At 51.1% G+C, this 282502-nt stretch overlaps 6 protein-coding genes, 1 non-coding gene and 1 pseudogene across 41 annotated transcripts; 1 reads left to right on the top strand and 7 right to left on the bottom strand.

Moving 5' to 3' along the window:
- Positions 1 to 37874: 37874 nt before the first annotated feature.
- NOC4L (nucleolar complex associated 4 homolog) lies at positions 37875 to 43885 on the bottom strand. Of its 7 annotated transcripts, none has more exons than XR_014068856.1 (15): positions 43716 to 43885; positions 43263 to 43383; positions 42676 to 42782; positions 42305 to 42412; positions 42008 to 42157; positions 41824 to 41923; positions 41710 to 41744; positions 41321 to 41371; positions 41119 to 41230; positions 40822 to 40882; positions 40309 to 40419; positions 39995 to 40155; positions 39826 to 39927; positions 39423 to 39536; positions 37875 to 39333 (listed from the first exon to the last, which is right to left on the bottom strand). XR_014068856.1 is itself a non-coding variant. In XM_081541763.1 (15 exons), exons 1-15 carry the CDS (start codon positions 43830 to 43832, stop codon positions 39214 to 39216), a joined length of 1551 nt encoding a protein of 516 aa, XP_081397889.1. In that variant the 5' UTR covers positions 43833 to 43885; the 3' UTR covers positions 37875 to 39213. The 7 variants fall into 7 exon arrangements, 6 of the variants coding, with proteins under 6 accessions (XP_081397889.1, XP_081397893.1, XP_081397892.1 ...); XM_081541763.1 differs by having other exon boundaries at positions 39826 to 39908; XM_081541767.1 differs by having other exon boundaries at positions 39826 to 39908; positions 41119 to 41170.
- Positions 43886 to 43916: 31 nt separating this feature from the next.
- On the top strand, positions 43917 to 50273 carry DDX51 (DEAD-box helicase 51). 2 transcript variants are annotated; one of them, XM_081541761.1, is made up of 15 exons: positions 43917 to 44251; positions 44338 to 44489; positions 46569 to 46719; positions 47030 to 47175; positions 47261 to 47332; positions 47426 to 47532; positions 47699 to 47807; positions 47879 to 48024; positions 48177 to 48375; positions 48454 to 48569; positions 48659 to 48775; positions 48946 to 49047; positions 49163 to 49226; positions 49312 to 49446; positions 49647 to 50273. In XM_081541761.1, exons 1-15 carry the CDS (start codon positions 43954 to 43956, stop codon positions 49671 to 49673), a joined length of 1941 nt encoding a protein of 646 aa, XP_081397887.1. In that variant the 5' UTR covers positions 43917 to 43953; the 3' UTR covers positions 49674 to 50273. The 2 variants fall into 2 exon arrangements, with proteins under 2 accessions (XP_081397887.1, XP_081397886.1); XM_081541760.1 differs by having other exon boundaries at positions 49312 to 49466; positions 49589 to 50273.
- Positions 50274 to 55952: 5679 nt separating this feature from the next.
- Positions 55953 to 63396, bottom strand: LOC145526331 (tRNA (cytidine(32)/guanosine(34)-2'-O)-methyltransferase pseudogene; annotated as a pseudogene). The gene is made up of 2 exons (XR_014068857.1): positions 63292 to 63396; positions 55953 to 57399 (listed from the first exon to the last, which is right to left on the bottom strand). The product of XR_014068857.1 is annotated as a tRNA (cytidine(32)/guanosine(34)-2'-O)-methyltransferase pseudogene (transcript).
- Positions 63397 to 64912: 1516 nt separating this feature from the next.
- EP400 (E1A binding protein p400) lies at positions 64913 to 168149 on the bottom strand. 13 transcript variants are annotated; one of them, XM_081541746.1, is made up of 55 exons: positions 154442 to 154673; positions 153981 to 154141; positions 150049 to 151409; positions 148469 to 148579; positions 137130 to 137220; positions 135657 to 135764; positions 134765 to 135150; positions 132517 to 132813; positions 131850 to 132035; positions 130586 to 130726; positions 129527 to 129605; positions 128797 to 128846; positions 128330 to 128387; positions 127397 to 127486; positions 122378 to 122485; positions 121232 to 121422; positions 120807 to 120984; positions 117313 to 117449; positions 116114 to 116283; positions 115633 to 115807; positions 115414 to 115550; positions 114685 to 114871; positions 111968 to 112134; positions 110305 to 110474; positions 109226 to 109468; positions 107234 to 107398; positions 105845 to 106000; positions 104533 to 104627; positions 103776 to 104047; positions 100420 to 100622; positions 100161 to 100330; positions 97912 to 98108; positions 95508 to 95619; positions 95215 to 95358; positions 92297 to 92440; positions 92003 to 92086; positions 91574 to 91708; positions 91234 to 91278; positions 90978 to 91131; positions 90616 to 90857; positions 90310 to 90483; positions 88409 to 88545; positions 88229 to 88285; positions 86603 to 86681; positions 86258 to 86509; positions 85239 to 85287; positions 85047 to 85156; positions 82575 to 82782; positions 82269 to 82462; positions 80407 to 80625; positions 78424 to 78619; positions 77935 to 78059; positions 76280 to 76426; positions 70360 to 70437; positions 64913 to 67893 (listed from the first exon to the last, which is right to left on the bottom strand). In XM_081541746.1, the coding sequence occupies exons 3-55, from the start codon at positions 151372 to 151374 to the stop codon at positions 67621 to 67623; spliced, it is 9402 nt and encodes a 3133-aa protein (XP_081397872.1). In that variant the 5' UTR covers positions 151375 to 151409; positions 153981 to 154141; positions 154442 to 154673; the 3' UTR covers positions 64913 to 67620. The 13 variants fall into 13 exon arrangements, with proteins under 13 accessions (XP_081397872.1, XP_081397874.1, XP_081397876.1 ...); XM_081541748.1 differs by lacking the exons at positions 153981 to 154141; positions 154442 to 154673 and adding an exon at positions 168058 to 168149 and having other exon boundaries at positions 137130 to 137217; XM_081541750.1 differs by lacking the exons at positions 135657 to 135764; positions 153981 to 154141; positions 154442 to 154673 and adding an exon at positions 168058 to 168149 and having other exon boundaries at positions 137130 to 137217.
- On the bottom strand, positions 98353 to 98482 carry LOC145528080 (small nucleolar RNA SNORA49). The gene has a single exon (XR_014070151.1). It is a non-coding gene; the product is annotated as a small nucleolar RNA SNORA49 (small nucleolar RNA).
- Positions 168150 to 178431: 10282 nt separating the features above from the next.
- On the bottom strand, positions 178432 to 189048 carry PUS1 (pseudouridine synthase 1). 4 transcript variants are annotated; one of them, XM_081541745.1, is made up of 6 exons: positions 188948 to 189048; positions 187906 to 188137; positions 184935 to 185072; positions 183972 to 184074; positions 180607 to 181298; positions 178432 to 178746 (listed from the first exon to the last, which is right to left on the bottom strand). In XM_081541745.1, the coding sequence occupies exons 2-6, from the start codon at positions 188125 to 188127 to the stop codon at positions 178699 to 178701; spliced, it is 1203 nt and encodes a 400-aa protein (XP_081397871.1). In that variant the 5' UTR covers positions 188128 to 188137; positions 188948 to 189048; the 3' UTR covers positions 178432 to 178698. The 4 variants fall into 4 exon arrangements, with proteins under 4 accessions (XP_081397871.1, XP_081397869.1, XP_081397868.1 ...); XM_081541743.1 differs by having other exon boundaries at positions 188925 to 188961; XM_081541742.1 differs by lacking the exon at positions 188948 to 189048 and adding an exon at positions 188445 to 188943.
- Positions 189049 to 192713: 3665 nt separating this feature from the next.
- ULK1 (unc-51 like autophagy activating kinase 1) lies at positions 192714 to 215671 on the bottom strand. Of its 10 annotated transcripts, XM_081541735.1 has the most exons (29): positions 215335 to 215671; positions 214903 to 214995; positions 214779 to 214820; positions 214395 to 214488; positions 207073 to 207105; positions 206733 to 206769; positions 205859 to 206032; positions 205711 to 205784; positions 205300 to 205401; positions 204202 to 204260; positions 204028 to 204110; positions 203532 to 203582; positions 203111 to 203199; positions 202091 to 202244; positions 201339 to 201399; positions 201062 to 201151; positions 200425 to 200550; positions 199862 to 200007; positions 199652 to 199738; positions 198590 to 198858; positions 197725 to 197918; positions 197330 to 197439; positions 197092 to 197235; positions 196470 to 196663; positions 196200 to 196372; positions 195995 to 196113; positions 195495 to 195652; positions 194524 to 194659; positions 192714 to 194439 (listed from the first exon to the last, which is right to left on the bottom strand). In XM_081541735.1, the coding sequence occupies exons 3-29, from the start codon at positions 214808 to 214810 to the stop codon at positions 194384 to 194386; spliced, it is 3045 nt and encodes a 1014-aa protein (XP_081397861.1). In that variant the 5' UTR covers positions 214811 to 214820; positions 214903 to 214995; positions 215335 to 215671; the 3' UTR covers positions 192714 to 194383. The 10 variants fall into 10 exon arrangements, with proteins under 10 accessions (XP_081397861.1, XP_081397857.1, XP_081397858.1 ...); XM_081541731.1 differs by lacking the exon at positions 214395 to 214488 and having other exon boundaries at positions 194524 to 194720; positions 195474 to 195652; XM_081541732.1 differs by lacking the exon at positions 214395 to 214488.
- A 38151-nt stretch (positions 215672 to 253822) lies between these two features.
- On the bottom strand, positions 253823 to 277937 carry MMP17 (matrix metallopeptidase 17). Of its 3 annotated transcripts, XM_081539067.1 has the most exons (11): positions 271357 to 271418; positions 267667 to 267823; positions 266558 to 266690; positions 265632 to 265761; positions 264660 to 264943; positions 263571 to 263747; positions 261897 to 261996; positions 259520 to 259602; positions 259269 to 259421; positions 256076 to 256333; positions 253823 to 254774 (listed from the first exon to the last, which is right to left on the bottom strand). In XM_081539067.1, exons 3-11 carry the CDS (start codon positions 266595 to 266597, stop codon positions 254461 to 254463), a joined length of 1539 nt encoding a protein of 512 aa, XP_081395193.1. In that variant the 5' UTR covers positions 266598 to 266690; positions 267667 to 267823; positions 271357 to 271418; the 3' UTR covers positions 253823 to 254460. The 3 variants fall into 3 exon arrangements, with proteins under 3 accessions (XP_081395193.1, XP_081395192.1, XP_081395194.1); XM_081539066.1 differs by lacking the exons at positions 267667 to 267823; positions 271357 to 271418 and adding an exon at positions 277670 to 277937; XM_081539068.1 differs by lacking the exon at positions 267667 to 267823 and having other exon boundaries at positions 271357 to 271397.
- Between the last annotated feature and the right edge of the window lie 4565 nt (positions 277938 to 282502).

The raw sequence follows: 282502 nt of genomic DNA, 5'->3' as shown, positions 1-282502 counted from the left end.
TGTCTTCTGTGTTTGGCAGCAGAGGACTAAAGATGAGGACATAAACTGTCCCAGGACCGTGGGACTTCTGGCACAGGGTCCCAAACCCACCCCTCCCGGGCAGGCAAGGGCACCATTTGTCCTGGGGCTCCAAGTAGACATGGAGAAAAGACCCCCAGAGGCTGAGACAGCCCCTTCCACAGCTTTGAGAGAGCACGGGGACTTCCCGAGGGAAGAGGGTTACTCAGGGCCACCCGGTGGGTACAAGGACCCCTGGTTGCAGGGACAGGTCTCCTGGACAGTTAAGAATCCTGCTTCCTTGGCCCCTGGGAAGTGGACCCCAAGAGACGCCTTCCAGCCCCGAGGCCCAGAGGGGAGCATAAAATGGGACCATACTGCTGGCTGCCAATGCCCATCACCCCCAGGGGGTGCCCAGGGCCCTCAGGAGGCACATCCAGGTGCCCCCGGGGACCCTGCCCGCCTGACCGCCTCGGCCTTCAGGCCAGTGTCCCGCTCCTGTGTCTGCCCCTCCCCCTCCTCCTGAGGACACAGCCATGGATGAGACCCCCACCCTCACCCACCCATTTTCCCTGCATCACATGTGCAAAGGCCCTACTTCCGCATGAGGAAGCTGCCAGTGCAGATGCCAGGGACTGAATCTTGGGGGTGGGGGACACAGTTCACATCACACACCTATGCTTTAACTTTCTTGTTTTTGCTTCAGCTTTCTTCTGCAGCAGACAGAGCCGTCTGGCAGCCAGGCCCCTGTGGGGGAGCGCAGAGGCTGGGGTGCGTGCATGCAGAGATAAACTGTCCTGCAGAACTCAGACAGCAGACAAGGCCCCGAACCCCAAAGCTCCCAGGGTTCACCCACCCTGACACAGTCCTCCCCTGTGTGAGACACAGCTCTGACACTTCCCTGCTGCGGCCTTGTGCAGACAGACTGTCTTGGCAGAACTGAGAAGAAGGCTGGGGTGCTGCCTGTTGATACTCACAGCACCATCGGCCCCAGGAGGCAAGACGCCAGGGAGAGCAAGGAACGGAGGGGCCAGGGTGGGAGCCACATTCCAGCACAGTGATGAGAAGCCAAGTTGGGTGGACAGATGCTGCAAGCTCGGCTCCCTGGGTAGGAGAGCAGGGCTCTGAGGGGCTGAAGCAAAAGTGTGTGTGTTGGGGGAGGGGTACTTGTAAGGTAGGAGGTTGAGCTCTCAGACACCTCCGTGGACAGCCATCCTGGAGCCTGGTTCCCCTCCCTTCTGGGAACTTCTCGCAAGCTGCAGAAAGTCATAGCCCAACCAAAGGCAGAAACCATTCTTGGGGACGGGGACTCACCCTAACTTTTGGGCTTGGTCTTCCTTTGCCCAAGGTGTCCCAAGCCCATGACAGGTGCAGTCTCCAGCAGCACCCCAGGTCCCCTCCCTAGAGCAGTGGGTGGAGAATGGAAGCCATCCTAGCAGGGAAAACATGGGGACAGAAGTGGGGCCACCACCAACTCCCCCGAGTTGAATTTGGCTCAGAAAACACAAGCTGCAGAAGCATCAAATGGGCATGGAGGTGGCTTGAGCCAGCAGGAGCCCACGGGTACAGAGGGAAACACCACACAGCCAACTTGTTCTGGGCAATTTAGGTGGGAACGATACCTATCTATGGGCTTTCCTAGTGGCTCGGCCGTAAAGAATCTGCCTGCAATGCAGGAGCTGCAGGAGACATCGGTTCGATCCCTGCATCTGGAAGATCCCCTGGAGGAGGGCATGGCAACCCACTCCAGTATTCTTGCCTGGAGAATCCCATGGACAGAGAAGCCTGGTGGGCTGCAGTCCTTAGGGTCGCAAAGGGTCGGACATGACTGAAGCGACTTAGCAGGCAGGCAGGATGCCTTCCGGGGACACAGTTGGGCCAGGGAGGCAGTCACTTCCTGTGCTGGGATCAGCGGTGAGCCCAGGATGGGGTCCACATGGAACCTCAGAAGGTGACCTTCTTTGGGACTGGGGTCTTTGTAGATGTAATTCGTTAAGATGCGGTCAGCCAGGAGTCTGATCCCCTCACAGGGTCCTTATAAGAAGCGATGAGACACAGACACACACAGAGAACACAGCCTTGCAGAGACGGAGACAGAGCTGGAGCGCTACAGTCACACGCCCAGGATGCAAAGAATGCTGACAGCTCCAGGAGTGGGCGAGGGGCCTGGGCCAGTTTCTCCCTCTGCCCCCAGGAGGAGCCAGCCCTGCCGACACCTGGGTCTCAGACTTCTGGCCCCTGACTGTGATAGGATAAACTCCTTCTGTTTTAAGCCAGCACCTTTGTGGTCACTTGGTAGGGCCGCCCCAGGACACTGATACACTCCATTGGAGGTAACCCCATCTCAGAGATGCATGCTGTGACGTGCTCCCTTCCCACAGCACCTGAAGGACAGAGACAGTGCCCACAGCAACTCCGGAGCTCAGCTGACATTTGTCACCCACCCCTACCCCTAATTCTTCCCCACTCCCTGCCAGCATCACAGCATCACATCACAACCCTCACTCCTCCCCACTCCCTGCCTACTCCCTGGACCAGCACACATCCACTGCCTCCAGGGGGTACAGAGCAGAAGTCAGATCTCCCAGGCCTGGTGGCCGAGGGTGTCCACAGGGGGACTGAACAAGAATGAGGTCCACTCGGAACATCGTCTCCACCTCGGAAGAGAGGAACCTCGGGGGAGACGCACAGCTATTTTGTACCAGAATAAAATAAAATACATAGGATTATAGAGGAAACCGATTCTACTGGAATCCAGCCAGTTGTCCAAATATTAAAAACAAACAGTGTGAGAGGATAGTCCATGCTGCTATATTCATGCTTCAGACATCAAGATGCAGCCACACGTGTGAGAGCGGTGACCAGCGGCCGCCAAGATGTGATTCTTCAGCGGTGGCAATGATGCAGATTGAAACTCTTGTGATTCCACTGACAACAACATCGCCATCAATGTGCAGCTAGTAAAAGAGAGGTTTGCCACCGTGCAGCCACCCACATCATGCACAGATTCTGTATTTGTGAATGCACCTGCTTGTTAAATCTATCTGTAACCCCAGCATCAGTAGGTGGGTGCTTCCGTGGTCACTCAGAACGTGGCAGAGTGGGAGAGACGTGACTGGCCCCACAGGTGTGTGCCTGGCGGGCGTGGAACCAGCCGACACAGCCATCTCATGTCAGCTCTAAGGCCGTTAAGCAAGTGCCCTTCGCATCTGTGTAGAGTTGGGTTTTTTGTATTGTTGTCTGGGGGTTTTTTTTGTGTGTTTTTCTGTTTTGTTGTTCTGCTGTTTAAAATGGCTCTAAGCTTGGAGCTCAAGCGCCATCCAGTGTCCTAAGGACAAGAAGACTGTGACATGCCACCGAGAAGATGTGTGTTAGATGGGCTTCGTCCCGGCGTGATCACAGCGCTGTGGGCACTGTGAGGTCCCCGCTATGAGTCAACAATGTAGATTAAATGAAGTGTCTTCAAACAGAAACACATAAAATAAGGTTGTCTGTTGGTTGGCTGACAAAAATACGGTGTCCAGAGGCTCAGGCTTTCCCTGGAGCAAGTTTGGTACCAATAATTTCACGATTACATGACCTCATAGCGCGGGACCCCCAAAGCAGAGGAGAATTAAGCGTGATTATAATTGAAGGAAATGCTGCTTTCCATTCAGAAGTTAGTGAGGAGGGAGGTTCGGTTTCTCCCTCTCATGCTCACCGGCCCTGCTGCGAGGGCTCGCTCTCACTTGCTTCCTGTCACGCCCTTGCAGCCGCAGGAGCTTGGCCCGGGGAAGGGCGCGAGGAGCCCCCTTCACTGGCTGAGATGCGATTTTCTCGGGCTGCCCCGTAGAACCATCCTCACGTGCACTGCGCTCCCAGAAGTAGGAGGGAGGGACCAGCCCCGGGGGTTCCGGTCTGAGGGGAGAAGAAGAGCCCAGAAGAGCCGCACCCACGCGAAGGGGCAGGACCCACAGGGCTGGCTCAGCCATGCTGCTCCCTCCTCTTGAGGAGAACTGCCTCCCAGGCCACAGTTAATTAAACCAACAGCCTTGATAAGTCCTACAAGTAACTGCTTGGTGATAAATAAGATGAGAAGCCTGTTTATTTCTTCTTGCCCTTTTAGACACCCAATAGACATTTTAAAATTAAATGGCTTATCTGTGCTAACATAGATGGACGGGGTGATCTTCCTTCTGTAACAAGTGACGGCTGACAGTGTTCTCACCCTGCAAACATCCTCCTTTTAGCGCAGCACAGCCTGGCCCAAGCTTCCGAGTGCTGACTTTCAAAGCCAGCTTTGTTTTCCTCCTGAAGGTCACAGTTGTGTGGCTTCCAAGTTTTGTCCTTTCTAGCCTGAGAACTCTCCTTCATGTGTCCTGTGTGGGGTCTGAAAGCCACCGCAGCGAGAACTGCTCCCAGTGTTCCCACAGAATCAGGAACATCCTCGTGGTGTTCTCTGCAGGGCTGTGGAGCTGCTTCAGCAAAGACTGGGCGCTCACCATCAGGACCATGCTGGGGTCCAGCTGCCCCTCCACTTCCCCTCCTCCTGTGCCCTGCCTCATACAGCAACCCCTCCATGTGCTTCCACAAAAAAAGAAGGAAAAGGAGAAGGGGAAGGGGAAGAAGAAGAAAGGAGGGTGTAGAGGATGAGAGGGAGAAGGCAATGGCACCCCACTCCAGTACTCTTGCCTGGAAAATCCCATGGACGGAGGAGCCTGGTAGGCTGCAGTCCATGGGGTCGCTAAGAGTTGGATGCAACTGAGCGACTTCACTTTCACTTTTCACTTTCATGCATTGGAGAAGGAAATGGCAACCCACTCCAGTGTTGTTGCCTGGAGAATCCCAGGGACGGGGGAGCCTGGTGGGCTGCCGTCTATGGGGTCACACACAGTCGGACATGACTGAAGCGACGTAGCAGCAGCAGAGGATGAGAAAAGGGAGGGAAAAGCAGGCAGAAGACAGACAAAAAGCATTCTAGAAAAAACACCCCAAGATAGAAGAAAACTTTCTATAAGTGCTTCTCACTTGAGAAGAAGTTGAGAAGCTAACTTTTTTTAAACATAGAAAAAAATTGAATTATAGTTGATTTATAATGTATTAATTTCTGCTGTGCCGTAAAGAAACTCAGTTATACATATATTTACATTCTTTTCCATTATGGTTTATCATAGGATACTGAATAGAGTCTCCTGTGCTATATACTAGATCCTTATTGTCTGTTCATCCTCTATATAATGTTTGCATCTCGTAACACCAAACTCCTACTCCATCCCTCCCCGTTCCCCCTCCCCCTGGCAAGTTTGTTCTCTATGTCCATGAGTCTGTTCCTGTTTCGTAGATACGTTCGTGTCATATTTTAAATTCCACATATAGTGATATCATGCGGTATTTGTCTAAGAAGCTAAGATTTCAAAAGAAGAGCTTACAGATTAGACCACAAAACTAAGGAATGAGATGAAAACCACGGATTTCAGAGTTAAAGAAACAAAATAAGGCTCAGAACAGCCTAACTCAGAACAAAACTAAAGAGTAAATCAAACAAAGAAAACAGAAGCATGACCAAGGATGAGATTGCTGATGCAGCAGAAAAGCTGAAAGCAGTCACACTGGTTAGAGATTTAAAAAAAAAAACAACAAAGCACCTTTTGAGAAAAGCACTAGAGAAAAGATGATAAACAACTGGGAATCCACACAAAGATGCATCAGCCCAAGGATACCTGGTATCCAGAGGAAGAAACTTCAACAGGAAAACTAGTCAAAGATGTCATGAAAGCGAAGTTGCCTGAGATGAAGGTGGATGCATGAGTTAAATGAATTGAGCTCATGTTGAACAAGTTCTTCAAGGATAAGTGATTCAGACTTTTTACTGACTGGCAACCCAGGCCGACACCTACAGGGCAGGGGCTGACCTCAGACGCAGCAGCACCAGCACTCAAGGTCAAAGAACAGCCCAGTCAGACTCACCTCCAGCAAAACGAGCAGATATACTGTCTTCTATTCCTCCCACAGTTCAGCCTAAAACTCAAGACATTCCAGAGAGAGTAAGGAGAGAGACTCTGGAATGGGGAGAAAAGGGCAGGCTGGCTGAGGGCCTCGGGCCTGGGGGGTAATGGATGGGGCGTGTTGTCGAGACTCAGCCTCTGTTCACTGGTGCTGAATTGAAATGCGAAGACAGTGTTTTGGGTGAAGTAGAAAAGAATCGCTTTATTGCTTTGCCAGGCAAAGGGGGCCATGGCGGACTAATGCCTGTAAGACTGTGTCTTGCCCTGGAGGGGTTAGTGAGGAGTCTCATAGTGATGGTTCAAAGAGGAGAGCATGAGTTGTTCATGGAAATCCTTCTGATGGGCTGGTGGTGAGGTAAGTGGGAGTCAGCATCATCAAACTTCTGGTTCCAACTGGTCTGGGGTCTAGTGTTTATTGGCAGCATGCAGTTAACTTCTTCTACCTTGTGAGAGTTTCAGTATCTGCAGAACATCTCTTAGGACGTAGCTCAGAATATTACCTATAGCCCTTGAGGAGGAAGTAAAGGTCCTTGACCTTGCTTAATGGCTAAAGTATTATTCTTTTGTCTTGCATGACTGTTTTCCTTTCTGCATTTTCCCATTTTTCTGATTAAATTTATTATTTGACTAAAGTTTCTCTACAGGCAAAAGGCAAGCAGAGGACATGGGAGAGTAGGGGTTCTCTATTCTGAGAAGGCCTCCTAGGGCCCTGCTTCATTACAGGAGTGAATTTCTTCTTGCCTTGTCATCCTACACAGACTTGGAGCCCAAGAACTCGGCAACCCAGAAACCACGATGGGCCCAGCGAACAAAGCCTGCTGTCAGCCAAAGGACCAAAAACGCACAGACACTAACTGTTCTCCTCTACCCAAATGCTGAGGAAAGTCTGGACCCCTACACCCATGCATGCTGCCCCACCAGGAAGCACTGAAGCCCAGCCATGGAGTCAGCGGAAACCACCCAGCGAGCCAGGACCTCCACCCCCATCTGCAATACCAAGCCCTGCTTCTCCTGCCACAGCCTTCTTCACAGAGGCCACCAGGGACTAGGAGCCCCCCACCCCAGATGGAAGTGGAAGACAATACCTCAGATGTGGGGGCATTTGGGATGTCAGCCCCCAACCCTCATAGGAAAGAGGAATTTTTCAGATCCATCATCTAAGCGTCCAGCCCAAGAAACTGGGAAAGAGCAAAATGAACCCAGATCAAGCAGCAGAGAATAAAGGACAGAAATCAGAGACCCTGAAAACAGGAAAACAGTACAGACCATCAAAGTCCTGGTTCTGTGAAGAGATCAGTAAAGTGGACAAATCTCTAGTGAGAACAACAGAAAGAAAAGATGGAAGACAAATCACCAGGATCAAGAATGGAACCGAGACACCACTACCAACCCTACAGACACTAAAAGGATCGGGGATGCTGTGGACAGTTTAAGGATACAGGCTCCCCTGGGGACCTGGCCCCATGATGTCCTGCTCTGTCTGCATTCCACTGGTCAGGCTCCCGGGCAGTGTTGTGGGAGGATGGTCTTTGCATGAGGGGCCAGGAATTTCACCTGCCACCTGGAGTTCTTCATTCCTGACACCCTCAGCTGAAGATCCACCCTCAGACAAGGACCCACTCTTGAGCAAGCACCAGATCCCTGGAAGGCTCATGAGAACAGCCACGGGACCACCCCCAGAGCTCCTGATTCAGCAGATCTGGGCGACCTGAGAATCTCTACTTCTGACAAATCCCCAGCAGATGCTGATGCTGTGGGTCCAGGGTCCCTGCCTGCCCAACCTCTGCCTAGATGAAAGCTGGAAATAAATGTGGTGTAAGTTCAAGGAAGATGGAATCACATCTCTTAGATGCCTCTATGGAAGACAGAGACTTGCACACACGTGGAAAGGGCAACAGATAGCGGTGGCAATGGTCACAACTGTGAGCTCTCACAGGGCACGGCGCTCACTGCTCTCAGCACTTTCATACTTTTCTAATATTCACGAGGAGCCTGGAGGAAAACGCCAGTATTAACCCCCGTTTTGCAGAAGGGGAAACTGCAGCACAGAGAAGCTTGGTAACTTGCCTGAAGCCACACAGCCAGCAAGAAATTTTATTTATTAGTTAGTGTTCCCCAAAGAAGTTGAACTAATATGGATGGATGGATGATAGATAGGTGGATGATAAATGGATAGATAGATAGAAGAGACTTATGAGGGATTGGCTCACGTGGTTATGGAAGCTGAGAAATCCCACAATCTGAAAGATCTGCAAGCTGGAGACTCAGGAAAATAGGTGTTGCTCAGTCCAAATTCAAAGGCTGAACTAACGTCAGAGGAGCCCCTGTCAGAGGCGCTGTCACTCACACAAATAAAGCCAATTTGCCTTTCTTCTCATTTTTCACTCTATCCAGGCCTTCAACAGACTGGATGATGCCTCTCACATTGGAGAGGATGGCTCTCACAGATCCACCCAGAAATAAAGTTTTACCAGCTCCTTGGGCATCCCTGTGTTCCAGCTGAATAGACTCCTAAAACTAGCCTTCACAGTGGTCAAGGTGGGTTTCCTCAGAGCCCATACTTCCAGTGCCATGAGAGACACATGCTGATCAGTGTTTGGACATCACTGTTGAAAGTGGGCATAGGTGGCAGAGGGAGCGAACCCTAGCCAAGTGGTGGTATCTTCCTCAGAGCACCCCAGCCCCCAGCCTCAGAGATGAGAGGGCTGCTCGAAGTGCTGACAGCCCAGGGTGTCACTGAGCAGGTGGGTCTGAGAAGGAGGTGAGGGGTCTCAGCTGACACACACTCTGCCCCAGAGCAGCCCCACTGCCCGGCCAGTGGTGAGAGAGGAAGATCCTGGGGATGGAGAAATTAATTTTATGGAGAAACAAATGAGACGTGCTGAGGGAATAAACCTCACAGCCCAGGGACATCTGTTGGGGACAGGCGTCTGTCCTCAGGTTCTGTGAGACGCCCAGGTCATCCGGCAAAGCCAGGACCCCCAGGCCTGCAGAGTGCTCCTGAAGGTGGGGGCTGGGGGCCCTCTGCGAGCCCTCTGGACCTGCTGGGCTGCCAGGAAGTGGCTCCCCAGCTCGAGTGGCACAGATTCTGCCCAGATGCAGCCCTGTCCCTGCCTGCATTCCACCGTCAGGACCCCCTGGATGGGGAGGCCCAGAGCCTGCGTCAGGCTGCGGAGGGGACCCACGAGGAGTCCAGGGTAGAGGCCAGGCAGGAGTGGGCCTCCACCTGCCCGTCCCAGGGGTCTGGCCCTGTGACCTCGGGTGCAGTGAACTCGTGGGAGCAGAGTCTGTTGGGATGGCTTATAGTACCTCCTAGAATAAATGTCAGCTGTTTGCCCAGCCCTGCACTGGGCCCCTTCTGCTGGAACATCCCTCCTTCTCCAACCACCTCCTCCCTCTGCCCTGGAAGCTGCTGCTGATGCTGCATTTGGGCTCCATGGGCTCCATGGGCTCCATGGCCTCCGAAGCCCCAGAAGGGGACCAAGGACTCCTCCCTGGGATCCGGGTCCCTTCTTACTTCAGCACCCACTGGGTGGCCCCTACTCCAGGCTCTGGCCCTCTCCAAGGCCTGGAGACACAGCTGCCCCTCGGACATGGGTCCCAAAGTCCCCACTCTCACCAGTCTCCATGAGCCTCGCCACCTCTTCACTAAGGACTTGTCACTGGAGAACCCCAGGTGACCTGGGAGAGTCTGAGTCCATTCTGGCTGTGCGGATGGTTGCTCCGAGAAGGTCCAGCCCCTTGGCAGCAGAGCCTGGCTGGAGATCATCTTAGTGAGCTTGGGCTGTCTTCAAAAATATTGCAGATATGAATTCCTCACAGTTCTGGAGGCAGGGGTCCCAGAGTTCCAGCATGATTGGGTTCTCGTGGGGACCCTCTTCCTGGCTGCAGATGGCACTTTCTGGCTGTGAACTCATGTGCTCATGAGTGGGCACATCCACTCATGTGCCCTGGGGGTTTCTGCTCTGAGAATGCTATTCCCGCCCTCCTTGAGGACTGAAGCCAGGTTCTGGGGTGCTCTGGGAGATGTGGGGTCTGTGTGATGTGCATGTCCAGCCAGCTCTCCAAACCGCACACTTAAAATGGTACATTTCTGAGGAGGCAGGCGTTGCTTCTAGGGTTTTCTTGCCAGAAGTGGATAAGCTGGATTTAATCCCAGAAACTTCACGTGCAGTGGAGGGAAAACTGGTCCCTACAGCTCAGCTGGTAAAGAATCCTCTCGCAAAGCTGGAGACCCTAGTTCGATTCCTGGGTCAGGAAGATCCCCTGAAGAAGGGGTAGGCTGCCCACTCCAGTACTCTGGGGCTTCCCTGGTAGCTCAGATGGTGAAGAATCTGCCTGCAATGCAGCAGACCTGGGTTTTATCCCTGGGTTGGGAAGAGCCCCTGGAGGAGGGCATGACAACCCACTCTAGTATTCTGGAGTGGAGAATCCACACAGACAGAAGTGCCTGGGGGGCTACAGTCCATGGGGTTGCAAAGAGTTAGACATGACTGAGTGACTAAGCACAGCACTCTTCAGGAGGATAAGGGTGCAGGGAAGTGGAGGACCAAAGGACAGGCCAAGTTAAGGGGAGTGAGCTGCCCCAAGGATGCCCTGATGGTCCCGTTAGAGAACAAGGACACAGGGATGGTTACCTGCATTGCACCCCAGGGCCCCCAGCTGCTGACATCAGGCTGATGTCAGGTGGGGAACTGGAGGAAGGGCATTCGGGAATTCTTTGTTCCGTTTCTACCAGTCAAATCATTTCAAAGTGAAAAAGGCAAAACTAAGAAAAGACTTTTTAAAATGCCCATTTTATTGTATGTAAATTATACCTCAACAAAGAAAAATTTTGTTTAAAAAGTGCATAAAGTGGGCTTCCCTGGTGGCTCAGTGGTAATGAATCCCCTTGCCAATGCAGGAGACATGGGTTTGATCCCTGACTTGGGAAGATTCCACATGCCTCAGAGCAATAAAGCCTGTGTGCCACAGTTACTGAGACCAGGCTCTAGAGTCTGGGAGCCACAACTCCTGAGCCCATGTGTCCCAACTGCTGAAGCTCCCATGCCTAGAGTCTGTGTTCCCCAACAAGAGAAGCCATTGCAATGAGAAGCCCATGTCACAACTAGAAAAAAGCCTGTGCAGCAATGAAGACCCAGCACAGCCAAAAAGAAATAAATAATTTTTAAGTGCATAAAGTGCATAATTCTGCTTAGTACATAACACGTTTGGGTAAGCATGTGAAAAGGTTTGGCAGCAAATATACCCCAAACGTCAGTGGTCTCACTTATCCACAGGGGCTACCCCATGGACTTTAGGCTCCGCTGTTCATAAAATTTTCAAAGTAAGAATACTGGAATGGGTCACCATTTCCTACTCCTGGGGATTATAGTTATAATTAATATCTATAGTAATTATATTAATAGTTTTATTTAATTGTTAATACAAATAATAGAAATTATTTACATAAATTAATGACATAATTACGTAGTTATTACAAGTAAAACTATATGTGTGTGTTAAGTCAATTCGGTTGTGTCCAACTCTTTGCAATCCCACGGGCTGTAGCCCACCAGGTTCCTTGGTCCATCGGATTTCCCCAGCAAGAATACTGGAGCGAGTTGCCCTTTCCTTCTCCAGGGGATCTTCCCGACCCAAGGAGAGAACCCATGTCTCTTGTGTCTTCTGCATTGGCAGGCGAATTCTTTACCACTTAGCCACCTGAGAAGACAAATCAACTATACTTCAATAAAATAAATTTTTAAAAAAGGAAATGATTATTTCTTAAATCAGGGATGAGTCAAGTGAGGGCCCACAGGTCTCTGCTGGGCTGAAGGGACTGAAAAGGCATCTTTGGGCCCATTGGCAGCTGGGGGAAGGGAGGGGGGCAGCTGTGCATTGCTGAGACAACCTGCTGGGCGGGGTCTGGGTAATGTATCCTGACTGGTAACACCTGACTGATGCCCACCTGCGATTCCAAGCAGGGCCCACCTTGTCTTATGAAAGCTCAGGCCTGCGAGGGTGAGTGGCAGCACCCTCTGGGGGTGAGGGGGGCCACCACCTCTGCAAGGGGAAGTGGGCAGCAGGAGCCCCCAGACCTGAGACCCTACCTTGCTCCTCAAAGGCAGACCTAAAAGCCTTGGGTCCAGCTAGCAGATCCCTGGCCCTGTCCTCACAGCACGGCCACCTCCCTTCATCTCCAGCCAGACGTTTTCAGTCATCCCCCTCCCCAGCCCTCTCCGGACACCCTCTCACTTAATTCCGAGTCCACCCCAGAAAATGAAGTGTAATGGCTTTGGGAAATGCTGTCCTACTTACAGTAAGACCAAGTCTATGTCTGCCCCATCCCAGCCATTAGCAAAGTGATGCCTGTTAATAAATTCTCCACTTCAGCTTCAGGGTCCATCCCAGACAGGCTCCATCAGCAGTGCCTGAGAGATCATCCGTCAGCCTAGGGCGGGAGGGCACTGAGTGTGTGGTGCCTCTAAACCAGCGCCACTGGGCCTGGGTCCTGTGTGACCATGGAGGCTGCCCCAGATGTAGAGTTTTCAAGCCACGTGGGGCCAGAATTTGAGTTCTTGTTTTTGTTTTTAGGGCAAAAAGATATTTTAATACATATAACAAAGAACCACACCAAGCACATACACAAAGAACATCTACAGATCAAGAGAAAATCAAATAGAAAAATGGGCAGGATGCTTGACCAGACTTCTCAGCACAAAGACGTGCTGAAGTGTGCTGTGTCCAACACAGAAACACACATAGGGCGTAGATCTCACATTGAGTTTTTACTACAATTAAAAAAAAAGTACTTCTAAAATAATATCAATAATTGCCTTTTCTAACAAACTCCCAGGTGCTGCTGATGCTGCTCCAGAGACCCCACTTTGAGAACCAGGGGTGGGACTCAGCCCCCTGCTCCCTGAGAAGCTCAGGAAGTCACTTCTCTTGTCCCTGGGACCTCATGACAAGGAACACAGAGGTGACTTCCTCAGATGTTCATTCTGAGATGCATCATCACTGTCTGCACCCCCTTCCCCCTTCTTTCCCCCCAGGTGCACCTCTCCAGTGTGTCTGATATCCATCTTTAAATAGGTACCAGAACTTCCTTGGTGGTCCAGTGGTTAGGACTCTGTGCCTTCCATTGCAGGGGTCACAGGTTTGATCCCTGGTCAGGGAACTAAGACCCTACTTGTCTCACAGTGTGGCCGAAAAAAAAAAAAAAAGGCACATATCCTTGCAAAAGGTGTAGAATTGTTTTGTGTTTTCCAGTCATATCAGTGGTATTGTGTTTCCACATCTCGATCTATTACCTCTGCTTTTTCCCCCATAAAACCCTACCTTTGACCATTTTTCCACGTTTACTGTCTGTGTATCTGGTCCCTTGCAGCTGTGCCCCGCCGTCTGCATTTGCCACACTTCGCTCATCCATCTGTTGTTTTGAATACTCGGTTGGACCCCAGCTTTCAGTCCCTCAAAGAACAACCAACAGACAATCTCATCCCTTTTTGGGCGTGTGAGAATTTACCCAGTGCCGCAAAGCCCAGATGTCCGAAATTGTGACCACGTGGCCCAAACTCCTCCCCTGCCTCCACGTCCTTGGAACAGTGCATCTGCCCTTGTGCTGGCCCAGAATGAAGAGATCCGGCTACCAGCCCAGGACACCATGGGTGCTGGCAGCACCAGAGGCTGGAGAGGCAGGAAGCCTTCCCCTCTTAGAGCCTCAGGGGTGTACGGCCCTGAGACACCTTTGGTTCAGACTCCTGGCCCCCTGTGCTGTGAGAGGACAAATGTCAGCTGTTTTAAGATGTCAAGTCATGGTCACTTGTTGCAGCAGCCCCTGGGGCCCTGATGCACGCAGTCCTGCCATTTGGGGAGTGGTGGGTCTCAAGGATCGCCCTGCAGGTGCCCTGCACTGGGCTCTGACCCCCACAGTCCCCTCCCTGTTCCACTGAGCAGCTTCACTGCCATCCTGTATTTGTAAGCATCGGGGAGCACCTGCTCCACAAGCAAGCTGATGCTTTTCCTCTAAAGAAGTACAATATTCTCCCTGGGGTGAATTCTGAACATAGCTCTTTCCCTAACATTTACATCAAACAACAGCAGGGTCTCCACTGACATCTCGCTTTTTTTTTTTTTTTTTTTTTAATGAGCTCCTTTCACAGGGCATTTAATCCACCATCTTGTTAGAAGACACTAAAAAGGAAGCACACGTCTACCAACTGAGCTGGGAGTCCTAATTAAACTCAGAGGAGAAGCAACTGGAAGACAACAAATCAAGTTCCTTTAGCTTCTGCCTTACTGGGTCAGACTTCCTTTTCCTAACAAATCTTTTTCATACAAAATTATATTTATCCTCCAGTTTTTTGTTTATGATTTGAAAATCTGGTCCTATTTGTGGGAGCATGGAAGTGCCCTTGCCAAAGAAAGCAGAGACCCCTTTGGGAGTGGGGATAGTTAAAGACCACATTCAGCTGCAAGAAACAGGAAACCTGAAAAAACCAGTGCCTTAAACAGACTAGGAGCTTTATTTTTCTCATATATGTACCCTCTGGGGAAGCATTTCAAGAAAATCAGAACCAAATGTCTCTGATTCCCTTATCTTTTCCTGGTGATCTCAAGAGGAATGTTGCAGCTCCAGCCATTGCATACACATTCTAGGCAATAAAAAAGAGGAAAGGGAAGGAGGATAAAGCAGAAGTCTCTATCAGAAAGACAAAGACTTTTCCAGAAGTCCTTGGGAAACTGCTTTTCGTCTCATGGGTGAATCTGCTTCACACAGCCACCCCAGTTGCAAGAGAGTCTGATGATAAGTTTGTTGGTTTAATAGTAATAGTTGAGGAGAGCCAGACAAAAGAGGGCTGGGTAAGTCTATCTACAGCATGGTCTCATACCAGTGGTTCCAAGGGGTCTGGGAGTAAACCCACGTTACAGCCCCTGCCTACTACCCTAGTGGTTTGTGGATTGTGGAAAGTGTACCCCAGGGAAGACAAGCCCCATTCCAAGAGTAGAGGGTTTTGGGGAGGCCCCATGGACCCTCAACATAAGCAGGGGAGGTGGCCCCAGACCCCCAAGGCAGCAGAAGGCTCCTGTGCTGACATGTGTCCTGAGCAGGGTTGGCCGGCTCTGCCGCAGCCCAGGAGACAAATGAACTTTTCCCCAGACATCCGAAGAGAGTCATGACTGCTGGTACCAAAAATGACCAGGGGCAACTGTCACACATGGCTGCTGTTTCTCAGTGGAACAGAGAACTTTAAAACTTCCAGAGGAGCTGGTCAGGCTGAGGTCCTCATGGGTTTGCAGCCACTCCCGCTGGTGGCCTGGCCAGGTCCAACATGCTCTCACAGCCGTTTGTGTCCCTGGGGGTCTCTGCTTCACCTCTTGCATGCATCCCTTCCCACTGCCTGTCCACTTCCTCCAGCATCAGCACCCGCCCCCCATGCAGATTGCCCTGCCCCTTGCAAACACATGATGTCCCTAGAGGGTCACAGGCGGGGCAGCTGCCTCTACTTCCTCATTTCCACCACAGCAGAGGTGGATGGTTCTGCTTCCTGCAGGCAGTGTCGGCTCACCTGCTGTCTTTCTGCAGCGGCACCTCCCCCAGAGGCAGAGGTTCTCCCCGCAGCCACTCTCTGACCAGAGCCAGGAGGGTGCTCAGGTTTACAGGTCTTGTGGGAGCCTTACATGGGGCCCTCAGATCACCCAGCCTACCCTCCCTACCTCAGGGTCCTTAACTTGATCTCATTGGCTGAGCCCTGTGAAATGACATGTTCGCAGGATCCGGGGTTTGGGACGTGGGCATCTTCGTGGGCTGTTGTTCCAGGATCCCCCACAAAACAGGATGTGCACACAAACTCTGGTCTCATATGCAAAGTAGGCTTCCCAAGTGGCGCTAGTGGTAAAGAACTTGCCTGGCAATGCAGGAGACTTAAGAGATGCAGGTTCGATCCCTGGATTGGGAAGATTCCTCTGGAAGAAGTCACGGCAACGCACTCCAGAATTCCTGCCTGGAGAATCCCATGGACAGAGAAGCCTGGCAGGATAGGATCCCAAAAAGTCGGACACGACTGTTGCTTTTTGGCGAATCCAGACAGACGTTCCCCCTAAGCCCATCTACCTCTGGACTCATCAGTTGCATGAGCCCAAAAATTCCCTTAAGGATTTAGGCCAGTCTGGGTTGAGTGTTTGGTGACTTGTAACCCAAAGTCACTCCCACATCAGTGCTCTCCTCCCAGTTGGTAGAGGGTGAGCTCCAGCCGTGGGGAGGACCTGGGAAGACAGGCTGCCCACGACCCCCAAGTGGGTGTTTCATATGGGGGTGTTTGTGGGAACACAGCAAGCGTGGTCTCTTTGCAGAGGCATCTGGCATCCAGTTCTTTGGGGCCTCCATCACTCAGTCACACTCAGGTGGCCTCCTCTGATGAGAACCTGGCCCAGGTATTGGCAGGGATGAAAGAAACAAAATTTAACTCAGAATCAATTCCGGAGAGGGGCTTGCTGTTGGAATCCATCCAGCTGTCTGTATTCAGTGACCACCAAGTTCTCCATCCGGGCCGGGGTGGATGCTGGACTGTCCTCTGCCCCCACCCCCTGGGGACTGACAGCCACCCTCACTGGGCCTGGAGAAAGGTTCAAGCCTCAGAGACTCAGAGGCCCCTCTGCCTTTTCAATGGTGCAGCTACAAGCCCAGGAAGATCAGGCACTCCTGCCCACACCAGAAGCTGGAAGGATCCTTCTCGAATCTCAGAGACTTGGTTTCTGACCTCTGATCTCCAGAGCTGCAAGAGGTTACATTTCTGTTGTTCTGTTGTTTAGTCCGGAGAAGGCAATGGCAACCCACTCCAGTACTCTTGCCTGGAAAATCCCATGGACAGAGGAGCCTGGTAGGCTACAGTCCATGGGGTCGCTAAGAGTCGGACACGACTGAGCAACGTCACTTTCACTTTTCTCCTTCATGCACTGGAGAAGGAAATGGCAACCTACTCCAGTATTCTTGCCTGGAGAATCCCAGGAACGGCGGAGCCTGGTGGGCTACCATCTATGGGGTCGCACAGAGTCGGACACGACTGAAGCGACTTAGCAGCAGTTGTTTAGTCATCTGGTTTGTGGTAACTTGTTATGAAGCCCTAGGAAACTAACACTGACTCCAAAGATGAGCAGAGAGAGGAGGCAGGTTGGGGAGGAGACAGAACGAGGGGGAGAGAGAGAGAGAGGCTGTGACCTACCTGGGAGGCCTGCTGCACCCACTGCTGGGCCTTCCACTGCCCCAGGCCTGGGAGCAGAGCCCTACCATGAGGAGGAGCATCAGTCCCAGTGGGGGAGACAGATGGTGGAGAGTGCCCCCTAACCCGGCCCAGAGTGACCGCTGATCATCTGCTTTCTCTGCAGCTGAAATCTGGCTGCAGCGCGTGGGGTCTTTATATCAGCAGTGCCCGCACTCCTGTTCTGGAAGGCCAGGCTCTTTGCCTGGACATTCAGCCCGGGGGTTGCAACGGGGACATCAGGGCAAGCTGACTAAGAGCAGACTCTCTCAGGCCTGACTGACAGAGGACAGTCCAAGGAGGGACCGCTGACACCTCCGGGGGTTTTGCTCTAGGCAGGGCACCAGAATCTTTCGTGGTGTTGAACCGCATCCTCTGACCTTTCTTTAGAACTTTGAAGTTTATGCCTAATAGAAAAGTTAGCAGCTTCCTACATTAAGTGAAATTAACTGGCCACAGAAGGACAAATCCTGTATGATCCCATTTAAATGAGGTCCCTACAGCTGACAGAGTCACAGAGACAGAAAGTGGAAGGATGGGCACCAGGGGCTGGGGAGTTAGTTTTAATGAGTACTGGGGGTTACCGTGCTATGCTAAGTCACTTCAGTTGTGTCTGACTCTGAGACCCCATGGACTGCAGCCTGCTACTCTCCTCTGTCCATGGGATTCTCTAGGCAAGAATACTGGAGTGGGTTGCCATGCCCTCCTCCAGGGAATTTTCCTGACCCAGGGATCAAACCCACGTCTCTTAAGTCTCCTGCATTGGCAGTCAGGCTCTTTACCACTGGTGCTACCTGGGAAGCCCTACTGGGGGTTAGGACTCAACATAAATTCTGGGGACACCCTTCAACCCACCACAGGGCACTATGGGAGTGGGCAGTGCAGGTGCAAAGGCCCTGGGGTAGGGACCACCTGCGTGTGTCTGAAGGACACAGAGACCAACAGGTCTGAGAAGCAGTGCAGGGGGGTGTGTGTGAGAGCGACGTGTGAGGGTCATGCAGAGTCAGGGACTCAGAGTGAGGAGCTAGAATTTTGTTCAAGGGTGATAGGAGGCTGCTGGTGGGATTTGAGAAGCATGTGAAATTAGTGGCCTTTTGCAAAGGTGACCCTGCTGCTTAGAGACCACTGCTGGGGGCTGGAGGTCCCAAAGAGGAAGTAGGAGATGGAGGCGGCCTTTCATGCTCCCTCAGGCCAGAGGGGTTGGGGGCTTGGAGGTGGGAAAAGGAGGATGGATTTGGGGTTTGCCTACTCAGTCACTCAGTCATGTCCGACTCTCTGCAATCCCATGGACTGTAGCCTGTTAGGTTCCTCTGTTCATGGGATTCTCCAGGCAAGAATACTGGACTGGGTTGCCATTCCCTTCTCCAGGGGATCTTCCCGACCCAGGGATCGAACCTGAGTCTCCTGCATTGCAGGCAAATTCTTTACCATCTGAGCCACCAGGGAAGCCCAGATTTGGGGATTCAGTTCAATTCAGTTCAGTCACTCAGTCGTGTCCAGCTCTTTGCAACCCCATGGACTGCAGCACACCAGGCCTCCCTGTCCATCGCCAACTCATGTTGGACATGAGTTTACTCAGACTCATGTCTATTGAGTCGGTGATACCATCCAACCATCTCATCCTCTGTCATCCTCTTTTCCTCCTGCCTTCCATCTTTCCCAGCATCAGGGTCTTTTCAAATGAGTCAGTTCTTCACATCAGGTGGCCAAAGTATTGGAGTTTCAGCTTCAGCATCAGTCCTTCTAATGAATATTCAGAACTGATTTCCTTTAGGATTCACTGGTTGGATCTCGTTGCAGTCCAAGGGACTCTCAAGAGTCTTCTCCAACACTACGGCTCAAAAGCATCAATTCTTCAGTGCTCAGCTTTCTTTATAGTCGAACTCTCACATCCATACATGACTACTGGAAAAACCATACCTTTGACTAGACAGACCTTTGTTGGCAAAGTAATGTCTCTGCTTTTTAATATGCTGTCTAGATTGGTCATAACTTTTCTTTCCAGGAGCAAGCGTCTTTTAATTTCATGGATGCAGTGACCATCTGCAGTGATTTTGGAGCCCAAAAAAATAAAGTCTGTCACTGTTTCCACTGTTTCCCCATTTATTTGCCATGAAGTAATGGGACCAAGTGTCATGATCTTAGTTTTCTGAATGTTGAGGATTGGGGAGGAGTAAACATCTGCCCACTGCTGGGATGTAAATGGTGGGAAAAGAAAGGAACTGGGAGAGACTTTTTGAACTCCCAGAAGTGGGCGCATTCTCCAAATATATTGCTAGAGTGGGTGTTACCTGGGTATAGACAGTCGTCAGAACTCTGAACTGAACATTTCTCTGTGCATTTCCTAATAAGTGAATTATATCTCAGTTTTAGAAAGGACTCAGGACCTTTTAAGGTAGAGAACTCTTCCGTGTGGGAGAGCGGCAGGGACGTGGCATTGTGTCTGCAGAGAACCCGTGGATGTGGAGCACCAAGAGGGACGCCGACGTGAACAGCAGAACTCAGTTATTAACAGGAGTCAGTGCTGGCTGCTCAGTTGTGATATATTATAACAGATGTACCAATGACCGCAAGAGGTTAACAATGGGAGTTCATAGAAACTCTTTGTACTTCCTTCTCAGTTTTTCTATAAATCTAAAATCGCTCTTTAAAATAATCTATTAATTTAAAAAGAACAGTCAGGGCTGGTGTTGGGCTTGGAGCCCCAGAGGGCAGAGGTGAGGGTCTGGTATCAGTACATCTCAATGCTGTGTAACAAGTGTCCCCTTCTTTTGGGCTAGCCCAGCATCTAGCAAGCCCATCGTATGCTAGTAGGTTAGTTTATGCTCAAAATCCTTCAAGCTAGACTTCAGCAATATGTGAACTGAGAACTTGCGGATGTACAAGCTGGGTTTAGAAAAGGCAGAGGAACCAGAGAAATTGCCAACATTCGTTAGATCATAGAAAAAGCAAGGGAATTCCAGAAAAACATCAACTTCTGCTCCATTGACTATGCTAAAGACTGTCAGTGTCCATTAATAACCCACACTTCTGGACTAGGAGCAATTTCAGGAATGAAAGCTCATTAATCACCAGTGTGCCTGGGGGACCCCTGCCCAGGCCACTTGATGGGAGAGGGATGGACACTCCTCCTGGCACTCAGACCCTCTCCCCAGCTTCAGAGATGCCAGCCTGGATCCAGACCTAGAGCTGGGACCCAGACTCAGGTTTCCCCCCATCCACTGTTGGTGCCATCTCCCACCTGGGCACTGCAGGGTCTCGGAGAGTTTCCTGTGGCCCCTGTGACAAAGCACCCCAGGCTGGGGGCTTTAACCCTGAGCTGAGACTGTGAGGGGCGCCCTGTCTCCTCCGTCCAGACTGTGTGGACAGGGCAGGCAATGACTCCAGGGCCACAGGGAGTGAAGCGGGGCAGAGAGGGGGTCCCTGTCTCTGTTGGGGCCTCAAAGCCCTGCCAGGGATACCAACTTCTCCAGGGACCAGGGCCCCTCACCTTCCTCTGTTGAGGCTCAGCCTGAGGCCTCTCTGCGGTGGGGGGAGCTGGAGAGAGGCACCCCCTCACACACACTCCACCCCCACGGAGGGCTGGGTATAGTGCCCGAGGGGGCAGGGCGGGAGCAGATTTGGAGGGGCAAACACATGCTCTGAAGCCTGTGAGATGGAGAAGGCAGGCTCCCCACCCCAAAGAGTGTTCTGACATCTCAGCCCAGAGGGTGGAGGAGCTGAGGGCCTGGAGGGCCCAGGGCGGGAAGGCAGGGCCACCCGCAGGGCAGGGGCCAGCACCCAGAGCCTTTGGAACAGGAAAAATACCCGCCCAGCGCATCAGTACTAAGCAAGCTCCCCAAACCCAGACCCACCTCCCCTGCTGCGAAAGTGTGTCAGGAGAAATTCCACCCTCCTTCTCGCCTGCTGTGTCCCGTGACCTGTGCCATCACACAGGGTGACTGCAAGGCCTGTCCCACTCCTGGTCCGGCCGGGGGCTTCGCACAGGAGGCTGCTGGGTCTGCAGATGGTGAGAAGAACCCGAGAGGTGAGCTTCCACCTCTCCCCATCCGCCACTGGTCCGGGTGTAGAGTCCTGTCCCAAGGCCACTGGTGCAAGGCCTTGTACCAAGGTCACAGAAGCCGAGCCCAGGACCAAGGTCATCTCCACTGCTGACTGAGCCCCATTGTGTGTGTATGCTAAGTCGGTTCAGTCTTGTCTGAGTCTTTGCGACCCCATGGACTGTAGCCTGCCAGGCTCCTCTGTCCATGGGATTCTCCAGGCAAGAATACTGGAGTGGGTTGCTGTGCCCTCCTCCAGGCTATCTTCCTGACCCAGGGATCAAACCTGAGTCTCTTATGTCTCCTGCATGGGCAGGTGGGTTTTTTACTGCTGAGCCACCTGGGAAGCCTGAGCCCCATTGTAACTGTTAACAAAAGGCCCCTGATCCTTACCGGCCAGCTCCCTGACCCCATGTTAGGCAAAAATACCCACCCCGGTACTCAACCTACAGTGCCCAACCAATCACCTGATGCTGCCCTTTCAGCAGGAGCTTTCTTTGTCCTGAAACTATAAAAATTGGCTACTAACCCACAAAAGGGGACTTCCCAGGTGGCACTAGTGGTAAAGAACCTACTTGCCAATGCAGGAGACACAGGAGACATGGGTTTGATCCCTGGGTCGAAAAGATCCCCTGGAGAAGGAAATGGCAACTTGCTCCAGTATTCTTGCCTGGGAAATCCCAAGGACAGAGGAGCCTGGCAGGCTACAGTCCATGGGATCGCAAAGACCCCATGTCGGACATGACTGAGTGACTCAGCCCACACACACTCAACCCACAAAAGGGGTCGGCTCTCCCTTGAGCTCTTCTTGGCCTGTCGACTCTCCTTGGCCTGTCAGGAGGTCGGCGCTCTGTGCTCGTAGCGCCCACATTATCTCTGCTCTTTGTTCTTAATAAACTCACTCTCTTATGCAATACTCTGTGTCTGAAAATTCTATTTCAGCCTGCGCCCAGACAGCCATGACACCGTAGACAAGGGCTCAGCCTGAGAACAGAGGCTCCCACCTCTGCCTGTGCTGGGTCGCTCCCAGGGTGAAGCCCGGTTCTGCAGCTGAGAGCTGAGAACACACAGGGGCAGAGTCACTGACTTGGCTACTTGCTGGGGGAAAGCTGGCTCGCCGCACTGGCTTGAGAACTGCCTGAACCTCCCCAAGAGCCTCCCCTCCTTTTCCCCCAAAACAGAGACCCCCCCTGGGCTTCCGGTGGTCTCCCCACCCCATGTTCAGAGCTCCAGCCTGCAGCCCCACCTCTAGTCACTCCAGCCTCCAGAGAGGTCCCTGCACCAGGAGTCCACCCCCTCCCTCATCCCACCCCCAGTCCCCAGGGCTCCCTCTTCAGCTCCTCTCTCTGCCCCAGTGCTCTCTCCCTTCACTGCCTTCTAGAACACTGAACATTTAAAAAATTTTGTCTCACTTGCCATCTGTCCACCTCGATTAGAATACAAGCTCCAGGAGGGCAGGGACTTTGGGCTGCAGCATCATCTCTGCAATGCCTCAGGCACACGGTTGTGCCAGTAAGTCTTGAATGAATGAATAATTGAATGTATGAATGAATGAATATAAAGGGAGAGACCCTGAGTGCAGGCCCAGAGGGCATTCATCCCACTTCCCACCCATCTGCTGGCATCTCCATCCCCAGTCTCCATCCAGCCCCATGGCCATCTGTGGTCTTTGTACTCCCAAATGCAAGTCTAGGACCACACCACCAGGAGCCAGTTCTCACCATGTGGGGCCGTCTTCCTTGAAGATTCACACCTACCTCATCTGCACCCTGTGTCCGGACCCCCAGAAGGTGACCCCCACTCCACCCAGCTGAACAAGCCTTCATCCAGGTCAGAGCCTCCTAACCGGCCCCTCTGACAGCCCTGCCTGCCAAGGATGCCAGGTGTGTTTTATGAGAAATATTAAATTTTATTTTTCAACTCAGCAGCTGAATCAGTGGGAACATAATTTCCCCACAAGGGAAGAATCTGAAGGTTGATCAGACAGGTCAGGCCAAAGAGCCCGGTGGACATACTTCAGCTGACAAGCTTACGAGCCTCCTGGGGGCCAGACCGTGGCTAAAGTCAAGGAGCGGGCATTGTCCTCCACATGCAGACAGGGCGCTCTCCAAGTCTGGCTGGAACAAGGAGGAGGAACCCCTGGTTGGGGACAGCCAAAGCCCGAGCTCCTGTCCCATCAGTGGCGAGATCAGGTCTGTGACCACAGTCATCAGCCACCAGCTCCCCGCCTCAGTTGACAGGCAAGCTTTGCTGCAGACTCCACAAGGTCAGACTAGGGTCCCTCCCAGCCCTGCACCCTTTGCCCTCAGCTGGTGTACCCTGCTCCCTGACTCCTGCTCCCAGAGCACCCATGGTTTGACGGCTGCCACTGAGCGTGTGGGCAGGGGCTGTTTCGGCTCTGATTACTTGGGGACAAGCCATCAAATGAGTGGGAAGCCGAGGTTCCAGATCCTACACCCCTACCTCATCATACCACCCACCCCCAGTCCAGGGAGAGCACAAGTCCACACAAAGATGCCTGAGCCTGCAGCAAGGCTCTGAGGGGTGGGACAGACAGTGACGACAGTGCTTCAGTGCTCACCGGCCCCACCATGGCCAGACCAGCCCTGAAGATGGGTCAGCCCCTACATTCTGCCCACAATGACCATCCCTTCCCCAGCACCCAGCCGGACCCCAGCTTCTCAACAATGGCTCATGGGGCTGGGTGTGGTCAAGCCTCCACTGCCTGTGGGGTTCCTGACTATGGGACCCCCAACATGGGACCCTCACCAGTCATGCATTCTGGGTGGGAAATATGACAGAGAATTTGTGAGCAGGTTTAGACCACACTTACTCAGAAACTGCAAAACTTTGGGCTCTAGGGACAAATTAATCAAGATAGAAAAGCTCTTCACACTGATTCAAATGATAAAGGGAAATTTTGGCTCAGAAGTGAGGAAAAAACACATGGTTCTGGCTTCAGGCATGGTTCAATCTAGGGGCTGGATGGATCCAGTGATGTGCCCAAGATTGTTGAGGGTGCCTGGCTGTGCACCTTTGCTCCAGTGTCTCAAGAAGACCCTGTGTAGTAAAAGACTAACTGTGCTCAAAGTGAGAGCTGGCCCTAGACCAGCTTCTAGGAAGTGACCTCAGGCCCTAGGTCCTGTCCGATCAGTGTCTTTGTTTACTTGGGGGTCTTAGGCCGTGTGGTATCAGCTTGACCTCTGGGGGCAAGACAGGTCAGCCATGTGTGTAGTCACCTTAAGTGGCCAAGATCCAGTAAAAACCCTGGACCCCCAGGCTGGGGTGAGCCCCCTGGTTGGCCACACTCCACACACTGGCACGTGTCACTGTTAGGAGGGCTCAGCACTGTTCACGTGACCCCTGGGAGGGGACGGCAGGAGCTGGTGGCTGGTCTCTCCTGGAGAGACCCCATGCACTGCTCTTCCTGTTGCCATTTGTAGTCTGGGCTTTTCACTGAAGTAAATCGTGAGTACTCTGGCTTCACTGAGCCATGCTGAGCCCTTCTCATGAATTGTTAAACCTGAGCATGGTCTTGGGGTCCCCTAAGCTGCAGAACTAAAGCATTTTCACATGATTTCTTGGAGGGAGGTTTGGGTTCAGCTTCAGGTTCAGCTGGATCCAGAAGCAAGAATGAAGGATCAGGCTCCCCTCAACCCATGCACTGCCTCTGCTAGGCCCTGTCTCCCACCTGAGCCCCATACACTGAAAAGGCTCCCTTTGCTCACAGTAGGTAGTACAAAGCCTCGGGGGCGGGGGCAGGGACACTTCAGTTCTCACACATCTCCAACCCCAGACTCTCTGTTGGGCCCTGTGGGGCAAAGATGGGCTTTGTGGTCCCCAAGAGGGTACAGTCCTGGGCTTAGCATGCTGGGAAATGATTGAGGACATCCTAGAGGCAGGGATCAGTCTCTACAAGTCTCTGGGACCCCTCAAAGTGTTTGTCCTTGATAGGGTGGGTGCAGCCAGCCCCATTTATCCATCAGAGATGGGACATAAACTCCAGAGGTCTTGCTGCTTCTGCAAGCAGACTCGGCAACAATTTCTGGCTCTGTGAGCAATGCTGCAACACCCTGAACCTTCAGAGCAGCATCTTCTGGGAGTGGCCCCCTGCTGTTCCCATTTAGCTGGGCACTGGCTGCGTTCAGAGACCAGCCTCTGTGGGTCAGTTCTACACAGCACCCATTTTTGTGGGTGAATTGCTGGTGTTTAGACTCAGGAGACATCTCAAATGTGTGGAGGGAGATGAGATATGACAGTGGTGACTGCTCTAGACCTCTGGGGTCTTCCTTCAGCACCCCCCCCACCCAACTAGCAGAAACCCCCTTCTACCTGCCCGGAGCCCCCTGCCATCATCGCCTGAGGGACCTGAGCCCATCAATGCCCCAATGTGAGTCAAGTATGTTTTCAGGAAAAGGAAATTAAAAAGCATCGAAGTGCCTCCCACTTGCCAAGAGGTGAATTTGCCATCACACCACCCCTTAGAAGGTCCCTGGGTGGGTGGGCGCAGCCAAGTGGGCTGTCAGAGGGAGGGACCAAGGAAGGGGGCACATAGCCAGGTGAACATGTAGAGGGAAACAGATACAGAGAGAAGAGCAAGATCCCGGGAGCAGGAGAGAAAAGCACAGACAGAGCAGACGGAGCCAGAACCTGCCCAGACGCCCCCTGGAACCCTTGCTTTTGCAGCCAGAACAAATGAACGAGGTCAGCTCTGTGGTCCAAATGAAATAAACCACAAACTCAGAGATGATTCCCAGTCTTCTCTGAAAAATTAATAAGCAATCCCATTGCCAGACAGTGAAGGAATTGGTGTACAGGGTTTCCCATGATCCACTACAGAGACCACGACCCTCTAGCATCCCCCTGGGACCCTCACAGGTCTTGCCCGGGCACAGGAGAAGTGGGATAGTGGCCAGGGAGGGCGTGAAGGATTCCTGCAGGTCTCCTAACTTTGCATTTCCAGCCACCAAGGGTGATTACCACCACTGCCCAGGAAATGGGCATAATTTAAAATTATGGAATTTTAAATGAAGCCGAAACTGACTGCAGAGGCAAGGGGAAATATCTCATAGCACAGTAAGTTTTCCTCGGAGTTCAGTTGCCACAACCAATAAAAATGACCAGCTCTGGAATCAGACAGCGGTGCAGAGCCGACCCAGAGGGCCCTGCTCCTAGTCCTGACCCCAGGCGGTGGCCAAGACCCTCTATCTGCCCCACAGATCCCCCCAGACACCTCCTGGATCCTGCGCGCACCTGGCCACCTGGCCTCTGAACTTTTCCTTCCAGAACATCCCACGTGGCTCTCCCCGAGGCTGCTGAGCTTCCTCGTGGCCTGGCAGCTGGTGACCCAGGAGAGAGTGATAGAGAGAGAGGAACCTGAAGACTGAAGCCGTGGTCTTTCATGCTGAATCTTGGAAGTGACACGCCATCTCCTCTGCCAGGTGCTATTGGTGATGGTGGTGCAGCTGTAACCTGCTCCTAGGCTACACCGGCATGAATGCAGGCATCATTGGAGCCACCGGGGAGGCTGACTCCTCACTCGGAAAATGGCTGGAGTGTAGATTCTAAGACAGCAATGACCTTGTGGGAGCTGGGGTCAGCAGAGGTGACAGTCATAGATGTTGAACAGCAAGGAACTCACTCGCTCAGCCAGCCACGGACCCATGGCTGTGTAACAAAACATCCCTGATCAGTGGCTCAGTGGTAAAGAATCCACCCGCCAGTGCTAGAGACTCGGGTTCAATCCCTGGTCCAGGAAGATCCCACATGCCGCAGAGCGAATAGCCTATGCGACACAACTGTCGAGCCTGTGCTGTAGAACCTGGGAGCCACAACTACTGAAGCCCGTGCACCCTAGAGCCTGTGCTCCACAAGAAGAAAAGCCACCGCTATGAGAAGCCAGGGCACCACAGCTAGAGATTAGCCCTCTCTTGCCAAACTAGAGAAAGCCTGCACAGCAATGAAGACTGAGCAGAGCCAAATAAAATAAATAAATAAATTTTAAAGGCTCCACTCAATTTAAAAAAAAATTAAATATACATATACAAAATAAAAGTGCAGAACAATTGTTTTCTTACACCAGGAGTCCCCAGGCCACCCATCAAGACCTGAGTGGTAGGTGGGTGAGCAGTGGGCAGGTGAACGGCAGGAATGTGAGCGAAGTGTCATCTGTATTTACAGCTGCCTGAGCTCTGCCTCCTGTCAGATCAGCAGCAGTCTTAGGAGCACAATAAATGTAATGCTCTTGAATCATCCTGAAACCATCCCCATCCCCAATCTGGTCCATGGAAAAATTCTTCTTCCATGAAGCCAGTCCCAGTACCAAAATGGTTGGGGACAACTGGCTCACGCCATCGGCTCTGTGGGTCAGGCTCAGACAAGACACAGCAGGGCTGGCCGGGCGGCCTCTGGTCCATAGGATGGGCGCCTCTGCTGGGAAAGGGACTCCATGTCCGGGCACTAGAACCACCCAGAAGCTCGTACGCTCAGGCACCCGCTCAGGACCCCCTCCATGGTTCCTAGGAGCCTGCAGAGCACCCAGGGGTGGCCTCCTCCACCCCAATCACTATGGCCACCGTGGCAGGCCCAGAGCTCTGCTGACCTGGAGATGACAGCCGTCTCCATGACCTAGCACTCGTATCTCTTAACTCCTTCTTTCTGTTCTCTGCCCGCAGTTCTCATTCTCTTCTGCAGCTGAACCCAAATGGTGTGGGATCAGCCAGCAGGTCCACACCCTCAGCCACCAGCCATACTGGCCCCACCAGAAGGCCCAGTCAGAAACCTCCACTGGGCCATGGTGACAGTGTTAGCAGTGACCACCGCTCATTCCCCCGGCGCCAGACCTGACACCTACCTGCCCAGCAGAGGGGCCTGACCTCAGGCTTTGGTGATGGCAGAGAGGGCCCTGTGGAGCCCTTCCCAGCTGGGTCTTGGTAGACAGTGCTAGGATTTTGGGGTGCCCTGGACATCATGTGGATGGTGCCCAGGTCCATGGCAGGGGGCTGGGCGGAGAAAGGCTGAGAGAAGGGAAGGCAGAGAGAAGAGGAGACAGTGTTTCATCTCCTGGAGCTGGGCTCACCACCCACCCGGCCCACCTGCCATGTCCTGAACACAGGAGCCTATGCACACGTCGTCTCGCAGGTCACTTCCCTGGTGGTGGCCCAGTGGTTACGAATCTGCCTTCCAATGCAGGGGACGCAGGTTTGATCCCTGTTTGGGGAACTAAGATCCCACATAGAGCTGGACCCACATGCCTCAACTAAAACCCAACACAGTAAAAGAAAAAAAAAAAAAAAGGCACTTTGCAGATGAGATTTAAGTTAAGGGTCTTGCAATATGGAGCTTGTCCTGGGTAATCGACGGGCCCAAGGTCATCGCAAGGACCCTTAAACAAGGGAAGCAGACTTGAGGACGAAAGCAGAGATTGGAGTCATGAGCCCTGAGTTGGAAGAAGGAGCCAGGAGCCCAGGAACACCGGTGCCTCTAAAAGCTGGAAAATGCAGGGAGCATGGACTGGACTGTGCAGCTATTTCCTGAGGTTTCCTTGATGGGGCCATGGAGACAGACAGACCAGGGACATGCCGGTCTGTCTGGAGGTGGGAGGGGCGCGGAGGACAGCTTTGCAGAGGCCCTTCCTGCCCGGGGACCCCAGTCCAAGGCTGCTGCCATCAGAGAATCGCTTACTGCAAAAGTAGCTTCTCCGGGGACTTCCCTGGTGGTCCAGTGGCTAAGACTGGAGCTCCCAATGCAGGCGGCCCGGGTTCGATCCCTGGTCAGGGAACTAGATCCCACATGTGTGGGAACTAAGAGATCTTGCATGCCACGATGAAGATGGGAGATGCCGCAGGCTGCAGCCAGGACCCAGCACAGCCAAATAAATAAATAAATGTTTACAAAGCAGCTTCTGTGTCCCTCAGGCAAAGGCAGGAAAGTGGGGGACACAGTGAAGCGTGAGGTTGGGTTGTGAGGAGTCTGGGGGGCTGCCCTCACCCCTCCTGATGGCAGGTGCCACAGCCTATGCGTGAGAAGGCCTGTACTCATTGTTTCATGCCAGAATCCCCACAGGCCCCCAGATGATGTGGAGGCTGGGCCCCTCTGCTCCCTGCCTTTTCCAGGAGGTGCCCACTGCCCTGGGCTGGCAGCCCCTTCCTTCACCCTCAAAGCACCTCCCTCCAGCCTCTGCTAATGACTCTTTTCCTCAGCATTCTGACTCCGGACCTCCTCCTCTTAGAAGGACCCTTGTGATCCATGGGGCCCCTGGACCATCCAGAACAGACCCACCTCAACATCCTTAGCTGAACCCCACCTGCCCCATGAGGTTCCAGGCTTAGGATGTGGACATATCTGATTCGGAGGGCAGACTCATTGGAAAAGACCCTGACACTGGGAATGATTGAGGGCAGGAGGAGAAGGGGGCAACAGAGGATGAGGTGGTTGAATGGCATCATAGACTCTACGGATAGGAGTTTGAGATGGTGAAGGACAGGGAAGCCTGGTGTGCTGCCAGTCCATGGGGTAGCAAAGAGTCAGGCATGACTGAGCAACTGAATAATAACAGCTCTCTGAGGACACAGCTCTACCCACAGCAGGATGTGATAAATGGATCTAGCCCCTGTTAATGGTGAATGAGGGAGTCTTGTATTGTCCCTTCAAGGAGAATTTGCATCTGAGTAGCCAATCCTGTACCTTGCTGATGCCAACCACAGGCCAGGAAGACAATTTGGAAGACAGTGGCATTTTGGTGCCCACCAAGGCACACCTTCAGGGGTGCCCGGCCTGGTCGCCCCCTTGGTTCACGCCAACCAAAACTCTGGTGGCTACCTCTCCCAGTTATCCTAAATTGTGGCCGACTTCACTTCTGACCTGAAACTAAAGCCCTGCTTGGTTCTGCTCTCGACTTATGGGCCCAAAGCAGACGAGCTGTACTTGGCCACCTGTCCCGTCAGGTCCTCCTGCTGAAGTCAGGGCATCTTCCAGCAAGGCCCCGAGCTCCCTGTCACCAGAGCTGTCATCCCCTGGGGAAATCAAAACCCAGCCCCCGCCTCCCTCATCTATGGGGCCCCGGGCTCTCTTGCCACCTCTGCAGAGGTGCCCAAGCACCAGCTGAAATTCTAATCAACCTGCAGCCTGAGTCAGTCGGCCACAACTTAGCAACTGAACAACAACAACAACATCATTTCTTGAGTATTTTTAAAGTGATATTTTAGGCATATGTGTGTATGTGTTTTTTAAAAAGTAGATATGAGCATATACAAGATCTCTTTTTTAAAATACATTTTATTTATGACTACACTGGGTCTTCGTTGGTGGGCTTTCTCTAGTGGTGGTGTGCAGGCTTCTCATTGCAGTGGCTTCTCGCTCCTGAGCACGGGCTCCAGGCCCACAGGCTCAGTGGTTGCCCTGCGATGTGTGGGATCTTCCCCAATTAGGGATCGAACCTGTGTCCCCTGCATTAGCAAGCGGGTTCTTATCCACCAGACCACCAGGGAAGTCCCCAACCAAATTTCTTAAGGGGCTAAAGTTGACCAGTCCAGGGATAGGAGAGGCTATCCCAGCCAGGCAGCAGGACAGAGAGAGGCCAGGCCCCAGCGTCTGTTTACCCAGTATGACCATCTCTGGCCACCTCCACATAGTACTGATCCCTTGAGGTGGACACTGGTTACCATTGGGTGAGCGCTGGCTGGGTCAGGGTCTCCTCTACACATTTTCACTGTAATGGGTTAAACAGAATCTCCCCAAAATTCACATCCACTGAAACATCCGAAGGTGACCTTGTTTGGCAATAAGGCCTTTGCGGGTGTAGTTAGGATGAGGTCACACTGGAGTAGGGAGGGCCCTGGATTCCATATAGTGTGTCCTTATGAGGTTAGACACAGACCCACAAGGAGAAGTCATGTGAAGACTGCACCCCTCCCCCAGAGACTGGAGGGGCGGGCAGGCGGCCACAGCCAAGGACTGTTGGCCACCCCAGAAGAGGCAGGAAGGGCCCTCCCTTAGAACCTCAGAGGGGGCATGGCCCCTTGGTCCCTGGATCTCGGACCTTTGGCTGCTAGAACCGTGAGAGAATAAATTCCCGCGGTTTTAAGCCTCGCAGTTTGGATGCTTGTTAGATGGCCCTTGGACACTAATTCCCCCACATTTTTTCATTTACCCCTCATGAAGGGCTTCCCTGTTAGCTCAGTTGGTAAAGAATCTGCCTACAATGCAGGAGACCTTGGTTTGATTCCTGGGTCGGGAAGATCCGCTGGAGAAGGGATAGGCTACCCACTCCAGTATTCTTGGGCTTCCCTTGTGGCTCAGCTGGTAAAGAATCTGCCCGCAATGCGGGAGACCTAGGTTCGATCCCTGGGTTGGGAAGATCTCCTGGAGAAGGGAAAGGCTACCCACTCCAGTATTCTGGCCTGGAGAATTCCATGGACTGTAGAGTCCATGGAGTCGCAAAGAGTCAGACACGACTGAGTGACTTTCACTTTCATCCCTCATGAGATCAGTGCTGTTCTTGTCCCCACTTTACAGATGGGGACACTGAGGCCCAGCCAGGCTAGGTCACCTGCCCATGGCTCCCCCCATGCACAGCCATCCTCCCTGTGCTTGTAAGAGGAAGGCCCTTCCCCTCCCCAAGCCCAGGGTCAGCAGAGGCTCCACAGTTTGACACCTTTCCAGTTCAGAGGTGAGGTTCTTATCCTTCCCCGCTTGAGTCTGGGAGCATAGACGGTGGGCCCAGGAGATTTCTGGAGCTGAGTCTTAAAAAGCCAAGCAGCATCCACATGCTCTCAGAGCCCCAACTGCCACGTGGAATTCATACTCCTGAGGCCCCTGGAGCTGAGGAGCCAGCCCTGGGAGTCCGGCTGCCTCCGAATGACCTGGCCTCGCTGTAGACTGCATCATTCTGCTGGGGCCCCAGACACTGTGGAGTTAAGTGAGCTGTCCAGGGGCCCCCGTCTAAATTCCTGACCCAAAGGACTTGGGTGTTTGGGCTGTTTCATGCCACTGAGTTTGGGGGCAGTTTGTTACACACTAACAGTAACCAGAGGGGTAGAAGCCCTGCGGGGAAATGCACACATCCTCCCAGGGGCTGTTGGCCTGCACCCTGCTTGGGGAGGCTCACCCGGGGCCCCGCCATATATAGCGTGTGATGGGCATCAACACCCCAGCCAGGATTGTTGGGGAAGGGGTGCAGCACTGAATGGCTTTGCAGGCAGAGAAAGGTCCCACCAGGTGGGGAGGGGGTAGAAAGGAGCCCCTTCTTCTGGTAAGAAATTCAGATTTCCAGGGTGAAAACTCACCTCTCTGAACTCCACTGCCTGGAGGTGGGGGCATTAAGGCGGAGGCCCCGCCACTCGGGACCATCCCTCCCCTCTGCCCCCTGCCCTGTGACGGGTTCAGGGGCAGCTTCTGGGCGTGGTGAGGATGCAGAGTGAGGGACACAGAAGGAGTCACAGAGCAGATACTGCCACCTCTTCCTGGCAGAACCCCTGGTCACACGTCTAATATTTAATCCACTTCCCAAGAATCTGTTGTGTCCAGTAATACTAGAAATTTGTAACAGCCTCTTGGAAATGTGAACAAATACTCTTCATGGGTCAAAAAAAGAAAGATGGGGGTGACCTCTCTGGCAGTCCAGTGGTTAAGATTCCATGCTTCCACTGCAAGGGGGGCAGCTTCGATCCCTGGTCAGGGAACTAAGATCCCACATGCTGCAGAGCACAGCCAAAAGAAGAAAAACAGAGGGAGAATCAATACTGCAATGACAGACATTCGATGACAAGTCAATATATCACAACTCAGGGGACACTGAGGGCAGTCAGCCAAAGAGAGTGCTGTGTGCACATGCTGTGCCCGTACATGTCCCAGGCAGAGGGGAGGTGAGGGCATGTGAGACTTACAATGTGACGCTAGCATTTTTTAATTGAAGGATCCTGAGGAGGAGACAGATGTGCACCGAGCTGGTAACCACAGTCAAGTCTGGGACTGACATCCCGGGGACCATTAATGGACAACTCCTATATAAAGGGAAAAATATAACTCCCCTGCAGATACAAATGAGGCTCTGTCAGAGTCTGTTTAACCAGTAATTAAGGAAGGGGCTGGAAAGACTTCAAACAGTTCCCAGGGAACCCAAGTGAAGGCCAATCGGGAGAACTGAAGTGAATCTCCCAAAATGATGCCAAGCTGGCCCCTTCCACCTGCAGAAGGGATATGACCATCCCTCCTACAGACCAAGTTCATTCCTTGGATGAGAACTATGTCGATGGTCATGTCCACTAATGAAGACCTGGACACAGACATAACCTAGGAAGGTCGCTAGACCAGGGGTGGACAAGCTGTGGCCTGCAGGCTGGATCTGACCCCCTGCTTTCATAGAGAATTTTCTATGTTGTTTTTCAGTTGCTCAGTCATGTCCTATTCTTTGCAACCCCATGGACTGCAGCATGCCAGGCTTCCCTGTCCTTCACCATCTCCTGGAGCTTGCTCAAACTCATGTCCATTAAGTCAGTGATGCCATCCAACCATCTCATCCTCTGTCATCCCCTTCTCCTGCCTTCAATACTTCCCAGCATCAGGATCTTTTCCAGTGAGTCGGCTCTCTGCATCAGGTGGCCAAAATATTGGAGCTTCAGCTTTAGCATCAGTCCTTCCAATGAATATTCAGGACTGATTTCCTTTAGAATTGACTGGTTGGATCTCCTTGCAGTCCAAGGGACTCTCAAGAGTCTTCTTCAACACCACAGTTCAAAAGCATCAGTTCTTTGGTGCTCAGCCTTCTTTATGGTCCAACTCTCACATCCATACATGACTACTGGAAAAAACATAGCTTTGACTAGATGGACTTTTGTTGGCAAAGTAATGTCTCTGCTTTTTAATACAGTGTCTAGGTTTGTCATAGCTTTTCTTCCAAGGGGCAAGAATGTTTTAATTTCATGGCTGCAGTCACCATCTGCAGTGATTTTGTAGCCCAAGAAAACAGTTAGATGACATGGATTGGAATGAAAACTGACTTTTCCCCCTGCTTTTATAGAGAGTTTTCTTGGCACACAGCATTCATGTCCACCGTGTCCTGGTGGATTTTTGCAGCAGAAGTGAGCTACTGCCATCAGCCAATCTCCAGGCCTTTGCTGAAGCTTTGTGGATGGCCCCACTGTACAGTCTGCAGCCTCCCAGAGATGCCTCCTGGGAACCTTCTTGATCATTTCAGAGTCTCACAGGTTTGTCATATGCGACTTTTCTGTTCTCACCTACGTCTACTTCTGTAATAACTGATAATGGGCACGGATGAATTGTGCAGTGAAAAACATTCTGCCTTATTCCAGCACATCTTTCTGGACATGCCTTAAAGCCTGAGACAGTGTCAGTGGTCCAGGCCTTTTATGACCTCTGATGGCCCTACACACGCGCTTAGTCACTCCCACTCTCACCTCAGAACACCCAGACCTCAGAGGAGATCAACCCCGAGGTTCCAGCCACCTCAACTCCTACCAAGCCAAGCAGAGGCCAGCTGTCCCCCCAAAACCCTGCCTAGGCTGCAGACTCACGAGCGAAATTGATGTTGTTGTGCCACTAAGTTTTAGGGTGATTTCCTGAGCAGCTGAGGCTCCTGGAACCACCCACTTTGTGGATGAGATGACTGAGGCCTGGAGGGTCCAAGCGACTTTTCTGAGCACAGAGCGGAGCCCGAGCTGGTGAGCGCCAGGCCGTGACCTCACCCTCAGCTGCTGAGATGGGTTTGAGGCCCCAGGGCAGGAGTGGCTTCTATTAATCAAGGATCCCCCTTGGAGGAGGGTGACTCAGTGCTGAGGGGACCCTTACCCTGGCCCCTGGTCCAACAGGAAACCCTTGATGGCGGGGGGGCAGGCGCATTCCCCCAGCTTGAAGCCCTGACTGATGTCTCAGGAGACACGCCTCTGACATCCAATTTTCTGCAGCTAATTTGCTAAATGCCAGTGAAATGCTTCAGCATTCCTTATCGCTGGAGAGCGTTCTCCACATCTTGTCGGACTTCCTCATTACTTGTGTGACTATGACTTAATTGCCGGCCAGCCTCATTCATCTCCTGGAGGGAGACAGGGGACAGACAGGGAGAGAGAGGGAGAGACTGAGAAACAGAAGGAGGGCAGCCCCAGAGGCAGGACTGCCTGCATGCTCGAGGTACCGGCAGACGGACTGTGTGCTGGGCACACAGCGGACAGCATCCACCCCCCAGCCCCAGTGACTGAGCACATTGCCCTCCCTGCAAGCTTTTCTGAAACTCTGGGCAAACTCTGGACCTGAAGGCCCTGGAGCCCGGCTCTTTGGAGAGGGGCAGTCAGTGGGGGGCCGCTCCCGGACCCAGGAAGGGGTCGCCTGTGCCCCTGGCTCACTGGATCTCAGTAAGTTAAGGGGCAGGACCACAGGACCTGCAGGAGATGCTGCGTCCCTGTGTTTCTGCTGCTGCTGCTGCTGCTAAGTCGCTTCAGTCGCGTCTGACTCTGTGCGACCCCATAGACGGCAGCCCACCAGGCTCCGCCGTCCCTAGGATTCTCCAGGCAAGAATACTGGAGTGGGTTGCCATTTCCTTCTCCAGTGCATGAAAGGGAAAAGTGAAAGTGAAGTTGCTCAGTCGTGTCCGACTCTTAGCGACCCCATGGACTGTAGCCTACCAGGCTCCTCCGTCCATGGGATTTTCCAGGCAAGAGTACTGGAGTGGGGTGCCATTGCCTTCTCCGTGTGTTTCTGCAGTGGGACGCAAATTCTATTTCAAGCTCCAACTCTGAGTGAGGCAGAAATGGGGTCTCTGTTGGCCAGGGTGCCCCCTTTCCTTGGTGGTGTCGGGACCGAGGTGTGTGTGCCAGGGTGAGGGCTGGTAGAGAGAAGCAGTGCCTGATCCGGGAACAGCTCCAGTGACCAGAGCTGAAGAGCCAGCACGGAGGGAGGCGGCCCTGAGATTGGAGCCACAAGAAGCTGTCACCCTGAGCAGGCAGGGGGCGGGGGGCCAAGCCGTGTATGGGAGCCGCACCTCCCATGGGGCTGTCTGCGAGGAGCCTGGACTCAGGTCACAGGGGAAGGACTTGGTGGTCCCTTGATACACGGGGCACTACCTGTCCTGGCTGGCACCCCAAGAGGCACGTCCTCCTCCTCATCCTGTCTGGAGGCCACCAGTCCTCTCTTCCCCACTGTGAGGTCCTCTCTTCCCCACCGTGAGGCTCCTGTCTGCCCCGCTGTCCCTGGGGATCCTGGATGCTCCATCCAAGGTCCTCCACCAACCTTCCGTCTCTGAAGGTGTCTCCTGCCCTGCTCGGATCACCTGGGGACCCTTATGAAGGTGGGGTGGGGGGTCTCACCCCTCCTACTGCAGGTGCAGGGACCCTCTTTCTCAGGGGCCCTCCAGTGTCATGCACACTCCCTTCCCCAAGACCATTCCCATCCTGACCCTGACTGCCAAGTCTGGGGTCCTTGAAACTCCCTCATGATGGACAACCCCCTGGGAGGACTCCCCCAGGCACCTGAGGGCTCTGTTCTCACGATCCCAATTCACTTCAGGGAAGGGAAGTGTCCAGCCCCTCCGGAGGGGGATACCGCTCAGTCCAAAGCCCCATTATGAACCCCACTGGGGACTCGGATGGACCCCAGCCCACAGACAGCGATCCCAGGAGACAGGATGCCCAGGTCCTGGGTCCCTCCTGGAGCCAAAGGCCAACCCTCGATCTGGACCAGGTTAAATCATCCATCCAGATGCCAGACTCCCCGGGGTGGGCACGGCACCTCCTTCCAGACCCCAGCCCAGGCGCCTCCACCCAAGGGTCCACTCAGGTTTCTGATTCCTGCCTGAGGCCTGGGGCTGACCCAGCTCGTGGTGGCCACCTGACCTTAGAGGGAGAGGATGGCAGAGCCTCTGCCTTGTGTGTTCCCAAGTGGGGGCTTCTGGTTCTCAGATGCCTTCCCACGGGCTTCATCATGAAGCAGGAGGGGTCAAGATACACACCCATGGGGCAATGGAAAGTTCTGGAACTAGATACAGGCAGTGGTCACACACCCATGAATGCACAAATACCACAGAGCCATGCATTTTAAAGTGCTTAATTTTATGCTTTGTGGACTTCAACTTTTAAAATTTAGTATACCTCAAATATCAGATGGGGCATACTTACACCAAAAATGTATTCATCGTATATCTGAAATTTTAAAAAGCCGATTGTAAAAACTCTGACACAAGCCAGGAAATAATAACATCCCGGTGCCACAAATAATATGTCTATGTGGGGTGGGGGTGGGGGGCGTACCCGACCTGTCCTCGAGTGTGGGCAGCACACAGGATGTAGTCGTTCTAAGAGTACAGAGACAGGGAAAGAAAAAAGACCCCAGCAGGATAACCCGCCCTCCCCTCTCCAACCCTGCTTAGTTCTCACAGCCCGCTCACTGCTCACCTATAGCCACTCAGCCAACCTCACGGGCCCTGGGAAGGGCACTCTCAGCCCCCTTCTCCAACAGGAAGTGGGAACCTGCCCAAGGTCAACCATGGCGAAGTGCAGCTGCACGGGGGTCAGAGTGGCTGTGGGCGGGCATCCCTGAGCTGCCGGAGTGAGGAACTGCGGGGAGCACAGGAGGCTGAAACCAGGTAAGACCAAGAAAACCTGTTCACATTTCATAATTTATTTAAAAATTTTACATACTGGTATTTTTCAAGAAAAGCGAGGACTCAGGCCCGTCCACCACTGCCCCCTGGTGTCCCTGATGAGGCCATGGCAGCCTCTGGCTCATTGGACACTCCTGGTGCCAGGCTGTCTGGGACCCCGCAAACCACTCACCACGAATGTGCATGAGGCCCGCCACCCCAGAGGCAGGCCCTGCACCCCAGGGACAAGGCGATCTCCAGGGTGGGGAGGAGCATCCCTGGTTCTCTCAGGACAGTGGGGCCGTGCCGTGTGCTGCTCCCAATGGGGTGCAGAGCGCACACTAGGACCCTGGGCTGGCAGTGAGGGTCCCCGGAGACCAAACTGGCTGAGCTATTCCCTGCTGTGACTCCTAGGGTGCCTGCTGTGAGCCCCCGCCCTGCTCCTCTGGACAGGGGTGCAGGCAGAGGGGGGCTGTGCCTGGAACGTGGTGGGGACAGGAGGCTGCTGGGGGCAGCGAGGGTCTCTCCCTGCTGGGCCCGCCCCCTGCCCCCGCCACAGCTCGCTCAGTCCCTGCCAAACGTAAGCTAGCACCAGCTGTGTGCTTGAATAAACCAGTTTCTTAAAGCAAATGGGGTCACTGCCGTAGACGGAGAACCAGGCATCCACAGTACAAGAGGAGACTAAAAAAAAAAAACAATCGCCCTGGAAACACAAGCAGGTGCTGGCCCGCAGCCAAGGTGCCTGCTCTGCTCAGGGCGTGGAGGGGTTGGAGGGATGAACCAGCCCCGCCTGTAACTCCCTCGACGGGGCACAGACACTCACTCCCGGGGCTCACTGTGGTTCTGGGGATGAAGGTGACCTCAGTAGAGCTTGGCTGGGGACAGGTAGCTTGCTCCCCACTGACTGGAGCCTTTCCTGTCCCTCCCAGGTCACAGTCTAACTGCAGCAGAGAAGGTTCCAGGGCTGTCCCAGTGAGAGTGTGGGCCATCCCAGGTCAGGAAGCAGAGAGATGCAGAGGGCCTGGGGTATCTGGGGGGGCGCAAGGTGCTGCTAGAAACCACGACCCAGAATGCTTGTAACTGCAGCCCTGGGGGCAGGGACTGCTCTTGTACTCCCCCGAGATAAATCCCCACTTTGTGTCCCCGCCAGGCTGCAGAGAATGGAGGGTCCCCAGGTAGCATGTTCCAGCGAGGCCAGCAACACACTGCAGTCGTGAGGGCACGCTGCCAGCACTGACCCCAGTCCCACAGGCACAGGAGGAGGGAGTGGGCTTCCCTAGACCCCCACCCACCAGCCCACCTGAACAGCTCTCCTATGAAACCACTTATGGGGGAGGGGGTGGGGAGCAGGGTGCACAGGGTCAGCTCAGCGTGAAGTGCTGGGCACAGAGGTCCTCCTGCCGGCCCAGCAGGCCCTGCGCTGGGATGAACTCCAGCGGCACCGACCCCGGCCCCTTCTTCTTCAGCTCCTGCTCGAAGATCTGCAAGGAAAGGACGGACAGTCAGTCTGCGCTCTGCAGCCACAGCCACCCTGCCCCACCCCCAGTGCAGCCCTGCCGCACGCCCTCACCTCGAAGGCGGTGACCTCCAGCAGCGGGGCGATGCTGACCTCGGGCACGGACAGCGCCTGGTTGATGACGCTGGCGGCCTTGGACACCTCGGGGTGGTAATGCTGCTGGAGGGCCTGGAGGGGCACATGGGATTTCACCAGCCCTCCTCGGGCAGCACTGAGCAGAAGACATCCCAGTGTTTCAGCAGCCCGGGGAGGGGGACAGAGTGGAAACTCCACAGAGACAAAGACTCCCCTGGGAAACCGAAGTGATGGGGCAAGATGGGATCCTGGGGGACAAAGGCCAGAGGAAGGAGCTGGGCAGAGACACAGGCGGGGCTGGGTGGGTGGCCAGGGGAAGTGCCCCAGTGGGGGCGGCTCCAGGAAGCTCAGGGTGTGATCCGGGCAGTCAGGGTGCCCTCACCTGAAGCTCCCACAGGGAGCTCTCCAGGGCTCGGCTCTGGGCCGGGTCTTCCTCTGCGGGGTCATAGGGGTCGGCATCCAGCTCTAGGAACAAGACCCAGGGCTGATCTCCACTCTCCCCCACGTACTGGCCTCGCAGCCCAGCCTCCTCCACCTCCAGCTGCACTCACCAGGGCCCCGGGGCCGATGCATGAGGACCCGGCAGGCCGGGTGTCTGCGCAGCAGGTTGCAGATAAAGGGCAGGACCATGAGCAGGGCCTCGGGGGGTGCTGTCAGGGCCAGACGGGCCAGGCGCTTGGCGAAGGCAGCCACCAGGTAGGCAGGCAGGTGCCTGGGCAGGGCAGTGGGCGTGAGACCCTGCTGCCCCCTGCACCAGCCCCCAGCTCCCCTTCCCACCCCACAGGACTCAGTGGGTCCCAGGTGGCCCCTGTTGCACTGAGCCAGGCCAGGTGTCCCCTAGTCCCACCCCCACCCCTGTACTCACGAGGATGACAGGAAGAGGTCGGCCAAGTGGAAGAAGCGGGCCCGGTACTTCACGTGGAAGACGGACGGATCGAGGAGGCCATACAGCTTCCGGTAGAAGTCAGGGTACTCCCTAGGGGGTAAGGTAAGCAAGGGGGGCACATGTAGGGAGAAGCCCCAGAGAGGATAGATCAGAACCCCGACCTGGGGGCCTCCCTGGTTGCTCAGTGGTAAAAAAAAATATCTGCTTGCCAATGCAGGAGACTCGGGTTTGATACCTGGTCCAGGAAGATCTCGTGTGCTATGAGGCAACTAAGCCTGTGCGCCACAACTATTGAGCCTGTGCTCCGCAACAAGAGAAGTCACCGCAACTAGAAGGTAGCCCTTACTCGCCTCAACGAGAGAAAAGTCCACGTGGCAACGAACAGCCAGCACAGCCAGAAAGAGATAAATCAAGTTTTTAAACAATGCCAGCTCAGGTCAAGGACAGACAAGCAGAGCTAAAAGGCCCACAAACCCCTAGGAGGACACTCACAGGTTGTGCTTATGAATCAAGATGAAAAGTCCATTCAAGGCCAGCAGGCTGACGGCTCCACCTGCAGAGAGACACAGCTGTGAAGCCCCAACCCAACGGCACCCCGACTCCAGGGACAAGATTCCAGCAAAGCTAGAGGCCATCCGCCAGGTGGGAGGTAGGAAAAAACCTCCAGCACAAATACTGCTGACCAGCTGGGCCCCTGCTCTCAACCCTGCTGGCAGCCGGCATCCAGGAACGCAGAGCACCACCCCATGCCTGGTCCCACTCTGGGCCCACCGGGCGTCTCCTGCTCACCGATGTCGTAGGCGCGGGTGAGGAAGTCGATCATGAGGCTGGGCTGCGCCAGGTGCGGCAGGATGGAGTCATGCATGATCACCAGCACCTTCTTGCAGACACGGAGAGGCAGCTGCAGGAAGCAGCAGGTCAGGGTGCCGGCTGCCCTATTCCGAGAGCCCCGCTCTGGAGCCCTGCCCCAGGTCCCTCCCCCTCTCCCTACCTGGTGCTTGAGGAAGCGGAGCCACATCTGCTGGAAGGCCTTCCTGTGCTCCTGCAGGGAAGTGGCAGGGGTTGAGGTCCCCCATGTTCCCAATCCCGCCCCACCCTCCTCCTGCCTCTGGTAAGAAGGCGACAGTACCTAAGGAATCCCAGTGAAAGAAAACCTCCCTCGGGGCCACAGGGTCGGTGTTCACAGCCCACCCTGGCAACAACGTTCAGCACCAAGAGGTCTGGGTAGGCTGCCTCTGACCTCCAGGAAATATGCCTGCAGGCATCCTCTCCCCTTCGGGTCCTCCTGTGACCCCGCTGTCAAGGCTAGGAAGGAGGTGCTGGCCCAGGATTAGGTGGTTCCCAGGGAGGCCATCCACCCATCCGTCCAGGGAGTCTCACCTTCAAATGAACAACCTTCCACTTGTCTGACAGCTCTGGAAGGAACACGAGGGGTCACTCGACGTGCGACCCGGCTGGGCCCCTCCTGCCCACCCTCCCACATCCAACACTTACCTGTGTGCTTCACATAGAAGCTGGAGAGGGTGCTCTCCTGGCGGGGCAGGCTCACAGAGGACAGCAGCATGAAGGCATTGTTCCAGAAAGTGAGGGGCACCTGCCAGAGGTCTGGCCTGAGTACCTGGATGCTGCATGCCCACTGCCTACTCCCTCCCTGCTCCCAGGGACCCGGGTGGCTCACCTCAGGGCGCCCATCGGTGGCCCGGGCCACGGTGTCGGAGGCGGCCTGCATCGTGTGGTAGCGGACGTCATCGTGTTCCAGATACTCCCGGAACTGGGAGAGGAGCAGGGAGCAGTCTTCCTCTGGAGACAGCAGGCCTCCCACCACCAACTGCACGTGGGGAGCAAGGCAGGGCAGTGAGCATCTCTCCGACCTCCGGGACAGACAGCCCAGGGGTGGAGCTCACAGAGCAGAGTCTAGGGGAGCTGCAAGAGTCCCTTCAACCCCACAACCCACAGATGGCCAGGGGAGACTCACCCTGAAGAGCTGGTGGGGGAACAGATAGTTGCCTTCCCACTTGGGCTTCTCCAGTGGGTGCTCACCCTCCAGCTGCACAAACTTCATGAGTGTGCTGAGGGCCAGCTCCTAGGAGGAGGGGTGGCAAAGGGACCATGCTGCACATCTACACGTTAACCCCTGCAGACAGGTGCTTAGACTTGAATGCCTGCAAAACCACACTCCGGGCAGAGTCAGGAGACAGAATGAGCCCACACCCCAGGAAATCAGCCAGAGAGAGAACATCCTTACCCAGAGAGGGGTCTGCAGTCACAGCCCCAGACCCCTGCTGTGCAGAGAAGGTGGGGCAGGGGCAGTGCAGGTAAGAGGCAAAGCCACCCACCCCAGCTCACCTTGACCTGAAAGGAGGGGTGAGCCAACAGCTCCCCCAGGCGGTTGCAGCAGCTTTGGTACCGGTGCCGCATCCACACCTTGTATTTGCGAGTGGCCCCCCGGGACCCTGTAGGCGGGACAGGGTGGTCAGCCCACACCCTGACTGGTGCCAGCCCCAACCTCCCCCTGCCTTCTACTCCAAGCAACCAGGGAACGAGTGGAAACGAGTCACTGTGGCTCCAGACCTGGGGTGGGACCAGCACGTTCCCACAGGCAGGCAGGGCAGGTCCTACTTGGGCTTGGCCTTCTCTCTTCACCCCAAGACCCAGACATCCTAAGGACCAGCCACATAAACCTAAATCTTTGTGGTACTAAGCCAACGCTCCACAAAGTCAAATCCCACAAGAGACAGGAGACAGTTACACCCCACTCATCCTTTACTTAAACTCAAAGTCTGTATTACCCACGCCTTTCCCCAGATACAATCCCCTGATCCCACCCACCTGCATGCCCTATGATGGAGTTTGGGGTGGGGTCGAGGGGCTCATTCCATGTCAGCAAAATCCCTCTCCAACCCTGTCAAGACTAGGCCCTCCTGGACACTCACCTGTCAGGACCATCTCCTCAGAGGGCAGTTGGCCCACAAACAGTTCTCCTCGGGCCAACAGGGCCCCGAAAAGTCGGCTGCATGAGTGCACAGCTTCCTGGATCTCCTCCTGGTCCTCAGACTGTGGGGAGATGCCGGTGTTCACAGGGTGCCCATCAGGAACTGTGGCCCCTGCTCCCTTTCCCGACCAGGACCTCAGCCCCATCCTCCTCCACCCCTGATCCCGGTGTGACTCTCCCATCCCACCTCTGCCAAACCTCCCCCCCGGGACCCTCCAACCTAGAGCCCTGCGAGGCTAGAGAAAACTTCCAGTATAGCCTTGGACTCCACCTCACAATTATCTGCCCCCATTCGAGACCAAGTCCCACTTCGTCCGAGCCCGAGGAGATTCCCATTCTGGTCTCTAACCCGCGGACCCGGCCGCGACCCCCGCCACACCACACGTGCCCCCACCTGCAGAACGGCCAGGATGTCGAACACGGCGTTGGCCTCGCCGCGGCTGCCCAGCACCGCCTCCACTAGGTTGCCCAGCGCCCGCCGCGAGCCCCCGCGGCCGGCGTTCCCCTCCATGCCGCCACCCACGCGGAACAGACTAGACCCTTCGCTCCGCCGCCTGGCGCGCCACTGACGTCACGCCCCGCCCCCGGCATCATCGCGGCGCGCCGGGAAGGAGAGACGCGCGGTGGCCGGCATGGCGCTCTTCCACGTCGCGCGGTACGCTGGCCCCGAGGCGGCCGGGGCGGAGGCCGAGGCAAACGGCCGGGCTCGCGCGCTGCTGGAGCGGCTGCAGTGCCGGGCCCGAGAGCGGCAGCTGCAGAAGCAGCCGCCGCAGCAAGCGCCCGAAGAGGCCGCGCAGAGCGCGCCGGCGGCGGGGAAGCGGCGGCGGCGGCCTCGCAGAACTCGGAGGCGCGAGGGCGGCAGGGAGCCGGGGAGCCCGCCCGCGCCCCCCAGCAAGCGGCAGAAGACCGACGACGAGGACGAGGGCGCAGGTGGGGCCTCGTGGGGCGGGGCGGGGTCCTGAGACTCGGGGCCGCGTGGTGCTGACAGCCGCCCCGGCCCCGCTTCTGCCGCGTAGAGAGCAGCGAGGAGACACCGGCGGAGAGCAGCGTGGGCGCCGAAGCCGCAGGATCGCTGGAGGGCCGGGGCGGACCGCCCCCCGAAGAGGCCTCTGGACCCCTAACCCACGCCCTGGTGCTCGGGGGCTTCGAGAGAAGCAAGGTGCCAAAGGTGAGCGGCCCGGGGGAGGCTGCAGAGCTGGGATGACTGTCGTTAACGCGGCTCGTGTTCGTGGAACAGCTTGAAGGACGGTGCCTGCACCTGAGTGAATTCCTGAGTAGGCTAACTACTGACATCTGCGGTGGCTACTAATCGTTTGAGTTCTGTGCAAGCTCAGCATTTCTACCTTCAATTGTAAAACTTTTCTTTTTTCATAATCTATGAGATCGACTTGGTTTCTGTGCTGCTGTCACAGAGATCTCTAAACAGCTTCACTTCCTTGGTGCACATTTAAGGAGGTTCTACTGTGCTCACTTACCTGGGAGTTGCAGCTTTATCTTAGCACAAGAGATTTCAGTAAACAAATACTGGAGCTAAAGGATGTTTGGACAGTGACAGTCACTAGGAAGAATAAGAGAGGCTTGGCAGAGTCCATGTGAAGAGATCCACTTTTTTTTTTCTTTTAGTTTTATCAGAGTATTGTTGATTTACAGCATTTTGTTAATTTCTGCTGTATAGCAAAGTGAGTCAGTTTATATGTTTGTTGTTCAGTTGCTCAGTCGTGTCTGACTCTGCCACCGCATGGACTGCAACACTCCAAGCTTCCCTGTCCTTCACCATCTCCCAGAGCTTGCTCAAACTCATGCTCATTAAGTTGGTGATGCCATCCAACCGTCTTGTCCTTTGTTGTCCCCTTCTCCTGCCTTCAATCTTTCCCAGCATCAGGGTCTTTTTTAATGAGTCAGTTCTTCACATCAGGTGGCCAAAGTATTGGAGCTTCAGCTTCAGCATCAGTCCTTCCAATGAATATTCAGGACTGATTTCCTTTAGGATTGATGGGTTGGATCTCCTTGCAGTCCAACGGACTCTCAGAAATCTCCAACACCACAGTTCAAAAGCATCAGTTTTTTGGCGCTCAGCCTTCTTTATGGTCCAACTTTCACATCCATACATGCTGCTGCTGCTGCTGCTATGTTGTTTCAGTCGTGTCCGACTCTGTGCGACCCCATAGATGGCAGCCCACCAGGCTCCCCTGTCCCTGGGATTCTCCAGGCAAGAATATTGGAGTGGGTTGCCATTTCCTTCTCCAATACATGAAAGTGAAAAGTGAAAGTGAAGTCGCTCAGTCGTGTCCGACTCTTAGCGACCCCATGGACTGCAGCCCACCAGGCTCCTCTGTTCATGGGATTTTCTAGGCAAGAGTACTGGAATGGGGTGCCATTGCCTTCTCTGACATCCATACAGGACTACTGGAAAAACAATACCCTTGACTATATGGACCTTTGTTGGCAAAGTAATGTTTTTGCTTTTTAATACGCTATCTAGATTTGTCATAGCTTTTCTTCTAAGGAACAAGCATTTTATATCCATTCTCTTTTAGATTCTATTCCCATATATGTTATTACAGAGTATGGAATAGAGTTTCCTGTGCTATAGAGTAGGTTCTTATTGGGAGATCCATGTTGAGTTGGGATCTGTCTTTCTCAAAGACAGAAATCAGCCTAGTTAAGATAGGGGAAGAGGGGCAGCAGGGAAGTGTGTGCCAGGCAGAAGGCCGGATTGGAGCGAAGGCCCTGAGGTAGTAATGAGCTTAGTGTATAAAAAGCATGGAGGGGATTGTATACTTAGGGGGCTAAAAACTGCCAGGTCACAGGGCACTGGAGCTGTGGCTCAGAGCACAGATATTTTTAGAGCATGGATGTTATCGTAGGTGCGAAGGTAAGTCCCTGGGTGGTTTGTTTAGCTCAGGGAGTGGCACATTTTGGACTGTATTTCTCAGTTCCTTTAAACGTCACGTGGTGAGTGAGTTGTGGAGGTCACGGAAAAGCTGGGCACTCCCTGATGGTCCAGTGATGAGGATTCCGCACTTTCACTGCCAAGGACCTGGGTTTGATCCCTGAGGGTTCAATCCCTGGACAACAACTCAGATCCCACAAGCCGTGCAGAAAAAAGAGAGCTGGGAGAAGTTTGAAGCCTTGCCTGTTTCTACAGCCTCTTTAGCCTTAGTGTTTTGAGTTCTTGGCTTCTCAGGCCTTGCCCAGCTGGCTCTGGAGTATTCACCTGGTCTTTCTCTTCTGTCCTTTGTGATAGGTCCAGCCTTTCCTGCCAGTGTGGTTGGCTCAGCCAAGCTGCGTTGGAAAGAATGTAACTGAAGGCTTGGTGCCTATCGAAGACATCCCTGAAGTCCACCCAGACCTGCAAAAGAAGCTGCGGGCACAAGGCATCTCATCCTACTTTCCAGGTGCCCTGGCTCTGGGCAGGTGGATGGGGGACGGGGTGGGGTTCCTTCTAGAGCATGTTCAGAGCCATGCCGGGCCTCACTCAGCAGCTGCCAACACAGGCAGTCCCTGCACACGTCCAGTGTCAGGTGTGGCCTTGATCTCAGCACCTTCAGCCTCTTCGACACTCCTGGAGGCCCTGGTGCCGACCCTGAGGGAGAGCCCAGCCTAGAGGTCACAGACGGGGAAGAGGCTATTTCTGGCCTCAGAGCCTGTGCTAATCCTGGGTGTCCCTGCACAGACATGACCTGCCTCTTGCCCTTCCCTGTCCAGTGCAGGCTGCAGTGATTCCTGCTCTCCTAGAGAGCACAGCCAATGGGTTTCTGGTCAGCAGAGGTGGCTACCGGCCTAGTGACCTCTGTGTTTCTGCCCCAACGGGCAGTGGGAAGACCCTGGCCTTCGTCATCCCTGTGGTGCAGGTGAGCATAAGGACCCCTCACCCTCCGGTCGGGCATGTAGGCAGGGAGTGACCCTGCTGACACGGGCGGTCATCCTCCTCTGCAGGCCCTGCTACATCGAGCTGTGTGTCAGGTTCGTGCCCTGGTTGTGCTGCCAACCAAGGAGCTGGCCCAGCAGGTACGTGGACCCCATGCCTGGAGGTCCGATCCAGAGTCTTTGTTGCTGCAGGGGGGCCTCAGATCACACTGGTGATGGCCACTCCTCTTCCAGGTGAGCAAAGTGTTCAACGTCTACACAGATGCCACTCCTCTTCGAGTGGCCCTGATCACCGGGCAGAAGTCGCTGGCTAAGGAGCAGGAGAGCCTCGTGCAGAAGACGTAGGTCCCACTGGGCTGTGGGCACCTTGGGGAGGCAGGCTCACTTCGTGCAGCTGAGCTGGAGCCATCTGGCCCCAGGGGAGCGGGACTGACTGCCATCCATAGGGTCCCCGCGTAGGAGGGATCAGTGCCAGGGGACCTTGCTGAGCCACCCTCTGCTCCACAGAGCAGATGGCTTCCGTTGCCTGGCTGACATCGTGGTTGCCACCCCTGGCCGCCTGGTGGACCACATCGACCAGACCCCAGGATTCAGCCTCCAGCACCTCCGCTTCCTGGTAGGTCACCCGCATGGAGGGAGGCCCAGGCCTAGAGCTGAAGCTGACCTCAGCTTCCCTGTCTCCTGCAGATCATTGATGAGGCTGACCGCATGATCGACAGCATGCACCAGTCCTGGCTGCCACGGGTGGTCGCTGCTGCCTTTCCCAGTGAGGGCCCCAAGGATCCCTGTGCTCTGCTCCAGAGAACGCAGCCCCGGGTGGTGACTGCTGCCAGGTACCCAGCCCTGAGCTTGCTCTGCTCCCTGCCCAGTGGGGCTGCCCTGAGCTGGTCCCTCGAGCCGTCTCCCATCTGAGATGCTCTCCGCCGGGCTGGAGGGGCTGCTGGTTGGGCTGTGGCTGCTTTTCCAGTACCCTATTCCCTTTCAGCATGTGCTGTCCCCAGATGCCCCTGCAGAAGCTACTCTTCTCAGCCACCCTGACCCAGAACCCCGAAAAGCTGCAGCAGCTCGGCCTTTACCAGCCCCGGCTCTTCTCAACGGGGTCAGCGCACAGGGGCCCCAGAGACCCCAACATTGACGTGGATGGAGACTCGGGTGGGAAGTACACCTTCCCTGCAGGGCTCACGGTGAGCAGGGCACTGGGGGTGGGGAGGGGGTGCATCTAGGCACCCGGGCCGTGGCCAACCCCGTGCCGTCCCCCACAGCATCACTACGTGCCCTGCAGTCTCCGCTTCAAGCCATTGGTCGTCCTGCATCTGATCTTGGAAATGAACTTCTCACGTGTCCTCTGTTTCACCAACTCCCGCGAGAACTCACACAGGTGAGGCCTGGCCGCCCAGGGCGGGGGCAGGAGCGGAGGCAGAGGTTGTTCTGGCCCCAGCCCACTGGGCTCTGGCTTCTCCCACCCAGGCTGTTCCTGCTGGTCCAGGCTTTCGGGGGTGTGACCGTGGCTGAGTTCTCCTCCCGCTATGGGCCTGGCCAGAGGAAGAGCATCTTGAAGCACTTTGAGCAGGGAAAGATCCAGCTGTGAGTACCTGGCGAGACAGGCTGGGTCCTGCTCTGGGGAGGGGCACTCACTCGGGTCAGCAGGTCTGGTGCAGGAAATGCGCCTCTGGACTTCATGGGAGTGCCCCCGCGGGAGGTGTTTGCCCACTCCTGGCCTCGGACGGGAGCCACAGCCCCTCATGTCCCACCAGTCTTATCAGCACTGACGCCACGGCCCGCGGCATCGACGTGCAGGGCGTGCAGCTGGTGGTCAACTATGACGCCCCCCAGTACCTGCGGACCTACGTGCACCGGTGCGGACCTGACCCTGGGTCTGGGGGAAGGGGTGGCCTGGAGAGGAACCACAGTTCCCTCAGATCCCCGAGGGGCTGGAGGCCAGCCCTCTGCAGTAGCTGTGCTTGGTTTCAGGGTTGGAAGAACTGCTCGTGCAGGAAAATCTGGACAGGCTTTCACGCTGCTCCTTAAAGTGCAGGTCAGTCCGCGTGGTCTCAGCAGGAGGCTGGGGATGGGTCAGGGGGGCGGGGAGGAACCTCTTTCCCTCGTGTGCCTCCCTCCAGGAGAGGAGGTTCCTCCGCATGCTCGAGGAAGGCGGGGTGCCCGCGCTAGAGCGGCATGACACCCGCAGCGAGCTCCTGCAGCCGCTGGTCCCGCGGTACGAAGAGGCCTTGTCCCTGCTGGAGAAGGCCGTCAAGGTGAGGGGCCGACCGCGGGGGCTGACCACGGGGGCTCGTCTTTCGGGGAAACCTGAGGCAGAGAGAGGAGATGGGGCAGGGAGGCCCACGGCCAGGCTCACTTTCTGAGCAGACATGGGATGTCTTGGGGTTGGAGGGGCAGGGCTGGTGCAGGGAGTGAGGGGAGGTGGCGTGGGCCAACCCTGTCTCCCCTCCTGCAGGAGGAGCGGAAGCAGAAGGCAGCCTAGGCCAGGACTGGGGACACACCAGCGAGGGCTCCCTCCTTCCTGGAAAGATCCTGAGCAGCGGCTGCCAGATGCATGAGCCGGAGTCAGGGAGTCTTCAGGTGCAAGAGTCTTGGTCCCCAGGTACTCTGCTGCCTCAGGCCAGGCCCCAGGACACGCACAAGGCTTGGCCCAGGCACAAGGTCAGCTCACCTTCGCGTCAGGTGGTCTTCCTGGAAACAAGGCTCCAATGAAGCTGTTCACGCTCCCCCAGAACTGACGGGGTGGTGTCTGCCATGCGTTTGGCTGTAAGTTGGGGGTCAGCCTTGAAGTGCCTTCAGGAATTCAGTTCTTCTAAGGACGTGAGCCACCACCTCGAGTGGGAGAGGTGGCCCTGGGTCCCTCACTGTTGGGGCAAAGCGCTGGCCACTTGGTAGCCATTCCCTGAGAGGCATTGCCGAGACCAGAGGACATGCTATGTGGTCATCAGTGCTTTACTTCATGATTATTTAGAGTGTGTGAGATGAACATCCAGAAAATGGCTTCGGAGCGCTAACCACTGGCTGTGAGCGAGCCTCATTGCCAAGACTCATGTGCTGACGTTAAATAAAGTGTTAAACTGGGGACGAACTGTGGCTTCTCATCTCTGCCTGGACACGTGTCACTTGTGTTGGCAGAGTAACAACCCAACCCACAAGTCCTGGCGTCCTGAGTGCTGGCTGTCACCGAGTCAGGGAGGCAGTGGCCGCTACCTGCAGCTGCACTGCTTTGTGCAAAAAGTCCCTGGGAGCACGGGGGCCTGCTGTCCGGCTGTGGTCTGAGCCTGTGTGTTGGAGGGACACGATTACAGATGGCTTGGCTCACACCATCCTGAGGAGCTGGAACCAGTCTGCACAAGTTGGGGGGCGGGGAGAGGCACGGGTGTAGCCGGTGGTGAAGCAGAAGCCTCTGAGTCACTTGTCAGGAAACCTCAGGTTGGATGCGTCCAGTTTATTGAAAAACAGTGCCCCAAATTACCAGAGTCTTGTTTCTGATAAACAGCCCCTGCTGACTGGGTCTAGCTTTTGCTCACAGAAGGTAAGGTTGACTGGAATCAACTTCCACGAGGTGGAATGGGGAATGCCATAGACCCTCCCTAACAAAACTATTGGCAAAATCACAAAAACATAGCCGTTTAGAGTCTAGAAATTGTCCTAAGGACAGATAGCAAATAGAGAAACATTTCTCTAAGAAAATCCAGACAAGGGCCAGCTGTGTTTGAGCTCCTGCACCACCCCACCCCCCACCCCCGCCCAGCATGGTGGAGGCGCCCCTCCCAGGGGGTTCGGCCAACAAGCCATCAGAAGGTGCTTGGTGTCACTGGTCACCCAGGAGGTGCACACCAGACACAGGCCACCCCCCACAGCAGGGAGCCGGGACAGTACAGGTGTGGCACTGACATGGAGACGGCCCCGCACGCTGGCACTGTTGGTGGGTGTCCCACACCTGGGCACACACCCCAGAGAATGAACGTGTGTTCACGCAGGACACAGCGTACCTCCTAACAGCCAGGGAGTAGAAACATCCCAGGTGTTCATCACCTGATGAATGGATGAGAACACAGGGTGTGTGTGCACCGGAAAAAAAGGAATGAAGTGCTGACGTGGGCTGGGGAGGGGCAGGCAAGGGCAGTGGCTGTGGTGGGTGCAGTGCCCCGTGGTGATAGGATCATTGGAAATACTGGGTTGCCCCTCACCTTGCTCTTTTCTTTACAGTCAGACACGCTTATATCAGAAGAAGGTGACTAAAGGCAACAGCTGAGCCTGCAAGTTTTGTAATAAATGCTAGCAGGACAAAAAATTGCAGGATCACGTTTACTGAGCACTGTGGAGTGGCCACGCCTGCCCCGCCCCCACTGTCCCAGCAGGGCCCCCGGGTGTGCACAGTGGCCCCGAGTTCTGGGGAGGGGTGCGAGTGGAGGGGAGGGTACGCCTGCAGGGGTACAGGTGGAGGCTCTGGGCCAGGTCAGCAGAGAGGGCGGGAGGCCGGGGGCCAAGGCTGCCATGTGCTGAGGGCTCCATGTAACTGTGCCCCTGAGCAGCGGCAGAGTGGGGAGGGGGTCTGAGTCCTGACCTGCTGGCATCCTCACTTCCAAGGAGGTAGCCAAGTGACCACAAGGAGACTGGACATGGCTTGCCCTAGACTTCACTCTGAACTTGGAGATAGAGTCGACCTGCAGCAGCCCCTGCACCTGCTGGGCCCCCAGGGTCCTGGGTGTCTGGGAGGGAACAGTGTTGTTCAGGTGGGCTGGAGGCACAGGTCACTTTTTGGTGCTGGGTTTCAACAGGGACCTGCTAGGCATTTTATCCGGAATAAAAAAAGAGTGAAGTAGGAAGCGTTAACAGTGTAGTAAACCAGTTAAACAAACTCATAGAAAAAGAGAGATTTGTCATTACCAGAAGTAGGGACTGGAGATGGTCAAAAGGTACAGACTTCTATTTATTAGGTAAATAAGTACCAGGAATGTAATGTACAACATGACAAGTATCATGAACACACTGTAGGTTATATATGATACGTATGAAAGTTGTTGAGAGTAGATCACGGACTTCCCTGGTGGTCCAGTGGCTAAGACTCCACACACTCAAAGCAGGGGACCTGGGTTCCATCCCTGGTCGGGAAACTAGATCCCACATGCCAAGTAAGCGATCCTGCGTGTTCTAACTAAATCCCGCATGCTGCAGTGAAGATCAAAGATCCTTTGTGCTCTAACTAAAACCTGGCATGGCCAAATAAATTATTTTAAAAAGAGTAAATCCTGAATTCTCACCATAAGGAAATCTTTTTTTCTACTTAATGTTCTATCTTCATGAAATGAACATTCACTGGACTTACTGTGATAATCATTCCATGGTATGTGCCAGATCATTATGCTGTATACAGTGCTGTATGTCAACTACATCTCAATAAAACTGGGAAAAAAAGGAGAGAATGGAAGAAGGTGGGAACGTGGCCAACCTGCAGTGTCCTTGGGCCCCCCGAGCAGCAGGGTGGGCTGGCGGGCACTGAGCTCACAAAGGATCCAGGGGGACCTGAGACCCCAGAACTGCATCCCCCGAGGTTTAGGAACTGAGCACATTTCAGGCTGCCCCCAGAGCAGCAGACTTGGTAGGGACCCACCAGTCCAGCAGCTGCACTGGTCATCTGACGTCCCTGGGCAGGCTGGTCTGCCCTCCTACGTGACCCCTGGGTCAGGCCAGAAGACAGCCTCCGTGCAACCACTCTGCTGCCCTCGCCCGCCTAGGGGTGCAGGGTAAGGATGGGGAGGGAAGGCAATAGCAGGTCCTGTCATCCAGGAAAGACCCAGGTGCTGCCTCTTGGCTGGAGCTGGGGGAGGTACCATACCCTGGGGCAGCAAAGGCTCCCTCCTGCTAAAGAACAGTCTAGAATGTGCCCATAGGTGCTTCTGGGAGCTTTCCCTGGCAGGTGTGTGAAGGGGGTACCCTGGCCTGCCAGCTTCCCCTCCCCCAGCACATCGACACCTTCTGATACAAGAGACAGAAGAGGATGGCGAGGCTATGGCCACAGCTCTGAACACCTATGTGTGAACCCGCATCTCCACTCAGAGAATCACGACAGATTCAGCCATGAAAGGGCAAAGAAGGGGGCTGTCGGGTATCACCCAATACTCCATCTACGACCGGACACTTGTCATCACCCTATAAAACTACGTGTGACCACACGACTCTTAAATAACCAAGGGTCCAGCTCATGCTTCCCTCTGTGAATCCCTATTCCCATCCCATTCCCCCCCAGACCTAATCCTAACATTTTTTTTGGAATTACTTTATAGACCCCAGATCATGTGTCTCTGCTATAGAAATGTGCTCAAAAACAAGACTCTTTAAGTATTCAAAAATAATCTGGATTGATAAACTGGTACAATTATTGGTATGACAAGTATACTATGATTATAGTAAATAATTACTAAATATAAAAAGTGAAATCTAACAGATGGACAGGGCTATTCTATTCTTCAATTAGTTTCTATATCCACAGTTTTCAATGTCAACTCTATGGTTTTCCAATTTACAGATCAAAACACTGAAAAAAATCCCATTCCCAAAAATAAACTGATGGGATGAGAAAGAGCTTTGTTATTGAAACGTTCCTCAATCCTTTGCTCCCCTTCTGAGCTCTCGGGTCTGTGGCCAAAAACTGCGACCAGACCAGTGCCCTCCCAGCTGGAAGGATGAGTCCTGCGGGTGGAGACAAAGCAGAAGCCATCACCCAGCTGGAAGCAGCTGCAGCCCTGTCCCCAGCCCACACGAGGGCATTCGTCCTCAGACCTGTGCCCACAGTGGGCAACTGTGGGCACAGCAGGCAGAGGGACGGATGAGGGGTGTGAAGGCTGCAGAGGCCACTCTCCTGAAGCTATCAAGGAGGCACTTCTCGGAGCCTCTGTTTATCCCAACACCAGAAAGAACTTTCTGGTTTCCAGAGTTATCACTGAGAAGTTAGCCAGGTTTTCTCCACACCCCTCAGTCACTAATTTTCTAACGGACTGTTTATTCTGTCATGAAGTTTTCAAAAATCTGCAGTGGAATCTGTATCCAGTAAAAATCACCACCCCCATGCCTGGCCTTTCTTTTCTGGGCAGCTTGTGGGGTTTTAGTTCTCCAACCATGCCTTCGGCAGTGAAAGCTTGGAGCCCTAACCACTGGACCTCCAGTGAAAGTGAAAGTGTCAGTTGTGTTCGACTCTTTGCAACCCCATGGACTATATGTAGCCTGTCAGACTCCTCTGCCCATAGAATTCTCCAGGCAAGAATCCTGGAGTGGGTTGCCATTTCCTTCTCCAGGGGATCTTCCCCAAGTCAGGGATTGAACCTGGGTCTCCTGCATTGCAGGCAGACTCTTTACCATCTGAGCCACCAGGGATCTGGTACTGGACTGCCAGGGAAACCCCAAATCTTTTTGATGCATGGTCCTGTGAGAGTGTTAAGAAAGGCTATGAACAGGACATTTGCATCACCCTCAAATCTCCAATGGCCCTTCTGAGCTCAGTCCTTTCCCCCCACCCCCATCCCACCCCTAAAACCCCCAAGCTGTAGTCTGACCCTATAGTTTGGCCATCTCCAGGATGTCATATGAGTGAAGTCATACAGAATGCAGGGGCTTCCCTGGTGGCTCAACTGGTAAAGAACCTGCCTGCTAATGCAGGAGATGTAAGAGACATGGGTTTGATTCCTGGGTGGGGAAGATCCCCTAGAGAAGGAAATGGCAACCCAATCCAGTATTCTTGCCTGGAAAATTCCATGGACAGAGGAGCCCGGCCAGCTACAGTCCATGGGGTCACTAAAGAGTCAGACATGACTGAGCACGCATGCACAGCTACAGAATGCAGCCTTTTGTGTCTGGCCTCTTCTTTTCTGCACAGTACACTTGAGATCCCCCTGCTATTCCAGCACCAGCAGCCTGGTCCTGCTTCCCGAGTGCTGTGTCATTGTCTGGATGGAACACAGTGTGCTTCGCTGTTTGCCAGGTGAATGAATGGGTTGCTTCCAGTTTGCGGAGATTACGAATAAAGCTGCTCTAAATGTTTGCATACAGGTGATTATGTAAATGACTGGTTTCACGTCTCCTGTGTGAACAGTGAGAATTAAGGTTGCTGGGTCAGAGAGTAAATGATGGTTTAAATAAAACAAGCTGCTTCCAAAGAGGCTTTACACTTTCAGGTGCCCACCAACAGAGCCTGGGAACGGGCTGTCCTACATCCTCAGGAGCCAAGGTCTTCACTGTTGAGCCAGTCTAACAGGTGTGTCCTTGTATCTCACTGCTGTTTTTTAAATACATGAAAATTAGTACATCTAATTATGAGATCTTATTCAAAGTAGTGGCCAACATGAACAACATTTTAGGATGCCCACAACTGTAACACAACACAAAAGAGTAACTGATCTGTAGTAGTAGGAAAGTTGCAGGCATCGCTTTTACTATTGTGATTCGCTGCCAGCGTTCAGATTCCAGAGCAAAGCTAAAATTTCAGCTATATCCGTGAAAATAAAGATGTAATATTTTCTTCCATCAAGTTCACAGATACCATTGACTTCTACCAGGGTTTAGAAGTCCTGCTTTCAGAGTAAATTCTGGACACATTCAGGACACATGGCTGCAGATTTAAAAAGGCAGGACCCTATTCAAAAATCCCCTCTGCAGTGCAGACACACATTCCGTGATATTTCTGTCCTTGCTGTGTTTGTGGTGGTTGCTGGAGGTTCCCACTTGGAGCCTGTATGTTCAGGACTTGCTGATGATATATTTGAAAACAAGTTCATCAACTCAAGTAATAGTTTTCCTTGAATAGCAAACAGCTTCCAAGTCCTTATCAGATTGCCAGCTTAATGTGTTAAGGGGAACAATACATTTCACTGTCTTACATCTCAGAGGTCAGCAGGGTGTGACCTGCAGGGCGGCCAGGGATGGGGGCAATGTGGCCACTGTGCTGCTGGGGTAGTCCTGGGGTCAGATCTCCTTGGTCAGCCACCCCTTCTTCTTCAACGCTCAGGCCTCCTGGTACAATGGTGAGAGGGTGGGGGCTGAGTGGGTGGAGTCTACGTCTATTCTGAGCTGTCTTCTAGGTCCAGTGGGTAACTGCAGTCTGAATCATAGGCGCTCTGGACCCCACAGGTCACAAACGGCACGATGACACGGGTGGGGCCATCTAATTGGTTGAAATCTGGATCATAAGAGTGGTCCAGTAGTGGCTTGGTCAGGTCGGGCAGGAAGCCCTCAGGAGGGTCATAACCCTTACAGACAGCAAAGGCCTCGATGCTGGCATTCCGGCTGCTCCTGGGCTTGGCACAGAGCACGCTGGAGAAGAAGACACGCAGCTGGCTATAGATCAGTGTCACATCCCGGCCTCGGAAGATCTTGGCCACAAAGCAGCCCCCTGGCTTCAGGACGTGTGTAGCAATGTTCAGAGCGGCTAGGAGGAGCTGGGACTGCATATATTCATCGACGTCGTGGAGGCCGGTCACATCAGGGGCCCCATCACACACCACGAGGTCCGCGGGGCAGCCCTCAAAGTGCTGGACGATCTCCTTGGCAGTGGACAGCTGGGTGATGTCCCCCTGGATCTGTACCACGCCCGGCAGTGGGGCCATAGCCTGAAGATCCACAGCCACCACGTGGCCAGAGCCCTGGCCCCCAATCTTCTGACTCAGCACCTGGCTCCAGCCCCCCGGGGCCGCGCACAGGTCAACGGCCCGCATCACGCCCTGGAAGAGGTGGAATTCCTCGTCCAGCTGCAGCAGCTTGAAGGCGCTGTGGGCACGCCAGCCGTTCTCCTTGGCGAGGCGGTGGTAGACATTCTGCTTGTTCTCTGATGTTCGGCCCATCTCACACAGTTTGTCCAGGCACCTGCCAACAGTAAGCTCAAATTTTTGGAGTTGGGAGAAAAGGAATGAAGCAGGTCGCCAGTCCAGGAGCAGTACAAGCCTTGGCGAGAGCGCAAACTAGTGAGAAGTTACAGGATTTCAGTTTGTGTTCTCAGCTGATCTGAGTATCTGTCGTGGATGCCTAAGGACAACCGGAGTGTGGCAAGCCTGTCATCAAGGAAAGCGGTGGTTCGTGCGAAGCCAAGACCAGACCTGAATGTACCACGTGAGTTCCAGTATCTCGTGCCTATGTGGCCGGTCTGGCGAACTCTCTCACTGCTGTTCTGCAGGGGGCACAGGTTCAATCTGTGGTCAGGTCAGGAAACTAGGACCCTGTATACCACATAGCATGGCCAAAAATGAAAGAAAAGAAAAATGAATTATTTCTCATTAAGTTTTCACAGTTCTTCATTGTGAAATGGTAAGAAATATATATAATATACTGGTCTCTGCCTCCGGCTCCTGACACAGAGCTCCTAGAACCCATGGAATATCCTGAGTGGTAGGGCTGCCAGGAGGGTCTTTTGTTCCAACCAGGTGACTCTTGGTGGGCTCCTGGCCGGAGGATGGTCACCAGAAAGACTAAACTATGGTCAGAAGCTTGGAACCTTCAGCCTCACTCCCCATCCTCTGCGGAGTAGAGAAGGGCGAGACATTGACTTAATAATCAGGCCCAAGTAATGGGACCTCCTCTGAATCCCAAAAGGACAGGTCTGGGGAAGCTTCCTGGCTGGTGAACACAGGGAGGTGCGGAGACTGGAGCCCAGTGAGGGCACAGGGGCTCCACATGCCTTCCCCCACACTCTGCCCTGTGAATCTCTTCCATCTGGCAGTTTCTGAGTTATACCCTTTAATCATAAACCAGTAACCTAGGAAGTAAACTTTTCCTGAGTTCTGTTCTAGCAAATGATTCAATCTGAGGATCGTGGAATTCTCTCAATTTATAGCCGGTGGGTCAAAAGGCCAGCTGACAACCTGGGGTGTGTAACTGGCACCTGAACTGGGGTCATCTGAGGGGCTCTGCGCTAGCCTCAGGCTCTCAGCATCCAGCTGGGCTCTGCCGGGACAGCCGGCCAACGTCACAGGAACCTGGAGAACTGCTTGGCGTGGGAAACCCCACATATCTGGTGTCAGAAGTGTTGTGAGTACAGAAGATAGGTGTTTTATTATTATTTATATATTCTATGTACTTCATAAGTTGTGTCTTTTGCAAATGTTTTCTCCTAGTAACTCTTTTCATTCTCTTAATGTTTTTCACAAAGCAAAAATGTTTTTAGTTTAAGTTCCACTTTTTTTTCTTTTATCGATTGTGCTTTTGGTGCTGTAGCCAAGAAATCTTTTTTAAAAAACTTTTATTTTTGGCTGCGCCAGGTCTTCATTGCTGCACATGGGCTTTCTCTAGTTGGGACAGGTGGGGACTACTATTTGTTGGGGTGCCCAGGCTTCCCATTGTAGTGGCTTTTCCTGTTGTGGAGCACAGCTCTGGGCACCCGGGTTCATAGTTGTGGCACACAGGCTTAGCTGCTCCCAAGATCAAGGATCGAACCCATGTCCCTTGCACTGGCAGGCAGATTCTTATCTACTGTACCACCAGGGAAGTCCCAAGAAATTTTATCCAAGGCTACAAAGATTTTTTTTCTGTATTTCAGAATTGTGAGTTTTACATTTCTGATCTATTTTGCATCCATTTCTACCTATGGTATGAGGTAGGGATTGAGATTATTGCCATAAAGTTTTAAATTTCAGTTGTTCTGATTTCTAGATCTGGTTCATGTTTCCATCTGCCTGGTCTCTGATGGCCCTGTCTCTTCTCCAGGCTTGTTATTTCCTCCTCCTGCTTCTTTCACCACGTTATACACATTTTGCGTATCTTATTCTAGATCCAGCAATTCTAGCATCTGCATCTAACATATTTTCAGCTGTGAGTCTCTCACTCCTGGGCTTCTGTGCTAGGTATACTGTGATTTTCTATTAGGAACATATATTCTGGGGGGTCCGCCGGCCTGAGACTTGGAGGTGAGGGTTCCTCCAGTGAGGCTAACATTTTCTGAGGCCAGTCCTCTGGGCTTAGACATGGTGCTAATGGCTTCCCAGCCCTCATTTGGTGATTATTCACGAGACCACCACCAGACCAAACCCACCATCATCCCACGTGACACAGAGGGAACTAAGGCTGAGAGGGGAGCCTCCCACACAGGACAAAATGCAGTTGGTATCTTCAGCCCCTCTACTCCTTCACAACTTGGGACTAAAGCCCAGGACACAGGTGATTCCCTACTTCCAAATATGTGTGAATAAAGTATATGTATTACAGACAAATATATTTTATAAGATGTTCAGATCTCATTTCTTCCATCACAGTACATTATATAAATTCAGGAGAAACATTTGTAAGTTTTTCAGATCACATTATCTGATACAGAATTTCTTTTAAAGGTTTTTATGTGAACCATTTAAAAAGTCTTTATTAAAGTCACAAAATTGCTTCTGTTTTATGTTTTGGTTTTTCGGATGCATGGCATGTGGGACCTCAGCTCTCTGACCAAGGACTGAACTCACGCCCCTTGCACTAGTCTTTTTTGTTTTTTAAATATTTATTTTTATTCATTTATTTGGCTGTACCAGGTCTTAGTTACGACATGCAAACTCTTGCTTGCGGCATGTGGGATCTAGTTCCCCAACCAGAGATCGAACCCGGCCCCCGTGCATTGGGAGTGCAGAGTCTTAGCCATTGGATCACCAGGGAATCCCCTAGAAGGCGAAGTCTTAACCACTGAACCTCCAGGAAAATCCCTGATATAGAATTTCTATGCAGAAAAATTCTCAAACTCAATTTGAAGGAAAAAAAATTTTTTTTAATTTATTTTTCTGCATCTGGTCTTACTTGTAGCATTAAGTGATCTTCGTTGCTGCCTGTGGGATCTTTAGTTGTAGCAAGTGGGAGCACGGAGTCTTAACTATTGGACCACCAGGGAAGTCCCCAAAACTTTTTTCCGAGTTTTTTTTTTTTAAATTTTATCAGTGTCCAGTTGAAGTGAAAACTTTCTTAATTATATACAAAAAGAAACAGAGATGCCATAAAGGAAAAAATGATTATGTAAAAATGTTCTAAACAAAGTAAAAAGACAAAAATAATCAAGGGGGAAATATATGCAACATTCATAGCTGCAAAGAGAAAATATCCCTAACATAAAAAGAGCCCCTACAAATTAGTAAGGAAACAACTCACTGGGGAAATGGGGAAGAGTATGAAGGGCATTTACAGAAGAGATCATGACAGTGGGCAACAGCAGCTGAGAAAAAGTAACATAGCTCAATAGCAGGACGCCCTTTCACCTATTCAACTGGCAAACCTTTGTGATGTGAGGAGTCCTCCCCTACATTGCTTACAGGAATGTAAGTTGATATATTTGGGGAGAAATATTCTTTCAATACCTGTTAGGATTTTTATAATTTAGTTTATTCATTTTTAAAACCAATCGTTTATTAAACTTTTTATTTTATACTGGAGTGTGGCTGATTAACAATGCTGTGATAGTTTCAGGTGGACAGCAAAGGGACTCAGCCATACTTATAGATGTATCCATTCTCCCCCTAACTCCCCTCCCGTCCAGGCTGCCACGTAACACTGAACAGAGTTCCCTGTGCTATACAGCAGGATCCCTATTAAGATTTTAAACACGTATATCCTTTGACCCTTTATCCTAGTTTAGTTCCTACTAATGGGAATCTATAGAAACAAAGCAGCATGACCTACGTTTTAAAATACTTACCTCAGCTTTCAACGGCTAAAATCAAAGATCTCTCTTGGTAAATGTCACACTGCACTTGAAAATACGTGGGTTATTTTCAAATATCTTTTGATATTGATTTCTAACATAATTCCACAGTGATAAGAGAACAGATTCTATGATTTCAATACCTTTACACCATGAATTTTTTGCACCTTGTTTTATGTGCCTGGATATGTTCCAGTGTCTCCTGGCTTATACTCTATGGGAACTTGAATTTTTATCCTGCTGTGAGGTGAAAACTGTATAAATCTTTATTATGTTGAATTGGTTCACAGCATTTTTCAGGTCTACTATATCCTTCTACTTTTCTGTCTATTCATTCGATTATTTTTGACAGCTTGATACTGAAACCAAATCCAACTAAAAATCTTAATTTATCTACTTAAAAATAAATGTGATAGTGGATCTATATGTAACTTTGTTCTGTATTTTCCAAGTCTCCTGTAAATGAGTTATCATACTTTCATAATTGAAAAAATTAAAAAAAAATTTTTTTTTAAATACTTACCTCAGTATGACTTGGTAGTGGCAAAAGCCAGACTCTAAGTGAAAAACCCATCAATGGGGAATAATGAAATAAATATAGTATATGCTCACTGTGGACTATTATCAGTCATAAAAAGAATTAAGTTGTTTATCTCTTGACTTGAATAGATGTTGGAGATCTATCATGTGAGGAAAAAAAGTGGGGTGGGGTAAACAAGTCTAAAAAGGACACAGAACAGAAAGAAATTCTTGTTTTTCTATGTTGTTCGAATTTTTATGAGAATGTATTTTGTAATATTTAAAAACTAACTGTAGGACTGTCCTCGTGGCCCACTGGTTAAGACTCCATACTTCCAAAGCAGGGAGTGCAGGTTTAATGCCTGGTCAGGGAAGTATGATTCCATATGCTGTGGTGTGGTCAAAAATAAATAAAAATACAAAAATAAGCCAGGTGACTTTCCTGGTGGTCCAGTGGTTAAGAATTCACGTTCCAATGCAGGGGGCTGGATTCCTGATCAGGGAACTAAGATTCTACATGCTGTGGGACAACTAAGTCTGCACACCACAACTAAGACCTGATGCATCGAAATACATAAGTAAATAAATAAATAAGTACTTTAAAAAAGTAAGTCAGACACAAATATGTAATCTCTGTGGCAGCTGGAATGAAACAAACACAGAAGAACAGCATGAGCTGGGTTTTCCTTCTTCTTAGAGTACCTCAGCACCACAACTCTGTATCGAGCACAATCCTTCACCACTCTCCTCCACATGGTTGGTGTCACCAAAACTTTGAGGAACCAAGAATCATTTTAGATCATTTTGTTCTCCTAGTCAAAACGTGTAGTGCCTCATAGTTTCCAGGGTCATTCCTGAAAACCATATTCTTATACCACCCAACAATTGATGATCCTCCCAAAACTTCCCCAAGGACCCCTGCATTCCATTATCATCAACTTTCAAATATTAAAACTTCACCACTTTTGATCATCCATAAAAGAAATTGTTATGATGATCATTGATATTTAATTATTAATATTATGAACTATCACTGGTGTATCAACAGGCCCAGGAGTACACAGTCACACCCAGAAGTACTCGGTATCACACTGTTCTCATTAAACCTATTTTTCTTCCCAATCTCATCCGCTACATATTGTTAAAGAAGAAAGTTCTATTTATCTATTACCTCGACGTCAACATTAAGTAGACACTTTTATAAATAAACTAACAACATATCCATTTGTTTGGCTAAAGGTTAGAGAAATGTGTGTGCAATACCTGAGTCATTTTGTAGGCGTTGGCCATCTCTACACAACACACAAAGCCCCTAGGAAGATTTTAAGATTCAACATCGCACCTAGAAAATAAACCTGGTTTTGAGAGACCCTTCACGCCCTCAGTTCTGCAGACGCTGAGACAGCACGTGTCATTCTCAGCCCGTGGCCTGGTGAGGCAGGGGAACCGTTAACCCAATCTGGCAGCCTGGGAGCCTAGAGCTTTTTCGCACGTGAGCTGCGAGCTACGCGAAGCTAAACCAGGTTTCCGTGAGGAAGGAATCCTTATCAGCTTCGGGGACAGACTTTCGTCCCTGAAACTGCGCAAAGGTGTTCGCAGTTCTCGCTGGGTGCTGGGGAAGGCCGCCGGGGAGAGGGGGTGGGGAGGCGCCTCTTCCGACGGACGCACCCGGCGGGGTCGCCAGACGACGCGCCGACACGGAGCACCCGGAGGCGTCAGCACCGAGGACAGCGCCCTCCCAGGGCCTGCTAGGGTACCCGGGAGGAGAGTCACCAGGGCAAAGGTCACCGGGTGGGGGAGCAGGGGGATTGAGAGTGAGGTGGGCCGGGGGAACCGCGGGGCCACGGGCGGGCGCGGGGGCCGAAACCTGCGCCGCCATAAGCGCCCCGCGCCCCCCGCCCGGGTGCGGACAAGCTGCTGCACTCACCGTGGCTGCCCGGTGACGCGGTGGCGAGCGCCAGCCGGGGCGAGAGCTGCGTCAGACGGAAGGGTGACCGGGCCCTTCCAACCTACCAGCCGGCCGGCCTAGCCCAGTGCGCAGGCGCAGCGTCGGCTAAGCGGGGCGGGGCGAGGGTGTAGGAACCGGAAGGAGAGGCCGGATGCGGGCGGGTCCCTCGGTCAGCGCCTGCGCACTTCCCCGGCCTTGTTCTCCCGGGGTCACCAGTGGCCAAGCCCTCGTTCAATCATTTCGTTTTGCATCCAACTCGTCCGCCCGCTTCTCCCCCGTCCCGTCCACCCCCTCATCACATACTTAGTTACCTGTTAACGTTGACGAAGCACATCTCGTCCTTGCCCTGATAGAACCTGCAGTCTAGGGAGGAGGGGACACACATCAGCAAGTAAATGCCCAATTAGAAAATAAGGCTAGGCCAGACAGGCCGAGCAGCTTGAGAAAGCAAGGTTGTGGTTGAGTGCCTATTTTCAGTTGGGGGAAGGGAGTCAGAAAATGCCTAATAGGCTAAACTGGGATTTAAAGGTCCACAGGGATAATCTGTTTTCTCTTGTGACCAAGGAGATGGTCCAGTGTGTCTATTCCTGGCTTCACTCTTGCTGCCACTAAACACCATCTGCACTGCAGACAGGGTGAGCTTTCAAAATTGAAAATCAAAGTCTTCCAGGTTTCAACCTTCCCCATCTGCTTAGGATGAAATCCAGATTGCTTGTCATGACCTTGTCCCTGTTTCTGCATGGTACTTACTTCCACTGTTCTGAATTCTTCTATCATCTGTTTGGAGTAGGAGAATGTAACTTCCTTTTCTGCTTTGCTCATAGATTTAGCTCCAGGGCCTTGAAAACAAATTGCCACATGGTATGCTCAATAAAGGGATTCCATGGTGGCTCAGACAGTAAAGCCTCTACCTGCAATGCGGGAGACCCGGGTTCGATCCCTGGGTTGGGAAGATCCCCTGGAGAAGGAAATGGCAAACCACTCCAGTACTCTTGCCTAGAAAATACCATGGATGGAGGAGCCTGGTGGGCTACAGTCCATGGGGTCACAAAGACACAACTGAGCAACTTCACTTCACGTGCTCAATAAACATCAGCTGAATAAACCAATAATTTTCCATCTCTCTCATTAGCTTTGATTTTGTTAAAGAAATGAACCAAGTGTTGCTTTTTTTAAAAAAAATTTCCATCACTAGTGATAAAGCTGGCATGTAATATGCTTCAATAAATATTTGCTGAAGAGGATAAAACAGGACCACAGCACAGCTGGGAAAACACTGCTACCTTGTACAAGGTAGTACTGGAGAACAAGAATATTATGAATTTATAATAGGCACCAGCTCTTTTCTCCCTGTATGGCTTTGGAACACAGTGGCCAGGAACATGTAGTCTCTGAGGAGAGAATTGGGTGATTGCACTGAAAGACTCCATTCATTCTAGTTCCTTCTACCCTGCAGGGGAGAGGCAAGGAGAAGAAAACTTCAGCTTCCAACACTACTTGGTTTCCCTGTATTTTGTTTTCACATGAATGGAATAAATACAACTAATATCTTATTTTAACTCGAACAGTAGTTTTCTATGAAAGACAAAACAAACAAGCATATAAAAAGGTCAATTTATTATACCTTTTGTTTGGTGGGATATCAGTGCCCTTTAAAACCCTACTATTCAAGTACAAATGATTATGTTTACAAAGTATTTACAATTTCAGTCTTCTTTCTTTATATTTTAAAACACAACAGCTATCTGGACACAACAGTTAACAAAAAGTCCTGAAGGTGGCAAAAGGGAAAGCCTCCGCCTGAGGCGGCTCACTTCAGTCTCCTGCTTCCCCCAACCCTCTGACCACCGCCCGGCCCCCACTAGAACAAATGTCTCTGAATCAATGAAAAACTGAGTGACTGATTTCCATGGTGGCCAATTCCAGTTTGACAGTGTTTGGCTGCTGTCTTTATATTTTATGTTCTGAAGATTTCTTTCAATCATTACCACTGCACTGGGGGAGAACCATGTTCTGCAAGGTAATGTGGGATTCTGCCAACAGTATCAATCTGAGGAAGCCTGGAAAACAACACCCTAAACTCACACTTAAATACGGAAAGTTTAACCTTTAAAACAGAAGGTCAAGAAAACAATACACTGGAACTTTTACCTACAAATGACACTATTGAAGACTATGAGGTCAGTGGCGACATCTAGATGTTACTAAATTGAGTGATACCAATAAAACTATTTTCTCTCCCATATCTTGCGACAGGGAATTGCGAAGGAAACAACTTCTTTCACTCACATTGGTAAGACAGGGCAGGAGTTCCACACTGCAAATATTCAGACTCCAGTTCTGTTCTCTTAGAAGGCTTTTGAGAGACTTTTCTAAATTTCTCTTCTAGTGTTCTAGATTAATAGAGGACTTCTATTCAGGCAGCTATTTCTAGGATATTCTAAACACTCAACATTTCACCACCACCTACAAAGAGACCGTCAACACTCCATGAAAGATAAGAACAAAACCATCGGCTGCACAAATTAAAATAAGCTGAAAAGGAGAATTCCTTTTTAGTTCTGCACAGTTGAGGATTAAAAAAAATGTAGAAACTCTCCTCAGCACCCAGCTATGAAGTATCTCCTGCACGCAGTACTCTCTCATCACAGCAGGTACCAAAGCACAACGAACAAGTCAGAAGGCAAATTACAGTGTTCTGTTTTGGTATGTTCAATTTATTGAAATGTTAAATCCCTCCCACTTTCAACATCTGATTTTAACTTTTTTTCCAAATTTCGGGCCAAGAAGGCAACAATGAGCTGCTTAGTTGGCTTCACTAAGGTATCAATCGCTGTATTACTGTCCACATAAATTGATGGGAAATAAGAAAAATTCAGGACAGAACACTTTCCTTTTTGTCATAAAAAGTGATATAAAGGAGGAGGAAACAGATTGATTAAAATGAAAAATCTCTTGGTATGCTAGAACTGTTCCTTAGTACACAGAGACCTCACACAACCTGATCCCTGGACCAAAACTGTAAAATATGCACGGAGAAAGAGCAGATAGGGTGTCATCAGACATGCACCCTTTCCTTGGGTGGACACTTGCAGGTAAGCAGACATCGTCACCCAATCAAGTCCACTGCGATTGCCATAGTGGGAAAAAAACAAAACAAAACCTAAAAGCAGCAAACACAGGGCCTCCTCTCTGCCCCTCAACCATGGGGCTGCCACCCCAAAGAGCTTAGACAGCTCCCTGCTTTAGGCAGACCCCCAAGCAGCCGATCTGCTCACAGATGAGACATGACAAGTCTAGTATGAAGATGCCACCACATCCATTTCTGTAGATTATACTTGTAGGTGCATAAACACACCACCTGTACATAGAGACTTCTCACCTCTGCAGGTCACGCCTGGGCTGGGCATGAGAGCAAAGGGGCGAAGCAGGCTGCCTGCCCTCAGTGGGCGTCTTGCCCCACCCTGCACTCAGCAGTGCCCTCTGGAACGTGACGACCCTTGCACAGCACTTTGGGCCCTGAACCACTCCCAGATGGGAGACTCACAAAGTCTTCGGGAGCTCTCTCAATACTCTAAGTCCAGTTACAAGTTTATCCAAAACCTGGGAAAATACTGTGGATGTACTGGGATGGGAGCAGTCCCAAAGGTTCCGTTTACATGGAAACTGGTCACTCTAGGGGAAGCCACACCAGTGCTCTTTGGAATGAAAATTCAACCTCAGGTCACTTCCCTTCAACACCAGCTGGGGACATGTTATGAATGTGCTTCGATGTGTATCAGTACTAAGCCTTTCCTTTAAGGGTCCAAACAAGTCACATTTTAGGAGGGAGGGAAAAAACCACACTGGTTTTCTCTGAGATGACCTACCTTAGATATTAGACAGTTTTTCTCCTCTCGAAGGACCATAATGTGTTTTCAATTAGGAATAAAGAACCAAACAGAGGCAGATGCTGTCAGACCACGTTTTAGCTTCATAAGGTCTACTTTATGACTCACTGCACCTTCCAAATGGCTGCTTGCAATGTGCAAAACACTGTACACTAACCGAGAAATTCTAGCCAGCTTTCAAGACTCAGCACTATTGCTCTGGAGGAGAAACTAAAGGTAAAACATCTAGGAAAGACCGCCACTGTCACTTTTTCAATCAGTTATGTAACACAGAAAGGGTGTTCGCTGAGGACTGCTGCTCCAGGTGCTGAACATCCCACAGGACCCAGTCCCAGGGTTCAGTAAATAAAGTCTATCCCATCTTGGCAGGACAGTGGAATGCACAGGTAGCCCGCCTGGGGCTGCCCCTCTGTCCCAACTAGGGGCATGGAGGTTTGGTGGGTGTCTTTAATCTGACGGCAGGGACCCTCATCTGGAGCTTGGGCTGCTGGTTCGGGCTGTCAGAGGTGGCTGGCACCTGGGCAGGGGTGGGGACGCCAGGGGTCTGCAGCTGGGCGGCCGCTGTGGTCACCACTTGCTGCTGCATGAGCTTCTGCTGCACCACTTGTGCTGTCGCTGTCACTGCAGGGATCATCTGGACCTGCTGCCCAGCAGCTGTCGCCTGGGTGAGGGTCACAGTCTGTGGGGAAGCCTGAGCCAAAATAAAAACACACAGTGTAGAAAATGCATGTCAGGTGACACAAATAATTAAACATTCTTGGGTATGGGAAAGAGGTGTGTTTAGAAACTTAGCTAGCACGAATGCATCTGTGAAATGTAAAAACTACCCAACACATCAAAATAGGACCTCCAGTTTATAAGCAAAAAAAAGTCAGAACACTGAACTATTGGTGCTTTTAGGCTAAAAGTGGATGCCTCTGGGGAAATGCACGAATCGATGACTGGGGACTGACAGTGCTGGTGTTCAGCTTCTAATACCATTTGGTTTCTTGAAATCTATGTGCCAGTGTGATTTTGAACAAAATAAAATTATTTTAAAGCACTGCTTTTATACTACCACATTTCTGCAGCAGTAAATAAAATGGTAAGAACCCGAAAGCTAGGCTCTGTTAGAAAGGTGTCAGGTTGGTGCAAAAGTAATTGCAGTTTCAGATCGTGAATTTTGAATCATTGTACTAGGCTCAAACACATTTTTATTAGTCAAAATAGGAACCATTAAAATCAACACATTTCTGCCAATGGGAAGTAAGTTTGCTTATTCTTGTATCATAAAAATCTGTGCTTCTGGATTCAATGAATTCTTGAAAAGCATTTTCCGCATCCTGCTTGTGGTGAATGTGTTTTCCCTGCAAAAAGCTATCACGAGGTCAGATGAATATGGTGGATGAGGCAAAACTTCGCAGTCCAATTGTTCAACTTTTGAAGCACTGGTTGTGCAACGTGCAGTCGGGTGTTGTTGTGAAGAATTGGGCCCTTTCTACTGACCAATGCCAGCTGCAGGTGTTGCAGTTTTCAGTGCATCTCATCAATCTGCTGAGCATACTTCTCAGATGTAGTGATTTTGCCAGGATTCAGAAAGAATTCAGAAAGATCAGACCACCAGCACACCACCAAACAGTGACCATGACCATTTTTGGTGCAAGTTTGGCTTTGGCAAGTGCTTTGAAGTTGCTTCTTCATCCAACCACTTTGCTGGTTGTTGCTAGTTGTCGTATAAATAATCCACCTTTTGTGGCACGTCACAACCTGATCGAGAAATGGTTCGTTGTTGTGTACAGTAAGAGAAGACAGCACTTCAAAACGATTTTTTTTCATTTGCAGTCAGCTCATGAGGCTGGAGAAGGCAATGGCAACCCACTCTAGTACTCTTGCCTGGAAAATCCCATGGACAGAGGAGCCTGGTAGGCTGCAGTCCATGGGGTCGCTAAGAGTCATACACGACTGAGCGACTTCACTTTCACTTTTCACTTTCATGCATTGGAGAAGGAAATGGCAACCCACTCCAGTATTCTTGCCTGGAGAATCCCAGGGACGGGGGAGCCTGGTGGGCTGCAGTCCATGGGGTCGCTAAGAGTCATACACGACTGAGCGACTTCACTTTCACTTTTCACTTTCATGCATTGGAGAAGGAAATGGCAACCCACTCCAGTGTTCTTGCCTGGAGAATCCCAGGGACGGCGGAGCCTGGTGGGCTGCCGTCTATGGGGTCACACAGAGTCGGACACGACTGAAGCGACTTAGCATCATGAGGCATCACTTATTGAGCTTTTTCACTTTTCCAATTTGTTTCAAATGCCCAGGGACTGTAGAATGGTCGATGTTGAGTTCTTCAGCAATTTCTCAGGTAACTGTAAGAGGATCAGCTTCTATGATAGCTCTCAATAGGTCATTGTCAACTTTTGATGGCTGGACACTATGCTCCTCATCTTCAAGGCTCTTGCCTCCTTTGCAAAACTTCTTGAACCACCAGTGCACTGTATGTTTGTTAGCAATTTCTAGGCCAAATGTGTCATTGATATTGTGAGTTTTCTTCCCTACTTTACCACCCATTTTGAATTTGAATAAAAAAATCACTCAGATTTGCTTTTTGTCTAACATTTCCACAGTCTAAAATAAATATAAAATAAACAGGAAGTAATAAGTCATTAGCAAAAAACATAAAGCGAGAACTACATGTTAAAATGATGTATAACACAACCACATTTATTAAGAATGTATTCCGATATCAAACAGCAAATTTCAATAATGCAAAAACTGCAATTACATTTACACCAACCTAATAAGTCCCGGTTGTTGCCTGTATTATTTCTACTTCTGAATGCAAGGTCAATACGAGTAGATTCTCTTTTCTTTGTTTCCCTAAAACTCATGTGTGGTGGCTTCAGCTGGCAGGATACACCTAAGATTACTGGCTGAAGGAAGAAGCCCAGAAACGAGCCCCTTCTCTGTACACATGACACTGAGTCTGAACACATCTGTTCAGGCTTTTTTCCTGCCAGATTAACAATATCAAGTGTTTTCCCCAAAGTTAATTGCTTTTTCTGTACTATGAAAATGATAAGCTGTTCTCTAGGAATTAAAATTCTGTTTCCTCAGGATGAAACCAAGAGCTCTCTCTATGAGTACCTCCCAGGTCGCTCTGGTCTCCGGACCCTACCTGTTGGGAAGCAGAGGCGACCTGCTGGATGCTGGCCACGGGTGTCTGCTGTTGGACGACTTGAGGGAGTTTTGCAACCTTGGACAAAAGGAAAAAAGCCAAATACAGAGGCCAAATCAATGTGTGCACGAAAAGAGATTTCTCACCTTTCCTCTCCTTCTCAGCTCTTAATGCAAAACAAAAGCAAACAAAAAAAAAACAGCGGTCAGACGCCACAAAATAGCAACTCTCAAAGTGTGCTCACCTGGAACTCAGAAAACTGGTTATTGCACTTTTGCACTGAATAACAATTGTCTTCCTAATCTGTAATCATCTGTAACCCGAGGCTTTATTGGTCTCATATTTCAGACAGTCACATTTTTCTTTTACTAAAAATTTCTGGAAGTTTATATGAGAGAATTAAATGGAAGAAGGAACATTTGGGTGCCATTCCAGGTGTGCCTCCACTGTGAAGTGCCCTGGACCAACACCATGGTTCAGCCCAGAGATGTGCCAAAAAGTGGTTACTTCGTCATTTTCCTTCACCACAACTGAGACATTCCTCTTTATAAAACAAAATTTTCCACCTGATGGTCACTTTTTGTAAACCTGCATATCGTGCTGTCCTGACACAATAAGGCAATTTAGGCCACCAGTCTACTCAGGGCTTCACGGGTACTGGCTCACAGAAGCAGAAGGGGCTCCCGAGTGGGCAGCTGCTGGGGGCCGTGGAAACCCTGCTCAGGCCTCTAACTGGTAGAACAGGGATGAAAATAAGTCTTGCCCAAGATAATTCTAGAGAAAATGTGAAATTATATGATGTACTTGCAAATAACAAGCTCCAAGTAAATATGAATTTTCATTAAGAAATTAAAATTAATCAGAAGGCATTTACTAGTTTGCTATAACTTAAATCAAAAACTGTGAATGGAATTTGCTGAGATCAAAGCAACTGCTGACTGAACCCTGTGTGCTTCCTCTGACAAGAAAGATGGGCAGTCAGCTGTTATATAGCACACGGGCCACAGCTCAGATGGGCAGACACTGAATATGCTGAGATGCCGTGGATAAAACTAAGGTGACACCTATTTTTTGTTTTTATTGTACCCTAGCTCCTCTTTATTTTTTTAATTGGAGGATGATTGCTTTACAGTGCTGTGTTGGTTTCTGCCATACAATGATACGAATCAGCCATACCTATATAAATATCCCCTCCCTCTTGAGCTCCCTCCCACCCCTCCCCTAAGGTGACATCTCAAATGCATCAATAAACTTGCAGATAGTCCAGAGCTCCCAGTTCCAAAATCTAAGCAAAGAGGGGAGACCCCAAGCCATGACAAGGCTCCCAAGACCCTGTGCTGCAGGTGAAGCCTTAGACTGGGTTTTCACCACCCCTCGGATGTGGCAGACAGGAGACGCATCTAAACCCGCTCTCAGGAGGGCCTCATGCTGCCCCCTACAGCTGCAATCCTGTCACTCAAAGGTTCTGTGAGGAAGTCACTTGTCTGAGGCCTCAGGGCTGGGCAGGGGAGGAGGAGACACAGGCTGAGAAACCAAACCTTCAAGCCACAAGCTCATGTGGTCCTGACTGCACCCACAGAAGCCTAGCAGAAGAAGAACCTACCTTCCACCCAAACCTGAAAGCCTTCCCACAAACAAGCTTCAAGGGAAACTGGCTCACAACAAGACAATTTCTACAAAGACAAAAACCCCAGAGTTCCTGAAGCAAGAACAGTGGAAAAGAAATAAGTAAAATCAGATGAACCTTGACTTCAAATAGAGGAATTACCATACACCCACAAAATAGTATGCTGCTCTGCGCAGCCTGAAAACACGTATGTGAACAAGAAACTACAAAGACCAAACAGATTTGAGATAAAAACAAACAGAACTTCTAAGTATCACCAAAATTAAAATTTAATGGGCAAACTTTTAACAGCAGATTAGACCTAACAAAAGTGAAAATCATTGAAGTGGGAGACAGGTTAGAGGACATTACTCAGAATACAGCACAAAGAGACAATGAGAGGAAAACACAAAGACTGAAGGTACACGGAGAGTGGGAAACGGAGCAGAGGTGGCTTCTACTGAAATACGGTTGGTCAATGCCAAGGTTCCAGGAGATTGACAGATACCAAGCCAGGGCATCATGACATTCATAAAACACCCAGGACAAAGAAAGGCACTTTCCAGGTGGTGCTAGTGGTAAAGAATGTGCCTGCAATGCAGGAGACACAACAGACGTGGGTTTGATCCCTGGGTCGGGAAGATCCCCTGGAGAAGGAAGTGGCAGCCCACTCCAGTACTCTTGATCGGGAAATCCCACAGACAGAGGAGCCTGGCGGGCTACAGTCCATGGGGTCACAGAGTCAGACAGGACCGAGCAGGCACACACAGAGTGTCGTTGTAGTTTGTTGCTATAGGAGGTGTTTGTCCAGGTTCAAGTACTGCACCAAAAGGCCCCAAGTCCCAGCCTGTCTCAAGACCACCAATATTTCTCAAGCAGCAATTATACACAAGACACTGGGCTAACTGCTGAGATTACAAAGATGGACAAAGAAAAGATCTCAAAAGAAAACAAGAAAAGACAAGTTACATAGAAGCAGTGACCCGCTAGACAAACATCTGACTTCTCATCAACAACAAAAGACCAGGAACAGGGACAGCTGAAATAAATGTTCGTCTAGAATTCCACACCAAGCAGAAGTATCTTTCAGGAACAAGAGTGAAATACACGCGTTTTCAAACACTACAGGAAAACTCCAAAGAATGGACTTCAAGCAGAAGAAAAGTAGTTTTGCATGAAAAGTGACGATGAAACAGGAGAGAAGGAAACTGTGTGATCACGCAGTGTGGGTGCAGAGGCTGGGGCCACAGTATGATAGAGCAGTGTCCAGAGCAGAGCCGAGATGGGGCTTGCGCTGCTCTCTGAAAAGGTGCATCTGCACAGGGACATTTTAGAATAACCACTTCAGATAACTGAGAGAAAACAAGCAATTTTCAAACAAGTAATGGAGAAAAAGCAGAATGATAAAAATAAATACATAAATGGAAGAAGAGAAGACAAGTAAGGCAGGAATGAAAAAACAGAACAAGCTGAAACCCCAAACAAAATGGACGCTAAAGGCCACCCTTCCAGGTCTCACCACAAAGGCGAGCAAAGCTGTCACAGGTAAAGGACCAAAGCTGAGATCCAGGATGAAGGCAGAGCGGCAGCATCCACCCGACCATTTGTGTTATGTAACGTGTGAAACAGAGAAAATGGAAGAGGGAAACGTGCACCAGAAAATTCTAATACAAAATGGGCAGAGTTCTCAGTCTGAGGCAGAGCAGGCTGCCAGACCAAACATGCTTCAAAGTAACACAATTAAAAAGTTTAATTTCTGTGTAGCTAATAATAAAGGAGATCAGTCCTGGTTGTTCATTGGAAGGACTGATGTTGAAGCTGAAACTCCAATACTTTGGCCACCTCATGCAAAGAGTTGACTCATTGGAAAAGACCCTGATGCTGGGAAGGATTGGGGGCAGGAGGAGAAGGGGACAACAGAGGATGAGATGGTTGGATGGCATCACCGACTCAATGGACATGGGTTTGGGTAAACTCCAGGAGTTGGTGATGGACAGGGAGGCCTGGCGTGCTGCGATTCATGGGGTTGCAAAGAGTCGGACGTGACTGAGCGACTGAACTGAATAATAAAGGGCTTCCCAGGTGGTGCTAGTGGTAAAGAACCAGCCAGCCAATGCAGGAGACCAGGGTTCAATCCCTGGGTCAGGAAGATCCCCTGGAAATTGCAATCCATTCCAGTATTCTTGACTGGAAAATTCCATGGACAGAGGAGCCTGGCAGGCTATAGTCTATGGAGTCACAAACAATTGACATGACTGAAGTGACTTAGCATACACACAATAATAAAGAACCTAATATAAAAAGGAAAAATAGAAAGGAATATAAGGAAAAATGGATAAATTCGAAATCAGAATGGGAGATTTTTTTCTTCCATTTTTTGAACACACCATGCAGCATGTGGTGATCTTAGTTCCCTGACCAGGGAATGAACTCATGCCCCCTGCATTGGAAGCATCGAGTCCCAACTACCAGGGCTCCAGGGAAGTCCCAGAATGGGAGCTTTTAATACACCTGTCTCATAATTGACAGAATAAACCTGACCTGGAGGTGACAAAGGGAGCCCACAGCCACACCCTGCACCACCACAAACCACGTCTCAGCACACTTCCCTGCAAGATCAGCGCTGGGCCTGGGCTGGAGTGTGAAGTGCAGCGGAGGGTTTGGCGCAGGTAAGGCTGAAGGTCAGGACGGAACTGCTGTCCCGGGGCTGGAAGAAGAGTTGCGGTGCACAGGAGGGTCTCAGGTATCGGAGGTGCACACCTCCAGGGAGCCATCCTCAGGCAGCTGGGATGAAAACTGTGCATGAGGGGGAGACTCGACTCCCCTGGTGTCCAGTGGTTAAGAATCCACCTCCCAATGCAGGGGATGCAGGTTTGATCCCTGGCTGGGGACTAAGATTCCACATGCCCCAGAGCAACTAAGCCCGAGCGTTACAACGCAAGATTCCAAGTGCCGAAACGAAGATCTGCCGCAGTCAAAAAAACATAATAAAAACAAACAAATAAAAACCCTGCGCGGAATGGCAACTGACTACAGATATGAATCTGGACTCATCAGTAGAGATGGGCTCACAGCCTCAAGACTAGAGCGACTATGAGGAGAGGGGTGCAGACAGAGGGTTTTTAAAAAGACAAAACACCAAACAACCAAAGGAACAAAAACTTGTAGCCAACTAGATCAAGAAGGGAATTTTCTTATGTGCTGAAGGATGAGTTTAAAAATCGAACCCTGTAGAACGACCATAGAGAGAGCGATGTGGCTGAGCTTCCTGTCTGTGCCTACCCTGCAAGGCCTTGTGAGCACGATGAGGCAGGAAGAACGGGAAGGAGGAAGGGGAAGGCATCACCACCAGGACTCACAGGTGACAGTGTCAACACAAATGATAGAAGAACAAACTGAGGCTGCAGGATTCAAAAGGCAACACACACAGTGCCCTAGAGACACATAAAGAGAGGGAACTTACAGTAGAGCACCAGAAAATGCTATTACTCAGGAATAAACCCAGGATGTGCAATAAGATCCTTATGGAAAAAAATCAAGAAACTTACTTGAAGGACCTTTAAGAAGATTTAAACAGTAAAGGGTGTCTCACGTTGGTGAATCTGAAGTCAAGGCTGTAAAGATGTCTGCTCTCCCCCAAACTGATCTACAGGGTCAATGTAATTCTAACAAAAACCCCATCAGTTTGACTGTGGTGTGAACACTTAATATGCTGACTCAAAATTCAGAACTTCTGTTCGTGAAGTGAGTGAGAAGATAAGCTCCAAGCTGGGAAAAGTGTGACACAGACCTGAAGGTGAACACCAGGATGTACAATTGCACCGGGAAGCCCCGAACAGGCTTGCCCCTTGGCAGGGGCCCCGACAGCGGATTCACCAAGGACAGAATCACACGGCCGCTCGAGGAAGGCAGACAGCAGGCCAGGCCGGCATGGGTGGAGGCCAGGGGACCACACAGCACCTCAGCGGTGTGTGTACCCAAGCCCCACACCCCATCCCAGACATTACATGTGGTGCTTACATGCAGGACCCACAAGATGTGTGACACTGGGCTGGGCAGCACTGGGAGCAGCAAAGGGACAGAGCTGCTGTCCTGCTCACGAGTTCCTGAAGCACAGGGACAACCACGAGCCCTGGAGGGGCCTCACCAGCACAAAGGCTGCCACTGCAGTGGGACCTTAGCACGGTCCCCAGGCCGCACTGTGGGGCCCCACAATGCTTTTCATGGGGTGCTGATGTGTGGTATCCCCTTGTTCTACCTCTGAGTGCCTGTCTGCCAAGTCTGCTGTCAGTCCACAGGCTCCCTTCTGCTCACCTGGATCTGGGTCTGCACCTGCTGGGTCCCGGCCAGTTTCTGGGCCTGGGAGATGGGTGTGGTGAGAAACTGGGTTTTAAGGGCTGGCTGGGTGGCGTAGGTGACCTTCTGTGGTTGGCCCTGAGCAGCAATCTGCTGTGCCGTGATCTGAGGAAAGAGACCACCCAGGGTTAGAGCTGCGTCCCTGTCTCAGAGCCGCCAGGCCTCCTCCTGGGCCCTGCCTGCCCCCAGGTGCCCACAGCATTGACCACCCCAGCTCCAGGCCCTACCTGCCCACTGCCCCCACCCCCGGCGCCCAGTCCTGGGTCATCGCTTCCTCTCCTGGGAGGACCCCTCACAACCCAGGCTGGGCTTCATCTCCACATCCTCTTCAGAACCTGGGGCCACATCAGCTCATCAGGTGAGTGAGTGAGTGAACTTGACAAAACAGGAGACACACGTGCACAATTTCTCGAATCTAATTTTAAGAATTTGGCATATGCTCAAACATATTTAGGACAAATAAAAACAAACTATGTGCACAATCTTTGTGCCTTTAGTCTGATTTTTAGCTTTCCCTGCCAGGAGAATTTAAATACTCTTCAAAAAGCCATGCGTAATATACAGACCATGTATTTGGTTACAAAGTCACCTCCATGAACAAACATTTTTAAGGTCTCAAAAGTCTTCTTTCAAGTCAGGTGAACATACAAACCAGCACTTTCCTAAAGCCCTTCTTCTCTCTTTTAGATGTTGGCTAAGCCTCCATGCTGACCCAGCCCTGCCTGTCCAGTCACAGTGCCTCCCTGCCCAGCACTCTCCACCCACAAGTCACTTCATTTCTCTACGCCATCAGTTTCTAAGAATGGGTGCCAGTGCTCACAGAGCCCTCAGCACACAGAGCCAATGTTCCAGCTCCGGTTCAGACAACACAGATACAGCATGCAGTTCAGTATAAGCAGTCAGAAATCAGCATGACGATACATCATCATCTGTAGGCCAGGCTTCATGCCACCGGAAGCAGAAGGGGCAGAAGCGCTGGGAAACAGAGTGCCTCGCACTCTGCTCCTGCTCGTCAACACGGGGCCTGTAAGTACAGCCCCAAACCCCCGCCTCCAAGGAGGACTTGTTTTTGGGAGTTGAATCAGCTCAGAGCTGCTTCCCAGCCTTCTGAGTCAGGGTATCACGGACACACCAACGACACCCCTCTCGCAGTACCTTTGTCCGCTGTCTCTCCCCTCCCTCCGTTCACCCTCTGAGCATGAACGCCAGTGTACACACACTCTCTCACACGGACACAGTCCTCGCCTGGCCTCTTGACAGCTCGACAGCTGTGGCCTGGCTCCATCTGTCTGGTATACCCAGGTGGGTCACCCACAATGAGGTACATTCGTGTCCTGGAATACTTCTGGCCCCTCCCCAGTCATGCAATTCCACAGACCGAGCCCATCATGGTTGCCCCCACAAACCCTCAGCGCATGGGGGTCCCTCTCCCTCCAGGGCGAACCCCAAGACCATCCTCTGTGCTGCCCAAGCCCACCACCATAGGATCTCCTGTATGAAGAGGCCAGGCAGCTGGGCAGGGCCCGTTCAGGACCCTCTCCACCTCTGTGCACCCAACAGTTGGCAGCAGGGCCCAGCTTAAATGAAGAGGGGATGACTAGGGACCACAGTACCTTCTGCTGGACAGCGGCAGGGCCTGGGGCAGCCTGCGGCTGGATGGCCTTCTGCTGCTGGACGGCTTGCTGCTTGAGCTTCAGCAGCTGCTGGACGTGCACGGGCTGGGCCACGACAGTCTGTCCTGTGAACACCAAGCAGATCATTTAATCACGAGCACCAGGGACGGACAAGTTCTCAGGACTCACACTGAGCTCAGCTTCAGTGATTTCTACACAGAAAACAACAGCCTGGAACGGTGTTGAGACAAATAAAGCCGTCCTTTATGACCACTTTAAATGTTTCTGGGTTCATAATAACATTCAGACTAAAGTCTGGGAAGTTGAGAATGTTAACGGTTAAATCAAGGGACACCTCCGCTAACACACACCGTGACACTCACGAGAGGGCTGAGCGCCATGGCTACTACAAAAGGCTCGTCAGCCCCACTCAAGGCTGTAAGCAGGGGGCAACGTGCGGGGGAGCGAGGGGCGGTGTGAGACAGGCACCTGTGGCTTTCTGCGGCTGCCCGATGGCCACACTGATCCCAGCAACGTTCATGGGCAGGGTCGTGACGCCCGGCGAGGAGACCACAGCTGCTGGCACTGACACCACTGGGGGCTTCGCCAGTGCCACCTGGGCTGGCTGGGGCGCTGGGGCCTGCATCTGCCCTTGTGCCTGCAGCTGTGAAGTGGGGACCCGGGTCTAGACAATGAAAATAATGGGAGAGTCCAGAGATATTCAGGATTCCGTGCATCTGCAAACATTTCCCACCAGAGGTCAAGTGGTGAGAAACTGAAAAATTCATGAAGGTGCAATGTGGCGGTCAGCTAATGGAAAACATCTTGCTGTGGGCTGCCTACGCTCCCTGAGCATCACCAAGAGACACAGGGGGCAGGGTCAGAAAGCCCCATGAGTGCCTGGGCACACTGCTGCTCGGCCACGGCTCCTGTCCTGTCCCACAGGGCGCATGCATCTCTGCCTCGCCCTCCACCTCAGAACCTCACAGCAGCCCCAGATTGCCACGTCTCCTAGTCTCATCTCCTAGCCCTCCAGCGACAACCCTTACCACAGCCTCCCAAGGGCCACCCTCAGTCCCCATCTCCTGAGACTTCGTTATCACACTGCTTCCAAACACTTCTTAAGTTGTATTTTTAAAAAGGAAAATGGAAATAGACCCGTTTTTACATGTACACAAACTCAGAAAAAGAAAATATGTCTTATCTGTATGGCTTGCTGGGAAAGTGTGCAAAATGAGATGAACTTTAGGTATTTTGTAATCTGAGTCTCTTCCTTTTGTAACAATCCTTTTTCAAAGCTGCGTACTATTCCACCGTGTACATGCTGTACAGTCTAGTTAGTTGACTCCTTAGTAATGGCGATTTAACTCTCTCCTAACATTCCCAATACGAGTTTGTACATTTATCACTTTGTACTTGTTCTATTATTTCTTTACAATGTAACAGAAATAGAATCACTGGGTAAGATAATGTGCACGTTTCTTAGCTCAACCGACTAGAACTCTCTCCAGAGGGAGCCGGTTCCTGCCAGCAACTCCCATTCAAGGAATGGGCTCCCCAACCTGGCCTTCGAGTGTGATTACTACTCTGCTCATTTGAATTGGCATTTTTTGTGAACACAGGCAGCACCAAGCTTGCTCTCACAGTTTTTATCCACTTCTGTCCCTTCTCTTACAGACTTAGAGTGAAGCACACGAGAAGCAGAGGCTGGACCCCCAAATTACAGCTGTGTTGTGGGTGACGAGTTGTAGGATCTGGGTGTTACTAAAGGTGTGTGACTTGGTTTCTGCACCTGCAAAATGGAGTTAACATCACAGCATTCACTCCCACCTCAGCATCAATCAGGTGACAGGCAGAGAAACTCAGGCAGTACCCAGCCCAGAGCAGGGTTCCTAGTGCTAGATGTCACCAGGTGTGACAGAGTCTGGCCCACCAGACACTCCCTCAACTCCTGCTGATTGTGACTGACCGTCCCAGACACCCCTCTCCCCACCAGCATCATCCCCTCCTTCAGAAATCTCCGATGTATCTCCGTGACCGCAGAGCACTGCGATCCCTGAGCCTGGCTCTGGGGCCTCGCTTGCCTCTCTGCCTCCTGCAGTCTCCCCCACCTCCCCTCTGCCCAGCAGCACAGGCATACCTTCCACGTGCCAGGTCTCATGCTCCCCTCATCCCCCACGTAAACCCTGCTCTCCCTCCATGGTCTGGCTTGCTCCCCTCCTCCCTGACCTCTCAGGCCACCACAAGCTTTGTGACACTGATGTTCTGGAAAGCGTGACTGTGTAAATGTTTCCCGTACGTGTGCTGTGCTTCGCCCTCTCCAAGGAGAACTTAAAGTTCCTGGGGAAAGACCGTGTCTTTACTTGTCACTCCACCATCATACCTGCAAGGGCTTGAGCAAGCAATAACAGTTCAGTTAAAACGTTAAGAAGACGCTGCTCTGGAAAAACAAGCGTATCAACGGGAACTTACGAGCCGGGCCACCTGGAGGTTGGCCACGGTGGTGCCCGTGAGCAGGGCGCCGGGCCTCGGGGCCGTGACCGTGGTGAGCTGGGGGCTCTGCTGCTGCGTGGGCTGCGGGGGCTGGACCTGCACTTGAGCCGCCGGCTGCGGGGGCCCCGCTGGGGCCTGTGCTGGGGGCGCCTGCTGGGGCAGCTGCAGTTTCTGCTTCTGCATTTTGATCAGGTGTTCCTAAAACCCAGATAAAGTAATCTGTTCATCAACATTAACTGTATTCCACTTTGTATATATCTTGGTTTTAAGTTACTGTTCTACCACCCATTAAATATTGAAGAAAACAGTTGCTACTGTGCAGTCTGCAAACAATCCTCCAGGCCTTTGCCAAACATTTTTTAAATGTTCCTTTATCACTGATGAAAACTAGCAACAGTGATTCTGACAGATCAGCAAACCTGTAACAAAATTTCTAGGTTCTGATCACTTGTAAACAAGTTAATTTAAATCTGCAGTACCATCAAAAAAATTTTTAAAGTCTTAAAATAGTAGTCCTTCTTAAAATTTTAAAATGTATTATAAGCAGTAGCTCTAAATTTTGTATTCCAACTGTCTCCAAGTGAAAGTTTAATTGATAAATAAACCCATGTCTTTAAAAGAAGTCGAAATAACAAAATAAAAATATTCTAGGGAACAAAAAATTTTTTAGGAAAACTGATATTGAGTTATTCATTCATGACTATCAGATCTCTTTCAAGATGCTGAAAAAGAAAAGGACTTTGCAACTGGTTTAGGAGAGGGCAGGGAAGAGAGCAAAGGAATCAGGTGCATGAGTGCGTTAGCGGGGCTCTCAGCAGCTGAAAGGGGGGAGCAGGGCACTGAAGGCCCTGCCATCATAGAGTGGAAGGAGCAGGAAGGTGGGGGGGAGGCAACAGCGTGGGGAGCGGCACAGACCCGCTCTGACAACTCGCCCCTGCTGGGCTGGACATCCCTAATTCAGCGCTGCCCATCAGCATTCCGTAGCAATGGACATGCTCTGGAGCTGGGCTGTCCAATGAGATGGTCACAGCCGTGTGTGGCCTTGCACCCTTGAGCTGTGGCTGGTGTGACGGAGGATGGAAAGTTAGCTTGGTCACATTTTGTCTCTGTGGTGTGCACTCGGGTGCCCCTCCAGGATGAAGTCCTGGCTAGTGCTTGCAGGCCCTCAGGGCCTTCTGGCACCCTGGTCCCCTCTGTCGACCACGAGAGGCAGGCCGAGGGCAGGTACTTACCGTGGCAGCTCCGACAGCCAGCTGCGATTCTAAAAATACCATCTCATTTCTATTACATACGTTTTTCTGGCTTCTTTCTATGTTGAGTATTAATGCTTTTCCATTTGTGGCAGTATTTCCTTTTAAAATGAATGTGTTTGCTTGTATAACAGCGCAGGTGGCACAGAGATTAGCAAAATTCAGGAACATCAGTACTCAAATGACTAATACTGAGAAACAATAATGCAAATAAACTACTCCTATAGAAACCAAGTCTTCACCACCTTGGCTCTTAAACTGGAGAGGAATGCTTTTCACCAACATTTTCTCAGGCTGGGAAAAGGGTCCAGTGGCCTTCAAGTTCTCCCTGGAGCCTGAGCTGCTGCACACAGCACAAGCAAGCAGGTGGGAAGATCCATCTGGAAACGGGGATTAAGGCCTCAGAGAGCTGGGAACAAGCTGGTTGCGTGATCATGGAAGCGGCCTGGTAGGCAAGGTTGTTTCTAAAGACAATACACAAACACTTCCCACATAAAGATGATGGCAGGTTGTGCAGAACACACTCTGAATGACACGACACAACAAGGCGTCATCACAAAGGGGGTGTCAGGGTTTCTAGAAGATGCTCACCGGTGTCAACTTGCCCACAGCCTTGATCTGTGCCGGCGACTGGGCCTGGCCTTGGATCTGCGGGACCTGCACCTGAGAGGCCTGCTGCTGCTGCTGCTGCTGCTGCTGCTGCTGTTGTTGCTGCTGCTGCTGTTGCCGGAGGAGCTGGAAGTGTGCAGGTGAGATGGTTTTTCCCGGGAGCTGGACCCCTGTGGCTGAAGAGGTTGTCTAGTGAGACCGCAGCCCCCCGACACACACACACACACCTGAGCCCTCAGGAGCTGTAAGAGCAGGGCAGGTCACATAGGAAACCAACCCTGCCTTTACCTTGGGACACCTGAGTCACCAAAGACCGGGTCGGGGTCTGCACGGGGGTCAGGCTGGTAGTGACCACAGCCGAGGCCGTCACTGAGGTGACCGCTCGAACACCCTGAGTCGGTGCCAGGGACACCAGGTCAGATGTGGCCGTGGCTGGGGAACCAACTGCTCGAGGCTGGGTGTGGACCACCTGGGCAGGAGCAGAGCCTCCCGAGGTCTGGAAAAGGTGAAGGGAAGAGAACTGTCAGGCTGCTTCGCGATACTCAAGACTCTACAGTCATCGGGTAAAGAAAAAAGGCCACAAAACTGTAAAACCTAGAAAACAAAGCCTTCTGACAGAGTGCTGAGAGACCTGTGACCGCAAAACCTATGCTCTGGGCTACAGCAGGTGGCAACACGCAGAAAAGAAAGATTCCCTCCCCCATCTAATACACTTGCCCTGTGCCTGTCCAAGTGTCCTCACTCTAAAGACCTTTGGTTTCCAAGAAACCATCTAGATGCCCATGTTTATCCCTGCAAAACACCCTAGCACCCTACTCCCCACTGTCAACCCCAGCCAGGCGTGGAAGCTGCAGCCCTGAACCTGCTCCCACCCACTCTAGGCCTCGTGGCGTTCTGGCTGAAGTAACTGCTCAAATCTTTTGTCCATTAAAAAAAAATTATTTTGTCCACTATTAAAAGTTGTTCATTTTCTTACTGTTGATGCAAGAATCTTTATATATTTATATATATATATATATATAAAAATTCACTTTGGGCTGGTGTTGGGTTTTCATTACTACATGGGCTTTTCTCTAGTTTCAGTGAGCGGGCTTCTCATTGAGGTGGCTTCTCTTGTGGAGAACCTGCTCTAGGGCGCACAGGCTTCAGTAGTTATGGCACATGGACTCGGTAGTTGCAGCTCCTGGGCTCCAGAGCACAGGCTCAGTCATCGCGATGCAAGGGCTTGGCTGCTCTGCATCATGTGGGATCTTCCCAGACCAGGGATCAAACCTGTGTCTTCTGCATTGGCAGGAGGATTCTTTACCACTGATCCACCAAGGAAGCCTGGAAGAATCTTTATATAATCTAAATACCAGTTCTTTCTCAGGTATATTTTCCATGCCTTTGCTTTAATTTTATTAATAATGTTTTCCAAAGAGCAGAAACTCTTGATTTGATGATGTCTCATTTATCAATTTTTTCATAATTCACAGGCTTTTGGTATCTTAGGAAATCTTCACCTAAACCAAGGTAGCAAAGATGTTCTATTTTTTTTCTATAAATTTTATAGTTTTGGGCCTATGACCCACTTTGAGCGACCTTCTATATACAGTAGTAGTGTAACAGGTCAAAGTCTATTGCTTTGCATATGGCTCCGCAATTTCTCCAGCACCATTTGTTGAAAAGACTGTCCTTTCCCCACTGAATGAACTCCTCCAGCACTTTTAGCAAAAAGTAATCAACTATGTACATGTGGGTCTATTTCTGGACTCTCTATCCTACTCCATGGATCTGTGTGTCTATCCTTTTGCCAACACCATGCATCCATATCACTACCAGCAACATCTGCACAGCAAAGACATTTTTCAAAACTCAAGAGGCGCCTTCCCTACTGGTGGTGGTGGTAAAGGATGCACCTACCAATGCAGGGGACACGGGCTCAATTCCCTGCTCCGGGAAGATTCCATAGGTCAACTAAGCCCGTGCTCCGCAACAAGAGAAACCACTGCAATGAAAAGCCTGTGCACCGCAACTGGAGAGCAGCCCCCACTCGCCACAACTAGAGAAAGCCCTCGCATAGCAACGAAGACTCAGCACAGCCAAATAAGTAAATTTTTAAAAAATACCCAAGAAGGACATCACTCTATTTGCCAAATGCGCTGCTGACTCTGAAGCAGCTTCTTCTCATTCGGGGCACATGTTATCTTTAGGTCAGAGACTAAACTGGAACTCAGGAGGTAAATGTAAACTTGTCAATTTCAGTTGTTCACGTTTGCCTTTTATGGTGAAACACCACAGCCCAGCAGGTGTATCTTCTGGTTTCACGCTCAGGGCTTTTGCCGCTCTGTGTCATTCCCTCTGCCCAGGTCTGGCCCCTTCTCACTTCCTACTTGTGGGCCTAGATATCCCAGAAACCCACCACCCTGCCTCGTGCCCAATCTAGCACTGTCCACTCCTATACTTGTGCAACGGACAGAGTCCACTCACAGGCTAACCTGTCAGTATGGCACGCGGGGTACCCCATCCATGGGGTCAGAGACACGCTCTCACCCGCTTCCTCCTCCTGGAGTCACGGTAGGGGATTCAACACCCTCTCCCTCAAAAAGAACAATGTGGAAACCATCCTCTGCACACCTGAATGTTCTTGGTATTTTATGAAATTCAGACTAGATCAGTATTTTCTATACCAATGGAATTCTTTTTAAAAAACCAGATAACTTTGGCAGCATCCTAGGTCATGCACATCACCCAAAACACCCAGGAGCAGGGACAACTCACAGTTAAGGCTCCAGGTGCCACAGGCGAAGCCAGACGCTTGTTAATGGACTGGAAGGTGGCGGCGGGGACGCCAGCGATGGTGTTCACGATCACATTTCCACTCACGGTGCCTGCAGAGAGAGAGGGTGTGAGGCAGGAGGATGGGAGAGAACTCACCTCCAGTTGTGGCATCTTACCCGTGAGGCTTCTTACCCGCGGGCATGCTCGTCCCTGTGACAGATGTTTTGATAGCTCCTGCCTGCTGAAGGAAGGAAACCATTTGAATTTCAGGTCAAGTTCTCCCCTGCGCAGATGCTCCAAAGCCTTCCATTTCATCAGGATAAAATTCAAAGCCTTAATCGCGGTTACTCAGACCACATGGCCGACTTTAGTCCCATCTCTCCCCACACACCTACCCATTCTCCCACCTCCTCCCACACTGCTGGGTCTGTGCCTCAGTCACCAAGCTCCAGCCATGCTGATCCTTTTAACCCCATATCTGTCAAACTCAGGGCCTCTGTGCTTGCTTCTTTCCATTCTTCTCTGACTAGTGTCACTTGGCTACAGGCTAGGCGCCAGCCCTGCAGAAAGTCTTCTTGACCACCTACCACTGGGCAGAGAGCAGCTCTCACACCAAACAGGTGCTTAGTTTTCTGAACAAGGAAGGACAAAGCTGTCCAAGTGCCCACAAAAACACCACTGTGGCAAATGCAGTAAAGAACACGAGGAGGAAACGACCCTGTATAACAAAGCCATCCCACGCCGGGCAGTGGTGTCTTCCCACGGGGGATTCTTATGTGTCACCATGCACAGAGTGAGCACATGGTAGGGCACGCTGCTTGAGACCATCAGATACCGTTCTTTTCTAAACACATTTTACTGCCTCCCTCTCACGGTGCACAAGCTTCGGGGGGGGGGGGCAGGGTCGGGAAAGGGAGGTCTGCACTAACTGCTCTGCAAGTCTGCAGAGGTTGACCTCTTCACAGTTAACACTTCACAAAGCTCTAATCCCAAACTTCCTGTCTCCTCCACCAAGAAGAGCGGCCTTGCATCCCACATCTCTACTGAGCTAAGCAGCCCGGGGAGCAGAGCTGGGCCTCTGTGGGGTGACTCAGGTGAAATAGCCACTTCCTCGAGGGGGGAGACTGGGCCTCTGAAGGGCTTTGCGCTGGAAGCTGCGGGACCCCTTGATGGGTGTGCTGGACCCGACCGACCTCCCTGTTCCTTCTCACCAGCACTGCGGCACTGCCCACCGTCGTGATCGCAGAGGGCGCCTTTGGTGGGGGTGGCGCGGGCTGTGCAGGGGGCTGTGCCTGAGCCTGGGGCTGGACGGCAGGCGGCCCCGCAGGCTGCTGGCTGGCCGTTGCTGAGGGCTGGGGCAGAGGCGGAGGCGGCTGCTGGGGCGGCGGGGGCTGCGGTTGAGGCGGGGGCGGTGGGGGCTGTGTCACGGGCGGCTGCTGTGCCTTCTGCTGGTCAGCCAGCGCCTACAGGGGCAGGAAGGAACAGCGTCATGGGAAGGAGTCGGCCCAGCAGACCACCCCAGCCCCTCTGGGCCCTGCCCGCCCACTGCACCATACCTTTTTCTCCTTGGCAATGCGCTCTGCCCGGAGGGACGCGACCTGAATAGGAGGCAGGGGTTTGTCGTAGTTGATGCCACTAAAGACGAAAAAAAAAGAGAAATGTATTTCAAGTTCTAAAGCAGACAAACATTCTAGGAACCCAAATCCCCCATTTCCCATCCTGCCAAGTGCTGGGACATGACTCCTACAAAGCCCCACAGGCCAGGGTGCCTGGCGGGCCAGCCCTGGGAAGGGGAAAGGATGCCCTTCCAACAGGAACTCCCAGAAGGTGGGCCTGGGCCTGACTCCCCTCTGCAGCGGTACTTGGCTGGGCGCCCAGGATATCAAGGTGCCCCAAGCATGTAGGGACAAGAAGGCCATTCAGCACTGTGCCCCTCAGAGCAGACTGCCTGCCTCTCCACCCAGCACAGCAAACTGCTCACCCCACCTGCCCTGAGCATCAGCCCTCCTCCAAGGGGCCTTCAGGAGAGGTCAGCCGGTTACTCACCTAGTACTATGAGCACCCGATGGTCCTCTCCAACCTCTCACAGCACCCTTGTTTCTGAGGTTCCTGCACCCCCTGCCCCCCATGACAGTCACAGGAAGGCTGGCTCTGCCCTGTGCGCTCCCTCCACGTCTCAGGGAGGCTCACCAGCATGGCCCAGATGCTGTGCTGCACCTGTCTGGTACCTCTGGATGCCAGCCCTCCCACGTCACGTGTCCCCAGCCCACCCAGCGCTTTGTCTCCCATCCTCTGACCACCCATGTCAATACACTCAGTCCCCCAAGGCTGCCCTGCAACCCATCCAGCTGCCCCTATATTCAAATAAAGATGCAAAGACAATCTGCACCGTGAAGAGACACAGAGAGGGGCTGGGGTGTGAGCTCCCACAAGAAAAAGATGACATGTGAGAGTGAGGCAAGGGGAGAGGCCAACATGCCAGGGGAGACCAACCCAGATGGAGCGACCCACGAGGCAGAGCTGTGAGGCAGGGACTGCCGGGGCACATGGAGGGGTGCACAGCACAGGCCTGGGCGCTTGGTGCGGCTGGGAGGGCCGGGACTCTTAGCAGGTACAGGCCCGTGTCCGGCAGTATCTGCAAAACCTGCTTGGTTACAAGGGAAGCTTAAGCCCGAGTGGCACCTAGTTCCATCTGAACTTGTTCTTTCCTCCACGAATTTTAAGAAGGCAAACACACAGAAAGTGGCAGGGATTTTATAGCCAATACCCAGATGCCAAGCAACTCAGACTGCACAGTTCTCTGTCACTGCTCTTTCACACCGACCCGTCTTGCTACCCATTTACCTAGTCATTTTTTTTTTCTTTGCAAAATTTCAAAGCAAGAACACCCACCCCAACAGCATATATTTTCAGGGAAGAGCCAACAAGACATCTGCCAGCACAGAGAAGCTGAAGGAGAAGCCGCTCTCCCTCCTGGAGCCCGTCACACTGCAGGCAGGATACCCCCTCATCATGTGAATGGGGACACCAGCCAGCCGGGCACTCTCCATCTCAACACCACCCTCAACTGATGCCTGGACACACTCTCTGCACAATAACTCACTGAACTTGTAGAGTTTAAGAAAGCCCTAAAATGAGGTCATTTTCAAATAGTTAAAAGTGTATCACAAACACAGTAATACCTTTCCGCCAACACAGAAGCGTGCTTAGGGTTTTTCTGAAAGGGATTCATGCCAAGCCTGCAACACAGAAAGAGAGAGAATTACTGAACAAAGGAAAACGCAAAGGAAGGGAAGGCCAACAGTGAGAACAAGCCCCCACTGACTCCGCACGGCCAGCACTGGGGGACACAGGAAGCGTACAGGGGCTTGATGGGGGGGCTCCTCTTCCCGGCGGTCATCTTCATCAAGTCAAAGTGGCTCGTGTACAGCTGGGTGTGCGTGGCGTTCTCGTCCTGGGCGTACATCTGGCCTGTGCGCAGAGGACGGTTGTTCTTACTCTGAAACAGAACAGGGCAGCACAGCAGTCAGACACTGACCTGTGAACGGGGTCCCCAACTGGGAGCCTAATGTGAAACCACTGAGCCCCTTCTTCCTGACCTTCTCTCTGGGACTCAACACAGAACAGCAATGACACAGCGGCCATCATCCACCAACCACACTCCCCAGCCTGTGCAAGGCCTCCTTGCTCATCCCTGGAGGAAGAAGGGGATGCCTCCAGCTGGGGAGACAGCAGTGAGGCCAAGTGGCTGGGTCACATGGCAAGCCACCGACAGCCAGGAAACCTTGACTGTGATCCACCCCTGGGCACCGGCTTGCCGTTCCAGGGCCCTCTGGCCCCCAGTGGACGTGAAGGACGGGACTCTAGCATTATTTGTGTCTGGGACTCTCTCCTCCATGAGCCCGATGGTGAAACCAGGCACCTCCTTGCTCCTGTAGAACTTCAGGGTGGTCCCTCCCAGCCTGCAGGCCACCCCACAGAGGCTGAGTGAGTCCCTCCTGTAGATGTAACACATCTGACCACCCCTGCTTCAATGGGTGCAAGCAGGTCGTCCATGTAGGATGCCTCTATGGACTAGCGCTCTAACGCAAAGTAGCAAATCCCCACACGCAGGAGTGAAACACCTTGGACACTGTGTGCCTGCCGGTCACTGGAATACGGTTCATTTCTAACCTCACTCTATGCTCTGCTGCACAGGCACTTAATAAGCTTTCCAGTTTATTCAGAACACCACCTTCAAACGCTATAAACGACCTTTGCCGTTTTCTTTAGCTTCACACATGAGCTGTAACAGAGCATCAAGTTTCAGCTTGATGATTTACCATATCCAAGTTATGACAATTGTTAGAAATGCTTCCCAAATGGGCCTGACACTGGAAGCCCTGTTGATAAAAGCATCGCAAAATGGTGTCCTGAGGAGACTGCTTTTCTGGTGATTGTTTTCAAACGAGGAAACAAACATGTCTTATCCGGAGACAACTGTTTTTAGAAAATTGAAAACTTGAGATTTGTTAAAGGATGCTTATAGAAAAAAAGTAAATAACGTTCATGAATTAGAAACACAGGAGCAAACTTCATCAGAGCTCAGGATGTCTACTGCTGCTACATCTGCCTCGGCCGGTCCCAGGCAGAGATGAGGTCATCGCTCCTGTTCTGTGACTGGACATGAGGACCATCACCCCAAAGGCCACAAGCTGCAGGCCCAACACTGCACACAGAGGCTTTCTACATGGAGGCTGTGGACCCACTCCCAAAGGCAGGAAGGTGATGACAGAGCAGATGGAGAAATGGCAAGAGACAAAGTTCAAGGGGGATGAGAAAAGGTGCCACAGTGGAGACATTCTCAGCAGCCATGGTGACTGTGGGGCTGGGTCTCCTGATGACACACCACGTCTGCAGTCAGTGTCCACAACACCTGCAGCTAGGACCAGGGTGTCTAGCACCCATCAACCCCCTGCAGCAAGGCACTGAGGTGGCCGCACGGACAGACCCTCCTTCACGTCAGGTGACCGCAGAGAGCAGGGGCCCTTCTACTCACCGAACCCGGGAAGGAGAAAGCCCTCGGATGGCACCGGGGCCAAGAGATAGCACACAGAACTTTCTAGAGGACACAGCAGTGCAGCAGCTGCCTATGAGGTGGGATCTCAGCACCCAGATCACTGCCGGCAGTAACTATGACCGAGCCACCCCCTCTCAGGGCCTTATCCAGCACTGCACACCCTCACCCGCCTCTGCCTAGCCCTCCAGCCCCCATGAGCCTCACCTTGCCCTCCTCCCTGGGGATGAGCACATTCTCGTAGCGGTTCCGGCACTGCTTGGAGGAGCGGTAGATGCGGCTGCAGGAGTTGACGACATCGCTGACCAGGTCCCAGTTGGGCGTGTGGGCCGGGGACACGATTGTGAGGTTCAAAGGCAGCTCAAGGAGCTGCTTCACGGCCTGGAGGATCGGGTTCAGGACCCGCAGGTCAAGGCCCTGCCCGTCGGACGCTCCCCGCCGCCCTCCTGCCCCAACCCCCTGTTCCAAGGGCCCCAACGACAGGGCCAGCCAAGGTCGGGGCCTCGGACTCACCTGCAGCAATGCCCAGTCCTCGCTGATGAGCCACTCGGGGTTGTCCGGTCCAGACTCAGTGGTAGGTTTGGCAAAAGTCGGCAGAGGCTTGGCAAACTGCGTCTGCTGCTTCAGCAGAATGTTCTTCTTCTGCTCCTTGCCCTCCCGGCGGATCTTCAACATGCCCGGGGTCGCGCGGTCAAACAGTGACCTTGGGGGCACCACAGCCTCCCCATGCCGCTGCTTCTTCTTCCTGCCTGCAGCTGCACGGAAAACAGCTTCAGCCAGCAGGTCAGCGGGCCAAGGTGGGGAGCGGAGAGGCCGCGGGGAAGATCACCGAGGCCACTGGCAGCCGCTAGCCCTCTCCCGGCACGGAAGCCCACCTGAGGGGTCTGTCTTGTGTCGGCGGCGCTCCTTCCGCACGTACACGGGTGGCAGCTTGGACTCGGGGATGGGCGTGGTTTCGTACATGAGACACATGACCGAGTCAATGTAGATGTCGTTGTCGTCCTGGGGGGGTGTGGGCGGCGTCCAGAGCTGCGTGCAGGAGGGACAAGCCTGAGCTGTGTGGCCACAGGGGCAGCCAGCCCAGCACGGAGGGAGGCAGGGGTCTGGGGGCATGGGGACACAGGTACTCACCGGCATGACCTCCGTCTGCCCGTCAGCGCCCTCACACACAAACTCCTGCGGGAAAGGGGGAGGCTTTTCAGGTCCACGCAGCTCTCGCTTTGAGCTGCGAGCAGGTTCAACTATCTACCTTCATGTCAGTTAATAAGCCTTCGAAACAAGCACGCAGCACCGCTATTGCCAAGACCTAAACTGCGCTTCCATCACAGCCGACATGACGGTGGGGAAAGCCAGCAGCAGGGAACAGAAACCCTCTAACCCGGTGCCGGACCGAGACAGGCCCATCCCGCCGGCCCTGGGTCTGTCCCACCGGCCCCCCGGTGGACAGGAGGCCTGGGGGGGATGCCCGTACCGCGCTGTAGGCATCCTCCCGGGTGTAGGTGAGGAGCTGCTCCTGCTCCTGCTCCAGCCGCGCCCTGGCCTCCTGCTCCCGCAGGCTCCGTGCATTCCGGGCCTCCCACTCACGCACGGCGGTCAGCACAGCACCCTGCGGGAAGACCGGCCATTCCCATCGCCGCCCTGCACTGGCCCCCGGCCCCTGGCCCCTTTTCCTCTTCCCAATACATGACCCTCTAACCAAGTACCGAGCTGCTTCAAAACCAAGGAAAACCGCCTGGTGTTGGGTTTCTGAGGCTTTGCCCATCTGATCAGTTTACATACGGGTGGGGTTTGATTTTAATGCCTTGAATTCTGGGCGAGTCACGCTTACTTCCAACCCAGTTTAACACTGAAGAATTTGAGATTCTCACACGTGAAGATGGTCAAAAGTACAATCTCTTACCTCACTACTTCTCTCCTTTTCTTGATCAATGGAAGTATGGAATAATTCCAGGTAATTCAAAGCATATTTTTCAATTGGTGTGAGCTGTTTCAAAATGCATTTTTTGAACAGAATTAATAGCAAGTTCACAAGGATTTAGCTCCTCATATAACCCCCCACCAGCACCTGAATCAACATAGTGACTGGTCTTGGTCAAGAATGAATAAGAAATGCCTCACAGAAAGGTCATGTGCTTAAAATATTTAGGTATAAAGAAAAACTGAAGTAGAAACCCAGAAGAGAAAACGCCCAAACCTGCCCCATGAAGTCCGCTAACTCCTCCAGCTGCGAGCGCTCCTCGTCCCACCTGGAACTGCTGGAGTCAGGCGACCTGGGCACGGCCTCCTCGGCCGGCTTCTGGGCATCCTCCTCCTCCAGGTACTCGATGCTCTTGAGGGCCTGTAGGACGCACATGCTGCGTGGGGTGACTTTAATATGCTTTGAACACTTTAAATAAGGGGTCTTGGAAAAGAGCCACGTACAGACCTGACTACACGCCCACACTGCACACTGAGCCCCACCCCCACAGCGATGCGTGTGTTCCTCGGACCCCCACACACCCTGGGGAAGGGCCTCAGGACACAGGCCCACACGCACAGCAAGGCCCCCAGACTCAAAGAACAGAGCAGGATGGGGTGTCTCGTTCCATCTCACACCCGACACCCACCTTCCTGCCCCAGTCCCACCACGAGGGCACTTCATGTGACACAGGCCCTGGTCCGTGGTGTAGACAGAAATCAAACCCCCAGGAAGACAGTCCTTGGCACCACCGTTCAAGAAACGCAAATTAGACTAGCAGATGCCACGTGCTCCTCTCTTGACAGTCAGGAGGTATACCTGCCAGGGCCTGGCAGATTCAAGACACACACGGTCACGTGGGGGGTGGTGGTGGGGGCAATCATGTAGCTTAGAGGATTCAGTTAAGAACTGGCACCTCTTTTCAGGGCAACTAGGCAAATCTTCAAAGTTTAAAAGGTAACCCAACCTCACACGATACCCAGAAATTATTTTCAGACAGACTGTCCATCTAAGCATGAGGGATAAAACACTGAAACATCTAGAAGAAAGTAAAGGAGAACCTCTCAGAACGCAAAAGCATCAATCACTTGACAAAGACAGTGGCATTAGAACCATGAATTTCTGCTCACAGAGAGAGAGTATTAAAAAAGGCAAACCACAGATTGGGAGAATATATTTTACACGTATCCCACAAAGGCGTTGCACTCAGAACGTAGAAAAAATGCCAACAAGCCACTAAGAAAAAGAGACAATCCAGTTTAAAAAAAAAAAACACACATACAGAAAAAGATGCAAACGAGCATCTCACAAAAAAGTACCCACACTACCAATGAACATCAAGCTCACCAGCCAAGAGCAAGCTGCAATTCAACCAGAGATGCGCCCACATGGCCCCTACACCTGCACCTCTGAACTGGTCCCCAGCCCAGTGTCAACACAGAGCCAGATAATAGTCCTAAGCCACATGTCCTTGGGCAGCCTGTCTCCATCACCCTTGACCCCCGGCCACACATGACTCCTGCTGTCCAGATTCAGAGGTGCTGTCCCTCCACCCATAACACTCCTAGACACTGCTCATCACACCATCTCCATGAGGTGATGGTCTGGCATCTCTCCTGTCACTAGAACAGAAGCTCCGGGGAGGACGAAAGGTCTTTTTCCAACACTGTACCCTTACTGCTTAGAACAGTGTTTGACATACAGTGTAAGACAACCCACCAGAACATTTCAAAGAACCTGTATGTTGAAAGAACATGTCAAGCCAACGTCTCTAAGTCACACTAAGAAGCAACAGCAAGGGTGTGTGACACACTCACATTCCTCAAACACTCGTGCCTTTAGACCTCACATTTTTCTTCCAAGATCCATGTAAGATTTTTACCAATGGTTAATGATTACCTCCCAGAGAAGTAACCTACTGTTTCCCCACTATCATTTCTGTTACGAGGTTTATGTTATGATGTTTCTTTGGGTTTGCAGGGGGGAGGCGGTGGCGGTGTTTCTAAAGTTGAGAGTTATGTTTTGTTTTTTATCTATTGTTTAAATTTGGGGTGCACTAGGTCTTCAGTGTGGAACTCGGGCTCCAAGAGCGTGCAGGCTCAGTAGTTGTGTCACAGGGCTTAGTTGTCCCAAGGCTTATGAGATTTTAGTTCCCCGATCAGGGACTGAACCCACATGTCCTGAATTAGAAAGTGAATTCCTAACCACTGGACGACCAGAGAAGTCCCCATCATGCTGTTTGAGATTTTCTTAAAAGCCTAAGGCACCTATCACCTATTTTTAAAACAACAACGTAAATCTGTTCCTCCTGATACAGAAACAGCTGTAAGTATTTCTATGCACCTGACATTACCCACAGACAACTCCTAGAAGAAAATGTGAGAGACAGTGGTTGTCTCTGAGAGGGAAGTGAGGACCTGATGCAAAAGACTTACTTTTCATTATAAATTTTTGAAGATTTTACCACATGCATTTATTACTACTCAATAATCAAACAGTTAAGTTTCAAAAATAGAAGAGGAGGCATCCTGTAGCCAAAAGCCCCTCCAAGAGGCAGGACGGGAGCAGAGCCTCAGGGAGGAGAGCGAGGTGGCCCTGACAGGTGGGTGCGTGATGTGTCTGCACAGTAGCTTGTGAGACAAGTGTGCAACCTGTGAGCGTCTGGGCCAAAAACGCACAAGGCAGGATTTTACTCAATCTCATAAACCTGAAGCATATCATCTCAGCACATAACCCACAAAGATGGCTGAGTGAAACAGCTGCTGTTCTCTGCAGTCCTGTCCTCAGAGTGGGGACGTGGGGCTCACACCAGGGCTGCCTTCAGCCCAGCAACACTGCGACGGGGGAGTGCTGAGACAGCAGCTGGCAAGGGCCGAGGGGTTGGAGCAGAAGGTCACACAGGACAGTGCAGGGTGGCCCGAGAAGTGTGGGTGGAAACGGTGACAGCGGGCAGCAGTGGTGGTGGTGATGAGGGCATACCACTCTCTTCTGCACCCTTCACCTCTTTTTACAGCTAAAATCACCAACAACAAAAGCAGGGAAGGAGAAAGCTGACAGATCAGGCCCAAAGCCTGGGGAGAGGGAACAGTGGTGCTGCAGGGGCAGACCCAAAGCTCCAGATCCAATGATGCCAAGCAGGCACTAGCCATCCTTACCTCTATGAAAGGTCTTGCAATTTTGGGTGCGATGGTTTCTGTGACAGAAGGTTCCTGAGAAAGGACGACAAACTCCTCGGCCTTCACTGGGAAGCCAGTATCATCCATGGGTGGATAAACCTCAAACAGCTCCTGGATCGTCCGCTGAAACAAAAATGCATATCACTGAGCCCGTGACCTCTTCACCCAGAAAACCACCAGCCACCAAACCCTCAACAGCATTAAACCCACCCATTCTGGTCATTGTGTGGCACCCCCTCCCCCGCCCCAGGCCTCCTCACGGATGACAGTACCTGTGTGAGGAACGCCATGGAGTAGTCATTTCCCTGAGCAGCCACTTCTCGGATAAGATCTTTGGTGCCATTTTTCAACAACTTCTCTTCAATGGAATTGCCACTCACGAGCCTACAAACCAAACACGGACACACACATGACAGCTAAGTCCCTGGGAGCCTGATGGCAGCCTGAGTGCCACGGTGCCCGGACCACCCAGCAGAACAGCACCCGTGTGGAGCAGCATGCTGGCAGCGCTCTGAGCTGCTTCCTTTGTGTGGTGGCCAGACGGGACTGGAGGCCTGCAGGGTCGACTGGCCACTACCCCACATGGGGTTAGCCATACCACCACCTCCCATGCAGCAGAAGGGCTGGCCCCAGAGGCCCACGTCACCCATGCCCGCCGGCCGTGTCCCCTCACTGGCCTGTACCTGGAAAGACCCCCCAGGACTCCAGACCCCTTAAGCCCTGTCTCCCTCAGTGCTGACGATGGTGGGCAGGTGCCCCCAAGTCACTGTGCACTTCCCAAAGGAACCTGTGTCTAGCGGCTGCAGCCCAAGGACCAGAGTCCCCTGGCTGCCGCTTCATGCTACTTGAAAAGCTGCAGTAACCACTCCTTACTTCCACGATCAGGGCTTTTGCTAAGATGATGTTAAACTTCACTATCTCTTTGGGGAAACTTTACAGTTTTGTGAACCAGGTCTTCTTGTCCCAGAACAGAGCATGTCCCGAGTTCATGACATTGCTCAGGTTACATCCTTTCACAACTTTACCCTCCACTCCTGCACATCCTGCACCTTTACTGCCAAGCTCGTCCCTGAGTGTCTACAGACTGTGGCTACTGAAAATAAAATGTTTTCCCCATTACTAGCTGCTGCTGCTGCTGCTGCTAAGTCGCTTCAGTCGTGTCCGACTCTGTGCGACCCCATAGACGGCAGCCCACCAGGCTCCCCTGTACCTGGGATTCTCCAGGCAAGAATACTGGAGTGGGTTGCCATTTCCTTCTACAATGCATGAAAGTGAAAAGTGAAAGTGAAGTCGCTCAGTCGTGTCCGACTCTTAGCGACCCCATGGACTGCAGCCCGCCAGGCTCCTCCATCCATGGGATTTTCCAGGCAAGAGCACTGGAGTGGGTTGCCATTGCCTTCTCCGCATTACTAGCTAGTAACTGCTAAAGGGCCAACGGTAAGCAATTACACAATGAAACATTATTTGATCACATAAACAATATACCAGATTTATATATATTTGCATGGAAACAGCTTCTAAATATATTGCTAAAACAAAACAGCATTACATGGTAAGAGTGCTGGCACGAACATTTTAAAAAATCAGGGAGGGCTTCCCTGGTGGCTCAGGGGTAAAGAATCTGCCTGCCAATGCAGGAGACATGAATTCAATCCCCGATCCAGGAAAATCCCACGTGCTGCAGAGCAACTAAGCCCATGTACCACCATTACTGAGCCTGTGCTCTAGAGCTTGGAGAGCCGCAACTAGTGCAGCCCGAGCGCCTTAGAGCCCGTGCTCTGCAACAGGAGAAGCCACCGCAATGAAAAGTCTGTGCACTGCAACTAGAGAGTAGCCCCCACTCACCTCAACTAAAGAAAAGCCTGCGCAGCAACAAAGACCCAGTAAAGGCAAAAATAAGTAAAATTATTAAAAACAAATTTATATTAAAAAATTGGGGATATGTCTGGAAAGACACTAAAATGCTACTAACTGCCGACTGGGCACGCTATTTACCTTCTCTGTGTGCTGTCCTTTTTTTTTTTTTCCTTTTCAATGAACAAGTAACACATTTACAATGAAAAAAAAAAATTAAGCTATTTAAACACAGTGTGTGGATGACTACATCTTGAAAATGGTAAGGGTTATACACGTGGGCTGGGGTTCCAGCCCTGGGCCAGCTGCCCTAGACTCTGCAACGACCCCTCCCAGAGGCGGCTGGAGCACAAAGGGAGAGGCATGTCACAGGCCTGCACATTTGGGCACCAGATGGGCAGACAGAGGGCCCACACACAGGCAGAGCCTCCTCTGCTTTTCTCAGCTGTGTGTGGATGACTGCTTATAAGATTTAAATTCTTTCAGTAGCCTGTTTACAAGCTGCCACAGTTAAGTTATAACAAATCATTTACATTTGACAATACCTGGAACAAGCTAAAACCTGAGATACCCTCGTAAGGGTCAGAGACTCTAGAAGAAATATAATAGGTACATGTTAGAAGGACAGCACTTGTGTCTCAGCAGCAAACCCAGTCACCACTGCAAACAACTCAACTACGTCCCAAGCAAGGCTGAGTGTAAAGAAAGAACAGACAGGATAGCAAGAATGTCAGCCCACCTGAAGGATAGGAAACACACGAGGCAGAAGCTTCTGCAGTGCACTGCAGCCACCCCTGGCTGCCCCGCTGGCAGCCCCCTTACCTGTATATGTGCACGTCCTTGCGCCGCCCAATCCGGTCGCACCACTCCTGGGCCTTGGCATCCATCACGGGGTTGAGGTCGTGATCGTAGAAAACCACCGCGTCCGCCTCCACCAGGCTCACACCCGTGGCGCGGCTGTGTGTGGAGAGGAGGGCGCAGAAGACGCGCCGGTCTCGGTTGAAACTCCTCATCAGTTCCTGGGGTGAGATAAGCTCCTGAATTAGCGCTCCTGACCAACGACAGGAAACCTCCAACATGTTCGGATGCTAATCAGTTAGAAATTATTTAGTTTGTCTTTCCTTTGACTCATGGTTCGTGTTCCAATTACATCGGAGTTTAGCATTTTATCCTGGTTCTTTCAGGCATGTGCACTCTCCTTCACTTACTGATAGCTAACATCTCTACCCTGTTTGAAGGTTGCCTGCCAGCCCCCCGCCCTGAACTGTCAGCTCCATGTGTAGGCCCCAGAGGACAGCAGAGTCTCCCTGGGGAGGGATGCGTGCTTGTTCATGTACCCTCCGGCAATGCCAGGAGCCTTACAGCAAAAGCTCCTGGAGTAAGGCCGAGGGAGCTGCAGCCAGCCAAGGGCAGGGCCCTCCACTCCCCTCAGTGCCTCCAGCTGAAATGGCTTCCTTCCCACGACGTCCCTCCTACAATGATATCAGTGCCCAAGCAGACTTTAGCAGGAGACCAGCCCTCTTCCTTCAAGAAATTCTCTATATACGGTAAGTCACCTACACATGAACCTTCAAGCTGCCAGCTTTCAAAGATGCAAAGGTGAGTTCGCACGTTCAACCACATAAGTTAGTTCATGTGTCTGGTGTAGATCGTCACGTGAGTGCATCCTCTACAAGTGGTTGTGATTTTGTGCACTTTACTGTACAGAGTATAGTGGTACATCATCTTTATTTCAAGCCCAGAATGTCCAGAAGCAACGTAAAAGCAGTGGCGACGTAGCTGATCGTGTTAGTTGGGGACCTAGGCTAACTTTGGTGGACTTACGAACAAACTGGACTTACGAATATGCTCTCAGAACAGAACTCATTTGTATGTGGGGGACTTACTGCAATGTGTTACATTCCTTTCCAGGGAATTTGCTACTTCAGACTGTGGCCTTCCAGGCCTTCTCAGCATGGCGAGGCCTGCGTGTACTGGATGATGTGAAGTGGGTAATGCGATGCACAGCCCAGCAGCTTGTCTGCACTCAGGAACACTTTACTGTGATACCAAGACCTGTTATGAAACACTGCTGAGGACGACTTCCTGGTTCACCCTGTGGGACACTCAGGACAGCGCCAAGCCCTGTGGCCCACAGGCCACAGTGGCCCACTCTTCTACTCCTGGACGTGGACTTTGCTCCCGACTCAGGGTTATTACAAACACTTTCACAGACAACAATTGTGTAGATATATCTTTAAGAAGCGTGGTGCTGCCCAAGGAAAAAGGAGTTCTAGATACAGAATAAGGGCTTCACTGATAGCTCAGTTGGTGAAGAACCTGCCTGCAATGCAGGAGATCCCGGTTCGCTTCCTGGGTGGGGACCCACTCCAGTACTCTTGGGCTTCCCTTCCCTTGTGGCTCAGCTGGTAAAGAATCTGCCTGTAATGTGGGAAACCAGGGTTCAATCCCTGGGTTGGGAATATCTGTTGGAGAAGGGAAAGGCTACCCACTCCAATATTCTGGCCTGGAGAATTCCATGGACTATGTCCATGGGGTCACAAACACTTGGACATAACTTTCACTTCACTTCAGATACAGAATTACTAGGCCAACCATATATCCGTTTTTAAGGTTTACAACCCATTCTGCCAACTTCCTTTCTAGAAAGGTGTCCTAATTTGCACCCCCACCAGCAGCCTGATGGAATCAAGTTACCCTCAGCTAACCTGGCAAGTAAAAACTGGGCATATTATTTGAACCTGCATTTTTTAAGTATAAGTCAGTCAGGAGGGCTTTTCTGTTTTCACATGGCTACTTCCTGAAGGACAACCATCTCGTTCTTGTAAGGCCCACATATCACCAATTTTGATTCTGAGACATCTAGTCAACTGGATTTCCCAAGTAACAGGACTTATGAAAAAATGTCAAAGGGTGCAGCTAAAGTCCAGAGACATTAAGAGGTTCTTCCCTTTGTTTAGATAGCACAATACTGAGACCGCACGGCTCCGAGAAACCAGCTCAGAAACTGGCGATCAAAGTTAACCCAACCAAAGCATAAACGGTAACAAAAGAAATGATTTCCTTCCTACCTGCCGTTGTTCACTGTTGGCGTTTTCATCAATTCTTATGTAGGTGAGATAATGGAAGTTCAAGAACATTTCTAAGATGTCCAACATGAGAACCATCTGCGATAAGATCAGCACTCGGCGTCCTTCAGACTTCAGCTTCTGAAGTAAGATGGCTAAGGCCTCCAGCTTTCCTGTGAAAGGAGTGACACAGACAGCATCTCATAATCCAAAGCGAGTAAGCCCGACATGGGGAGCAGAGAGGACGGGACGCCTCCGGTACCTGAGTCAAACTGGACCAGCCTCAGCTCGGGGAACCGCAGCGAGTGCAGAGCCGTCATCCGCTGCAGCTGCTGCGCATAGGGCGCCGTGTGCTCCCGCAGGCAGTGCCGGAAGAGCCGCATCCTGTGGCTGTAGAGGGAGGGTGGCCTTGCCACCCACAAGCGCGGGGGCACGGCCACCACTGGTGGGATCACGCACACCACCCTGAGAAGCAGAAAGCATGCATGTCACAGGCGACACCCACGGCACCTCCACCAGGCAGTCCCTCTGGCTCAGGCAGCGAAGGCTCGAGAAGGCAGAGGGCAGAACCGTCTGGCAGTGGGGAGTCACGAGAGGAGTCAGGGTGCCTAACTCCAGTGACACGGGGGGGACGTGGCTGCTGGAACACACCATCACAGCAGCCACAGGAGTGGGTGCTGGCCAGTGAGGGCTGCCCAGATCAAAATAAGCAGTGCAGAGTACTGTCCCCTACCCCCTGAGAGCACAGGGATGTGTGCGGAGGCGGGACACAAGCACTCTGTCTCCTGGATGGTCTGGGGAGGGTGTGAGCCCGGAAGCTGCTACAGCCACAGCGTCCCCAGAAGGGGAGCCAGGCTTGGGAGGAGGACGCCCTGCCAAGGGCAGCAAGACGACGACTCAGAGGACCCGGAGAGTCGACTGGACACCCACCTCCCGACCTGCAGACACCACCTGCTCCAGGAAAGCCCTCTCCCTTGCTGCAGGCAAACTGAAAACTATTTCTGATCAAAATTCTAATCAATGAATCCTAAGAAGCACTAAATAAATGGAGATATTCCATAACCATGGATAGGAAGATCCAATATAGTCAAGACATCATCAGTTCTTCCCCACTTGATCAAGACATTCAATTCAATCCCAGCCAGCTATTCTGTAGATAGTGATAAATTCAATCTGAAGTTTATATGGAGAAGCAACAGACCACAACAGGCAACACAACACTGAATAAGAAAAAGTCGGATGACTGGCACTACCTGACTTCAAGATTTACTACAGTAATCAACAGCATGATACTGTCAAAGAACAAAGAGATCAATGGAACAGGACTGATCACCAGATTTTCTCCACAAATAAACTGCAAGGAAAAAAAGAGGGGGAAACAGAACCTAGATTAAAACATACATAAAAGATATAAGTTGATGTTATGTATGCACCTCATTGTGACTCCGGTTTGAGATATTAAAAAGCCATGAAATAATCAGAAATGTGAACACTGAACAGACATTTGACGATATTATATCTGCTCTGTGAAAGACAAAGTCAGGAGAATGAAAAGACAAACAACAGACTTGAAGAAGATATTTGCAAACGATACAGCTGCTAAAGAGCTGTTATCCAAAATATACAAAGAACTCTTAAAATGCAACAATAAGAAAAACAGGGGAAGCGATAGTTACAGAGTTTGGGATCAACATGTACACACTGCAGTATTTAAAATGGATAGTCAAAACAGTCCTACTGTAATCATAAAAATTAAAAATTTTTAAAAAATGGGCCAAAGACCTTTAGAGACACATTACCAAAGACATACAAATGTCAAATAAACATATGAAAAGATGTTCAACATAACATGTCATGATGGAAATGCAAATTAAAACAAGATACCACTATACACATCTATTAAAATGGCTGAAATCCAGATCACTGACAACACCAATTGCTAGCAAGGATGTGGCGCAACAGGAACTCTGATTCATTGCTGGTGGGAATGCAAAACAGTACAGTCACTTTGGAAGACAGTTTGGCAATTTCTAACAAAACTAAACATTCTCTTACCACAAGATCTAGTGATCACATCCCTTGGTATTTACCCAAAGGAATTAAAAACTATGTCTACACAAAAACAGGGATGTCTGCAGCAACTTTATTCATAATTGCCAAAACTCCACAGCAACCACGTTGTGTTTCAGAAGGCAAACGTTTTTGATTTTTTTCAGTTGCATCAGGTGGCTTGCAGGATCTTTCTTCCCTAACTAGGGATTGAACCTGTGCCCCCAGCACTGGAAGTGCAGACCACCAAGAAGTCCCAGTGCGTGAATGTTTTTAAACAAACTGTGGTGATTCCAAGGCTTCCCAGGTGGCACGAGTGGTAAAGAACCCGCTTGCCAATGCAGAAGATTTAAGAGATGCGGGTTCAATCCCTGGATTAGGAAGATCTCCTGGAGGAGGGTGTGGCAACCCATGCCAGTATTACTGCCTGGAGAATCCCACGGACAGAGGAGCCTGGAGGACTACAGTCCACAGGGTCACAGAGAATTGGACATGACTGAAGTGACTTAGCTAAACACATGCATGGGGTGCTTCCAGACAATGGAACATTATTCAGTGTTAAATAGATATGAGTTATAAAGCCCTGATGAGACATGGAAGAACCTTAAATGCACATTCCTAAGTGAGAGAAGCCACCTGAAAAGGTTGCCTACTGTATGACTCCAACTATAAGACATTCCAGAAAAGCAAAACTATGCAAACAGTAAAAAGATCGGTGATTGCCAGGTTTTGGTGGAGAGAGAGGGATAAATAGGAAGGAATCAACCCAAAGGGCAGGGAACAGTTTTCCTGGAGGGTGGAGAGACCATCTGATGCCAAAGCTGAAGACCCCAAAATCGATTCTGAACAGACTTCAAAGGACAACTTGGGGAAAGAAGTAAGATGAACGTCCACAAAACAACCACAAAAGTTGGTGGGGTGCAACACAGTGAGCATTTATCTTTTGGGGCTCCAAAATCACTGCGGACAGTGACTGCAGCCATGAAATTAAAGACAGTTGTTCCTTGGAAGAAAAGCTATGACCAATCTAGACAGCATATTAAAAAGCAGAGACATCACTTTGCCAACAAATGTCTGTCTAGTCAAAGCTATGGTTTTTCCAGTAGTCATGTATGGATGAGAGAGTTGGACCATAAAGAAGGCTGAACGCCAAAGAATTGATGCTTTTGAACTGTGGTGTTGGAAAAGACTCTTGAGAATCCCTTGGATGGCAAGGAGATCAAACCAGTCAATCCTAAAGGAAATAAACCCTGAATATTCATTGGGAAGACTGATGCTGAAGCTCCAATACTTTGGCCACCTGATGCAAAAAGCCAACTCAATGGAAAAGACCCTGATGCTGGGAAAGATTGAAGGCAGGAGGAGAAGGGGGCAACAGAGGATGAGAAGGTTGGATGACATCACTGACTCAATGGATATGAGTTTGAGTGAACTCCGGGAGATAGTGAAGGACAGAGGAGCCTGGTGTGCTGTAGTCCATGGGGTTCCAAAGAGTCAGACACGACTTAGCGACTGAACACCACCACCAACAGTGAGTGAGTAAAGAATGCTTACAATACTCTACCTTACCTGTCGATGACATCCTGGAGGGATTCTTGACGTTGAGTCAGCGTCAAAATCAGGTCCCTGTGACTTTTCGAGGGCGATGTGTACCTGCTTGCAGGCCCAGCCCCCTTCCCGTGACCACGGTCATAAGCCCTGAACCAAGGCACCTGCTCTCTGCCAGGCAGGGAACAAACCCCCAACAAGTCTCTGCCGTAGATGGGGGAGCGGGAGCAGCGCCGTTCGTTGATGAAATAAATCTGGTCCAGCCGCTCTTTCAGAAGTCTGGTCTTCTCCTCCTTCATCAAAAACAGGGATGAAAATGGCTACTGAGAAAGAGCATGGCTGGACTTACTGAGCCCTGTGAGTCCCTCGTGCATGGCAACTGGCCATAGAACACGCTTAAGACTCGTGGGCCAGGCTCCACGGAAAACCGTGACAGAAAAGCAAGCAGAGAAAACAGCGCCGTTTTCATTGCCAACGTGAGAAGTATTTCTTCAGACACAGTGAGCATTTCTAATGTCTGGAAGACTAGTAGAAGCATACAAAAAAAAATGGGAAAGGTAATTTTTATAATCCTAAAGCCTAGTTGATTAGAAAAAGTGTTTTTAATTCTCTAATTCAAGGAGACAGAGTGTTTTTGATGGCAAGTAAACAGATAACACCTCATAGAGGCGGTGAGATATTAGTATCACAACCCTCCCCCGTGACAAGCAGCTTCCGAGAAGGACTTTCGTGTGTGCAGGGATGACACGATGCTGCCCTGGGGTCTACTGCACCATACCTGGGTGGGGCCAGCGACAGGAGAAGCTGGTTTGGAGGCCGCTCCGGGTTCTCCTGCAGCCAGGGGACTGACTGCCACTCGACCAGGCATGCCCACTACAAATGCAAAAACGAAGGGCTGGCACACAAAACTACTGGCATGCCCTCTAGAGGCCCTCCTTCACTGGCATGCTTCCTGGAGTGTCCTCGGCTTTCATGAGCACATTTCTAGGATATGTCAACTCAAGTGTAAATCATTCAGAACCTACAGTGAGGCATTCCTGCCCTCTGGCCATGATCTGAAGTGAACGTCATGGTCTGACTCTTTGGAAAGAGCCCTGTGTGCACCTCAAACCTCCCCACCAACCCGCTGAGCAGCAGCCACATGGGCCCTATGCTCTGCTGTCCTTGGCATCTCAGCGGCATCAATCCTGTGTGCCGGGACAGAGGGATGCCGGGGCCCAGGACAGTCTGCTCCCATCAGCCAAGCCATGTTGCCCGTCTTGACAGAGACTTCTCCAAGAGGACTGTGAAGGGGGTGGCTGAGGACTGAGAAGGATTCACTTGCAGAGAGCAAGGGGAAGGGTCGAGATGACTAGAACCCAGTGGCTGGACTGGTGTCAGGCTGGGAGTCTGGGGCCTCACAGAACTGAGCACCCTCTGGGGAGAGAAAACCTGAAGCACGAAGCCAACCAAATACAAGTAGAACTGCAAGTGGCCCAGCGCAGTGACCAGGCCCCTCCAGCACTCACCCCACCAACAGAGCCCCTGAGAGAGATGGGTTGTAGTGACCAGGGGTTCCAGTTGGGAGAGGTCCTTGCCACCTCCACACATCAACCTGAAGAAGCGCCCATGTGCAACAGATGGGCTCCCCAGCAAGCACCGCAGGAGGGTGGGTATGTCTGAAGCAAGGGACCCTGGCAGGAAGCAGGTTGTGGGGGTGCTGGGAGGAGCACCAGCCAGCTGGCAGAACAACCCTGTTCCGTTACCTGACCGAGGGAAATTCTAGCACGTTCCCTAAATGTATTTGTAACATGAACAAGCAAAATTTCTCATGATTCCAAGTCTCTTGTTAGAGCAAAATCAAAACAAAAAATCTTAAGGTGAGTGACGGCTGGTTGTATTCAACCAGGACCTTTGGGAACAAAAGAGAAAGAAAAGAGACACAGAAGACACGGGCCGTCTGTGGAAATCAGAGGCAGCCGCAAACAGGACTGTCGGGTTCTGGGGCCTTACAGAACCCATCAACACCCTCCACCTGCCTCAGAAGCAAAGAGAGTTGGTAAGAGGTTTCAAAGCCAAGTATCCCTCCAGCTCAGAGCACTCCACTCTACCTGGCGGGGTCACAGGCGTGGGGCTTGGGCCACCAGCTGGAGGCTTGCTTCCCAGGGCATTCAGGGCACCCGCCTGAGACACAGTCTGCATCACCACGGGGCCAGGAGGGCGCAGGTAGGACTGCCCAGGCGCCGACACAATCTGGAGCACGCTGCCTGCAAGCAGAGGGCACGGGTCAGTCACGGGGTACCTGTGCCTTCTATCCCCTAGCCACAACCACTTCCAAAGGTACAGAATGAGGTGAGAAACCAAAAATCCAGAATCAAATTTACTCCAATGAGGCAACACAAAGTTCAGTTTACTAGAGAAAGATGGAACTACTACATTCACAATGAATGAAAACTCTGAGGATCAAAGACACTTGGCTTAATATCAAGAAAAACTTCTGCAACTCCTTGCAATGCCAGATTTCAGGCAGCGAGGCAGGTTCCCACTCACTGTCTGCTCCAAGCCTGAGCCATCATGTGGGTGGGGTGTGAAGGGGGTCCTGCCCCCAGATCACACACTGGGTGCGTGCCAGCTGGTCAAGCTAGATGAAGAAATATCAAAAATCTCTGTGGCTCTATGACCACTATTTAAGAAACCTGCCATTTTCAGCCTCTGTGTGATTTAGTCCTGAAGTCTTTCACTCTGGAATTATACTCTACCAAAACTAGAGTGCACCAGAAATTCTTAAGAGATAGCCTCGCCCTTCTGGTCAAAAAACTGGAGAAATATGGAGTAAACCAAATGAAACCGTTTTTTTGCTGCAGGCTTCCTGGGGGCCTCCATTCTGCTAACGTGTGACCCTGGTATCCACTTGGAACACCCCAGACTGGGCTGACAACTGAACTGTCTGCCCCAACAGAAGCCGTGAATGATATGTCTTGGGAGGCTGCTTGGGGAGGTGGCCGGACCCCACCTCTGGGAGCTCCAGCCAAGTCACTGAGGATGAATTTTAACATCCCACTCAAACTGCAGCCCCTTGTTTCCTCCAAGAAGCAGTTACTGCAGGAACATACCACTCTCAGCCAGAGGTGGTCTGGAAGTTTTGTCTGAACATAAAAGAAAATAATTTCTCCTATGTAAATTGCTAGTCTTTTAGAGTTTTGAAGGCAATTTACCTCACACTAAAATCTGAAAGGAGCAATTATTTCTATTTTGATTTTTAGACTAGGGAACTGTATTCAAAAATTTTTTTAATTACTATCCTCTATGTAATATGGACCAAGGGCCAGGCCACTGGGTGATTTACCAGTCATCTCCCTCGTCTTTAGAACACCTACAAGGTTAGACTCATTTAGGCCACTGCCAGGTGAAGCACCTGAGCTAAAGGGGCCGGAATCACAGCTGCAGGGGGGTGCCCCAGTCAAGCCCCTATTGGGTAACCGCCCATCAGAGAGCCTTACCTTGGAGCTGTAGGGGCTGGCCAGCCGTGAGCTGCCGGAGCTGGCTATGCGACAAGGTGAACTTATTGCCTTGGAACTGCAGGGTCACGGGGGTCTCTGGCTGGGCGACTCGGCTAGGCGGGCCTGCGAGGGAAGCCAGCTGGGCTATTTTGACCACCTCCCCACCTGCAGAGATGCAGACAAAATGGGAGTGAACACTCTTTGGAAGGGTTGGCGACTGCTATACTGACAAGCACTTGTCACAGAGAATGACCGTCTGTAGCAAACTAAAGCATCACAGGAACGTTCATTAGGTATTGCTTTCTAACACTTTCAGAAGATATTTTAATAGAAAAGAAAAAACCATTAGAATTAACACCAGGTTTTAATGGTCAACTTACTTAATTCTAACTGGTAGAAATTTTAGAGTATCAGATATTAATAACTAACCAAACCATTAAGGAACGTTTTACTTTTCTTTCCAAACAAGAAAAAGTAGCAAACATCAAAAGTAGCAGAAATGTACTAGTCATACACTTTGAAACTCTCATATCAACCTCTTCATTTCAGAATATTTTTAAAATGTGAGAAAGTACATATCCAATTTAGCTCACAGAGACAAATGAGATTTTATCACTACAGATATAAAATACAGAACTAGCTTCAATTATACCCATAACCTTTTCAAAATTTTGGAATGTATTTATGTACTTAAATACATCACAGTTTACGGATACAATATTCACACTAATTTGAACTAGATTGTAGGATTTGGCCTATAATTCTGTGAAAAAATGCAAAATTTAACACTGCTTAAATTCTTTCAAACAGAACTCAGATGAGATCATATGTACCTAACTCAAAAAGATGCTACCTTCAAGCTGGAATTGAGCAATAGCTTCAAAGGTTTCTTTAAACCTAATGGTTGATATTCGAGTCTAAATGTTCCTCCCATGAAAATTCATGCCAGAATTATTAGTGATACTATAAAGAGAATAGTTAGCCAAAGACTAGAAAAACACCCAAGGATATGTTGCCCACAGAAACCGTGAACAAGGGAAGGGAAACGGAAAAGGAGGCGCAGAGATTTGTGCATAGAAACATGACTCTCCCGTGAGCTCCCCAGTCCAGAAGTGGAGGCGCCAGAGTGAAAGGTGGCCTGGCCCCTCACATTCCCCTAAGCATGGCTCCTGCAGGACACCCCACGGGACTACTACCCCAGGCCAAAAACACCCGCAAAACACATGCAAGGGCTCTTCTGCCCTGGGCAATGAACCAGGATCAGTGCTCTTCATCTGCTGGCATGAAAGAGGCGTGACACGAGAAAACTAACTTAACTCAGGGTCTCCTCGTGACCCTACTTCCTTCTCCTGTCTTTCCAGAGAGGCCTCAACATAACTTGTGCCAACAAATAAGGTGCCCCAGGTGGTATCTGAGAAATGGTGTAGCCCAGATAGTTCTGTCAGTACACTTCTGACTACAGCATGGACAGAGGTAGTAGGCTAATCACACTTGTCACAATAAAAAGTTCTATAAAAAATGTCAGTGATCTACTGCAAAACGTTTCACTTATTATAATAACTCATTGCAGCTTCAAATCTTGTGATAAGCCAAGAGACTAGCAGGAAGTGGGAGTGCAGTTCACAGGCTTTCCTTCCCCTGCCCTTTGCTCTCTGAGGGGCCCTGGAAGCTGACAGGATGAGCCCAAGGCTTGCTAAGGAGAAGTGCCAGCCTCAGCCACCAAGGCGGAGCACAAGCCCAGGAGGGAAGCAGAGCTGATGGACGGGGCCAGGAGAAAGGACAGAGAGAGGACAAGACCCTGGACCTTGGCCCTGAGTGGAGCCTCCCTCTGTAGGCCAAGGACTGGAAAGGACAGTGTGGCGAAAGGCAGCACCAGACATAGGGTCAGGGAGACGAAGGGAGTGGACAGCAAGGCTCTTCACACGCCGCTCATCTGAACACAATGTCCCTGTGCAAAGAGGTGGCAGACCCGGGAGAGGCGAGGCCACTTACTCGGCAGGCGCGCCTGGGCCTGCGAGGTGAGCACCAGCCCCTGAGGCAGCGCGCTCTGCCCAGCCGGGTGCGAGGGGGCCTGGGGCTGGGGCTGGGGTGGGCCCGGGGCGGAGGCCGGGACAGTGGTCTGAGCCCGCAGTTTCGCAGGATGGGCTGGGCTAGGTGCTGTGCTGAAGGTCGAGGCAGGCTGGTGTCTCGGAGCACCGGTGGAGGCCTGAGAGGTCTGAAACGGGGCTGCTGCCGCTGCAATTGATAAGGTTGGTTTGTGCAAAGCTGTTAGAGGTTCTTCATACAATGCAGTATTAAATCCGAATTTTACAGAAATAAAACAAACAGTAATTCTTTCATACCACCTCTCAAATGAGAAGCCCTCGCTAAAAGGGGGGCGGGGTGGCCTATGGGATGAAAAAAATCTAATTTTTTATATGTTGTTAACTATCTTCACTTCATGTTCACCACCCTGCTACATGGTGTGTTTCTGGAGCAAACGGAGTGTCAAAAGTCAGTCCTTCAGATGTATCAATGAGAACCATGTCCTCACCACACGAGAAGGTAGGCAGCACTGGCACCCCCAGCTTCCCAAAGAGCTCTTACAACAAGCTGCTCTGGCATTTATGAAGATCTCAGAAAAACACAGTGGACGTGACGCCATGGATAAGGGTTACAAGACTATTTATTACCTTTTCTGCCATTTAACCCTACCCTTCTTCACAGTAACAAGCAGGTTACGTTGAAGTGGTGGCACACGACACAAGAACAGACTTCCTCAGAAGTTTCTTAAATGATTTTGACGTGTATTTCCCGACATAAAAGAGAACGTTTCTGCTGAGGTACATCTTCACCATCACATCAACAGTTACTCAACTAAGAATGTAATGTCTTGTACAATTCAAAGACATGAAACAAACTAAAACTCATGTAAGAACTACACATGGTCTCCTGCAAGAGCCAGAGTGGACAGTCCCACTCCTGTTCAGAGGAGTGGTCACACATCCCCATGGGGCCAGGGAAAGTGTGAGAGGAATTTTTGCCACAAAAACCCTTTGTGACGCCAAGCACAGCCCCCCTGAGAGGCATACCTTTTGCATCCGGATTTGCAGAGAATGTGGCAATGGGTGGCCGTCCTCGAACGTGGCCCTGTGGCGTGGCTGTGGCTGTGGCAGGGGTGGCCGTCCGGGGTGGATGTGTGCTGGGGAAAGCCACGGTGCGGCCCTCAGGCTTCTGGCCGTACTGCACAGGCTGGAACAACCTGGACCCCCGTGTGCACAGGGAGGGAGACATGAACACTGCTGAGACATGGAAGGCATGGCCCCCTAGATGGGCGCTGGGGATACAGGGCCACCTGAGGGCAGATGGCTTCCCACCCCAGGGGCAGTTTAAAGAATGGGGAGATTTCTAAATACAGTGTTAAGAAGCTGCCGCTCACCAAGGACAGGGGGAGGGGTGCTTAGTACACAAAAGTGGTACCTCTACCCCCCAATGCTTAGCTAATGTTCAGGAGTGAATGTGATGGCAACTTTTAGGTTCCCATGAACGTGGACTAGAAAAATTATATCTAACACAAAGTCCATTAGACTACTCTTTTGATTAAGAGTCAAGTGGAGTGAAAAGTCAACTTGCACAATTAGATAACAAGAAACAGCAGAAATGATAAAGGCACCTTATAGGTGCCAGTGGGGAAAACTGTAAAGGGGGAGCCACAACACAGCTTCCCTGTCTGATTTTATCACAAGGCAATGTGCTCTTCATGTTTCTTTCACCTAGAAACCATAATGGCAGGAATTTAGTATTTTCAAAACCCCTATGCAATGCAACAGGTGGAGACAGCCAGCAGAAGCAACTAAATGAGGCTGCACCAGCCCAGAGAGGATTTTGGCTTCACTGCCCTGGCTTTGTATTTAACTGAGGGCTGCAGGCTCCTGCGAGTGCAGGCAAGGCAGCTGAGGGGAGGGCGGTCGGACCCAAGTCGTTAAGTAAGCCACATAAAGAAAAGGCAGTAAAAACAGGCTGCCAACTGCAGAGCTGGCCCACTTCTCTCTAAATCACCAACCTGCTTTTTCCTTTGTTTCTGACTGGTGCCCAGAATTTTACATAAATCCAACTCATGGATTTCGCCTACCTCGAGTCATTTGTATTTTGAGTTCATCATCTAAGGTGCTGTCTAGTCTCATGGCACCTGCAAGATGTCCCTTTTTGCCTCTGATGCTGTAGCCGGGGTGGAGCCTCTGCCAGACCTCAGGGCCCCACTCCCACCCCCACAGCACTCAGGGACCCCAATCCCGCCCCCACAGTACCCCCTCTGCCCTCCTTCTCTGACGGCTGCCACTAGAGCCTGCACCAGGTTACAGGCAGTCTGACTGCCCCATCTCTGATCGCCTCCCCATGGAGAGCCCTCCCAAAGCCCAGCGCTTCTCCAAAATGATGAAAGGGCTACTCTTCAGGCAGCCAAGTGGCCACATTGGCCTGACCACACCTGCTGTTTACCCCAGAAACCAAGCACACCCGGACATTTCCAGGAGGAGCAGATAACCAGATCAGATGATTAGCCTTTCTCTTCACAAGCTAGCCCAAATTCTCGTGTAGAACTCAAACTCAGTCATCGCAGTTCTCCCTGAGAGGCCAGGGTCTCTTCCAGGAGGAGGAAGAGGGTATGCCACCCAGACCCCACAATCCGCAGCCAGCCAAGACCCAGTCAGAGGCAGCCAGTGAGCAGGAAATGCCACTCCACACCACACCACACACCTGCTGGGCTTCAGTCTGACGGCCGCTGGCCTGCTTGATGGCGGTGGCGCAGTGAATAGCTCCTCAAAGAGTTTCCGCGTCACCTTCTTCTTACCCAGCAGTTCTGCCTCGTGGTGAGTCATTTTATTTTCTAAGCCAAGAAGATCAAATATAGAAAGGTCTGTTTCCTAAGGAAAAAAGAGAAAACAATTTTGCTACATGAGGCAGGAGAAAAAATAACTGACTAGGAATCGAAGTGGATTCCAAACTGAGAAGGACAGGCCCCGACTGGCCTTCTTCCCAAGAGGTACCCAGTGGGACTTGGTGCTTGGTTCCGCTGTTTTTTGTGTTTTTTTTGATGTGGACCATTTTTAGTCTTTAATGAATTTGTTAAAATATTGCTTCTGTTTTATGTTCTGGATTTTTGGCCACAAAGCATGTGAGATCTCAGCTCCTGACCAAGGACTGAATTCACGCTTCCTACATCAGAAGGTAAAATCTTAACCACTGGGCCACAGGGAAGTCCCGAGTTCCCCATCACTAGCACGGGAGTGATGGCTTGTGGGAAAGACGAGGGCGGCACTTAGAGACAGAACAGACTCGGCAGAGGAGAGCAGTGAGCCTGGGAAACGCTGGCCTAAGCGGACGGAGACGTTCGGTCTTGTCAAGGAGGGGCTGGGAAGAGACCCCAGTGTGCTGGTGTGGGCGCCGTGGGCACGTGGCATGTCTCTGTGTCCAGAGTCCTGGGGAAGCTCGCTCCACCAGTTCCTCTCTTGGGACTTTCTCACTCCCACCAGGATGGTGGGAATCAAAGAGGAGGGCCAGCAGGTATGGGCAAGGAAGTGGAGACATGAAAGCCCTCATCCCCTCACACATGGATGGGGATGGGAAACTGAGCAACTACTGTGGAAAATAGACTAGCAATTCATCTAAAGGTTAAACATGGACTCAACACATGACCCCACAGTTTTTCACCTGTCACACATGTGCCCACGAGAAGAGAGCCCCACAAGAAGGGAGCCCCACACCCACACAAAACTTGGACATGAATGTGCACTCACAGTGGCCAAAAAAGTGTAAACCACCTAAATGTCCATTAGCTCGTGGACAGATGAACATAATGTGGTCCATTCAGACAACAGAGGAAAGAGATTATGACACATGATGCAACATGGATGAACTCTGAAAACACTACGCTCAGTGAAGTAAGCCATTGACATGAAATATGTGGACCAGGTGAATCCACAGGGTCAGACACAGGTGGGTGGGGGCGGGTGGGGAATGGGAGTGACAGTGTGTGTGTATTTTCTTTGAGGCAATGAAATGTTCTAGCATTAGTTGTGATGCTTGCACAATTCTGTGAATATATTAAAACCAACAAACTACATTTCAGGACAGTGAGCTTTATGGTAGTGAGTTATCTCAACTAAGCTGTTTTGAAAACGAAAACACAACATAAAGACTTCCATTCATGAACCATCTCCCCACCTGAGCAGTATCTTCAGGTAACCTGCTTCTGACTCATCTTTATTCCTCATGGCTCAGGTTTTCTCTAACTCAACGAAGGACACATCCCTACATTAAGAGTAGTGATCCCAGTGGCAGCACATCCCTCACACTAACTCACCACAAACTGCTCACCAACTGGCCCCTTCTTCAAACCACCACATACATTAACTGACTCCTCACAAGTGTCTGGTGTGGCGAGGAGACCGAGGCCAACTGAGCACCCAAGGCCGCACCCCTGACGGGGCAGAGCCGGGACCTCCACCCCCAACGATTTGGCCCCAGGGTCATGTGCTAAACCTGCACAAGTCTGTCCAGGCCACAGAGCTGGTTCCCATTCCTCTGTGTCTGTGAGACCTGACCCCTGGTCCTCTGGGGTAGAGGCAGCAAAGGGGAACTCAGGCACCAGCCTGCCAGTGGCCTGGCTGGTCAGGGCAAGCTCTCAGGCTCCTGTGTGGAAGCCAGAGTAGGAATGCCGGTCCCCGAAGGCATGGCCCCACCCACTGAGACCCGTGAGCTCAGCACATTTGTGCTCGGAATCACCTCCCAATCTGTTCTGTTTTAAAATTTGGGGTTTTCGAAAACTTTCATTACCCCCAAATTCAAACACAGAAAGGTATACAACTATTTTTTTTTGGTTAAAAACAACCAAATTTACCCACCTAGGGATAGTTGTGTGTGTATGGTTAGTTGCTAGCTGTATCCAACTCCTTCTGACCCCCAGGGGCTGCAGTCTGCCAGGCTTCTCTGTCCATGGGATTTTCCAAGCAAGAACACCGGAGTGGGTTGTCATGTCCTCCTCCAGGGGCTCTTCCCAACCCAGGGATCAAACCCACGGTGGATTGTTTACCACTGTGCCACCTGGGAAGCCCTAGGTATAGCTACTAATACTTTGACAAAAAGACTTGGGTCCCCATCCCCAAATTACACCTATGAAGACACCCCAAGGGCCCTGCAGTTCTAAGTCCCGCTCTCCTTCACACACTCTGCTGTTGCTCACAGGCCAATAACCAGGGAGGAAAACCCTCAATCCATCCTTCACATCGTGGGCTTGCCCCTCAGGCCCATTCCAAAGCGGGTTCTGGGTCCAGGGCAAGGCCCATCACAAACGCCCCTTGATGCTGCCCAGCATCCAGCAATGCAGAACACAGGACACAAGTTAGTGGACGCTGATGTCCAGAAGCACCTGGAAAAGAGCTCAATGGAGACCCCCTCCGGCACCCTCTCTGTACCTTCCAGAAGTCTCTGTCAAGCGCCTTCAGGACAAGCGAGGCAGAGCGGTACTGCAGTGGCCCTGCCGTGTAGGAGGATTCCGGGAGCCGGGGCGCCACCAGCCCAGGGTGGTTGCAGATCCGCTGCAGCCTCAGGAGGATGCTCAGCACGTCCACAAAGTGCCCGCTCTTCAGTGCTTCCTGGGTCCTGCGCACATGTGGGAAGAGACAGGAGCATTGCCAGGTGTGCGAGCACGTGCCAGCCGGGCTTCTCCCCCTGCTGTTCCCACTCTACGAACGCACGGCTGGCGCATCCCCTCGACCTGGTGAGTAAATCTGTCACATGCCAACCCACATCCACGAGGTTGTGGTTCTGAGACTCATTCACCACCTCATGAGAGAGGACGAGAGACCAGAGAGCCAGGGCACGGGTTAGACGTGGGGGCGCTCTCCATGGCATGCCCCCAAAGAGTGACAGGGCAGGCGTCCCAAAGAGCCCAGGGGTCTGTCTGGGTCGGGGAAGGAATGCCCTGACTCCACGAGTCCTCTCACACTGGCGCAATGCTGTGCTCCTCCTGGGCTGGCTATGGGCAGAGCCTCTGACGAGACCAAGGAGGGGACAGGACTGTTGAGCCTGAGAGGAGCATGTCCTCCAGGTCCAGAAGCCCACCTCCTGAAAAGGAGCCTTCTGAGAGACCAGAGGGGGCCCTGCTCCGTGCGGGCAGAGAGGGTGGTGGGGCGTGCACTCACCCGGGCTGCAGGATGACATCCTCGTACAAGGCCTTCTGTCGATTAGAGAGGCGGCACTTGAGGACATGCTCGTATTTCTTCGTCAGCTGCTTCTCCACGTCTCTCTTAGTTCTCCGCAAGATGAAGGGCTGTGTCACCTGAAAAGACAGAGTTCTCCATTGTTTCCTTTCCAAAAATGGTGTCACATCCACGCTACGTTGGGGGCCCACGGCCGCATACCCGGTGCAGCCGGATGACCACTTTGTGGTAGTAGTCCTGGTTCTCCTCGTTGGGGGCCTTCAGGGGGAAGTGCAGGTAGGGCCTGGAGATGCCTGGGATGAGGAAGTGTACCATGGTCCACAGCTCCAGGAAGGTGTTGTGCAGGGGCGCATCGATGAGGAGCAGGCGCTGCTGGCTGAGCACAGGCGGAGAGATGACTCAGGCTGGGCACAGAATCACTCTCTCTGACAATGCTCAAGGAGAGGGACGGTGATCCTGTGGAGCCTGCACAGGCATGCGTGCGTGCACACACAAGTTAAGTTAATGAACTGAATAAAGCAAGAGCCTTGGGTCTCCACAGCCCTCAAGTGCTGGGATGGAGGTGAGGGGGAGTCTTTGCAGCTGAAAGGCCATTTGGGGGTCTGCAATTCCCTACGGTTCCTCCAAAGAACCTTTACATCAGCAACACAGAGCACAGGGCACGTGGCAGGGGCAGTCAGACCTCTGCAGGGTGAACACGGCCTCCCAGTGCCTCTCGGTCATGCCCTTCACGCGCTGCATCTCATCGATGACCAGGCACTTCCAGCGCACCCGCGTGAAGGACGCGAAGCCCTTGAAGAACTGCTTGTAGGACGTGATGCAGATGTTGAAGCTGTTGGGCTCCGTCCACTCCTGCAGCACACAAGCCAGGCCTCACCACCTCCTCGGGAGCAAGCCACCTGGAGAGGACTCACCACCCACTTACCCTGTCCCCATCACCGTCACTCCACTCCTTTTTCTTAACAACTTGCTGCCACCACATAGAAAACGGATGTTTTATATTTTTAGGATCTTTTTTCTCTAGGAGGCTAAAGCCCTCATGTGGACAAATTAAGAAACTGCTTTGGGGGTATTAACACTTGCTTTTGGAAAACATATTGGCACGTAGTGTCCTGAAGTGGGGCTCGTTTTCATGGTATATAATCTTAGTGAGGGTAACATATATTCAGAAGCTGACAGGAAACATGAATAGCTATGTTGCAACTGATTACATTTAAGGTTTTAAAAAGCAATAACCAGAGATAGTAAAAATAAGAAAGAAAAAGCCAAGAAGAGACACCTCAAAGAAAAGACACTTTTTAGTAACTACTACTCAACACAGTAGAGTTTAACCATAAGCCAAATTTTTCTCTTCAATGAGTAACTGTGATCTGGAACATTTACTTAGAATCTAGTACTAGAAACTACTGGGCAGAAAAGAGAAAGATACAAATCCAAATTTGTTTCAGAAGCTCTTCTGTTTGTCACAAATACTCCTTATAAACACGTCTGTGGGAATTACTTACGGATTTATCATTCAGAACCCAGAATGCATCACAATTTCTCATTTCTGACTGTGATAACCAAGAGATCTATGGTTTAAAAGGATGGCAGCCCCTCCAGAGACCACCTGAGCTCTGTGGGGGGCAGTTGGGGGGGAGTCCCTTCACTTCTGGGAGGTGAGCATGAACCCTGCAAGGAACCCCCACAGGCCAGTTTACTGAATATAGTCTGTTGCTTCCAGGGGCTCCAAGTCCAGACAATTACAAGGTCTGGGGACTCACAAATGAGTGATTTACAATAATTACACTAACAAGCATATGCTAACACTTTGAAGTTTACTTTCTATAGAAACTGAGATAGTTTTCTGTTTCATTCTATTTCACGTTTAAAATAACATACCTGTCTCTTTGCCTTGAGTTCTCTATGGCTGCCAACATACAAGAGCGTTTTGAGCCCTGGACACCAACGCTTCAACTCGAGCTCCCACTTGAGTATGTTGCAGCTCCTCACAACAACAAGGTGAGGGCCCCAGTTGCCTACAAAGGAGACAGAAGTTTCCTCTGTAACAAAAGCTGTGTGTCCAGTCCAGGCGCCCAGCACTGTGCCCAGTGAGCAGGTGTGTGGGGGAGCCCAGGCACGACTAGAGCAGCAGGCATCCCCGGGGACGGAGGGCTGTCCTCCGTCCTCCCTACAGAGGACAACGTGCTGCATCCCCACTCCCAGCGCCACCAGAGGGCACACCCCACAAAGGTGCTGAACAAGTAAGTGCCCAGTAACATGATGATTTATCAAAACCACGGACCACTAACGTGAGTGGGGGAAGAACCCTCATCTACACAAAACGATGCTCAGAAAGGAAGAAATCTCAGGCAGGAGCCCTGCGCCCAGTGCTCGCCAAGCCCACCTACCCAGCATGGCCTGCCGTCAACCCCACACTACGGGCACTGGTCCAACACTCATGTTCATGATGGTTGCCAACTGCTAGTCAGAACACACCCAAACCATCCCAACCCGTCCCAAACCACACAGTTTCAATCTCATTCTCCAGAAAAGTAAGGCTGTTTAAATTACTAGAGTAATACATACATAAATTTCAACTCCTGTGCTATAAAATAAACCTAAACCAAGTTAAAAATCAGGAATGGCAGACTTGGAAAAAATATCTGTGACACACACATCTATAGTCATAACAGCTCATATGCAAAGTGTTATACTGATCCTTAAAAAGAATCATCCAAATGGAAGAAAATATATGCACACAACATGACTGACAAAGGGTTAACATCCAAAACATATAAACAGTTCACAGAACTTAATACCAAGAAAACAAACACCTCAATCAAAAAATGTGCATAAGACCTAAACAGACATTCCTCTGAAGAAGACATACAGATAGCCAACAGAAACTTGAAAATATGCTCAGTGCTGCTCATTATTAGAGAAGAGCATATCAACACTACAGTGAGGTACCACCTCGCTCTGGTCAGAATGGCCATCATCAAAGAGTTTACAAGTGGGACTTCCCTGGCAGTCCAGTGGTTAAGACTCCATGCTTCCAATGCAGCAGGCACAGGTTTGATCCCTGGTTGGGGAACTAAGATCCCACATGCCACACGGCATAGCCAAAGAAAAAAGTCTACAAGCAATAAAACTTGGAGAGGGTGTGGAGAAAAGAGAACCCTCCTACATTGTTGGTGGGAATATAAATTGGTGCAACTGCTGTGGAAAACAGGTGTTCCTTGGAGGTTCCTTAAAAAGACTAAAAACAGAGCTCTACCACAAGATCTTGCAATCCCACCTCTGGGTACATATCCAGAGAAATCTCTAATTAGAAAAGAGTGTAGGGAGCTAGAAAGAGAAAAACAAATATCCTATAATGTCGTATAGTGTGGAATCTAGAATAATGATACAGAAGAATTTATTTGCAAAGCAGAAATAAAACACAAATGCAGAGAACAAACATATGGACACCAAGGGGAGAAAGGGGGTGGGGAGGAATGAATTGTGAGGTTGGGTTTATACTATGTATAAAATAGAAATTAATGAAAACCTACTGCAGGAAAGGGAAATTTACTCAATATTCTGTGGTGATCTAAATAGTCTGTCCCATGCAGAAGTGGAGCAGGCAGCAGGGGTTCACCCACCCACCCTTCAGAGCCCGCTAAGACCTACCAAGCACCTTCCTCTCCTCCAGCTTGTCAAGCTTCCCAGTAGCTGGACCTTCGTCTGTTTCCAGTACCAAGGTACCTGAGTGACTCCTCCAACACTAGCAGTAACAAAAACCTCTAAGGAGGAAGACCAAGGCCCCCACCTGGCCAGCAGACGGGCCTTCCTGGCTCTGCACCCACCAGGATACATCGGCAACTCCTTCAGCCTCTGCACCCACAACCCCACCTCCCTGAGCCCCACGCTCAGGTGGCCACAGCATTCTCAGGCCTTTGCTCAAAGGCCTTGCGAGGCACACGGTACGCAGTGCCAATATGCTGAATCCTTATTCACTGTGCCTGCAGCGGGCCTCCTGAGGGGGGCGCTTTGTTCTCTTCACAGCTGCACCCCCTGTGACTAAAACAGTATCTGGAATGGGGTAGGTACTAGGTACTATTCATCTATAGAATAACTGAGTCACTTGTTTGTTCATTAATGAAATAAAATCCCCTATTTTTGGAAGTGTATGTTGCTTCCAATTTCATGCTAGTATAAATATAAGAAGAAACACTCTTTTCAACTAAACAAGACAAGAGACATGGTAGCTTTTCTATCTTGAGATAATTAAAACCCATTTTAAAGTACTACACTGAATACTTTGTGGTACTGGATCAAAAACAAACATATTAACACAAGAAAAAAAGGTCCCGAAGTTGATTCACTTGTATTAAACCTAAGCTTTCAAAACTAAGGGCAAGGCAGAGTTATTCACTGAGGACGCTAAATTAACTGTCAGAATCCGGAGGGGCCATAGAGGAAGAAACTACTCCTGGGCTGAAGGAACCTCCATCCAGCAACTCAGGATGTCAACTCTTCCAGCTCGAGCGGTCCCGCCCTGCCTCTAAAGCACTGACACAGAGAGGAAGGGTCCCTGGGAGTTGACTAAGTGCTGGAACATGCATGAGCTTCTGCTGCCCTCCATCACTCCACCCCAGGTGCCAGCAGACCCTTCCTTTGGGAGAGGAAGCCCACAAGCCCCCGTCCTGGTTAGAGACATGGGCACAGACTCATTTGCAGCCCCGTGGGCATGGAGGGTGGTGAACAGTGCCAAGCTGAACTTCCACGTGAGTTCAAAGAGCCAAGGGCTGAGGAAGCAGACATTTAGGATGGAGGGTACAGCCTCCTGTGGGGGCAGCAGGCACCCCGACCCTCTGCTGCTGTGCAGATGCTGAGCCCTCGCAGGGCTCCAGGCTACTCCCATGGAACCCTGCTGGGAAAGAAGGCCTGTGGGTGGCAGGATCCAGCAGAGAGACAGGAGGGCAGTGCTACTGATCCTACCAGGAGGGCCACTCCCCAACCAGCCCAGGGGGACTGCAGTGAGCACCCAACCGAATGGACTCATGCCAACAAGTAGCAGCACAGAGGCCCTGCTGCCTGCTCTGCCATCCCCACTGGTGGGCAGCAGAACCCTGGAAGTCACAAAGCCTCAGTCACAGCCGGCTGGATCCTATACTACGTTAGACTTAGAGAACTCGTGAGTTACTTGATGTAGTATTTACTGTGAACGAGAGTTTTGTTGGCTCCAGAGATGAGTGCTTCTAAACTCTGTTTTCTCAAGTCCTGGATCAGAGTGTGGAGCAGAAATAAAGGAATTGAGAAAAAAGGCCTCCTCCACCCTCAAGCTAGATGTACTACCCATGCGTCAGCCTCAGCCAATACGAACTATTTAAACAACGACAGGCTCTTACCTTCATTACAGGCTAGGTGAGCAAAAAAGGCAATGATCTGCACTGTTTTCCCAAGCCCAGCTTCATCTGCCAATATGCCATTGAGGTTCTTGCGGTAGAGCTTGGCCAGCCAGTCTAGGCCGATCTTCTGGTAATCCCTGAGGGCGCCGTACAGCAGGGCCGGGGCGTTCAACTTCACCTGCGGGGCAGACGGGCCAACACACACGTCTCAGGAGAACCATTACAATTCTTTCTCCAAAGTGAAGTCAGAGCAGTCACAGGATAAGCCTATTGGAAGGCCACGAAGGTGATTCATACGTAACAGAAAAGGAAAGATCAGTGATTGTTCTTCCCAACAACTTCTGCCACTGGGATAAAGAGCTGGTTTAGAAGGAGGAACCTTCCCCTCACAGGGATACCATCCTTCACGAAGGGCGCAGCCTCACCGCGGTGCTGATCCGAGCGCTGCCCTTGGGCAGGATGGCTTCAGCCACAGCGGTCACTTCCGCGATGTCCCTGGTATGAGGTTTCCCGACAATCACTCTCTCTGCAGCTTTAAACTGGTCCATGATGAAGAGCGAGTCGATGAGAACCACGTCCTTCCGGCTCTCCCGGTCCCCTGGGCAGTCTTCCATGTCTGTGATCAACGGGAAAACGGGATTTGTGGGGTCAGAGATGCTGTGATAGTATTACGAGCCCACTTAGCATGAAAAGAAAAGGAAATTAAAAAAAAAAGGAAAAGAAGAAAAAAGAGAAGAGAAAAAAGGAGTCAACAAAACCCAAATACTTCAAATACAGAACGAAGCAGCAAGTTTGTTTTTAATCCACTTTTATACAGCTAACAATGCTCTCCAGATAAACAAGTACAAACTCTTACAGAGTCTGGAGGAGCACTCTGGAAGGCCACTGGGTGAAGCTGGAAAATGTCTGCGCAGCATTAGAGCAAGTACCACTCACAGACTCACGGCCTCTAAGGGTTCAGTGACTGCCCCTCTGCCATCAAGAAAGGAAGGATCAGAAGCATCTGAGTCTGGGCAAGGGGGCCAGCAGCTCCTCCTTGAGTCCTGCTACAGCAAGGGGTCTGGAAGGCCCTTGTATCTCCACAGAATTCTTTTGGGCCCCTCCCTCGCACACCACCCCTCACAGGCAGCCATGTCTACCAACCAGAAAAGGTGGGGTGAAAACAAGAAGTAGACTCTATGGGGCATAGTCTGTGAACCTGCTTGGAACAATCAACAAAAGTCAGGTAAAGCCGTTAAAATGGGTGTGCTAAATTAAACAAGCATAGCACAGCCTGGATAAACATGATAAAATCTAGGTGACATACAATCTGGAGAAAACTGTTTCTACACTGTTCACAACTTGATCAAACGTTCTGATAACTATGCCAAGTTGACCAATAAAAATAAAAAGCACAGAATTCAATAACACTATTAATGTAAACTTCATATTAAATATATTTTCAACTTTTTCTTTCATCAGACTGAAAAGAGTAAAGGTAATTCTTAAACTCTATTTTAAGTGCCCTTCCTCTGTTTGGTATTTTGGTTTTTGTTTTCAAAGCTGAATTCTTCAAAGATGTCAAGACAGACCTTCTTCTTCACTTGTCTCCTCACTGTCAGGCTTAGGTTGGGGCCACTGGAAATTTGGCAGAAAGGCACCTTCATATAACTTCATCAAATCGATCAAGGGTAATTCAGCTGGAAAGGATTGCAGGAAGAAACATTATTTTACACAAACAGTGTCAGCTGGGAAGAAAGGCCCTTTGGGAGAAGGGCCCTTTCACACACAGTTGACCTTGAACAACTCAGGGGTTGGGATGCTGACTCTGCAGAAGAAAATACGAGTATAACTCCCAGCCCTCCTTGTAAGGTTTCTTCACACCTGACCAACCACGGATCACGGAGCATTGTAGTCTTTACTACTGGAAAAAAAAAATCCATGTGTAAGTGGACCCACGCAATTCACACCTGTGTTGCTCAAAGCTCAACTGTATATTCCTTTCCCTGGCTTTAAAATAATTCCTTGGGAAAAGTGTGTATTTTCTAAAAGCACATTTATTTTAAAAAAGCTAATAATGATTGCCCATTACTGATACAAAGTATAGGACATTTTCTTTATAAGGTAAGGTAAGGATCTTTGAAATGAGAAGCTCAACTTTTATTCATAAAAGAATACTCCTAAAATAACCCAAATAAAACCTAATAAATGTACATAAAACCTATAGATTAATAAATGAAAATACAAAAATGCTACCAATGGAAATAATTGGTGGAGATGATACATAAAAATACAAAACATCAAATAAAAGTCAAGAGTAAAAAAATGTTCAAAAAGGATGATTAAAGATTATTGGCCTTTTTGTATAAAGAGCTCACCCTAATTGATCAAATAACACAGCAAACTAAAGCCCCAGCCACAGTGGGCAGGGGATATGGAGCTGTCACACACACAAAATACTATAAAGGGCTCATGACGTATTTAACTGAGCCTCTCCAGAAACCAGTGCACAGTCGGTCCTCCCTCACACCAGTAACCATCTTAAAAACCGTAATGCTGGACCAGTATACTGAGTCAAACACTCTGAACACTGCAGGTGGTGGTATAAACAGGCTTATTTTTCTGGTAACCAGTATGAAAAGCTGAAGGGCTTTAAATGTCATGCCCTCTAATGTCATTATTTCCCACCTCCATGGGTCTGTCTGGGGAAGTAACTGGAAACTAGGACTTCAGGTTCATGTTCAAACATAGTTCCACATGGTGTTACGTATAAAACAAGGCAAAGAACACTGTTAGCTAGGTACCTGTGACACGTAAGCTTTTCTGCATTTTTATTGTATGTCAATAAAATTGGTGGTCAAAATAAGAAATGCCACAGAGAAGTACCCCAAAAGAGCAGTAGGAAAGGCACTATCTAAGACTAATATTCCAGTGACTAGATTTGCTCACAGTTTAAACTGTTCATCACATGGGGCTGACAGGTAGATATGTGATAAAGCCAAGAAGAATAAACTATGGAAGAGAGGTGGTAGGTACATGGGTGTTCATAATAAGGTTCTTTACTTCTGTGGTTCGTCTGAATGTTTTCATAACAAAATACAGGGAAATGTGCATATATATCATATAATGGCTATCAAAGTAGGAACAAAAACAAGGAGAAACAACTGAAAAACTACTTCATCAATTAGGTAATTTAGTAAGGTGTCTTGGAACAAACTTAACTCATAGAATCAACAACTTTCACACATAACTAGTTTGAATATATAATGGAAGAAAAAATCCTACTCAGAAAGTATTTCTATACTTCTTTAGATAGAAAGTATTTTAAATACTTAGAATTAAAGTTTTAAAAAATTCACATCTACATAAAGAAAAGTGATGAAAGTTTCGTGAAAGGCGTGAGAGGAGACCCAACCAGGAAGAGGCACCCTGTGGATGGATGAAGACGCACCCCCAGTGACATCGTTCATGGTGCTCATAGGCTGGTCAGCTTCCCCCAGTGGTCAGGACTAACCAGGGTGACCACCAGATGGCTTGAAATGACAGTGAGTAGCTTACAAGGCTCCACTGTAGGAGATGCAGACGCTCATGGACCACCTCCTCTGGGGAGACCAGCCACCATGCCACCCTGTTCTGGGGACGCTCAAACAAACCCCCAGAGAAGTCCCTATGTGAGGGGACTAGGGTTCACCTGCCAATAGCCAGCCAGCTAGTTCTGGGTGGCTGGAGGGGCGGGGCACGGACCGGAAGCTGGGCCTGCGGATGGGCGCATCTCCACGAGACCCAAGCCAGAGGCACCCAGCTGGGCTACTCCCAATTCCTGCACTATAGGAAGTGACGGAGGAGCTAAAGTTCCAAGTTAACACAGACTCTACCATGTCAGGGATGCACACGAGAATGAGAAAGAATGAGAAAGGCCTACAACAAGAACACAAGACAAGGTGAAGCTCAAAGACTAAGAGGTGAAACAGAACACTGAATTTAAACCAGTCATGACCAACCACCACAAGCTACTGTCTTTCCAGGTGAAAATGCCCCTCTCAAGTCAAGAACAAGTCAAAGGCCAGGGAATTCCCTGGTGGCCCAGTGGTCAGGACTCTATGCTTTCATTGCTGAGGGCTGGGATTCAACCTCCAGTCAGAAAACCAAGATCCCACAAGTTGTGCGGTACAGCCAAAAACAAAAAACAACAAGTCAGGGTTCTGGAAGGGGAAAACATGTTTACCCATGGTGGATTCATGTCAATGTATGGCAAAACAAATACAATAAAAAAAAAAAAGAAAGTTAAAAAAAAAAAAACCAACAAGTCAAAGGTGTCCACCATCAGCACTTTTGTTGCTACACTTTATTGTAAGAATGGTAATAAAAGGATCAAGATTATAAAGAAAGAATGTTATTCTTTGGGGATGAAGAGGTTGTATACATACAAGCAACATGAGAATTCAGCGGTGTTGCTGGATTTAAGATCAACAAATAAAAATCAACTTCATTTCTATATACCAACAAAAAAATTAAAATGTAATCTTAAAAATACACCATTTGTTACAACTTTAAAAAATATAATGCACCTAGAACTAAATCTAACAAAAATATGCAACCAGAAAACATTCAGTTCAGTTCAGTTCAGTTCAGTCGCTCAGTTGTGTCCAACTCTTTGCGACCCCATGAATCGCAGTATGCCAGGCCTCCCTGTCCATCACCAACTCCCAGAGTTCACCCAAACGCATGTTCATCAAGTCAGTGATGCCATCCAACCATCTCATCCTCTCTCGTCCCCTTCTCCTCCTGCCCCCAATCCTTCCTAGCATTAGGGTCTTCTCCATTGAGTCAACTCTTCGCATGAGGTGGAAGCTATTTAAAAATACCTACGTAAATGGACAGACTATTTTGATCACAGTTTAAAAAAGCTCTTTATAGAGACAACGGTTCTCACCAAACACCCACTAACTCAACTACATTTACATCAAAATCCCCAATCGGTTCTCTGAAACTTGATAAGCTGATTCTGAATCATATCTGAAATAAGCCCCAAATAGTCAAGGCTCTCCTCAAAGAAGAGTGAGGCAGAAGGCCTGACCTAGATAGACCTCAAGAATTATTATAGGGCTTCCCTGGTGGCCCAGTGAGTAAGAATCCGCCTGCCAAGACAGGGGGCATGGGTTCCACCCCTGGGCTGGGAAGATTTCACATGCTGCAGAGCAACTAAGCCCCTGAGCCACAACTACTGAGTCCGAGCGCTAGAGCCCCTGCTCCACAAAGTAGCCACTGCGACGAGAAGCCTGCACACCACAAAGAGCAGCCCCTGCTCGCTGCAACTCGACAAAGTCTGCGCGGTGATGAAGACGCAGTGCGAATAAAAATAATAAAAAAGTAATTTTTTAAAATAGAAGTATATATAAAAAAAGAACTACTATAAAGCTACAACAATAAACAGAGTGTAGTACTGGTACAAACCGACCGATAAAACAATAAAGGTCCCAGAAAGAGCTGTGCGTATCAGAAAACCTAATATCTGAGTTGACACTGGGCATCACTGAGGAAGGATGGCCGTTTCAAGTAGCACTGGGACAATTTGTAATCCATTTGGGAGGGGGGAAGAAACTGCACTCTTATTTCACACTAGAGACAAAATCAATTTGTGGTGAACGGAAAGACATCAGTATGAGAGCAAAAAAATTTTAGACAATATGGAAAGATATCCTTTTGATCTTGAGATTAAAAAAAGTTTTTTTAATCAACACTGACAAACTCAACTGCACTAAGATTAAGAACATTCATTTCTCAAAAGGCATCATAAAGAGAATGAAAACCCACCCCAACCAACTGGAGAAAGGTCACTAGGACAAACGTCACTGACAAGGAAATGTGTCCAGAACATGTGAAGAACACCCACCATCAGTACAGGAAAGAAAATGCAAAACCAAGCAGGTGAAGACAGCGGTAAGAAGACACTGCACTTCGTGGGTAATGTTCCCCCACCACAGGCTGACAAAAACAGGTGCTCCTGAGATGTGGGGCCTGAGACAACCGCTCTAACCATGACAGGGCACCACCTCATGTGTGCATGCCTCACAAGCCAGCCCCTCTGCTCCAAGCAGGCACTCCCGCGCATGTGCACAGGAGACACTAGAGTGATGCACGCAGCACCACCTGTCAGGACAAGTGCAGGGGGCCACCAACACCCCCACCAACAGTACAACCGACAACCCACGACATGGGCATACACACGACACTTCAGCGGTGAGAGTTAATGAATTCACAGCAACACACGACCACAGGGGACAAAAACCAGGAACAGAGTTGAGAAAAGCAAGCGGATGAGCCTCCAGAGTGGTTCTGTTTATACAAAATTTCAACATATAAGCAAAGCTGTCAGTAGTTCAGGATTTATGTGCCTGGAAGGGGACAAACTGAGCCAAAGAAATGATAAAGGCAAGTTTCAGGCTGGCAGTCACCCCCGGGAAAAGGTCACCTCACACTCTATCCAACCCTGCGCAGTGTGGTTGGCTATAATGCACGCAATATATTTGGGCTTTTACACCTTACTCTTACACGTTTATAATGTCTTAAATGCTCAACAGAGCACTTTCAGTAAGCTGCTCAGAGCCTACCTTCTTTGGCTAGATTAGACAGCTCTGTTTGGTGATCCACGACCCCTTCATTCGCTTCTTCCTCCTCAATCGTCTCCTCCTCATCTTCCACTGAAATGTCATCACCAAATGTCAGAGAGAGAGACTCCATGTCAGCTTCTCTTCAGCTATTCATGAAACACTACAAGGCTCCAGAACTGTTTCACACAGCTATTATAGAAGTTTAAACTAAGTCCTAATTTCTCAGGCTGAATCTGGAAATGACAGTATATTAAGTGAGAAAAAAAACAGGGGCCATGCTTTATACTTTCTCTTCCATTTCAAGGTGTGAAATAGAGCCTGGTATTTCATCACATGACAGACCTATTCAGGCCAAAATAGGAAGCAACGTGGAACTTCTTGTCCACCTGCAGAGCCCACTACAGAAAAACCCACGAGCGCTTTACATGGTGTCACTGCAAATTCACCATCGCCATTTGGAGGCTCCAGCTGAAAATTCCCGGTGCTCAGCTCCTGTCCTACACCCCTGCCCCTGAATCCTGGCAGAGAAAAGGCCACCAGCACCCACAGTGGAACTCCACCCACCCTCGGGCCACCGCTCCATCTGAACTGAGCCCTCACGACAGCAGGCCTTCCTTCCCACTGACTCCTCAACACTAACAACCTCTTCTCCCTTCAAACAAAAAGCATGCGTGTGTGCACATGCACACACACACACACACACACACACACACCATCCGACACCCTCCCTCCTTCACAATCCAGCTCCTCACTTCTTCACAGCAAAATCCCCACCATCCACCAAGGCACCTGGCCCCCAACAGCACCAGCCACTGAACCACTGACTCTTCCAGGCAGGGCCATACTTGACACCCTGGGGGCACTGAACGAGCTCTCTAGCTGCGCTGTTAGAGAGCCCTGCCGACAGCCAAGAGCACCGGGAGGGGGACAGACCTTCGTCATCAGTTAAAGACGTGCTCGCTTTTCTTTTTCTTCCAGATATTCCCGAATCCTGCAACGCAGAACAAAAATCATTAAGCGTGCGATCTAAAAACACAGAATGAGAAACCAAAGCAGAAATGTTTATTCAACATGCAATTAGAAGAGGTGAAAGAGGCCGTGACAGGTGTGTCCACACCAGACACAGGAAAGATGCAGAGGAGGCAGAGGAGAAGGGAGACCAAAGTCACACCCGCTGTGTTCAGCTGTGTCTCCCCAAACCACCAAAGTAACACCCAGGTGAGCCTAAAGCTATGAAGAACTTGCTTTATGCCCAGGGGAGACAGATTTCATAACGAAAGAGAACATTACTTATGTCTACGAGTTTCTCCAGCCACAAGTAACTCCACTTTGTCAAGCACTGTATTTCACTCACACCACTTCCGTCCTCTCACACAGTGACACGACAGTCGTGGACTTACCAGAAAGTTTTCCGGTAGTACATCAAGTCCCTTAGGTCTCAATTCTTTTCCTAAAGAGACAGGTAACATGATTCATTTTCACTAGGGCTGTGAAGGAGGTGCCGTTCCTCACACAACCGAGGGCACCTCTGCTGCGCCCCCTCCATGAGAGGAGAGGACAGCAAGGGCGAGGCCCGCCTCCCCTCCAGGAACACAGGGCAGCACAGCGCCAGCCCCACCTCCACACACGTTCTTGGCTTTCAGCACCAATGCTTCTGCAAAAACCCAGTCTCCCATCTGGCAAAGTTTCTATTTCATGATTTGTATGATCTTAGAGATCCATGCCTTTCAGCAGGGACCACCTCTTCACCTCAGTTTCCTCATCAATAAAAGAGAGACACTATCCCCTCCCCTAGCGAAGGCCACCTCCTGGGTGGCCAGTGACCAGGCAGCTCCTGTGGAGCACCACGGGAGCAGTGAGACAGCTACAGAGATGGGGACCCCGGGGGGCAAAGCCAGGGGAGTTCACCTCACTGTCCTCAGTTCTGAGAGCCTGCTGAAGCTGATCACCCTGTGGGCACAGACTCATACTAGCAAATCTCAAAAGAACTGAAATGCCAGGACCAGGCTGCTGAAGGAAGGTCTCCCAGGGCAGGCTCCACAGGGGGCCACGATGTCACAGGGAGACAATGAGCAGAGTCCAAGCAGACACAACCCACAAAAGGGATGACTTTTTAAAAAGTAATCATACCTTTCCGGGAAACTTTCTGTAAATTTAAAGCCTTTTTCCTTTTTTCTTCTAATTCTACTTGTAGTTTTATTTCCACAACCTAAACGCAGAGAGTTAAATAAATAAGCATGCTATTAAGGATGTAAATTATAAAAGTTCCGTATACGAAAACATTAAAACTCGTAGACCAAAAGCCTAGCTGTCCAACCTCACTTCAGATTACAGCTGACACTTGAACAACATGGGTTTGAGCTGTGCAGGTCACTGGTGCACAGACGTTCTCTGGGGTGAAGCCTACACAACTGCATGCTCGGCAGCTGGCTGAAAGAGCAGCCCTGGCCTTGCAGACATAGAGGGCAGATGATGAGTTGTATGCAGATTTTCAACTGCACATAGGGTCAGTGGCCTCACCCCCATGCTGTTCAAAGAGAAATGTTCAATTTGGTACTCTTTCATTACGGTGTGTCAGCTGCATCCTGCCCAAATTCTGTCAGACCGAAAGGAAGACAGAGGAGCCATTCTGGAAGTACGAATCAGTCTTTAGTGACCTGCGTGTGTGTGCTCAGTTGCTCAGTCATGTCTGACTCTTTGCGACCCCTGGACTGTAGCCTGCCAGGCTCCTCTGGCCATTGAAATTTCCAGGAAAGAGTACTGGAGTGGGTTGCCATTTCCTACTCTAGACCTTCCCGACCACAAGGTGAACCCACGTCTCTTGCATCTCCTGCACTGGCAGGTGGAGTCTTTACCATTATGCCATCTGGGAAGCCCTTTAGTGACCTGCAACAGAGGTCTGTCTGAAGGACCCCTCACTGGGGCTCACAGACATCACAGAGCGTGCAGATCATGGTCAATGGGGATTCTGATGCACAAAGAGAAACAGAGAGGTAGAACCAGGTCTCTTAATGAGCCAACAGTCCAGAGGTGCCACAGCAGTGCAGGGACCTCGCTTTTCTAAATGCACTTGGGGCTCTACCTGTGGGATTTCTCCAGCACAGAGTCAGGCATGGTTCAGAAGCCTGCCTTGTCAACTCTGACACAGTCTATATGATTTCAGGACCCCAGCAAAATTTCAGAATTTACCTGTTCAATATTTGACCAAAAGTACTCTATTTCTCTAGCAGTTGATGCAGCTATTCGCCTCAATCGGTTCTGTTCTTCTTTCTTCCCCCTTTCCTCCCGAAGCTTCTTCTCTTCATGATGACGAGCTACAGTTCTGACAAGCTAGTAAATAAAAGTTCAAGAATTGCATGCTGTGCCCTGTGTCATGCCTTCAGAAAAAAAGATATCCTACATTTTCTTAAAATCTTCTCAGCGCATAACTCCATGTAATTCACAGAGAGACGCACCCTCACCTGCACACACGGCACAGAGGAGAAACGCTGACTCCAGCAAAAACCACTGCCAATGTGCTGCTTGACTTTCCTACAAGTGTTATTTTACCAAGTACACATATTTTTCTCTAAAATGGAGGGAGTATCATAATATTAATTTCTGAAATACCAAAGAACCTGATTTAAGACCCTTTAGATTCACACCCTGCTGTTATCCTCAGGGACTCAGCTTCTCTCTTCCAAAACTATGTGGGGAAAGCAATGTTAAGAGTTCAGAGGAGGGACGCGGACAGTCTGGCACACAAGACCAATCTCAGTCCTGAGAGTACAGGAAATATGAATCTAATCCAGAGGAAGAGACACACATCAGTGGAGGGAGAAGCATCTGGCCTGGAGCTGCACACACGTACACAAGGACAGCTGCTCTGCGCTCTGGGATCTAAGAGCCCTAGAAATCTGCCACCTTCCACACTGCGAGCATCAGCAGTAACACCTCCCAGAGGTTCTCCCCCAGGCTGGGTGCCTGCTTTGGGAACAGAGAGAGGGAAATGAATTCTGAGGCAGAAATGGAGAGAAGCTGGACGGGAAGACTAGGCAGCACGGAGCAGGCAGGCTGCCAGCAGCCATAAGGCCGGGCATGAGTGCCTAAGCTGCCCTCCAGCCAGCTGGCCTCTTCCCCCTCCTACTCTCAAGCCTGGATCTGGGGGGCTGCAGGCACCCTCATGCCAACTGTCAGGTGAAACTGGCCAGAAAAGAAACTAAATTCCAGGACATAACTGCAGCAGAGGAGCCGGGTCTGTTCCCAGCAGTCCATGCTGGGGCCCTGAGGACAATCCTCAGAAAGGAATGACACAGGAGGTACTCTCTAAACAACAGGATATTCTTCATCCACATCATGAGTCAAGAAACCCTTTAGAGAGTGGGTCTGGGAGACCTGCCACGTACAGCACATTCCGTCTGTAATACCTCCCGAGGCTGCCTGAGAACTATGATTGCCTGCATCCCAAACCTACCTTCTTAGCAGCAGCCACCTTCCACCTCCTCTCCTGAGCGAAGTCCGTGGCCATCCACTGCATCTCCTCCAGCAGGTAGTCCCAGTGCGATTTGGGCCGCGGGGCCTCCTGAAGTTTGGGCAGCCGTCGGAGGGACCACAGGCCTTCCTTCCTTAAATCTGCTATGCGCTGATGGATCTGGTTTTCCTGAAAGGAGCATCCAGCACACAGTTTAGGTGCGTGCCACTAATTCATACTGAAGCTACAATCTTGCCCCATCCCACACACATGGGGCAGAGCGCCCACACCAACACTCATGGCAGAGCACTTACACATAACTGCTTAGTCACCCAACAAACAGTAAGCACCAACTAAGTGCAGGCTGCAACCTGCACTGGCCTGGGCAGCCTCCAGCTGGCTCTGAGCTCTCAGTCAGCACCCCACGTCTCGCCCACTCCCCATACCCAAACTGCTGACAGCAGCACAGAAAAGGCCTTCTCCACACCAGTCTGCCTGCAGCAGGACAGCGCCCACTATGCAGTTATCATCTTGGTTTCTCCTGATCACATACCTCAGTCAGTCATCCTGACCATTAGGGGCTTCGTTTTAAACTACTGCCCCCTTAGAGAGTAAAATCAAATGCATTCTACCAGCTGGGCTCCATGCTACAATCTTCCCAGGCACTTACCAAGGCTATTTGTTCTGCCAGCTTATCCTGAGAACTGTCCTGGGGCGGGGCAGCATTCTGAGCTGGGCTCTGTGGTTTTGGAGGCGCTGACACAGCTGCCCCCGGGGAGCGGGAGGTGACCGGAGACAGTGACTTGTTGGCTGCCAAGGAGGGTCTATTCACCGGGGAGGCACGTGCAGGTGAAGGTCCCAGGCCTGAGCCACTGCCAGGGGCAACAGTCGAGGTAGTGGAGGTGGAGGGCGGGGGGCGCAAGCAGGACTGGGTGGGGTCCACAGGCGGTCTGGTCGGTGCCACCGTCTAGCAGGGGAAACAGGGCTCAGTACTGTACCCGGAACCCACAGGCCAGCAGAGAGGCACACACCAACACCCCCTCTCCCCAGCAATGCAAACCAATCTCAAAGCCCATCCGCAGACCACAGTAACAGGCAAACTAAACCATGTCCAAAGAAAAGAAGTCCTGTGTCCACAAAACCACATTAAGGGCTCACTGTAAACTGTGCTTTTACATAATGTCTTATGTAAGTTGTTTTTGTTTTTTTGCTTTTTCCAGCTTTTACTGCTTTTTCCAAATAATTTTTTAGAATTTTTAATTGTATATAGTTTTCCTTAATTGAAAAATACCAAATTCTGAAGGGCAAATACAAATTCTGTGTGACCCTCTTGTGGTAGGCAAGCCGTAAGGTTAGGGGCCCTCCTCAGTCCTGGCCTGAGAGCCAAGCTTGTAAAGCTCAGAACTCACCTCCCTCCCTGGACTGAAGGTGAAGTTAAATTCACACAGGAACTCTGTCAGGAGGAAGTGGGGGTGCAGAGAGCAGGGAAGGCAAGTTACTGCCCCCACTAAGAGGGCTAGGGACAGAGAGGCGCAAAGATAGCATGTTTATAACCTGCAGTGTGGAGAAAACACCACAGCCAAGGACGGGCCTCTCACAACCTGCAGCTTCTCTCTGCACATCTAAGGAAATGCCTTCCACCTCAGTGGTCGGTACACCATGGCCAGCCACAGACTTTTGGAAAGTTCTACTGGCTGCGGCCACACATCTGTGGGCCCTGGGGCTGCTCTCACCTTCCAGGGCAGAGCTGAGTGGCCCAAGAGAAACCACACAGCCCACAAAGCCTGGAATACCATTATGCTTCCTCTCTGCGGCCCTTTACAGAAGAAGCCTGTGGGTCCCTCCCAACCTGGAAGGAACAGAACTCCACGGCTTCTGTAAGGAACTTCTCAGAAATCACATCCCACAGCACATGCGGTCAACCAGGGCAGGAAACAAACCCAAGAAAAACATCAGTGCTGCGTGAAGTTGGTACCAGGCTCAACAACCGTATCCAAAACAGAAAGACTCATCTCTACGAAAACCTCCAGCCTGCCCAGGGAGAGGCTCAGCCACCCTGGTGGCAGAAGGGGGGCTCCTTTTCAAGGCACACAGAAGGCTCCATAGTCAATGCCGGGAGCTAGTCACAGCCCCTGCAGCACTGGCTGGCTGACCTGCCACGTTATCCAGCCTCTCTGGCCTCAATCTTCTCATGGCTAATGGGGGCAATAATAAAGACTACCACAGCAGGTGCCAGGTGGAGGGAAGCACGTGATGCTGTGCCCCGCACCTGCAGGCAATGAGGGAGAGGCAGCATCACCACAGGGGAGAGCAAGCTTCTCCAATCACCAGAAGAACTCGAGCTCCAAGCCCAGCGAGGAAGTCTCCTCATTAACCGGTCGGGGTGGGCGGGGGGTTTTCCTATGCAGCTGACCATCCGCAGCTAAGATAAGCCTCTGAAAACACTCCCTCCTGCCCCTTCTGGGGCCCCAGGCCCCTGCTTTTTGGCCTCACTGCTCGTCAGGGACCCCACACGGTTCACTGTACACATTTCATAAAGGCGTCTGGGTGAAGTGAATTAGTGGAGGAAACATGTATCAAGCCTGGAAATCTATGCTGTGCCCACGCTTGTGGAACCAGTGTCCGTGGGGAGGCACCTGGGGACAGAGCCTGGTGGACGGTCAGGAGCCACAGCAACACATTGTGACCTGGCATATCAGGTGGGACAAAGGCCACGATGCCCTGTACTCAGCTCCCAGTACTGAGAGCAGCAGTAAGAATTGTGTCATTTTCTGTTGCAACTAGTAAATTAACTGCTCCACAGTGGAGAGTGAGCTGCTAGGAGAGAGTGAGTTATCTGGCCACGCACCGTCCCATCCAACAAACTGCCTGTCTTTTCTTCCCCCTCTAACCTGGGGAACAGCAAGGGCCCACAGTACCTGTGGCTGGGCCGGGAGTGGAGGGGCCTGCATCTGCGCCTTCCCGGGCATCGGGATGTGGAGGGTGGGTGGCGTGGGCTGCGGGGGAGCTGTGGGGAGTTGGCTGGGCGGGGGCGCGGGGACCGGAGCGTTGGGCGGCTGCGTCTTCACGGGGACTGGGAGCTGGGTCTGGGGCTCCGCCATCTGCGGCTGCGGGGGGAACTGCAGCGCGGGTGGCAGGGGCGCGGCAGGGAGGCTGGCCGGGGGCAGCCTGGTGGGCAGCTGCGGCGGAGGCGTGTGCAGGCTGGCGGCATTCTGCACCGGGGGCCCGGTGGAGGGGTCGTACTGCTGCTGGCTCTGCTTCTGGCCGGCGAGCTGAGCGGCCTGCGGGGCAGGAGGCATTCCTCCTGCAAGAAAGGGCAGACCCAGCAGCCCTGACTCCGGGGCTCAATTCCACCTCCCAGCACTGTCACAGACCCTGCGCTGACAGCACCACACACTCAAAGGGGAAATTTAACTGGCGGGAAACCTGTGTGGATTAGGTCTAACGTGATAAATGAGCACACAAACAAGGAAAGAAAGGCGCTCGGCCTTTGCAAGTTAGCACCAAGCAGAGCAGGCACGAACTAACCAGAGGGTCCCTACCACAGCAGCAAGTCAGAAAATACACAGGAGGGAAAACCGGAGAGAAGTTGAGGACAGTGGGGCGTGCGGCTCCGCTAAGGTGACAAGAGCTGGTCTCCAGCGGTTTCTTCATGCTGTGTTAAGTGGGACTCAGAGGAACGTCCCAGTGGCAGAAACCACCTGGATATGCTACCTGGACTGCACACGTTCAGCCTGGTGCTACTCCCTAAGCCCTCTCTGCACTCCCTTTTTCTGAACTAAGAGAGCTAGTTCTGGTGCTGGGTCTTACCTTGAACTGTTGGCATTAACTGCTGGAGAGGAACTCCTGTATTCACCCCTGGGTGCTGGAAAACTACCCCTTGGTGACCCACTTCAAGTCGAGGTCTCTTAGACTGCTCTAGAATAATTTTCAGAAAAGGTGCAGTTTGATGTAAAAAATAAAACCACAAAAGTAGTAGAAAAAACATGTGTGTTTTTATCATCTTTGAACAGAGAGGCCTTTCTACGCATGAACCAAAATGCAGAAGCCATAAAAGGTTGATAAATACAATTTCTTTCTGTTAAAAACTTGTAAATATAAAGAAAAGCATCATAAAAAGGCAAAGTATAAGCGTCAACCTAAGAGACAATATCTGCAACATACATGATGGGCAACATTCAGAAAGCTCTTACAAATTAATATGAAAAGGCTCAACAACCAGACAGATGAAACGGGCAAAGAACACAAACAGCTAGCGGAGGGACACAGTCACAAATGGTTAAAAATGTGAAGAGATACTACAACTTTACCGAAATGAAAGAAATCCATATCAAAACAAACATTTCATTTTTTACCCGTAAGATTGACAAAGATTAAAAGATTGGTCGTACTTAATAACATGGCCAAAATTGAGAGAACCAGAAACTGCTAATGGGGGGAAAAACTGGCCCTATCCTTTTGGAGGGCAACTTAGCATCACTAACCCTTAACTATGCACACACTCTGATCAGCAGTCTCATTCTTGGAGTGGTGCTTTTACAAACATGCACAGACATGTAGGACAAAATGTGAAACTAAACATTCAATTCTATTTTGATTATAACAGAAAAGAGGTAACACTAACAAATGAATGCTAACATTATTCTTTAATGAATAAAGGAAACATCCATGCACCGCATGCAATACTTTGCAGCCATCAAAAAGAATGAGGTCCATGACTGGGAAATATGACCTAGTCATTTAATATTAAAGGCATAACAGTGCATATAGAATTGCATTTGGATTTTTTCAGAATGACACACCTGAAGCAATGCTTGTCTGGGAAAATGAACAAATGCAGCCAGCTCTGTGGCTAGGGAATGGAGAAGGAATACCAAACCAGAGGTGAGCTCAAATTACACCCTGCTGAATTGTTTGAATCTTTTACATAAAATGTGTATTAAGTTTCTAAGTTGGAGAAAAAATCCAGTTTGAAAAAATGAATGGCAATTTGAAAAGGCAGATGGCTTTACACTTGAGGACATGAGCCTATAAATGCACATAGAAACTGGAATATACCTATTCAACTAACAAACTTCTAACTTGAATACACATAAACACACACAGGAATATTTTGTTGAGTTGATTACTACCCAAAGAAAAACTAACTTTCGAAGTAGAAATGAACCAGAACTAAATTCTTTAAGGGCCACGCTTCAGAAACAGGTGGCCACTACACTGGAACTCCCCAACTAAGAAGCCAACTGGCTTTGTAGGCCCCTGAGCCTGTGCTCCATGACATACCTGCCGGGGGTCCTGCCTGCTGTCTCTTAAAGGGATCCGTTTCGATCGCACTTCCAGCTCCTGCCACCAGGGTCCCTGCAAGGGCTTGCTGCTGGGAAAAAAAAAAGAAAAACTGAGATTTTCATAATTTAAGTGCATCACAAGAATGAATGTAAACTAAAACTGTCATAATTATCCCAAACACTGACTTCATTCATTTTTGAGAAATGTTATCTACCCAATATATTGTAAAAAATAATTTAAGCTCTAACTTACCTCTGGAGAATAAAAAAAGGACTTGCATTCTGGTTTTAAATGGAGTTTCAGATCAATGCAAATCTAGAGTCTTTCAGAAATGAACTGGCTTTGCACACAGAATGACAACAGAAGCTAATGCGGGAAATCTTAGTCTTGTCTAGGACTACAGCTTAGCCTCCCTAATTATCACACTACCTGTTGTCACATAGCCCGCCAAAATCACAAAGCTGAATGATAAGAAGAAAGGTTGAAACTGTCTTCCTACTAGGAAATAGCACTAAAACTCCAATTAATAACAATCTAACTTCAACATGGTACTGCAATTAGCACTCTACTTGATATATAGCTGTGTGAAATATATATAGGTTATTTAAAATGTTCTAATGAAAAGCTACCAGCAAAGACAGAAACTAGCTGAGTCTGGGCGCCCTACACCTTTGACATCTCTGCACCACCTTGCAGAGATACTGAACGCTAAAAATGAGGTTAATGGTTGCTAACTATTTTTAAATAATTCAACTAAATCCACTCTACTTATCAAGGCATTTTAAATGCAAGTTCTAGATGTCGGAACAAAGTAACTGTCTGTGAGAGCAGTTGTTGATCCTTGCCACCTAGGAATGGATACTACACCACCAGGACCAACTATGCAGCAGGTTTTGCCTCACATGGTGCAGGGACTCAGTAATGAAAAGGGAAAGTAAGCACTCCACCCCACCCCCGTTTACATGTAACAAAGATGGGGGGAGGAAGGGAGGGAGGAGGAGAGAAAAGAATGATATAAAAAAATAGACAATATGTGAACAGTGGTTATCTTTGGGGACAAGATTACAATCAATTTATAATTTGTGTGTGTGCACTTTTTCTAAATTTTCCAAAAGTTTTACAATGAAAATGTATTACTTCTGTAATCAAAAAGAGGGTGTTTTGGTTTTTTTTTTTTCAATAAAAGAAATTGGTACAGGGTTCTGTGTCCAGTAATGGCCAAGAACTTCCAATTGGGCCAAACACATTCCAGATAAACATAAACTCTAAAAGAAATATAAAAAATGTGAAAAGGTGGGCAGATACAGGCTGGAACTCGACACTTGTGCAGAGGAACTTGAACTATCAATAGGAGAGGTTTCTGGGCTTATGGCATTTGGCACAAGGTAGGCCTCAGACCCAGAAACAGAGGGCCTCACTGGCTTGAAGACCACCAGGATGGAGAACAGGAGACCGCAACAGAAGTTAAGTGAGGGGGAATCACCACAGCGGGCAGCTGGAGAGGGGGGCACAAGTTCTCGCCTGATCTCTGGCTGCCTCCTAAACCACACACGTGCCAAGGCTCCAAGAACAGGCCAGCATAACCGCACTGAGATCTCAGGAGACAGGGTTCACCGTCTCAGTTCAATCACGTTAACTAAATGTGAAAGCAAAACCATCAATACTCTTCAGAAGAATATTAACAGAATTCAGAGTCTCTGCAACCTATTATTCACAACACCCAAAGTCCAATTCAAAATTACTTCAAAACACAAAGAGACAAGACACATGAGTCATACTCAGAAAACAAGCAATGGACACCAACCCCTAGACAATTCACATGCTGGAATTAGCAGCAGGGATTTTGCAGCAGCTTTAATAAGTATATCCAAGGACATAAAAGTATGTTTTTATGAAGGATGAGAGGAAATCTTCACAGAAAAAAAAATTTTTAAAAAAACAGAACCAATCCGAAAAAGAATATATATATATATCACTTTAACCCAGAAACACTGGTGTAAATAAATTAATTTCAACAAAAAAATAAAAAGAGAACCAAGTAGAGATTTTAGAACTGAAAAAGTGTCTGAAATTTAAAAAATTCATTGGATAGGCTGAACAGTAGAGTAGGGATGCAGAGGTCAGTGAACTGAAAACAGATTCTTGAGAGAAGAGCCAGAAGAGGACTGGACTTCAAGACTCACTACAGGGTGCGGACACCAGGGCAGCACAGTGCTGCTTAAGGATGATGACAGATAAAAAAACCGAGCAGAGAGCCCAGAGGGAGACTCCGACTCACACAACCCTGTCAGCTCCTGGAGACTCCGAAGCAACATAAATGGAACGAGAAGTCTTTACAACCAAATGAGCTAGAAGACTGGACATCCATATGAAGAAACTGACAAATTACACTTCATTTAACATAAAAGACTACACCATCAAAGACACTTCTCTTTGCCTAATTCCTGATAGCCACTGTTTCTTGGTTTTCAGAATGATTGTTAGTTTCATCTTATACGTCTTCATGACTCTTTTAATGGGAAAGACACTGCTGTCTTTAAAATACCAATTTGATTTTAAATAACAATCATATATTAGAACTCTTTTAAAAAATAAAACACTTATCAGGGAGAATAAAAAAGAACAGTTGAAGGAACTGGGGATATAGTTGACAGAAAAGAAAAACAGACTTATGTTACTCTGGAGGAAGAAATTAAGATCAACACCTGTATTTAGTGGTTACCAGTGGGTAAATTTCTATCCAATTTAAACAACACGTGTAAGCTGAGTGGCACCACGGGGTCTATAGGGCTGGGTGAAAGAAAAGGACATGGTCAATGAGATGATGACCTTCTAAGTGCCTGCAAAAGAAAAGAACTACTTGTAAGCAGACAGGACTTTGTCTCTCAATTCAAGATTCTAAAAAGAAGTCTCCCCAAAGTTATTCTTCAGTAAGAATAAAGGACAGGAAAGCACAAACAAATCACTCTTGCCTTCTTTCTGCAAGTATGTCTATTAAATTGAGTTAAGCTACCACTTTATAACTATAAACTTTTAACTATACACATAAAAACATGAACACACATATAAGAGTAAATAATCAATCGTTGGGGGATAATGAGAAATTTAGGATTAAAATATACACACTACTGTATATAAAACAGATAACCAACCAGGACCTACTGTACAGCACAGGGAACTATATTTTTAATGTCTTGTAATAATTTATAATGGAAGAAAATGTAAAAAAAAGAATGTTTATATACATTTATATATACATGTGTACATAACTGAAATCAGTTTATCAACTACTTTTCAATAAAATTTTTCCAAATGGAAAAAAAATCAATAGTTGGGATAAGGTTACAGAACTCTAATTATTATTCATTCCCTTTAACATTATAATCACTGACAAATAATCTCCAATTAGAATTTTTTTAAGATCTAAATAACTGTAATAAAAATCACCCAGGGGAATTCCCTGGCAGTACAGCGGTTATGACTCGTCACTTTCACTGTCATGGGGCCAGGTTTTCACTGGTCAGGGAACTAAGATCTTGCAAGCTGTGTGGTGCAGCCAAAAAGAAAAAATACTACCTCAAAATCTTTAAGAAGCAAAGAGAAATTTATACATGTAACACAAACAGTTCTGAACTGGGACTTCCTCAAAAGTTACCCCAGAATTTAAATAGTGGGATATGAATGTTCACTGAACACTGTTTTTCTCTATTTGAAATTTTTGATAATAAAATGCTAAGAAGTAGAAAGACTTATAAGTTTACAAGGTAATAACACCCATGTACTGATCCTGAGGCTTAATGCCCTGGAGACCTTGTGCACTATGAAGGCATCCCCTGTCCCACCAGGTACTGGCCGCCTGATCCGTGGGTGAACGTTTGCCGCTGGTGCCAAAACCTACAGGCCGAGCTCCACTCTATGCTGTGTTTGGCTTTGCTTCCTGTTGTTCAGTCACTAACTCGTGTCTGACTCTTTACGATTCCATGGACTGCAGCAGGCCAGGCTTCCCTGTCCTTCACTATCTCCTAGAGTTTGCTCAAACTCATGTCCACTGAGTTGGTGAAACTCGCTAACCATCTCATCACCTGCCGTCCCCTTCTCCTTCTGCCTCAATCTGTCCCAGCAACAGGGTCTCTTCCAATGAGTTAGCTCTTTGCATGAAGTGGCCAAAGTATTGGTGCTTCAGCTTCAGTATCAGGCCTTACAATGAATATTCAGAGTTCATTTCCTTTAGGACTGACTGCTTTCATCTCCTTGCAATCCAAAGGACTCTCAAGAGTTTTCTCCAGCATCACAATTCAAAAGCATCAATTTTTCAGTGCTCAACCTCCTTTATGGTCCAACTCTCACATCCATACCTGACTACCTGAAAAGTCACAGCTCTGACTATACGGACCTTTGTTGGCAAAGTGATGTCTCTGCTTTTTAATATATTGTCTAGATTTTTCATAGCTTTCCTTCCAAGAAGCAAGTGTCTTAATTTCATGGCTACGGTCACCATCCACAGTGATTCTGGAACCCAAGAAAATAAAATCTGTCACTGTTTCCACTTCTTCCCCTTCTATTTGCCATGAAGTGATGGGAGTGGATGCCATGATCTTAGTTTTTGAATGTTCAGTTTTAAGCCAGCTTTTTCACTCTCCTCTTTCACCCTCATCAAGAGGCTCTTTAGTTGCTCTTCACTTTCTCCCATTAGAGTGGTATCATCTGCATATCTGAGGTTGTTGATATTTCTCCCAGCAATCTTGACTCCAACTTGTGATTCATCTAGACTGGCCGGCATTTTGCATGATTTACATGATGTACTATGTATATAAGTTAAATAAGCAAGGTGACAATATACAGCCTTGACATACTCCTTTCCCAATTTTGAACCATTCTGTTGTTTCACGTCCAGTTCTAATCGTTGCTTCTTGACCTGCATACAGGTCAAGAAGGTTCCCTGGTGGCTCAGATGATAAAGAATCCACCCGCAATGCAGGACACCTGGGTTTGATCCCTGGGTTGGGAAGCTACCCTGAAGAAGGGAATGGCTACCCACTCCAGTATTCTCACTTTGAGAATTCCACAGACACAGGAGCCTGGCGGGCTACACAGTCCATGGGTCACAAAGAGTGGGACACGCCTGAGTGACTAACACTTTGCTTCCTAGTTTACTTTAACTGAACAATGCTGCCCCTGGGCTCTTCTGTAGCCCCTTCAGCTCAGCATGGTGCTGCTGAGGCCCACCCACACCCACTCACTCATTTTCACCACTGATTACTCATACAGAGCATTCCTCTGTATGAGTGTGCACAACCAATTGATCTGTTCTGCTGCGGTGGACATTTTGCTTCTTTCCAGTTTAGGGTTATCATAAACAATGTTGCTGGGAACATTATCAGATATGTTTTCCAGCTCACAAACACAAGAGTATCTTTAGAGCATGCTATTTGGGTCAAAGGGCCTGCCCACACTCACCTTCTCCAGATCATGTGAAATGTTTCCACACTACACTCCCAACAAAAGTGAATGAGAAGGGACTTCTCTGCTAGTCCAGTGGTTAAGACTCCGTGCTCCCAATGCAGGGAGCCTGGGTTCGATCCCTGATCAGGGAACTAGATCCCACATGGTGCAATTAAGACCAGCTGTAGCCAAATAAATAAATATTAAAAAAAAAAAAAAAGAGGTGGATGAGAGGACTTCCCTGGTGGTCCAGTGGTTAAGAATCCACCTGCCAAAGCAGGGGACACAAGCTCAATCCCTGATCCAGGAAGATTCCACATGCCGTGTACCACAACAACTGAGGTCACACTCTAGAGCCCATCAATGGCAACTACTGGAGCCCACACACCTAGAGCCTGTGCCCTGCAAAGAAAAGCCAACGCAGTGAGAAGCCCTCACAACACAACTAGAGAGTAGCCCCAACCCCCACTTGCCACAATTAGAGAAAGCCTGTGCAGCAACAAAGACCCCATGCAGCTAAAAATAAATAAATACAAATAAGTAAATAAATAATTTTTTTTAAGTGGAAGAGACTTCCACAGAGCTAAATCAACAGATTCTGTCCAATTTTAATCTGGCAATCTGGTTAGTATGATAGTAAATCGGAGGGTTTAATTTATGTCATTGTGGAGATCACGCACCTAGGTTTATGGGCACTCTCTTTCACTGTCCCACTGTTCTTACAAAAATATTTATCAATGTGGTTTGTAAATGTACTGATATATTACATTCCTCTAAGCACTAATAGGAAAGATGTTTTACTGATAAATTTTCTGACAATTTCCAATTTAGAAAATGTATCACGTTCATTACCACAAGTACTTAAATACTGGGTTCAAATGATTATTTCCCCCTAAGTGGAACCAGGTTCCTTATAGAAATGACTGATTCCTGGACTGAATCAAGGCATATGGAAGAAAAACTTTCAATATTTTGTGCCAGAAGGTAAGGAAGTACTCAGAGAGTGACAGGGATGTGTCAAAAGTATACAGAGCCTGTCTGAAAGGGCTCTCATTGGTCAAATTACAGATAAACTGTACATCAAAATAAACAGTAAGAGGGACTACCCTGGTGGTCCAGTGGTTAAGAATCCGCCTTGCAATACCAGGGCCATGCGTGCATGCTAAGCTGCTTCAGTCGTGTCCAGCTCCACACAGCCTTATAGACTGCAGCCCACTTGGCTCAGGTGTTGTGGCAAGCAGGGGTCGGGGCCACTCTCTAGTTGTGCTGCGAGGGCTTCTCATTGCATTGGCTTGTCTTATTGCAAGGCACAGGCTCTAGGTGCAGGGGCTCCAGTAGCTGCCATTGATGGGCTCTAGAGCGTGGCCTCGCTTGTTGTGGTACAGGCAAGAATACTGGAGTGGGTTGCCATGCCCTCCTCCAGGTGATCTTCCCAACCCAGGAATCGAATCCGAGTCTCTTATGTCTAACCTGCATTGGCAGGAGGGTTCCTTACCATTAGCACCACCAGGGTCGCAGGTTCAATCCCTGGTTGGGGAACTAAGATTCCACACACCACAGAGCAATTAAGCCTGCGTGCTCCAACTAGAGTGCATGCACAGCAACAAAAGATCCTGTATGATGCAACAAAGATCCCTCATGCTGCAACTAACACCCAGTGTGGTCAAAATACACCTTAAAGATAAATAAATAAACAGTAGTAGTAGAATAAACAGGAATAAAATGGGGCAGGGAGCTGGGTAGCAGATGGCTGGCAGGGACATGAGAAGACTTGATGGAAGTGAACATCTCGACATATGCATGGGTTACATGGACACTTGTCAAACTCAACAAACTGTAACACCTGAGATCTGTGCATTCCCTGCTTACAAATTATACCTTAATGTGATATAATTCATCATTTCTACACCAAGAAAGAAACATCACATGATTATGTAACTAGATGCAGAAATAGTATTTGACAAAATTCAAGCTCCATTCATGACAAACACTAGGAAAAAAGGAATTTCCTTAACCTGATAATGGATATCTACAAAATCTATGGCTAACATCATACTTAATGATGAAAGACTAAATGCTTTCTTTCTAAGATCAACACAGTAAGAATGTCTGTTCTTACCATTCCTATTCAGCCTCACAGTGGAAGTCCGTGCTAGTACAACATGGCAAGAAAAAGAAAAAAAAAAAAAGCATATAAATAGGAAAACATAAATCTTGCTTTCTTTGCAAACATGATTTCTCTAGGTAGAAAATTCCACAGGGTCTACAAAAAAGCTCCTAAAACTAATAAATGAGTTTTTTGCAAGGTTGTACAATTCACTGTATTCCCATATACTTGCAATAAACAACTAGAAAATAATTTTTCAAGTTAAGTACCATCTATAGAACCACAGAAAAAGACTATTTGGATAGAAATCTAACAAAATGTGCCTAGAATATGCATGCTGAAAACTATAAAATATTAATGAAAGAAATCAAAGAAGACAAAAATAAATGGAGAAATATATCATATCCCTGATCTGGAAGACTGAATGTTGTCAAGATACTACTTCACCCCAAACAGATCAATTGAGTCAATGCAATCCCAACAGGATGTTCTATAGATAGCAACAAGCTGATTCTAAAACGTATATGAAGAGTGAAAGGAACTAAAAAGACAAAAACAATTTTGAAAAAGAACAAAGCTGAAGAGAACAATACTAACTGATTTCAGGACTTACTACAAAGCTGCAGTTTTACAGTATAGCATTAGCAACAAGATAAGACATATAGATCAATGGAAGAGAAGAGAGCCTAGAAACAGACCCAACAGATGGGATTTTTGGCAAAGATGCAAAGTCAACTCAGCAAATACCATTTTTAAGAAATGGTGCTTAACTATCAATATTCGAAGAAAAAACCTCTAGCTATGCTTGCATGTTATACAAAATTTTACTCAAGGACTTCCCTGGTGGTCCTGGGGCTAAGAGTCTGCCTCCCAATGCAGGGGACATGGGTTAATCCCTGGTCTGGGAAGATCCCATATGCTGCAGGGCAACTAGGCCCAGGTGCCATAACTACTGAGCCCACGGACGCTGGATCCTGTGTTCTGTAACAAGAAAAGCCACTGTGGAGAGAGGCTTCCGCACAGCAACTAGAGTAGCTGCAACTAGGGAAAGTCTGTGCGCAGCAACAAAGACTCAATACCACCAAAAAAAAAAACTTTACTCAAAATGGATCACAGACCTAAATGTAAAACATAAAACTATACAACTTCTAGGGGAAAAAACTAGAGGAAATTTTTGTGATCCTGGGTTGAGCAAAGAGTTCTTAGATAAACGTCAAAAGCACAATCCATAGAAGAAAAAAATGGTAAAAGAGACTGCATCAAAACTCAAAATTTTTGCTCTATAAAAAAACAATATAAAAGAAGCTAAGGCAGAGAATGAAGAGAAAAATATTTCCAAATTTGTATCTGACAAAAAGCTTACATCCAAATTATATAAAGAATTCTCAAATGCAACAATAAATCAAATGACTCAATAGGGGAAAAAATGGTGAAAGAAATGAACAGACTTCACCAAAGAAGATATACAAATGCCAAATGAACACAAGAAAAGTTGTTTTCAATATCATTAGTCTTTAGATACAAAAATTAAAACCACTACTTACGTATTAGAATAACAACAAAAGAAAACTGACAAGAACAGATAGTGGGGAGGATGCAGAACAACAGGAACTCTCATTGATGGATAGTGGGAATGCGAAATGGAATAGCCACTGTGGAAAAGTTTGTCAGTTTCATATAAAACTGAATATACACTTATTAACAACACAGCAATCTGTCTCCTAGATATGCCAACAACTGGAAACACCCCAACGTCCTTCAAAGGGTGAATGGATAAACAAAGTTGGGAACACTCATACAACAGAATACTGCTCAGCAAAAAAAGGAACAATTGGTAATTTCAACAACATGAATTGAATTTCAAATGCATCATGCTACATGAAAGAAGCCAGACTGAAAATGCAGCATAAACTATACTATATGATTCTATTTACATTTTATTCTGGAAAAGAAAAAATCATATAAAGACAGAGAATAAAGGTTAAGGGAGGGAGAGAATTTGATGACAAAGATGTAGCATGATGAGGAACACCTAGGGGATGAGAGAACTCTGTTTCTTGTGTGGTGGTGGTTATACAACTTGAGGCACTTGACAAAACTCACCAAACTATGCACCAAAAAAAAATGAATTTTACTGAATTAAGTAAGTTTAAATAAGGGACTTCCAAGGTGGTCCAGGGGTTAAGAATACACCTGCCAATGCAAGGGACATGGGTTCAATCCCTGGTCTGGGAAGGTACCACATGCCTCAGAGCAACTAAGCCTGTGCACCACAACTGAGCCCACACACTACAACTGCTGAAGCCTGTGCGTCTATAGCCCGTGCCCCACAACACAAGAGGCCACCACAACATGAGAAGTCCATGCAGTGCAATGAAGAGTAGCCTCCATTCACTGCAACTAAAGAAAGCCCATACACAGCAATGAAGACCCAGCACAGCCAAATACATAAATAAATCTAAAAAAGTCAAAATAAGAATCCACATATGAATATATGAATGGGAGAAAAAAGGAAGCTCATCATTGCAGCAGAATGCCAACTAGTGAGTCTAGAAGGAATAATGGAGTTAGAAAATCCACTTTGCCATCTTTAACATGACAACTCATGCTGGCAAGGCTCATCAAGAGGTGGTAGATTAGTGGCCCATGTCAGAGGACATTCTATAAAATACCTGACCAGTACTCCTCACATGGGTGAGGGGTCAGCCTAGATTAAAGAAGACCAGAGAGGCATGACAGCTAAACACAATCGGTGATCCCAGACTGGGGAAAAACAACTATACAAAGGACGTCACTGGAACAAGAGATAAAATTTGCACATGAGCTGTGGCTTAGTCATAGTAAAAGTTACTGTACAATTTCCAGAACTGACCGTTATACTATGGTTAGACCAGATGACACTAGTACCTGATACTACATGCTCGAGTACTTAGGGATACAAGTGCACGAATATGATGTCCACAATTTAGTCTCAAACAGTTTGGGGGGAATGTGTCTGTGTGTACATATGAGAGAGAGAAAATGAAAATAATGCAAATGGGATAAAAAGTTAACAACCGGTGAATTTGGGTACAGGATATAAGGGGAGTTTTTTGTACTGTTATTGTAACTTTTATACGCGTTTGAAATTATATCAAAATTAAAAATTAAGCATTTTAAGACATACTACCCCAAGACTAAACTGCTTTCAGAACCTAGCATAATCTATTCCAAAATGACTAGAATCTGACCTGTACTTTTAGGTTCTTGGCATTTATTAATATAACACTGAGTGACTTAATTTTCAAAAATTAATGGGTCTGCATTCAATTAACATCCATTTAGAAGCCTAAGGTCCTGATAGTTCAAAACTATGTTTTACTTTAGAGTTTCTTCCAGCTACAGAAAACAGCAAGTTATCTATATAATCTTTCTTTCTGCTCTGTTTGCACTGTTCTCAAAAATACAGATAAAAGACACAAGAAAGAACCAACACTGAAAACACAGCACACAGGAATCCTGGGCACACATTCAACAGGACTATAGGTATTAGATGACATGCATGCTGAAGCTACTACTGCGTTACAGGTCAATACACACAAAAAAATAATGCATTAATGTCTGTGTTGTCATTTATTCATGCAATTTAGTTGTATAATTTTATATGCAGGAAGACTTTCACTTTTTTAAAATAAGGAATGGGCTCTGGAAAAAAAATGCTGAAGAGCAAATAGTAAATTGAAGGTTAAAATATCTGGATGAGGAAAAGTTTCGGATGAGACTACATTTTAGAACCATCGAAAAGTACCTGAAATGGTTGCTGCTGGGATGAAAAAGCAGCAGAAACATTTGGAGGAAGCTGGGTTGCTATAGCAACAGGAGTACCAGTCTGCCCATCCTTTCCTGTCACAACCTTTACCTGAGAGGAAATATTTTGAGAAAAAAAGGCAACATAATTTTTAAGACTGCTCAAAATTTTGTTAGAATTTTACTGCTGATAGCTCACCAATGTCTGGTGTTTAAAAATGGAATGTTTTTGCATCAAATCCTGTAAAAGGACACTGAACTAATTTATGACAGATTTATAACATAACACCCTAACTCAACTGCAAATCTTGCAGAAACTCCAATTTAAGTCACAAGTACAATATTCTTAGATTCTGTAACTTCAACTTTAAAAATGGGAATGGCAGACAGTCTTCAAGTAGCAAAGCCCTGACAACTTCAGAGGCAGTTTGCACCCGGGCCTACTGCGTGCAGGTCAGAATGGCAATGACAGATAAAGGGGACTGAGCCTACAGACAACATTGGTGTACAAACATAAAGAGAACTGAACTTCACTATTTCATGGCAACAGAGGGGAAACCCTCAAAAAAATCATATAAACCTTTTAGAAAATAAAAAAATGATTCATCCTGGAAAGGGTGTTAAAAAAACACCAAATGGCAAAGCCACACATAATAAATACCAATGAGGAGATGAACAAAGAAGCCAGCTTTTGTTCATCAAAAGCTGATTTCTTTGCAGAAGAGCTGACAGAAACTTACATTATTTTAGCTATATCAAAAAACAAAGTAAGTCCCACCAACATAGTGTACAGTACACAACACAAAGGCACAAAAACAGTGCATCACAGTGCACCTCACTGTCACCCTATCTGATCAACTTCATTCTTAATAAAAGCATCTTAAGAATCACTAAGGGGTTGAAAAATCCTAACTGGGAGGATTTATTAAGTACCCATTCCAGGCACCCCAAAATTTCACCACCTAAAAAGCAGTCTTATCTTAATTATCATTCTGTAGGTATCTGCAAAAGTGTGAGTTAAATACATGATCTTAAATCTAAGACATCTACAAATTGAAAAAATTCTGTTTTGCTGTAATAACCATATTTTATAAAGATACCTTAAAAATGTATCTAGTGATTTAAATTTCATCTGATATACTATAACAAGCTGGTGATTCAAATTCTTTCTTTAAAAATGATATCCATGCTGTTTTTAGTGGGGGGACCTACAAAAGTAAAATGTGAAATCTGGGGAATTGGCAGGAAGGTGGCCACGCCCCTGGCTTCTGCAGGCTCTTCAGGACCGGGAAATGCCCAGACACCCAGCAGAGCACAGGGTAAAGCTGGGTCGCGCCAGGTTAGTTCTCCAAACCAGGGAGGTGTCGCTGTTCTAAATGAGCCAGCATTACACACAGCACCACTCTGCACCGTCTTTCCAACTAGACCAGCCCTTTCCTTCCATGAAGGAAAAAGCAAATCAATTCTTCAGTTTTACTCCTGGATCAAATCCTCATGAGACTGCATCTTCTACACACCCTAGGCTTTTCATTTGAAGTTGCCTAGACTCAACTTCACATGGCACGACCCGCTGTTTCTCACCTCATCGTTGATAACCTCAGACTTCTCTTCCTCCTCCTCCTCCTCCTCTTCCTCCTCTTCTTCAAGGTCCAAATCATTCTGCCTAAGATAAGCTTGTAAAGCGCCATACGGTTTCTTCTTAAATGCTAAGAAATCCATCATGTTCCCTTGAAGGTGTTGCAGGAAGAACAGTTCGATCAAGTACTCCTTGAAGGCCTCCTTCAGCGCCTCCATCTCCCTGTAGTGATAGTCCAGGCACTGCTTCCTCATCTGAGCCAGCTCCTGGGAGGCTGGGGGGATCTCCTCCAACTTTCTGGGAGCCTTCCTCACGCCTGCACTCCCCGCAGACGAGAGGGGAAGGCTGGAGAGGCCCGGGGGCACTGCAGTCCTGGAAGGGCTGGTGGGGGGCGGTGGGGACGTCATCCCAAACGTCGAAGTCCCCCCAACCCCGACCCCAACCCCGGGGAGCAGAGGTCTGGTCAGTGGTGGCCCCTGCAGCACCTGCTGCTGCTGGATCAGCTGCCCCTGGATGATGCTGCTGATCTGGGGTGGCAAGCTTGTCGTGGTGATGTGGCCGGGGCTGGACAAAGGCTGCAGGCCTGCCCCACCTGTGGCTGCGGGGCTCTGAGGCCCCAGGTGGTGGACGGTACCCCCAGACTGCGCGTGGGGCTGCGAGAGTCTCCGTTCTCTGCTGACCGTAATGGGCGCCCCCGCGTGCTGCAGCTGAACCTGGGTGCCCGGGGCCATCTGCGCCAGGCCCGAGCTCTCCTGGAACACGAAGTGGCCACCACTGGACGGGCTCAGGCTGATCTGCCTCACCAGCACGCTGGCATCCACAAAGCCCCCGGTGGGACTGCTGCTGCAGAGGCCCAGGCCGGGGCCGGGGGCACCTGCCCGCACGCTCTGCAGGCCCGGCCCTGGCCCGGGGCTGGGCTGGGTGGGGCTCTGAGTCTGCACCTGCTGGGACAGCGGCGAGGTGACCTGGATGTATGACGGAGACCCGTGCTCAAACCGCCTCTGCTGCGTGCTGAACTGGAATCCTGGAGAAGTGGGGCTGGGCAGCGGCAGGGGGGCCAGCGTGATCTGGGGGTTTCCACCCACCACCGGGCCCACATTCTGAAGGGCAATGTTCACGTTCTGCCCGGCCACAGGACTCCGATTCATCAGCTGTGAAACTTGGTAACCAGGGGACTGGGGTGCAGACGGGCTTGCCGCAGGTGCAAAGGGCGTGGCGGGGGACTGGGGGGGGTTGGGATGGGCCTGCTGCTCTTCTCCTTCGCTGCCGGCGAAGGCCCTTGACCTCTGCAGCTGGTGCTGGACATTCTGAGGGCCGCTGCCATGGTGCATGATCACCCTCCTCTTTTATCCAACTTAATATTCTCCTGAAAAATCAAAGTTAAAATCAAGTTACTTAAAGGCAAATAAAACCATCTGATCACTACTTGTTCCCAGTACCACTCAACAGCCCAGGACAGGTGCTCTGTAGTTATAGCATCTGACACAAACCACTTCTTCCTGAGGAGATGGCGCTGGAGACCACCTTCTTTGGCAGAGGAGGGACGGGGCCTTCTGGGTCTTGCTGTGCCTGGGGCCAGGACGGCCTGGCAGGAGCAGGTGGGTCCCAACCAGCTCCTGAGGAAGGTAATTAGCCATTACTTGCTCAAAGCCAGCAGGATCTGAACTCGGAGCTGGCGCTCGTGGCTGGCACACTTCTTCCAGGGAGGCTGCTCCTTGGCTGGCAGCCCTGCTCTATGCCCCACAGGCTGGGGTGATCCGCCTGTCTCTCCCAGAGGAGGGACGGCGCCCAGGAGGCAGTCGGTGACTCCCACCGCATGCCACCACTGCATGTCACCAGAACAGAAGCCCTACCCCTTCACTCGTCGGCAGTTTTCATAAACGTTTGTGCTATGGCCCTGGCAGATACCTGTGGGTTACCTGAGTGCAAACACGCACAGCCCCCATCCCAGGTCAGACACTGCGTTCCTGGTGAGAGAGCCCTGGCCTGGGTGTCAGTCTTGCACCTCAGCCCTCTTTACAAGCTCATCCAGAGGGGGGATTTCAGGAAGAAAACCTCAGGAAAGAGGGGAACAGCCAGGACTCGGATCCCCGTTCCAGGAGAGTCCTGGTCAGGGGTTCACCTACTCTCTGGGAGCTGGGACACGGCTTTAAAGGGGCTCATGCCCCCACACTGCTAAGTGCAGTGGAGGAGAGGAGGAGGTAGGAGAGGGAATGATGGGAGAAAGGACAAGAAAAAGAAAAAGCAGAGGACGGAGAGAGAGGAGGCCAATTCTGAGATGGAGCAGGGAGACTGCTCACAAGTCACACCTGGCTAGAGCCTCAAGGCCTGAAAGGGGACGAACCCCACTGGGAAGAGAACAACAGCCTCAGCCTGTCTGCTCCCCACTGTGGCTGGGTCACAGACACAGAAATACCCTCCCACCATTTAAAATTCTCAGTCTTCACTGACACGCCTAGCTCCCCATCTCTGGTGTTCCTTCCACCGCTCCCCCACCCCCACCCCCACCCACCAGGGAAAAGCAGGAAAGTGACGCCTTTCATCTTGAGGGCATCACTATTATCTCACTGAGAAGACAGACAAGGGGTGAAAAACATTACATACCAAAATTTACAAAACTTACAAAGTGGAAATACACATGTGTATGAAAGCTCCCAGACCTGGGCGCCTGGCTAAAACACACATATACATGAAATCAAAAGCTACAGAACTCATGGGATGCACAGGTACAGGCTGAGAAAACATAAAAACCAGTGCCTATTCAAACTAGAAGGCACTCTCTGCTCTGATGACTATCTCTGAAGACGGAATCTAAAGACCACAGGCAAGCTCAGAAAGCAAAGGCTGAACGGGAAATCAGGACCACAGCAAAGAACAGCCTTAATTATCAACCCAGAAGCCCACTCCCCTCTCAGCCCCAGCAGAGAGAGCCCGGCAAAGTAGGTGGGAACTGTGACCTGGGGGACACAGCTTGGGAGGGGGAACTCTCCCATGCTGACTGCTTTCAAAATAAGCTTTTGTTCCTGATCTTTTTAAACAAGTGTTATGAGGAAGATTCATGTAGAACAGACACAAAAATAGAATAAGGAGAATACATTGTGATCACTAACATGTTGAAAAAATGTGGAGGGATAATGGAAAAGAATATTTAAAAAAAGAATGTATGTGTATAACTGACACAACATTGTCAATCAACACTTTGTTGTTGTTGTTATTATTTAGTTGCTAAGTCATGTCCGACTCTTTGCAACCCCACGGACTGGAGCCTGTCAGGCTCCTCTGTCCATGGCACTTTCCAAGCAAGAATACTGGAGTGGGTAGCCATTTCCTTCTCCAAGGGATCTTCCCAACCCAGGGAATAAACCCATGTCTCTTGCATTGGCAGGCAGATTCTTTACCAATGAGCCACCAGGGAAGCCCAAATCAACAACATTTCAATTAAAAAAAAAATGTGGAGGGAGACACAGCAGATGTCAGAGGGCTCAGAGTATGCTTAGCAGGGTGAGACAACAGTGGGAAAGCAGACCTCATTACCTCTGACCCAGTAATCTGACCTCTGTAAATCTCTAAGGAAATTCACCTACCAATTTTTTAAAATTATGCTTAAAAATATTTATGACAGAACAATGCAGTGAAAAGTAGAAAGAATAACCAGAAATATCCAATACTCAAGTTGTGGACAGAGAATGTGAAAGTGTGTAAGTGTTAAGTCACTCAGTCGTGTCCAACTCTTTGTCACCCCATGGACTGTAGCCCGTCAGGCTCCTCTGTCCATGGAATTCTCCAGGCAAGACTACTAGGGTGGGTTGCCATTCTGTTTTTCAGATATGTTATTGAGCGAAAAAAGCAGGATATCAATCGCACAACTTAACCCTCCTCTGTTAAAAACACAAATTTTAAAATATCTACTAAGATATATGGAAACATAAATACTGACCTTCACCTGCTGAAGAGGTAAGACACCTGAAGAGCCACACAATGAAGCCGTCTCAGCCGCATAAAGGCTGAGCTACAGACACACCCACACCACGAGGACGCCAAGGAGCACAGCCAGATACAAGGACCACTGACTGCCGGCCACTGAATCAACAAGACATTCTGGAACAGGCAAAACCACAGGGACAGATTAGACAGAATCTGAGAGATGGAGAAGGAGCTGCAAAAGCAGGAGGGAACTTGGCGGCATGGACCCACTTCTACATTCAATTTGCAATGATGGTTACAAGAATGAGTGTGTCTGTCCAAATTCATAGACCTGTAAACTACACTTCAACTTTTTTAAAAGGTTCCTGACTTCAGTGAGCTTACAAGTCAAGTTAGAGGAACAAACCCAATCAATTATAACGTAAAGAAACCACTTATCTAAAACAGCATCCCCCCAAAATATGGTAGAGATACCCTGGCGGAAAGCAAAGCCACCACCAAAGGCAAGACAACTTTGAACTAGTGCTGGCGATGTTCCTAATTGTAAGGTCTGTCAGAAGCAGCTGGAGTGAGCTGTTTGGCTCACAATTCGGAGGACACTGCCCAGGAGCAGGCCAAGGTCGGTGAGCTGGGTCAGGGCACCCCCACAACCTGTGAGGAGCAGGGACAAGTGCTCCGACCACTGCGAGCAGTGCCCACCAGTGTCACATGGAGGGAGGGAACAGGCATCTGTGTGGCTGCTGCTCATGCAGGACAATGCTGACATCACAAAAGGGCACATTTGGTGCCAGGAAAACACCACCCTAAGAAATACCTACCTGGGCCCTGTCCTTAGTGCAGGACAGGGGTCCCAGGTGAGAACTGGAAAGAGTGAGGGGAAAAGGGCTCAGAAGATGGGGTCCTGATAGCAGCTGCTCCCACCCCACCCTGACTAGGCTGAGGCCCAGCCCCCCAGCCCCTCCTGCCCCAGTTGCTCTTCTGGGCATTGCCAGAGTCCAGGAAGCCAGGCATTGGGAATCCTCTTCCTTCAACAGGCAGGGAGCTCAGGTCATGAGCCATCTCCCACTCGGCCCCCACATCTCCCAAGACAGATCGGCCCTCCCACCAGTCAGTCTCCTGCTGTGGGTGGTTCTGCTCTGTAGTAAGCAGCCCCTAGGATGGGAGGAGAGCAAGGAGAAGGGAACAGGCAGGAGGGTGGAACAGGCCTTGGACACACAGTTCTAGATAGAAAAAGTGTCAGTTGCAGGCCTCGGAGCATGAATCCAGGGCAGAAGAGACAGACAAAACATGATGTGAGTGAACAGAGGACAGAAGCCTCGAGGAGTGTCTGGAAATATTTTCAAGTGGAAACTCCAGAAAGCAATTTGGCAGCAGATGTAAGAGTCTTACAGCACATTCACATCTTCTGACACAGTCATCTGACTTTTAGACCAGCCTTATAAAAAAACATCAGAGTTGTGTTCAATATGGGCTTCCCTGGTGGCTCAGACGGTAAAGAATCCACCTGCAATGCAGGAGACCCAGGTTCAATCCCTGAGTCAAGAAGATTCCCCTGGCAAAGGGAATAGCTACCCACTCCAGTATGAATGTTCACTATATTATTTATAGCAGAAAGCTGGCATGCCTAACAATAAATATCACTAAACTTCGATACATCTATGCAAAACAGTATTAATACTGAACATGTGACAGTGCACACATTACTTTTTTCCTGCTACCTTTCTCTTCTTTCCAAGCTTGTCCTTAACTGGTACATGCCATGGTCGTTAGTGCTTTCACCAAATACTCTGATCCTCCTGGAGTATTTGGTGAGCATTTCTCAGCCCTGGATCAGGTGGTCACGTGACATGCTGTGCAAGGACAGGGGCATGCTGTCTGACACGCTTGACTGCCTCCTGCTTTGGTGGTTCACAGGATCACAGAGATGAAGCCTCAGGGAGCATGACAAACAAGCTAACTTCAGGAAACACATGGTGGGCACTCTGCCCTGCCTTGGAAGCCACGGGCATCTAGGGTGTACCTGTTAACTGCAAGAACTGGGTATATCTTGGTTGATCCAGCACATAAAACAATAAATGCAAAGAGACTGATAGATACAGAGACCAAACAGTGGTTACCAGAAGGGAAGAGATGGGAGGGGGCAAATGGGTGGTTTTGCCCATTTGCAAAGGGAAGGGAATTAAGCGGTAAAAACCTCCAGATGTACAGTAAGTCATCGTGGGGCACCAGGTGAAGCATGAGGAACACTGGCAGTGATACTGTAACAACTTTGTATGGGGACAGATGGCTACTAGACTCATCACAGTGATCATTTCATAATGTGTGCACACGTCAAATCATCATACATCTGAAACTAACATAATATTATTGTACCCCAACGATCTTTCAATTAAAACTAAAAACAAGAAAACCCTTCCTCATAGAAGTGACTCCTCACCCTCCACTGCAGCCCATCACTCAAACCCCAGCAGATCTTGGCCATAAGACACAAGGCCCCGTTGACGTATCTCTCCCTGCCTCTGCGACTTCTGGCTGTGGTTCACCTAGGGAGCCTCTCAGGGTTCTACGGGATCCACAAATGGGTGCCTCACCAAGAGCCGCAGACCAAAGAGAAAAATGCCTCCTACAGACAGATGGCATTTTTAAGACTCTCTTGACTGCTGCTGAGATTTTTAAAATAAAAATTTTTTTAAGCATTACTAAATTCACAACAGCTTTCTATGAGGCTAGAGAACTAAAATCCAGAGTTTCTTAGATCAGTCCATCAAAAAAAATAAGTCAGGGACTTCCCTGGCAGTTCAGCAGTTAAAACTCTAGGCTTCCACAGCAGGAGGCACAGGTTCAATCTCTGATCAGGGAACTAAGATGCCACATGCCACACAGTGTGGCCAAACAGTAAAAAAAAAGGAAAAGAAAAGTTAGATCTACTCCTGAGGTCCACCTACCCCCATACCTCACATCATTCACAAAAAAATTATTCAAAGCGGGGAAATCAAACCATAAAAATATTTTAAAACAGATGAGAATATCTTTATAATCCTGCAGTGAAGAACAACTTCCTAAACATGGTGTGAAACCTAGAAACAATATTTATTTTAAAAAAAACACTAACAACTGACAACTCTACTAAAGAAAAACATTACAATACAAAAGAAAGATGGATAAAAAACAATATTTGAAGTCTATATGACAAAAGGTTATCTGTCCTTAAGAATTCTCACAGAAAGAGCCAACAACCGAAGAAATATAAACCAGAAATTCTACAAGAAATTCAAATGACGGAAAAACACCAAAAATGCTTAACCTCGTTAATAACGAAATACGAAATAAAGTGAGACACCTATTTGTTGTTTAACAGGTGAGTGAAAATCATAACACTGATAATATTCAGGTTCAGTAAAGCTGCTGGGAAATGAGGAACCCGCCATACACACGAGGGAAGGAAAGCAGAGATCTGGCTTGCTGGAGGGTAACATGGCATCATCTGACACAGTGCTAACGTACACTGATCAGGGAACTCAACTTCCAAGGATCTAGTCACAGGAATATACAATTGTCCAATGACGTTCACTGTAATATTTGTAAGGTCAAAATTGCAAACAGTGTAATCGCTCACCTATAGGGAACTTTTAACAAAATTGAGTATAACCACTCCTTAGAAGCAGCCACTAAAAGAATAAGAAAATACTTGTATGTCCAGAAATTACTGTTGTTGTTCAGTCACTAAGTCGTGTCCAACTCTGCGACCCCACAGACTGTAGCACACCAGGTTCCCCTGTCCATCACTATCTCCCTGAGTTTGCTCAAACTCATGTCCATTGAGTCAGTGATGCTATCCATCTCATCCTCCGTCACCCCCTTCTCCTGCCCTCAATCTTTCCCAGCATCAGGGTCTTTTCCCATGAGTCAGCTCTTCACATCAGGTGGCCAAAGTATTGGAGCTTCAGCATCAGTCCTTCCAATGAATACTCAGGGTCAAGTTGAGTAAAGCTGAACATCTGTATAGCATATGTTAAGACATGTATATGTATACACATGTTTTTAAAACTCCAGTGAGACAATATATATATGGGTATATACATATTTCCAGCTGTCTCTATACACATTAAAAGAAACATCTCTGGCCAACCACAGTTGCATGTAGAATAAAGGAGGGCTGTTGGAATGGCCTCACTGATGAACCACCAGCATTGAGAACAGTGACTGGTACATCACAGCCAGCCAGTAAGTGCCTGGTGAGTGAAAGAGTAAGCAGAAGAAAAGCAGAGAAGGGCAAATTGCTGGAACATTAGTTGCTGACGACCAAGACCAAGGAGACACACCGAGCCAGGGCTCAGCGTGCTGTTGCATCACCCGGGGCGTTCTCACGTCGCTCAGGGGGAGATGCTGGCAATCGTGGGCACCCTGGCCATCTCAGACTTCCGTCTGCATGTCTTCACGGCCTGTGAGGGGCTCTCTGAGCCAGATGCTGTGCACTGGACATGGGGGCTTCCTCCCTTTCAGAAATGGCTCTTTTGATAGTATAGCATAGAATATTTTTCCAAAATATCTTCTAAAAATACTTTCTTTAGTCTGTATGATGTTATCTGCTGTTTGGATGTATTTCAAATATTTTTAAATCAGGAGATTTCCCATAAAAATGCAAGTTGTCAGCTTCGTTCATTAGAAAAATCCAAATACTCGCCACACTGGGCCGCATCCCACCCAGCAGTAAGAAGCAGGAGCTGAGCAGAAGCTCCAGGCCACCGGGCTCACTGTGGTCACCACTACAGTCGTGTGCCTCCCCACACCCACGCCCAGGGCCAGGCACTGTGCATCACCCAGGAAGCACAGTATTAGCCTGGAGAAATATTCCACTACACTATCGAGAGAGCCATTTCTGAAAGGGAGGAAGCCCCCACATCCAATGCATGGCAACCGGTTCAAAGAGCCCCTCACATGCTGCAAAGACGTGCAGACAGAAAGTTGAGATGGTCTGGCCTGCCAGAAAAAAGACCAGGTCCACAACTTCCTAACGCAGTCACCAGCATCGACCAGAACCCAGACCTGGGCTTCTTAATCAACACCAAAACACTGTTTCAGTATGTCTCTACAAGGCTGCTCATGAGCAACGAACCAAATGCTTGATTCAATTCAATCAACCAAATGCTTGATTCGTTCCTGGCCTATATTTATAAAACAGGATTTTCTATTGCAAACATCAGTAAAACAAAGTGAAATTCCAAGATGAGACTTGAAGCTGAATTTCTCAAGCACATTCACTTGTAAGCCCATCACTCATAATAAAAGAAAAGTGAATTAAAACTAAGCTGAAACATCATTTCTCATCTATCAGCCTAACAAAATTCAAAGGTCAGACAACAGGTGCAGCTCGGGAGAATCAGGCCCTCCCAGCTCTGTTCAACCCGACACAGGGGTCTGGCACCACTGAACAAAACAGCACATGCTCTTACCCTTGGGCCCAGCAGTCCCACTACAAATTCACTGGGAATATCCACCTCCAAAATGAAAACACACGAGCACAAAGTTTATTCACTATGGCATTATTTCTAAATTCAAAATTCCAGAAATAAACTACACATCCATAATATTTCAGAGAGTGGTTGACTATATTATGGCACATTCACTCTAATAACTTTGTATCAGAAAAGGGAAAAAGAAAGACAGATGAACTAATGGAAAGACAGAACTATACCTTTCCTGCATTCTTTTTTTTCCAAATTCTAACAGACATTCAAAGAAGATTTACTGCCTATCCTTCTCAAACTCTTCCAAAAAAAAATAAAGAGAAGGGACTTCTCTGATGGTCCAGTGGTTAAGACTCCACGTTGTCAATCCAGAGGGCGTGGGTTTGATCCCTGCTAGGAGAACTAAGATCCCACATGCCCCATAGTGCAGCATCTCCCCTCAAAAAAAAAAAAAAAATGAAGAGGTAACACTCCCAAAATCATTTTACAAAGCCAGCATTACTGATAATTAAAACTAGACAACACCACCACAAAGAAAATTACAGGTTAACATCCTCAATGAACAGAGGTAAAAATCCTCAACAAAATATTAGCAAACTGAATTCAACGATACATTAAAAGGATAATACACTGTGACCAACAAGGACTTATTCCAGGGATATAAGGATGGTTCAACATCAGCAAATCAATGTGATACACCACATTAACAAAATGAAGGATAAAAATCATATGATCACCTCAACAGATGCAGAAAAAGCATCTGACAAAAACTCAACATCCATTTAGAATACAAACTGTTTTAACAAAGTGGGTATAGAGGGAACATACCTCAACATAACAAAGGCTTCATATGACAATCTCACAGCTATACTATACTCAACAGTGAAAAGCTGAAAGCATTTCCTCTCATACCAGGAACAAGACAAGGATGCCCACTTTTGCCACTTGGATTCAACATACTTTTGGAAGCCCCAGCCAGAGCAATCAGACAGGGAAAGGGAATAAAAGGCATCCAAATCAAAAAGGAAGCAGGGCCTTCCCTGGTAGTACAGTGGATAAGAATCTGCCTGCCAATGTAGGGACATGGGTTCAATCCCTGGTCCAGGAAGATTCCACATGCCGCAGAGCAACTAAGCCTGTGTGCCACAGCTACTGAGCCTGTGCTGTAGGGCTGCCGCAACTGCTGAAGCCTGTGCACCTAGAGCCTATGTTCTGCAGCAAGAAAAGCCACTGCAATGAGAAGCCTGTGCAATGAAGAGTAGCCTTCACTTACTGCAACCAGAGTAGGCCCAAGCAAGGCAACAAAGACCCAGCACAGCCAAAAATAAATAAAATCTATTTTTTAAAAAAAGGAAGCAGTAAAACTGTCACTATCTTCAGATGACACAATATGATATATAGAATATTCTCAAAACTCCACCAAAAGAACTGCTAGAATTAAATGAATTCAGTAAAGTTGCAAGATACAAAATCAACATGCAAAAATCTGAGATTTTTTTCATACACTAAGAATTATCAGAGAAATTAAGGGGAAAAAAATCCCATTTACAATTGCATCAAAAAGAATAAAGATATTTAGGAATTTTCTGTGGATTTCCAAGCAGGTGAAAGAAATTTCCAAGTGGGTGAAAGTCTTGTACACTAAGGACTATACGACACCAATGAAAGAAACCGAAGATGACACAAATAAATGGAAAGCTAATCTGTGCTCACAGATTAGAAGGATTAATATTGTTAAAATGTCCATACTACCTAAAGCAACCTACAGATTAATTGCAATCCCTATCAAAATCCCAAAGGCATTTTTCACAGAAATAGAATAAACAATCTAAAAATTTGTATGGAACCACAAAAGAATCATGAATAGCCAAAGTAATCTTGAAAAAGAAGAACAACACTAGAGGCATCAAGCTCCCTCATTCCAAACTATTTTACAAAGTTTTAGCAATCACAATATGGTATTGGCATAAAAACCAACCCACAGATCAATGGAACAGAAGAAACAGCCTAGAAACAAATCCACACTTACATGGTTAATTAATTTATGACAAAGGAGGCAAGAATAAACAATGGGAAAAGTCTTGAAAATAAATGGTATTGGGAAAAATGGAGAGCTGTATGCAATAGAATAAAATGGACCACTATCTTACATAACCTGCAAAGATTAACTCAAAATAACTTAATGACTTAGTTTGAACAAAGATCATAAAACTCCTGGAAGAAAATAAAGGTAGTTAAGCTTCTTGACGTCTCTCTTGGAGATTTTTTTGTTTGTTTTTTTAGATCTGACTCCAAAGGCAATGGCAACAACAGCAAAAATAAACAAATGGGAGACATCAAACTTAAAAGCTCTGCACAGCAAAGAAAGCCATCAACAAAATAAAAAGGCAATCAACTGAATGGGAGAAGATACTTGCAAATCAAATATTTAATAAGGGGTTAACACCTTAAGAACTCCTACAGCTTAATAACAAACAATCAAAGTGAAAATGGACAGAGGATCTGAAGAGATATTTTTCCAAAGAAGAAATAGATGGCCAACAGATACATGAACAGATGCTCAACATCACTCATCATTAGGGAAATATAAATCAAAACCACAAGGTATCAACTCATACCTGTTAGAATGGCTATTATCAAAAAAGACAAATGACAAGTTTTGCTAAAGATCTGGAGAAAAGGGAACCCTCATGCACTGCTGGTGGAATGAAGTAGTGCAGCCACTATGGAAAAGGGTATGGCGGTTCCTCAAAAAAATAAAAAATAGAACTACCATATGACAATTCCACTACCAGTGATTCCACTTTATCTGAAGAAAAACAAAAACATTAATTTGAAAAGATATGTGCACTCCTGTGTTCATATACAGCATTATTTACCACAACCAAGACATGGAAGCAACTTAAGTGTCCATTAACAGATCAATGGATAAAGAAATGTGAGGTAGAGAGAGATGGATGTGATGGAAATTACTCAGCCATAAAAAAGAATAAAATTCTGCCATTTCTAATGGATGGAACTTGAGGGTATTATGCCGAGTGAAATAAGTCAGACAAAGAAAGATAAATACTGTATGATTTCACTTGTATGTGAAATCTAAGCAAAACTCATAGATACAGAGAACAAACTGGTGGCTACAATGAGGGCTGGGTGGCAGGGGAAATGGGTTCAGGGGACCAAAAGGTACAAGTTTCCAGTATTAAAAAGTCATGGGATAATAGAGCATGATAACTACAGTCAATAATACTGCACTGCATATTTGAAAGTTGCTAAGACAGTAAATCTTGAAAGTTCTCATTATAAGAAAAAAATCTGTAACTTTATATGGTGACAGACGGTAACTAGACTTACTGCAGTGATCACTGTATAATGTACACAAATGTCAAATCATTATGTTGGACACCTGAAACTAATATAATGTTGTATGTCAATTATACTCCAATAAAAATAAGCTGACACATACATATTTCCAGGTGGCGCTAGGGGTAAAGAACCCTCCGACAATGCAGGAGACTTAAGAGATGTGGGTTCAGGACTTCTGGCGGTAAAGAATTTGCCTGCAATGCAGGAGACCCAGGTTTAATTCCTGGGTCAGGAAGATCCTCTGGAGAAGAGACAGGCCACCCACTCCAGGATTCTTGGGCTTCCCTGGTGGCTCAGATGGTGAAGAATCTGCCTGCAATATGAGAGAGGTGGGTTCAATCCCTGGGTTGAGAAGATCCCACAGAAAAGGGAACAGCTGCCCACTCCAGTTTTCTTACCTGGAGAAGTCCATTGACAGAGGAGTCTGGCGGCTACAGGCCATGGGGTCTCAAAGAGACGGAACGACTGAGCGACTTTCACTCTCACTTTTCATATGCTGTTTACAATAATACACTTTTAAAAGAAATGAAGGGTTCAGTGGTTACGAATCCACTTGCCAGTGAAGGGGACACAGGTTCCATCCCTGGTCTGGGAAGATCCCACATGCCGCGGGGCAACTAAGTGCAAGCACCACAACAAGAGAAGCCACTACAATGAGAAGCCTGCCCAAGAGCAACTAGAGAGTAGCCTCCGTTTGTCACAACTAGAGAAAGCCAGCAGCAGTGAAGACCCAGCACAGTCAAAAATAAATAAACCTTTAAAAAATAAAATAAATGGATAGTGAGGAATTCCCTGGTGACCAGTGGTTAGGATTAGGTGCTTTCACTGCAGAAGACCAAGGTTCAATTCCTAGTCAGGAAACTAAGATCCTGCAAGCTGCCAATGTTTTAAAAAATTTTTTTAATTTAAAAATAAACCAAAACAGGGCTTCCCTGCTGGCTCAGTGGTAAATGATCTGCCTGCCAATGCAGGAGACACGGGTTCGATCCCTGATCCGGGAAGATCCCACATGCCGAGGAGCAAGGAAGACAGTGCACCACAACTATCGAGCCTGGGCTCTAGAGCCTGGGCGCCACGACTACTGAAGCCCGTGTACCCTAGAGTCCGAGTTCTACACTAGTGCGGATGCTCCACAATGAGAAGCCTGAGCGCAACTAGAGAGTGGCCCCCCACTCACCACAGCTAGAGAAAAGCCTGCACGGCAACGAAGACCCAGCACAGCCAAAAATAAATAAATTAAAAAAAAAAGAAAAGAAATGGATACCAAATCAGTTAGTTTGGGAAAGTCAAGAATGAGAAGAAAGAGCAAAGAGGAACTTCAGCATGCTTGGGGTACTTCTGTACTGTCTGACTATAACGCAGTGTGACTTGTTCATTCATTACTTGTATTAAAAGGCTGGCAACAGCCCAAAGCCCTTCAACGAGAGAACGGATAAACTGTGGTCCATCCACACTGCAGACCACACCTCCACAAAAAGAGACACATTCTTGGTATATGCAGTAACATGGATGAATCTCAAATGCATTATGCTCAGTGGAAGAAGCCAGACTCAAAAGGCCCCACACTGTGTAAGCTCCTTTAACTGACATCCTGAAAAAAACACAAACACACACTTAGGGGTCAGAGGCTACTGAGCACTTAGGGAGGAGCTGACTATAGGGTGGCAGCACAAGGGAATTTTTGGGAGGGAAGGAACTTCTTTGTACTCTATTGTGGAAATTAGACATCTGTCAAAATTCTCTGAATTCTATACCAAATAAGTGAATACTATTACATATACATTAAAAAAAAAAAGAAAGCTAAGTAAAATAACAAAGTGAGGATGCCCAAAGACCTTCCCTTTCACTCAGAACATAAATGACTCTTAAAATTTATTTCTATAATATGATAATGCAACAAAACAAGATAAAAATTTCTGTTGATTAGAAATAAAGCATAAATCACAGAGGGGGTGGGCCTGAGATGACAAGCTCAAAGGATGCTCTAACCCAGAAGTAAACTCTTAAGGGTCAGGGTCTTGACTTCTAAAGGCAACAGGTACTTGGTCCCTCTATAGGGGGCCAAGGAGCAGAGCCAGGCTCCAGAGAAAGATGTGCAGGTCACAGCCACCATCAGCTGCCTGCCCTCCTGGAGGAAGGGGGCAGATGCACCAGGCACTCACTGCCACCACACTGGGAATGTGGGACCTGCGGTGCGGGTGCCGGGGTATGTGGAGATCTGTTGGAGGGGGTGGGGCCTGCTGTGCAAAGAGAATGCGAACAAGAGAACTCAAATCAGACGACAGGTGACCCATGTCCATCTGAAGGGCACCACACTGCCAGTGTGGGACGTCCAGCTTCACACAAGGCCCTTGAATGCAAAATCCAGCAGCTGAATCCTTCCTTCAAGGGCCTCAAGAGCTCTCATCTTCCACTGGAGGAGACAAATCCAATTCTTTTCATTTCTACCTATGAAACCCAACATCTACATCAAACCTCATCTCCTGCATAAGCTTCTCTCTACTAGAAAAGCCAACTTCTCTCCTCTAACTTACAGCAGGTGAAGTCTATTCCTCAGTGACCCCTATAACTTTTAATACCCTGTAGGCCTAGGTCCCTACCAAATTAACCTGCTTTAGGAAAGAATTTGTCCATTAATTTACTTACTCAACATTTACTGAGCCCATACTCCATCAAAAATGATCTGAAGCACTGTGTATAGGAGAGAGAACAAAGCGTAGTTCCTGCCCCTAGGCTGGGGGTGAGGGGAGGGGGCAGTGAGCAAAACAGTAAGTGCCAGGCCATCCGTGCAATGGCAAAGTCAGGGTAAGGGATGGGAGCCTGTGGGCGAGAGGACAAGGCCCTGGGTTACCCAGCAGCCTCTCCGAGGAGGGAACTTCTGAAAAGAGAACTGAGTAAGAAGCAGACCCATGGCACGCAGGGACCTGATGTTTCAGGCAGAGCTGATGCAGGCCCAGGCACGGAGCTGGGAGTAGCCGGAGCTAGGCGAAAACCAGTGGAGTGTCAGGACATGAAGTCACGGGGGCAGCAGGAACCTAGCCACAAGGGGCTTCATAAACTGCCTTAGGGACTTTGGCTTTTTTTTCTGAGGGAGATGAGAAACCACGGAGGGCTCTGAGCTAAGCGGTGCATCACCCAGATCTGTATTAAGAGTCAACTGCAGAGCAGCTCAGCTCAGCTGAGTAGAGAGCAGGGAGGTCACTGGAATAACCCAGGCAAGATGATGTAGGGGGCTTAAATGACAGCTGCATCCAAGAAGGCAGTGAGAAGCATCAGGTTTGAGTGCTGACCAATCAAATTTGGTACCTGGAAGAAATGCAGAGACCACACAAGGAGCTCTGTCCAGAGCAATAGGAAGAAGGGAGTTACCTCTGACTGAGATGCAACAGGGTATCAGTAGATTACACACAAGTAAAACTGGCTGTCTGGAACGGGAAGATCCAGCTAGGAGCTACACATTCTGGGAGTACTGACAAGTGGCCTAGCCATGACCCGGGATGAGATCACCCCAGGGTACAGACCAGAGAGGAGGTGGGAGGACCACCCGGAGGCAGTACAATTTGTAGCAGTTAAGGAGATGAGAAGGAACCAGCAAGGAGGCTAGAGACAGCAGCCTTCAAGATAAAAGGACAACCAACTGAGTTGTGTCCCAGTGCCACCAGGGGAGAGTGATTCAAGAAAGCCATGGGAGGCCTAACCAAAGGCTACCAACAGGGGGACTTGGCAATATAGTGGTCCCTTAACCCCAAGAGGAGCTGTTTCAGAGGAGTGGTGGGACCAAAAGCTTAGCCTGAACCATGTTCAAGAGAAGTGAGAGACGAGAAAATAGGAGTTCACAATTCTTCCTAATTCTGGTATAAAAGGAAGTGAAGACCAAGAAAGGGTTTCCCTGGTAGCTCAGTGGTAAAGAATACACCTGCCAATGCAAGAGCTGAGGGTTCGATTCCTGTGTTGAGAAGATCCCCTGGAGAAGGAAATGACAACCCGCTCCAGTATTCTTGCCTGGGAAATCCCACAGAGGAGCCTGGTGGGCTACAGTCCAGGGGATTGCAAAAGAGTCAGACAAGACTTAGCAACTAAACAAGAAGATCTGAAGATCTAGAAAGGGTAACAGTAGCTGGAGGGTTTGCATATTGATGGACATACTCTGGAGAGAAGATAAACTGAAAGCAAAACAAGAATATTAGAGCCACGGGCTGGAAAAGGCAAGAAGGGGTGGATCCAATACAAGAGTTTAAATAGCCAACGGCTTACAGATATTGTCCTGCTAACAGCAACTGTTGTAGAAGATTTAATGGCACCTGATCATGCTAACTACATGTTTTTAAAAGCACCTAAAATTACACTGTACAATACCAATTATAAAAAAAAAATTAAATGAAAAGGACAAGAGGCCACAAAGAAACTGTTAATTATGCTTATCTTTGGGTGGTTGAATGATTTAGTTTTAAGATGTATTTTTACGTTTTTTTCCAATCATTCAGAAAGCATATTTCTATTTCATTGGTTCCACTAAAAAGGTCACAGAAACTATTTCATGGTACATATCATGTAAAAAAAAAATCCATCAGAAAACACAAATAAACGAAGGGAAAAAAAATGTATCTATAAAGCCCGGGTTAAACACTACTAGCATCCCGCTATATCATGTTTCTCTAACTGATAAGCTGACGTCTGAGACGCGGGTTGCAGATCTCTGCAGGAAGGTGAGTTCCGGGCAGGGCGGGCGGGCAGCGCAAAGGCCCGGGGGCGAAAAGGCTTTGCCACTGAAGGGATGCTAGTGGACGGCGGAGAGGAGCTGGAGGGAGCGGCGCAGGGGTTCCTGGACGACGGGTCTGACAAGTCACCTTCCCTCTGCACCTTTGCCCACCCCTGCGCGGAGCACCTAGCGCGAAGAAGCAAAGTGGTGCGATCCCCATCCTGTGGAAGGAAGGAGTCGAGCATCGAACCCGGAAAACCAAGTGAAAAGAAAGCACCGGACCTAACTTTAACCCCGCGCAGAAAACACAACGCGAGGCGCCCCGCTCACAGGGAGGAACGAGCCGGCAGGCAGCGAACCCGCAGCGCCCCTGGCCGCCGGCGGCCCCCGTCACGACCCGCGGTCCCAGCACCGATCCAGTGCCGTCCCACAGCCAGCGCCACTCCGGGCCTCCCTCCTCGGCGCGCCGGGCCTCCGCCCGGGGGCTCCAGGGCGAGCCAAGGCCGGGGCGCGGGCCATCTAACCCGCAAGGCGGTTGTCCGCGCCACGCCCACACCTACCCCGGGTATGGGGCGCGTTCCTCAGCTCTGGGCTGGGTCTGGGGTCCGGGCCCAGACAGCGCCGTTCTGCTCGACACATCCGGGGCCCGGCCGGAAGAAGCGGCGGCGCGGCTGCTACGGCGAGCCGGAAGGGACGCGCGCAGCGCACTCGCAGCTGCGCGTTGGCGTGACGTCGGCGGAGCGGGAGGCGCCTAGGCGGCGGGGAGAGCTAGACCGGCAAGGCGAGGGCAAGGGCCGATGGGTTGGCGGCGGAGCGGTCCCGGGTTTGTGGAGCCTGGAGGTTGCCATGAGGGCGCTGCGTAGACGACGGCGCGGGCATGCGTTCACTCCGGGAGGCCGGATCGCCCATTAAGCGCCGGCTCTAGGCTTGGGGAGGAGACCTCGAAATCCTGTGGAGCCGCCTCTCCGAGAAGTGGAGTTGGCTGGGGCCGCCGCTGGTGGGGCGAGGGGCTGACAGCTGGGCTGACCAAGCAGGTGAAAAGGACAGTCCAGGGCTGAGTAAGGAGGAGGTGCAGAAACGGGACGGGAGCTGAGGAAGTCTTGCCTCAGAACGCAAACAAAAGGACACGGGGAGACCGGGTGTCCGCCTGTAAGTGTTACTCAACTCAGCTTATTGGTTGCTCAAAGCCAATAAAGAGAGGCAAGAGTCGGGAGAAAGTGAAGGTGCTTTAATCAGAAAAATTGGCAATCGGAACTGCCAGTGGTTAAGAATCCATCTTGCAGTGCAGAGGACACAGGTTTGATTCCTCCTCAGGCAACTAAGTCCGTGTACCGCAACTAGAGAGTCTGTGCAGGGCAAAAGAGAGGACAGAGATCCGGTGTGCTGTAACTAAGACCTGACACAACCAAAATAATTAATTAGTTTTTGAAAAGAAAAAGAAATCTGGTGTTCTAGGCAGGAGGTGTTCTTATGTCCTGAGACCAACTCGGAAGATTCTGCTCAGCCTTGACAGTTTTTAAAGGGAAAAAGCGGAGAGAACCTCAGGGAATCATCAATCCGTGGGTTCTGCATCCTTTCCCTCCGTGTGCAGACTGGCTGACTCTTCAGATATTGTACGAGTGATCTGCCCTCTGAATTGCTAAGGGAGCCGCTGTGGGGAGAGAACTAGTCATTCTTTAATTACTTAATTCTTCATTCTGACTTCTTTCAATGTAGGAAAAGAATCAACAAGTTAGGCACGGGCATGGTAGGCATTAAGGAGAGCACAAGTCAGGAGTTCGGTTAAATTACCTAGTGATCTCATTCCTGTAATTAGGTTCTTTTAAGGTCAGAGGGGGACAGAAATGAGCCAACAGGAAAGGGACAAAAGAGCTGCTTTCATAAAGAATGGAGTTGGACCTCATGCTATATGCAAAACTGAAATAAAAATGGATCAAAGACCTAAATGTAAGTACTAAAATTACAAAACTCTCAGAAAGTAACATAGATACAAATCTTCAGTATCTTAGATTAGGCAGTGGTTTCTTTTTTTTTTTTTTTTTTTAGGCAGTGGTTTCTTATGACACCAAAAACAGAAGTAACAACAACAAAAAAATAAATTGGACATCATCAAAATAAAAAACTTGTGCTTCGGATGACACCATTAAGAAAAGACAACCCACAGAATGAGAGAAAATATTTGCAAATCATATACCAAATAAGGGACTTGTATCCAGAATACAGAACTTGCAACTAAAGAATTAAAAGACAATTCTAAAATGGGCAAAGGAATGGATAACCAGAGCCTACTGTATCCCACAGGGAATTATATACAATATCCTGTGACAAACCATCATGGAAAAGAATATGAAAAAGACTATACACACATATATATACACATAGAGATTTTAAGCAACATCCGGATGTTGTGTGTGTATGCTCAGTCATGTCCAACTCTTTGGGACCTCATGGACTGTAGCCTGCCAGCTCCTCTGTCCAAAAAAATTTTCCAGGCAAGAATACTACAGTGGGTTGCCATTTTCTACTCCAGGGTATCTTCCTGACCCAGGGTTCATACCCGCTTCTCCTGCATCTCTTGCATTGGTGGCAGGCAGATTCTTTCCCACTGTGCCACCTGGGAAGCCCATACTTGAAATAACTTGAAACAGTATAGATTTCGTACACTTACTTGAGCAGCTTTTTTAAATTACATTATAAAAAGTGAATGTTACCTTAGAAAAGTTAAATCTATTTGCTCTTTTTCTCTTTTGCAAAAACATTTGCTGTAATGAATGAATTTGTTTTTTCCAAAGTGTACATTTCCAAAATGTTCAAAATGCATTTTATAATATTTACTGCTTTATTCCTAATTCTGCTTTACTTTAAAGTATTGAACTGAGCATGAAACATTAGAATATTAATCCAGAACCTGTATAAACTGGATGTTGCTTAAAATCTGTATCACTACCATGTTGGAAATCCAGACTGCTTTTGTGATGTTTCAAATTAATAAAAATATACTCCTCCTTATCTATCTATATATATATAGTTTTATATATATATATAAAGCTGAGTCACTTTGGTGTACTGAAGAAATTAACACAACATTGTAAATCAACTATACTTCAATTTAAAAAAATTTTTTGATGGGCAGAGGACTTGAATACATGCCTCAAAAGAAGATGTACAAATAATCACGTGAAAAGGTGTTCAGCAACATTAGGGATCAGGGAAATATAAACCAAAACCACTAGCATGGCTTAAACCAAAGAGTCAGGTAACAAGTGTTTACAAGCCTATTGGAAAAATCAGAAACCTCATCTGCTGCTAGTCAGAATTTACAATGATGCAGTCAGGGACTTCCCCGGTGGTCCAGTGACTAAGCCACAGTCTGAATGCAGGGGGCTTGGGTTCAATCCCTGGTCAGGGAACTAGATCCCACATGCCACAACTAAGAGTTTGCATGCCACAAAAAAATCCCTCTTGCCACAACTGAGAACTGACGCGGCCTAAATAAATACTTTTTTAAATAAAAAATAAATGATTCAGCCACTTGAAAAAAATGGTTTGGCAGTTCCACAAAAGAGTTGTTAGGACTTAACATATGACCCAAGAATACCACTACTAAGTATATATCCAAGAGAATTAAAAACACATCCACATGAAAGTGCATATGAAAATATTCTTAGCAGCATTACTCATAATCCCCAAGCAATGGAAACAACCAAAATATCCATCAACTGATGAATAAATAAACTATGTCACACTGGGTGTGGGTACTTGAACTCCCTTTTGCCAAGGGTAGCTGAGTCCAGTCCAGGAAGCCTCCAGGCTGGAGCCAGTCAGCCAGGAACAGAGCCCACACTCCTGCCTCCCACTAGCTGGGCCCTCTTCACAGGGCAGGGAGGGAGGGAGGGAGGACCCCTGGGCACTCACTCAGGGCCTGATTTAGTATTGTAGTTTGTACCGGACCATCCATGCACCTCACTGGTCCCAAAGCCTCCATCTGCCGAGAGCTGGCTGCTGTGGCCACTGGGGCTAATAAATCTGTTTAACTGGAGAATATATATATATATATATATATAATGGAATATTATATATTATACAAAATTACATTAAATATATATAATGGAATATTCAGCAAAAAAAAAGGATGGAATTTGACACAGACTACAACATAGATGAACCTTGGAAATACTATAGTAAGTTAAGGGAGTCAGATACAAAAGGCCACATATAATGATTCCATTTAGGTCAAATGTACAGGGACTTCCCTGGTGGTCCAGCGGTTAAGAACGTGCCTTCCAATGCAGGGGACATAGGTTCGATCCCTGGTCCATGAACATGCCGCAGGGCAACTAAGCCTGTGCAACACAACTAAAGAGCTTGTGCCTGGAAACCAGTGAACCCACATACTCTGGAGCCCATGTTCTGCAGCAAGAGAAGCCCATTCATCACAACTAGAGAAAGCCTGTGTGCCCCAGCAAAGACCCAGCACAGCCAGTGTTTATGTATATATATATATGAATTTAGGTAGTGCTGACAATTGCACCGCTTTGTGTATCTACTAAATACCACTGAATTGTGCACTTTGAAAGAATGAGCTTTGTGGTGCATGAATTATACCTCAATTACAAATCCGTTTTAAAAAAGATGCAGGATAAAGTGATCCAATTCCTCAGCAAAATGCAGATGCAAATACCACCTCTGATATTAAACACACAGAAAAAGAAAAAAGAAGAACAAACTTGACTATAAAAGGGAGACCATAAAGGAGCATAAAAGGGGATAATTAGTTGGATAAAAGAGAGCAGAGCAGAGTGATTGCATGTTTCTTTTACTTTTTAAAACATTTTTGTTATTTTATTTTTGGCTGTGCTGGATTTCCATTGCTGTGCACTCGGGCTTTAAGTTGCTCAGTCCTGTCCAACTCTTTGGGACCCCATGGACTATACAGTCCATGGAATTCTCCAGGCCAGAATACTGGAGTGGGTAGCTTTTCCCTTCTCCAGGGGATCTTCCCAGCCCAGGGATCAAACCCAGGTCTCCTGCATTGCAGGTGGATTCTTTACCAGCTGAGCCACAAGGAGCGTGAAATTCTCTCTAATTGTGGAAATGGAGAGGGTGGGCACTGATCTCTTGCTGCAGAGCAGGAGCTGCAGGCTTCAAGAGTTGCTGCTGCTGCTGCTGCTAAGTCGCTTCAGTCGTGTCCGACTCTTAGCGACCCTATTGCGACCCTATCGCTAAGAGTCGGACACGACTGAGGGACTTCACTTTCACTTTTCCCTTGCATGCACCGGAGAAGGAAATGGCAACCCACTCCAGTATTCTTGCCTGGAGAATCCCAAGGACGGCGGAGCCTGGTGGGCTGCCGTCTGTGGGGTCGCACAGAGTCAGATACGACTGAAGTGACTTAGCAGCAGCAGCAGCAGCAGCAGCAGGCTCCTCTGTCCATAGGATTTTCCAGGTCAATAGTTGCAGTGCTCGGCTTAGTTGCTCCTCGGCATGTGGGATCTTTCCAGACCAGGAAGATTCCCAGACACAGGGATTGAACCTGTGTCGCCTGCATTGGCAGGCAGATTCTTAACCACTGAACCACCAGGAAAGTTCACTTTCGTGTTTCTGAGCACTGATAGGGAGGCCCTTTCAATCTTCACTCCACCTCCCACTTACTGAATTTGGAAAGTTGAAAAACTACACCCCTCAGACTCCTTGGAGATCAGAGTCCCAGCCCCCCCCACTGGCTGCATCTCTGCAGGAGTGGAGGTACCGGGAGGTGGCTTCCTCGCTGCTCCTGGCTGCACTTGCTGCAGGAGTTGACAGATTTGAGTCTCTCCTATAAGCGAGGTCCAGTGGTGAGTGGCTTCTTGACGGGAACCCCCAGTCCTGGACTCAGCTCTGGGCCAGGGATCACACATCTCCAGTCATGGGGCCATTGGTGCAAACAAATGGGAAAAGGAGAGCAAAGGGAAAATAGGCAGAAATGGCCAACCAAGAGACTAAAAACTTACCTGCAGGGGAAGGGATAATTAGGGACTTTGGGATGGTCATGTATACACTGTTATATTTAAAATGAATAACAAAGACCTATTGTATAGCAGCACATGGAACTCTGCGCAATGTTTTGGGCCAGCCTGGATGGGAGAGGGGTTTGGGGGAGAATGGATACATATATATGTATAGCTAAGTCCCTTTGCTGTTTCCCTGAAATTACCACAACATTGTTAATAGGCTATACTCCAATACAAAATGTTTTTGGTATTTAAAAAATTTTTTTTCATTTAAGATAAAATAAAGACTTACCTGCAGAAAACAGAGAGACTACAAATGAGGAGACTCTGATGAAGCAGGAGAGAAAGAAGCCAAGTCTGAACAGTATCACACACCAAGTCCAGTCAGTGGTCCGAATATTTTTATCAACTATTTTGTAAATGCAAGTTTTTTTGTAGCTCCAGAAACATTTTTTAAAAAGGAGGGAATCCACCTCATCCTATTTTTTAAGTGTAAATACTTTTTTTAAGAGGTAGAATCATTTACTGGTCATTTATTTTTTGGTAAAAATCATTCACTGGTTGTTTATTTTTTGGTACAACCAGAAAATAATGGAATATTGAAGTGCAAGGCTTTGACTGTCTTGGGTGTCAGCTTAATAATCCACAGATGGGAGGGTAGATTTTATATCCTATAATATTAATAAAAAGCATATTAAATGGCAGTTTGAAGTCAGTTGTGCATTTAATGGCTTGAACACTTTAAATTACTTCTCTTCCCGTATTGTTTTGGTAGAATTGTTTCCTAAAGCAAACCACTCACTCCTTAATCTTGGCTCTCCTGGTTAGAATTTTGTGCTTTCTATAACATTTTTCGTTGGGATAATCCAGTTTTCCTAGTAACTTTGCTAATGTACTATGAACGATTGACAATATGCGTATGTAGAGTATATGCTATTAAATTGTGAATTAGTGACATTTACGATGTAACAGCATTTCAATATTTGAAGATATTGGGACTTGATACCCTGTTAAGGAACATTTCCCTCCAAATCTTAAGCTGGAAAGTCAGTGGAATAACTGTTCTGAAAAGAATCATAGCTACATGATTTTTTAGATTTTTGGTACACATGTTAAACATTAGGTACAAATTGAAATGTCTGTGTAGTGATCCTCAAAACAACCAATAAGATCTCAATTATTAAAGGAAAAATAAATTAAAAATTCAAAAACGCTTAAACAATTTTCCCACCATTTTCCTGGATGGCTTATTCTAGTGCCCATCGTACACACTGGCCAGCTGTTGTACATGCTGGGAAACTGCAAGGTGGCCAAGGAAGGCCAAGCCCTTCCAAGGGCCACCAAGCTGGGCCCTCAGCCAGGAGGACTGAGGCAGGAAAAGGAGATGCTGGCTCAGATTCTGCCTGTCCTGCATCCTGGGGACACTGTGCTTTTCTGTTTAAATCAGCCAGACTCAGTATCAGGCGCTGATGGCTAAGACCCCAACCATGTAGACCCCTGACTCTTTTTCCTGAGTGGGCTTCCACACTTAGGGAAGGAGCACGAGACCCAATAAAAGACCAGCTCCAAGATCTGGTTTGCTCCCTGGTGTTCTGAAGAGCGGGAAACAAGCATGTCATATGGTATTGCAGGGATCCAGCAAACTACCTCTACGGAGTGGTCAAAATTAGGTAGCCATTAGAAATCCATCAGACCACTGAGTCTGCATCTAGGGATACTCACACATGGACAAAGATGTTTAAGAATGATCATTCTGTGTAAGTCAAAGGCTGGACAAATGTCTACCAGCAGGCTGAGTAGTATGGACCATGCACATGGTGGCCACCAGCAGGAACATCTCGGACTATTGAGATGGTAGCCACCATCTGCGTAAAGACAAGGGTCAAACATGTTCACACATGCACAGTGGTCTCTGGAAGAAGCCACAAGAAAATAGTATGAATAGGGGCCTATGGAGAGATACTTGGAATACAGGAGAGAAGGCAACTTCTCTTTTTTTGTACTCTGATTGTTTTTCCCAGGTACATATTATATTTATTTTGGGGGGCCATGCCACATGACATATGTGATCTTAGTTCCCTGACCAGGGATCAAACCTATGCCTCCTGCAGTGGAAACAGAGTCCTAGCCCCTGGACGGCCAGGGAAGTCCTTCCAAACACATATTATTTTAAAATATCACATATCTATGGATCCTCCAAGATGACTGAAATGATTACCCACTAATTGCCTGCAGTCACACTTGGGAATTGTCTACAACTTGACCCTGAAACCAAGACCATGTAAATTTCATGGGGAAAACCCCATGATCACAGCAGTTTTTAGGTTACTTTCTGCCCTGGTGACTTAAAAAGTGACTTACAAAGCCCTATCACAGGCAAAATTAACATGCTTAAAGACAACCCCCAATATTTCTCCTTCAAGCCCATCCTGTTCACAATCACCCCACCTGTTAATGGCCCAGCTCATCAATTCATCAAACCCAAAGCCCAAGTCAGCATTAAACCCTCCCTCCTCTCCCAGTCCGGGGACCACCTGGAGTGACCCAAAGGCACACCTCACTCGGCCTCTGCCCAACCACAGTGCCTCTCCCACGTCACTGCCAGTCTTCCTGATTCTACTGCCCAACTCCATCTGTTTTCCCAAATGGAATAGCCCCTCAAAGAGATCCACCCCATTGTGCATCAGCACCCATGGGTGTGCAACACACACATGTATCACATGCACACACAGGTATCCATGCACACACATCACCTACACTTATATATGACATAGACCACTTGCACACCACACATGCATACACACGGGTAAACACATACCACACAGCACATGAATGTTTGCATCCCAGGTGACACATGTACCCACGCAGGCCCAACACACACACATGCCACTTCTCCACTTGAAAACTCCTGGGTCTCCGCTGGCAAAGTAATCCTCAAAATTCTCCAAGCCAGGCTTCAACAGTATGTGAACCATGAACTTCCAGATGTTCAAGTTGGATTTAGAAAAGGCAGGAGACTCAGAGATCAAATTGCCAACATCTGTTGGATCATCGAAAAAGCAAGAGAGTTCCAGAAAAACATCTACTTCTGCTTTATTTACTATTCCAAAGCCTTTGACTGTGTGGATTACAATAAACTGTGGAAAATTCTTAAAGAGATGCAAATACCAGACCACCTGACCTGCCTCCTGAGAAATCTGTATGCAGGTCAAGAAGAAACAGTTAGAACTGGACATGGAAAAACAGACTGGTTCCAGATCGGGAAAGAAGTATGTCAAGGCTGTATATTGTCACCCTGCTTATTTAACTTACATGCAGAATACATCATGAGAAATGCCGGCATGGATGAAGCACAAACTGGAATCAAGATTGCCAGGAGAAATATCAGTAACCTCAGATATGCAGATGACACCACCCTTATGGCAGGAAAAAAGAAGAACTAAAGAGCCTCTTGATGAAAGTGAAAGAGGAGAGTGAAAAAGTTGGCTTAAAACTCAACATTCAGAAAACTAAGATCATGGCATCTAGTCCCATCACTTCATGGCAAATAGATTGGGAAACAATGGAAACAGTAACAGATTTTATTTTGGGGGGCTCTAAAATCACTGCAGATGGTGACTGCAGCCATGAAATCAAAAGATGCTTACTCCTTGGTAGAAAAGTTATGACCAACCTAGACAGCATATTAAAAAGCAGAGACATTGCTTTGCCAATAAAGGTCCATCTAGTCAAAGCTGTGGTTTTTCCAGTAGCCATGTATGGATGTGAGAGCTGGACTACAAAAAAAGCTGAGCACCGAAGAACTGATGCTTTTGAACTGTGGTGTTGGAGAAGACTCTTGAGAGTCCCTTGGACAGCAAGGAGATCCAACCAGTCCATCCTAAAGGAAATCTGTCCTGAATATTCATTGGAAGGACTGATGCTGAAGCTGAAACTCCAATACTTTGGCCATCTGATGTGAAGAACTGACTCATTGGAAAAGACCTTAATTCTGGGAAAGATTGAAGGCAGGAGGAGAAGGGGATGACAGAGGATGAGGTGGTTGGATGGCATCACTGACTTGATGGACATGAGTTTGTGTAAGCTCCAGGAGTTGGTGATGGACAGGGAAGCGTGGCGTGCTGCATTCCATGGGGTCGCAAAGAGTCAGACACAACTGAGCGACTGAACTGAAATGAACTTCTGCTGCTACTCAGCGACTGCCACCTCCTGACCCCCTCTTCCTTGCTGACAGAACATCATTGCTCTTCTGCAGGGCACCACTTAAAAAGCATTCTCTGCCTCCCTTGCAGCTACAGAAGACCACATGACACACTTCTAGCCAATGAGGGGATGAAGTTGATGGCAGGAGAGCTCCTAAGGGAGAGGTTCAACAATGTGCCCCTTCCTTCTGTCATCAGTTCTCCCACCTGGGTCCCATGCTCCTTCCCTGAGTGTGGAACATGCCAGGGATGGATGGATCCAGATGAAAGCTATGTGCTGCAGGGGGCCAGGTGGACAAACAGAAGGAACCCACGTTCTCTGGCACTGGGGACTGCTCTGCATGGCCCAACAGTCGCTCTGTTCTCTTCTTGTCTGTGTGGCTCTCCTGGCCACCGAGCCCCATCCTGAGAGCCTAACAGCCGATCCTGCCAAGAGCGTCCCGCCCACTTCAGCCTCCACCCCCTTGCCTGCCCGCACATGCGCACTGACCAACCCCCTCTTCTCGCAGCCCGGGGTGGAGGCAGAGCCAGGTCTGTCGCTAACACGGTGCATACCGTCTCTCTCCAAGAAAGACCCACAGAAAAGACTGAGAAAAAAGTCAAAGAAGTACCTTAAGTGGGAATTCCCTGGTGGTTCAGTGCTTAGGCCTCTGCAGGGAGCCCAGGTTCAATTCCTGGTTGGGGAACTAAGAATCCTACGTGCCCAGTGCCGCAGCTCAAAAATGAACAGAAGTGACTAAGCCAAGTTTGTACTTATTTAATAAGAAAATCGCTTCTTTAAAAAAATAAGTCTTTACATGCTCAGGTGTGTGTAGTCAACGTGTTGAGCTGAAAATAGATTTGCAGCAGGTTTTCCCTGTGAGGAAAACTCCAGAATGACACAGGTCTCAAGACCCTGAGGTGAAGAGGGCATGCGGGGGCTCTCCCGTCTGGCGAAGGCACACAACCAACAGCAGGCTGGCAGGTCCCGGCACGTGTCGTGGGCCACTTCCAAGACGTTCCCGGGGCCTCAGTCACTGTCCCCGGCCCCGTCACTGCCTTCCAGGGAGCTGGGGGCCTGCAAGGCAACAGCACACAAGAGACAGCTGTGAGGAACCATGCTGTTCTGGGGCAGGCACTTCCTCCCTGAGTGGAGGTCGGGCTGCCGTGACCTGCCTGAGGCGGGGCTCACCCGGACTCCATGTTTCTCTTAACTGGTTCAAGAACCTGTCTTAAGACTGGGAAAGCCAGGGGTTGGGAACAAGAAGGGAGGTCTTCACTGGGCTCCTTCAAACTGCCCAGAGGTCACCACTGCAGAACCCTGGGAACATAAAACTGGGCCACTGCAAAGCTGGACAAGTACAAGTCCCTCAGCAGTATGTACAGATGGCAAATAGCCAGGGGCCTCTATTCACAGAATCAAGCAGGGGGCAAGCCTGGCCCCAGGTCATATGTGTACATGTACTCGACTTGGCCTCATGGTGCTTGGGAAAATTTATAACCATCAACCATCAAAGGGTAGAAGCGCAACCCAAAGTACATAAATAAAGGGTAGAATATTTCACATAAAATCCCAGAATGCCAGTTTCTCTGGAAAAAAAAGTAAGCTCTGACAACACTTGGGCCCACCTCCACTGGCTGAACTGACTGCACCTCACCCCTTCAGGTGCAGCAAGAGCTCTCCTGTTGGCCACAGTCTCCACCAAGCCCTATAGCCTCCTGACAGTGCATGCTACTTACCATCACCTGTGTGCTTGCTTTCTTTACACCTGGCCCACCCTGCTTACTTCCCTTACTAGATGAACCTGAGTTTACAAGCCCAGCTGTGGAGGAAGGACAGTGTCTTTCTGGATATCTAGAACATGGGAGGAGAAGGCAATGGCAACCCACTCCAGTACTCCTGCCTGAAAAATCCCATGGACGGAGGAGCCTGGTAGGCTGCAGTACATGGGGTCGCTAAGAGTCGGACAAGACTGAGCGACTTCACTTTCAGTTTTCACTTTCATGCGTTGGAGAAGGAAATAGCAACCCACTCCAGTGTCCTTGCCTGGAGAATCGCAGAGACGGGGGAGCCTGGTGAGCCGCCGTCTGTGAGGTCGCAGAGAGTCGGGCACGACTGAAGCGACTTAGCAGTAGCAGCAGCAGAACATGGGAAGAAATCTCCCAGAGCTCCAGGTGGGAATCTCACCCTCTGACTGCCTGCTGGGCCACCACGGGAGAACATGGGCTTTGGGGACCTCCCTCATTGCAGGGTAAAGAATTGAGAATTAAAGTGTTAACTTTTAGCTCCAGCACCTCGAATCATGGATGTTCTCCTTCTAACATAAGGTTGGTAGTTACAGAACAGATGAGTCACACTTGGAGCCAGGGCCCTGGGAGGTACTGACAGCAAGCCTGGCTCTCTTACTCGCTGAACAGAGCGGCCTGATTGGGAGCTGGGCCAAAATGCAGGGTCTGCACCAGCCTGCATTCCCCCGCAGATGGAGGGCAGTGCCGTGGGCCTGGACAGGAACACGGCCCTGGGCGAGGAGAACGCCGCCGGGCTGCTCAGTGTCCTGGGCCCAGGACACTGGAGTTCAGTGTCAGAACCCCTTCAGTGTCAGTGTTCTGGAGTCAGACACCTGCGTACCGACCAAGTGTGTGAGCCAGAGAAGGACGTCCTAGTGTCTCCTCCATCTCACACTTGGGAAGACGGGCCACTAAGTGTGTCCCTCACCCGGGGTCACCAAGTATAGAGCAGGTGAGCCAGCCACCAGGAACTCTGCCCTGGCGCTTGCTCCTGCCACTGCTGTGACCCTGGAGGAGTCACGCAGCTCTTGGCACCTCTGCTTGCTCATCTATAGAATGGGTGCACTCAATGACAGGGGTGGACAAGCGCCTGGCTGAGCTCCTGGGAAGGCCAGCACCAGCCCCCATGGTCCCTGGCTCCCAGCCCCACCTTGGTGTCCAGGCCAGCGGCAGCGTGGGCAGTGGCGCTGAAGTCGTGCATGGGCAGGGTGCTCAGCCACTGGGCCATTGACCTCTCCTGGCACTCAGTGCTGATGATCGTGGGGTAGATGTGCTGCTCCTTGAAGGCCGTGACCTCTGCCTCCTCCCGCGCCCAGTCCAGTGGCTCGTGCAGCCCATCGTGGCCGAAGCGCTGGTTGTACTTCTCGAAGTGCACCCGCTCTAGGACTAGGCCGAGCCCTGGCGCCTTGGGCACGTCCACCTTGGCCTCCCCCCAGCAGCGCTCCAGCACACTCTCGGGCGCATAGCCCTTGACTATGGCCACCACCAGCCCCACCATCTTCCTGATCTGGTGCGTCATGAAGCTCTGGCCCTTGACCTTGATCACAGCGAACTCCATGCCCTCACGCACGAAGGGCTCCTCACAGAACATGTCGAGGATGTAGCGCCGGGCGCTGGGCTCGTGGGGCCCCTTCTGGGAGGTAAAGTTGTGGAAGTTGTGGGTGCCTTTGTAGCAGGCCAGGAGCCGGTTCACATGCCCCAGCGTCTCTGCGCTTAGCCGGTACGTCTCATCCTGCGAATCGTGGTCCTTGTGGGCAAAGGCGAACGTGGGCAGCATGTAGAAGTAGGTCCTGGCATCACACTTGTTCTTGGAGTTGAAGCCGCCCGTGACCCTCTTCAGTCCTGGGGGCAGAGGAAGCGACGAGGACAGACTGATGACACCATGACCAGCTCTGAGCGCTGGCACCTTGCCTCCTGAACCCAAATGAGCCTGAGGGGGACCCGGCTCCATGTGCTAAACCCTCAGCCAACCGGACACTCTGTCTCAGAACCAAACCAACCAGTACAGCCAACTCTTAACCATCTGTCAGAACCCAGGGTCGGCCAAGGTGCTGAACATCCTGCTCTCGCCTCTCAGATCCCGGGGGAACTGGCACAGGGGGACCTGTCGCTGGAGACCAAAGCACCAGCCAGTGACCCACGATTCAGAACCCATGGGTCAGAAGCCAACCTGCAGGTGAGGCCAGGGGCAGCAGTGTGATCAACAGCAAAAGAAGCTTAAAAAGCCCAGCAAAAGGAAAGCAATCAGCAGCTCCTGGACATCTGTAGGATGAAACGGTAGGCAGGCCCGCAGAGCAGGTGGCACGTCACCTGGACCAGGGGCCACATGGCTGAGGGCTCACTGCACCGGCAGGAGCTCCAAAAATATTTAACCGTTAAGTAAAAAAGAAAAGCAAAATGGGGCTTTCCTGGTGGTACAGTGGATAAAAATCCATCTGCCAGTGCAGGGGACACAGGTTCGATCCCTGGTCTGAAAAGGTCCCACATGTCTTGGGGCACCTAAGCCCATGCACCACAATTACTGAGTCTGTGCACCTAGAGCCTGTGCTCTCAACAATGGAAGCCACGGCAATGAGAAGCCTGTGCACTTCAATTAACGAGTACAGTCCCCACTTGCCACAACTAGAGAAAGCCCTCGCAGCAATGAAGACCCAGAGCGACAAAAAAAAAAAAGAAAGTATAAATAAAAAAGAAAGAAAAGCAAAATGGAGAACTACAGGAAGGGGAATTCTCTTTGTGACAGGAATACATATATAGAGATTATGTCTATATTTGGATAGAAGATTTCTGCAAGGACGGCGAGAACTGTTGGTAGGGATGGTTTCTGGGAGCTGGGGACCAGGAAGTCTCCCATGGCCTGGATGCTCCCTGCTGCATGGCTGTCCTCACGCTGAAGGCACAACCAAGTTGCAAGGAGTCAGCCTCACATGCAGCCTGACTTAAAGGCCAATTTTGGCTTCATATGTCAAGGGGTGATTCGGATGCCCCCTCCCGACAGCCCCCCACAGCATCCAGTGCCTCCAAGCTGCCCCCGCCCCTCCACCTGCCACTGCCAGTTCAAGGCTGCACCTTTCCTGTGCTCTCCACCATCTCTTTCTGCTGTTATGTTTGATTTGGGGTAACATTATTTTTGTTTTTTGTCTTGCTTTAAGAATTCATCTTGGTCGACACTGAGCATCACAAGTATGCTTTAGCATGTAATTTCCACTGTGTGGAACATAATCACCAAGGGGCTGGGGGAGGCTGGCAGTCGACCATACAGCTGGGCTGTTAATGGTTGTGTTGTGTCATGTTATAGAAGCAGTGTAAACAGCTGCGATTGTACATAGGGTTTGGTATCGTTTTAGCAAAAACTGGGAAATAACCCATGGCGAACATTAGAATATTCCCTGGGGAAATGACTCTTAAGAAGCATCAGATGGGACTTTAAGAGGACTGGCTCCAGGAGGAGGTTTTCAAGAGGGATTACCCTACCAGGGAGAAAAAGACCACAGTGTAATAAAAACTATACTAAACTATACTAAAAGTAAATTCAGGCTTCCCTGGCGGCTCAATGGTAAAGAATCCACCTGCCAATGCAGGAGACACAGGTTTGATCTCTGGATCAGGAAGATCCCCTGGAGAAGGAAATGGTAACCCACTCCAGTATTCTTACCTAGGAAATACCATGGACAGATGAGCCTGGCGGGCTACAGTCCATGTGGTCACAAGAGTCAAGACACGACTTTTGTGGCCCTCTGGCCCTCTGCAGAAAAAGTTTGCCAACCCTTGCTTTAAATTTAAACCCCAAAGCAATTACTTAAAAAAAAAACAACAAACTATAGTGAGTCATAGCATTAACTAACCAAACCACTCCTTTCTCCAGGGGATATTCCCAATCCAGGTATCAAACTCAGGTCTCCCACATTGCAGGCAGATTCTTTACCAGCTGAGCCACCAGGGAAGCCCAAAGTGATAATTAAAAGCAATTCTAAGAAACATCAATTAATTCAAAAGGAAGGAGAAACAGAGGAGGGGAACAAAGTAACAGATAGGACAGAGAGAAATAAGAGGCAAGAAGATCTACGCCCAGTCATCCCAGCACACATTATAATAATTATTAACACCAATGGCACACATACGCCACCTAAAAGGCAGAGAGTCAGACTGGATTAAAAAAAAAAGGACCTAGAAATCCCATTATCAGGCCTATTACAAAAGGGAATAATTGCCCCTGTTTTAATTTGATCAAATCCAGATTTTCATACCCAAGCATTTGGTTAAAACAAGGCACATGTAGTGCCAAAGTGCTGCACCGATGGCCTGAGTCTATCTGTCTGGCTGTGTCCCTTCCTGAAGGAGACGCGTGTCCTGAATCCTTTTCTATAACTGACGTACAGCCACTGCGACCAACCGCTAAGGAACTGCTCTGCTGTCTTATCTCCACAAAAGAGAAACTCAGCGAGAGAAGGAATTGCGTGTCCCTATCGGGACCGGCCACTACCTGGTGCGTAGCCCCGGTGACACATGGCTTACCCAGAATCCGAATGTGAGATGGAAGGTGGCTGTTGATCTTTTCTAAAATGTCATCAATCAGCCACACCTTCAGGGACACGACCTGGCCGGCCGCAGACACGCCCTGCAAAGGAAGCAGACGTGGGAGGGCCAGCTGGGCCTTGCACTTGGAGCACGACGCTCGGCACGCTGGTCTCTTCAGCAGAAGGACCACGCACATTCTGCGTCTTTCCACGGAGGAATTCTGCTTCTAGAAATGCATCTGAAGGGAATAATCAGAGACGAGAACAGTGCTCTGTATACCAAGGGAGTGAATGCTGTGCCACTCATAAAACATTACAAGTGAAGCTCGAAGCTCAATAAAAGATAAAGCTAGGGAACAAATCTATGACACCTGCAGACAGGAGATAAAGTCCCTCCTTCTCATGTGATTCTCCAGGACTTAGGAAAAAAAGAAAATGCAAGTTAGATGACAGAACTCCAGGGCAGAGCAAGGAAGAGGTCACCATCTGAGTTGCAACAGCAGGAATCCTTCAGGGATGGGGCGCTGGTTACACAACTGATCGAGCTCTGTGCTCAGGATGAATGCAGTAACCATTTGTATGTTACACCTCTGTGGCCGCATGATCCTGCTTATATCATGAGCCTGAGATGGATGGATCTAAGGCAGATGTCGTGGCCACTGTGCCACCCACAGGAGCAGCCAAAGAGAAAGCATAGACAAAGAGGACATCAGGCCCTGTGGCCCCAAGTACCTAGGTCCAGCCACACCTGGGCCGGAAATGCCCCAGCTTCTTGGTTGCACGAGGCAACAAATTTCTTTCCACTTAGACTAGCTTAATTTGTGCATCTGTCATTTGTGACCAAGAGAATCTTGAGAGATAGAGACACTAAGAGGGAAAGTGGGACAAGGACAAACACAGACCACAGACGGGCAGCTTCAGTGCTGCTTGCACCTGCTGGGAACGTGGGGACAGCACCTACCTTGTCTGTCCGGGCGCAGCGCTGGAAAGACATCTTCCGCATGTCCTCCCCGTGATTCTCAGGAATACAGCCCGAGCGGACCAGGGCGGACACCAGGTCATCTTCGATGGTCTTGAATTTCGAGGACCCAACATTCCTCTGAGGAAAAGAAAAGAAAAATTGTTTTTCAGTCACGACCCACAGTAAGGGGCCCCAGGCCAGGGCTGGTCCAGGGAGGGGCATGTGTGGTGTGCCCGCATCTGGCAGGTGGGGACCACACCTATGGGCATGGAGAGACCCTGCAGCTCATCCCCCGACCTATGAGAAGTAGGAAAGCCACCTATGGGTCCCCACAGTCCTAGAAATTTCCAACCCTGGGCAGCCAACATTGGCCTCACCCGAGACAACATTTCCCCCTACCTAGTCAGATATTAAAAGACTCTTGCTCCTTGGAAGAAAAGCTATGACAAACCTAGACAGCATATTAAAAAGCAGAGATATCTCTTTGCCAACAAAGGTCCGTCTAGTCAAAGCTATGGCTTTTCCACTAGTCGTGTACGGATATGAGAGTTGGACCATAAAGAAGGCTAAGCTCTGAAGAACTGATGCTTTCAAATTGTGATGCTGGAGAAGACTTTTTTTTTAACGTTATAATTTCTTGATGGGTTTAGTTGGTGAATAAAAAATAAAAAAAAAAATGAACAAAGTGTTCACAGTAATTATCAAGGCAAAGTCAACTCTAACAGAGTTTCTCTGTAACGTCATGAGCGTGTCAGCGACACTACCAGGCCAGTGTGCAGTTGATGGCAGCAGTGTGCTGGCTCACATCACCCCTGCAGCTGCTACTGTCGCCAGAAGTCCTCAAGTTGCAGGGTCAGTGCCTGGGGCCCCAGCACCTCACCAGCCGCAGCTCTCTCTTCTGGAGCTGAGCAGGGGGGACAAGTGGTAGGACCCCAGGAGACCCCAGTCCATACTCCACACACTTGCTGGGCTCATGGGTCCAGGGCTGCCCTCTGGGGTCCAGGGCATGCGCAATACTGCTGTGGTGGGGAGGGGGCAACCCCACCAGGGCTGGGTGGAGAAGACTCTTGAGAGTCCCTTGAACATCAAGAAGATCAAACCAGTCAACCTAAAGGAAATCAGTCCTGAATATTCTTTGGAAACTGAAGCTCCAACACACCTGATGTGAAGAGCCGGCTCACTGGAAAAGACCCTGATGCTGGGAAAGATCGAGGGCAGGAGGAGAAGGAAGCGACAGAGGATGAGATGGTTGGATGGCATCCCCGACTCGGTGGACGTGAGCAAACTCCGGGAGATAGTGAAGGACAAGGGAGCCTGGCGTGCTGCAGTCCAAGGGGTCACAAAGAGTCAGATACGACTGAATAACAAGTCAGATGTGAGACCAGCACCCTCCTGCTGAAGATCCATCTGTCTGCAGCACCCGGCCAAAGAAGGACTCCTCTCTCTCATCACCCTAGGGAATCCCCTCCCCCAGCACCCCAGGGTACCCCCCCTCAGGTCCTGAGCACACCCTCCTGCATCACTACAGGGAGGCAGCCCCCCTGCTAAAGAAGGAAGCCACCCCAGGGTACTACCAGCATCTAGTGGGTGCGGATGGGAATGTGCTGTTGGTGAGGGATGCGGTGTAACCCCAGTCCAGTCCTGCAGGATCCCGTGACACTGGTGAGATCACCGCCCTGACATTCTCAAAGAAAACCTTTGACAAGGAAGGGACACAGGCCTACAAGCACTTCACCAAGGCTCATCACAGTGGGAAGGTTCTTCCCAAAGTCCACCTTACAGTTCCCACGGCACCGTAAGCCACTCAGCAAGAAGCTGTAAATGCTCCTCCAGCAATCGGCATGGATATTGGGAAACAGGGATAACAACCCTTCCACACACCCCGACGTGTCCTGTCACCATGTGAGCTACCGTCACTCTCTACCCTTCATTCATTCCCCTAATAAGGAAACTGAGGCAAACTGAACATAATGAGACATGCGCAAAATTCTCAAGTCGGCGATAAGGCAACAACACATGTGATCAAAGTCACCCTCAAAAAAGCATTTAAATAACCACAAAGAGCAGCAGAGGTGGTTTAGCCTGTTCCATTAAGTGGGACCGAAGCACTCTTTTCACCCACTGTCACAATCTACCAGTGGTCATCAAATTGGGTTCATGGGTACAACCTTATACTTTAAAGCAAATAATGAAATAGGAAATGAAGTAGCTCATTACTACTGTTATTCACAGTAAAGGCTACCACAGCCCTTGGTAAGGTTGGGCATCGTTGTCTTAAACTTCTGCTTCAGTTAGATACTTTATACAGCAGTGAATTACTCTCTGGGAGTCAAGCTTAAAGAAGTTTATAGAACAAGAAACCAAAGTGTAAGAGCCACAGAGCTGACCACAAGGAACAAGAAGAAAACCCATGTGCATCTGTTGGGGCACCCAGACCCTTCTGCCTTTCAGGAAAGGATTGCATGGTGGGGCTGGGCAGGGAATTCTCATGTGCCCATGTACCTGCAAACTGTCACCTTCACGACTCTGACAAAGAGAAACAGCAGCCTCTTCTGTGCATCCCTGGCGCTGTCCCAATCCTAGCGAGCAGCATCAGTCAGCCTAATAATGACTCTTCATGCCAGTACTGTGATCTTAAAGAGGAGGAAGCAAGGCACGGAGAGCTCCAGTCACTTGCCCGAGGCCACAAGGCTTGGTCATCAGCAGGCCTAGGACCTTAATCACCTTAGGAAGCTCGTGAACACCCCCCACAAGCATCTAAGCAATGTACAGATGACACAAGTCTCAAAGCTGCTTCCATTCGAATCTTACTTGGTGGGAACCACCCAATAGAATAGGTGAAGAATGAGACCTCGCTTTCTGCCATTTCCTGAGATGGCTCACAGGGCAACTGTTACTCTGAGGTCGCTGCCCCAAGCACATGGTGGCCTTGAGAGGTCAGAGCTGCCCAGGCCCCACGGGGCGCCCTCACCTGCATGCCGTGGTAGCCCTTCCCAGAATAAGCCATGAGCAGCACAATCTTCCGCTTGGGCAGCTTCCTCTGCTGCTCCTCATCCTCACTGCTCTTGAGCTTCTTCGCTTGCCGCTCTGTTTCCTCCCAGATCCTGGCGGGACCCTGCCAGCCACTCCGGGCCTTCCTGTCCTGCTCCTGTTTGGTTCCCACGGGCATGGGGGCCTCCCCGTTCCCGGCCATTGGGTGCAAACTGAAAAGACACGGTGGGGGGTAGGGTGCCGGGCGGTGAGCAACACAGAAGGAAACACAGTGAAAGAGTGACGGTGGCAGCATGGGCCGGTGAACACCCTGGGCTGACCACCGCGGCGTCCAAACCCCAGCTGGGCGCTAACTGTAAATCTTGCCCAACCACTAACTTGGCCTCCTTTCACTGTCCGAGAAATGGAGCAGTGACAGCACTTAACGCGATCAGGGCTTGGCGCTCGCCGGGCATGCAGTCGGGCTCAGTGGGGGTCAGAGTGCTACCCCAGGGTCATAGACAAGTGCCCCGTCATTACCAGAGGAGGCGCGGTCCCAGGTGCGGGGTCCACGGTCCGCAGGCTCTCCTCAGGGCCCAGGCCGCCGCCCGCAGGCCGGGGAGCCCCATGCAGTGCCGGGAGTGCAGGGATGAGGGGGCACGCGCCCGATCCCTGATCTCCCCCGGGACGCACCCTCCCAGGCCCTTTAGATCCCTGACCTCCCCGGGGCCCCTACACACCAGCCCGCCCCTCCCGAAATCCCCGGCCCCCCCGCCACGCTCCAGCCCCGCCCCTTCTGAACTCTAACCTTCCTGGGACCCTCTTCCGCTCCAGCCCGCCCGCGGATAACCTCAGACGTCCCTGACCCCCAGGATGACCTCTGACCTCTGACCTCCCTAGTCCCTCCTGCTCCCCTTTCGTCCTCTCGCCCCGCCCAGCCGGCTCTCCCTCGGGAGTCGGGGAGACCCCGGCCTCCCACGCCGGGACCAGTGGGGCGCACCCTGACCCGGCCCCACTCACGAAGCCGCGGACTGAGCCCGAACCTGACCACGTGGGCGAAGGCGGAAGTAGAGAGCACTGCTGGACGGCGGCCGGAGGTGGACAAACGTCCTTCTGGGCGAGGCGGGCCGAGGCGGCTTGGGGCGGACCTTGGTGTCGGAGGCGGGACTGGGCGGGAGTTAGGGGCGGGACTGGGCGGGAGTTAGGGGCGGGACTGGGCGGGAGTTAGGGGCGGGGCCTGGTGCCGGGAGCTAGATTTCCCCGCAGCCGCCGCCCTCGACTCCCGGCCGGTTCGTGGCACCGTGAATGCATCATTTTAGAGCGAACTAATCATCCTCACAGCTAACGCTCCCAGGCGCTGCTCCGTGTTACACGTGTCAGTTCATTCAGTCCTTTTGCCCACCCTAGGGAGCAAGCACCATAGGATCTCCTCGTTACTGAAGAGGAACCCGAGGAACAGAGAGGCTGAGCCCCTTGCCTGAAGTTTCACAGCAGCAAGCCCTGGCATCTGGAATGAGAGCCTGTCTTTCAACAGCGTGCAGACCAGCTTCTTCCCACAAACCTGTCCTAAGAAAGCACTTGCCATGTGCCACGTGCTGTTCTAGTGGCTCGGATGCGTGTTAGCTTATTCAATCCTCATGAAACCTTGGGGAAGGTTTTCTCATCCTCATTTTACACCTAGAGGCCCCGAAATGCCAGGGAGAGAGTGAGTCATGCTGAGGCTCCAGGGAGTGATGACCTCTCGGGAACTGGTGGAAGACAGTCGGGAAACTCATCCATGCGTGGGATTTGGAAGACTATGGCTGAGTGGAATGAGCAACAGAACCCACAGGAGGTGGAAGGAAGTGCTGCTGGAGGCATGGGACTCAGACCTCCCTGAGTCAGTCACTTGGTCAGCAGCTATTTACTGAGCACCTGCTAGGTTCCCGGTGCCTCCAGAGGCTGGGAATAGATGAGGAGCAGAACCCTTGTCCACAGGAAGCTTCCATTCCTGAGGGGACAGGTCATAACATACCAAAAGTCAGAGAGTGTGTAATCAAGTAGTAAATGCCGAGTGAAGAATGACTCAGAAGTACTGATGCACGCTACAGTCGGGGGTACCCGAGAACACATTCAGCGGGAGAAGCCACTCCAGGTCTTCTTATCCTGCTCCTGCTTGGTCCCCATGGGCATGGGGGCCTCCATGTGCAAAAGGCCTCATCGTGCGTGGCTCCACGTGCGGTTGATCCTTTAACAATGCAGGGTTTAGTATGCAGCTCCACTTATATGGGGTTTGTGTCACTAAATCCGAACTGCAGTAGGACTCAGTCTGCCAGTGGTTGAATCCACGGATGTGTTAACCACGGATACGGAGAGCCAACTGTCGAGTTATATGTGGATTTTCAAACTGCTTGAAGGGTCTGTGACCCTAACCACCGCATTGTTCATGGGTCAACTCTATATGAAACGTCCAGAACAAGCAAATCCACAAGGAAAGAAAGTAGATCCGTGACTGCTGATAAGGATTCTTTCATGAACCAAACTCTACTCAGCCTCCTCCTCTGCACACACAGATCAGACCTGGTTGGACAAGAGCTCAGGCAGGTGGGAGGGGACAGCTGACCTGTGCTAAACAACCCCCACCCCACGGCCCCAGGACAGCCTATCCCTCTGGGGGAAGGGAGGAAAGAGCGGCACCAGGGTTCCAGGCATGAGTAAAGGTCAAGGTCACGCATGGTCTGAGGAACTCAAGTGGCTGAGCGGTCTTGAGAAGCAGCAGGGCACCTTCATACAGAGCGCCCCCCCCCCCCCCCCGCCACCAACCCCTACCATAGACAGAGACCCATTGTCAGGGGCCGATTCTTTCCCACTCTCAGCCTCTGCAGCTCCGGAGGTATGGGCCCTGCTCTGGCACTTGCAGATGGAGACAGGGCCCAGGCTGAGCTGTTCGTGTGAGCGCATGACCTGGACAACTATGATGGCTGAAACGGCAGAGGAACTAGAGCTGCTGAGGAGAGCTGTTGAAACTCAATGATGGGGACTTTGGGTTGTGTCCTGGAAATCAGTCAGCCTCTCCCTGCCCTAGTGAACCAAGAAGCCCACTGTGCTGGAACGGAAACCCGGGCAGGGTGAGGGTAGTCTCAGGGGCAAGTCCAAGACCCCGAGTTTTGCCTGGGGGCGGGGGGCCTGAATCAACAGGCCAGGACCATAGAAGCCTGGGGCCCTGCTCTCAGGTCCTGCATCAGGTGAGACAGAATGAAAGGAAAAGGCCACTGAGGCGGCTTCCTGCAAACCAGCCATGGCAGTGCCAAGCATGCCTGCTCTCTCATCCAGAGGCCAGCAGCTCTGATCTCACCATCTCTGACCTATGGAGTGCACACTGAAGCCTGTGAGGTTGAGATGGGTGCCCAGGGGGCAGTTTGAAGTGGGACAGATCCCTGAGTTGGGCCTCCTGGCCGAGGGTCCCTGTGGGCATGCCAGGAACGTGCAATGCAAGGTCTACAGAAAGTAAGCAGGGAGCCAGCCCCTCCTGTATCCTTGCTGCACCCCTAGGCCCAGCCAGTTCTCCTGGGCCCTCCTTACTGTCAGGCTCCTGCACAGGGATGTTTATAGCAGCTTCACCCATAAATACTGACACTGAGAAGCCAGAGGGCATCCTTTGGTAGGTGAACAGATAAATAAACTTGGTACCTCCAGACGGGGGTATCATTCAGCACTGAAAAGAAATGAGCAAGCAAGCCATGAAAAGACATGAAGAAGCCACTCTGAATAAACTACACTCTGTATGATTTCAGCATTCTGGAAGAGGCAAAATTACGGAGACAGTAAAGGGACAGGGATTGACATCGGTGGAATGAACACAGCGCAGAGGATTTTTCGGGGCAGTGAAATGATACTGAAATGGTACATCACCAAACACGTGTCCAAACCCACAGCATGTGCACCAAGAGCGAATCACAACATAAACCGTGGACTCTGGGTTATGATGTGTCGATGTCGGTTCAACAGTGGTAACAGATGAATTCCACCGATGCAGGTTATTAATGGGGCAGTGAAGGGGGCAGGGGGGGAGAGAGAGTAGTATGTGCGAGCTCTCTGTACTTCCTGCACAATGTTTCTGTGAACCTAAAACTGCTGTAGGAAATGAAGTCTATTAACGTGACAACAAAATGTCATGGTTGTCTTAATCCTCTTGATGTTTCTAACATACGGGGGAGCCCCACATAATGGAAGGGGCTGCCTCTCCGCCAGCATGACCCTTCCTGTCTACAGAGAAGGGAGCACACGCACTCCAGGAAGCCAGACTGGAGCAGCCCTGCTGGGACCCAGCCTTTTGGGGCCCCACCTTCCACTTCCTCTTATCGCTACCTTTCCTGGAACTTTATCTCACATTGTGGTTAGCCTCTTTGGTAACTTAATGAGTTATTTTTACCCTATTGAAACAATATGTAGTCTAAAAAATGCAAACCACTCAACAATAGAGAAACCATCCAATTCAAGGATGGGTAAGGAACTTAAAATAGGAAAGGTCTAGAAATTGCTGACAAACCCGTAAGACACTTGGGAGTCACTAACCATCAGGGTAGTACAAATCAAAACCACAGCCTCTCACACCCACACCGATGTGGAGTGGGGGACCCTCCTGCACTGAGGGTGGGGATGGAAATGCTGTGGCTGCTGTTACGGTCTGGCGGCTGGTGAACCACCAGAAGACTGAGCTCCTCAGCTTTGCCTTGAGCCTGATCCCCAAACTCCAGGTGATGCTAAAGGACATGGGGATGGGGGAGCTGAGAAAGGAGGTAACAGAACAAGACAGTGACAAACCATCAGTAACAGCAGCTCAACAAATCCAGACATTTATTTCCTTAAATTGATATTACACAATTTAACATAAATGTGTGTGGTGGGGGGCGTGGGGGTCACACAAAACGTTTTTTAAGGTAGATCGAGAGAGCTGTGTCATGGAGAACAGGACGGGCTGGCAGCACGCACCCTGCGCCCTGGGAGGCTGGCAGCGAACAGAGCTGCGAGTGGCTACTCTCATGACGCTGGCCTCCCAGTGGCCCTGATTCCAGCTGATCATAAAGCAATAAATATGAACACATTCTGTGTTGGAGGAGAAACTCAAGTCACTGGTGATGAGACAGAAACGGGTCCCAGGGCTGCTTGCTGCTTTTAGGTCCAAGCACAGAGGCAAGATTTCAAGTATCACTGAGAGAGAAACACATGAGGGTCTTTGCCTGGGCCTGGGGTGAGACCTCAAAGCTGTGGGTGATGGACTGGGGCCCCCTCTGCATCCTCGTGAACAGGTTTGAGAGGAGTTGGGCAGGGCTGGGCAGATCAGGGAAGGGCCCCCTAGGGCCTGGAAGAGGGCTTTTCCACCAACCCCCCCAAATGTGGCCAGGATCTGGGTGTTGGGGGGTGTGTGACTTGATGTCAAAACCTACTGTGAAAGCTGGACTGGGAGGCTTTTTGCACAAACACGGTCATCACCTGCCCACCATCTTTAGGCAGGAAGCGAGGGTGAAGGTAGAGCAGACAGCTAAGCGCAGACCACACGCGCCCAGCAACATCAGCCCCCCAGGGCTCAGCATCACTGCCAAGGCTGTCCCTGCCCTGTTCCCACCCTTTTAAAACAAAACGTCAACTCGTATGAGTTTTCTTTAAAAAAAAAAAAAGAAGAAGTAAAAGAGCTGCAGAAAATAAGACACGTTTTAGGAGAAAAATGTGAAAGACTGCAACGTCTGTGCTGGGTTTTGGAAGCTCGGTGCTTCGTACTGTCCGTCCCTAAAAGAACATTTAAATAAGACGGCTGTCTCCCGAACAGGGTCCCGGGTGGCGGGCACAGCACATGTGCTCGCGGGGCTGTTTATACACGTACATGTGAAAACGGGTGTGCACATGCGCCTCATAGTGCAACAGCCGGGACCGAGTGGCAGCCCCGGGTCCAGTCCGCCTGCATAAAGTGCTGGGTGATTCACAAAGCTGGGTGGTGGTCTCGGGGAAGGGCAGAGGAGGGAGCCAGGAGGATACACCTTTTCCTGGGTGGATCCACTGGGCAGGCCTGGCGGCTTTGGCTTGAGTGGGCATCATGGTCTCAGGGCCTTTGTCTTCAGCATGACGGCCCTGGGGTCTGGGTAGGGTTGGGGGATGCTCACGCATCCCCACCTGCCATCGAGGCAGCCAAGATAGAAGTTCAGATCACTGGCTGGGCTAGGAGTTCTGCCCGTCAGCCAGGCCAGGGGACTGGCCTGTGCTGAGGTGCTGGGTGGGACCCTCCACCACCCTGAAGTCCATGGCCGAGGAGCCCCGGAGATGGAGACGTGGCTTGAGGCCTGGCTCTGGCCGCTGGGTAGGGAGCCGAGGTCCTTTCCCCAGCACCAGCGAGCAGTGTCAAGGCCACAGGCTTGTCTCCAGCCCGGCCAGCACACTGCTCCCTGTCCCACGGATCTGCAGAGAAGGTCCATCCTTTCGGCACCACAGGCCGGGCATCCAAGAGGTCAGGCACAGATGCCAGTCAGCAGGGCTGAGAGTCTCCGCTCAATGCACAGCTTGCCTGCAGTGACAGAGAGAGAGAGGGTACCCAGTGAGCGGGTGCCCGGCTGCCCCCTCCCGCTCCCCCAGGCCCAGGTGCACTGACACTTGGCAATGTTCTCCACGTCCGCCTGGTCCGTGAGAATCTGCTGCAGTCCCTCCATGAGCAGCAGGGCCTTGTGGTAGCGCTGGACACAATCCTCCCGGCGGTGGAACATCTCGTCCAAGGCGGCCGACTGCACCTGCCGGGCGAGGGTGGAGGCTGGGTCTGGCTGCCCCCCAACAGGGAAGGAGGACCCAGGGCTGACTGCCTGCAGGCTGGAGGGCATGAGTGACGGGGCAGGATGGTGCAGGCACTGCCCAAGTCATGTGAGGCCTAAACAGATGCTCGCTCACCTCGGGCAGTCGGGGTTGCAGGTCAGATCCCGAGGGTGGCTAGCTCTGCCCCCAGGTCAGCACTGCCGCCTGGGAGAGGGCTCCCTCGGACCCAGTCCCAATCACTATTAGTGCTGGCCAATGATGGCATAACTTAGCAACGGTCACCCCTGGAGTTTGAGGATGAGAAGGCAGACTTTTCCCAAACGTTATTCAAACGTTGCTTTTACTACAAGTGACTTTTTTTCAAAAAACAGATTGCCTTAGAAGCCACTCTTTTTGGAACGCAATAGAGGCAGACCACTGAGCAGGGCCCCTCCATGCCCCTAGCTGTCTTCACGCTGTGTCTTCCGAGCTGGACTGCCTGCACAGGTTTCTTCTACTGCAGAAGAAACCAACTTGCCTGTGAAGAGGCTTGAAAACCAGGTCCCCTGTTTTCCTGGTAAGGAAACTGAGTTTCAGAGAGGGGTGTGGCCAGAGATACACTTGGACTATGCAGCCATACTGTGGGGCTTAAGCTCAGGTGAGCTCTGGGCTCCCCGCTGGGGCTGGAGTGGCCTGTGTATCACTGGTTGGCAGAGTAGACAGCATGGTGGAGCAACACCCTCTGCAGTCTGGCAGAGCTGTGGCCATCGACCAGCCCTGCCCACTCCTTGGCCCACTCTCCCAGCTCCTCCCCACGTGGGGTCCCACAGGTCGTACCATCTGCACTGCATGGCTAAAAATGAGCTTCTCGGCAGTGACGCTCTGGATGCGGTCCAGGAGCCGCTGCTTGTCCAGGAAGAAGCGCTGCAGCCGCAGGCTCAGGCTTTGGCAGGACACCACGCTGGTCTTGTACAGCTCGTTCAGTTTCCGCACCACTGCAGGAGGGGACCTCGCAGCTCAGGCTGACCCCAGGAGTGGGGACCAACAGGCAAAAAGCCCCTCACTCCATCCCCGGGGCAGCTTTCTGACCCTACCTCCTATGCATTCTGCCCCAGCAATGCACACAGTGCCTTCCCACTCCCAGACACACAGGGCCCTGCTTCGGGGCCTTTGCACCTGGCCGTCTACGGTCCCCCTGGCTGTTCTCCCACCTGGGTGGGGCCTGCACCAGGTAACCTTAGAAAGGCCTTCCTAATCACCTCATCCTCCTTTTCTTCCCCACGAGCTCACAGCCTCCTGCCCCGACCCTGCTGGGAGCCTGAGCCATCTGCACTCACCTTGCTTCACGGTGGACGACAGGCAGAGCTTGCCGGCCCGGATCTGGTCGATGGCAGTCTGTAGGCCTGAGGACAGGAGCTCAGCCACCTTCAGGTAGAGCACCAGCTGTTCTGCGAAGCTGGAGGGCGGCACGGATGTGTCAGGGGGCTGAGGGGCCCACACCCCAGGCGGCCTCCCTGCCGGACACCCGCTGGGCACACCCACCCCCACTCGCGGCTCAGCAGGCTGATCTGGTCGGCCACCACGCTCTCCTGCAGCTGGTCCTCGGGCCCCCCGGCCGCCTCGCTGGCGCTGCCCTTCAGGGCCGCTATCTCCAGGACATGCTGGACAAAGACGAGCGTGAAGCGCAGGCTGTGCAGGATCTCCGTGTGCTCTTGCTGGGGAGACGAGGAGGCTGAGCGACGGACCTTGACAGCCCCGTGACCAGCCCTGCCCAGAGATCATGCCGGGCCTCACCCTGGCCCCAGCCCTCACCTCCATCAGGGTCTCCTCAGGGAGGTCGGGGGCCTCGAAGGTCACAGCCCCCTCCAGGTTGGCGGCGACAGGGTCGGCAAAGCTGCAGCAGTGACCGGGGGCAGGGACCTCGAGGGTGGCCTCACTGTAGGCCCCAGGCACCAGGTGGCGGGCGGAGGAGGAGCCGGCTGAGCTGAGGGAGCTGGAGGAGCCCACTGTGGGGAGAGGGCTGGTGAGCAGGGGCCCCCACCAAGGCCGCCCCTTCCCCATCAATCTTCTGCCACTCTGAGACACAAAGTCTGGTCCCCACCACCCGGCTCCTCTCCCTCCAGGGAGCAGAGCCCACAGCAGAGGCCTCACCACTCCCGGGCCTCCGTCCACTGTAGGTGGGACCCTGGAGTTCAGAGGTGGGGGCTGCAGAGGCCTGTCTGCATGACCTGTGCCCACCCAGAGGAAGCTCTGAGCCCCGGACTCCTGACCCTACCGGGAGGACCCTACCAGGGCCTCAGCATGAGGGCGGTGCCCCGGTGCCCAGGGTATCACCCCTGCTCCACTGGTGCCATCAGCCACCGCCCCTCCCGCTTCCTGAAGGATGGTGTGGGCCACCGACTCTGCAGCTTCAAAGCCACCAGACAGTCCTCACCTGAGAACATGGTGGTGCGGGGGCCCTGGGGTGGCGTGGTCCCGCTGGGGGGCGAGCCCACTGTGAACACTACGGGGGAAGGGCTGCTGGCGCCCCCAGCGCGAGCTCCTGGGTGCAGGTTCCCTCCGAAGCCAGCAGAGGGCGCTGGGGGAGTGAGAAGAGGCGCTCAGGTTCCTCCCGCCACTTCCCAGGCCCCCCTACTTCCCAAAGAGCTCCCCATGGGCCCCCTCCAGCGCACCAATCTCCATGGGCTTCTCCTGCAGGCTGTCCGTGCTGCCTGAGTCGGGAGCCTGCGTCCCAAATGCAGCCTTAAGGAGCAGATCTGTGAGGCGGCCGGTGCTGAGGGACCTGCAGGGTGAAGGGTGGTGGAGAGGTGCCGTGAGCCACCCCGGGGGGTACCAGTCTACCCACTTCCCAGAGCTGGCCCCCCACACCCCAAAGGCAGGGCCTGGGGACCTCACAGCTTGGTCAGCGTGCCCAGCCCTGCCCATCCCAGGCAGTTACTGTCACCCATTGAACAGATGTGCAAACTGAGGCTCAGAAGGGGTGGTGGAGGGAGTGAGGTGCAGGCAAACAGCAGGTAGGCCGGGACTCAACTCCCCAGGCAGTGTTGGGGGAATCCTCAACACTCACCTTCCGAAGGGGCCCTTGGCGTCCTCGGTGGGCCGCAGGCCAGGGCCCAGCTGCTGCCCCTGGAAGGGCCCCGCCTCGGAGAGGTCGGGCAGCGTCCGGTTCCGTGGCGGCGTCATGACCACGCCTTGCCGGGCCAGGAGGGTCAGCAGGTTCTGGGAGCTGGGGGTCTTGGTGAACTCGAACGCGGGCACAGTCTAGGAGAAGCAGGGAAGGTGCTGAGAATGACCTGCATGGTGACACTAACATCCTGACGGGGTCAGCAGTGCTGGCCTGAATCTGCAAGGCCCCACGCCTCCACAAAGGCCCAACCCTCACTGACCCAGGTCTTCACAGCAAAGGAGTGAGACCTGTGTGTGGCCGACTCCGTCCTGTGCTGGAGCAAAGGCACACACGCAGATGTGTACCACACCAGGCACACACGTGTGCACCTATGCCCTCACACAGACACCATCAGGTGGCTGTAGGTCCTAGCCCTGTTTCACAGACAGAAAAACTGAAGCAAGGGATGAACTAAATCATCTGCCCATGGCAGCAGCTTAGGTTCTCTGGCGCTCTGGACGCTGGACCAGGGTCAGGAGACTTCCCATCAAGGGCCAAGGGATGTTTTGCCTTTGGGGGCCAGTCTTCATCGCGGGACTCCGCGTGTAAATGGGGAGATTTATGGAGTCAGCCACCAGCCAGTGCAAAAGATCTGGGTGCAGAGGGCAGGCCCGGGTGTGCTGGAGCATGCAGGCCCCACCTCCGGCTTCTGGGGACCCTCATGTCCTGCGGGAATCCCACCAGGGAGAAAGCCCAGTGGCCCAGGCACGTGGGAGGAGTACAGTGTCACTCCCACCCACCCCCTGGAGGTCTGGGGCCCTGTTACCTTGGTGGGGGAGCCCAGGATAGGGGGCAGGGGGTTCCGCTGCAGGAAGTCGGGCAGCTTGGGCGAGCCGCGCAGGGGCCGGCAGGATTGAAGTCCGTGGGAGGGCTGGGGGGGGCTGGCCTGTGGGTGGCCGAACGCCACCCCCAGTGGGTCCGTGGGGGGCTTGGGCAGCTTGGGACGGACGACATGCAGGTCGGACAGGTTGGGGGCGCTGTGCAGGCGGCAGCCCAGCCCGGTGGTGTGGGGAGAGTGCTCAGGCGCGGAGGAGCCTGGGAGGGGACGGGATGGGCCCAGTCACAGCCATCCGTGGACACCTGGACCCGCCCACACCACCAACCAATAGTGTATGGTTGCTGCTCCCCAGTCTGCTCAGGATTGCCTTTACCCTCACAGTCAACCGAGCCACACCGCACCCGTGCTCTACGGTGTACCTTAGGAAACAGGCACAGAGACACTGAGACACCTGCCCAAGGTCACACAGCATGACAGGAGGGAGGGCTGAATTTGAACCCCGTAGTCAGCCTCCATAACCTGAAGGCTGGAGCTTGTTAAAAAGTCTTATGGAATTTTCTTTCTCTCTTCAACTCATAAGAAGTGATGATTATAGGGGCTTCCCTGGTGGCTCGATGGTAAAGAATCTGCCTGCCAAAGCAGGAGACATGGGTTCCGATCCAGGAAGATCCCACATGCTGTGGAGCAACTAAGCCTGTGCACCACAATTAATCAGTCTGTGCTCTAGAGCCTAGGAATTGCAATTACTGAGCCTGTACGCTGCAACTACTGAAGAGCCTGTGCTCTGCAACAAAAGCCACCACAATGAGAAGCCTGCACACCTGCTCGCCACAACTAGAGAAAAGCCCGCACAGCACCATAAGACCCAGCATAGCCAAAAATAAAGAAATAAAAGTATAGTTAAAATCTTAAAAAAACATGATGGTTGTGGACAGGAAGACAACCACTGTTCTAAGCAGTGATAGGCGAGCCCGAGGAGGTCAGCCCAGCTCCTCTGCCCCTCCCCAGCTCCACCTTCAAACCCATCAATCAGGCTCGGGCTGCACCCACCTGGACGAGGGGACCTGCCACCTCGCATCTCAGATGCTTGAGGGGAGGGTGCCCCGCTCCAGCTTGGCCGCTCAGGGATGGTTCCAACTTGGGGGAAAGAGAAATTGCCAGGGTCAACATGGGATGGGGAGTGAGACCCTCCCCTGCCCCAGGGTGGAGACACCCAATCCCAGCTCAGAGGCTGGGTCTCCCAGCAGTATACAGGCTCACCCTGGGGAGACGGTGTGTAGGGCCGGCCCCCGCCCAGGGATAGCTTCCTGGCCAGGGCGGCGTGCTCAGCGTGGGATGGGGGTGATGGGCTCGCCCGTGCAAAGCCCAGTGGACTGGTGCTGCCTGACCTGCGGATGGCAGAGGACCTGGGGACAAGCAGGTACAAGGTGTGAGGTCCCCAGCCATGCTCGGCAAGGGCCACGAGCATGCCATGTGTCTGTCCCCCTCCATTCAAATAATGGGCCTTGCCAGGAGCCAAAACCAGCTGGGGATCCCCAGTCCCTGCCAGGGTGACTGCCAACTCAGAAGGGCTTCTGGGAATTAATTAAAAAACGTACCCCTTCCCACTCTCTTTTGGAACTTAACACAAATCACCATCAGTTTTATAAACACAAGCAGTCACCATACAGTTAAGAGTGCCAGAATGTTCACGAAGCAAGTGGTGGCACTGACAGTTACGCAGTGCGCAGCCTGCACAACTGTGCTTGAGAGATGGCCCTGCACCACCCAAGTGGGGTTCTTACCACAGACGAGCCTGGCCAGTGGGGGGCCCCTGCACTCACCGTGCTGTCTGGTACTGGGTGGGTGACTGCAGGTTCTGCTCAATGCGCTGGTAGTTCTGCACCTGCGTGGGGACTGGGATGGGGACAGAGGCCCCACACCTGCTGCTGGAGAACGTGCCGGTCCGGCTGTGGTGGGCAGAGAGAGGTCGGGGTCACTGCAGGCGGGGCACTGGGCTAAACCCCAGGCCCAACATCCCAGGGCAGAGGCCACTCCAGCCACCTGCTTCCCTGTCTCTGCACATGGCCAGTACTGCTTCCAGTGGGCACCGGGGACTGTCTGGGCACTCCCTCCCCGCAAACCTGCACTGTGGCTTCTGGTTGGGACCAGCCAGTAGGAAGGGGACACAGGACAGTGAGTGGGCTGCTCCTATGGGCTCTGGGCATCCCTGCCCCCTTGGCCCTACAAGCTTGGGGAGCGGGGCTGATGACACTGGTCTCTGGCAGTTCCTACAGCCCCTGTGGGCCCCAGCCCCCACCTTGCATCCTTCCCACCACAAACCCTCCCTTCCGCTGGACCACCCATGAGGGGCCTGGCAGCCTGCCCAGCCTCCAGACATGACTGTTTCCTGCATGGCCTGGCTCAGTACTGGTGTGCTGTGACGCCAAGGGAAGCCCAGGTGGCCCCTGCCCCACTTACCCTGAGGGGCTAAGGGAGCTGCCGCAGGGGGGGGAAGGAGACGGGGTCCGGCCACGGCTGTCTAGGCCTGTGGAGGCCGCCAGCGAGCTCCTGTGGACAGAGCAACAGGCAATCCCCACACTCAGGACAAATGTGCACACGGACTCCATCCTGGGGACTCCATCCTGCACTGGCCCTGCCCAAACTCTGACCCGGAGGGTTGAAAGATAACCTAAGAGCAGGCATTGCCCTCCCCCCAGAACAGGGGGCAAGGGGCACAGGGCTGGGGGATGCTTACCCACTGCACATCAGGCTGTCTGGTGGCGGCTTGGCACCTGCTGCCTCAGCCACCAGGTCACCTGTGGACAGGAGATGGGTCAGGCTGGACCCAGGCACCTCCTCCTGGGGTGGTGGGGGCCGTGTGGGGCCCAGCACTCTCCTGCCCCCGTTCTGGCACTCACACTGCCATCTCCCTTTGCCTGTTTGGACTCAGGGCTCTAAAGGAGACCCTGGTACCTCCCCTGACCACTAGCCTTCAGCCAACCTTAGGCCGAGTGTCCACACCTCCCAATCTGGGTCTGACCCCTCCTCCTGTATCCTCAGGTCCCCACCCTCCCTCCTGCTGCCCTCCTTGCGATGCCTTTGGCTGGGTACCAGGCCTCTGCTCTGCATCAGAGCCAAGCTGACAGGCTCAGGGTCGCCCATTGGACACCAGAGCTGGCTCCCACCCAGCCCCATCTCAGCAGTCTTGGTGGCCAGGGCCAGCGAGAGACGCGCCAGCATCTAGGGTCAGGAGAGGAACTGAGGACCTCAGGACAGGGCTTTGGAATGGTTGCGGGGCAGAGGCTACAACTCAGATACAGATGAGCAGGTGCTCTGGAAGCTCTGGACACACCAGGGTGTGGGGCCTGTGCGTGGCCAAAAGCAGGACTCAGCTTTGACTCAATGACCAAGCTCATCTGGGGTGGGAGCTTCCAGAAGTCCCTTCATAGGGGTGTGTCAGACATGTCAGCAACGAGCCCCCTGCCCACCTCGTGGGGGGTCCCTTACCTGGAAACTGGGCCGGGACCATGACAAAGTCGTCAGTGTCGCAGGATGAGTCCTTGCTGCTGCCGCCTGAGTCCCGGGAGCCCTGCAGGAAGCCAGCGGCCTCGGCCGGGGAGGTCAGGGTCTTCTGGAGCTCCTGCTGCATCTCCCCCAGGGACTGGAGGGTCAGAGGGGAGCCCGCTGAGACTCAGGCCCAGGGCCTGGGGGAGGCGGGGCTGCTGGGGACGAGGCCAGGGCTCTGCACGATCTTCCCACTGGGTCACGCCTCGCCTGTGACTTCCCCACAAGGACCGTCATCTCACGGAGCCACCCGCCCCCCAGGGTGAGGAAGCACTTCACTCCCACAGGCTCCAGGGAGACTCCCTTTCGGGCGACCCTTCACTTCTCCCTCTGTTCTGTGAAGGGTCGTACAGCCTGGCGCACTGGGGATGTGTACAGGGGGCAAGGCTGCCTGTGCGCCGGCCCTGCGCTGGCCCTGCGCCACGCTCAGCAGACGGGGCGTCAGAGAGGTGTTCTCTCTGCCACCAGTCTAGCCCTGGTCCCTGCCTGGCAGGATGGACGGATGGACAGATGGAGGTTCAAGTCTCAACGCCCCCAACCCTGCACACAACCTCGGCAGACTTCACCCCACCCCTGTGCAGGGAACATGGGCTGCAGGCATCAAGTTCCAGGACACAGGGACCCCTGCACACAATCCTGCCCGGGGGCCCTGTCCGTGTCCACCCATGCACAAAAAGGTTCAGAGCTGACGCAGCCCTGAACCTGCTGACAGCCATCAGGTCAGCCTCCAGGAAACGGGGGCCGGGGGTGGGGTGCCCTCAAAGGAGACTTCACCCACTTCTAACTCCTCCATGTCCACAAGCAGAACGTGTTAAGTCTGGTGTCATCTGACCAGACAATGCTGCAGAAATAAATGTGGGGGCTGGGGTAGGACAGAAGCCCCGACAGGGTTCCTGCAGCTGTCTACACACCCCAAAGCCGAGGGGAGAGGAGCCCACAGCCTGGACCCTGCACGTGACTCACCGGTGGGGAGGCCAGGTGTGAGGTGGAGCTGCTGCTGGAGCTGCTGCCAGACCCCGAGCTCGGGTACGAGGGCACGGGCACGGGCGGGGCTGGTGGAGGGTGCAGGGCAGTGCACGTCAGCACGGGGTGCTCCCAGGCCCTGCACACTCCTGCCTCGCCCACGACAAAAGCTGGCTGGGGCCCCACCCCACCCCCAGAGGAAGCCAGGGAGAGGACCTGTGCAAGGCCCCTGCCCCCACCTCCCCAATCCCGCTGCACCAAGTCAGCTGAGCTCGAGCCCACCCCACGGCCTCGGGGGACCCTGGGGACTACAGGCTGGAGCAGGGCTGGGGAGCTTGTACCCCTCAACCTCCTGGGGTGGGGCTGGAAGCCCATGGGGAGAAAGGAGGCATGGGTGTCCTAGGACCCTCAGGGGACTCACACTTCTTCACAGCAGCACTGGCATCAAGAAAGGGGTGATGGAAAAACTCATCTGCAGGAGAAAGGTTGGGCTGGGGCTCAGGAGGGTCCGACACCAGGGCTCCCAGGGTGAAGGCTGGGCCCCCACCATCCTTTCCTGTGGGCCTGAGCTCCAGCAGGCTCTGGCCCCTGTCCTGGCTGCCTCACGCCAGGCGCGGGGGGAGAGAAAGCCCCAGCTGGCTGCTCTTGAACACATCTGGCACCCCCAGTGTGGCCCAGGCCTGGCTCCACCCACCCTTCCGACAGTTCCCAGCAATGCTGCCTGTTGCACAAGTGGGGGTTTTTCTATCTGTGCAGCTGGGAAAGGAGCTGTGGGAATGGGGAAACCCACTCACTGTGGCCACCGGGGCCCTGGATGCTGGGGGTACAGGACGAGGGTTGCAGGGCCAAGAGCTAGAAGGGCCCCTGTCCCCCAGGCCTGTCAGAAGGAGTAGGGGGGCCGGTGGGCCGGCACTCACCGAAGTCCATGCGGTCTTTGTGGTTGCGCTGAAGCAGAGCCAGGAGCAGCTGTTTCAGTGGGGCCGAGGTCTCCCGGGGGATGCTGGGGGCATAGAGCATAGCGTTGACAGGGCAGCCTGGTCGGGGCAGAGAGGAAGCGGGCGGGGGTCTGCCGCCAGGGGAGGGGCACTCACGTGGGGACTAGCGTCTTGTTCTTCTCATAGAAGAGGCGGAGGTCCTGGGGACTGCTGGCCTGGAAGGCGGGGACAGGGGGTGAGGAGTGAGCACCTGCTCCACTTGGCCACTGCCCACTCTGCACCTCTGACCACAAGAAGTCCGTGGTCCAGCACTGCCAGCCTGTCTGTCTGAACACTGAGGGCCCTCAAGTGCTTCCAAGGAAGGGGCTCCCCCTCTCCTCACTCAGGCTGTGGAATAGTGGGGACCGCACAAAGGCAGAGGCTGGGGGGAACCAGAGAAGGTTGCTGGGCCTTCCGCCTACCTGCTGTGGATGACTTCTGGGTAACTGCTGTAACTGGTTGTTTGCTCCTTAAAATTGAAAAGCAGCCCATGCGCTAGCTCCAGAAGGAGGCCCTAGAGTAAGTTCGCTCCCCAAGTGGGCCCTGCCTCCCTTGATAACACGTGGCTGGCACATGCGTGTTTATTAATCATTCACTGAGCCCTGCTATGTGCCAGGAACTGTTCCAGGCACGAGGGTACAACGTTCCCAAGGCCGACATGCCAGCCAGGGATGGCCCTGTGCTTGCCCACAGGGGAAAAACAGTAGGCAGGGAGGGGTGGAGGGAGCAGGGGGTGGAGGCTGGCCTAGGTCACTGGGCAGGCACAAGAGGCTCTGGGGCAAGCTGGTGGCAAAGGAGAGCTGCCAGGTCAGGCCATGAGGTCACCGCAGGATGCGTGTATCTGTGGGGTAGGCTCAGACGCATGGGCCCTCTGGGGTCCAGTGCAGGACAGGCCACTGCCTTCCAAATGCAGGGTACACCCCAGAGCTTGGGGTCCTGGTATCAATGTCCTGGCTCACTCCGGCACTGGAATGGGTGGGAGGGAGGCCATGACACTTGGTTCAGACATACACAAGGACACACACAGGAGTGCTCCAGAGCCAGTGGAGACTCCGGCCTAGGCTCTAAGCAGGATAGGGCCCTGAAGTGACTGCACAGTGGGAAGCTGGGTGACCACGTCATGCAAGTGGAGGGGAGGCTGCAGGACTGTAATGACCCACGACTATGGCAGGCTGCAGAGACGAGCACCGGAGCCCTCTGCCCTGGGCCCCTCACCTGGAACGGCGCCTTCCCTGTCAGGCACTGGTACACGATGGTGCCGATGCTCCACAGGTCTGCCTTCCCGTCATAGTGCTGGGACATGATGACCTCTGGGGCCTGCGGGGTGTACAAGTCTGTGTGGTGAGCATGGACACTGAACTGTGCTGACCAAAGTCTGCCTCCAGCCAGGCATCAGCCAATCGGAACAGACACCAGCCAGGTGCCACCCAGGCAGAACAGACACTAGCCAAGTGTCAAACGCCATAGACATGGCAGGGAACAAATGGTATATCCGTGTCAGCTGCCACCCAAGGTGAGACCACAGGATGGGGCTCAGCTCTGGACACGGGAGGGAACCCCGCTCCCATGTGGATGGAGGTCCCCTTTGACAGGACGAGGCAGCAGGGGCTGGGGGTATCCACCTACCATGTACATGGGGGAGCCACAAAGCGTGGCTGCCATCATGTTGCTCTGCAGGTACCGGGCGAAGCCGAAGTCGGCTGCAGGCAAGGAGAGATGTGTGAGGAGGGTGGCTGAGGCCCCTGGCCCCTGGGCCCCAGCCACCCCGCCTCACCAATCTTGACCCGGATGTTGTTGGGGTTGGCGCGGCGCCCCCCAGGATTCGACAGCAGGATGTTCTGGGGCTTCAGGTCCCGGTGGATGATGCCCTTGCTGTGCAGAAGCCGCATGGCTCCCGCGATCTGCTGCAGGAAGAGCCGGATGGTGTCCTCGCTTAGTGTCCGCATGGCTGCAGGGAGACGGGGTTCAGGTCGGCGCAGCTCACCCGGGCACCCAGAGCAAGGGGCCTCCTACTGTTCCCCCTGCAGTCTCTGAACCCATCCTTCACACCACCTGACCCTGAGCTGCTCCGGTGTCCCCTCCCCATCTGCCAGCTCCATGGTGTTGCCCAGCACACCCTGCCCCTTCGCAGGTTAGGACCACTTCTCAGCAGCTTCCTCCACCTACTGCTCAGGGTAAACACCATGGCCAGCAGCTTCTTGACAAGCCCCAGGTCCAGCTTCAAAGTGAAAGGCTGATCCAACAGGTGAGAGAGTAGTTCCCCACTTTTGCCAGGACCCTGGGGAGGCCCGCCCCCTGTGGGTAGCCAGGGATCTCTGGAGGTCAGAGCGCTCAGGACAGGCCTGTCTCCTGCAGAGCCGCCAATCAGTGGCCATAGGGACATCCCACAGGGTACCACATCCCAGCAGACTGAATGGAGCCCAGCTCAAGAGTGACCCTTCCAGACCAAGTCTGCCCTGCAAAGCCATCATCCTTCATGGTTTTGACATAGCATGTAACCCTAATGGGGCTCCAAACACCCTTCCATCCTTCCCAGCAGGTGCCACCACCATTAGGCCTAAAAAAAGCTCGTTCACACCAGGCCACCTCTCACACTGGGTCAGGGTGAACCTGAGCGCGCAGCCCATCCAGCCACGGTGTCCACTCACTGTGCAGGTAGTCGGCCAGATCCCCACCGTTACAGTACTGCAAAAGACCAGCCACATGTCTTGGTCAGCTGCCAGGGTAGACCCTGCAGCCAAGCCCAGGTCTCCCCATCACCCAACCCCAGGACACCTGCTCCCCTGGCACTTGGGGCACACATGCCTTGCAACTCTCAAGGAGGTCAACAGGGACGCTCACCACCCCTTCAGCCCCTGCTGGGACTGCTGGGCTGCTGGCTTGATAAGCCCACAGACATGAGGACAACTTCCAACCCCCAGTGACAAAGGGCCTGCGAACCAGGAGGGCCCAGCCTCCCAGTCCTCACAGCTGGCCACCAGGACTCACCTCCATGACCAGGTAGACGGAATTGGCCATTTCCTGCAGGACACAGAAAAGGCAGTGAGAGGTGGTGGGGAGCACGCCCTGTCCCCCAGTCTGCCAACCGTCTGGGAAGCCTGGCTTAGCCCCAGTGTGACCTGGGTGTCCGGCCTCTGCAGCTGCCCTCAACATACTGCCTGGGCTCAGGCAGCAGCTCCAGGGGTCATGCCAGGGCTCAGCCAGTTGGTTAGTGACCAGGACATGAGGACATCTGAGGGCCAAGTGAGCTTAAGTGACAGGAAGAGGAGCCAATCGTATCACTCTGTCAAAGCTGGGAAAGGGGCAGAGGTCCCAGGAGAGATGTCAGGGCTGGAGTGACAACCTCGCCTTTCAGGGAGGGCTCCCAGAAACCCCATGACTCCAACAGGGTCAGGGTCAGCTCCAGCCCTGAGGTCCTGAAGGGACTCCCTATCCTATTGAGTGGCGAGTTGTGGCCGAGTAGACCCACCTTGGTAGGGGATCCAGGCCTGCACAAATGACACAACTGGGGTATGAGGGCCTTGTCTCTCGGGCCAAGGGAACCATTCCTGCCTTCAGGCTCAAAGAGGCCAAAAGGATTACAGGTCAGTGCTGCCAGCCCACTGCTGGCCAGGAGTACAGGCCAGCTTCCGGATCAGCTCTTGGCCACCCATGGCCTCGAGGAGACATCGGCTTCCTTGGCTCGGTCCACACCTGCAAGACTTAGGGGCCCGTTGCCTAGGCCAGTGTGGAACCCCCACCAGTGTCCCTACGGGAGGTGCCCTTGAGATCCCAGGTCACTGATGAGGAAACAGGCTGGAGGAGCCAAGTCAACCAGGCAGGTGTGGACCTGACCTCTCTGCTCTCCTGCAGACCATCCCCTCCAGTCTTCCCCAGGTGGGGTTTTCCCTAACTGTGGGGGCTCTGCCAGACAGGACAAGGTCCCCAAGCCCCTTCAGCGCCACTATGTTGCAGGGTCTTGGAAACCAGGAAGAGTCCCTCACCACCCCACTGCAAAATCACCAAGTCCTCATTCCCCACCAGCACACTACTCCCAGGAACTCCAACTTCTAACCCACCCCTGGCCCCCATGCAAGGGGGCAAGTGTGTGAGCAGGCCCTGTAGCTCTTAAGGCAAGGAGGGAGCCCCAAAGGGGAGGTGGCTGCAGGAGGGACATTTCTCAGTGGCCTTTGGGGAGGGCACCTGAGGCCCAGATAGACTTGACCCCTCAGCAGCGGGCCACTGCCTTACACCCCTACTCAGGTCCCAGACATGTCCCCATCCCCAGCCAGTAGGACAGAGGATCCCGACTCAGTCACCCTGCCCCAGGAGGTTGGTTCCGGGATCAGACCCACACCAGTGGGGACACAAAGCCACTAGTGACACCCCCTATGTAAATGTCAGCGCCCTGTAACAAGAAAACTCCTCCACCTTCCCGCCTCCAGTGCTCTACCAACAGAGGGCTTGTGGGTACAGGGGTGGAAATAGCCCAGGGAGCAGGGATGAGGTCAACACGGAAACCTCTTGGAGCTGGCTGGGGCCTGGATCAAGTCCATTTCCACACGTCCCCACCCTGCCTCCCCAGGCTGGTTACTCTCTGCATCCCAGCAGGCATGCAAGAAGCCTCCAAAGTGCCCAGCTGGGGCTCCTCCGAGAGGGGGGCAGGCTCTGCCCAGAGAAGTCCACAGGGGCCCTGCCCCTCCCTCCAGGAGAGCGTGGGAGCTGCCTGCAGGCCCTGCCCTCCCAGGCCAGCTGTGGGCAGAGATAACTCAGGGTAGGGGCGGGAGGGAGTCCTAGGAGGTCACACGGGGACTGGTTGGGGGGGCCCAGGCCGGGGGGAAGGCACACAGGGAGACAGGGGGACAGAAAGAGGGAGATCACGACAAAGGAAGGCACATGGAGGCTCAGGAGCAGAGTCGGAGGCTCCCAGCAGAGGATCCAGAGATAAGGACCCAGAAATAACCCCGGAGATCGGAACACCCACTCCCCGTGACACCCAGGCCACCTGCTCCCTCAGTTGCTGTCACCAAGACCACAGCCACCTCTGCGGACATGCTGAGTAGGCTCCCAAACTCATTCACCAGGGAGCACCCTTGTCTCGAGTGGCCCAGAGGCTTGGCCCCTCGCCTGGGCTGCACAGCCAAAGGGGCAGCAGAGTGGGGACTCAGGGCCCCTGCTCCCCAGAAAAGTCCCCAACTCACCCACCGAGCCAGGGACCGAGTGATAAGGACAGGAGATGGATGCAGCATCCATGCCCATGGGGCGTCTGTCCCCAGGGAGTCACCCAGGCCTGGCAGGAACGCTGCCACCACCATGCCTGCTTGGGGATGAGGGGCCTGCTGGCTGGGAGATGCACTCCACACCAGCCGCCGTCCCCCAAATCTGGGTGCACCCACAACTCAAGATCACCTCCTCACCGGGAGGTCCCTGTGGCCTCAGGGACAACATGCCGTCTTTCGCACCCAGGAATCCATGGGACCCCCATACCCACCATACCTACTCCAGCCAGGGAGCTTTCAAATGCCAGGCCAGACGCACTCCCTCCTGAGGTGCCAGCCCACAGGTCCTACTGGGCATAGAGGGTCAAGGCTGGGGGGCGGGGGGAGTCACGCCCACCCCACCTCGCCATGTGGGATTCAAACCTAGCATTAGAGGGCCCCTTAGGCCAGGGCCTATCTCCCCGCCAGTGGCATCAGCTTGTAAGGCACTAAACCAGCTGGCTGGCACAAGCCTTGTCCATTCTCTGAGGAGGTCGGGAAACGTGCCCAAGGCCCCAGGCCATACCGACCCCAGGTCAGGTCCAACGACAAGAGCCCCAACGACAGGGCCTGCAGAGCCCCCAGTGGAACACTCTTCCAAGGAGGCTGCATGCCCAGGCCCTCCTGCCACCTGGGGCCTCGCTGGGTGTCCCCCACCACCCACCCATCCCTGAAGAAGACGACTCTCTGGGCCCCCTAGGGGAAGAGAGGTCAGTGCGGCCTCAAGGGCATAGCTGGTCAGCCCCTGGCAGCTTGCTGCCCACCCAGAGCCTGGAAAGGTTCTGCCTCGGCCTGCCTCCTCATGAGCTAAATCTGGTCTTCAAAAACTCCCCCAGGGAGTGGGGAGCAAGTGGGCTCCAGAGGGCAGGCCTCCTGCTTAGGGGTCAGTCCAGAGTCAGTCTCGACACCTGACTGCTTCCTGGGGCTGCAGTGATCGCTGGAGCGAGAGAAGGTAGGCAGATAAGCACTACCAGCTTGTCCTTGGGGGTCCGTTATCTCATTAACACAAGAATACCCACACGGCTGAGGCGCTGGCCCCCCAGACCCCCGGGTCCTGTAGGGAGCGCACCGGGGCTCCCACCTCCATCACTCCAGTCACCCCCAGCGCAACCTGAGGACTGCGCAGGTCCCAGTGATGTCCTCCTATTTAAGGGCAGAGAGGTCCTGCAATTCTGCTTCTCACACAACCGGCGAGGGAGGGGAATTGTCCTAACCGGAGTCCTGACCACCCCAATGTGCGGCCCCCAAGGCAGGGGGCAGTGAGCCCTGACCTGTGCGCCTGAGGTGAACGGGCAAGGCCTTAAAGGTGGAATGACCCGAACCCTCTCTGTCTCTCAGCGGTGTGCCCACAAGCCCCGGGGATGGGGTTGGCCTGGGTGTCAGGGCCAGGTGTCCTGAGCAACCTGGCACGGGCGCCCAGGCACGTAGGAGGCTGCCCCGCCACAGGGTGCTAAGGTGCTTTGCTTAATAGGATCCGAGCTCCAGGGCTGGGCCGAGCCCACTCTGTCTGGTGATCCTGGGCTGGGCCTGGTGGGCAGGTGGGTGGGCGGGCACTGACCTAGTTACCTCCTGGGGAGTGGGCTGTCTTGGCTCCCAACAAGGTGGCAAAAGCCACAGCCAGCGCCAGAGCGCGGCCGCCCACGGGAGCAAGGCTGCTCCCTGCCCCCAGGCTCTCCTGGACATCGCCCAGACAGGAAGGGATGCCCGGCCCCACCCTGAGGAGGAAGGCCCACCCTCCTTCCTTAGGGAGCCTCCTTCAGCTTCCATTGTGTGCCTGCGGCTCCCGGGAGTGGGGGGAGGGAAGGCCGGCTGCTCTCTCCAGCCCCCTTCTTCCCGCATGCCGGGCCTGCCCCTGGTTCGGGAAAAGCAGGGACACTTCCAGAATGGAAAATACAGAATCGACACGGTCCTCCCTGGGACGGCCAAGTCCACCCACTACTGAGCCGGGGCTCTGAAAAAAGCAAGGCCAAGGGCTGGCACCGTCCTCAAAGTTCCCACAGGGAGGCAGACCACCCCCCCACCCCCGACGGGGTGTCCACCAGCCCAAAGTCACAAGAGGCTGGCTCTGTCAGCCAGGCTGGCGAAAGTGAGTCATCCAGCTGTGGGAACCAGCCAGACGGCATGCGGGCCTCAGGAAGGGGGCATGCAGGGCAGGGCTGGTCCCCAGGTTCCTAGGATGGTTGCTCTCCCCAGAAAGAGCACATCTGGACACCACACAGCAGGCTAGGGTAAGACCAAGGGCCCAACCCTCTACCCCTCAAGGAAAGACCAGGGCTCCAGGTGCCTCCCCACAAGTCTGCAGGCCTCAGGACAGAGCACCACCCCCACCCCCCACCCCACCCTACCTACCACTCACCCACATCAGCTTGGCCTGACAACGGTCACTATTCCATATGGCCACAAAACAAAACCACCTCAACAGACAAGAGGCAATCTGAGGGGGAATGTTTGTAAACTATCACAGAAGGGCTTTCCTTAATATATAAACAGTTCCAATATATAAAGAGTTCCTACAAATCAACAATATTTATATAGCTCTTACTAAGTAGCAAGTACAGGTCTAAACAGGCTTCCCAGGTAGTACTAGTGGTAAAGAACCCGCCTGCCAGTATAGGAGACATAAGAGACTCGGGTTCGATCCCTGGGTTGGTAAGATCCCAGGGAGGAGGGCATGACAACCCACTCCAGTATTCTTGCCTGGAGAATCCCATGACAGAGGAGCCTGGCAGCTTACAGTCCATAAGGTTGCAAAGAGTTGGACATGACTGGAAGCGACTTAGCATGCACAGGTCTAAGCACTTGATATATATAGACTCAAGTTGTCATCACAATCACCCTACAACACAGGTGTACTGTTAAAATCTCCAATTTTCTGGGTAACAGAGAGGAACCAGGAGGCTGAGTAATTTGCCCAAGGTCACACAGGTAAGTAAATGGGGGAGCTGGGCCCAGAAAGGCAGTATGGCACAGGGCCCATGCCATTCACCACCATGCTGTCCAGCCTTGGGAATCACAAGACCTACAGGAATACATCCCTGGGCAGGAGGCATTCGTAGTATTCACATGCCCAAGGAGAGATGCTAAGCCTCACTCAAAAGTGAAAAACAAAACCATACGAGATGCCATTTTCCACCTCTCAGAGAGGCCAAGATGGAACTCTGATAACAGATCTCCTGGCAAGGATGTGGGGAGACAGGCCCTCTCGCAGGCAGCACTGCTGTGTCCACGGTCCATCCTCAATGGACCACAATCTGGCAACTGTTTCCAACTAAAACATGCATCCTTTTACTTCTAGGAATCCACCCTGCAGACACACACACATGGCAAAGGTGAATCAAGGAGAGTCACCACCACACTGCTGACATGTCAGAATCCCAGAATAACCCCATGTTCCATCAGCAGCAGATTGGTGAGGTCAACTGTGGAATATGGGCCATGAACGCCCCACGGCTGCAAATAACACCCACAGCCACAATCATTAACAACACTAAGACACACAGTGCTTACTAGCCCCCCAGTTTCAACCAAACAACTCCAGACTCTGTTTTACAGAGAAAGAGATGGAGGCACAGAGAAATTAAGATACTTGTCCAAGGGCACACAGCTAGTTTAAGTGGCAGAACCAGGACTGGAACTAGGTCACCTAGCTTTAGAGCCTGGGCTCTGAATCTTGCAGAAGGAATGGGGGCTAATTTTCCTGGGAGGAGAGGGGGTGTCATTTCTCACCTCAAGACTGAGACAGTTAATGTGGAGTGACATAGACTTTCTCCAAGACACACACTTAAGCAAAAAATACCATAGTGGGACAGTAGATGGTGTGGCACCAAAAATGTGCGTGAGGATGTGTCTTGACCCCAACGAGACCCTCTGGGGGAGATGCGGCTCACTGGGACAGGGGTGGTGAGTCACCTTTTTCCATACCCCTTTTATACTGCTTCTTCATTTCTGTTTTTTAAGTCAAATCATTAATTGTTTTTTAAAGCCATGATTTCCTGGGTCCTATGGGTGTCTCAGTGGAGAAGGTAATGGCAACCCACTCCAGTATTCTTGCCTGGGTAATCCCATGGACATAGGAACCTGGCGGGCTACAGTCCACATGATCACAAGAGTTGGATACGACTTAGCAACTAAACAAAGCGTGTCTCAGACTGGTGTCTAAGGACTTGGGGAGCCACCTTACACTCCGAAGGCTGAGAGCACAGAGTCCCAGGTGAGGAGCCTGGAAAGGAGAGGCTGGCCGGCCCCTAAGCACTTCCTCCGCACAGGGGAAGCCACAGCATTGCCAGCCCTGGCGGAAGTGGCATTGCCCACAACCAGGTGTGTGGCCCAGCCAGGATGGGAAGAAGGGAGAGATGTGTGTATGTGTGTGTGGAGCAGGGGCGGGTAGGGAAGAGTGGGAGAGGAGACAGAGGAGGAGGAGACAGGGGGCCGCCCTCTTAGCCCCAGGACACAGCTTCCAGGCACTCACTCTCACTGTCACATTGGACATGGGACCTCCCCAAGTCACCTCAAGTCATGCCACAGCACCGAAGGCCACAGCCCAGATCTGAAGAGGGAGGGAGAACAGGGCAGGAGGCAGGAGGCCACCAAAACACAGTTGGGCTGGGAACTTCCCCTCAGCCAGGGGCTGGTCCCGTGGCCTCAGTAAACAGGTTTCAAAACCATTAGTCAGCACTTTGGCCCTCAGATTTGCTGCCTCAGGTTCCTCGGTCCCAAACTGGGTCTCCAGGGTCTCAGACCCGGGCCAAGGCTGGGTCCCACCACCATGCCCACAGGCCAGAGGCATTGGGGGAAGCTGGCCTCGGCTTTCTGGGCCAGCTAGGCCTGGGGTGGCCTCATCAGCTGGGTGCCCGCCTCCCTCCTGCCTCCTGCCTGGGTGGCTGGCCCCAACTGCCAGCAAGAAGGAATCTCCCTTGGCTCCTCCCCTCCCCCAGTCTGACGCAGGGAGACACTGGCCAATGCCAGGCCACTGGAGTAATGTCAACAAACAATCGGACGGCCCAGACAGGTGGTCCAGGCCGGCAGGATAGCCTTCGTGCTATCCTGCCTTCATGCTAAGGGGACAGGACTCACCTTCGGGACCATTGGGTCAGACACCTCCGGAGGGCCACACAGTAGCCAGACCTTCCTCGGTGGAAAAGTGCTGGTGCCCGTGGCAGCTGGGGGGCTGGGGAAGGTGGGAGCTCTCCTAACATGCCCAGAGGAAGTCCAGACCCAGGAACTGGGCTGAGGGTGGGGTCTCCAAGGTCCCATCAGGTCTCCAACACCCATCCACACACAGGGGTGCCCAGCTTCTTCCCCCAACACGAGAGGCGGGCCTAGAACAATCTACTCCTGACAGGGTCTCCAGCAGTTAGCTGGCCTGGGAACGTGAGTCACCAGGGCCTGAGGCTGCACTGGGGCCAGCCTGGGGGGAGCACACCCCCTCCCCACCACGACCACAGCCCCAAGCCTTACCTGAAAGTCGTACAAAGCCACGATGTTTTCATGTTTCAATTCCTAGGACAGAAAGCCAAGTTTCTGGTGAGTGAGGTGGACTCACCCACCACCCTCGCCCCTCTGGCTTCTGGTGTCGGCTCACCTTGAGGATCTTTATTTCCTTCCCTAGGAGAGTCTGAGACTTGGCGAGATTCTTCTTATTAATGCACTTGACGGCGACCTCCAGGTCGTGTTTCTGAAAACCAAGCGTGGGTGTCCCTCAAGTGCCGAGAACCTGGCAACCCCTTGAAGGCCTTGCCCAAGCCAGGTAAGCACCTGGCATGTCCCTGGAGATGACCGGTCAGGAGTGTATGAGAGGGATATGGTCCCGGGGCTGTTGGGTGGAGATGAGGGGACTCCTGGCTATGTACATGTGGGGTCCCCGGCGGGATTAGGGGGTCTCCGGGATGTGGAGGTGGAGACGGGGGGAGTGCCCGGCGGTGGGGATAAGGGGGTCCCTGGAGCGGAAGGTGGGGGCCCCCGGGGCGGGGGGCCGCCCTCGCCAGGGCTCTGCCCGGGCTCGCCTGCCCCTCACCTCGCGGTGGCGCCCCTTGAAGACCACGGCGAAGGCGCCGTGCCCAATCAGGTCCTTGCGCGAGAACTCGAACTTGCCCACGGCCTCCAGGCCGCCGCGGCCGGGCTCCATGGCGCGGGCCGGGCCCGGCAGGCCGGGGCTCAGGCGACGGCACAGACCGGGGGCGGTAGGCAGGGGGCGCACCCCATCGGGCAGCCCGGGATGCGGACGCGATTCGAATCCAACCAGGTCTTGACCCGGGCTCAGACCCTAGCTTCGGATCCGACTCGGGCTCCGGCGGGGAAACAAAAGAGCCACTGCCGCCGGGGCCCGGAGCCTGAGACGCCCGCGCAAGCGCATTGAGCGCCGGGTGGGGCGGAGCCTGGGGCGGGTCTGTCCAGGAAGGGGCGGGGACTGGTGCGTGTCTAGCCTGGGAGGGGCGGGGCCTGGCCGGCGGCCGCGCTTAGTAGGTGGTGTCGCCGGTTGTGGGGCGGAGCCATAGTGGGCGGGTCCTATTAGGGGCGGGACCTATCGGATGGTTAGGCGGGGACAGTAACAGGCCCTCCCCCTTGGGAATGGCATGGGAGCTACAAGCTTCATAGGCCAAGATTGGTCCTCCAGCCAGTTCTCCTCCAGCAGCCTTCCACTACGTCCTTTATCTGTGCACCCGAGCGGTGCACATTTGCCATAGTCGCCATTAATACCTGGGACGTGTTCTGCGTACCCCAGGGCTGGGGATTGGATAGAATAAATTCTTGGGAAAACAACTACTGCATTGCAGGTTAAGCATTTAAAATTGTGCTCAATAGTTACAAACTTTTCCCCAAAACTGCCCCAAACCGAAGAAATAGCCCAGAAGTCCTAAAGGTTAGGTCAATCCTGGTGCATCTTTTCTATGGAATAATACACAGATACTTAAAGCAGATACTTAAAGGCAGAGGTGGTCACATAAAAAGTGCTCCAGGACTTTCCTGGTGGTTCAGTGGTTAAGACTCTACCCTTCCACTACAGGGGTTTAATCCCTGCTTGGGGAAGATTCCACATGCCATGAATCTTGACCAAAAAAAAAAAAAGGTGCCCCAAAGTATATAATTCAGTGAAAGCAAGATTTCAAACAATGAACTGGTCACTGTCATTTTAGAAAGTCACTGGAGAAGGAGATGTGCATACAATACCTACAAATGTATACATATATTCGTATACATATATAGAGGGCTTTCCAGGTGGGACAATGGTAGAGAATCTGCTTGCCGATGCAGGAGACGAAAGAGATGCAAGTTCCATTCCTTGGTTGGAAGATCCCCTGGAGTAGGAAATGGCTACCTGCTCCAATATTCTTGCCTGGAAAACTCCTTGGCCAGAGGAGCCTGACGGGCTATAATCCATGGGGTCGCAAAGAGTCAGACATGAAAGCGACCGAGCACATACAGGTATAGGGTACTTAGTACTATATGTATGTATATATAGTACATTGTATAATTTATAACAGCTAACTATTGCTTACCATATGCCAGGCTATTGTCTTTTTATATATTAACACATTTATTCTTCACAGTGATTCCATGAGGTACTTACTATTAAATCCCTGCTTTATAGATGAGAACGTTGAAAGCCCAGAGAAGTTAGGTAGTAGGCTCAAAAGTCACACGGCCAACAAGAGTCCGGATTCTCACAGGAGAAACTGTTAACAGCAGTTGCTTTGGGAAGAGTAAGTCCTTTTCACCTTACTCCTTGAGTACTAGTGTGAATTACTCTTACCACCTTCAAGTATTGCTTTTGGAAATGCAGAATCTTCAACAATCTTTGCTGCCACTCCCAATCTTCAGTAATAGCCCTGGATGGTTGCATCAGCCTGTGGGAATGCAGTTCTGAGGGGCAGGCTCCCAGGCCACTCAGAAAGGAACCCCACACCAAGCCTCAGGACATGTGGGCTCTCTACCCTGGACTGGGGCCAGAGGCTATCAGAGCTGGACTAGACAATGGATCATCTTTGTTGTCCAAGGACCAGGTATTGCAGTGCCACGTGGTCAGCCATAGCCTGCCCTTACTTCCTCATCAGTCCCCCCACTTCATTCAATGACTGTTTAATGCCAGGAGTTGCCACAGGACAAAAAGAGGGAATCCCCTCCTTCAAGACCTTTCTTTTTTAAAACATATAATTTATGTATTTATTTTATTTTTGGCTGTGCTGGGTCTTCGTTGCTGCACGTGGGCTTTTCTCTAGTTGTGGCGAGCGGGGGCTATTCTGTAGTTTCGGTGGGTGTGCCGGCTTCTCATTGCAGTGGCTTCTCCTGTTGCAGAGCTTGGGCTCTAGGTGCTCAGGCTCCAGTGGCTGCGGTGCATGGGTTCAGTAGTTGTGGCCCCTGGGCTCTAAAGTACAGGCTCAGTAGTTGTGGCGCATAGGTTTGGTTGCTCCGCGGCATGTGGAATCGTCCCAGACCAAGGATGGAACCCATGTCTCCTGCATTGGCAGGTGGATTCTTTACCACTGAGCCACCAGGGAAGCCCAAGACCTTGCTGTTCAGTGGTTGGGGTTGGGAAACAAGATGAGCAATGACTGCACAAAGAGTTGTAAAATTTCAACCCAGGAAAGTGAAGAGAATGAGCAGGGCAGACAGGAGGGGCTAAGATTGCTGGAGGGAGTCCAGCCCACCCTGGGAAGATCTTTACCCTTAACCTGTGAATTGATGGGGTAGAAGTTAGGAGGGAGCAGATGAGATGGAATATGCATCTGGAAAAGTTTTCTAAGCCTTCAAGGGAGGAGAAGGGGGGAGGCTAGGTATGCTTGATCCCCATGGCCTTGGGCCCTGCTCCGTGGCTCAGGTTGCCCTCCTCTGTGGAACATGACCACCATGGTCTGTGCCGAGTCCATCTTCATTATTCAGATTCCATTTTTGCAAATTTGCCTATTCATTAACTTTTTTTTTATATATCCTTCAAATCCATACTTATATGCTTTCATGGGCAAAACATTTGAGTCTCCTGAGGCCCTAATGCCCCGGTGAGAGGGAGGGAGGGGACTGCCTTGTGTTGGCAGCTCTCACACTGCAAACAGGCGGTCTGTGAGCTACTTAGGGCCACACTCCTTGAATCTTTGTGCTTTTTCTCGGTGATTTCACTGTTCAAAATGAAACGATATTAATGAATCAACAGCCTGTATCAAATAAAAATGAAAACACACATAAAGACACCATGATGGATTGAACAATTGGCAAAAATGTGATTGGAGGGTGGCAGGAGCCTAACTGTATTTTTCCTGGAGCGGATTCCGAATCTGTTAATCTTGTGTTAGTGGCAGCGTCATAGAGCATAGGTACTGACTGAAAAAAAATCCGCAACCTAAAACTTGAGAGTTATGCTTTATTTGAAGGACAAAACTGAGGACTTAAGCCCAGAAGACGGCATCTCAGATAACTCTGAGGGGGGACCGCTCCAAAGAAGCAAAGGGGGAGCCAGAATACATAGGAGAATTGCAACAAAGACCAGGTAGTTGGAACATCAAAAGATTACTGTTCATTAAGGAAAATCAGATATCTCAACTTAAGGAATTTAGCACTTTTCTGTGTATGGGAGACGCAAAGTCTGAGCTCATTGAAATCATTCCTTTCATGTGCACCCCAGCAATCTGGGGCCAGTGTCCGGTGCATTTCAGCACAAGTTGCCTCAGAGTGCCCCATCTGGGCAGCTGTAATGTCATGGCTTGATGGCTGCAACACCCCTTGTTTACTGAAGGATGGGGCAGGTGATAGTTTTCATTCCCAGTACCTTGAACAGTGAGAATCAACTGTCCTTGGTATATGAAGGCAGCACTCTTTACAGGAAGTAACTCATGCCCATGTCATGAGGTAGACTCCTGTGGTCTAAGGAAGTGCTGCCTCTCCACTGCAAGCCCTTGCTCCTCATCCTTCTAGGTCTCCAAACCTCCAAAAGTGAAAGTCGCTCAGTCGTGTCCAACTCTTTGCAATCCCACGGACTATAGCCTGTCAGACTCCTCTGTCCATGGAATTCTCCAGGCAAAAATACTGGAGTGGGTATCCATTCCCTTCTCCAGGGTAATCTTCCTGACCCAAGGATTGAAACCGGGTCTCCTGCATTGCAGGCCGATTCTTTACCATCTAAGCCACCAGGGAAGCCCCCCAAACCTCCTAAGGCAAGGATTAAATCCTGTTCATCTCTGACCTCCAGTGCTCAGCTCAGTGCCTAACAATCAGTAAAGAAACTTGCTGAAAGAATGAAGACCACCTCCTACTTGCTTACTCAACACACAAAACACACCACCTTCCATGGAGGTGCCACCTGCCCACCCAGACAGGGCTCTAGTACAGCTGCCACCTTCCGTGAAAGGAACAGTGAACAGGTGTTGTTTCAAAGGGACTGATAGTGGCTCCCCACAGCCTTAAGAGTTCTTAAGAGTTCTGTGATTGATTAGTAGTGTCTGTCACAGGTGAGGGGAGAGGGGATCGTGTGCCTTAAAACAGATGGAGGGCTCGTGTCATCGTGACTTCACCAGAGTAATTTTCAAGAAGCTAAAAACTCTTACATGAATGTGGGAGAAAAAGTGGGCTAGATATTTAGTTAATTCAAGAATGAGGGAACCAACCAGTTAGTAAAGATGGTTCCTGGCTGAAATTTGAGGAACTGGTTATTTACAGGGATTTGAAAAGAAGAATGTTAGAATAAGATGGGTCAGTCACATTCAGAACTGGTTATTGTTTCCCAGGGTAAAACTTTAACCTTTGATTATCTTTTCTGTTCAGAGAAATCATTTGTCTTCTGTTTGACAGAAACCTACAAGTTAACATGGAGATAACGTCACAGACCCTCAGCTTTCAATCTATAGTCAACAGAAAGATAAACACAGGTGCAGAACCCCTGCAAGAAGGATCGCAAACTTACAGTCTAAGGGGCCAAATCCAGCCCTCCTCTTGTGTTTTTCTTTCTTATTATTTTTTAACAGTTTTAAAATATATATAACTTAAAATTTGCCATCTTAAATTAACCATTTTAAAGTGTACGATTCATATCATTGTGCAGCCATCACCACCAGTCCAGAACTTTTTCATCTTCCCAAACTGAAATTCTATTCCCATTAAACACTAATGTGCCACCCAAAAACCCACTAACACCTCTGGCACCCACCATCCCACTTTCTGTCACTGTGGATTTGACAGTTCTAGGTACTTCATCAAACTGGAATCCTACAGTTTTTTAACATCTGCCTTGTTTCCCTTAGCATAATGTCCAAAAGTTTCATCCGTGTTGTAGTGTGTGTCAGAATTTCCTTCTTTTTAAAGGCTGAATAATGTTCCATTGTATGTATATGCTACATTTTGTTTATCCATTCATCCATTGATGGACACTTGGGTTGCTTCCACATTTTAGCTGTTGTGGATACTGTGGCTACGAATATGATGAGTGTATATGTGTCTCTTCCAGATCTTGTTTTCAATTCTTTTAGCTATATACCTGGAAGTGGGATTACTAGTAATGCTATTTTTAGTATTTTGAAGAGCCACCATACTGGTTTTCACTGAAGCTGCACCATTTTACATTCCCATCAGCAATCACAATCTCTCCACATCCTCACCAACACTTATTGTTTTCTGCTTTTTTAAAAATAGCTGTCCTAGTGATTGTGGTTTGTCACTGTGGTTTTGATTTGCATTTCCTTAATGATTAGTGATGTTGAGCATCTTATGTGCTTATTGGCCATTTGTTTATCTTCTTTGGAGAAATGCCTACTCAAGTCCTTTGACCAGTTTCTAATTGGATTGTTTGAGTTGTAGTTTTTTTTATACTTTCTGGAGATTGATTGCCTACCTTGGTAAATAAAGTTTATTGAAACACAGCCACACCCACTTGCTTATTTATTGTCTCTGGCTGCTTCCAAGCTGTACCAGCTGCAAAGATGGCTGCGTGACCCACAAAGCCATATTTGCCACCTGGCCCTTTACAAAATGAGTTTGGTGGCCCTGGCCTTGAATTATTAAGTAATCCTTCATTAATGCTCCAACAGGACCACAAAAGAGCATGGTGAAGTCATTACTGACAAGTTTTGGGTCATTTTTCCAAAGAGTAGTAGAAGGTACAAACAAAACTTAGGAGTTTCTGTCTGTATCACCCCAGTCCGTGATGCCCACAGATGAATCTGCTCCTCAAATTCCACTGAAACACTACTTGCTGATGGTGTGTGGGAGGCCTCCCTCCTCCTCTAGCCCTGGTCCCTCCCCCCACCTGTGGGTTGGACAACTGAATGGATGACATTGCCTGGGTGGGTCCCCTCCAGGCACAGGGTGGAGACTGGGGTAGCCACCTAGGTCCTCTGAGCCTGGGTTATCTCACTCAGGATAATAAAGAGGATTAATTAGAACAATGTAGACAGCCAGCTTCCTCAAGAGGAGTTCCCTAGAATGCCACCACCTCCCTGCCTGTCCAAGCTAATTCCAGCCAAGAGAGCATACTGCTGACTGAGAGAAGAGTAATCTCATCCAGGAAAGATCTTTGTCCTCCCCTAGGGGATGTTAAGCAAAGCTTCCCAGGGCCTAAACATCAGCAGGGAGGAACGGTGTTTGCCCTGGCGCCATATTGGGCAAGATGGGAATTTGAAGGGGCCCTTGGGACATGGAACAACAGACTGGTTCCAAATAGGAAAAGGAGTACGTCAAGGCTGTATATTGTCACACTGCTCATTTAACTTATGTACAGAGTACATCATGAGAAACGTTGGGCTGGATGAAGCGCAAGCTGGAATCAAGATTGCCAGGAGAAATATCAATAACCTCAGATATGCAGATGATACCACGAAGAAGAACTTAAGAGCCTCTTGATGAAAGTGAAAGAAGAGAGTGAAATAGTTGGCTTAAAGCTCAACATTCAGAAAACTAAGATCATGGCATCCGTCCCATCACTTCATGGCAAATAGATGGGGAAACAGGGAAACAGTGGCAGACTTCATTTTTTTGGGCTCCAAAATCACTGCAGTTGGTGACTGCAGCCATGAAATTAAAAGACACTTACTCCTTGGAAGAAAAGTTGTGACCAACCTAGACAGTGTATTAAACAGCAGAGACATTACTTTGCCAACAAAGGTTTGTCTAGTCAAAGCTATGGTTTTTCCAGTGGTCATGTATGGATGTGAGAGTTGGATTATAAAGAAAGCTGAGCGCCAAAGAATTGATGCTTTTGAACTGTGGTGTTGGAGAAGACTCTTGACAGTCCCTTGGACTGCAAGGAGATCCAACCAGTCCATCCTAAAGGAAATCAGTCCTGAATATTCATTAGAAGGACTGATGTTGAAGCTGAAACTCCAATAGTTTAGCCACCTGATGCGAAGAACTGACTCATTGGAAAAGACCCTGATGTTGGGAAAGATTGAAGGTGGGAGAAGGGGATGACAGAGGATGAGATGGTTGGATGGCATCATGGACTCAATGGGCATGAGTTTGAGTAAACTCCAGGAGTTGGTGATGGGCAGGGAGATCTGGCGAGCTGCAGTCCATGGGGTCGCAAAGAGTCGGACACAACTGAGTGACTGAACTGAACTGAACTGGGTGAACCTCAAGGCCACACCCACCATGGCTTCTCAGCCAATCCCTTCCAGCTCCAAGCCTAGAGGGAAGGGGTACCCCTGTGACCCCCAGGCAGGGAACATAAACATAAACTTGCCTTGCTGTTTTAGCTGCTCAGTCCTGTCTGACTCTGCAACCCCATGGACTATAGCCCACCAGGCTCCTTGTCCATGGGGTTTCCCAGGCAAGAATACTGGACGGTGCCGTTCCCTTCTCCAGGGGATCTTCCCTACCCACTGATCGAACCCACATCTCCTGAACTGGCAGCTGGATTCTTTACCGTTGAGCCACCAGGGAAGCCCTCAACTTACCTTACTACCCGGCAATCCACTCCTAGATGTTTACACAGAGTCCTTGATGGGAAATGTTAATTACAGCTTTATTCAGAGTAGCCCAGAGGTGGAAACAAATGTCACTCAACAAGTGAAGGCAGACACAGAGGAGTATATCCACACTCTGGAGTAGAGAGAAAAAGCATCTGGTCCATGCAATCGTGTGGGTGAACCTCGACACCCTGGATGCAGAGCGGGAGGAACCAGACACAGAAGACCTCTTCTGCAGGGACTCATCCTGTGTGGAATTTGTCTGTCAGAAACTGGATCACTTGTTGGTTGTCTGGGTTGGGAGGATTGACTAAGAAAGGACTGATGGGACCTTGCAGGTGACAAATGTTCTATAGTGATTGGGATGGTGGTAGATACAAGGTTTTATACAGTTCTCAAAACCCTTGAAATGTCAGTATTTCTTAAAGATTTTTTGATGTTGACTATTTTTAAAGTCTTTATTGAATTTGGTACAATATTGCTTCTGTTTCTTATGTTTTCATTTTTTTGACCAGGAGTCACATGGGATTTCATTGGAACGCAGATTCTTAACCACTGGACTGACGCAGGAGAGAAGAGGGCAGGACACAAAGAATGACATAGAAAGAATGACATAGCCCGAGGACGCAACATAAACTGATTAGAGTCAAATGGGATCAGGATGGCAGTCAACTCTGACTACACCTAGATCCTTTACATGCTCATTCTAACACATCAGCAAGTTAAATGACACATCCAGAGGTGCCATGACAATTCCAAGGCCAAAAAGACCATCAAAGACCAAAAACTTGGTGGTGGCCCAATTCCTGGAAATCTCCCCCTTTCCCCAAATGATTGGAATAATCCTCCCACTCATTAGCCTATGAAATTACCAGCTCATAAAAGCTAACCACACCACATTCCGAGGCCACACTCACCTTCTGAGATGTCTGTGGAATTTGTTTCTCTCTAAATCCACATCTTATCTATCACTTTGTTTCTCACTGAATTCTTTCTGCAATGAAACATCAAGAACCAGAGCTTCATTAGGTCCTGAAATCAGGTCTGTGATCTCAGTTGGAAGACTGAGTTGGGTTTTGGCTGGGTTTGAGCCCTAGCCACATGGGTTAGAGTCCCAAAGTGGGTTTTGGCCAGGTTTGAGTCCCAGCACATAGGTTCAAGTCCCAGTCTGTGGTGAACAGTTTCAGGACCACCAGGTAAGTCCTGAAATACAAGTATTTAATTGTGTGTGAATTATACCTCAATTTTAAAAGTTAATTTTAAAAAGAAGCACTGGGGGCCCTTCCCTGGTGGTCCAGTGGGTAAGACTCCACACTCCCAATGCAGGGGGCCCGGGTTTGATCCCTGGGTGGGGAACTAGATCCCACATGCCACAGCTGAGAGTTTGCAAGCTGTAACTAAAGCTCTTGCATGCCGCACATGGAAGCACTGACACACTACAGCATGGATGAACCCAGAAAACATCCTGGGAAGTGAAAGAAGCCAGACACAAAAGGCCACATCTTGTATGCATTTATGTGAAATGTTCAGACAGGCAGATCCACGGAGACAGAAAGAGGATTGGTGGCTGGCAGGGGCTATGGGGATAGGGAGGGTCAGAGACTACTGATGTGTATGGGGGCTTCCCACAGGGCCCACTGATGCTGCCCTGGGGGGCTGGTGGTGTGGCCCTAGGATACACATCAGGAGTCAGTGTCAGCAAAGGCTGGAGGGAGAAGGAGTGAGTGACTGCTGCGTCCAGTGACCCGAGCTTTACCCTGCATCTTCCCAGCCCTGAAAGTCAGCAGCTCCTGAGTGAGACCCAAGCTGGCTCAGGGCTGTCGTTGGCTGGCCAGACTGGTTCCTGCAGAAGTCAAAGCAGAGTGCCCCAAGGCCTTTGTATCCTGCCAGGTGGGTGACTCAGCCTGACATGGACTGTAGCCACCCTGCTGATGGATGACAGACAGTCAGGAGCCTTGCGGGACATCTTAAAGTCATACCCAAGCCCCTGCCAGGCCTGGGGCAGGGACCAGGACTTGGGGCTTTCTCTAAGCCTCTGGGACCCAACTCCAGAATCCTGTGAGCTCTTGCTCTCCCAGCCTGGCAAACCTGTTCTCCCTCTAGTCGTCCCTGTTTTAAGTAGTACCTAGGTGTGTCTTCTGATGATGCCTACGCTCCTCCTTCCTCCCAACCACAACCTGCTGTCGTCTCCCTTCCCCAGTTCCAGGCCCTGGCCACACCCTTGTCCAAACCCCTGTCTGGAGCCTGGACCACCCCAGGATCCCTTAGTCCTGCTGCCTCCTTTTCAGCCACACTCTTCAGAGCAATGCTGTCTTCTTCCCTCTTCACCTCCCTCATCCAGCCCCACTCCACCTGTCCCAGCCACAGGGCCTTTGCACTCACCCAATCTTGGGGCAAATGCTAGTTTCAGCTCTAAAGTCACCTCCTCCAGGGACTTTCCCTGATTGCAATTCCATCTAAAGAAGCCCCCTCCTCTCTAGGCACTCTAACAATAGTGGGCTGTGGACCAAAGAACACAATCAAGGGTCTAGGAAGTGGGAATGTGTCCTCAGTTGTGTCTAACTCTTTTGTGACCCCATGGACTGTAGTCCACCAGGTTCCTCTGTCCACGGGATTCTCTAAGCAAGAATACTGGAGTGGGTTGCCATTTCCTTCTCCAGGGGATCTGCCTGACCCAGGGCTCTAACCTGCATCTCCTGCATTGCAAGCCAGTTCCTTACCACTTGAGCCACCTGGGAAGCTGAGGGAAGTGGGTTGAGAGACACTTAAATCCTTGTTTCACTTACTTCCAATAGAAAGCTAATGTTCACCCTCTCCAAAGTGCTTAAGATTAAAAAAGTAAGAATCCTTCATCCCCACATCATTTTCTTCCTACCTTATCCTTATAGGAACTGTCTTTGTCTTTTTTTAATTTATCTTGGCTACTCTGGGTCTTTGCTGTTGGACAGGGGTTTTCTTTAGCTGTGGTGTGCAGCAGGCTTCTCACTGCAGTGACTTCTCTTGTTGTGACACGTGGGCTTAGTAGTTGTGACTTGCAAGCTCTAGAGCTTGGGCTCAGTAGTTGTGGCTCACAGGCTTAACTCTCTCCACTAGTGTCAAAGCTCTAACACAGGAAACTTGAATCTGTCATTAACTTAAAAGGAACTTAGGAGAACTTCAGTTCATTATTGTTGATCGATGAATGAATGAACAAATGAATGGGAGGGGGCAGGGGCTGGGCATGTCCAGGCGCCCACCTGTCCATCCATTCCCAGAGACCCTCCTCTACTCTCTGCTGTCAGAGCATGGCTCCCTCTTCCTGTGGAACCCCGTCTAGGCCCATGCCCTGGACTCACTCACACTCACAAAGGGGACCTTATAATGTTTACAGCAGTAGTCTTTTTTTAAAAAATATAGATATATTTGGCTGCACAAGGTCTGAGTTGTGGCTCGTGGGACTTTTTCCTTTAGTGGTGGCATGGAGGATCTTTAGTTGCAGCATGCAAGCTCAAGCATGAGGGGTCTCGTTCCTTGACCAGGGGCTGAACCTGGGCCCCCTATGTCGGGAGCGTGGAGTCTTAGCTACTGGACCACTAGGGAAGTCCCAGCAGTAGTCTTTATAAAAGGAAAAATAAAACTAGAACTCCCTCCCAACTTTGTTATAATACGTTTAACATATTATTATTCAGTGGAATATTACCCAGTAGTAAAAAAAGGAACAGATGCCAACTTCCTGCAACAACTAAGATGCTTTCTACTTTCATAATATGCAATGGGAAAAAATGAGTCCTAGATGATGACCTAGAACATGACACCCTGTCTACAAAGCTGAAGACAATTAAAACTCAACATGACATTGTGATGTATGTATGATGAACATGTGGGTGATTGTCTGTTTGTGCTAAAACTGCCATCCAACACAAAATCAGTGGTTCCTGGGCTGGATGAGACAGTGCGGAGCAAAGAGGCGGGTGAAAGAAGTTACTTTTGATACCCTAGTTCCTGGCAGGGGTTGGCGAATTCATGCATTTTTATATTATAAATAAAATAAGTCCAGTTTGCTGGTAACACTGCATTATGAACTAAGATTCAACCAAATAGTGCATCTGAGGTTTGTTTAGAAAATTTTTTGAAAAGGACAATTCATATAACCATGTAGGGACATATTTTTATTTTCTTATCTCCTGCAGTCTCAAATGAGGGAAAGTCTAAGGTCCCACATGGGTGGTCCATTTATATGAAACACCTGGAAGAGGTAAACCCGCAGAGACAGGTTGTCAGGGCGGGGAGGAGGAGGGGGGGCTGCTAATGGGGATGGGGTTTATTTCAGGGTGATGTAATGTTCTGGAACCAGACAGAGGTGGTGGCTGCACAGTGTTGTGGACGTGCTAAACGTCCTTGAATTGTTCATTTTAAAATGGGTGATTTTGTGTTAGGTGAATCGCACCTCAGAAAAGACGTCTCGAGGGGCTCTGGCTTGGGGAAAGGCGCTCCGAGGGATCTGTGAGGATATGGATAGCACGGTGCCCTGTCCAGGCCTGGCTCTAGGTGGTCCTCAGAAACCAACCCACATCCTTTTCACTTCCACCCCCAGGTGGGTACCATTACCCTCCCCATTTGTTTCTTTTCTCTTTGTCTGCACTGTTCGGCTTATGGGATCTCAGTTCACAGACTGGGGATTGAACCCGTGCCCCTAGCTGTGGCAGCTTGAAGTCCTAACCACTGGACCATTCTACAGGCGAGAAAGCAGCCCATTCCACAGGTGAGAAAGCTGAGGCCTAGCCCAGAGCCACACACTGGCGTCCTGGAGCTCAGCTGTGGACTAGCATCCACATTCGCCAGTATGTCTTGAGGGCAGTGCCCAGGGGGGTGGCACCCCACACCGCTGTCAGGCACCCCTGATGCCTTGCATCCTCCAATCCAGGTTGCTTTTCCAACTGCTGGCACCCAGAGGCAGGCGGGTCAGGCAGTGCTCTATTTTTCATAATTAAAAATGTCTTTATGCTATAATTTGCATACCATAACATTCAGGCTTTTAAAGTGGACACTTAGTGGTTTTTAGCGTATGTAGCTCTGTGACCATCATCATTATCTAATTCCACAACATTTTCAACACACCAAAAAGAAACCCAACATCCACTGACAGGCACCACCCCCTCCCCGCCCCAGCCCCTGGCGACCACTAGTCTTTCTGTCACTCTGGATTTACCCCTTCTGAACATTTTGTGTGAATGGAATTGTAAAATGCGTGGCCTTTTATGTCTGACATTTCTGTTCTTTTTTTCCTTCTATTTCATTTATTTATTGTTTTGTTTGTGTCCGGCTTCTTTCACTCAGTATATTCTTTTCAAGGTACATCGATGCTGTGACATATATTGGTGCCTTATTCCTTTCTCTTGCTGACTGGTACTCCACATTTTTTAATTGAATAGTTACGTGTGTTGTTAGTTGCTAAGTCGTGTCCAACTCTTTGTGACCACCTGGGCTGTAACCTGTTAGGCTCCTCTGTCCATGGGATTCTCCAGGCAAGAATACTGAAGTGGGTTGCATTCCCTTCTCCAGGGGATCTTCCTGACCTAGGGATCAAACCCAGGTCTCCTGGTAAAGAATTGCAGGCAGGTTCTTTACCGTCTGAGCCTGACTTTTTTTTTTTAACCTACCTTTGGATATTACACAGAATGCTGCTGTGAGCCCTTATCCCAATTTGCAGGTGAGGAAACCCCAAGTCTGTGGGGAGAGGAGACCTGTTCAGGTCAGGGTCAAAGCGCCTGTGTGGACAGGAGCTGGTGGCAAAGTGAGTTGGGCAGACGGACCAGCCAGTGCAAAGGCCCTGGGGCCCCATCAGAAAGGAGGAGAAGGCCCAGAGGCATCCTGAGAGGAGTGGCAGCTCTTTCCCCATCCATCAGAACTTCCCTCTAGCTCCAGGCCCTGCTGTCTGAGGTTAGGGTGGCCCTAGCCTGTCAGGGGACTTCAGGGGACCGTGTATTCTGCTCACTGAGGGTCTTTGATCAGAGCAATCCTGCTGGGGCCACAGAGGGGTGCAGGGAGAGGTAGGGACCTCTGCTGAGGCAGCCCCAGCCCGGGAGCATCTTGGCTGTTTCCCTGCTGGTCTCTGGACAGGGTGGGCAGACTAGCAACTCCAGGCCACATTTACTGGAGGCATCCCAGTAACTAAAGGATGCCAGCTCCATCCTTTGTGCTGTACAGGCCAGAACCCTGCAGTGTCCTTGACCCACACTTTCTCCCACATCTGGAAACCCTTTTGGCTCTATATTCAAGACACATCTAGAATCCTGCCACATCCCACCACTGGGATTCATTTCCTGGGGCTGTTGTAACAAACGACCACCCACACAGCCATGGAGGCCAGAAATCCAAAATCAAGGTGTGAGCAGGGCTGTGCTCCCTCTGGAGGCCCTGGGGTGGGGAGGCTCCTGCTATTGCCAGTTGCCGGGGCTCCAGACAGCCTTTGTCTTGTGGCTGCGTCTCTCCATCTCTGCCTGCTTCTTTACATGGCCTCCTCCCCTGTGTCTGTGTGTCCTCTCCTCTTATGAGAATATGAGTCATTGGATTTATTTAAAAAAAAACAATAATTTTACTTATTTGTTTATATTTGGCTGTGCTGGGTCTCTGTTGCTGTGCTGGCTTTTCTCTAGTTGTGAAGAGTAGGAGCTACTCTCTAGTTGCGTTGCACAGGCTTCTCATTGCGGTGGCTTCTTTTGCCGCAGAGCATGGGCTCTAGGGTGCACGGGCTTCCATCTTGCAGCTCCATAGCTCTAGAGTGCAGGCTCAGCAGTTGTGGTGCAAGGGCTTAGTTGCTCCAAGGCATGTGGGATCTTCCCGGATCAAGGATCAAACCTGTGTCTCCTGCATTGGCAGGCGTGTTCTCTGCCACTGAGCCTCCAGGGAAGCCCTGAGTCATTGGATTTAGAACCCACCCTAATTGAACATGACCTTAACTCAACTAAGTACATCTGCTAAAACCTTCTCTCTAAATAAGCTCACATTCTGAGGTTCCTGGTGGACATGAATTTCTGGGGACTCTATGCTACCCAGCACAGCACCTGCTCCAGGTGGGAGGCACTGGTTTCTGCCACCAGCGTCTCCCTCCTGGGTCACATCCCCAGCCTCTAGCTGGTTCCCACTGCAATCTCTTCTCACTTCTGCAGGCTCACAGTTCTGGAAAATCCCAAGTTGGAATGTGCACCTCCTCTCCAAGGACTCCCAGGTAACTCCAAACAGGAGCCCAGGTCCTCACGCTCCAGCCTGGACTCCTTTGCCTCCCCATCCAGCCTCCATGCTCCTCCTGAACACATAGGACATTGCTTCTGCCCCAGGGCCTTTGTACTTGCTGTTCACTCTGCTGGGAGGGACCTTTCTTTCCCAGGTCTCCCCCAGCTCCCCTTCCCTCAGATCCTGACCTCCCAATTAGACTTGTGACCCTTCCCACACACTCAATCCCCCTTCGCTGTTCTATTTTCCTCCAGGAAACCTAGCATCATCTAACGGACCTTGTCTAATGGCTATTGGGCTGTTGTCTGTTGCCCTCACTAGAACGTGAGTTCCATGATAGAAGGGGTTTTCCAGAACCTCGGTTGGTACCTGGCCCTCAGGAAGCACTCATTGAAACCTGTTGTGTGAGCAGTCATGTGCGAGGTCCGTGCCTTACCTCCAGACCTCCCTGATGAAGTGACCATTATTCTTACCACCGCCCCCGTCAGTCAGTGTCCTGGCAAGAAACAGGATTCCACTCTGGAGAGCTTCACTGGGCGTTAATGAAGGCTGGTTCCAGAGCTGTGAGCAGCTGGGACTTCATAGGCCTTCAGGGGCTGCTGGAGCTGGGTGGGTGGTTGGGGAGGTAGTCACAGAGCTCACAGCTGTGAAGGGGGCAGGACTGAGGGCCTCTGCTTGACCAAACCCGGAAGAAATCAGAAGCCTGGGTGCCACAGCTTCCAGGGTCCAGAGCCTGGTCTGGATGTGGGGCAAAGAAAGTGTGCAGGACACCCCTCTCAGGGGAGAAAACGCAGTTTGGGGAGGCCTGGGCAGAGAAGGCCAGCGGCTCCTGGTCCCAGCCCCCACCACCAGCTGCATGGTCCCCTGGGAACTTGGGGAATCTTCAGGCTAGGAAGCAAGTCTGGAATCTGTCTGGAGGCAGATTCCAGCCTTCTGAGGCAGACGGACAGCACACTTGTGCCCCATGTCAGGGCCAGGAAGAGCAGCCACACCCACCACACCCAGCACATCCTCCTGCTGTGGCCTCTGCCATCAGAGCCAAAGTCCAGGTCAACTCTCTCTGCCTTTCCCATTACCAGGTGTGAGGCCTTGGGCAACGCACTTTTATCTTTAAACTAGTTTTCTCGTCTGTAAAATGGGGCCACAATGCCATGAGGATGTTTCCAGCTTCCCAGCTCCTGGACGCAAACTTTCTGCCCTTCTCATGGTTACAGCCATGCTATGGGTTCTGGCCCATGAGTTATCAGTAGAAGCTTCCAGAAGGGCGCTCCTAATGGCCCCTCCTGAGCTCGTCCCTGGTATGTCGATGTCAGACAGTCAAACATTTGCTCCAGAGCCCCCAGCCAACCCTGCGATGGAGGACCACGCAGCAGGAGCAAGAAATAAACCTGTATGCTTCAAGTCTCAGAGCATTATGGAGCTGTCTGTTACTGCCGCAGAGCCTAGCGAGTCCTGACCGTCAGGAATTCACTGGGCTGTCGTGAGGATGGGCACGTGTCACACACAGCACGCAGCTCATGCCCAACAGATGATTCATAGATATGGGATGTCATCCAGCCAGAATGTCTGCACCAGCCTTTTCCGCTGGCTTGTTCAGCTCCTCATGATCTGGCTTCCCCAGCTCCTCTGACTGCACTTCTAGCACTTCCTCCTGTCCACTGGCCCTCCCACTAGGGCCTCCACATTCCTCCTCAAATGCTGAGCCTGAGCCTCACCCTTTCGGGACACACCCTCCCCCTAGAAATTTGTGTGGCTGGCTCTTGGGTCAGCCCAGGTGTCTCCTCCTCTAAGGAGGATCCCTGGCCACTTAAAGCAAAGCCACGCCCCCTCACCCCAACTCCATCACTTCTCTCTGATCCACTTTGTCTAAAGTACCTGTCTCGGGGGACTTCTATGGTGGTCCAGTGGTTAAGACTCCATGCTCCCTAGGCAAGGGGCCTGGGTTCAATCCCTGGTCGGGGAATTAGGTCCCATGTGCTGTAACTAAGAGACTGCATCCCACAACTAAAGATCCTGGATGCCGCAACTAAGACCCAGGGCTGCCAAATTAATAAATATTTTTTTCTAAGTTAGAAAAAAAAAAGTTCTTGTCTTGGACAAATATCCTATGACATCACATATGTAGAATCTAAAAAATGACACAAATGAACTTATTTATAAAACAGAAACAGATTCACAGACTTCAGAAAAACCTTTGTGGTTATCAAAGGGGAAAAGTGGGGGATGGGGATACGTTAGGAGTTTGGGATTAACATATACACAGTACAATATATAAAATAGATAACCAGCAAGGACCTACTGAACAGCACAGGAAAGTCTACTCAGTATTCTGTAGTAAACATATAGGTTACACCTGAAATTAACACAACTTTGTAAATCAACTATACTCCAATACTAAATAAAATTAAACTTAAAAAAATAAATAAACTTCTTGTCTCGGGACAATCAATTCTAGCTGCTTATCAAGTTAAGAGCATGGGAAAATAGGCGTGTGTTGTAGATTAAAGGAGATTTACAAATGTAACCATGGCTCTGGACTAGGCTTGATTGAACGAATCCACTGTAAAGACATTTGGGGGGACAAGGCGGCAACTTTGAATATGGTCACATGTGAAATGACATGAGGGCATTATTGTCAGTTTTGGGAAGTATGATAGTGCTGTTGCTGTCATATAGGAAAATGACCTTTTTCTTTTTAATTGACATGTAATTACATATAAAAATGTCTTTATTCTGAAAGAGAGGTATACAAAGCAGTTAGGATAATGTGTCATGATGTTACTTTATTTTTAAAAATTGGGGGATACCTGCATAAATATTTTATTTCACTTTCAAAATTGTGAAAGCAAGGATCAGGTCTCATGCAATTGGATTTCTTTCACAGCACCTAATACACAGGATCTTGCTTTTACCAGGTACTCAGGAAATATTTATTGAACAAATGTCAAAAACTTAGCTCCTTCACTTCCGGTCTTGCCTGAAATCACTGCACTTGAAACTTTTTTGCATTAAGACAATGAAGTCTCCTGATAAAGCAAATTATGTTTTCCAAGTAATGCAATTCACTTGCCACCTTAATTGGTCCAAAAAACACGCAAGTCTACATTTTTGTAAAATGTGGTAGAAATGAAACAAGGTCTATTTTATGTAAAATTACTTCAGCAAGGACAAAAATAAGTGAAGCAATATGGCAAAACACTAACAATGATTAAATTTAGGTGCTGTGTGACTCCTCAATGAACTATATTCGAAGCTTGACATTTTTCACAACAAACAGAAAATAAATTCTGCATAAGAGATATAAAAAAGTACTTATTGGACATTCATTCCTATCTATTTTGAATATGTTTATTGACATTCAATTACATACAAAATCCCGTTCATAGAACACAGTCTTGTCCTGGAGAAGGGGCTGGTGTAACTCAGTGAAGCTATGAGCCATGCCGTACAAGGCTATCCAAGATGGATGGGTCATATTGAAGAGTTCTGACAAAATGTGGTCCAAAATGAGGGAATGGGAACCCACTGCAGTATTCTTGTCTAGAGAACCCCATGGACAGTATAAAAGAGCAAAAAATATGGTGCCAGAAGATGAGCCCCTCCCCACCGCTCCCCCACCCCATCCAGATCAGAAGGTGTCCAATATTCTACTAGGGAAGAGCAGAGGGCAATTACTAATAGCTCCAGAAAGAAGTGGCTGGGGGAAAGCAGAAATGATGCTCAGTTGTGAATGTGTCTGGTGGTGAGCAACGCAAAGAAATAGAGGAAAACAACAGAATGGGAAAAGACTAGAGATCTCAAGAAAATCTGAGATATCAAGGGAACATTTCATGCAATGACAGGCATGTTAAAGGACAGAAATGGTAAGGACTTAATTGGAGCAGAAAAGATTAAGAAGAGGTTGCAAGAATACACAGAAGAACTATACGAGAGAGCCAGCATCCTGGAGTGTGGAGTCATGTCAGCCTTAGGTAGCATTACTACAAACAAAACTAGAGGATGTGGTGGAATTCCAGCTGAGCTATTTCAAATTCTAAAAGATGATGCTGTTAAAGCTCTGTGCTCAATATGCCAGCAAAGTTGGAAAACTCAGCAGTGGCCACAGGACTGAAAAACATCAGTTTTCATTCCAATCCCAAAGAAGGGCAATGCCAAAAAATGTTCAAACTACCATACTATTGAGCTCATTTCACATGCTAGCAAGGTTATGCTCAAAATCCTTCAAGCTAGGCTTTAGCAGTACGTGAACCAAGAACTTCCAGATGTATAAGCTGGGTTTCAAAGAGGCAGAGGAACCAGAGATCAAATTGTCAACACTCATTGGATCATGGAGAAAGTAGGGGAGCTCCAGAAAAACATCCACCACAAACTGTAGAAAGTTCTTTAAGAGATGGGAATACCAGATCACCTTACCTGTTTGCTGAGATTGCTGTATGCAGGTCAAGAAGCAACAGTTAGAGCTGGACATACAATAATTGACTGGTTCAAAATTATTCAAAAGAGTACAACAAAGCTGTATATTGTCACTCTGCTTATTTAACTTATATGCAGAGTACATCATGCAAAATACTGTGCTGGATGAATCACAAGGTGGAATCAAGGTTGTTGGGAGAAATATCAACAACCTCAGATATGCAGATGATACCACTCTAATGGCAGAGAGTGAAGAGGAACTAAAGAGTCTCTTGAGGAGGACGAAAAAGGAGAGTGAAAAAGCTGGCTTGAAACAATATTAAAAAAAAAACTAAGATCATGGCATCTGGTCCCATCACTTCATGGCAAATAAGGGAAAAGTGGGAGCAGTGACAAATTTTACCTTCTTGGGCCCCAAAAATCACTGCAAATGGTGACTACAGCCATGAAATTAAAAGACACTTAACTCCTTGGAAGGAAAGCTATGACAGACCTAGGCAGCATATTAACAGAGATACCACTTTGCCAGCAAAGGTCCATATAGTCAAACGTATGATTTTTCCAGTAGTCATGTATGCATAAAGAAGGCTGAGTGCTGAAGAACTGATGCTTTCAAATTGTGGTGCTGAAGAAGACTCTTGAGAGTTCCTTGGGCAGCAAGGAGATCAAACCAGTCAATCCTAAAACAAATAAACCCTGAATATTCATTGAAAGGACTGATGCCGAAGCTGAAGCTCCAGTATTTTGGCCACCTGATGTGAAGAGCTGACTCACTGGAAAAGACCCTGATGCTGGGAAAGATTGATGGCAAAAGGAGAAGGGGGCAGCAGAAGGTAAGATGGTTACACAGCATCACTGACTCAACATGGATTTGAGCAAACCCTAGCAGATAGTGGAGGGATACAGTCCAGGGATACAGTCCAGAGATACAGTCCAGGGGTTTGCAAAGACTGAAACAAGACTTAGCAACTGAAAAACAGAAACATACAAAATAACATGTGTAGCACATATGGAAGATATAATCAGACAACAAACAACCCTGAAACCCCCACTAAGCTAAAGAGGGGTGACATTCCAAATAATTTCCATTTCTGTCTGTGTTCCTTCCCATCCTGTCTGCACTATCCCTCAGCCGGAAGTTATCAGTACCTGGGTTTATTATTCCTTTGTGGTTCAGGATGGGGAACACATGTAAACCCATGGCTGATTCATGTCAATGTATGGCAAAAACCACTACAATATGGTAAAGTAATTAGCCCCCAACTAAAATAAATAAATTTATTAAAAAAATAATAATTTTATTTTTCTTTATTTTTGGCTGCGCTGGGTCTTTGTTGCTGTGCATGGGTTTCTCTAGTTGCGGTGAGCGGGGGCTATTCTTTGTTATGTTGCACAGGCTTCTCATTGCTGTGGCTTCTCATGTTGCAGAGCACAGGCTCTAGAAGCTCGGGCTTCAGTAGTTGCCACGCATGGGCTTAGTAGTTGCGGCTTGATGACCCTAGAGTGTGGGCTCAGAAGTTGTGGTGCATGGGCTTTGTTGCTCCTTGGCCTGTGGAAACTTCCCAGACCAGGTATAGAACCCATGTCGCTTGCACTGGCAGTCAGATTCTTATCCACTGTGACAGTGGAGAGGTCCTCTTTTTGCTTTAATTTTAATTGAGACATAACTTACAGTGGCTTCGCTGGTGGTTCAAACGGTAAAGAATCTGCCTGCAATGCAGGATACTCGGGTTTGATCAACACAGTTAGTGCATTAATCTGAAGGATACGGTAATTAATTTTTACAACCATCTGCACCTATGTGATCACTGCCCAGTTCAAGATGTGGTGCTTTCCCAGCCCCAGAAAACTCTCAGGAGCCCTCCATCACCCCTGACAATGAGCAACTGTCCTGGCCTCTTTCACCACAGAACCATGCTGCCTGTTCTTGAACTTGATAAAAATGGATCACACAGAGCTCAGTCTCTGCGTCTGGCTTCTTTCAGGAAGAGTTATGTCTATAAGATTCACCTATGAAATTTCATCCTTCCCTTGCTTTTACAAAACAATCTTAACACATATTATATATGTGTGTGTTATATATATATATATAATGTACATATGTATGTACCTGTATGTATATATATTCATATATCTGGATGTGCTTCCCAGCACTAGTGGTAAAGAACCCGCCTGCCAATGCAGGAGACGTAAGGGACACGGGTTCAATCCCTGGGTCAGAAAGATCCCCTGGAGGAGGGCACGGCAACCCACTTCAGTATTCTTCTTAGCATGTGCCGTGTTAAGTCACCTCAGTTGTATCTGACTCTTTGCAACCCCATGGACTATAGCCTGCCAGGCTCCTCTGTCCATGGGATTCTCCAGGCAAGAGTACTGGAGTGGGTTGCCATGCCCTCCTGCAGGAGATCTTCCCAACCCAGAGAGTGAACCCACATTTCTGTTGTTTCCTACATTGGTTGGTGGGTTCTTTTTTTTTCAGTTTTGTTTGTTCTCAAGTTTTATAAAACTGACTGTGTTTATAAAAACACAACACAGTACCATAAGAAAGTATGAAATTTGTTGGTGAAGGTAAATATATAGACAAATGTAGCATATCACTGCAATGGTGGTGGTAAATCACTTTTAATTCTAGTATAAAAGTTTTAAGACAAACGTATTAAAGAGTAACTATAATTAATAAACATGTTAAAATACACAATATGAATAGACATAAATCATGACAACAATACCATAAAATGTGTGTGTGTGTGGTGGGAATGTAAACTGGTGCAGTCACTAACAAAAACATTATGGTGGTTCCTTAAAACTAGAAATAAAACTACCATATAGTCCAACAGTTTTACTCCTGGGTGTATAGCCAAAGAAATCATGAACACAAAATTGAAAAGATACATTCACCCCAATGTTCATAGCATCATTATTTACGATAGCCGAGATATAGAAGAAACCTAAATGCTAATCAATAGATAAGTGGATAAAGAAGATGTAGTGTACATATATACAATGCAATATTACTCAGCCATAAAAAAGAATGAAATTTTGCCATTTGCAACACATGAATGGACCTGGAGGGTATTATGCTTAGTGAAATAAAGACAGATACTCTATGTTGTCATTTATATCTGGAATCTAAAAAGTAAAGCACACCTATGAACATAACAAAACAGATACAGACACAGATACAGAGAACAAACTAGAGGTTACCAGTGAGGAGGGGAGGGGCAAGATTGGGGTAGGGGATTAAGAGGTTCAAACTACTATCAATAAAAGGAAGGTGCTACAGGCATCTATTATAAACTACAAGGAAAATAGTGCTTTATAATAACTTTAAATATAGTACAATCTATAAAAACATTGAATTGCTGTTGTACACCTGAATCTAATACAATATAATACAATCTAATACAATCAACTATACTTCAATTGCAAAAAATATGTGTGTGTAGGGTGGGAAGGTAATTTAGGGCTTTTGTATGCAACTGAGCATAAGTTTTCAGCTTAAAGTTGGGTTTTATAACTAAGATAGTTTATGTATACCTCAAAGTAACCACACACAAAAAATTACCTATGGAGTTATACAAGAGGAGAAAGCAATCAAAGCATATCAATATTAAAAAAAAAATCAGCAAACCCAAAGAAGCTGGCAAAAGGAAAAGAGATTATAAGATGGGGCTTCCCTGGTGGTCCAGTGGTTAAGAATCCGCCTTACGATGCAGGGGAAACTGGTCCCATTCCTGGTCCTCTTAGGGAAGCACTGACTGAAACTGCCCACCCTGGCCAGGCACCATAGTAACCATTGGTGTGAGCTGTTTTACGACAGGAGGTCCTGGTAAGGAACACGGGACTAATAAGCGACCACCAACCAGAAGGGTTTGGGAAAGGTCAAAAGGAGACACCACGTGTGCAGCCACTTCCCCGAATCCTTCTCACTGGCATCCATCATGAGTAATGTGTGCGCCACCAGGAAGGACCCTGAGTCACAGTGATCGGCCAAAGACAACCCAGAAACTAATCCCATCACCATAAAACCCAAGACTGAGAGCCACGTGGCAGAGAGGTCCTCCTGGCTTCCCTTACCCTGCTGCTCTCCGCCTCGGTGCCCCTTCCCAATAAACTCTCTTGCTTTGTCAGCTCGAGTGTCTCTTCAGATAATTCATTTCAGAGTGTTAGATAAAAGCTCATTCTCGGGCCCTGGAAGAGGTTTCCTTTTCCTGCAACAGTCCGGGAAGATTCCACATGCTGGGGAGCAACTAAGCCCATGCACGGCAACTACTGAGCCTGTGGGCTAGAGCTCGGGAGCCACAGCTACTGAAGCCTGCGCCATAGAGCCTGTGCTCCACAGCCAAAGAAGCCATCGCAATGAGAAGCCAGTGCATCGCAATTAGAGAGTAGACCCTGCTTGCTGCAACTAGAGAAAACCCACATGCAGCAAGGAAGACACACCACAGCCAAAGAATAAATACATTAAAAAAAAAGAAAGATGGAGGGAAATGGCAAGAGCATGAACAAAATGGCAAGAGCAAATCCTTCCCTATTAGTAATTACTTTGTGTAATTGGATTACAATTGCTGCTGCTGCTGCTAAGTCGCTTCGGTAGTGTCCGATTCTGTGCGACCCCATAGACGGCAGCCCACCAGGCTCCTCTGTCCCTGGGATTCTTCAGGCAAGAATCCTGGAGTGGGTTGCCATTTCCTTCTCCAATGTAAATTCATAAATGCAAATGGATTAAACTTCCTAAAAGGAAACTCACTGAATAGCTGAATGGATTAAAAAACCCAGACTCAACTATGTGCTGCCTTCCATAAGCTGCTCTGTTTAGATTTAAGGACAAACGCAGGCTGAAAGTGTAGGAATGGAAAAATATTCCAAGGATCAGGGACACGCAGTGCTGCTTCAGGGCTTCCACTTGTTTCTGAGCTGTTTTACAACACTTTGCAAGTTGTCAGTAACTGAGAGACATGAAAATTCTTTCATATCCACAGAGCTTATCTTCCTTACACCCTAGGGGAAAACACAGATTTTCCTTCCTTTACATATGCATTTTCAATATTCCTTATCTATAAAGGTATCTTTTTCTCCTTTTTTTTTGACCTTACAGCCAGTCATGCAGGCTCTTAGCTCCCTAATCAGGGATTGAACCTGCAACCCTGTAGCAGAAGCAGAGTCCTAATCACTGGACCACCAGGGAAGTCTCTCTTTTTATTTTCCTTTGAAATTTCTAATGTCTGCCTGAGGCCCTCCTTAAGCAAACTCTTTAACACCTCTTCACTTTTATAGCTCTGAATCCTAATTTTTCCTTTCTTTGATCATTGTTAACAGTAGCACTTGTAGTCTTTTGCACTGTGCTCTTCTCATTATGTTGCTGAGATCCATTTCGAATTATCCTACAGCAGCATCTCATTGTCCTCACTGCTGCCTAACACTGCCCTGTAAGATCTACCCCAGAACCACAATTCTTCCTGATGATGGACGTGTGGGTTGTTTCCAGATTTCTGCTATTTGGAACCGGCTGCCACAAACATTCTCCTTCATGTCCACTGCCGGAGTTTCTCTGGGGGCCATAAAGAGGGGTGGAATTGCAGAGCAACTAAGTATGCTAAGGTTCCACTTTACAGAATCATGCCAATTTATGTTCTGAAAGGGTTGCAGAGAAGGAAAGGGTTTGGAGAAGGAAATGACAACCCACTCCAGTATTCTCGCCTGGAAAATCCCCTGAACAGAAGCACCTGGTAGGCTACAGTTCATCAGATCGCGATCGCAAGAGTCGTAAATGACTTAGCGACTAAACCACCACCACACACCCACTGGAGCCCCCTGACCGCACGCCCTCCCTCCCTCAACACTGGCCGACGACAGCACTTGGTACTGGACAATGTTAATTTCAAAGAGCATTTCTTGGACTTCCCTGGTGACACAGTGGATAAGAATCCACTTGCCAGTGCAGGGGACATAGGTTCGATTCCTGGTCCAGGAAGATCCCACACGTGACAGAGCACCCCCTGTGCACCACAACTACTGAACCAGGGCAGAGCCCGGGAGCCACAACCCCTGAGTCTGCATGGCCTAGAGCCTGTGCTCAGCAACAAGAGAAGCCACGGCAATAAGTCCATGCACGGCAAGAAAGAGTAGCCCCCACTCACTGCAACTAGGGGAAGCCCTCGCAAAGCAACTAAACCCAGCACAGCCAAAAATAAATAAAATAAAAAATTAATCAAAGAATAGCTCTTTGCTGCCTCAAATTGCAGCTCCTTCCAGCCTCTTTTTTGAAATGACTGTTCATGCTCCAGCAGGCTGGGCCAGGGTGGAGGAGGATCTGCCCTTGGGGCTCAGGTTATCTGCCATTCCTTGTGCCTGGAACAGCTCATGGAAGGGAGTAGGTGCTCCACAAATAGCTCTGCGGTGAACGAAGTCGGGGATGAGTGTCAGCTGAACGCAGGCTCTCAGCCAACACTTTCTGAGACTGAGGCAGGAGATGGATGGGCCCCAGGCTAGGCATTTACAACTGGCCTCCTGTTTATATTTCTTCAGGCAGTAGATAGATGGGCTCCAGGTTAGACATTTACAACCAGCCTCCTGTTTGCTCTCTGAAATGGAAGTAAACAGAAACGGTAAATAGCCAGGCTTTGTCTCATGTGGACACCTTAAGATAATAGTCAGGGTAGGAACAGACAGGGGCTAAATCTTGTGTGAGTAAAGCATCAAGAGGTCATGTTTCCCATTCTGGGGCAAGGGAGATGCTGCACATGGACATAAAGGCTCCTTGGGGTCAAAAGTCAGAGGACAAAGCCAGGTTATAATGAGCCTTGCTTCTTCCAGATGCATTTACATTGAGATCCATCTTGGCTTCGTTGTGGTGCACACGCTTCTCACTGTGGAGGCTTCTCTTGTTGCGTTGCACAGGCTCTAGTGCATGCAGGCTTCAGCAGTTGCAACACACAGGCCCTAGAGTGCAGGCTCAGTAGTTGCGGCACACAGGCTTAGTTGCTCTGAGACATGTGGAATCTTGCTGGACCAGGGATCAAACCCCCACCCTCTGCATTGGCAGGAGGATTCTTATCAACTACTCCACCAGCAAAATCCTCAAATTAATGATTTTAGAGCCTTTCTTTGTATGGTAAGATACAAGAGATCCGGCTGATTGAAATCATTCCTGTGATATGTCTTTTTTTTTTTTTCCCCCTCTCTCTCTCATTCTTGAATATACATCTTAACTACTTAGGGCCAGTATCCTGTTTTTCTGCATCTTGAATTCCCCTCAGGGTATACCACAGGGTCAGCTGCAGTGGCTCATGGCTTTATGGCCACAATATCGTTTGTTTACTGAAAAGGCAGGTGACATTCTTTGTTACAAATTGATGGGGGCAAAATGTTTTAGGATCACTAGAAACAAAACAGACATCTGTTCCCCTTTTTCCCACATACCTAAACCACATTCCCAAACCCTTTGAGAAGGGCACTCTTATCTCCTGCTACTTCCCATGCTGATAAGTGAAAAACTCTGGTTGCTGTTGTTCAGTCACTAAGTCATGTCTGACTCTCTGTGACCCCATGAACTGCAGCACCCTAGGCCTCCCTGTCCTTCACTATCTCCCCGAGTTTGCTCAAACTCATGTCCATTGAGCTGGTGACGCTATCCAACCATCTTATCCTTTGTTGCCTCCTTCTCCTCTTGCCCTCAATCTTTCCCAGCATGAGGGTCTTTTCCAGTGAATCGGCTCTTTGCATCAGGTGGCCAAACTTTGGTATTGGCTCCAGATCAATTTGCCTAATACGTGGCTTTTGTGGGGTAATTACCTCAGTGTCCCTGCAGGGGTCCCCTCTGTTCTGTGCTCTCACACCCCTCACACCCTAGCCACAGCAGGTGACCCCCACCAAGGAGATAGAGATGCCCAGCATGGCCTTGTGGGGTTCCTGGGCATGGGGGCCTTTTTATCCCCCATTCCTTGTAGGTAAGACTCCAGCCTCCATGACCTCCTCTCAGTTCCAAAGGGCAGGACAGTGGCTAATCAAAGGGTGAAGCAGCAAAGAAACCACCTGAGGCAAGATTGAAGGGACCAGAGAGGCTCATCAAGATTAGGATAGAGACCAGTTAAGACACCACACCCCCTGCCCGGCAACCCCCCCAGCACACACATACACCCTAATCTTGTCAGTAACCTCACCCTTTTGAGCTTCCCAGATGGCTCAGTAGATAAACAATCAGTCTGGGAGTCACAGGGAATGAGGGTTGGGAAGATCCCCTGGAGAAGGAAATGGCAGCCCATTCCAATATTCTTGCCTGGAGAATCCCATGGACAGAGGAGCCTGGTGGGCTCCATGAGGGTCGCAAAGAGTTGGACACAACTGAAGCGGCTGAGCACACAGCACACCACCCTTTTGAAACTTTGCAGAAGAAGGAACTAAGACTGTTACTGCCTTGATCCTTATCACATACCCCTGCCTAACTATATAACCTCTCCCTACTCAGCATGGAGAGGGGCATGGTTCCTGAAGCACTAGCCTACTGTGTTCCCCCTTTGCCTGGCAAAGTAAGGTGCACAGAGAGCCAAGGTTTTAGCAACAACAGGTCCAGCTTAGCCCACACCTGGGCATCCCTGGTTTCACCTGGAAAAAGACTTACCTGGTGGGCTTTTTCAGGAGACCCTACCACTCCCTGGACCAAGGCAGGTTCCTAGGTCTCAAACCCAGATGGCCTCAGGGGTGCAGCAGAGCCTCTGCAGGACGGGCAGGGTGCCCAGTATTGTACAAACCCGGGCAAAGGTGTTACAAGCACTTATGCTTTTGAAACCATTTGGGCGGCATTTCTGGGGGGAGGGGATGGGCTCTGAAGAGCCCAGTACCACAATCCTTTATATCTCAGCACAGAGAGAATTCAGCGAGAGGCGAAGTGATTTACTAAAATAGGATGGTGCTTCCCTGGTAGCTCAGCTGGTAAAAAATCCGCTTGCAATGCAGAAGACCCTGGTTCAGTTCCTGGGTTGGGAAGATCCCCTGGAGGAGGGCTAGGCCATCCACTCCAGTATTCTTGGGCTTCCCTGGCGGCTCAGAGCAATGTGGGAGACCTGGGTTCGATCCCTGGGTTGGGAAGATCCCTTGGAGGAGGGCATGGCAACCCATTCCAATATTCTTGCCTGGAGAATCCCCACAGAGGAGCCTGGTGGGCAACAGTCCATGGGGTTGCAAAGAGTCGGACAAGACTGAGTGCCTAAGCAGACAGGCACTAGAATAGGATGCTTGTGGGGCTTACAAGTGGGCGGGTGAGAATTTACTGGGCTATAATCAAAGGAAAAGTGGGGAAGGGGAGAAGACCGCCTTTGTCTTTATGAGAAGACAGCATGCTTTCATCATCACTTTCTCCTTCAGGTTGGGCAGGGGAGTTTTCTTGTCCCTACATTTCAAGCTAGGCCCACAGATTGTTTCTCATGTGTGCAGACAACATGTCCTAGGGATCATTAACCTACTGAGCTCACTGGGCAGGATGTGGGGCTCACGCCACCATTGTTTTACTGTTTGGGGACACATCTTGTGCTTCTGTTGCAAGGCTTTGTTGCTAGCCAAGGCTGCTTGGTTTTGTGTTTAAGCAAACCTGCTCCCTTGAGTAATCATTAACGTACAGGGGTCTCCCATATTTTTCTACTTATAATCCCCTGGTGGGATTAACCATTTAATCATCTACTTTGTCCCTATCAGTTTTGAGCTGCAGAATGTCCAGTGGGCCAGTGGGTGGGAACTCCTCAGCTCCAGCCCAGAGGCTAGGCCCAGTCAGCACCTGCTCCCTGGGCACAGCTGCTGGGTCACAGCTAGGTGGAGTGGTGTGTGGGAGGCTGAGGAGCTTTGCTCTTCCAGGCCTGGCTTGGGCTGGGTGAGTCAGTGTAGCCACCACATGCACCCCTGCCATGCTCGCGGAAGCCTACTCAGGTTCCCCTGTAAAGCCAATGCTTCTACTCCTGTGTCTGTCCCCTGGAGAACTAAAACCAGAGCTCAGCAGAAACATACACCCACGTTCACGGCAGTGTAACCCACAACCACCAACCCCGGTGTCCACAGAGGAATGAATAAATCGGTGTGGCCCAGCCGTACAAGAGAATATGATTCAACCGTAAAAATGAATGAAGCTCTGATTCATGCTACAATATGAATGAACCTTGAAAACTTGTTATGTTAAAGAAGCCAGACTCGAGACGTCCCTGGTGGTCCAGGGGCTAAGACTCTGCACTCTACAGGCAGGCGGCTGAGGTTCGAACCCTGGACACGGAATTAGATTCCACATGCCACAGCTAAAGATACCACAGGCCAGATACATAGAAAAAAAAATTTTTTTAAGAAAATAGCAGCTATTGTATGATTTCCTCCCAGAAGAGGTTCCCTGAATAAGCAAATGCACAGAGACTTAAGGTAGATTTGTGGGGGGTGGCACGGGGCTGGGGGTTGACTGCTTCTGGGCACAGGGCTTCCCTCTAGACGAGAAAAATATTTGGGAACTGGGTGGGGGGTTTGCTACACAGCTCTGGGAGTATACTTGGTGTCACCAATGGTCAATTTTGTGTCATGTGTATTTTATCATACAATTGTTGAAAAAGGTGTGAGCTGAAATAAAGCACAAATACATGAAAAGGGAAGTCAAATCTACATGTTGGTTTCTGTGGGGAGGGAGCAGTAACCCAAGGTGTGAGCTGGGGTGTGGCCGCTGTCTCAGCATCTCATCCTGAGGGGAAGGGCTTGGGCTCAGAAAGAAAGACCCTTGGGTTCCCCCCCGGCACTGCCCCCAATGTCCAGCTGCCTGTTTCCAGCTAGAGGGCCGCCTGGCCTGGGGACAATTTTGGTGTGCACAGTCCCTCCAGTGGTGACTGCAAGGGGTGCACTGGATCAAATATAAGGTATACCTCTGCTGGCCACCCTCTGTCCCCTCCCAGTCACCTGCCGCCCCACCTCCCAAATGCCCAGAGCTGCCCTCTCTCCTCTTTGTCCTGCCACTGATAACGTGGTGAGGGCAGCCTTTTGGCCTCTTTCTGTTTCCCCTGCCTCTCACGTTGGCTCGAGACCTGAGGCTGTTTGCTTTGCTGGGAACTCTCCCCCATGCCTTCCTATCATGCAGGTCTCATTCAAATGTCACCTCCTCCAAGAGACCCTCCGGGACCACCTGGTCTAAAAGTGCCCCATCCCTACCTTGACCCCAGTCACTGTGATCATCACTGCTCATGACCCTCCTTTTATTGATGGCTGCACTGACCTGTTCACCCCTCTCTTCTGCCTCTGGATTGAGAGATCATGACTGTCTGTGGGCGTCTTGGAGTCTCTGAGACTCTCGGAAAGGGACCAAGGTTCTATGGGCTGTGGTGCCCAGGGTGCAGCCCAGGACGTTCTCTGGGGACCCCAAGACCAGGCACTGTTAACATCACTCCTGGTTCACAGAGCCCTTCCCCAACTTCCCCTCTGTGATTTTGTCACGCCCTGCGCAGCTGTGCTTAGTAACACTTCTGTGTTCCATCACATCTAAATGTCACTGATGGAAAAGACCTCGGTTCATTTACAAACTTCTAGAAAGAGCAGCTGTTACTCTTTCTATGGAAGCTCCAACACTTTGGCCACCTGATGCAAGCAGCCGACTCATTGGAAAAGACCCTGTGCTGAGAAAGATTGAGGGCAAGAGGAGAAAGGGGAGACAGAGGACGAGATGGTTGGATGGTATCATCGACTCAATGGACATGAGTCTGAGTAGACTCCGGGAGATGGTAAAGGACAGGGAAGCCTGGTGTGCTGCAGTCCGTGGGTTCACAGAGTCAGACAGGACAGAGTGACTGAACAACAAAAGTGAAATGTGGTGGGCTGTACTTTGACCCCTCATCAATTTTAAGATACATCCCTAATTTCATGTGAAAAACTGTTCACTGAGGACTCAGTGAAATTTGGTCATCACACTAGCAGACTCTGGTACTGCACCTGTGCCCTGGTCGGTTCCTCCCCCCCAAGTGTGGTACCAGCCCACCAGGCAAGTACATTTATCCCCAGTTCACAGATGAAGCAGTTGAGTAACTAGTTGGGGTCCCACCATCAAGGAGAAGAAGAGCAGATGTAAACAGGGGCCTGGCTAGGGAACTCACATCCCCAGAAGCCCCCACGTGGCTCCTTAAACCCCAGGGCCGCTCGGGAGGTGGGAAAGGAAGGTTCAGAGACCAGAATTGACTTGCGTGGCACCCCAGGGCCACAACCCCAAGGGATTCTAGATGGAGACTGGAAGAAGAGTGCAGCCGGAGGCCACAGTGCGGGCTGGGCCCCGCGAAGGGCAGAGTCCAGGCTGGCAGGGCAGCCAGGATGCACAATGGCAAAGGATTGCATCAGGGTCCATGTTGCTGTAGCACGGGGCTCCCAGGGCATCGCTGAGGTGATGCAACCCTGGCCAGCGGCCACCTCCCCAGACCATGATTGTGACCAGGGTGGGCTCCTGGAGCTCACATTCCATGACCCCCTGGACAGTCCCCAGACAGCTCTCAGCCCTGGCTGCTCCACAGAGACCCCTGGAGGCTTCATTCTTTCTGGAACTCCCACCCCTGGTTCACCGCACTCAGTCACCACCCATTTTCCTTCTGTTTACTCACTTTTCCCCCTGGACTCCTGCCCCACTCCGAGCACACGTCTTATATAACCCTAACCTGTTGACTCCTGGACCCGATTGTGAAATAGGTCTGAGAGTAAAGGCCACGATGCCATCCTCTCAGGGGCCACCCATGCCTCTGTGGGCTCAGTCAATACTTCTAGCTCTGTGCCCCTGCATCTCTGTGACAAACAGTACTGTTCAGGAATCGCTTGTTCGTGTCTCGTGGGTCATCACTAAACAAACGGCCAGGAGACCTTGAGGCCTCTGGGCGGCCTCTGTCTGCTGAGCCTGCCCCGTCTCACTCTGTTTCTTGCGGTCTTCACCCTGTGTGCATTCGAGGTCCGTGTGTTGCTCTCCGCAGTCAGCTCGGCAGTCTCTGCTGCGCCACCTCTGGGTCTCCCAATAGTTGATCATAAGATGCTTACTCTTCCCTCTGAAACCAACACTGGATGGGGAGAGATTCAAACACCATGGACTGGGAATTCCCTGGTACTCCAGGGGTTGGAACTCTAAGCTTCCACTGCTGGGGGGCGCAGGTTTGATCCCTGGTCCGGGAACTAGAATGCCACAAGCCTTGCAGCAAGGCCAAAAAAACAGACGAAAAAAAAAAAAGACCAACACCACAGACCCCAGGATGAAGGCCTGATTGAGGGAGACCCGGACATAGAGCTTGTTTAAGTCCCAGGGAGTTTAGGCGCTGCACCCTTGGTCTGGCCTAGAACTAGGGGCCAGGTCTGTACAGGATAGTCCTGGTTTGCATTCAAACTGAGCAGCTGCCCTCCCAAAGGCCGCTTCCTGGGCCAGGAGGAAGAGGGGACTCCAGATGAGACTCCACAGGGAAAAGAAGGCCCAGACCAGACGCCAGCGAGGGGCCCAGGTCCACCTGTGGCATTTCTCCCATCCGTTATTCGCTCAACAAACATTTAGTAACCCCGGACCAGGGCATTGAACAAAATAGGCCAAATCTTTATACTCTAGTGGAGAGGAAAGACAGTCAACAAAATTCAAGCTGAGTATATAAATTGACTAAATAATAGGTCAGGTGGTAGTAAGGAGAAAATAAAGGTGGGGAAAGGGTCTGGGTGTGTTTGTGGGGAACGAGGGATGTTTGCGATTTCAGGGAGGTGGTCAGAGAGGCATTGCTTTAAAGGTGACACTGGAGACAGGCTTGGGGACTCGCATCTGTCCTGGGGCAGGAGCTATGGCCTGGGAGGGGTCAGCGTGGCTGGAGTGAAGGGGACAGGGGATGGGGGACAGAGGACAGAGGAAGAGGTCCCTTTGAGACCAGAGGGACCTGGTCTGATGAAGCTTTTCATGGGTCATGTGGCTGTCACGTGGGGAAAAGAGGGAGCAGTCAGGAAGCACAGGGGATGGTGGCTTGCAAGGGGGTCAGAAGAGCTGGCGAACTGGGTGGGAGGTAAGAGCAGGATCTCTTCCTGAGCAGTGGGAGTGGCCTGCTGTCCACCCACGGAGGAGCAGGTTTGGGGTGCTTGGACCCCTGGTTTCCCCCTGTGGAGTAGGCTGGCTAGTTAGGTTTTCTAAGATGGGCAAAAGAAGTCCTTCAGCCTCACATAGTTCCTTGGACTGTGGACCGACTCTCATTACCTACTGAGAGGAGGGGTCTGTTCCCTTCCCTTGTGGCCAGCAGGCTTGAGACGGAAGAAGTGACCTGTGACTTCTGCCCATCTGGGGACACTTGCCCTTGGCACCCGCCACAGAGCAAGGAAACCCAGGCCACACGGGTTCTCCAGCAACAGCCAACCAGCCTCACCGGGGAGGAGGACGCGGCCCTGGCCACCACCTGGCTGCAAGTCCAGGTGAGAACCCAGAAACAGGAGAAGGCAGGTGGGTGTGGCTGTTGCAGCTTCCTTGGGGAGGCAGGGGAGCAGGCGGCTGTCCTGGGGTCCATCTGCTTCGAGGTCCTCTCGTTTCTTTGGACCCACTGGGGTCCTGTCACCCTTTGCTGACTCAGAGAGGGCTGGGGCTGCAGAACCAGCAGGGGCCAAATGTCCGGCTGGGGTGGCAGGTCCAGGGGACGCCTGGGAGCTGGGAGGTCTCTGGCCGGGTGCTGGTTAGTCCCCAGAGCCCTGGAGGAAAAGTTGCTCATGGGATTCCAACAAGAAGCATCCACACTGCCATCCCATAATCACATCCTGTCCCCACACAAGGAGAGCCACACTTTGGGAGCAGGACTCCCAGAGCGAGACCATCTACGTTTCACTCCCAGCTGCCCTACCCACTAAGTGGCTGAGCTTCAGCAAGTCACTGCTCCTCTCTGAGCCTCAGTTTCCTCATCTGGAAAATGGACCTAAGCACATTCCCTCCCATGTGTTTGTGAAGTGCAGAACAGTACCAGTAACTGTATCATCATGATTATCCTTTGAAGGGAGTCACCCAGAGCCCCCTCATCCCTCACAATTTGCTCCTATGAGGATGAGGTGTGACTAGAATCTGGGTCTGGCCTCGGTTCCGTCTAGGGGACAGGTGCAGTGCTGTGGCTTCCTCTCAGTTACGGACTGAGTGTTGGTGTCCCCCCCAAAGACCGTATGTGGAAGCTCTAACCCCTGACGTGACAGAATGAGAATTATGGGAGGTGATAAGTTGAGATGAGGTCATGAGGGTGGGGCCCTCAGGATGGAATTAGTCTCCCCATAAGAAGATGAAAAGGGACTTCCTTGGTGGTCCAGCGGTTAAGATTCTGCCTCCCAATGCAGGGGAGGTGGGTTTGATCCCTGGTCTGGGAAGATCCCTCATGCTGTGGAGCAACTAAACCCATGTAGCACAACTACTGAGCCTGTGCCTTAGAGCCTGTTCTCCACAACAGAAGACGCCACGGCAATGAGAAGCCCCCGCGCACCACAACAAAGGGTAGCGCCCGCTCACTACAACTAGAGAAAGCCTGAGTGTGACAATGAAGGCCCAGCGTGGCCAAAACATAAAATAAATAAAAAAATTTTAAAAGAAGAAGAAGAGACCAGACTCGCTCTCTGTCGTGTGAACACGCAGTCAGAAGGCACCGCCTGCAAGCTGGGCAGCAGGCTCTCACCGGGAACCAAGTTGGCCATCACCTTGGTCTTGGACGTCCATTCTCCAGGACTGTGAGAAATAAGTAGCTGCTGTTTGAGCCCACACTGTGGCTTTTGTTATGACAGCCCGAGCGGAGACCAGCGCTCAGTTTCCCCACTTTTGAAGTGGGAGCTAGAGCGGAGATGTTCTGGCCCCCGGAGTAAACTGTGTAGATGTGTTTTGTAAACTTGACACTCACGCACGTGGGGATATGAGTGTTTGCTCGTGAGACCCAGTCATGCTGAGGTCAGCCAGCACCTGGGCTCCACGGGTGAGTTCTCCTAAGGTCAATGGCCTCATTGACTGCCTTCTGAGGGATTTCTCTGGGTCTGTCACCATAGCAGCAGACTCCCCCAGGGGGGTCCACAGCTCCCAAGTAAAGCCAGCACAGCATGGGGTCAAAATCGAGACTTTGAGTGAAAATTCAGAATTTTTACATGAAAGCCCCAGGTGTTTAAATAGTGACTCACCTAAAACTGAAAAATTTTTGTGAGCATAATATCCTTCAGGGCTTCTCAGGTGGCACTGGTGGTAAAAGAGCTCATCTGCCAGTGCAGGAGATATAAGAAACATGGGTTTGATCCCTGGGTTGGGAAGATCCCCTGGAGAAGGAAATGGCAGCTCACTCCAGTATTCTTGCCTGGAGAAGCCCATGGATAGAGGAGCCTGGCGGGCTACAGTCCATGGGGTGACCAAGAGTTGCACACAACTGAAGCGACTCAGCAGGTATAATATCATTCTGTGACATTCCCACCAGAGATGCAGAGTTGGAATTGAACCATGGGGACATCTGAGGCTGTTGGCATTGGGGGCAGTCTACAGGACAGCCAACCTGTGACCTTCACAGGGGCCAAGGTCGTGGAGTTCAAAGGAAAACCAAGGCTCAGAGAGAATAAATCCTCAGGACAGCTGAGTGTGATGCTGGGTTGGGTCCTGTCAGTAAAGGATGTCATGGAAATTAATGCAGAGATTGAGTGGGGTCAGATGTGTCCTGTTATCTCCTGATTTTACAGAGACTTGAAAGTCCTGGTTGGCAGGAAATACACAGAAAAGTGTTCGAGGTTGTTGATGTGCTCCCAAATAAATTAAGTTAAAAAAAAAGAAAAAGTCTGGTACTCTACCTGCATCTTCTTTGTAAACATGAGACAATTTCAAAATTTTAAAAATATGGATGTTTATAAAAAGATAGGATCAAGCCAAGTATTTCCGTGGGTTTGTTTGATGTCCAGGCTCCTGGTTTTCAGCTCCCAGTGGAAGCAGCTCCTGCTGCTACTACTTCTCCTATGAATTTGTCCCTTAGGACTGAACACAGAGATGCACCACTTATGTGTCTGCTATATACTTCATGTGAGACAGAGTTACAGGGAAAGTTTTATAAAATGATCTTTGGCTTTAACACAAGAGTAAAATCATCACCCACCAAGAGAGAATCTGGTTTCTTGCAGACCTGGTCCACGGCTGGCTCTGACCCATGGGCTGTGTGCCCAGGGGACCTGGGGACCCTATCTGGGCCGTTTCCCCAACTGCACAAGGGCCTAGGACTGGCTCCCCTGACAGGCTGCTGGGGAATGTAATGGAGTGGGACCATGTGGGGAGAGGTGCCCTCGCTGAGCAAAGGCAGCCTGTTCCACCCATGAGGGATCTTTAGTCCATCTGGTCTGGTCTGACGGGCAAAGAGCCCTTCCGGGTCCAGAGACCAGATGGCGGACAGATGGATGTGGGATGTGGCCTGGCTTGGCTCAGTGAACACAGGGCCAGGCCTGGAGACTGCCTGCCTGCCTGTGGCATCATGCCTGCCCATGTGTCCTGGGATGGCCCTGAGTCTACCTCTGCTACCTGGGCGGCAGGTAGGGGAGGAGCCGAGTAGCTGCAGGAGCCTGCGCTCTCTTCTGAAAATGGGAACATTTCTGCCTCTCCCTAGAGCTGGGGTTGGCAACTTCCCATGATACGGGGAGTGGATCCCAACGCCTTACAGCAGCTTGCAAGCCCTCAACAAAGACTGCCCCTGCCCTCCTGGGCTCCCACTCTCCTCTGGAAAATCTCTGGCCAAAGGATGGAGCATCTTCTGTTGGAGCATGCCCATCTCACCCCCAGATGTGTGCACCTATCCTTCCCCCACACCCCAGCTGGACTCTGGACTCTTCTCTCTCATCTCAGCACAACCAACTCTTCCTCTTCCCTCCTTCCTTGGTTTCTGCTCATCCCCCTGCTCTGGGAGGCCTTTCTGGAGCCCCCTGGGAAGCAGCTGTTCACAAACTTTCCTGTGCTTCACACTTAGAGAATCAGGGGAGGGTAACACATGGCCAGCCCTGCCCCTAGCCTTCTGATCAGCAGGTAAAGGCAGGCCAGAGAATCTGCGTTTCTGCTGGTTCCAGGTGATGCTGATGCTTCCAGCTGGGCGCCCAGCCTGGAGATCCCTGCTCTAAAGCAGTCCCTGCAGGGTCTCTTCACGCCATCTTATGGCCTGATGCTCATCCCCACCTACTTATCCTCTTTCTGACCAACCCCATTTTTGCCAAAGGTGTTTGCCTCTCTCCAGTCCCAGGGAAGAGATGTTAATGATTCTTCTAGACCAGAGGTTCTCAGGCCAAGTGGCCCTACCTTGGGGCATTGATGGCTGCTGTAGGGATGGGCACAAAACATCCCACTCCCCCAGCTATGCACCTCTAGGAGAAGTCACTCCCTGCCAGTGAGAGCGGGCAGACAGCCAGGGCTTCAGAGAAAGGTCCCCTGCAGGGCAAAGGGTACAGCTCGCACTTTCTGCCTCTCTGGGTGGGACTCATGGCTGCCATCCTGGATATGGAGCCATGGGGCAGAGGAGCAACGGGATGGAGTGGAGTCCCTGGATTGGCCCGTCAAGCCACCTACCCACACTTTCTGCTGGGCCACGCCCTGGGGTACACGGGGTGGCATATGGCATCCCAGGTGCCTCACCCAAGAACCTGTCTCGTTCTGCACGTCCCATACTGACAGCAGTACTTGCACGTGCAAGTAGGCACTAAATCCATCAGGGAGGGCTGGGCCAACATGCCAGACCTCAGGTTCTGAGACCTGACCCAGCCTCACCCCTGCCAGCTGGCAGGAGGTGCGTTTCTCTGAACCGGGTCTCAACTTGTTCATCTGTGAAATGGGTGTAACCACCTGGGATGGTCATGGAGGAGTCAAGGAGGTGTTGGGCAGGAAGGTGTTGGTAACCACTACAGAGGCATTCCTGGAGGCTCCCCCACTCCAGAGTGCTGGTGGTATGGGGTCAGCGCTGCAAGAGTCCTTCCAGGCCCAGAGGCCGCCCACTCTCCACCCACCTGGGTGCATCAGGGAGCCAAGTCTGAGCCTTTACGAAGCAGGAAGAGGTCGTGTTTGTTTGAAATGCGTCACAAGACCACCACGGCCCCAGCTTGGGGACACGCCTGTGTGTGGGGAGGCTGCCCTCATCAAGGCAACCAGCAGGCCCACAGGGACCAGGAGAGGAAGCCCCACGGGTGGGCGGAAGCACCAGGGTCGGTAGTGTGGTCCGGTGATGGGGAGGGGGTGCCCGTGGGACTCCCGGGCTGCCTTTTCCAGAGCCTGTGGAGCTGAGGGCCCCGAGGCCTGATGTAACGCCCCCACTCCTGCCCATTCCTGTCAATCTCCGTGAGATGTTAATCTCCTGTTAATCTCCGTGAGATGCCGTCACTCACAGGCTGAAAAGACGGCTCCCGGTGACGAAGTCTTCCCAGATCGCAGCCTGCAGTCAAGGCCAGGCGGGCGCTAACCTCGCATCCACGGCCCAAGGAGCAGCGCCCTCTGCTGGCCTCTGCAAGAGCTAGGGAGGCTGCACCAGGTGGCCTCGGTCCGGGAATAGGGGGCGCCCATCCCCATCCGCGAGGCTGGGTCCGCTCTGCTGCGACGCTTGCCTAGGGCGCTGGAGGGGCGGGCACCAGTCCTTGCACTTCGTAGCTCCGGGCCTTGACCAGAAGGCCAGCACCGAATGTCACAGCGTCAGGGCCTGGGCCGCTGTCCACAGAAAGCTCAGCAGCGCGGCCAGCAGTGGGCCCACAGCCCGCGGGGCAGGGGCGGCGAGGGAGGTGCAGGAGCAGACCTCGTAGGCGTCCTCCGAGCGGCTGTGGTCGCGCTGTCCCGGCCGTGCGTGGGCCCCGGCCTCTCCATCCATGCCCTCAGGGTCGGCGGGTAGGTCTCTGCAGACCAGCCAGTCCCGCGCGGTGGACTGAGGGTACCCGGGCGCCACCTCCAGCTCGCCGTCCAGCACCTTCCAGTACTCCTTGCCGCGGAAGAAGTAGGCGGCACCTAGGGGAGAAGAGAGCGGGCACCTGAGCTCCGGCCGCTGCAGCACGCGGGATTCAGGCTAGACAGCAGGAGGACAAGGAGCGGAGAGCTGCGGGGGCAGTAGAGAAGATGCAGAATGTCTTAGGTGAGACTCAGAGTCTTGCTCTCAGCCCCCGGCTAGTTCATCTGTGGGCATTCAGAGCCTTAAGAGGCCTGGGAAAGCTCACGGAGCCGCCTGGAGGCGGGGCATGAACGAAGTAATCCTGGTTTTCTTTTTTCCTTCCGCTACTGGATATTTACTGAGAGCCTAGTATGTGCCACGGAGAAGGCAATGGCACCCCACTCCAGTACTCTTGCCTGGAAAATCCCATGGATGGAGGAGCCTGGTAGGCCACAGTCCATGGGGTCGCTAAGAGTCGCATGACTGAGCGACTTCACTTTCACTTTTCCCTTTCATGCACTGGAGAAGGAAACGGCAACCCACTCCAGTATTATTGCCTGGAGAATCCCAGAGACCGGCGGACCCTGGTGGGCTGCCGTCTATAGGGTCGCACAGAGTCGGACACGACTGAAGCGACTTAGCAGCAGCAGCAGCAGCAGTATGTGCCATTCTCTTTTAGATGCTGGGGACATTGCTTTGAAAATAGAACACAAGTTGCCCTTGTAGGACTGATGCTGAAGCTGAAACTCCAATACTTTGGCCACCTGATGTGAAGAACTGACTCATTTGAAAAGACCCTGGTGCTGGGAAAAGATTGAAGGCAGGAGGAAAAGGGTACGACAGAGGATGAGATGGTTGGATGGCATCACCGGGTCAATGGACATGAGTTTGAGTAAACTCCGGGAGCTGGCGATGGACAGGGAGGTCTGGCGTGCTGCAGTCCATGGGGTCGCAGAGTCCACACAACTGAGTGACTGAACTGAACTGCCCTTGTAGGAAGGTGGTGTACTTCTCACTGCAGGCAGGGGGCGCTGCAAGGACGTTTGCGAGAAGGACGGACGTGGGTGGGGGAGGCGCCGCGTGGGTATGCGGGAAAAGTGTTCCAGGAGGAAGCACCGCAGGTGCAAAGGCCTTGGGGTGTGTGCCTGCGCGCTTGCGCGTGTCTGTGGCAGCAAGGGGTGAGGATGCTACGGCTGGAAGGGTGATGGGGGCAAGGAAGGGATGAGGGGAGAGGTGAACAAGCGCCAGAGGAGTAGGCCAAGGGGGCCCTGGGGAGGTTTGTGGCCAAGGAGGCGGAGCAGGCGCACCCCTGTGCCCCTGGATCCCCACTCCCCAAGTGGGGAGGCTGAGGCTGCCAGGGATTCACCCTTGCTCGGCTCACCGTCGGACCAGTGCATGGCGTCGTCGAGCGTGCTGGGAACGCCCCTCCACGGGGGGCTCTGGGCCGGGTGGCCGGGGTCCATGCGGCGTGTGTGCTCATCGTAGCGCCAGTACAGCTGGTCCTTAAAGAAATAAGTCTTGTCATTGTGGGCCCAGGAGAAGGCGGCATCGACGCCGCCCGACGGGAGGCCGAAGTCCGAGACGGGCCGCGGGTATCCTTCCTCTACGTTATTGTCCTTAAACACCCAGTATCTGTCTCCTGAGGGGGCGAGAGAAAGAGCCGTGGGCCGGGGCTCGCCCAGCCCGCCAGGCAGGGGCCCCCCCTTGCTCCTCCCGTGGGCGGACACCCCGATGTGCGCGCGCCCCTGAGATTCACCGAGCACCTGCTGTGAGCCGCGCTGGGGTCCCACACCTGCAGCAGCCAGAGGACGTGGGGTCTGATAAGGCGGCCACATCACAGATGGGGGCAAGACCTCCACCCCCACCCGGAGAAGCCATTTTGGTCTGCGGGGCCTCGTTCAGTCAGTTCTGCCGTGAGGTGGGTGAATATGTTCACGGGCAGGAAGGGCACTGGGTCAAGGCCCAACTGGACCTGGTTGGGTGCAGCCTTGTCCGACTACACAGAAGCAGAGAAATCACCAAGAACTTCAAATCTGTTTGTACAACTTTCCAAAAATGGTGTGATTAAGATGCTTGTTGGATATATCCTGGGCTTTGAGCTCTAGAAACATCCTTAGCTATTCTGCCACGGAAGGGTGGGAATGTGAGAAATAGGTTTGAGTAGGTGTTGTCACGTCCCCCTACCCCCACTCAGGTTTAGCAAAAATTAGCCCAGTTATTTAGAAAACAATTGAAAAAAAAAAAAAAGCAAAACATAAAAAAATCCTTGGCCGGATAAAGGCCTGGAATAGCCAGTTCTCTAAGGAAGATAATTAGATGGTCAGTAAGCACAGGAGACGATGTGCTTCTGACATCACTAATCACCAGGGACATGCATGTCAAAACATGATGAGATACTGCCTTACACGCATTAGCATGGCCATTATCAACTACCCCCTCCACACACACACCTAGAAAATAACAAGTGTAGCTGAGGATATGGGGAAATTGGGCACTGCTGGTGGGAATGTAAAATGGTGCAGCTGCTGTGGAAAAGTCTGGCAGTTCCTCAAAGAATTAAACATGGAATTAGTACAGGATCCAGTAACCCCACCCCTGGGAATATACACAAAGGAACTGAAAGCAAGTTCTCCAAGAGCTGTCTGTACACTCAGGGTTATTCACAATAGCTAAGAGGTGAGAGCAACCCAAGTGTCCATCAACAGATGATAAAATGTGGTCCATCCATACAAGGGAACATTCATTGTGTTGTATACATGCTCAGTCCTGTCCGACTCTGTGACCCCATGGACTGGAGTCCACCAGGCTCCTCTGTCCATGGGATTTCCCAGGCAAGAATACTGGAGTGGGTTGCCATTTCCTCCTCCAGGACAATTTAATTTTACTCAGCCTTAAAAAAAAAAGAAGGGCGTTTCTGACACATGCTACAACATGGATGGATCTTGGAGGACCTTGTGCTCAGTGAAACGAGCCTATCACAGAAGGACAAATCCTGTATGGTTCTACTGTGTGAGGTCCCTAGAGTGATCAAATCCATGGAGACAGAAAGCCAGGTGGTGTGCCAGGGTCTGGGAGAGGGGGATGGGGAGGTAGTGTTTACGGGGGACAGAGTTTCAGCTAGCTTTGCAAGATGAAGAAACTGTAGAGATGGATGGTGGTGATGGTTGGACACAGGGTGAATGTATTTAATGCTCCTGAACTGTACATTTAAAAGTGGTTAAGATAGTAAATTTTACATTATGTGTTTTTTTTTAACCACAATTAAAAATAATTTCTAAAAAATCCTCTGTCAGAGACTGAAAACCATTGAAGGAAAAGATGGCACAGCTGCAGAGAGTGCCCCATACAAACAACGAGAAGGGCTGTGAGATTTTCCTCCGAGTGGGCGCCTGGCGTGGGTGACCTGGACAGGGCAGCCTGACCTGCTGCAGCTGACTCTGCCAGGCAAATGCACAGGCCCCAAGTGCCCACACTGTCTTACATTTCAGGACAGAGCTATGGTTTCTCACGGGGATCTCCCGAGTTTTAAACGCTGAGAAATAATCCAAATTATTTAGAAGATGCCAGGCAGGTCCCACCACCATGACTGTAGCTCGCCTTAGGCATCCAGGTTGGGAGACAGTGATTCCACTGTCGGGGGTGGTGGTGGTGCCAGGGTGGGTGTGAAGCAGGTGGACTCGAGCCCCATTCAAGGGAGGCCAGGCTGAAGAGGCTTGATCAGGGCAGCAGGATGGCTTCACTCTGGGGAGCTACAGATCCCCCAAAACACATCTGTATGTGTGCACAGCCATGCATATGAGATGGAGGAAGGCTCAGAGCCCCGAAGTGCCCACAGAATTGGCAGGACTTGGTCTCCTGCTGCAGACAGGCACCCTGCCTTTTCCCTGCAAAGACAGCATGCTCCCCAGGAACAGAAACTGTGCCTCCCCAGCCCAGCCCAGGAGAGGGGGTGTTAGAGGGTGAAGTGACGCCCCTCTTCCAGTGGACCTGTCACCCTGGACTGAGACTGGGGAGCTGTGCCTGGGCCAGGGAGGTCCTCAGGTTCCTCTCTGCACTTAGAATAAATCCAGCCTGACATCCATGGCCCCTCAGGTGTCAACCTGACCTGCATCGCCTCCCCTGAATCTTCATCCTTCACTCTGCTCCAGCCTCACCACTCTCTTCTAAGGTCTTTCAATCAGCAAGACTGTCCTAGCCTCAGGGCTTTTGCAGTGGCAGTTCCCTCTGCCTGGAATGCTGTTCCCTGAGGTCTATCTGAAATTAACTTCCTCATTACTTGTGGGTGCTTACTGTGTCCCCCCCTCCCCAGAACGAGGGCAGGGATATCTGTGTTTTGCCCACTCCGTGCCTGCAGTGCCTACCTCAGTGCGGGGCACACAGCAGGTGCGCAATAAATACAAATTGGCTGAGTGCACAAATGAGTGAGCTGCTCTCTGCCCTGAGCTCTAGCTTCACAGGGCAAAGCACAGGACCAGTGCTCCAGGGCGGATGCAAGCTTGGGGGTCCTGGGGAGTGAGGGCCGCGGTCCCCTGGTCAGCGATGCCTGGCAGGCACCCAGGTAGGGGCCCGCCCACCTTTGAAGAAGACGATCTTGTGGTCACTGGTGCGCTCGTACACGGCGTCCACGCTGTCCAGGTGCAGCGGCAGGCCCCGCCAGAAACGGTGCACCTGTGCCGGTTGCAGCGACACCAGGTGGCGGTCCCGGGTCAGCCGCCAGAAGTACTTGCCTGGGGGACACAGGGGGTGGGTCTGCAAGTGGCCGGTCTAGGGCCCAGAGTGGGACCTGCTCTTCCATCTGCCAGCCGCTGGACCCCGCGGGGGTTACCTTTGAAGAAGAAGGCCTCGCCGCGGATCTGGGCCACCGCATCAAAGTGGGCACTGCATCTGTGGGGCACGTCCTTCCTGGGCCTGGGGGCAGAGAGAGATAAGGCAGGGCAGGGAGGCAGCCCCACTCTGAGCCGAGTCACCCTGGGGAGCTGGGCTGCACAAGGCCACCAGGATGAGCCTCTTCTAAGGACCCCCTTATCCCTCATCACCGCCTGCAAGCTCACTGACCGCAGCAGTTTAGTCAAGAGAGAAAAGTGGGGGAGAACGAGTCCTATTCTGGCCCTTCAGGTTGGCGAAGATGGATCACTGGGTGAGTGAGGGTCAGGGAGCATGAGCAATGTTGCCAGCGAAGCATCGAGAAGCCAGCTGGGCGCTTTCTACGGAAACGCTGAGCATACTTGCTGGGTCCCCCGATTCTGAGTCTGTAGCTCTGCCCACCGACAGCACTCACAGCAACATCATTTGTGAGGACAAAAGATCAGGAAGTTAAATGCCCACCAATCCAGAACTTAAAAAACAGGGCAGGGCAGGGGACTTCCCTGGTGGTCCAGTGGTTAGGAATCCGAGCTTCCTAACTGCAGGGGCTCTGGGTTCAATCCATGGTTGGGGAACTAAGATCCCACATGCTGTGCAGTGTGGCCAAGAAAATAAATAAATAAAATAAAAAATAAAACAGGTCAAGGCACGTGCGCACCACTGTGCAGCTCAAGCTCAGAGAACCAGGTGTCTTCACAGACACAGAGGCCTCTACGGGCCCTGGGGCCAGAGGCGTGGTGCAGACCAGCGCATGAGCATCCTACTGGGCTCACATGTGTATGTCTACATGCTTAACTTTCTTACACGTGTGTAGAATCTCTCTGGAAGGATACGCACATCAACAATTATGTGCTCTGGGGAGTGGGCTGGTCCATCAGCAGTGAGGACTAACTTTTCACCGTGGGTGCTTTTTTGTGCCTCTGGAGCCGTGTACACTGACAAGTGTTACTTATTCAATAAATAAGTGCAATGAAGAACAATAACAACACAAGATAAAGCAACAGCTGTTGACCTCAGTGGAAATTCACCACGGACAGCTGAGTGAGAAAAGCATAAAAACATTCCACTCTTGGAAAACCAAACCTCAAAACCAAACTGAACCACGGAAGCCTAGATACATAGATTTCTGTTTGTGTGTTTCATGTGAGCGTGAAGGTGGCAGGGAGGCTGTGAGGGCAGAGGTGGTGGGGTGGATGAGGGTGGCCCCTGCAGATTCTGTGGCACTTGTTCCATCGGGGTGGGGGGGTGCGGTCGGGGATGAGCGTAGGTGGGTTCCGGCTGCTGCTTTTACTACCGAGCGAGACGAATCCGAGGCTGGGCTTTAAAAGACAGGCAGCTGTTGCCTGGCCTCTGGCACTGCCAACCCTCCAGACGCTCCCTTGGGACACCCACTCTAGGAGTCCAGTCTCCAGCACAGGCCACAGAGGAGTAACGAGCAGAGTCAGCCCAGCCCAGGCACTAGACCCAAGTCAAGATGCCCCCAGAGGATTCTAGTCCCTAGTAGATGTGCCCAATCCTGTGGAGCTGACCATCCTCCTGTGCCCTGTCCAAATTCCTGACCCACAGAATCCATGAGCCTACCAACATGGTGGTGGTTTGATGCCACAAGGCAAGGGTGTTTGTTACACAGCCATAGATGACTGTGACAAAGGGGGAGAGGAAATCATGGGTTTGAAAGTAATGCCTCTGCACAGTTCTGGGCTGGGTGGTTAGCTGTCCCTTCTGTTAGGGCAAGCACACTGACTGAAACTGCCCACCTTGGCCAGGCACCACAGGAACCATTTGTGTGAGTTAGTTTATGATAGGAGGTCCCGGTAAGGAACATGGAACTAATGAGCCACCACCAACCGGAAGAGTTCAGAAAAGGTCAAAAGGTGACACCACGTGTCCTATCATCTCCCAAGATCCTTCTCACTGGCATCCATCATGGCTGAGCAGTGCGTGCGCCACCAGGAAGGCCTCTGAGTCAGAATGATTGGCCAAAGACAACCTGGAAGCTAGCCCCATGACCATAAAACCCGAGACTGGGAGCCACATGGCAGAGCAGTTCTGGGTTCTCCGTCCTTCCTGCTCTCTGCCCAGGTGCCCCTTCCCAATAAAGTCTCTTGCTTTGTCAGCATGTGCGTGTCCTCAGACAATTCATTTCCAGGTGTTAGACATGAGCCCACTTTTGGGCCCTGGAAGGGGTCTCCCTTCCTGCAACACCTCCACTTCTGTCCATAAGAAAAGAAACCATTTCTCAGGGCTCAGTAGGCCCAGATGACCCTGGAGCTCAGGACTCTAAGCCACTGCTGGGAGTGGTGCTGGCTGCAGAGTGGAGACAGGGGCCCACAGCTTACGGGGTGCTGGACCGATTGTCAGGGGGCTCCGGCAGGAGGGGTGGCTCCTCAGGCTCTGGGGTGTCCGGCTGGGCTGTGGGGGACACCGACTCCCGCACACCTGTGGAGACAAGGAGGCTGCATTGAGCCTGGCATGCCCACCTCCCTGCAGACCCACCACCCTTTCTGGAGCTGCCAGGATGGAATCGAGGCCACCGGGTGGGCAGGCACTGCGCCTGCACTGAGTCAGGAGCTGGATTGCGGTGGTGAGCAGGACAGGGGAGATGCCCACCCCCCCACCCCCAAGCCTGAGCATCGAGATGCATGAGCAGAAGGCACAGGTGCCTCGATGACTTAAACAAGCGTTTCAGAAAACAAGTATTCAAACAAAAAGTTGCACATGAATGTGCATAGCAGCATTATTCATCACGGCCAAAAGGTGGAAATAACCCAAATGTCCATCACCGGAAGAATGGATAAATAAAATTATTCAGCTGTAAAAAGGAGGGAATTACTGATGCATGCTATGACGGGAATGACCCTTGAAAACACACGCTAAGTGAAAGCAGCCAGACACAAAAGGCCACGCATTGCAGGATTCCATTTATCTGAACTGTCCAGAGAGGCAAATCCATGGAGACAGAAAGGAGCTGAGTGTCTGCCAGGGGCTGGGCAGTGACTGCTAATGGGGGAGGCGGGAGCGGGAGGCAGGCAGGAGGATGAAAAAGTTCTAGAAGTGGATAGAAATGATGCTTGAACGACACTGTTAATGTGCCAAATGTCACTGAATAGTTTGCTCTGAAGTGGTGAAAATGGTAAATTTTACTACAGTTAGGGAGGGAGGTTCAAGAGGGAGGGAATAGAGGTACACCTATGGCTAATTCTGTTGATGTATGGCAGAAATGAAACCAATGTTGCAAAGCAATTATCCTTCAATTAAAAATAAATTCAAGGAAAAAAAGTCCACAGATGTCAAAGGCAACAGTGACGCAGGGGAGGGGCCTGGGTGGAGGGGAGGGGCTGCAAAGGGGAAAAAGCAAGGTTGACCTCCCCCTCCCCGCCAGGTAAGAGGCTCTGTCCCAGGCTTTAAGGGAATTGCTTTGGCCCCTGTGGGTGGGGGACAGACTGGGGTAGGGGTGAGGGAGACCAGTGTGGAGATGGGGGGGGTATATGGGGGAGGATCCATCACTGCCCCATCCCCAGACCTCTGTCAGCTCCCAGGATGGGCTTCCTTCTGCCACATTTCCTGATGAGACCCCAGGCTCTAGGCTGGTCCTGGCTTAGCTCTCCCATCTCTGAGTGGGGGTGCAGTATGGACTTCACAGCTTGTAAAGATTGGATGACTTAGTACATGTTAGTGCTTTGCGGGGGCCCTGGGTCACCATCAATGTGAGCTGTCACAACCTGAAACCCCCTGGGGGTTGAAGGTGGGATCTTGCCCAGGGAGTCTGAGACAAGCTCTGTGAAAAGGCCAGTGGGGCTCCTGGCTCCTAGGGGCCCCTGGTAACAGAAATCACCTGTTTATTCATTCCACACGTGCTGAGGGGCAGCCAGCGTGTGCAGGTCCTGGATGCTAGGCACACAGTGAACAAGATAGAACCAGCCCTCCTCCGTGGGGTTCTGGGCTCTGGGGGTCCCCAGCATTGTTGTCCCCATCCCCCGGTGACCCATGCTGGCTCTCGGGGGAGGGCTCACCATACAGCTGCCAGATGCGCACCCTGTCCTCGTAAGGGAGCCCGTAGCGCAGCGGGTCACCCACCGGGCCCTGGTAGTATGGCTGCATGATGGAGCGTGTGGCTGCCACGTGGCTCAGCCCGATGGCGTGGCCAAACTCGTGGACAGCCACCGCGAACAGGTCCATGCCGTGGGCATCTGGGGACACAGGAGCCAGTGAGTCAGGGGAGGGGTTGTCAGTTCCTGCTGGGCCACCAGGACGGGACCTGTGGGGTGGGATGTGATGGGCCCGCCGGGATGGTTGTGGAGGAGGCCCCAGTCCTGGACAGAGGGGTTCTGTGGAGTCACTCAGGTTCTTAGGAGGCCCTATGGGATCTTCAGGGGCGTCTCAGGCCCTGGAGTCTCTTGGTCTCTCCACCCCACGTGTGTCACTCACAGTAAGGCTGGCAAACTGTAAAGGCTACATGGTAAATACTTCAGGCTATGCAGGCCACCAGGAGCCAAGTTATAGGGGTCACTATAAGCTCCCCAAACCCCGCAGAGTTGAACAGATTCCCCAGGTCCCACCATGGCATAGAACCTACAGGTTCTATGGGGCCCCTGCTGGTTCCTCCAGCTGGGATGGGCTCCTCAGCCTGATACAGAGACCACCCTCACAAGGGTCCCCACCTCCCCTGTCTGTAGTCATGCCACTTGGCTCTGATCCTCCTCCCGCCTCGAACCTGGGGGCCTGCAACTTCTTTGGGCAGTGGGACTTAGCAGAAGTGATGATGTGCCCAGGCCTACCGAGGCCTTGCAAGTTCCCACTTCCTCTTGGAAGTGGAGACCGGGATGAGGACAAGCTGGGCTCACAGAGTCACGTTCCAGCCAGGGTGGCCAGGCGGGCTGCCCGTGCCAGAGACGGCTGGTGAGATCAGCCTGGACGAGGACCACAGTGTTGTCCTCCTGAGTTGGACAGGTGCCCACGGCTTTAGGCAGCAGGGGGCTGGCTCATGGGGAGGCCATGGTGGTTTCCAGTGCTGGGGCACTGGTGTAACTCCCTACACCATCATGGGTCAATCGGGGGTCGGGGGGTGTTACGCAGGGTCCCCGGGGCTGCCCTGGACACACCTGAGGAGCGGAACGTCCAAGCCTCGTCGTCGTCAAAGTGGGTGTCCCCTGCGGTGTGGTGGTCGCCCGGGAAGAAGGCGTGGGCCACCGTGCCGCCCGGGCCGTCGAAGGGGTACCGGTCGTTGTGGTCGGCCGTGGAGAAGTCGATCTGGATGTCGGCGGCACTGCCAGCCACCTCGTGGAAGTTCAGGGGCGTGATGTCGCTCCAGACTTTGAGCGCGTAGTGCATGAGTGCCCGCACTGTGTCACGGCCCAGGGGTGAGTCCCGCGGGAACGTGCGGACCCTGGGGTGGGCGGGGTCAGAGCCCAGGGTCAGGCCGCGGGGACAGGCCCAGCGCCCCCGCCCAGGCTGCAGTGCACTCCCGGGAACATTCTGCCTCGAGTGGGGCACCGGGGACCTGATTTGGAAATGGGATTTGCAGATGCCAGCGGGGCAAGGATGGAAATGAGGTCATCCCGGATTAGGGTGGCCTGGTGGCTCAGACAGTAAAGAACCTGCCTGCAATATGGGAGACCTGGCTTTGATCCCTGGATGAGGAAGAACTCCTGGAGAAGGGCATGGCAACCCACTCCAGTATTCTTGCCTAGAGAATCCCATGGACAGAGGAGCCTGGTGGGCTACAGCCCATGGGGTTGCAAAGAGTCGGACATGACTGAGTGACTAACACCTTCACTTTCTATATCCAGTGAGCGTCCTTATACGGGACAGAAGGGGACATAGACATGAAAGGAGGCCATGTGGAGACGGAAGCAGGGATCGGAGCCGTGGACTCAGAGCTGCCTGCAGCATCTGGATAGAGGCAGGGCCGGACTCTCCCTCACAGCCTCCAAGGGACCACCCTGCGACCCCTGGATCTTGGGCTTCTGACCTCTAGAAGCAAGAGGACAAAATCCTGTCTCTTCAGCCTTGGTTTGCAGGTGCTCATTTTGGCTGCCCTCGTGACACCCAGACCCCAGGAAAGCCCTGCCCACCTCCACGACAGGTTCCTCTTGTTCCACTTGGTCAGGGCTGGAGCCTGGCGTCTCCTTCGAGCCGGGGCCACAGCCGGGAGGTCAGGGAGGGAACATCGAGGGGTTTTCATCAGCGCCAGGGTGGCCTCATCTGCGTGGTGGGTGGGCGGGCAGACAGAGGTCAGGAGTCCGGCCCCGAGCACACTCATCCTCAACCGGGCATTCCCAGCAGCTCCTTGAGAGTGGGCTCCAAGCCCCAGTCCCATCCCCTTGGCTCCCCACACCAGGTCTGGGGGGATGAGGCCTGGGTCTCCAGCTGCGTCAGGCCCCACTGCCAGGGGTGTGTCCACAGACAGGGTGGGGGCCGCCAAAGCATTTACTAATGTACGGCAGGGGCCCCGAGCAATCGGAGGGGGCACCACCCCAACTGGGACTGTTGCCAACACTTCCTGCATCTCACGGGACACTCAGCCCAACGGCTCTGTGTGTGACACATGTGTCTACTCTGGAGATGCCTGGGGACAGACATGTTTCGATCGGCCAGCCCTGCTGAGAGTCTTTACAAAATTGGAATTTGTTGTCAAAATGTAAAAAATGGGGCGCTCGCATAAACACCCCAGACTTCTGGTTTCCCTTGGAAAGCCACCCCTGATGGGGCAAGACTCAAGTGGGGCCTGGGTGGCCAGAACTCACTCCCACACCTGGTCTGCCTGGCCCATGGCGTGGAGTTTAAGATCCCGCTGTAAGTGTGGAAATGGGGTCTGGGCGTAGCTGGTACACTCACCCACTACCGTGCCCACACCGGGGATGGGGAGGGGAGGCGGACGATGGAGGGCCCCCAGGCAGTGAGAATCCTCCCCCCCGTCCCAGGACAGCAAGGCAGGCTGCAGGGGTACTTGGGAGAAGCCAGGTTGGCACCCATCTCCCACTGCACCCCAAGGACTGACCTAGGACGCCGGTGGCCTCCAGGCCTCCGAAGCGCTGCATGGCCACGATGGCCTTGGACAGCTCCTCTGGTGTCTGCAGCTGTCCCGTTTCGGGGTCCGCTGGGGGCAGGTAGCCAAACCTGCTCAGCCACTCCTGCGGGCAGAGAGCAGGGTGAGGGGTGGTAGAGGTGGGGATTCAGCCCCACAGAAGAGTCATTGCCCGGAGCCCCCACTGCTGTAAGGGGCAGGCCTTTCCCAGCTCAGTTCAACACTCCAGCCCCTGCCCACTAGCCCACAGGGTGTCTGTTGCTCCTTCCTTAAATTTCTTTACAGGAGGCTGCAGAAATGTCTTGATAAACTTGATGCTCCTTAGATGGGATGGGCTTCAGCAGTGCACAAACTGTACAACTGTTCGTGGCAGCCTGCCCCACCTCCCTCCTCCTGCGACAGCAAAATGCCCAAGGGACACTTATAAAATTGAAATTTTCAAAAGGTTATTTAACATCATGAGTGCCAAATTCAGGCCTTGAGCTGGTAGTGAGGCAGCAGTTCAGGATCCAAGCTCTGAAGCCCATGCTGAGAAGGGCAATGGGCTCAGAAACCGGTTTTAAGAATCTGCTGCACATGCACAGGAGTTAAGAGCCCAGACACTGAAGCCAAGCTGACTGGGTTCAAATCCTACCCAGCCCCCTCCTCACTGTGCAACTGAGGCAAGTCAGTGCTCTCTCTAGGCCGTTTCCTCACCTGTGGAAGTGAGGATGTAATGAGTTAGAACGTGGAAACACTCAGGTCAGCACCTGACACAGGCACCCTCCATGTAAAGCATGTGTGGCGCTGGTTGTCAGGGGACAGGTCTCTGCAAAGTGCCCCTGGGGGGAACCCCTGAGCCAAGCAGGAAGCAGGAATGGGGGCAACCCTTTATGCCACGGACACACATAGAGCCCCCTTCCCTGGCCCAGCCACCTTTACCATCTGGGGGGACAGGGAGGCACCGATGCCATCCAGGGGGACCCTCTGGGGGGCTTCTGTTTCTTCAAAGGCAAATGGTGCAGGCGCCCACTTCCCAAGCTGGGTGACAACCCCGAGAAAAGCACTCAGCCACGTGGACGCAGCGCCGGGGGCAGGCTCACCAGCCAGTCTGTGGAAGACCCATGGGTGGCTGGAAGGCAGGGTTCTGGCGATACTCTGAGCTCCACTCCCTTCCAGACCAGGCTTCAAGAGACGTACTGACTTGCAGGTCTACTTTTTCCTTTTCTGCTCTATTCATTTACACCACCTACAGGGCCCCTAGGAAGCTGATGAGTATATAGTTCCTGCCTATGGACTCCTTGCCCTGGGGATTTATGCCCCCCACCTCCAGGGGCGTGGCAGATGCTTAGTGGGAGGTGGTCCATCCTCTGGGAATGCCTAGGAGCCTCAGCTGACCAGGAGTGCCCTCAATTATTTGCATATAATTTGCATACACCTGCAGAGAACTAGCCGGATTCCCCCCTCACTCCACACCCCTGCTTTCCAGGAAACATTGAGTCCTTGCTGGGGTTCTCTCTGTTCCTTGACTTCCTCCCTAACTTCTGGGGGCCTCCCAGAATGTGCCCAACTGGGGGACACCGGAGGCCCCTCTCAGGTCTGGGAGCCCCTATTAGGCTGTCGGGCAGGACAGTGGACAGCAACCATAGAGTGCTCCCAGTGGACACACCCGAGTGACATCCTGCACTCAGACGAGTAGGCAGAAAGGCTCAATCTCCACTCTGGGCTCTGCCCTCTGCGGAGCTGGCGCCTCTGCACCCCTGAGCACCCTTCTTTTAAGAGGACCTCCCTTCACATCACTTCAAACACATTAAAATGCAACCCGGGGGCTTTCCCGGTAGCTCAGTGCTAAAGAGTCCATCTGCCAATGCAGGAGACTTGGGTTTGATCCCTGATCTGGGAGGATCCCACATGCTGTGGAGCAATGAAGCCCGTGCGCCACAACTACTGAGCTCACGTGGCACAACTACTGAAGCCCACGCACCCCAGAGCCCCAGCTCTGCAACAAGAGATGGCACCGCAATGGGAAGCCCATGCACGGCAACTAGAGAGAAGCCCCCACTCAATGCTCCTAGAGGAAAGCTCGCATAGCAATGAAGACCCAGCACAGCCAAAATTAATTAATTAATTAATTTAAAAAATGCATCCCGTCAGTTATCAACAAGATTTAATGAGCGAGTCTCATGGCTAATCACTGGGCCCCGGAAACGCTCAAGAGAGCATTTCATGTTACAGATGTGTATTTTTATTCACATCAGTTCAGTTCAGTCGCTCAGTCTTGTCCCACTCTTTGTGACCCCATGAATTGCAGCACGCCAGGCCTCTCTGTCCATCACCAACTCCCGGAGTCTACCCAAACCCATGTCCATCGAGTCAGCTATGCCATCCAACCATCTCATCCTCTGTCGTCCCCTTCTCCTCTTGCCCCCAATCCTACCCAGCATTAGGGTCTTTTCCAATGAGTCAACCCTTCGCATGAGGTGGCCAAAGTATTGGAGTTTCAGCTTCAACATCAATCCTTCCAATGAACACCCAGGACTGATCTCCTTTAGGATGGATTGATTGGATCTCCTTGCTGTCCAAGGGACTCTCAAGAGTCTTCTCCAATACCACAGTTCAAAAGCATCAATTCTTCGGCGCTCAGCTTTCTTCACCGTCCAACTCTCACATCCATACATGACCACTGGAAAAACCATAGCCTTAACTAGACGGACTTTTGTTGGCAAAGTAATGTCTCTGCTTTTAAATATGCTATCTAGGTTGGCCATAACCCTCCTTCCAAGGAGTAAGCGTCTTTTAATTTCATGGCTGCAATCACCATCAGCAGTGATTTTGGAGCCCCCAAAAATAAAGTCTGACACTGTTTCTACTGTTTCCCCATCTATTTCCTTATTCACATAGCTATCTATATAGCAGAAACTAACACAACAGTGTAAATCAACTATGGGCATGTGTGCCTGCTAAGTCGCTTCAGCTGTGTCCATCTCTGTGCAACCCTATGGACTGTAGCCCTCCAGGCTCCTACGTCTATGGGATTCTCTAGGCAAGAATACTGGAGTGGGTTGCCATGCCCTCCTCAAGGAGATCTTCCCGACCCAGGGATTAAACCTACCTCTCTTACATCTCCTGTATTGGCAGGCAGGTTCTTTACCACTAGCACCACCTGGGAAGCCCAAATCAACTATACTCCAATAAAAATTATAAAAAAAGACAGATGTGTATTTGCGGCTACACATTTTGGGGGACAATTTTAAAGCTATTTTAAAATCTTGATTCTGCCATTTTCCTTCTGAAAGTCAGAAAACACACACATTTTGCAGCTCTTTGCTAACACTGCAGGCCTAGGCTAAAGAGCTGGGAGCCGTTTAGCACCATGAGGCTGCCTCCTCCAGGAAGTCCTCCAGAGTTCCCTCAGATGGTACATGATGCTAGGTGAGGATGCTGGCCCCCATTTCCCCTACCAGGTAATGATCCACTCAGGTGAGAGCTTTTTCCCACTCAGGCCAGTTGCTTTGGGAGGGCTGGGGCTGAGACAGCCTGGGAGAACCACTCACCTCCCAGCTGTCACGCTATAGGTTGGGATAACAGCTGGATGTCTGACCCAAGCAGCCCCCTGCTCCCAGCCCTACCAGGGCTCCACGGGGGTTACAAAGGAGTGGCTTCCTCTGGTCCTGGGAGCCTCGCTGGGAGGCCATGCATATTTTTGGACTTCAGGCCTAAAGAGTACTTCAGGTGGTTTGGAAGTGTTTGTGAATATTGCAAAGCAGGAGGTTTTAGCTGCAGCTCTGAGTGGCTGGGCTCTGTGTCCACTTGCAGACCAAGGGCAGGGCTTGGGCACGGGCCGCTGTGGGACAGGCACTGCTCTGGCCATGGTCAGCAGCTGCTGGTACCTGCCCAGGCTCCGGAGCACTGCCGTTTGCAGCCCCTGCTGGCTGCCAGAGCATGAGAGCATGCTGATGGGATCTAGAGGGCTGGTGGGAGGGAGGACCCCCCACCCCTCCCCATCCCCTCCCCACAGGCTTTGGCTCAGCCAACCCACCTGGCCCAGTGCAGCCACTCCCCCATCACAAAGCCAGTCCCCTCTCTTCACACCCTCACCTCACCTCCTCCCCTTGGCCCCCACAGAGCTGGTGGGCTTCTGCATAGATCCCTGGAGTAGCTGGAATGGGGGCTGGGAACAACCCTCAGCTCAAGGGGGTGGGGGGCGGTGGGGGTCACTGGAGGGGGTGGGGGGCATGGGGGCGAAATCCTCAGGAGATGTGTGACAACAGGACAAATCTCTGCTGGATTTAGGGGGAGGCTGCTGGTCCTGAAGAGCCCAAGGGGACCCCAGCTCAGCCCTGAGCCATCCTGTTCTCCCCTGTTCAGTGGAAACATGTGTCCACACAAGAAGCCCCCATCGCAGCTGGAAAGGAACAGCCCTGGAGCCCAGGGAGGGAGGGGGTGTCTAAAAACTCCTTTCTCTGTCTCTCTTCCTCTCAACTTGCTAGCTCATCCCGATCTTCAAGGGAGACAAAAATTCTCGAATGGCCAGGGCTTAACTGTTTTTTCCTGGTAGTTAGTAGAGGCTGGAACTAATCTGAGGGGAACCAGGCTGAGAACTCAACCTCAGAGCTGAGGTCCTTGCACAGGGCAAAGTCTGCCAAATGCCCTGCCTAGGCCTCTGGAGCCACTGCAGCCCCTCTTCCTGCCCCCTTCCACGGTAATACCCATGGAACGTCAGCCCCTGGGGTGGGGGCCCAGACCTCCTGTCCATTCAGCTGTCTCCAGTCCCGCCCCTTGCCCCCTAATACCTACAGAGCCTGTGGGTCGCCTGGGCTGGCCCCTTCCTGTGCTCACCCACTGGTCCTCCCTCTGTCACCACGGCGACCGTGTGTGTCTCCAGGGCAACCAGGCTGTGTGGGAGGAGGGTGAACTTTCCAGAAGGCCAAGGGGCGGGGGAGGGCCAGGAGGGGGAGCCTCAAACTTGCAGGGGCAGCCTCATCATGGGTAATCCCTAATAGCCAAGGACATGCTCTCTTCCTCCTCCCTGTCAGGACCCCCCTGAGCTGAGCCATTACTGCAGATGGGGAAACTGAGGCCCGAGACGTGGGTGCTCTACCCAAGGCACTGGCAGGGGGCAGGGTGTTAGCCCCTCCTGCAAACCAGACGAAGTCACCTACCATCTTTCCCATGGCTTTCCCATCCCCAGCCCCCGCCTGCTTGGTTTTATTTTTCTCTGTATTGTTTATCACTGGTTGACACAACGTGCATCTGTTCACAGTGCTAAGGATGTTTAACGTACACACCACAAAACTCTTGACCTCATCAGAGTCACAGGCAAGTGGGCCATCACCCCCACAAAGAGGCCTCGTGTTTATGTCCTGAGCAGTCCCTCCGCCCAGCGGGTCAGCCTTCAACCCACGGCCCCAGCGCTGGCTCCCAGGGGACTCGGTAAACCAACCTGTCATGGACGGCTGGACTGGAGGGTGAGGGAAGGCCTTGCTGTAATGCGTGTGGACGGTGCCAGTAAACAAGAGGTGCTTACTGTGTGCAGTGCCTCCTTAGGTCCTTCCCCCAGCCCTGGCCTGGCCACTATTGCCCCATTTTCAGGTGGGGAAATGAAGGCACAGAAGGGTTCGCCCTGCGTGCCAGCAGTGGGACCAGGACGGGAGTGAGGCGAGCTCACCCCAGGACACCTGTCTGATGGGCTGGGAGGGGCCTGGGGCCAGTGGGGACCGTGGGGACAGACAGCTGAACTGTCTGCCCCCCACTTTGTGCTCCGTAACTGACTGGACTCCGCCGGCCTCGTGGGGGTATGCAGAGTGGGTGTCCTTGGTCCCAGGGCACAGACGAGGAAACGGAGGCCAGGGCAGTGCAGACATCACCACAGCATCAGGGACAATGGAGGTGGGCGGGCAGCGGCTTTAGAGCACCCACCCCCAGACCCAAATAATAACAGACCCTTCAGCACCCACTGAGTGCTGCCACCTCTGACCTTCACCCACTCATCTGCCAGCACTGATGAGGGTGGTGTCACGCCCCCTCAGGTGCAGCTGCAGAAATGGCCCGCGGTCACATGGTGCGGCTCTGGGTTGAATCTGTGTGTGACTCCCTTGGATGTCCAGCCAATTAAGACCCAGAGAGAAAGGACCTGGGGACTCCCCAGCAGGGTGGGAATTCCTCCGGGGGCTGCTTCTGTTGGGATGATCCCTCATCCCAGCATCTTCCCCAGGGGGATGCTCCCAGGCCCACCTGGGACAGTCCATCCACCCATTGGACACCCTCATCGAGGGCTCCCTGTGCCAGGTGCTGGGAGGAGAGTGAAGACCTGGGGGGATCCCACCCTGCCGTCCACCCAGGAGGGACAGTCTTGTATGAAAGACCAACACTAAACACGTGAAAAACAAGTGTCATGGGTGATAACTATGACAACTGATCCTAATGGCCAATGATCATTGAGTTATGTTCACAGCAGCTGTAGGGGAAAACTGTGAGGACAGGGGTGTGTTGTCCGTGAGGTTCAGTTCACATTTGGCACACAGCAGGTGCTCAATAAAGAACTGCTGCAATGATCTTACAGGTAGGGGCTATTATTATGCCCATTTTACAGATGAGGAAACTGAGGGGCCGAGCGGTCAGGACACTTGCTCACAGTCACACAGCACAGGACAGAGCTGGGATGGGAACCCAGGCTCTCTAGCTTCAGGGCCTATTCCCAGGAACCCTGTGCTAATAGAAGTGACAGAGTGGAGGGGTGACTGGAGGGTGGTGTCGGGCAGAACCCTGAAAGATGAGAAGGAGCTGGCTAGGTGATGAGCCGAGATGAAAATTCACGGCAGTGGGAACAGCCAGTGCAAAGGTCCCGTGGCTGGAACCAGTGTGGGAAGTTCAGGGAACAGAAAGGAGCTGGTGGGACTAGGGTACACAGAGAAGAGAGGGTGGAGGAGTGGACGAGTGGGCCAGGTGAGGAGGGGAAGTGGGCTTGGCATGCTGCCCAGACCACTGTCCTTCCCTCCTGAGAGCAGGATAGTGTCTGGAAGGGACCCAGAGGGCTGTGAGCTAGTGTGTGACAGATGCGTCTGTCACCCTTCATGTGCACAGCACAGACTCTGCACCTGGAGTGTCTCACTGGAAGCTCTGAGCCACCATTAACCAAGAGGCAAAAACCACATGGGGTGCTCAGAGCACCCTCAGAAACCCTCAGGAAGGCACTGCATCGGCGAGCACCCCGGTGAGCCCCTAACTGCTCCCCAGGCTTCTCCCTGTTCCCACACTCCCCCCTCAGAGTGTGAAGGCAGCTTACTTTCCACAAGATGCTGTTGTGAGCGATTCAGGGGCATCAGTCAGGTAATATCCCAACTGTTCTGCTCTCATGGCCCCATTTTACAGATCAGGAGACTGAGGCCCAGCACAGACATCCCCCCACCCCCATACTGGTAGGCAGCAGCCTGGGACCCTTGACCAGAGGGGCTGGTTCCAGAGCTCTTGAAAGAGCAATGACATTTCCTCAGCGGCCAGGCTGGTCACTGGCCTGTTTAGTCAGAGTCCACACTCCCAGTGCTCAGACCACGGGCATCCAGCGTGGTTGTGCCCACACCATGTGGGCCCCTACAAAAGCGCCACAAAGACTTCTCAGTCATTCAGATGCCCAGGGCAATGAGTGTCCGGGAAATGAACTCACTTGTTGACAACATGCCTGCAGGGTGGGAATGGGAAGGAGGGTCGAGGAGGGGACCAGATGGGTCCTAAGACCTTCACATTTAAATTCAAGCTCTGGAGGGGTGGGCGGGAGACCTGGGAGCTGAGGCTCTCCCCCTGCAGCTCAGGGAGACTGCCCCTGTCCCCTTGGTTGGGTTCCCTGACTGCACCGAGAGGAATATTCCTGGCTCCAAACCAGTTGTGATGCGGATTCTGAGCACACCAAGAGCCCACATTGAGAAGCAGGGCACTGGCATTGAGAAGCAGGGACCCAGAGGCCACTGGCTGAGGCCTGGGTGACGGCCACCCCTGTCACCCCCTCCCCACCTCTGCAGGGGGAAAGGTGCTCACAGGTGTTCCACCCCTGCCCAGCCCCCTGGGCCACTGAGGGAGGGCCCTGATGATTCCCAGCTACCCTCACATGTTCTCAGCCACAAGCCATAGTCAGAGAACCAAAAGAACTGCCGACACGTGTGGTATGAGGCACAAGAGCTCATAGACTTTGTTGCTGGGATACAAACCCGAGAACAAACTTTAGAGGTGTGTGCTCAGTTGCTAAGTCACGTCTGACTCTGCAACCCCATGGACTATAGCCCGCCAGGCTCCTCCTCTGTCCATGAGATTTTCCAGGCAAGAATACTGGAGTAGGTTGTCATTTCCTTCTTTGGGGGATCTTCCCAACCCAGGGATTGAAACCATGTCTCCTGCATTGGCAGCTGGATTCTTTACCACTGAGCCATCAGGGAAGCCCAAACTTTAGAGGACTGGTCGGCAAATCTGTCAACTCGTGACACGTTCCGTGTATGCCTGTTACTGGGCTCCCGCAGGGCTGAGCCCCTCACATACTCACGCTGCAGTAACTGGGCGTTCTGGCCGCTCCTGACTACGGTGAAACATTAGGAACAGCCTGCATGTCCAAGCCGGGGTCTGGCTAATGGATGTCAGTCACATCCATGCAGTGAAATGTGATGGGTGGACAGAAAGAACCAGGCAGATAAAGAATTTCCAATACCGACTGTTCCCCAAGACAGACTGGGAAGTGAAAACAGCAGGGCACACAGCAGTGGACAGCAGGTTGTCAACCATAGAAATAAGGGGCGGAGGCCTCATGCCCTTTTATGTGCCCAGACAACCTCTAGAAGAATCCTTAGGAAATGAGGGAGACGATCACCCCTGCGGACCCTTCTGTATGGCCTGAATATTTTGCCGTGGATATTACTTACTCAGAAATAAAATAATGAAAACAGGCCCAGAAGGACTTGCGGCTCAGCCGACAACCCCAGGAGGGCATGGGGCTCTTTTGTCCCGCTCCGCCACGGCCTGAAAGCCTGCTGTTGGGACAGCGCAGCGGGCCTCAATCCGGTGCTTTGTTTTCCTCTGATGCTCCGGCGGCGGCTGGGCCAGGGAGCCCCTCCCGGGGGGCAGCCAGCGCTTGAGAGACCCGCTGGGCACAGCTCTGTCTGGCAGAAGCTGGATCACACTTACAAAGGGGCCCTTCTCCTCACTGGCAGCCCTAGACCTTAATATCCAGAGTCAGTGGGCCCCCGGGGGCGGTCTGCAGAGGGTGGGTAGAAAGGAGTTCCCCCTTCCTCCTTGCAAATCCCTGCCGGTCTTCCTGCACCTCTGGGTCTGATGTACTGAGGTGTCATTCCCCCAAAGACCACCAGAGACCGCCCTCTGTCCGCAAATTGGGGGCACGATGCAGGAAGGTTTCTCCCACACCAGCCTGGAAGAGACCTGGCCTTCTCCTGGCGGGGGTCTCTCGGAGCAGGGGCAGCAACCTCTGCTCTTTACCAGCTGGGTTGGATGCCAGGGCCCTGCAGTCTCTGGGGCTCCAGACTGAGGGGCCACATTCCCTGCCCAGTGCCTCCCACAGGGTGTGGGGCCGGGGGACCCCCTGGTGCCCGGGAAGCCAGAGGAGCAGACAGAGAAGGAGGCATGGAGGTGCAAACCAGGAGGAATGTACCTGACCCGCTCCCTCTGGGTAGGCATCGAGAAACTTCACAACAGCACTCGGACTGATAAATGAACTTGACTGGGCCAGGAGCTCCGTGTCCTGATGGTGGGGGCCTGATCCCCAGTAACCCTCAAAGCTGGAAGGTGACAGTCTGATTCTACTGCCACCCAACCCAGACCCAGAGATTTGATGCCCTCAGAGCCTGCACCCCAAGAGGGGATTCAGGACACCCCAAGCCCCAGAGGTGGGTAAAGGCACCTGAATTTCAGAACATTTTGGCTGGGAGGAAGCGGCTCTGGGGGTCCCTCGAGTGCAGACAGCACGGATTGTGGCTGTGCCCTCCCAGATGGCTGCGGGGGGCTGGGGCAGCTGGGCGGGGGTGGCCAGAGACTGTTCCTTACCCAGAACCTGTGGCCAAGTCCTGCCAACCACGGGGCTGTGGATGCCCCCCAAATGCTTGCACTGGCCTGAAATCCACCTGGAGCTCGAGAATGCTAATAGCCTGGGAGAGGAGCCCTGTCAGTACCCTTCTAGGAGACTGCCGAGGGCCAGGTGCGGAGGCAGGGAGCCCAAGTGAGGGCAACTGCAGGGCGGAAGCCTCAGAAGGAATCTGCTTAATCCATCGGCCCCCATGTGCCCACACCCGGCCTCCCCACGCCTGGGGGTGGAGACCCATAAAGTGTGATCTAAATCTTCCAAGTCCCAAGGAGGAGGTTCCAAGCCTGGCGGACTGAACGGGGGAGGGGACGTGGGAAGAGGCCACTGCGCAGCCCCTCTGTATGGTTTCCAAGCCAGTGGGACACAGCTAATACTGGGCGGGGGGTAAGCGCAGGATAAGGCGGTGGGGCTACATCCGAGTCTGCGAATGGTTGAGGGGGGGCACCTCATCAGGTTCAGGACGGGGACAGGGCGGCAAGGCAAGGCTGGCCGTCCTGGGGCTGGAAGGGAACAGGAAATAGGGCCAAGATCCATGCCTAGTGGAGGGTTGGGGGGTCGGTTCCTTGTTCCTCAATATCCTCAACGGAGCAAACTCGAAACCACCAGCTTTCCAGGGCGCCCACACTCCGCAGCTCCGTCCTCTCCTCGGTTGTGGGTGCGCACCCCCGACCCCCGCCACTCCCACTGGGAACGCACGCGGGACGCCCAGCTCTGGGAGGCTGCGACTGCTGTCCCATCCGCCTCAGGGGCCTCTTTGGGGCTGCACGTAGTCGGGGACAGGGTTCTGGTATGCCGCCAACCTCCGCGGGTTCCTGCGACTGCGGCGGGCTCCCAGCGCACGCAGCCTAGGAGGGACCCGGCGCGCCTCTCCCAGATCCAGGTGGGCGCGGGTCAGACACTCAGCCTACGACCCAGCCTCAGCTTTCCCGCCCAGAAAATGGGTCCATGGCGTCCGGGTTCCCGCAGGCGCCGAGGCGCCCTGACGGGGTCTCCCCCGCCCGCGGGAGCCCGCCTCCCGGCCGCACACTCACCACTCCCAGGCTGAGGTCCTCCGCGCGAGGCGCGGGCGCGGCGCAGCCCCCTCGGGCGGCCAGCACGAGCAGCAGCAGCGGCAGCGGCGGGACCCGGGGCCAGGGGAACGGCGGGCCGGGTTCCCGGGCGGCGCGGCGCCGCATCGCGCTCAAAGGGCCGGCGGCGCGGCGGTGGCAGTCCCCCCGCGCCCGTGCGCCCAGCGCCCGCGCCCGGCTCCCGACCGGACTGAGCCCAGCGCCGCCTCACAGCGGCGGGGCGGGGCATGCTAATATATGCTAACGACCGCCGGCGGCGCTCGCCCCGCCCCTCCTTAAAGGGTCTGCGTCCCGCTCCCGCCAGAGTCCCGCGCCCCCCAGAGGATGCTCAGATTCCACACACGCCCCCGCCCGGCGAATCCACACGGGGACCTCGGCTGCGACGGCCCGAAGGAAGGCACTTCTCGAGTGTCTCCGGACGGCCCCGGGGGAGGCGGAGGCCTGCGGGAGCACAGGGTCCGGAGCTCGGGGCCGCTCCGCGGGGGACGGACCCCTCCTCTCCCTTCAGGCCGCGCGAACGCGGACCTCGAGCTGAGCACGGATTCGCGGTCACTGGTGGGAACCCGGAGCAGCAGCCGCAGCGCGCCCGGCGGACGCTTGGGGGAGCCTTTGCACCGTGGTAGAAAGGAGGTGGGGGCTGGGTGGGCGTAAGCCGTGGGGGTCTGGTGAGGGGCGAGGTGGGAGAATGGGAGGGGTCGGCGTAGGGGTGGGCGCCGGGAGGGGGTCAGGGGTGGGCGAGGGGGAGGAGCCGGGCTGCGGTGAGGCTGGGGCGAGGGGAGCTCGGGAGGGGCTGGGATGAGAGAATAAGAGACGCGGGGGTGGTGGCACCGACTCTGGTGGGGTCTGGGCGCTACTGGGGGTCAGCGAGGACCAGGGGTCCGTGCTTACTGTGGGTATGGGGAGGGCAATGTTAATAGCTGATGTCTGTTGGGAGGTTAGTGTGTGCCCTGCACTAGTTAAGCGCCTACCGTATATACCCGTTACTTCTCACAACATCTTTCGAGATAGAAACTATTATTCCATTTTTCAAATGAGGAAACTGAGGCCTCAGAGGAATAAACTAACTTGTGGGAGGTCACAGAGCCAAAGGATCAAAGGGCCCCCAGGGCATGCGGGGGCCGAGGTTCCAATGCAAATATTCCTACACCTCAGTAGCAGTTCCTACAGCCTCTCTTCTCCCCCCGCCCTCAGCTCCTGCTGTCGATTGTGGTCCCATTCTAGAGGCCCAGGCACTTCTGAACCCACGTCCCCCAGTCTGAGGGGAGCAGTGGCCCCTCCACTCAAGTGTGGTCTGGATTTCAGGGCAGAGCTCCCTCCCTACTGGCTCCCCTCTGGGGAGGTCTTGCTTATCCTACTCCCTCCCAACCCCCACCCTTACTCTCAGAGCCTCAGTGGCCTGTTCTGGAGCGTGGAGACTCTGCACCTGCTCAGAAGACCATTATATTGATCTGCTGAGATCGCGTTCAGCAAGGACCCTTCCCTGACCATTCACAGGCATACTCCCCAAGGTTGCTCAAGTGCTAGTGGCAAAAACCTAGCTCAGACTGGCCCTAGTCAGGGAAAGGAAATTTATAGGCTCAGTAAACGGGGGCATTTCGGAGCACGCTGACGTCAGGCAGGGCTGGATCAAGTTGCACAAAGACGTGATCAGAATACCGTTTCTTTCTCCATCTCTGTATTGGCTTCATCCTCAGGCAACATTTCTCCAAACAGCAGCAAAGACAGTTTAGCAAACCCAGCAGACTGACTCTCAAGCCACAATCCCGGGGCCGTCTCTCATTGGATGCTGTGGACCATGTGCCCATCCCTGAACCAACCGTGGTCAGGGGATGGAAGTGAGCAGAACCGCCTGCCCTGGTGGTGAGGAGGAAGGGGAAATCGCCATCTAAAGGAAACTTGAGATGCTGACATCAGAGTAGAGGAGGGTGGGTAGCAGGAAGGGCTGGATCAAGGGGCGCCAAAGAGATGCTAGAGCAGTCAACCCCATGATGTAACAGAGTTCTTCCTGCATTTGAGAACTTTGAGAGGGACACTGACTGAAGGGCTCTAGGAGGCACTGAGAATGGTGAAGAGCGAGAGTTTGTGGCAGTGGCTTAGGATCACAAGCATAAGCAGAGCCTACAGGCAGACATGGTTCTCCCCAGATAGGTCCAGATGGTGGCTGGAGAATGGTGCAGGACACGTCGGGGGGCGTGTCACTTCATGGCAGGGCTGTGTGGCTCACCACAGCTGCTGCTTTCTCCTCAAGGCTGCCAGTGAATTCAGGCACTTGAATGTGGCCTGAATCCAAGCAGTGATGAGAAGCCACTTTCACCCATCAGATGGGCAACACTGAGAAATTTATCTACGTCACATGCCAAGGAGGGAAGGGGGCACTTCGGTGCTCCTGGAAGGGGTGCCAGCTGGTGCAGCCTCACTGGGAGGCCATCAGGGAGCAGCTATTAAAACTTAAAAAGTACATTTTCTATGGCCCAGCATTCTTGGTTTCTGCCCTAGAAAAACACTCCCATCTTTGCACAAGAAGGCTGATGCAGGATGTAACATAAAAAAAGAAAAAATGAGAAATCACCTAAATGTGTGTGATGATGCTGGCTGGCTGTGGTCAAGGATGAAGGTGAGGGCAGGAGTGGGGCCATGTCTCACTGCAGAAAATGGGCGCCTTTTGTAAGACCCACAGGTGCTGTGTAAGGTGGTGGCTGCTCTGGGCTGACCACACTGGAACATACCCCAGAGATGGAGCACTGCGCTGAATGAGAAAGAATGGACTAGATCCAGGTGTACCAACTCCACATGTTGAATAAAAAGAACAAATTATGATAATGGTTTTTCCAGTAGTCATGTATGGATGTGAGAGTGGGACCATAAAGAAAGCTGAGCACTGACGAATTGATGCTTTCGAACTGTGGTGCTGGAGAAGACTCTTGTGAGTCCCTTGGACAGCAAGGAGATCAAACCAGTCAATCCTAAAGGAAATCAACCCTGAATATTCATTGGAAAGACTGCTGCTGAAGCTGAAGCTCCAATACTTTGGCCACCTGATGCGAAGAGCTGATTCATTGTAAAACACCCTGATGGCTGGGAAAGATTGAGGACAAGAGGAGAAGGGGACGACAGAGGATGAGATGTTGGATGGCATCACTGACTCAATGGACATGAGTTTGAGCAAACTCTTGGAGATAGTGAAGGACAGTAAAGCATGGTGTGCTGCAATCCACAGGTCACAAAGTGTCATACCTGACTTAGCTACTGAATAACAACAGCATTGATTTAAAAAAACAGCCGGAAGTGGTAAACCTTCCCCAAACAACTGTATATTTACATTTACTAGTTGTGCCATATGCAAACACACATTATCTCTTCTGAGCTTCTTGATCCAGCCTTTCCTGCCGACCATTCTTCTTTTCTCCGACTTCAGCACCTCCCTTAGAAAAATCCCACTCTGAATCTGTCAGCCCAGAGGGTTTAGTGATGTTGACCCCACCCCAGCCCAGGTTGGGTCCCTTGCTCACTTCCACCCACTGGCTGCTTGTTTCAGGGATGGACACACGACCTACATCCTCCACTGAGAGACAGCACTGGGGCTGTGGTTTGAGCTGTTAGTTTCCCTCTGCAGGCCCGGTTGGCTAAGCTGGAAGGACGTGGGCTGCAGCTTTCCTGGGCTGTGTGTGTGCACATGTGTAAGAGCAGAGGAAAAAATCTGGAGGAAGTGTGTGAAAGCAAAGGGTGATGACCTCAGGCGAGGGGACGACCCAAGCTCCACCTGCATCCCTGGGAGCCCAGACAACGTCCAGGTGTGAGGCTCCCTCCTGCCGCCTGCACTGCGGCTCTTGGTCCTAAGGGCCGCAGGCTTCACACGTCCATCCCTGGTAACTCTGAGCTCATGACTAACTGTGGGGAGATGCTTCTGGCCCTTGGACATGACCTACACTGTCCACAGATACCGGTCCTCACGCCTCCTGCCCTTCCTAATCCCGCTACCCAGCCAGATTCTTGGGGGGATCTTCCTCCAAGTTACTGGGTCTGCTCAGGGGACAGGGTGTGGACCAATGGGTACCAGGACACAGGGGACCAAGGCCTTCAGCATCTCAGCACAGTTTTACATTCTTACCAGGAGCAGCTGTTCCTAGTTTGCTTGTGTAACTGAAGGTCAGTGGGAAGAGCTGGGTAAATGTGTGTGTTGGATATGAAGTGTCGACTTGCTCAAGGACATCCCTTCTCCAAGCTGGGCCCTGAGGGGAGGTGGGGGCCCTTAGACCACGCCTGAGACCTTCACTCTAGCAGAGCGATGGGGCCCAGGCCACAGGCCTGAGCCCCTGCCTTGTGGGGCTGACACTCAAGGGGCTAGGGCGGGGGGCGGTATGGATGAAACAAGAGTGCAGAGTGGAGCAGTGGTTCCCAGAGACACCCAGGCCTCATCCCTGGAACCCATGGACGTTTCCTTATGTGACAAAGAGGGCCTCGTAGATATGATTAGGCTACAGATCTTGAGATGGGGGTGCTCACAGTGTCCTCAAAAGGGTCCTTATTAGAGGGAGGCTGGGGACTTCCCTGGTGGTCCAGTGGCTAAGACTCCAGTCTCCCAATGCAGGAGGCCTGGGTTCCATCCCTAGTCAGGGAACTAGATCCTGTGTGCTACATCTAAGATCCGGTGCAGCCGAATAAATAAACATTCAAAAGGAAAAAGAGGGAGGTGGGAGGTTCGGAGTCAGGGGACACATCCATGTGGCGATGAAAGCTGTGGTTGGAATGATGCAGCCTGGAGCCAGCGGGACGCAGGTGCCTTTAGAGGTTGGACAC

Source organism: Giraffa tippelskirchi, chromosome 11, assembly GCF_054371585.1.
Source record: "Giraffa tippelskirchi isolate mGirTip1 chromosome 11, T2T-mGirTip1v1.2.pri, whole genome shotgun sequence".
Lineage (NCBI taxonomy): Eukaryota > Metazoa > Chordata > Mammalia > Artiodactyla > Giraffidae > Giraffa > Giraffa tippelskirchi.
Note: the sequence above shows the minus strand (reverse complement) of the source record. Positions and strands in the feature narration are given on the sequence as shown.

Coding starts and splice junctions, on each gene's coding strand:
- NOC4L (XM_081541763.1), bottom strand. CDS start 43,832: ATGGAGGGGAACGCCGGCCGCGGGGGCTCGCGGCGGGCGCTGGGCAAC. Junction 43,384..43,715: donor ACATCCTGGCCGTTCTGCAG/GTGGGGGCACGT, acceptor ATCTCCCCACAG/TCTGAGGACCAGGAGGAGAT. Junction 41,231..41,320: donor TCCGCTTCCTCAAGCACCAG/GTAGGGAGAGGG, acceptor TGCTTCCTGCAG/CTGCCTCTCCGTGTCTGCAA.
- DDX51 (XM_081541760.1), top strand. CDS start 43,954: ATGGCGCTCTTCCACGTCGCGCGGTACGCTGGCCCCGAGGCGGCCGGG. Junction 47,176..47,260: donor TCGTCATCCCTGTGGTGCAG/GTGAGCATAAGG, acceptor CCTCCTCTGCAG/GCCCTGCTACATCGAGCTGT. Junction 49,227..49,311: donor CGCTGCTCCTTAAAGTGCAG/GTCAGTCCGCGT, acceptor GCCTCCCTCCAG/GAGAGGAGGTTCCTCCGCAT.
- EP400 (XM_081541746.1), bottom strand. CDS start 151,374: ATGCACCATGGCAGCGGCCCTCAGAATGTCCAGCACCAGCTGCAGAGG. Junction 95,359..95,507: donor CCATGGCGTTCCTCACACAG/GTACTGTCATCC, acceptor TTTTTGTTTCAG/CGGACGATCCAGGAGCTGTT. Junction 92,441..95,214: donor TTGCAAGACCTTTCATAGAG/GTAAGGATGGCT, acceptor TGCGTCCTACAG/GCCCTCAAGAGCATCGAGTA.
- PUS1 (XM_081541742.1), bottom strand. CDS start 188,533: ATGGGGCTCCCCGGCCTGCGGGCGGCGGCCTGGGCCCTGAGGAGAGCC. Junction 185,073..187,905: donor AGGGCTACCACGGCATGCAG/GTGAGGGCGCCC, acceptor TCTTTTCCTCAG/AGGAATGTTGGGTCCTCGAA. Junction 184,075..184,934: donor GCTGCGCCCGGACAGACAAG/GTAGGTGCTGTC, acceptor CTTCCTTTGCAG/GGCGTGTCTGCGGCCGGCCA.
- ULK1 (XM_081541731.1), bottom strand. CDS start 215,445: ATGGAGCCCGGCCGCGGCGGCCTGGAGGCCGTGGGCAAGTTCGAGTTC. Junction 207,106..214,778: donor TGGCTTTGTACGACTTTCAG/GTAAGGCTTGGG, acceptor TGTGTCCTGCAG/GAAATGGCCAATTCCGTCTA. Junction 206,033..206,732: donor TCTGGCCGACTACCTGCACA/GTGAGTGGACAC, acceptor GTCTCCCTGCAG/CCATGCGGACACTAAGCGAG.
- MMP17 (XM_081539066.1), bottom strand. CDS start 277,813: ATGCGGCGCCGCGCCGCCCGGGAACCCGGCCCGCCGTTCCCCTGGCCC. Junction 266,691..277,669: donor AGGACCTCAGCCTGGGAGTG/GTGAGTGTGCGG, acceptor CTCTGCCCGCAG/GAGTGGCTGAGCAGGTTTGG. Junction 264,944..265,631: donor AAGAGGAACCTGTCGTGGAG/GTGGGCAGGGCT, acceptor CGCCCACCCCAG/GGTCCGCACGTTCCCGCGGG.